Source organism: Corvus moneduloides, chromosome 5 (genome assembly GCF_009650955.1).
Source record: "Corvus moneduloides isolate bCorMon1 chromosome 5, bCorMon1.pri, whole genome shotgun sequence".
In the NCBI taxonomy this organism is placed as follows: Eukaryota; Metazoa; Chordata; class Aves; order Passeriformes; family Corvidae; genus Corvus; species Corvus moneduloides.
In genome coordinates, this window is record NC_045480.1 from 46,632,559 (window position 1) to 46,920,916 (window position 288,358).

At 43.5% G+C, this 288,358-nt stretch overlaps 4 protein-coding genes and 1 long non-coding RNA gene across 9 annotated transcripts; 4 read left to right on the forward strand and 1 right to left on the reverse strand.

Moving 5' to 3' along the window:
* Positions 1–17,294: 17,294 nt before the first annotated feature.
* On the forward strand, positions 17,295–22,336 carry LOC116443790. The gene is made up of 3 exons (XR_004240052.1): positions 17,295–17,605; positions 21,756–21,823; positions 22,158–22,336. It is a non-coding gene; the product is annotated as an uncharacterized LOC116443790 (long non-coding RNA).
* Positions 22,337–80,204: 57,868 nt separating this feature from the next.
* Positions 80,205–87,882, forward strand: DUSP4 (dual specificity phosphatase 4). Its single transcript, XM_032107996.1, has 4 exons — positions 80,205–80,623; positions 83,369–83,505; positions 83,921–84,140; positions 84,270–87,882. The coding sequence occupies exons 1-4, from the start codon at positions 80,230–80,232 to the stop codon at positions 84,653–84,655; spliced, it is 1,137 nt and encodes a 378-aa protein (XP_031963887.1). The 5' UTR covers positions 80,205–80,229; the 3' UTR covers positions 84,656–87,882.
* Positions 87,883–88,835: 953 nt separating this feature from the next.
* TNKS (tankyrase) lies at positions 88,836–224,253 on the reverse strand. The gene is given in 29 exon segments (XM_032107995.1): positions 88,836–91,384; positions 94,875–95,031; positions 95,806–95,992; positions 96,856–96,961; positions 98,155–98,229; positions 100,069–100,166; positions 100,800–100,920; positions 102,679–102,761; positions 103,440–103,677; positions 105,022–105,210; positions 107,726–107,835; positions 108,106–108,325; positions 110,978–111,143; positions 112,118–112,263; positions 113,272–113,351; positions 114,520–114,691; positions 123,190–123,268; positions 123,358–123,449; positions 125,924–126,045; positions 128,030–128,216; positions 128,660–128,726; positions 131,688–131,782; positions 152,372–152,447; positions 153,236–153,272; positions 191,859–191,954; positions 213,081–213,305; positions 223,756–224,143; positions 224,145–224,228; positions 224,230–224,253. Coding segments are annotated over 29 exon segments (3,807 nt in total). The 3' UTR covers positions 88,836–91,297.
* Positions 224,254–231,676: 7,423 nt separating this feature from the next.
* MFHAS1 (malignant fibrous histiocytoma amplified sequence 1) lies at positions 231,677–266,749 on the forward strand. 3 transcript variants are annotated; one of them, XR_004240559.1, is made up of 4 exons: positions 231,678–234,933; positions 261,016–261,142; positions 262,637–263,048; positions 264,565–266,749. XR_004240559.1 is itself a non-coding variant. In XM_032110586.1 (3 exons), exons 1-2 carry the CDS (start codon positions 231,747–231,749, stop codon positions 261,144–261,146), a joined length of 3,318 nt encoding a protein of 1,105 aa, XP_031966477.1. In that variant the 5' UTR covers positions 231,677–231,746; the 3' UTR covers positions 261,147–261,171; positions 262,637–266,749. The 3 variants fall into 3 exon arrangements, 2 of the variants coding, with proteins under 2 accessions (XP_031966477.1, XP_031966476.1); XM_032110586.1 differs by having other exon boundaries at positions 231,677–234,933; positions 261,016–261,171; positions 262,637–266,749; XM_032110585.1 differs by having other exon boundaries at positions 262,637–266,749.
* Positions 266,750–268,587: 1,838 nt separating this feature from the next.
* Positions 268,588–280,075, forward strand: ERI1 (exoribonuclease 1). Of its 3 annotated transcripts, XM_032110587.1 has the most exons (7): positions 268,603–268,881; positions 269,596–269,771; positions 271,860–272,070; positions 273,420–273,503; positions 274,146–274,255; positions 276,463–276,577; positions 277,564–280,075. In XM_032110587.1, exons 1-7 carry the CDS (start codon positions 268,807–268,809, stop codon positions 277,804–277,806), a joined length of 1,014 nt encoding a protein of 337 aa, XP_031966478.1. In that variant the 5' UTR covers positions 268,603–268,806; the 3' UTR covers positions 277,807–280,075. The 3 variants fall into 3 exon arrangements, with proteins under 3 accessions (XP_031966479.1, XP_031966478.1, XP_031966480.1); XM_032110588.1 differs by lacking the exon at positions 273,420–273,503 and having other exon boundaries at positions 268,588–268,881; positions 277,564–277,971; XM_032110589.1 differs by lacking the exon at positions 269,596–269,771 and having other exon boundaries at positions 268,805–268,881; positions 271,859–272,070; positions 277,564–277,984.
* Positions 280,076–288,358: the final 8,283 nt, after the last annotated feature.

Consider the following 288,358-nt stretch of genomic DNA (forward strand, 5'->3'; position numbering starts at 1 on the left):
TCTGACAGCACATGGGTGCAGCAAGGTGTTTTGAAGGTAATGCTGCTACAGCAGGAAAGACACAAATATGTGAGTGAAACAAACCACAAGGAAATAATGAGTTTTAACCCCACATATCCCCTTTTGTCAGCGTAGTAAGGTTACCAAAACTAATGCTTCAAATCAGTGCCAGTGCGTGATTTTTAATGGAACCCTGACCTCTCTCAGATAAAAGGAATTTAAAATCTGTTGATTTTCAAGGCAGGATCTGGTGATAGACAAAGAATGGCTTTGAGGATTTTTTGGGCCCAGTGTACTGAGAAAAGAATTTTGAAGCATGATCATCAGCTTTGTTAAATTACTGGGCCATCCAAGGTGCCTGATATTGATGCCCCTGCTTCTGACACTCTCAAGAGGTCGGCAGTGGTGATTTATTGACTTGCAGCAACTCAGAGGTTTAGTCTGACTAAATTCCGAACTCAAATACACCTTCAGAGAGGCGGAATCACCTGGGAAATGGGAAATTAGCTAAAATAATTTGTTGTTAATTGTCTCTTACCCTTGCAATGTCTCAAACTTTTTTCTAACTTAATGGGATTGAAATGGGAAAAAAAAAAAAAGGAAAACAAAAGGACAGATTAAGGCTCTATGATCTGATGCTTTACTAAAAATTAATTTAATAAAAGTTACACTCCTGGGTGAATTTGCAGCTGACAAGGAGCAGTGGACTCTGTAACTGCTATTGCATTAGGTGCATTCTGACCCTAGCACCAGCCCTTAAATTGTAGGCAGCTCCCTTGATTTCAGCAGTTACTGAAGATTATTCCAATTATAAATAGGATCATAGATACGGAGAAGCTTTAATGTTTGTCACTTACGTATCTTATTAGTACAAGGCAGATCTCTGAATTAACGTGGCCCAGAAGAGGAAATACTGAGTTGTTTGTTCCCGTGGCCACTCATCTAGCGTAGGCCAGGGCACAGCTTGCTCTGTTTTGTGCTCTGCCAGCTCCCTCGGCTTTGTATCCGGCTGTTGTCCCCAGGGCCTTTCCACCCAGGACTGCCTGTGCTCTGAGGGCTCACAGCTTCTGCGTGGAGCCAAATCTCGTTCCCTCCTCTCACCTCTCTGCTGGGCACAGCTGTCCCTTGCCTCGCAGCCATGCCAGGCTGCCTGCCATGCCAGGAGCCCTCTGCCTGAGCTGGCGTGGTCTCAGCTCAGCAGCTCTCAGCAGCAAGTACCACCCGTGGTCAAGCCCTGCCCTGTGGGAATCCCTGCCAGAGTCAGAGGGATGAGGGAGAGTGCGCCAACAAAGATTGCTGTGAGGAAACAAAGCTCGCGCTTGACGTGCGGGCAAGGTGCTGGGCCTGAGCTGATATATATGTGTGCTGACAGATGGTCTGACTTGAAATACTCTCTCCAAATTCCATTAAGCCCTGGGAAGGCAGCGGGCAGCTAGCAGCCGTGAGGAAGTAAGTGGTTTCTTATTAACCAGCCCCCACGCTTCCCAACCCCTGCTAACAGCAGCTGGTGGAGTGTCTTTTCCGGATGTCAGTTCTCTCTGTCCATCTGGCAGGTACTTTCAAGCTTGCCAAGATGGGTATAAATAGAAGGGCTTTTAGGGAAGAAAATGGCAGACCTCCATTGCAGACCCCGTATATTTTGAGGGGTCCTGGTGGCTTTTGCTTCAAAACAGTGCTTTACCATGGGTGTTTTAGTATTGGCATGGATGAGAGAATTTTCTTTAAAAAGAAAAGAATTACTTTCTTCAAGAGAAATTTTTGAGGCTGTTGTCCCCAGCCCTCCACATTGCCTCATTTTCAAATGTCATAAAGAATGAGCCTGGAAGCTAGATGAAAGGTTTCTTCTGATTTTCTTTTTTTCACCAGAGAAATAAAGACTGAGTCAGTGGTGCCGGATTAAGATCAGAGGGACTGAGATTTTTTCATTTAGAGCCCCAAAATTAAGTTTTAAAGAAACTGAATTTATGTTTTATGGGATTTGAGCAATGTTGCAACCAGACTCTTGTATAAGCACCATCAATGTGCAGTATTAACAGGAGAGAGGCACCATGCTAGAGACACTTTTAGTGCTCTTCTCTGCCCACACCTTTCAGGACATCATCTAGAAGAACACCTTGTTTTCAGGTGTAGATCTGGTCTTGAACAGACCATGCTCAGATTTGGCAGGAGTGGTCCAGTGAGGCTGAGTGTTGGCAGGTAAGTTAAATGTCAGTGGGATGAGAAGGATGCTGGCTAGAGATCTTGTGTGCTAAGTGTGGATTTAGGCGCTTCATTTCCACCTAAGTATTTCAATGCCTGCCTACATGAATTGTTATGATTAATTTGTTCAGATCGAGGTATCTCCAATACTGTGCTCTATCCCTGAGCTAGTGGTCTGAATTCCCTCCTAGAGACTGTGGAGAGATGAGCACTTTGGTTCTGACATGGGCTGCTGAAGCCCTCTCATATCCAGTCCTCAGACTCAGAACAGAGACGTGAGTTACAGATGTTACAGCAATGGAAGCTCGGGTTCTTATGGTGGAAAGACAACATGAACTACCTTGTGAGCACTGGTGTTTCTAGGTGGCTTTTTAAATGGATATTCTCTATAATAATGCAAACTGGGGACTCACTGGTACCAATTTCCATGGCTGCCAAAGCACAGGGAAACAGCAGAGTTTTGCTCTTTGGGCAAAAAACTATGTTGGCTTTTCCTGGTTCAGATGGGCATATACTGATGTGAAGAGTTGGGAAAACCATGAGAAAAAGCAGCAGGCAGTTAGAAGATGCATCTTAACAAGACAAAGACTTATCCCACACCAAGGAGTGGCAAAAACTAACCCTTCTTCATCTGGCTGAGTTGACTGTCCAGGCAGTCAGCACTGGGTCCCCTTCATTGGAGAGCACACTGTCCCAACCATTTTGTATCAGCCAACAGATAATTGCTGTGTACTCATAAATTGTATATTTCTTTACTATGTATGGTTATTCTTAATGTAGTGGCAGTTCCAGGGTGCAAAGCTAATCCTGAAGGCTGAAATCTAGGTGACTGGGATGCATATCCTTGTGATTTCTCTCAGTTGCCGTGAAAATATTTGACAGAATAATTTGTGTTTTCTAAAGTAGACAAAGTGGGCTTGTTGATAGCAAGTGCTAAAATAGGGTATGTCCTGCAGCACAAGTTACACTTCCTCATCTTTCAGTCAAATATGACTGTAAGATGTCCTCTCTTTATGATCAGTGTCAACCATATCCATGTCCCACAAAGCCTGAGTATCTTTGTCGAGCAGGTAACACCACAGGGTAGTGGTGAGATGTGTTTCAGCACTTGCAGCATCATGGAGCATCTTCTTGTCTCATGAGAACAGGTGAATTAGCTGACCTCATGCTCACATTTAGTAGTATCTTTTGCTTTAAGTATCTCACCTGTGGTATTTTATTAATCCTCCCTCTGTATGAAATATTCCTCATCTTCTTAAGAGTCCCTGGTACATATATGCCTGTCAAAACCCCACTGTGTTTATCAGGAGCTCTTTTTTTCACTTGGGATACCCATGCAGCTGTTACGCTGCTGTCTGCTGGGTGAAAACAGAAATCCTCCAGCCAGAGAAGGCAAATCACCAGCTTATTTGTTTATTTTCGGTATCATCTTTTGGAGGCTGAAGGCATAGTAGAGGGAGTAGCTGTGCAGACTGCTTGCTCTGCAGACTGCTTGTGAATGCCGCCTGTGTCGGCGGCACGAGGCCAGCCGGGCTGCCCTTTGGCAGTGAGGGACTGTAAGATGGATTGGATGGCATGTGGTCTCCGTGCTCGAGTGCCCGGGGAGCTGGCTCGGAGCAGCCCTGGAGCACGCTCCCAGGCACGCGCTCGCCTTCCATTGATTCAGCGGGCTGCTTGCTCCCGTCTGTCAGAGCTCGTAGGCTTCTCCGGGCTGCCTGCGCAGCTCCTGCCAGGCCAGCATGAATGAAACTCTGGTAATTACTACAGCATGACTTCACTAGAACCATATTGCTAGGGTTCATCACCAGCTCGTTAATTAAATAGTTGCCATGGTGACAGTTGCCTTGGAAGCATGAAATCCTTTCTCCTCCTTTTCCGCTCCTCCTCTCTGCTTCACAGGGTTTCTCATTCATATCCTTGCGTTTTACATGAATGAAACCAGAGGGAATCACGGAGCTAGGCAAAGAGGTACTTGAGGAAAGATGATGCCTTGTTTTCCACCATGCCTGTCACCTTGTGGGCATGAATGATCACTGAGCCCTGTGCTCATGTTTTGCTTTTCTTGTGTACATGTAGGATGTAGGATGGCTACCTCATAGCCATCCTATTCTTTTCATTTGTTGGTTTTAGGTCAAATCCTGGTAATCCTGAGCACCTGTGTTATTCTGGAGTCCTGGGACTGGCTTGCCTGATTTTCAGTGGTGCAAGGGAAGGACTGGGCACTTTATTCGCAGCCAACTGCAGAGTCTTGGCAGTGTTCCAGAGCTGAGCTTTTGCCCATGTGGGTTTTCTGTGCTTGATTAAATCACAATATTTCCTCTGGCTCTGAAGCCAGAAAGGACTATTAACTCTTCAAGACTGGCCACCTGCATAGTAGAGATCAGGGATTCCCTCCCAATGGCTTCTGCTTTGTGCCTGAAAGCTTCTGGTGGAGCTGTGATTTCCTTGTCAGAAGATGTCTCATCTTTGTAGAAATGTTGCTAGTGATGGTGAACACTTGTGCTGGGGTAGTCTGTCCAGGTGTTTAAGCACCCCTTGCTGTTAAGAATTTGCCTCCCCAGCATGCTTGGTGAGTCTTGTTTGGCATTACTTCTCTCTTTCGTGGTCTTTGATTGCCTGTGGGCGCTTTCTTATGGCATCTAGCAGCTCTCTTCTTCACACAGAGTTTGGATCCTTCCCAGTCCCCATGGATGCAGATGGATGGTTGATGATTTGCCCTGAGCTCGTCATTCTGCCCACATCTCACTGTAGATATTTAGAAAAGAGAATAATCCTCAGTGGATAGCAAGACATGCCTGTATTCATTTTCTGAGAATGTTTTTCTAGTTCAAAGTGTTTGAAGTAATTAAAAGGATGTGATTCAATGTCCAAAAGAAATGTTTTCATGGCACAAAATTGAGAGCATGTGGTTTGTAAAACTGTGAGGAAGTACAGCCTGTTGGAACAGTGTCAGAGGAGCATAGAGGGTCCCAGAGCCTGAAGTGACCTTGCCCATGTGGGTGCTGGGAGTGGTCACTGTCCTTTGAGCCATGTCATTGGGAAAGATGCAGTTGGTATGGGCTAAAATCCCACCTGTAGTGTAAGAATGGTTGGGTTGTTTGGTGACTGGGACTCTGGAGTTCATCTTTCTCCCTGACTCTGTTTTATATAAAATTGTAGACATGGCATTAGAAGTGGGGGTAAACTTTAGCCCCTGTGATGGATTATCCCTTGTCTCTTTACTACCAGGCTTCACCCAACTTTGGCTGAAGCTCTTGGCAATGGCAGTGCTCTGGAGGAGGTTTCTCAAGCAGATGGAGCCAGGGGCTGGGCAAAATTGAAAATCCGCATGTTCCTGACTTGCCCCTACCCAGAAATGTGAAAAATTGCCAGGGCTGTCCATCAGCTGTGTTTTTTCCAGCCACAGTGTGTTCTGTCTGACTGTGTGTCCTTTCAGAGATGCATAAAACTTTCCTGAAGGTGCCGTAACAACTGGGACACCAGGCAAAGGACAGGACCTGCCTCTTTGGTATCTCACAGCTGTCCTGCATGGCTGTGTTGGTGTTGCTGTAAGGCTTATTGAGTACAGATATAAGGACAAGCAGAGCCTTGTATCTCTATTGCATTGGCTTTCAGCCCATCTGAGGGTAAAAGAAGGACCCCAGTTGTCTCACTGCCTGTAAGTTACTGTGTGAGCGACTAGGAAATGCTTGGCTCTGTCTGGAAAAACTTCCCGTACTAGAGAGGGGAAAACTGACATGGTTCTGGCCTGCCCCTTTGTGGGTTGTTACTCAGTTTCTCACTGAGGTTTTCCTTCCCCTTCAGTTTTTCTGCACTAATTTTGTAATAACAGTTAGCTCTGGATTTCATAACACAGACATACAACATGCAATTAGAAATTGCTTTGTGTGAAATAAAGTAGCTGTGAGTCATATCCAGACAAGTGAATTATCTGTGATTATTCAGCCAAGAAGGGAGACGGTGGTAAGCAGAGGAATGTGCACACCAAGGGCTACATATTATTATTGGCATTTCCATACTATTTGGAAGCATAAGGAGGAATGCAATACCATATACTATGGCAGGGCTTATTGGGATGTCTGTGTGTAAACATCCATGTGATCAAGTCCACATGGGGAGGAACAGGTGATTTTCTTCTGATCCTAAGACTTGTGCATCCAAAGGATGGGCCAGTGACATTGTTAGGTCTTTGTTTCTAAAAAAAAAAAAAAAAAAAAAAATGGTAGGGAAACATACATATATATCTTTTAGAATTCTAAATTTATGTGAAGCAAATCTTGTATATGAAGACTTAGCCTAATGGGAAACTAAGATATGTAGGCAGCTTAGGAGCTGAGGCTGCAGTCGGGGGCACAGGCTGAGGGCAATTTGCGTTTCCTGAGTGTCAGAGAATCAGCCAGTGAGAGAGACAACGACAGCAGGGGATAATGGGGGCAGGGAGTGTGCTGGCTGCCGGCTCCACACAGTTGCACACTCGTCGTGGGAAAGGTAATTCTTTTTGAAGGTGTACATTGAAACTGGAGGTCTTTCTGCAAGGCGAGAGGTACCAGGAAGGGACTGACAGCACTTGCTAAAGAGCATCTTCACAGTCCTTGGTGCGTTGCTTCAACTGCCCAAAGAAGTTTGTTTTCCATCCATTGCAGAGAATCAGTTGACCCTTCCCCAGCCAGTCACAAATGCCTCCATCTGTAAAATGACAGTGAGAAATGCTTAATCTTCCAAGATGAATCTAACAGATGCTTCTCCCAGGAAATGAACTAAAGGTTGCAGCTTTGCTTGAGCGATTGTGAGTCAGGTATGAGTCATTTCTCCCTTGAAGGGCATCTGGATGTGCTTTGCTGATAAACACTCAAAGAGCACAAAGCCTGGGGTGAAAGGTTATCCCAGGAAGGAGAAACTAGAAAAAAACAAAACCGGCAAAAAACCCTCAGAGATATACCAGTGTACCCTGAGCCTTCCTCTGTGGCCCGCAGGATGCATTAGCTGTGGGTTTTAATGATGTTGTTTCTCAACTTCCGTTGCGTACTAACTTGGAAAAAGCAGAGAGGAGGCTTCTGTTATAATGGAATTTGGATATTAGTATTATATCTATTGTTTCTGTGGCTTCTGATTGCTGCAGGTGCATTGAGCCCAGGGAAGTGGGAATTGTGGAGAAAGTACACCTTCAGCTGTTTTTCCATACCAAAGCAAGGCAGTCTGAGTACAGATTAGAGTCAGAGTGTGATACTGCAGAGTATCTGACACCTCAGTAACTGATCTGTATGAAAAAATAGTCATTTGCAGGAAATAATGTGGTACTGGCTGGCTTTCCAAAGCAATCATAAAATTAATAAAGTCAGTGCAGAAACTGATGGCCAAAATTACCTGGCCTTGTGCTATGCAGATCAGAATAAGGGATCACAGTATTTCTGCTTAGTTTTAAAAAGATCACAGAAAGAGGCACTGGACTATAAAGAACTGGGTGTAAAACTTGTTTCCGGGAGCAAGCCACAACTGGCTTTAGATGGTCCTGTTAGCTCAATGGTAATCCCTGCTCCCACAGAACATCAGAGGTAGGAAAGCTGGCTGCAGCGGCAACTAATTAGCATTAATTGTGCTTCATCTGATGGAGCTGATCCTATTCAAGTGCAGCCAGACACAATTTTCGTACACTGCCGTTCTGACCATTTTACTATCAAGCTGTTTCTTAGTGACGTACATTTATTTATGGCACAGGGCCTACAAAAAGCAGCCGAACATCCTGCCTTAGGAAGTCACTGGAGCATGGTCTGTAGGAAGAGCTCCTATCTTTTACCACACTGACAGATACATCAGGGAGGGGCCAGACATGCTTGCCAGCACACAAGTCCATTCCCAAGTCAGGCATGGAAGATGCTTCTTCCAAGTAGAGGCAGGTCAGGAGCAATTACTGTGAGTTCAACTTAATTATGCTAATCAGTCAAGAAATTAGAGGGATAAGGATGCTGACTTGCAGGGACAAAGAAGTAGCTAGCCTTTTTGGGGAAAGAGAGAGGCTAGTAATTAGCTGAGTTTGGTCTGGGAGTAGAGGTTGTAGGGAAGATTGATACAAAAATCTCTGATTGTGTCTGTGGTTTCAGATGTTGCAGGGATTATGATTTTTAGATTTTAGGCTTATCCAGAGCTCACAGTTTGCCATGTGGTAGAGTAGGTATAGTGATGGAGATGCAGTTTGTCCTGGTTGCTGCCCACTTCAAGCCGGTGCTGGCAGATGCATGGAGTATCAGTGTTCCTTGTTTATTTGTGTTACAGGAGATCCCTGCCCTCTCCCCACACTGACAGAGAAAATTGTAGCTCATCCCGAGGACCATTTCACATTTGTCATCATGACAGCCAGGGGATTGGATCAGGTTTGGATCATCTGTTGTGCATATCCCTGACCTGAGCAAGCACATTGTCTTCTGCACCAGCAAACTGACTTTCACCCATGGATTTGTGCCTGGCACAGCCACGGGTTTAAAACCATCAGGAGATTGACAGGCCAAAATGTAACCAAGATTGAGAGGTTTGCCCGTGTAGCCCTGTGCCACGGCAGAGATGAGAAATGCCAACCTTTTGAGGGGCATAAATCTGCATAGCCAGGGTGAAGGAATAGCACAGAGGAGAGTCTGTTTTGGCTCAAGCATTTCTTCCGAAAGTGTTCTTAACTTGAAGAGCTGAAGCATTTACTGTGTCCCTTGAAAGTCATTTTATCTACGTCAGTTACCTTGACTGGAAAAAACACAAGCAAAGAAAGAGCACACCCTTCTTAAAGCAATAGGTATCACTCGATAAAGGACACGTTTTTGGTCCTTCTTCAGGTCTGAAATAGAAGCAGCAGGCTTGAAGGTTAAATTCAAGCTGCTCAGTATTGCATTAGGTGTATACTAGTGAGGTCACCTCTGCAAGAAAAGGTGTCTGATACCTGTGAAATAGAGGAGGGAAGAGAGAAAGTGGAAGGGGATGTCTCTGAAAGGAGAGAGATTTCAGTGTGTCCTGATGAAGAGGGTTGTAGTGGCTGCAGCTTTCCCTACCTGGAAGGGAAAAGCACCTTTAGGCCAGACCTTGCTGTCACATACAGGCTTTGACAAAACAGAAGCAAGGCAAGCTGGCAAATTTCCTGAGAAATAGAAAAGTCAAGAAGTATTCTACTCAGAAAAAGGCTTCCCAAGGCTGGTGACGTACTTCAAGATAGTTTTGTTGTTTTTTTCCCTTCTGCTGTTGAGGTCGATCATTCACTATCTGTTCTTCCCTCTGGCAGGCTCCAGTGCCTTGGGAGACGGCTCTGCTGACTCATTCAGAAAGCAGTTTTCAAAACATGATTCCTTCTCTTGTATCTAGACAACTCTTTTCCCTGGGAATAGCAGCCCACCTGCCCCAATCAGCAAAGGCAGGGTGGGAAACCTGCCCTCCTCCTGCTCTTGACTGGCCTCTAGCTCAGGTCCCTTGGCACAGGCACCCTGCATTCCTTGGTCTGCACTTAATTCTCAAAAGCCCAATTGCATAAAAAGCTGGGATCTGAGTTTGGAAGTTGCTCCACTGTGATGTTCATCTCCTGTGCTCTACGGTAGCAAGCCATGAAAAATAGTAAATAAATAGACATAAAAAATACAACATGAAACAAAAGAGATTTCTGGTTCCATTTTTTTTCCTGTTAAACATTTGGTTTCTTCTATATAAGAAGACAGGAGCCTGGTGCAAGGTAAATATAACTGCCTGCTTTAAATGTATAAATTCTGTCCCGGGCTAGCTCTAAGGTATCTGGCAAGGCATGCCAGGGAAAAGGTGGGTCTGTGCTTGTCCCACTGCAGGCTCTGTATACGCAGATGTACTCCTGCTGCTGTGGGAGGCAGGGTGCTGACAGCATGGCATGTTGGATGACCCTTTTTGTGTGAACAAATTAGGAATCCTTTATCTAGCTCCTAGCCAGAGGACATCACTATGTCTGTTTTGTAGGTGCTAAGGAGTTTTTTTTTTGCTTGTGGGCAGATCAGGGAAAGCTACTGGGTCAATCAGAGTAGCAAGATGGCTGTGTAGGAGGACAGCCCAAACAGGGCCGTGTTTCCTCAGAGATCTCTCTTTGGTACCAGAACTCTTTCAACAAGGAACTTTTAGTGCTGGTGCCATTGCAGCCTTCCCCCAAGCTGTGGTTGTACTGGCTGTGTGGGGAGAAAGTAGAATTTTATTCACGTAGCTCTTGGCAGGGCTCACTCAATCCTGAAGAAGAGCTCTGTGCCGGAGACATGAGTGAACTCCTCAAGGTTTTCCCCACAAATTGCCAGGACTTTGATTCAGCTGGAGTCAAGCTAGCATCAGTAGCATTCTTCTCTGGGCAACCTCACAGCGGTGAAACTGAGAGGAAATAGGAGAGCTTCCTGTGGGAGCTGCTTGGTGGCAGCTTGGGTGAAAGGGAGGATACAGTGGTTGTCTCATCTGAGTGGCACAAGCAGGCTCTTGGACCTCAATTCTCAGTGGGAGCAGATGTGCGAAGCATTTTATGCCTAGTCTGCTTTGCAGGAAGTCAATTATTCTTGCCTACTTTGCAGGGGGCAGGCAGCAAGTGCACTTTCTGTGGATAAACAAGGGGCTGGTGAGCAAAGAGGACCTGGGGCCTGGGCATCTGTTTCACAGGAGATTGGATCAGATCTGAGGGCTGTGACTGGCTCATCTGCCTTCCTGGCTGGTGACAGCTGACAGCTGTGGAAGACAGAGGGAGAGAGGGAGGCTTGATGTGAAAAGAAAGGGAGCTGGAATTGCAAAAACACACTGATGATGGTTTATCTAGTAGAATTCCAATTCCAAATCTACATGTGATGAATTAAAACCTGAAATGGTGTTTAGCAAACGCTGCTTGCCAGGCCAAATTAGCAGCCTCATTTGTTGCCAGTGGCAGCTCTTTAAAACTCTTAAAGATGGGCTCCTTTTAAAATGTGGCATAAATAGGATGTTTTCTCAACAGTAGCATTTCCTCGCTTGAGCATCGCAGTAATTTTTGTACCCTTTGGTCTCCCACAGCTGGTATACCAAAAGAAAACGCCAGCACAAAACCCAGCCAAGCTCCTTGGAAATGTAAATAGACCGGAACCACTGGTGTCCTCTTAACACAGCATCAATCACTGCTGGGTGCTGGAAGTGGCAGCACATTCGTTGCAGTCCAGGCAGCCATTGCGGGCAGCAGATGGAGAGGGTTTAAGACCTTGTAGCACTGTTTTGAAGCTTCTCTGCAGAAGATGGAGCACAGATGGAGTGTGCTTTGACCTGCTCACTCAGGTACTGCAAAAGCCTTGTATTTTCAGACCAGCTCTGTATTTATCTCTAGGCATCTCTGTTTGTCTCTGTAGCATGGCTTGGAAACCCTCTGCATACTCCCTACTCATGCTAGTCTTTGCTGGCTGTTAATTGGGCTTCCTATGGATTTGAGGTGAATTAGCAGACAGTAAACTATGACAGGCCCTTATCTTCTAGTGGGCTGTTCTCAAGAAAAATTAACCCCTTACTTTCTCCCAGCACACCATGCTTCCAAAATTAGTAGTTTTTGGAGACAGTTGCTGCAGGGGAACTGGTGATCAGCACCACATCCATCAGCCAAAAGAACAGAAATATATCAATCCATTACAGAGGATTCCCATGCCATAGAGACTTCTCACAAAAGACAGAGGAACCTTAGAAAGCAGTGAATGATGGGCTCTCCATTGGAATGCTTTTACCTGGTGATGAAGTATAGGGTGGCTTTTAGCAAGAGCATGTTCTGAGCAGTAAATACTGGCTTTATCAAGCAAAGAATAAGAGGAAGACTGCTGATGATTTTAGGGCAAAGGGAGAAATTATTTTAAGGAGAAGGGAATACAGTAAATACTCTATTGTGCTCTGGTTTGCTTGCAGGATGGCTCTCATTAGGAAATAAGTGCAGATGTGATTTCTTGGGTGTGCCACATTTGTGGAGAACAAGCAGCAGGCACAACAGTGGATGGAGCTTCACCAGGCCTGTTTCAGAGTTCTCTTGGCCAGGTCTACATGACGCACACCTGACTGCATTGCTCTGTTGATCATTAGGAAGTGATCCTGATGGACACAGGAGGTTAGAAGATGACTGTTTTAGAGGTTATACCAGCAAAACTGATTTCAGAGCTTGTTTTATTTGAGTAGTATATGTTTTATTTTTAGGGATGAATTTTGGGCTGTGTGGAGCGGGATAATGCACTGTTACATTTTCCTGAGCACGTCATGTAGGAGCATGCCAATTCTTGGACGTCCTTGTAGGATGTTTGTTTCTCAGCCAATTTGTGTTTCAAAGCTTGCATTTTCCAAGAACACCAGGTGGTTGTGCGAGTCGTTGCTTTTCAGGTTACTCTCTCTTTCATGCCATGGAGCAGCAAGGGGTGCATGACGCAGCTGCCCACGGGAACTGCTGGGGATTTGTAGTCACTAAGGCTGGTACATACTAGAGGGGATTATGGTTGTGCTGATGGTAATGTGTCTGATGGATCGATCCAGCCCATGCAGAGCCACAACTCAGAGCAATGGGAATTATTTCTTGCCACTGTGGGATGATGTTCACACCACCTCTTTCTTTTAAGATGTTTATCATATGTTGCCTCCAGGGAGGATGGTTGTGAGCCAGAGCCCAGCCTGGGAGCTGCTATACATCCTTTTCTCCTCATCTAACTACAGGTGGAGCTGAGGAGCCACTTTCTAACTTAGGAAATAGTTTGACAAGTCTTGCTACCTGACTGTCATAGACTTCCTTTTCCCCTGAGTATGTCCTCCTGCTTCCCTTCATCTCTCTTTACCAAACCATACTCTGGGGAGCTGATTACACACACACACACCTACACACAGAGCAATATCACTTCCCTGATTCTGCTCCCTGCCTCCTGCAGACTTCAGGGCCGGTGCAATGAAAATGGTGGGCAGGACTAGATGTCTCAGGGCAGTGGCCACCATTGTCAAAAGAAGCCATGATCCGGGACAGGCCTTGAATCTGAAGGCCCGTCTTGGGGTTCTCACCTTCAAAGACCAGCCTACAAGTTGCTGGAGCTGCCAGAAGGTGACATTTCTATTGAACTTGGGGGAGACACTCTGAGGTAAACAAAAAGCACCATGATATTTGGGAGAGCACAGCTTAGCTCCAAAGAGCTGCAAGGTGGTGTTGATACCTGACCTGAGCTGCTCCTTGCCCATCTGTGACAGAAGTGCACTTTGATGTAGAGCAAACCCCACTGGTGTTTGGTAAACATGCAGAAAACCTCAGTCCCTGGTGCATCCCTTAGAGCTATGTCAGATTTCCCTGCCATAGGAGCTAATCCATTCTTCTGCACACCTACTTGATGCCCTTCAGGGATTAACAAGCCATGATAGAGCCTGAGCTGGATCTGGCACAGATGGACTCTTCTGTCCCTGTCCCTGACTGGTGCATCAGGGCAGCTGGTGGCCCTCAGGGCAGGCACTCCTCTCGAAACTCCTCTCTTGGAGACCAGGATAGCTCTCCCAGATGTGTCAGGGGGGAGCCAGGGAGGAGGCAGAGCTTGGTTGTAAAAACAATTGGTTGTAAAGGATGTAAAACAAGCAGCCCTGCTTACTTTCTGCCCAGAGTGGACAATACACCTTCATCTTCCCATTCAGTGCTGCAGTCAGGGCTGCTGTGTTTATTATTGTTATTTTCCTCCCCATTGTTAGAAGACACGATTTCATTGTCGTTATTTTCAATCTGCCGGTTCCGGAGCTTTAGGATGCTACCCGCCGACCCTCTGTTTCGATTCAAAGCATACCTTTCTCCTGGTGTCATTCCTATCACAGTGACAAGTCTGCTCCTGAAAACAACAATGGTGCATTATTCAGACTTTGACTTTGCAGCTGATGGGAGATAAAATTATAAAGAGAGGTAGGTGAATCATCTGCTCTGAGGCACTGATGAATACACACGAGACGCTCAGATTGCAGCTCTGTGTGGTACAACGAGTGAGTGGAGAAAGGGGAACGATAAGGGATGCAGACAAATGCAGGAAAGCAAAATGACTATACTTGCTGGTAGGAGGGTGTCTTTTTCCACTCCCATGCTGGACTGTCCTGGCAGAACTGGAGCGTTATGATAGTGCTTTCACCCCTTTTATTTTTTTTTTTTATCCTTCCTGTCTTGTAGTAGATTCAGTGAGAAAAGGGGGTTGCTGTGGCATGAAGATGGGGAGCCTTCTTTCATTGCGTGGTTGCTGTCATCCACACCATGCACCACAGTGTGTGAGAATGCCTGGAGAGTTAAGAGTGGTTCAATAGAGAGGACTTTGAGAAGAAGCTCCTGAGTACACAAGGCACATACAGCTTGAGGGAGGGATCAAAGTAACAGAGCTTCATGTTCATTTTTAAAAATCCATAAAATTCTTTCCCCTAAATGTTAAAGAGATAGAGAACATATTCTCTTTTTTTCTACCAACTCTCTCCTTTGCTTCTCTCACCTCAAAAAATGGGAAAATGTGCTTGCTTTGAGATCTTTTAGGTCTGAGAAACTGAGAGGGTGGAAAGCTCTCTTGTTCTTTATTTTGCTTCACTTGGAAGACCTGGAGAACACAAAAGAAAGTGCTTCTTTGAGTATTTGGTTTTGTTCTGTTACTGTCCTTCAAGATGTGTCCTTCAAGCTTATGAACAAGCTTTTGGAATTTTTATGGAGGAACCAGAGGATTCAGAAAATAAATCTACACTTTTCTAAGTGCCAGATAATATCTCTGAGGCAAGAATCCTGCTGTAATATCAGGAACTTCCTTAGCACTAGACCAGTGCCAAATCTGCCCAGTTAGGTGACAAGTCCAGAAGATGACCTGAACATGGTGTCTCAGTGTGTTGTCAGAGATAAGACATTACATGCCAGAAGGCTCCTTCAGCTTGTAGGGTCAGGTCCAATGAAAAATAAAAAAGGACACTGAGAAATAGCTATGGCAAATAAAGCTTGTGTACTGTTTAACAGGTGGGTGGTGAACCATTGGCGTGTAAAGTGAGGGAGATGTCTTTCTGGTCAAAGTCAGGTCACCTAAGCTTTCCAAAATTTCTATTACACAGTATGAAACAGGCTATTTTTAAGGAGAGAAGGAAGGGCCATTGACTTCAGGCTGACATCTCATTTGACTGCATTGTGGTTGAAGCACGTGCTGTGGTCTGCAAACCAATATTGAGACTAAACTGCTCGTTCATATGTATGAAACACTGTGAAGGAACTCTGTCATTTGCAATAATGTAAAGACAGTGGACATAAGAGATCTTCCTCCAGATATAAAAGAGGAATGAAAAGTGTGAGGGTTTTCCCCTATCCATAGAAATCAGCCCCAGGGCACACAGTTTCCTTTGGAGCAGTTGTTCTCTGCCCACGCTGTCTCTTTCTCCAGGGTCACAGAGGCTCTTGGTACCCTTCTCTGTAGCACTGGCTCTGTGTAGTGATTTAATAACTCACATTTATTGCAAAACTACTATTCATATTCCATTAGACTGGGGAAGGGGCAGGCTGTGTGCAGCAGTAGCAATGTACATTCTCATGGTTCACAAACTCGTGACACTTGACAAGTGAGAGGAAATTGCATTTTTCCCCACTGTAAAGCAGCTACGGCAATGGAAGGTGTGAAATTAGTCAGTCTTAACATGTATTAATCAAGGAAAGGAACTTGAAGATGCCCCTGGAGAAAGACAGACTGAGAGGCTGGGCCTAGAGCCTTTTTTTGCTGGTGGCACATGCTAGAGAGACAGCTCTGGTCAGTGGCAGTGGAGGGGCTGGGTACAAGTGCTGGGCAAGAGACAGTTCAGTAGCCAGTCTGGAGAGACCACGCTATCATGAAAACAGTTAAGAGCCAGAGGCTGATGAGGATTTCAGCACTGGGAGCAGGAGGAAGAGGAAATTTGGAAACAGCAGGTCTAAGGGAAACTTTCCTGAGCCACCTGGGATTTCAGTGTCTTTGGGTTGTTCCCAGTGGAAGGGATTCATTTGTCTGTGCAGCTTCTCTGCTCCAATGCTGTCCCTGCAGGTGTGGCAGGTGATGGATCTGCACAATGTGTGTGTTCCCTGGTCGTGTGGATCTGCAGGTGTCCAACTGCTGACAAACCTGCTTTGCACAGGACGACGCTGCATCCTCCTCCCTGCAAGCCCTGCTTCCTCCTGGGTGGCTGTGACACTGGCACACAGAGATATTCTGCTTACATCACTGGGCTGGAGGAAGAAGTATCAGGAGAGAGAAGCTTGTGTCTGTTTTTCCCCATTCCCCTGGGAAACTGGCTGGAAAATCCCAAGCTGGCCTGAGGTTTAGTGGCTCTGGAGTGCTGGGAATGGTGTTGGAGGTACAAGAAGACAAGAAATCGCAAGCCAGCACACAGACAGTGATAATCACTGTCCTCCATGCACAGCCAGAAAGGTGCTCTTCCCTCCAACTCTGCCTGCAGAATCACTGAGAGCTCACAAAAAAGCTTCATCCTTGCACATTCTTTTATTCAGTGTGTTATTCACCCTCCCACTTCGGCTTATAGTTGTGCTTGTTTTCTCCTGTGTTCTAAGGCTGTGTGTTCGAGGTCTCTGGGTGGACAATGATTGGTTTTGGTGCTGAATTCAGCTTTTTGGGGTTGATGCAAGACTGATTCTATTAATGAAATTTGAGGTGACTTCTTAGCTCTAGCAATGTGAAAGGGAGTACAGCTCACCTTGCAGATGGTTGACTAAAATATTAAACAGTGATTCACCATTACTCACTGTCGCATCAGCTCATAAATTTAAAACAACTCACTTTCCTATCTTTTTTTTTAATTTAAGGAAAAATAAAAGAAGTAAAGCTTTATCATGCATAACTAGGCTAAGTTGATTCTCTAGAGAGGTTAGCTAATAAACTTTTCACTAGATTCTGCCTCTTTACGCTAGTTGAGAACTGAAGCAATGAGGGGGGAAGAAATCTTGCTTTTCTATGTTAATAGGAAAAAACCCTGGACTGGTGACATCTCTGGCAAGAAAGTGGAAATGTGAATGCAATTGTCCATTGTATTACTTAGAAGGATGAAAATAACAGCTGGACACTGTGATTACAGGCCACAGGAAATAAGAAGGTGCTGTGAGTTGTTTCAGGGGTCCCTATTAGCTGTCATTAGGCATTGCCCAGGAAACAATTTGTATCTACTGAAATCCTCATTAAAGCATTCTCATGGATTTGTTCCTCTATACTAGGCAGGTTCTTTCCTTCAGCAAGCCTCTGTCCCCTAGGCTGGGCACTTAACTGCTGCTGGGCATTAGGGGATCTCTGGCATGTATTTTCCTATTTGTTTTCAGTTTACAGTAGGTTCAGTGTCTCGGTGTTCAGAGTGCCATGGGGAGTAAATATGCTGAGTGGGATGCAGTCCCTGCCCAAAGATTGAGCCAGAGAAGAGACTGCAAGAAGAGACCAAGACTACCAAGGTGAGTGGCAAAACTAGAAATTTGAACTCCTGGTTCTCGTGCCAGGACTCCCTTTGCATACACCAGGCTACTTAATTTGACTTCCCTTGAAAGGGGAATAAGGCCCCTCTCCACTGATTTTGAGCTGCTCCTGAGAGTTGTAATAGTTGATTTTGGCCCTGGTACAAGCCACCTCCCATGCACAGCCATGACCTTATCAGTGCTTGTGCCTTCTGAGACTCATCTAGAGGTCTCCCATGGTTGGACCAGTGCATGCAGCGCTTTGTGTGCCTGCTTGGGAAAGAACAGTTGTTGAGGGACATCTGAGAGGATGGAGCCAGGCTCTTGTCAGTGGTGCTGAGCCACAGGACAAGAAGCAGCGGGCAGAAAGTGATGCACAGGAATTTCCACTGGAACATGAGGAAGAACTTCTTTCCTGTGCAGGTGGAACATTGCCCAGAGAGGTTGTGGAGTCTCCCTCATTGGAGAACTGTCTGGACACAACCCTGTGCCATGTGCTCTGGGATGGCCCTGTTTGAGCAGGGAGGTTGGACCAGATGACCCACTGTGGTCCTTTCCGACCTGACCCATTCTGTGATTTGCTGACTAATACCAAAATTCAATGATTTTGCTATCTTGTATCATCTCTCATCATCCTCTGGTGGTTGTAGTGCTTACATTTTAATGTCAAGTAGAAAGTAAGCCCCATATTTAATGATTATTCTGCTGCTGTGAGTGAAAGCTAATGGGACCATAAGCATCTCTATTCTGCCAGAATGCTGTTTGCTCTTTCCTTCAGGCAGATAAAAGCAGAGAGAGTCAGCCTAATAAAACAACATATCATGAGCCCTGTCAGTGATCAACAAACACTTCTGAAAAAGAAGGATGGCAGAAAAGCACTGGTTCTAATAGCTTTCAATTGTAGCAGTGAGATGAAGAGAGTGAAAGCTCCTCCCTTTTGTGCTAAAGGGGAGAGGGTCCCCAGCTTGCATCTGCTCTAGGGTCTTCCCGACATTGGTGCCTGTCTCATGCAGGAGTGAAGCCAGAATGCATCCAGAGGAAGTACTGTGGTTCACCAGGCTTCTCCCGAGTTACGAAGTTCTGCCACAAGACAGTTGTCTTCGCGTTTTGTCTCAACTGCTCTCTTGTAATGAGCCTTGCCCACAAACCAAGTTTGATGATAGAGTCCCCATGTTGTCTGTTATCTCACCAGGTCTGTAAACTCTGTGCTCATTCTTCAGCACTGGGCAGGTATGCCTGGTACCTTTGCAAAGGTCGGATGGGACGGGTCCCCTGGCAAGCCCGGGAAGCAGAATTTGACTCATACTGCAGACTCCTCTTGGTGCAGCCTGGACCTTGCAGTAAGCATGATGTGTGAGTGTTGGAGAGTGAGAAAAACACTACAGACCTGAGGCTCAGGCTCTCCAGGGCCTCTTTCCTAGCTTTGCAGGTGAAGATGGCCTTTAATATCACCCTTGTCTCAGCTCCCAGCTCCTCTTTGCAAACCATCACTGTGCTGGCGCTAGGGTTTGTTTGGAAGAGGAAGCATTGCCATGGGCTCCCAGAGAAGTTGCCATGCTGTTGTGCTCACATCATCTGCATCTCTCCTGGTGGTGCCTTTCCTGTTTCAGGTGCTGCTCACATGCAGGCTGCCCCAGAGCATTGAGAAGAGGAGTTCAGGGAGTTCAGGACTGACCAGTGGAAATGGAAGAGGGCAGGCAGTAGTAGTGCAATGTTGCCCACTTGCACCAGCATTCATGCTGCCCATATGATGCCAAGGGTAGGAGTTTGAGAGCTGTTGTAGATGATGTCTGAGGGAAAACTGCCTGGAGAATGGTGTATTTGTCACTTGGATGTTGAGTATGACAGGAAAAGCACATGGTTCTTCCCCTCCTTGTGTTCTCTGCCCTTAGACACCATGGCAGCCTGGGAACAGCCAGGATTTATTTTGGTGTCGTAGTGTTGTCCTGGTGAAGGGTGGGTCCTATTCAACCTTTTTGTCCCTTCAGGGTTCCTGTGAAGATTTCCTGCTTTCTACCATAAAGGGGGCCAAAAATGCTTAAGGAAATGACAGTTTCCGAGGCAACCGCACTTAACAATTTCATCAATTAATCAGGAGGAAACTAAGGAAGAGAATGGGAAGCAGATGCTCGGAGCAGGACAAGGCTATGAATGATTGATGTCATCTAAGAGACAAGCAGAATTTACTCCAGGAGAGACCTCAGCCTGAGGCTGAGGCAACTTCCTATGCAAGAGTTCATTACTGCAAAATGATGGCAGGGAGCCAGGAATGGCTTCCTAGGTGAATGTCCAGTCCAGTATTTAGAAAATGATGAGGTACACTGCAAAAATACAGGCTGGCTCAGAAAGGTATACGAAGGCTCAAGGAGAGATGGAACAGAAGTCATATGCTGATTTTCCCTGCCACATGTGACAGTTCTCCTATTGAGCCTAATAAAAATGGATTTTTGATGTTCCCCAGTCAAAGTTACAAGTAGGTGTGATCTCTTCAAGATGTTAAAAGCCTGCTGTATTTGTGCATGATGTGTTAGCTGACCTGTCTGCTGCACTTCAGGCAGATGCATCCAACAACCAGTACTGCCCTGAAGCACTGCCTACATCTGCAAGGCAGCTGAGGGAGAGGTTGGATTTCTTCTGGGGATCCGTGGTGGGAATAAAGGCTGTAGAGGTCTTAACCAAAGGCATCAATGCTCTTGTTCAAGCCCTGCTGAGAACAACAATGACAAGGGGAGGAAATCAGGCAGTGATTTGCCAGGTTATGGTGAATCTTTGCTCTTCGCTTGCAACTTGATTGGAATGATAATGAAAAGCTCTTAAAGATGAGACAAGGAAGTGAAAAATGTCATGATGAAGTAGAAGTTTGTTAGAGTAACTTTTAATCCATTCTTTTTTCCTTTGCTTTTTAAATGTGTACTTTTTTTTTCTCTGTGGCTTTTTTTTATATTGTTCCTTCGATTTCTCTCCACATTTAACAATCCAACTTTTTTTTTTTTTGGTGGAAGCAACTAACTGAACCAAATGATTGAAACAGCATTGTTAGCATCCCTTCTATATGCAGCACAGCTTTTCTCTATATGAATTCATGTGACACTGTATTTTCCTTAACACTTTCATTTAAGTGAGTGCCGGAACAGACCTTTTGCATAAATCAGCAAGAGAAAACAAACCATCTCTTGCTATAACCATTTGTTCCTTTTACCTCAGTAATAAATCCCTCCTGGGAATAAGGAGTTCATGTAATTTATCACTGATCCTTGTAATACACATTGTGGTACCGTATTTCACGTGCCTGGAGTGCATCTTTTGATTAGAGCAGACATCATCTTTCTGCTTGTAAAAGCAAATGAAAAGTTGCTCTCCATGGCAAAGTTGAAATGAGTATTAATGGCATTAAATAATCAGTAAGTAAAAGGGCAGGGTTCAAATAATCAAAGTGTTCATAAGGAGGAAAGCTAATCAGAAATGTTAGAACCAGATTAAATTTGTTGTCTTTCCTAGGATGGATTTATTGTCTTTAATGATATCAGCCCTGTGGCTTTTCCTTTTCTGATACTTTTGAAAACCATTAAGTACACATGCCAGCCTGCATTATGGGTACCTGAGATATTAGACATTAGAGCCTTTGATTTCTTTTAGTTAATTCATTTTAGGCCTTTTCTTTGGTAAGGAGTTTCACACAAAGCAAACAGGATTAAGCAGCATTTCCAAAGCAAGGGAATGCAATTTTCTTGCAAGGTGCAATTTTCTGCATCCCTCAAGGGATGAGCAGGGACATGCATCTCTCTGCATGTATCCAGGTGAGGCTGGTGGTCCATGATGGTTCAACACTGCATGTATGTCAATTCTGTGTCAGGAAGAGGAATGGAATATCAGGGTCTCAGCCAGGACAATTTCATGAACAATGCCATCTGGAGCTTCACTGTCCCCAGGTGCTTCCCAGTGGCCCAGAAGGTCTTTTCTCAGAAAGTCTTTTCCAGGTGGCAACTCAAGCTTTCAGTCAGAATGGGAAGGTGTGAGGAGCAAATAAATAGGCCATGGGGTGTGCCTTAGACATGAGGGGTTGGGAAGTTGATTCCCTGAGTTATGGGCATGGCCCATTTTAGTGTGGGAGCTCAGCACTTAAGTTACTTTCCCTTGCCTCTCCTTATAGTGTCTCCCACCTGGCAAGCAAGTAAAGAGGGACGTAAGAAGATCAGAGGCACCACAAAATGCCATCAGGTATTTTCAACCATTCTGTTCAGCTGCTGTCTAAACATAAAAGACATAAAGGAAAGACATAAACTGGGCAAGGGGTCGGTTCCTCCCCGTGCCAGTGTGTTGCCCTGGAGTCTGTTCCCTTGCCTGTGGGTCAGGCTTGAGTGATGGCCATTTCCTAGGATGACTGGGGAAGACATTCCATGGGTAAAATGACCATCCTGAAGGAAGTATTATACCAGATTGTGAGAGGGAACTACAGAGGGTCGTCAGCCCTCCCTCCCATGACATCTTGGGTGACGGCCCTTGCTGTTGTGACTCCTGGACACCTAGTAAAAAGGGTTCTATTTCTTTCCAGCTCCCTCGCTTTCTAACATCCTGCTAAGATGCCAAACGCATGACTTTTGTGTTGGTCTGCTGAAATGACAAATGACGTGGGGTAAGTGAGTTTAACATCAGACTGAGTGAAGGAAGGGCAGTTAGTTGTGTGGTCCGGCCCATAAATAGTTTCCAGAAGCCTGCTGGCAATCTGACACTGCTTTATTACTTGGACTGTGCTAATTATAAGCCACTGCAGTGGGAGAGTAAGGAGAATGAGTGATGTGCTCTCTTGGGCACTGAGAGCCTTGTGACTGGCTCAGTTTCTGTTTCACAGCAAACCTTTGTGTCACAGTTTCAGACCGCAGAAGCTGAAAGTCCTTTGTGCACAGGGGAAAATGTTAAGGGTCAGTTGTGGTTAACCTGCAGATAGCAGTAACAAAAGCAAGTATATGTCCATCTCAATGGACTGCAGAGTCAATTACATCCATGATGAGGGCTTGGCTCGTGCTCGAAACTGGGGTGTCACAAGAAGGGGTGACAGATGCATACTGCAGAAAGTTGAAGTGGTTTCTTTTGCTGTGTGCTGCTTACATGATGACAAAGTTCTCAGAGGAAACTCTTGTTACCACAGCATCAGTTTAAAGCCCCTCCTGGCCAGAAATGGACAAACTTGGATTAACCCTGACATAACCAAAGTCAGAAACAAACCAGAGAATGCTCTTCTGTGCACATGTACCCACCATGGGTATGACCAGGAATACTGCTCCAAAACTGCTGAATTAAATAAACTTCAGGAAACTCTCTGCTTTCCTGAGAAAAGTGATCTGTCTGTATTTCAAATTGTTTGGGGTTTTTTTGCTGTTACTCAGCAGCACCTCAAAAATATTGATCCATTTGTTGTGATCAGACACTAAATGGCTGTTTAAATTAAAGAACAGTGGCACTGGACAGGCGCTCTTTATAAATCAGAGGACCTGGTCTTTGAGATATGTTAGATGCTGCTCGCTTCTGAAAAGGCACGGAAAACAAGCATGAGAGAGCAGTTACAGTGGCTGCACATCGCCTGCATGGATGTGGACTGCCAGCTGGGAAAGCCTTTGGTTGTGGCTCTGCACAGCGTAATGAACTGGGCAGCAGTTTGGTTTCTTTCCGTGAAAGAGCTACACTGGTCTGACTGCAGAAAGGGGCACAGGTATTTCCTTGATATTTCCATTTAAAAGATGGGGTTGACCTTTGGGAATATATTATTCACTCAAGCAACGATGTCCTTTGTGCCTGCCTGGCCCAGGCTTGATGTACTTGCAAAGTTGCAGCTCGGATGAGCTGCCTGTTTCCTAGAACAAGGTGAGGCAAAATGATGGATTAAAAAAATTCTGACATCTTCAGGACTATTTCTGCTTTGAAGCAGAATGTGGTATTTGGTAGAAGAAAGTCAGCTCAGGGTCATGCTTTCTTAGCTCTAGCTAGAGGTTGCACTGATCAAAGCTATCTTTTTTTTGAGTCAAAACCTCCTGCTGTAAAATATCAAGCATAGAGTCTGAAAGCAGGTAAGTCTGCTCAGCTCAGACCACAGATATCTTAGTGTTTTGGAGGATGCAAAGAGCATCTTGATTTTGAATGTTTTGGGCAGAGCAATTCCAGAGTGGAAGGGGCTGAAGGAGCTCTAGGTGGTCATGGACACAAAACTAGTCTCAGTACTGCTGTAACTAATTCAAAGGAGGAATCTTCTCCTGGCTTCTGCTGAAGGGAAGCGATGGCTGGGGCAGATACTTCCTCAGTCATGGTCTCCAGTTTGCAAAAAAAAAGGACATTTAAATAGATGAGATGAGTATCCAGGAACCAGAGGACTCCTCAGCTCCTTCACCCATAGACTGACCTCTGCTGACCTTTTACAACCAGTCAGAAACTAACACTGCTGTGGACTGTGTTTCAGATGGTGAGGAAAGCAAGGGAAACAAACTGTGCTCCTGTAAGAGGTGAGGATGTAGTTGCATCCTCTGGGAACCTGCTTTCCTTGCTGCAGGTGTGCCTGCCCTAGACTGATGAACTGAATACCAGCTGATCTGTTGAGCAGGCTGGGAAGGGATTCCACTGCTCCTGGTGATATGGAGGTGATTTGGGATAGGACCATTCTCTGGGATTGTCCATCTCTATGTTTGGTCAAGCTTTGCCTTATTTTATCCAATCATCTAACAAACAGTTATAAACTCAGAGAATCCATGTGATATTCTTCTCTGAGCTATATTGCTGGACGAAAGGGAAAATGCACAGAACGTGAGAAAAACAGGAAGGGAGAGTATCAGGTACTGGTGATGGAGGTCTGCTGTCCCCTTCTAGTGGAATGTGTCTGTTTATCTTTTTTGCAAATTATCTTCTCTTTCCCAAGGGAAACCTCCCATTCAGCTTTGCCTTCAGAAAGTGGAGCAGTGGAATGATGTTTTCTGAAGACAAGATGCTTGTTAGCAGGGCCTCTGGTGCTAACAAGAGTCAGACCAGTGTAGGAAAGTTAAATATAAGTGCTCTATAATCTTGGCTTTCCTAGTCAGAGCTGGATTCTGAGCTCAGTTGTGAGCCCATCCACATCTCTGTCTTGGCTCTGACTGTCCCAGCTTGCAGCACTGCCTGGCTGTGGTTCAGGTGAAACAACAGTCAGGGAGTACTCCCTGGATGGATAGACGGAGAAGAGAGTTCAGTTGTATGGAAGTAAATTCTGCTGTGCTGTTCTAGGCCAGAGAGGAAACCTTGGCCCATGTTATTTCCCAGCCCAGATAAAGCTATTCAGATTTCAGCCTGTGGTCAAGACCCATTGGAGCAGTGATGCCTTTGAGTCACACTAGAGTCAGCAGAGCATCACCTCCCCTGCTGGAGAGATAAGCAGCAGCATTGCCAGCATGCTGCAGTCTCTAGGGAGGGAACTTTGGCAGCTGAGACATGGAGAGCTGTAAGTGCTGGTGCAGGGTCCCATGTGCCATCCTCTGGAGGCCCACCTTGGTATTTGAGTCAGAATGACTCCTCTTTCCCTTTCTGAGTCACCGCCACAGTCTATTTCTGGCTTGTGCTTTAGGAAGAGTGGGTTGATGAGAATGAGATAAAGAGGTCAAAGCTAGGTACCAAGGGGTACATACCAAAATATTTTCCATAACTAGATTAATCCAGTTGGGCTATACATTCTGACTCTGTTGTATATACTTCTGGGAAGTAGATTGAGGCAGAAGTCCTCAATCCTGCTTGAGTTCTCTGAGCCCAAAGGATTGGAATGGGGTTGAGATTGCCTCCAGTTAGTGGACATTTTTCAGGTGTCCTGGTGTCCTGTCTGTGAAAAGCATGTCCCTGACATTGTCCCAGAGCCCAGCCTTAGCTTGGAGAAGACCTGAGGGAACCCAAGAAAAGTTCATCCATTACTCTCTGGCCAGAATATGACTCTGGAAAGAGGGGACTCACTACTGTTAGGTCAGTCCCAGAGAGAATGGCATCTGCACCTTGGAACAGCACAGGCACAGTTTTTAGTCCAAATACCTCATCTCCTGAAGGAGTTCAGTTTTTCCCTCCTAGATATCAGGTAGGAAGCAAGATTCCCCATCTGGAAGGACCTGGCTCTGTCCATGGACTTCACAACACTGAGCTTGAAGGAGATGGCTGAAAGCAGGTGGGAAGACTCCCCATCACCCTGGTGAAAAAAGTGGCAGTCCATCTGCACTGAAGGTTTTGGAAAAGAGGAGGACAGGTTTCTGGGATCCAGCCTTTTGGGGAGCAGGCTACAGACTCTCCATTATAAGAAGTGTTACTTGCAGTGTTTGAACTTGACCTGATGGCTGCCATACCCTCGTTGAGCACAGGCTGCATTAAAAATGGCATTGAGAATAACTTGCAGGCAGTGGAAGATCTTTGCCCACTCAGAGAGTGAGAGATTGCTTCTGATAAAGATAGACCTTAATGTGGGGGCCAAAACAGCCTTCAAAGTGGTGGTCACTGGGGCTTCCACCCTGCTCCTTAGGGAAGCAGCAGAGAGGAAGTGAGAGACATCGAAATGATCTATCATTTTAAAATTAAGTGATGTCTCCTCAGTTCACAGGGGAGCTTGGAAAGTAATTTACCATCAATAAAAAGAACAGAAACCAGCCCTGAGAGACATAAACCTCTGAATGGGCTCTGCTAATGCTCTCCAGCTGTGTATGCCCGTGTCCTCCGTGTTCAGTGTCAGCAGAGTCCTCTCAGGGTGTCGTTATCCTGTATTCACTCCAGAACAACCATTATCTCTGAATATTCATTTACACCAGCCAGTTCGGGAAGCTGTGTACATGAGCTGCCCCCTCAAGAAAGAGGACTGAAATTGTTGTTGATTAGGCTATAACAATAATGAAAGAAGGTGGCTGAATGGTCTGAAAGACAGAGAAGGCAGAGCTGGAAAATGTCAGGCAAGGCACAAGGTGAGATGACTGATATGTCATGGCTAAATTGAAGCCAAAACACCCTCTAACACGCACAGGGTAAGGTCCTGCAAAAGACACCCATAATTTATTAATCTATCAGAAATTACTCTTTCTAATTTTAGCTCAGCTTTGCTGCCTGCACGTGATGAACGTTCCTGTGTGGGAGTGCACTGGAACATGGGGAAGCAAATGCTTGCTGTAGGGGCAGCTTTCAGGCAGTGGCTGTGACCCAGCAAGCGGTGAGTGTTCCTGGGCTTCCCATCAGGGCCCCACACCTCAGCAGGCTTCACTCTGCCCCCGCTGCTCTGTCCTGAAGCTGGTACTAGGAACAGCAGGAGCCTTCCTGTCAAGAAACAAAGGGAGAAGGGGGTCTGAGAGTCTCAAGATGGATTCCCCATCACATTAAGGGAATACACTGGGACTTGTGCTCTCACAGGACCAGTCAGGCATTGGTTTTATCGAAATAAGAATTGATGTTAGGAAGAAGGAAAAACATTTATGTTCCGTGTCAAAAGTGTGCAATAGAAACACAGCATGCCAAGGCGAGAGCCGGCTCCCCAGTGCAACATACATCTCCTCTTAATTAAATCTCCTGCAGCCAGCAAGCTCCATTGAGTCCCAGCAGTGAGCTGTGCATGATGTATGCGATAAGCCTTTCCAACCCACCCACTCTACACATCTCTGCTTGCTCTGTGCTGGTGGGCTGCTCAAGATAATAGCAAAGCCAGATGCAGGGAAATAGTCCCTCCATTGGTAAATAAATTATTTACAATATTATTTTTTTAGATCTGCTCCCTCCCTGCTCTCTTGGAAACATTGAGCATGAATAATTTTAAACAATTAGGAGGTTTGGGAATGACTCCTCCTGCTTCTGTACAGCTGTATCATCCACAGGCTGTGGGGGAATGTGTGTTTCACAGCTGGTTCCAAAAATGGAGAGCCAGCTTATGTGCTGTGGGTCAGTAAGGGGTCTCTGAGCCAGCCAGTCACATTCCCTGGACCTTCCTATTAGTCAGAGAGGCTAAGGACTTTTCCTGCCTGTTACCTTACCTTTTAGAGTACCAAGTGCATACCCATGCACATGCAAGGCCAGAAAATCTGGCCTGACTTTTTGAAGCACCATTGTGTTTTAGAGATCATCCCTTCCATTTGATGATGGGCAGTTCTATTCTGAGGTGGACACAGCATCCTGTCTCCTGGAAGAGAAGTCAGGAAACAGCTGAAACGTCTTTTTGCCACTACTGCAACCAAGAAAGTAAATTTCTCTTTTTCAGGGGTCAAGTCATACACAGCAATGCCTCTGGTTCTTCACTGTCTTCTGTGGCTGCTTATGTAGTTTCTCCTGCCTCAGTCACACACAGAGCCCTTCCAATAAACCCTGTGAAGCCCTCTGTGCCAGGCTGGTCACGCATTTCAGTGAGCTCACAGAGATCCAGGTTTTGCATGAAGGCTCGAGCCTGTCGTCCAGTTTGCACCATGTTGTCTCTGGTCCTCGTGTTCTTGCTGGAACATACCTAGATGAAGTCCAGGAACACTTTCCAGTGTTAAATCATCTCCCTGCAATAATAGTAATGATAATTAATATTTTTATCGTGCCCATTTACAGCCAATCTTGGGATCAAAGCTCCTGTAAGCACCTGAAAGCTGTATTACCCTGACATTCAGCCTGTGTGGGCAGATGCATTTGCAGGGTGGTTTCAGCAGGACTAGGCTAAAGATCTTTTGCTGCCAAAGTCTGTGGGTGAGTCTTTGCCGATTTTCATTCATCTTCTTTACTCTGTTTCTAATGGAAGTCTGCTTCTCACAGGATGTAAACAGCATGCCAGGTGTTTCTGCAAAGTTAAGGCAATTAATTGAACCAACCACTCCTGCTGCCCAAGCAATTTAAGGTAGTTCTTTGCTTTTGCTGTTATTTCCTTGATCAAGAAAAAAGATTGTTGTTCTCCAAGGGAATGAAGAAATAGAGACTCAGGGAAAGGTTTGGGGAAAGAAGATTTTTAAAAAAAGGGTTTAAAAAGCAACCCTGGTCCTTCTTTTTGGATGACTCCACTGGAATTTAACTAATTCCTTCCAGTGGGGACTTTTTCTCATTTATGTTAGCATTAAAATCTGATTTGTTCAACTTTTTGAGTGGCAGAAGGAAGGCAGCGTAGCACACCTACATCTCCCTGCTGTAAGGTCTCAAATCCAAATTTGATGAGATTTGTTGCAATGAGGCATTACTGTTTTCGTACTTGCTTCTTTTAAGCAGGTGCTGGAATAGAACAAAGCACCATTTCTGAAGGTTTTGATAGGACTGTAAAGACTGTAAAGACCTGCAGAGAATGAATCATCCGTGCAGTTTATACATCCATCCTGGGATGAGATGAAGCCCATCTGGAAAGAGCTACATCAGCTCCCTGAGATTGGATGCATGCATGTCAGATGATCCATCAGACATGAGGGAAAAGGTTCATAAGCAAATCTAATGTTACAGACTTACAGCTGTCACACTGGCATAGCAACCTAAGTTTTGGCTTTTCTGTTTTCTTTCTGTTTTTGAAAAATCCATCAGCTCTAAGTGTGTATTCCACTGATGGGGGAAAAGATGAAGGGGGCTCTCAGCCCTGGAATAAGTCTGCCAGCACTGGGAAACTTAACCTCAGTGCACAAAAGACCCACCACCTCTTCATGGAGAAAAGGGATTGTCTGGTGAGCTGAAAGCTGAAGCACTGTTAGAACCAGGTTTGCGATCTTGATTTATTTTAAAGTTGATCCTTTTTCTTATGAGAAAGCCACATATTTGGTGCACATTCACGAAACTAAAATAATTGCTTGTGTATCTTCAAACCACAGATAAGGCGAAATCAAAGTCTCACTTCTGCTGGTGCCCACCTTGTATGGTCCCTACAAAAGACCTCTCAGCTCCTCACAGGCTCCTGGTGCCATAAGCTTGGTTCACAATGCCCAGCCTGACTCTGATGCTCCTGATTCTCCCCATTACTGATGGGTCAAGATGTGACAAGCCCATTTTCTGCACCATTTCTGTGAACAATAGCTAAGTCTAGGACAAATCCTGAACAAAAATATAATCTAATGCTAAGCCAAAGACAACCACATGAGGGAGGACAAACAGATACCTGGCTGGCTTGTCTGGTGGCTCGGACTTGGCTTAGGCTGCAGTCCCCATCCATCATTAATTGCCACACTGAAGAGCCCCAGAGCTAAAGCAAACCTGGATAAGAACAATTTCCACAAGGTGGGACCTCAGTCGCAGGGTTAGTGTCCAGAAGCAGTGAGGGCCAGTCTTAGACTCTCCCTAAAGGAGGAGCCAAGAGCGGTAACACAGCCTGCAGGCAGGGGCTTTGCAAACCAGGACCCCGGTTCTGTACTCACAGCACCCAGGCAAGGCAGGCCTCGATGAAGGCCAGGTTCAGCCAGGAGTGAAGATCATCGGGCAAGCTCCTGGTGACAAGACATGTCCTAAGTCAGCTCAGGAGGCCAGCCTGCAGATGAGAGCCCAGACCCACAGGTCTGTGGCCAGGAACAGGCATAGCTGTGGCTGAGCAAAACCACAGCACAGCTCAAACAGGAAAGGAAGATCCAGGGCTGGGCTTAAATGGAAGTGTTGGGTGTGAATGTGTTTATATGCGGTCAGGGCCTTGACAAGTCAGGAAACCTGGTTCACAGCCCTCTTCTTGGGCAACTGGACCATACTGTTGAGTTAATAAACCAGGAAACTTGAAAATCAAATGCACTGAAATTCCCATCTTTATTGACTTGAAATATTCAGGTTGGATCTTCTCTATAGGTCCCTGGGAATCCCTGTGCCCCTGGATGGTTGCAAAGCCAGTTGAGTTTTCTGGGGTAAAAGTGATCCCTCTATGAGTTTAGGTGAAGGACAAGAGAAACTGTTACTGATTTTTTTGCTTATCCAGTAATTGTGGAAAGTACAGGGCATTCAAAAGGGGCTAATGAGCAGTGATAGAAGGCTTGGGGCATATGCATCTTTGGAGAGGAGAGTATACTTCCTGAGAGGCCTGTGCTGGCCGTTAGTGGCTAAAGAGACCTATGCTAAAGAAAGAGATATGCAAATTTGGAAGGATTGTGCTTTCCCTTTCACGTGGTTTCCAGCAGGAAAGATCATAGCATCATAAAGCATAAATTTCTGGAGAGTTGCCTCCAAAACCTGCATTAAGCAGGCCCACCCTAACTGCTACATCATGTTGTTCAGAGCAGTTCAAAGTGGAGAAGCTCATCTCCATCCTCTGGACTTAGAGAATGGCTCTGCAAGTTACAGCTCAGAAAGGAGCTGGGTCCAAAATGCCAACAGGAATAGGCCTGGTTTCAGCATGCATTTAGTTTATTTATTTTTCTGAAGAAACAATTCAATTGCTGGACCTTATTCACAATGCCTTATTAGCACATAAAGTCTGTCTCAGTCTTATTTGTGATGTGTTGTTCTCAGGAAAACCCTTTTCCCTTTCTCTTCTTCCAGTGATCCGCATCACATGAAATGAGGGATGCAGCCTCCTCTCACATGCTGACCTTATGCCCTAGGAGGGTTTTGCAGCCAGCACTGGACTATGCAAGGTCTGTGGACCATACCTGCCTTGCTGTGCCTGCCTGGAGCATGAGCTCATGCCTGCTCTGTGGTCTGTGCATTCCTTCACTGGCCTTCTGGGATCTGAGTCATTGTGCCCTCTTAGGTGTAGAGTAACAGCAAAACCAGTGATGAATAATCGGAGTTAATAATAATGCTTGCCTAAGGTACTTGGTGCACTTTGCTCCCAAATAACTGTTGAACGAAAACACCCTGTCTGCTGGGGACATGCCGTGGCTGTGCAGCACTGTGAGACTTAACAACATCTGACAACAGCCAGCCCCCTGGCAAAGCTGTAGGTTTCAGCCAGCCACGGCCGAGCCCCCTTTTTTTTCCATGGAAGTGCTGAAAGTCAGCTAAGTAATGCTCTTGCAGTGAATTAATTCCCCCAGCGGCGTGTGGACCAGAGTGGATCCATTCCCTGGGTGCTCACCCAGGAAGTCATTAGCAGCTTGCAGGCAGAGGTCGATCCCATTACCATGGTTTTGTAATGCTTTGTTGAAAAAAAATAAGCCAGTGCCTTAGGACTGAAGCTGACCTTGAATGAAAAAGAAGGAAAATCCATCATGTCCAGAGCTTGTCTCTATGGGCTGAAATGCGCTTCTGTTGGGATGCCAGTTTTGGGGAAAGCAATTTAGGGAAAGGAGGAAAGGTGGGAGCAACATTTTGGATGTGGAACAATTGTTTCATCAATGCATGTCTGCTCCTAAAGAAGATCATTTCTGCGACGCCTTGTGTCCTCTGCAGAATGACTGAGAGACAGCTGGAAAAGGACGTGACTGAGGCCTCACTCATTGGTGCAATGATCTCTCTGCAGATGTTCTGGCTGTGAGCAGTCAGTTGTTCACATGGACAGACTTCATTTCCCTGCTGGCAGATAGTACTCATTTTGGTGTTTTCCCTTTAGAACTAGGGTGAGTCCTTTCCATGAATGGAGAGTAGATTCTTTCAACCAGTAGATCCTGAGTAGCTGGCAAAAACAGAATCCAAAAGAAGTTGGGTAGGGTATCCAGCTACATGACTCACACATTAGTCCATGTTGTTTCTCAGCTGGATTTTCTGCTTTCCTCAGTTTCAGTTTTCAGAGTACAAGTGCTAGGCACTGGAGGTGGTTATGGAGAGAGGGAAGGCTAAGATGTCTCTTGCTGTGGGCCCATTTGCCTTTTCTGTGGTTTGGATGGATCAGGGGGAGCTCCAGTCCAGATAGCTACATGATGTGCGAGGGGATTGGAAGAAAGAAACATGCTGTGGTTGACACTTGCACAGCTTCAGAGATGTCTCCTGGTGTCACTAGGTGCTTTCTCATCCAGATCTGGACTTCCTCTTTTCTGCCTAGCAGGCTCTTCTCTGTGATGGCTTCTATTAGGTGAGTCAAAGCATACCATTCAGTTTGATGCAATAATAAAAGTATAAGCTGCTTTCTGCTTAATGTGGGTCCATTTGCTTCTATTTATGATGAATTAATATTTTCTTCTGTGCTGTGAATGGTAGCACTAAGCATACAGCAGGTATGCTGCTAATTTTGTCAGCAAAGCTGGTTAGGGAAGGAGATAAGAGGGGAAAGAATGAATCACTGAAGGGAATAGCTGGCTCAGGCACTGCCATGTTATCATCACGACCACACAGCAGCTTCTGTGCCTATTCACCCACCCAGCGTGAGGTCTATTTGGACCTGCAGAGACACACTGTGACATGAAACTGTCTTTCCTTTAAGCTTCCCAGAAAGCTGTGGGCACAAATGAGCTGGCAAAGAGGTAGCTCAGTCATGATCTCCAACCACTGGGAACCTACAGAGCATTCCTGACTGCCAAGTGCTGCTTGACCCAGTAGGCTGAGGCAACTGTAGTGGCTGGATCCAGATGTGAATGGTTAGGAAAAGACAGGAGATATTGAGCTTTATTGCCTGGGAATTAAATTAAATCCTGGGACAGCTCATGTGGTAGATTCTTGAAAGTCCTTGAGCTGAGAACAGGTATCCCTTTCTATGTAATGCCATCAAATGAATTTTTCTGAAGGGACACACTGTTATGAGTGATGGGAGAATGTGTTTGGCATAAATGGTATGAAAATCAAACACTACTTGGTAGTACTGGATCACCAAAGACCTTTGTAATATGAAGGTAGATAAGTTGTAGTACAGTTCTTACTATCTCCCTATAGCATTTCCTGGTGCTGCTACTGTTGGGTCTTCCTGGCTCCTCAAATTGATGTATTAGACATTCCAGATCTCATAGTGGTGTCCACCCACACATTGCCATGGTTTTAACTGTGTAAAATTGTCTTTGGCAGAAAAGAAAGGATTTGTTCGAGGACAAACAAACCCTTCAGATGAATCAGAACAGCTTAGAGATAATCACATAACTTTGCTCCTGTATACAACAGCAGATACTATGTGATACCAACCCAGGTCCAAGTCCAACACCTCCAAGTTCATCTGCAAATCACCTTGAATTGCTGGAGAAGTGCAAAGTGTTGTTTGTTTCTGATAAACAGCAGAGAAAGTCTCCCTCTTCTTTATTTTTCTTCCTCCTCCTCATCCAGAAGCTAAAAAACCAAGGAGGATAAAAAGAGCATCCTAAGGGGGAGAGTTACCACATGCTGCTGCCAGTGTTAGGAAAACAGTACTGAGTCACACAAATAATTTTAGATGCTTCTAAATACACTGTGCTCTCAGCAGGCAGCCTTTCCAGCTATAATCTCGCCGGCTGTCCCTAATTCTGAGCACACAGTATACTCTGCTTCCTTCCTGGTTGCAAATGAGTCAGAATTTCTCTCTGTCACTCACCTGAGCCAGAAGGAGTTTACCAGCTCAGTGCTTGCACACTAATACACAATTAGAGGGTGTATTCCCTCACCCTGTAAAAAAACCCACCCTCTGACAATCCCAAACAAAAAATGCAAGGTACAGTTCGGATTCCCCACTGAAATGCAAAAGCTGGGGAACAGTTTTGGCTATGTTGGTGTGGTAGGCTGGGAGACTTGTCTAGGCAGCCTGCTTAAATTTTGCTTGCTGTTTGAAGAGGCATCAGCTCTCAGTGGCAAGGGGGTTGCCCAGGGGAGTGGACAGCATGGATATTGGAACCTCCCAGAGACTGAAGCCACTAGCTCCATTAAAAAAAAAAAAAAAGCTAGGAGCAGGCCTTTGAAAAAAAAAAAGTGGAAAAAGGAAAGGGTCAGCCCAGGAACCAGGATGAGTTTAGAAATCTCATGAGACTACCTACTGTTTGTATACTGCTATCATCCATGGAGAGCATCTCAGCTGGTTTTGGTTGGTTGGTTAGTTGCCTGGTTTTTGTTTGTCTGGTTTGAAAATAAATAATATTTTAAAGGAAATTTGGAAAATTCTGTCAATCCCAACATGGAAAAAAAAGAGGCAAAGTTCAGTCTTAGATGAAGTAATATATTTGCCCAATTCTATGTTTTTATCAGGTTAGAAGAACTTTGCTTTATTTTTGTCTGTAGAAGTTGACTAAGTGAAAACACTCCCAGATTCTGCTTTCATTTGCTCTTGTTCTCTCTTTCTCTGTGTATCACCTTAAATATAGTTTTGTCCACCTCTTCCCTTTACTTAACCTAGATGAGTCTTTAAGTTTATCCGTATTTATTCCTTTCTGCATTTGGTATACACAAATACTTTTTATTCTCTCAAACAAAACCAATAAAAAGTTAATTAGGAAAAAATCTTATCTAGAAAGCTGTAAAAGGTTTTATTATCTTTGTTTTTGAAGGGCAAAAGAAAGGGGAGATCTAGAAATAAAGATGTGAAAAACCAAGGAATGAAATGGAGAACACACACACACAGAGAAAAAAGAATGCGAACGAGAGAAGAGTAATGCTAAAGCAAAAAATAAACCTGGGTAGTAGTAAGCACTCTCCAGAAGAATAATAGGATCATGACTCAGAATCATGACTTGTTCTGTCGTCAAATGTGGACCAATGAAATGGCAGAAGAGTAGGTGGACATTAAGACATAGTAATGCACAGAAAGAGCAAGAGGTCACCAAGGGAGATGTAAGTGGCTCTGAGGGATATCAAGAGCAATTTATTATCAAAAGATGTTCAACTTACTTAAAAAAAAACCAACAGTAAATGAAACATTGTCCAAGTGTTCTCAGGGGAAGGAGAAGGACAGATGGCAAACAGACCCAATAGCTCCCTGGAAAGGCTGGAAATTGCTGATGGAAAAGGCAATGACGAAAGAGCAGGTGATGAAAAAGTAGTGCATCTGAAGACAGACTGAGCTTCATGAGCAGATGGGGCATTGGGTACCTGCTGGCAGAGACTGAAGGCACACTTTCAGCAACTGTTCCCCAAGTTAAGTGGATCAGATCTTGCCCACATTGAGCACAAAATGAACAGGGAATGTCCCTGTGGTGCCTACATGTTCTGTGATCCTGTGAGGCTGCCATGAACTCCAAATGAAGTGTGGAGGTCGTGCAGCCCACCTTTGATCACTCAGAGCTCAACTGTCTTATAAATGCCTTCTCACTAAGTCCCCACTTTGGAAACACTGAGAACAAATTACTGGAAAAATATTTTGTATCTTTTCAAGGCAAAAAGGTACCAGTAACTCCACAAAGAGCATATTTGGTTTTTATGGTCAGGTTTTGGTAGTGACAGGGGGCTACAGAGGTGGTTTCTGTGAGAAGCTGCCAGAAACTTCCCCTGTGTCTGACAGAGCCAATGACAGCCGGTTCCAGGGCAGACACATGGCCGCCCAAGGTCAAGCCCATCAGTGTGCTGGTAGTGACTCTGTGATAACAAGAATGGGGAAAAAAACTTCTGCAGAGCAGCAGCAAAGAGAGGAGTGAGGATATGTGAGAGGAACAGCCCTGCAGACTGTTCCAGGTCAGTGCAGAAGGAGGGGCAGGAGGTGTTCCAGGTGCTGGAGCTGAGGTTCCCCTGCAGCCCATGGGGAAGCCCATGGTGAAGGAGCTGTCTCCCTGCAGCCCATGGCAACTCGGCATCTGGGAAAGCTCTAAGCAGCTTCTTCCTTCTTCTTCTCTGAGAATTAGGCATCAGATTCAAACAAATAGGAATTACTGTCTTTTTAGTTATCTGCATGCTAACAGCTTCCCAAGCCTCTCTGAATCTAGCAGAAAATGGAAAAATCTAATTCATAGAACAGGACTAGAAACCACTTCCCCTCATGCTCTAATTATATCATAAAAATGGGAAACATTTTTTATTTTTATTTTCTAAGAAGTGCTTCTCAGTGCAATTGATGCCTCTGTCTTGGAGTGGTTTTGTGCATTATCAGGGCAGTATCACTCACTAACAGATGGAAACCATAGGAATTATTTCCATCTGTTATGGGAAAGGAAAATCATTTTGCCTTTAAGTGGTGCAGCACAGGAAAATATCCAAGCTTACATTCTTTTTCAGGCGTATTTTCTTGGTGGGTTTTGATGTGAGTTTGAAGAACGTTGGGATGAGCTGTGCTCATTTCTGGCCTGCAGTGGCCACAGATGTTGTACAGGAGATCTGCACCCCTTTCTGTGGGGACATTCTTGTTGGTGGCCTCTGAGGTGGGGAGCAAGAAGGAGTGGATGTCACGTGGGCAACCAAATGCGGAAAGTGTTTTTCTCCGTCTCTGTCCTACCATTTAATGCACCTATAAAATGGACATGGTCAAAATCCATACCTAGGCTTCCACCAAAGCATTCACTGAAGATCAGTCTATCAAAACCCATCAACAGCAAATGCTGCATGAAACCAAAATTCTGTGGAAACATTTCATTGCTACCAATACACATGTGGCTAGTTTGGGAGATTATATCAAGCTGACCAAACTTTCTCCTATAGTATGTCAGCTGCCCTTCAAATTAGGGCACATCATAAGTGTGATATACCTTGACAGGTGTTTTGATGCTGCCCCAGGTGACAGACTGAGGATCAAGTCAGGAATGATAGCACAGGTTAGACTATTGTTAAAAATAGAGAATAGCATAGAATAGAATAGAGCAGAACAGACTAGTTCAGTTTGAAGGGACCTACAATGTTGATCTGGGCCAGCTGTCTGACTAGTTCAGGGCTGACCAAGAGCTAAAGCATGTTGTTAAGGTCATTGTCCAAATGCCTCTTAACCACTGACAGGCTTGGGGCATTGACCACCTCTTGTTTGGCTGCTGTCTTGGTAAGGAAATGCCTCCTAACATCCAGTCAGAACCTCCCCCGGTGCAGCATTCAACCATTCCCACATTTCCTGTCACTGGGTACCAGGCAAAAGAGCTCACCACCTCCCTTTCCACTTCCCCTCCTCAGGAAGTTGTAGAGAGCGGTGAGGTCACCCTCCAGCCTCTTTTAAACTAGACAAACCCAAAGCCACTCCTAACTGGACATGCCTTCCTTATGTGTCTTTAGTAGAAAAATAAAATTTTGAAAGCAGTTACCAGTAGTTTGGGGGTAGCTGTCAAACTGGAAGGGTTTTAGAGGTCCATATTCAAGGGATGTCACAGTCTAATCACAATTTCAAATTTCTGTTAATAAATTGGACATATTAAATAGCAAGTGGCATGCTATTTCATTTGTGGGGCCAAATTACAAGAACTTTGACAGCAGTGAAATTCAGCATCATCTATTGAACTGGAGAAAAGGTCTGAAATCAGTGGGATAGCATTCGATAAAAGACAGGTGAACACTTTGCACTTCAGAAGAAGTTGAATTCCCAATGCCATGCTAGCTGGACAGAATTAAAAACCTTGTGAGCATGTGAGTTATGATCTTTATATGAATGGAAAATAACTCTCTGAGCAGTTCTTCAGAAAAACATGTGGGGGTTGTAGAAGAACACAGACTGAATGTGAGCTGTCAGTGTGATCCTGCTGTAAAAATCAAGGCAGGACCCAGATACTCTCCAATAGCATTGTTGTCTGTCTTCTAGCATTTCTGAAGAGGCAAAAGAAGCTATTCTTCAGGAGGGAGAATGTAATACGTTGCTTGGAAAATTTATCCTCTTATCTCCATTAAATATAAAATTTTCCTCCTCCCAAGATCAGATGATGATGGGATTTCTTTGGTTTACAGAGGTTGGACTAAATAAACGAAGGATGTCTTCCCAGATCTCCAATCCTGCAATATAAAATCACAAGAATCCTATTAAAAATCATTTGCACAATAAAAATAAATGCAAACCTGCATCTTTAACAGCACAGATATTTAACTAGTCACAGGAAAACCACACCAATACAGTTTGAAGGACACTTTGTCCTGTGGACTTTTTGAGTCAAGACAAAACACTCTTTATCTTTGGCTCCAGTTGAAGATTCTGATCATCCTGCAGGGAGGGATTTCTTCAGAACCAAGTGCAGGGATAACAGCTTGTGCTGTGTGCACCTTTCCTGTACACAGATCAAACTGTTCTGTGTACAGAAATGGCAGGTTGGTGGTACTTCAGCTGTGAGGGTATTTTTTTATCACTTAGATTTTTTCTGGATCACTGTGCTAAAGATTATTTTCTTGGTTGGCATTACATAGATATAATAATGAGGTAGAGCAGAAATTCCCATGACATTGACATTTTGCATTTTGGGGCAAAAGGTGTGTTTTAAGGCCACTGCTTTCTGCTTTATTTGCCTGGCAATGGAGAATTTGCCTCTTTTGACAGCAGTGATAAACCATAAAAAAACCCAGAGCCACTTTAGTGTAAGCTGCAGAAAAGCAAGATGCAGACCTGCGTCTTGAGGTGGGGAAGAGCTGTGAATCAACACCTTCCTAGAGAACCAGACCTATGAGGCTCCTAGGCGTGGTGCAGGAGCAATTGGATGGTCTCAGTGACGTCACCTGTCCCACTGTACGATATTACTCTGGTACCAGCTCCAGGGACTGATGTCTGCCTTGGACCTGCTTTTTACCTGAGATATGGTACGCCACATCTCAGTCTGTAGAAAGGATCTGGATGAAAATCTGGGATGTAGTTTAGGTTACATGCTGGCTGAAGTAAACTTTGAGTCCTGGTTGCCTGTGCTGACACGTAAGTCAACCTGGACATGCAAACAATGCATATTTAGCGGATGATCGCATTTCTGTTAAAATTTATGAGCCTCTTAAAGCTCCCAACCCATTCAAAATTACTGGATTGCTTCACCTTTTCTAATTTGAAGCCATGAAAAGACATTGGCAGCATCATTTAGAACATCTTCCCTGTCAAACCAAGAAGGGGACAGCAGCAGATACCCAGAACAGAAGACTGTTTTGGGTCTTGCATCAGCCAACCTGTGGTGTAAACATTTCTGCTCCAGCCAAGCAAAGATGTGTCTGCTGAGGTCAGCTCTGAGTTCAGCCCTTGGTGTGCCATTGCAGGATGGCAAAACCCATCCAGGGCACCTCCCAAAATCCTCTTGTTTTTAGGAAGGCAAGGGCCTTTCCTTGGCTCTCCCTCATTGCCACAAGAGGGCTCTGAGAAATCAGCTCAGCAGCCCTCAACAAGCAGATGTGCCCTTCTAGTTTGGCCCTTTAAGCTGCACTACACAATTGCAGAAGTCTGTAGAAAGGCAGCTGAGACTAGGCTGGCTTGGAAAAATATATTGGCAAAGGTCTGCAATAATCCACCAATATTAAACCTGCTGGGTGTCCACACAGCTGTTGCGTGTCAGGACAGTAGAAGAATCAGAATGGCTTCAGTCAGACAGGGGAATCAAACAGAGTGCTGCAAAGAGGGGCTGCACACAGGAAATCTAGGAGAAACCATCCAAAGAGAAGACCGTGCCTTCTCAGGCCTGATGCCGTCTGTTCTGCAGTGGGCTGGCTGCAGTTCTCCATTTCCACACCGGAGCCATGTCCTAGAAGTTTTACATTCACAGCCCAGACAGCCACATCTGTCCTGGTGCCTTTTCTTCTAGAGGCTCTGGTTTCATAGAGCAGCCAAGGGACAGACGGATGTCTGGTCTTCCTCACCATGGCAGGACAACGTGCTGAATGATGGCTTACACACCCAAGGAGAAGAGCCTTACACCTGGGTGACAGGACAATGGTCTAGGGCAGGAGGGAAGCATACACCAAATGCCATTTTAGCAGTACAAGTTTGGGAGGGGAAAATAGATCTTTTCTTTCCCAACCTTCCCACTCCGAAAGTAGCGGAAAGTTTGATAAGTGATTAAAGCATACACATGTCGCTCTCCTTCCTGTTTCTTGAACACATCAGAAGATGTAATGAAGTAGTAAATTTGGCACTTAGGTGGAGTATTGAAATCAAAGACAACAAGGCCTTTTTCTCATTTCTCCCCATTGTAATTTAGTTTAATTCACTTATTCTATAGTAATTTAAGTAAATGACCAGGAAATTATGAGCTCTTTGCTGCACGCCATTTTGTGATGATGAGTTCATTCAGCTTTTTCTTAAATGTCACAGATGGTTACAAATGAAAGCCCAGAATGAGGTGGACTCACTCACTAGACACAGGCTGAAGGGGAGAGGAGGAATTCCCCTCTTTTTAGTATTTCCTCTTCATTCAGCAGACTTAAACTATTCTCAAACCCTCTAAGCAGATGTATTTGGGGGAAATACCAGCCAAATAGGATGATGTGATCAAAGATACCCGTGTATGTAGAATTGTTTAAGAAAAGCTCTCCTGTTATGTCCCAAACTAGTATAATGAATAAAACCATGGGATAGAGGCAGGAGGGAGAAGCAGGAAATCTTGCACACAAGACATGTTGTTATCTAGATCTGGGTCTTAAGACATCAGAAGGTGTTTGAAGCAGTAAAGGGACAGACCATATCTCAGCAGTGGCACCTCAGGAAGATCCACAGTAGGATGAGGCCTCTTCCAGTTGCTGTGGAAGTTGGTGGGAAGCTTTCCACTGAGTAATGCTGCTTGTTTGTGTCATCTACAGTATAAAACCTGCAAGGCTGGAAGGAAGCCATTCTCATGACTTGGAAAACTAACCACAGAATCACCATCTGCTCTGGAGCAGGGACCTTCCCCTTCAGAGGGATGGCCTTTGGGACACCTTGTTAAGGGGTAGGTTGGTGAGAAGAAGGGACAGGCTAACTCTTCAGCATTTCAGCATCCTGTGTCATTCTGAGAGCAGTGTTAAATTGCTCCCTTCTCCCTTCTCTGAGGTTTTCCTGTGGCTAATTAATTACAGAGAGAATTCAGAGCCCTTTGTGGGTAGTTTGTCAGCTTTGTGGTATGAGTCAAGAGGAGTGCACCTCAGCAAGTTCTGGAATGTGGGCTGGGCTCCATGAGGCATTCCCAAATTTGGTAGTTTATCTGGATTTGTCTGGGACACTTTGCATCCTCTCTGTGTGGCCAATCCATCTTGCTTTCAAGACAGCACATAGCATGGAACATGCAGCAAGCAAAGAGGGTAGTGGCAGCCATCACAGAGTCCCAGGGACCTTGAGTTGTTCCTGAATTCACCAAATTGAGGCAATATTGCAATGTCTTTCCTCCAGCTTGCCCTTGATGTTGTAAACAACAGCAATGAACAGAGAAAATCAAAATGAAATCCTTCCTATCCTATTTTATATATAGTAACAATGGTGACAAGAATATGAAAATCCAGACAGCATAAATATTCTCCTTCCTTCTTAATAACCAAGAGACTGAAGAGATAACTAAGTATAAATATACCTTTGACCTCCAGACTTCACAGTTAAGCCCAAACTTACACAAAATATTAGCCCAGAAAAAGCCACGTCCTTCCAAACAACAGGCACATTTTTAGGCATGTCATGGGTTCATCTCCCTACCATCTCTTTGGAGGCCACTTCTCCAGGAAGGGTTTCCTCCTGCTTCTGTATAATCTCGTGGCTCAGGCTCATGGCATAACCACTGTGGAAATTCAAAATACTCAGTGTTCAGCTTGCAGGGGTTTGGTCATAGCTTACCAAGTATCCCCTGAGGAGAGGCTGTCTTATTTGAAAAACCTCAGGTCTGTGGGCAAGCTCAGGTTGTTTCAGCAGGAACTGCTCTTATTTGTGGTTTATTACTATGCAATGAGCTGGAAGAAATGATGGAATTACTTCAGTGACCAATCATACAGCTCAATAACAAATGCACTGGCACTCAGATGAAACTGAGGGTCCACTGGCAGACACACATCTAGCAGATACTGGGCTGAAGAAAAAATAGGTTTGTAGATAATTCAGAAGCATTAAATTGGTGAAATTAGGCCAGAAGGAATTCAGCAAGCCCCATTCCTTGTCTTTCTGATTACTTAAACAGTGCAGTCCGTGTTCCATGTGTTTGCCTTCTGCCCTGCGTATAGCATTGCGTAAATCCACCCATTGAAACAGTCTTAAAAAAGAAATGGAAAAGATTCATAAGAAATTCAAATTAAATAGCTGGTGTGTGAAGGAAAGAACAATGTTTAAAGATCAGTATAAGGGCCTCAGGAGTATTTGCCATTTGAGGCCTTCTGTAATTTTGGTGCAGTATAAAGCAATCTTTTATTTGTGAGCTTTTTGGATGTGTTCCCATGTTAAAATTGTGTTAAATCTTGGACCTCAAAATCACAAACAGCAGAGAGAGGTGATAATGGGAGGACCTTCATAACCACAGGCTTCAAATAAGGAAGAAATTTTGCTTGTTTGTTTGTACCAGCTGTCAGCTTCCAGGCTATAAATCATAGGGATTCAGCCAAACCTTGGCTAACCCTGACCAGCCCTCTGAGCAGACTTCAGTTGACAGTCGCAGCTGGTTTGGGCTATTTGTGGCTGTTGTGCTTGCCCACAGCAGGGCTTGAGTAAAAGTCCAGTCTCTGTATCCTCTTGGCTGCCCTTTCCCCATGACTGAGCCTTCTCATAGGAAGGCAGGACTTTTCCATTTTTTCCAGATTTTATTCATGGTAGGATCTTGGAGTGTGCAAGACAGATCCCTGGGACTTCTCATTTGAGAATGCAAGTGTGACAATCACTGGGGAAACAAGAGCACAAGACTTGGACTAAAACACCAGCAAGAGATGTTGATGCTGGTATACGTGGAAGGTGGCAATCACTGGAATGTGCAAGTGCAGAAGCTCATATCTGAACCTTGAACCTACCTTCCAGTTTCCTTTCCTTCTCAAAAGCCTTTGAATTAAGTCAGTGGTCTCATATTCAGCTTCTGCTTTTCCTAAGCTACCAAGAAGATCGGATGGGAACTTAAATGAGTAAACAATCCGTATGCTAGGAGAAGACTGTGAACATGTGTTGGGCTTACTTTCCTGGTGCATAATTATTACAGATACTTAAGTACCAGAAAGGTTGCACAATACCTTAATTACTGTGTTTAGATGCAGCCTGTTCAATGTAGGAGTCATACTCTCTGGCTCTACTTTCTCTTCAAGGTGTAATTTGAACAGTCATTGCTGAGATACATGGGTGGCCAGCATGCACTAAAGGGTTCAATATGGCTCATACAGATCAAAAATGGGTATTCTGCATCGTGCTTTTCAAGGTGGGCTTTGCACTTTGTGAGCTTGTGGCCTGTTGTGTAAAAGTTGCCAATCGTTTGAAGTAGAAAGAGGGCAGATTCATATCCATGTGCAATGGAGATTCAGTGATTCCTCTTATAGGCACCTTTTGGTTGTTTCCTCTTAGTATCTGAAATATATATGCTTCTGCACATACTTGTACTACCAAATCTGATTGGTATCCAAATTTTTAGGGGAGTAGGAGGAAATTTTCAGATGAATCTGAGCAAGATTCTAGGATGGTGCACTACAAACATATCTGCTACCTGGTGGTACACCTGAGTTGACTGCTTGTTTTTCCTTTGAAAGCTTGAATGAAATTAAAACAAAAAAAAAAAAAAAAAAAGAGAGAGAGAGTGAGGAGATGGATTCAGTTTCACATAAATCTCACGATGCAGGTCCAGGAGAGGGGGTAATTCTGTCTGGCTTCAGGGGTCTGCAATCTAAGGTTGCTGCTTGGTGCCAACTTAACTATTGGTGAGAAGGGGGCATTGTAGGAAATGGTGTCTGTAAACTTCTTCTCTCTTTTCAGGGACTTGGTTCACCCCAACAGCATATCTGTTGTAGGTGAAGAGTTTACTGTCCTTGTCCTTTCTCATCACTGTCCTCAGTAAAATTAAATGTATAAACCAAAGAACCTCAAGCCTGTTTCAATCCCCTAACTCAGCACTAGGGCTGCAGAAACATCTGAGGATGCTGAAAGAGGATATATCTCAGGTGGCTTCTGAGTTCTCAGCCTTGGGGAGCAACTGGTCAGAGCCAGGTCTAAGGAATTTGGGCAGAAGGATATGTAGACAAAATAGAACGCAAATGAGCTGTGGCAAACAATTCCTAATAGAGGAAGCCAGGAATGTAGTAACTTTACTGGACCTTGTGGACTTACTCCAGCTTCTCTCAGTCATGCCAGTGCTCTCAGCCACAAGTACATTCAGCCATCCCTTAGGCTCGTTCAGAGGAACTTAACACCTACAGTTTTGTTGCTCTCTTGGAGACAGTCCATGCTCAGGATGCCAAAATGGGACACTTCTTAGACCACAGATAGGTTAGTTAGGACTGATTTCCTTTGGGGCCCCTCACTAGGAATATGTCTTCTAGACCCTACTACATGGCATAGGCCTAAAGAAAACATTGGTGTCTCACCTCATCTGATTCTGTTTGCTTAGCTGGCTCTTCCCTCAGCTATTTTTTTTCTAGCTGAATGAATAAACAAAGCCACCCAGTTTAAATATCTGTGTTACAATTTTTACCTGAGCAAGAGAACATTTCCCAGTAGCTATAGCCACGTGCACAATACCAAGGACCTGTGGCAATTAGCAAGTGTGGGGAGAGAATATTGGGTCATGCTGAGGCAGGTTTTTCAGTAATTGTATAGGGGCAACAATTAGAAGAGGCAGGAGACTCATTAGGTACTCTAATCCCCCAGAGTAGGCAGTGGATTGCAGAACAGCCTTCCAGTCCAAATGATTGCTCATAGCTCATGATGTGCCTGAAGTACAGTGAAATAAAACCTCACCATTTTCTGAGAGGCAACTTGTGTGGGTGCACACCAGTGGTGGGGCTGGAGGAAGCTGTGTGGGTTCTCTGACTCTTTTAGTCAGAGCTCTCAGCTTCTGCAAAGCAAAGGGACCCAGGTGCCAGACTGCCATCAGCCTTCCTTGATGATTTCATTTGTTCCTCTTCCCCTTGTACCCTAGTCCCCAGCTCTTTGCCCTGTGGTGACGTTCACAAACTGCAGTGCTGGCAGCTCTCGCAAGCAGGGCAGGTGAAGTCAGCTGGGATATCAGAAGATGTACAGGTGATGTACAAGGAGGTGCTGAGAGAGCTGGGTATGCTCAGCCTGGAGGAAAAGATGTGTGATGGGGAGGGATCTAGCTGCTGTCTGTCTCTGCTGAATGGGGGATTACAAGAAAGACAGATTCTTCTCCATGCTTAACAAGGACAAGTCTCTCAGCCCTTCAGCTTCTCTCCTCATATGGCACATGCTCCAGGCCCTGACCATCTTGGTGGCCTCTGCTGGACTTCCTCCAGTTTATTCAAACTTCCCTTGCACTCGACTCAAATCTTGAGACAGCATTTCAGATGCACCTTTATCAGTGTGAAGCAGAGAGGAATAATAACTTCTCTCAGTCTGCTGGCTGTGGTTTTGCTAATGTTACCTAGGGAGGAGTTGGGCTTCATCATTGTGGAAGCCCACTGCTAACTCACATTCAACTTCTTGTTTGTCAGGACCCTCAGGCCCTTTTCTGCAGAGCTACTTCCCAGGCATCCAGCCCCCAGCCTGTCCTGATGCAAAAAGCCACTTCATCCTACGTGTAGGAGTCTGCCCTTGCCTTGGTTAAACTTTGTGAGGTTCCTTCTGGCATAGTATCCCAGCCCACTGCAGTCCCCCTGAATCAAAGCCCTACATTCCTGCCAACATCAGCTGCTTCCCCCAATTTGGAGTCATCCTTGAAACTGGAGAGAGTATGCTCAGTCTCATAAATCCAGCTGATGAACAAGATGGCTTATGTATTACTATCCCCTAAAAATTCAGATCTAAAAGAGGTAACAAATGCCTTTAGAACAAACTCAAGGGGTTTTTTTCATTAAGTGGGAAGAAATATCTATCTTCTGGAGATATTTAAAGTAAAGTATTGAGATTTTTTAGAGCCACAGGATCCTGAGGCCTCAGGGTTTCAGATGTTGTAGGAAATACCATGAGACCTCATTACATGTTAACAATTAAGCTTATAGTTTAACTACATGCCTTTTGCTATTTTCTGGTTTTATAGTCATCTGCTCTTTGTGGGATTACTATATGTCCCAAATATATTGCACATGGGCTACAGTGATGTGCAGTAGGGTCACAGGAAGGTGAAAGCTGTTTACTATGCCTCTGCCCTGACCAGAACAGGTTCCTGTGATTTTCACAAGTAGGGCATTTGTTCTTCATGGAAGAGCTTTCTTGGGAGTGGCACTGCTGCTATTTTGAAGCTCCAGTTCCCGGGGATCTTTGGTCTCTTTTTTCTGAAAGAGTCTCGTATCACCAATGGACTTGTTCATATCCCTCTGCAAAAGTGCGCTGCTTGTTCATCATGAAGTTAATGAGGGATGCACTACCAAGGACACTCCAAAAGGAATTGTGTTTGCATGTCCTGAGATACACTTTGTCAGTGTCTGAGGCACTGGCCATAATTAGGACTGCCACAGGAAAAAGGCCAGCAGAGCTAGTGCTGGAAGGAAAGATGTGAAACACACCTTGCTTGAACATTGGAGGTTGACCACGGCTAAGTATGGAGGATGATGATGCATCTGTGGATATGCACTGAGGACACTGGCAAAAACCTTCATCTTGCTGTCTTCCTAGAGTAGGGATTTTTGTTGCTTTTGGGGTAGGTTCGTTTGGTAGACAGTCTTAAGCTTGCTTAAGAGCATTGGAATTGCTCTGTAGCCCATGGAGTGTTCCTATCAAGGCTGAATGACTGCAGTGGTTGCCTCTGACTGCAGGAGGCTGGATTAGACAGCCTGAGAGCTCCTGCTGTACATTCTACATCAAACCAAGCAGAGCATATCAGACTCTTGTATAATGAACAAGTGCAGCTCTTCCGAATGAAGTTCCATCAGAAGAAGTTGTGTCTTGGGGTGTCCCCAAGACCAAGCTACCAGGATCCACTGACCAATGCTGAATTGTTGCAGCAGGAACAAGAAGTACTGTTTGCTCTCTCATTACATGCATATAACCTATTAGCAAAGTTCTGTCCTGGGCTCTAGACCATTTCACAGCTGTCTGCTGACCTGACTGGAATGAAAACTTTAGTGGCTTCTAGAACAGATCTTCTCACAGATTCGTTCCAGATGGAGAGAAAAATATGTTGGAGCATGTGTAAGCCCCTGTATATCAGAGGAGAAACATGTATGCCACAGAGTTTCCAGACTGACAGCTCGCGGGCTCTCTGCACATCCTTATTGCCACAAAAAGAAAGGTTCAGATGCTTCTTTGAAAGGCAAACAGGTATATGGCAGACTCCATCTTGCGTAATACCTAATAGAAAGTCTGAGCCACCTCCCAAAAGATGAGTGTCATGTCTCCCCACCTTTGATAAAACATTGTTGACAAATAGCAGGTTTGCCATAATTAGAAGCATAATAACTGGGAAGTGCAGCTCAGAACCAATTCAGGCGTCTAACTCTCTCCAGCTGCTATTAAAGCTGATGTCTCAGGCAATCAACTGCAAATGGGTATTATTTTCTAATTGAATCCACAGCTCCCTACATGTGAGATGTGAATGAATGAGGTAAACACACGTGCAGCCAGCAAATCTCACAGCTCGCTGTCACCCCTTCAGTGCCACTAACATGGTCCTCACTCATCCCAAAAGCTGTAGGGACTTCACTACAATTTTGTAGAGGCCTCAGGGTCCAACACTGTTAGCCAGGGAAATTACATCTGCTTTTCTTCTGATGTTTTGATTAAGGACCTTCTTAAAGCTGCATGGATATTCTGCAGGCACAGGGGACTTTGAAACACACACCCACGGTGAATATCTGCAAGCCATGCAAAAGGTCTGAGCTAGGAAATATGAAATAGCTATTCCAGCTTGATAAATCACTCCACCTGCTTTATCTGGTCTTGGCTCCAGCCCTCGTTCTGGTGGAGGCTGACCTGTCTTGTCAAAACCCTGTCAGAAAGGAACTTGCAAGAGATGCTACATTGTTAGAGTCCCAGATTGAGCACTGTGGGAACAGTAGCAGCACCAGACTGGCCTGTCCCTGTTGGAGTGCCACAGATATACCCCACAAGAAGTCTGCCAGTCTGTTCTGTACATGAGCAACAGAGGTGTTTTTCTGCTTCAGTCCTGGTAGAGCTGTGATGCCTGTGTGGATGGAGGGCTGTAGGGTTGGTGTCCCCTGAATCTTGCAAGTGCCTCATCCCTTCTGGGAGTGGTTTAGAGCACAGGAACCATGTCTCTGGTAAAACAGTAGTGTTTGCCCAGAACACGAGGAAGGAAGAAGATTTAATTAGAATTACATGGCAGGGCAGCTGCTGAGATTTCATATATTGTGTACCTTTCTCCTTTCAGCCTGAATTTGTCCATTGTCCATGTCCAGCCTCTAGATTCTCTTTTGTGTTTGCCTATAAAATTATAAATCTCAACTGTCGGAAACCTTCCTTCCATGTACATGCGTGTAGAGGCGTGTGGTGTCTTTCTAAGATAAACAGATGAGCCTCATCCACCTCCCGTTGGGAGAGAGGCTATCCAGCCTGCATCCTACCATTCTTGCCACTTTCCACCTCAGTGCTTTCTGTGAGTCAGCAAGCAGAGTGTGACTCAGTGAAAATACTCATAGGGCAAAACAGCCATGAACTAAATTCAGTGCTTGCTAAAGAACGTGCAGGTGTTATTCTGGGGATCAACAAACCTTCTAATGATGATGCTGGGTGGATTCTGGCCAGAAAAGTGTGCTGTGCTGAAGGAAGGTGGGAGGAGAGCCTGGAAGCAATGCAGCAGAATTTGGAAAGAAGAGTTGGCTCCACAGAGGGACAGCTTCTCAGGATTCACAGCACAGCAACAAGAAGAGCTATTGGAGGAGGACTAACTGTGGTACCCCTAAGTGGAAGAGCTGCATGTACAGTAACTTGTCCCTTGGAGTTGCCTCTCCAGATCAGCTGCAAGGTGCTACCATCGCTCTGAAATGTCAAAAATACCTAGAAGCAGACCAGCTCCCATTGTACCATGGGGCCTCGCAGGCTCGTTCTAGTCAAAGCACAAGGTGCTCCATAAGCAGGGAGCAGGGCTTGAAAAATCCGCAGGAAAACCCACCTCACTGTAAGGCAAGAAAGTCAGGAGAGAGAAAGACATACAGAAATGCCTGCTTTGGTGAGATCCTGATGTGAAAGACCTGATGCAATCACCTCAGCAGAGTTCCTGTTCCTCCCGGCTTGTGTGTGTTTCCTCAGTGCATGAGACATACATTCAGAGGGCTGCACCACTCCCTCCTCTACCCTTCCCATGCCCAGGAGCACTTCTGACCGTGAGAAAGTTCTGACATGCAAAGAAGACTCCTGTAACAACGCCTTGCTTGCTGTCAGCTGAAAGCAAGTGACACCCTCTCTAATGACTAGTTTCAGAAAGAAAGCAAATACACAAGGATGCGCTCACCTGTCCCAGCTGATCGCTGCTGTCTCCCACGGGTGAAATTGCTGGGGCTTTTCAACACATGTGTTGCTGGCTATATCACCAAGGTGAGGTCATATCCTAGCTGGGGGATCAGAGGGGCCTGAGGGACCTTCATCCTGGCAGATGCTGCTCTGAACATTGTGCATCAGGTCACTGCTGTGTAGTACAGAGATATGTCCCAAAGACTTCCCAGTTCTTTGGTAGGAGGGTACAAAATCCCTTCAAGATCATCCACCAGTGGGGGAAGGAGCAAAAAGTATTTCCAAATCTTTCTTTTTCCATGTTTTTGAAGTTGCTACCCCCTAGACTAGAGCCAATACTGAAGACCCTAATGCCACCTTTGCTTCCTGTCCCCTCCATACTTGGCGAATGGCCCATGGGAGGCTCTGGCTGGCAGAAGCAGAGAGAGCCATGTTGCACATGTGAGGGTGGTTTGGTAGCCTGGCTTGTAGCGTCCAGAGGGAGTGTCTGCCTCTGTTGATAGCATTTCCAAAGAAAGGGGCCAAATCCACCCACATGGGTCACGGAGACTGTGTTTCTGCCACATGCCTTCCCTCTCGCCCAGCCCTGGCAGGGCCCTGTTGTTCCTCACGTGTTGCCCTGCATGCGGAGGAGACCTGCCAATGCCTGCCAGGCTCTGTGGCCCATGGATCTGCTTTCAGATCCAAAATGTCTGTCCAATCCAGGATTTCTGGGGGGTCAGACTGGGATTTGGTCCTTGACTTGGTTTGACAGGAGGAGTGAGAATTGTAAAGTCTATCAGTGACTTTAGATCCTAATAATAGGATTGAGAGGATATATTAAAAAAAAAATCAGTAACATGTAGGATTGTGGTTCATGAAAAATGCAAAATAGAAGGGGGCTTTCTTGTCACATTTTGTGAGGTTTTTTCTGTTCTTTGGACTTCCCATGGTTGTTTTCCCCATGGCCATAGCTTTGTAATTCTCTGCAGAAGTAAAAGCTTCATCATTTCAGCAACCCCTCCAGATGTGTCAGCCTTTGCTCCATCCTCAGGGGTTGATAAGCACTTAGAAAACACAGAGAGAGTCCAGAGTGAATGGCAAACAGCTGACTTCCAATGTTTATTCATCTTCTCAAAACCTGAGGTTTTTAAAGAGATTTTTCTTCAGCCCTTCCAGAGATCCCCATGTGGCTTTTCTTGCTTTGGGTGTGAGCGCAAAACTCTTCTTTTAGGCAGGGTGTATATGCTTTGAAGCTAAACCAATAATTACCTTAAAGGTTCAAAGTGCTGCTCTTATTTCTGCAGAGGGGGCCACACATGTGTACAAGGGCAGTCAGGAGTATGGGTCAGAACAGAGACCGTAGAAGTGTCCAGGAGAAGCAGTGGGATCATTTACAGCAGCAATGTCTCCCACTCCCTTATATCCAGATCCAGTGATGTCCTTAAAAATTAGTTTAAATTTAAGTGTCTGGGTCAATTAAAAACAAACCCATGATCTAATGAGCTGCAAACCTTATCCCAGCAGAGCTTGCAGTGGCATGTCACATTGGTCTCTGCTTTCCAGAGAAAGCAGCACACAGGGCAAGAAAATCCTCTGTATCCTCTGTATCAGAGGTCAGAACTGAGTAAGATCTCAGCAGTCCTGGTTTTTGGTGTAATTTGGCTGAGGAAATACCAGTGAAGAGGTGAGGAACTGCTGAGCATGACATCCAGGGCCTGTCCACTGCTTTCCCTACCTTCAGTGCATCAGCTATCATGGCAACTGGGAGCAGTTCCTCAAGACTGGAAGACAGCAAGTGCCACTCCTGTCCTCAGGAAGATATGGCAAACTACAGGGCAGCCAGCGTCACCTCAGCTAATCCTGGAAATAATTTCCAGGCTCATGAAGGACAAGAAGGTGGTCAGGAGAAATCAGCACAGACTTATAAAGGGGAAATGGTGCTTAAGGGACCCAACCCCATTCTGCGATGAAGTGCAGGCCAGAGCAAGGTGCTGTACCAGCTGTGAGCTGGGTCGTGTCACTTGTTTGCATAATTTATGCATCTTTGTGTGGGAGAGGATGCAGTGCTTGGACCAGCCAGTGGTAGATCCCAAGGGATGAAATTTGGGAAGCTGGTACTGTTGGGGAACTGCTCACATAGGGCTGGGCCTTCCCTTCACTCATCTTGCAGTGAATGTGAATGGGTCTGAGGAAATTTCATCTCCACTTTGCCTCCCCAACACCTTATTGCTGGGGCTGGGGCATGGCTCTAACCTGTACTCTGGCAGTGGCGGCCGTTCACCATGAGAAGTGGGGCAGTGCTTGGGGGTGCTTCCAGCCAGGTGGATTTCAGCAGACTAGACTGGTAGGCATGTTCTAAGACGATTTCCAAAATGTCTACAAACTCATCAGTCAGCTCCCATGTGGCTGTTTGTCTACGTGAAAAACAAGCCAGCTTCTGTATCTCAGTGGGTTTGATGTTCCCATGGCAGTCTCTTCTTTCAAACACCTCATCTCCATTCAGTGGCTTTCCTGAAAAGATGACAGGTTTTCCAGCACTGTGATGGGGGAGAGAGAGAGCAAGAAACTGACCCTGGGTTTCCTCTGCCAGCCCCTTCCAGGCTGTGCAGGGACTCGAGACATGCACACAGCACAGACTGACACCAGCTCAGCCTCTTCTGTTTGGTGAGAAGGAAGAGAAACATCACACCAGGCTGGGGTTTAGCCTTCTTGCTGGGCACAGAAGAACCACTCCTGCAGGTGAAGGAGTGATTTTCTTTCTGTCAATTTGCATCCTTCAAAACTTATAAACCTTCCTGTTATCCCACATTAAGCAAATACTCCTGGTTTTGTTTTGAAAGATCCTTTCTTCTCAGGTACCCTGTCCTTGTAGAGCCATTAGCTGGGCATCCTGCACTTTTGCTGATTTACTAGACAAGGTTTTGGGGCTAAATTATGGGTTCTGTGCTGCCCTGCCAGCAGCACAGTGGCAGTGAGCAGTGTTGCCTGCAAATCGTAGAGACTTGGATGGCACTTATTTAATTTTTTTTTTATTTTTATTTTTATTTTTATTTTTTATTTTTCATTTGCCTGAGTCTAGTCAGAACAAGGATGCTGTTACTTATCCTGAATGCTGAGCTGGCTGCACAGACCTGGTATTTCTCTGCTTCCTCTAGAGAACGTGATCTGGCAGTGGTAGTGCTTAAAGCACATCAGCCAGAGAAAAGACAGAGCAAGAGACAGCTCTTGTAAAGCAGCCTGTGACCCACATTGCAGCCTGCTACAGAGATGGAAGGTGTCCAGCACCACCACAGCTAGGGTCACATTTCTGTCTTTTCTTTCACAGGTACACTAGAGCACACACAGAAATTTGTTAAACAGGAAACAGTGTCCCTGGCATTGTCAGACTTGCCCCATCACCAAAGGACAGCACATATGACCCACACACTCAATCCCATGTGTGCAATTCCAAAAAAAAAATCCTGAATATTTTCAGTGGGAAGGAAATGTTGATGCTACAGCGGAAAGGCCAGAGGTATCTTGGACAGAAGTAAGGGTGTTTCAGAGCTGGATAGAATTATCCCATGAAAAAGTCATCCATTTTGACATCACCCTCATGCCCCTTATTCTGACAAGAAAAAAGACAATGAAAGCCACTTTGAACAATGTAGTCATCTGGTCCCACATTTCTCAGCAGGCATCATTCCTTCCAGTCCTGGACTTCATTTTAAAGAGCTCAAGAGGGTGAAAATACGCTGCAGCTGACACCCCTGGATAAAATAAAGAGGTGGCTGTACACCCCAGCATAGATGGTCACTCCAGAGTTAAGTCACCTGTAAAAAGGCAGTGGAAAGAAAGAAGCACTTCTAATGCTATGCAATGGATACTGCATCACCAAGGGGGTAGTCTAGCTCAAAGGTGGGCCTAGAGATAAAATCCACTGATGCATCCAAAGACAGTGCTGGACCCGGAAAAGATCTTCAAGTGAATTGGTCCTGACTTCTTTTAGTTTGCTTTTTACCCAGAGTGGGGGCAGTCAGTGGTGCAGTCTCCTAGGGATTCATGAGGTACAAATCTGTCCATGACTACTTTTTCAGCTACACTCAACCAGTCAAAAATAAAGGTGTGAGGTTCAGCCAGGATCCCTTTAAAAATATCTTGTCCCCCTTCAGTTAAACATCCATGCTCCCTGTTTGTTGCTCACTGATGATCATTCACCCATCTGCCTTCTCCAGCACTGATTTTCTCTACATTGACTAAATCCTGTGCAAAATTTTGAGTCAAATTTGTCTGTTGTTTAGTCAACAAATTTGTCTGTCTGTTGTCAGGGTCATCCCACCCTCTGACTGCTTTTGAGCTGAATCCTGGTTTTGAGCACGTGTCGCTTCTAAGTCAACCCAGCTGTTGTCCCGGTGCCTCGATGAACTGAAATGTCTTAACCAAAATGAAAACCAACTTGTTCATTAAGAAGACATGCCATATTTTACTTAACACTTTCATGTAGCACCAAGATTTATTGCTGGAAATCACCAGCCCACCATATCCATCTTCTTTGTCTCATTTTGCATGCCAGGATCTTGAATCTTACCAGGAGGGCAATTCGTGACAAAAATCTCAAGAGAGAGGTGGCAGAGCATATGACTGGAGTCTTTCATAAAAGAACAGCAAGGCTTCATGTTCAGGGGAAACATCATTTTTCTGACAATTGATTTTGGTATGAATCACAGAAAGTCTTTTTTCCCTAAATTTTCTGGTTTTTCTATTCAACTATCCCTTGCCTTCCTTGCAGGATTTCTTCTGTACATGTGCCCCAAAGGCAGGGATCTGGCAGTGACTGCCAAGGTTTTCAATCATGTGCCACCCCAGTTTTGGATTTGGTGAAACTCTAAGAAACATTTCAGATTTCTTAGTAAATACACATTTTTCCACGAAGCTGAGTAGCCCTCTGCATATACCTGAGGTATCATCAGCACACACAGGCACACCCATGCACACTGATAATGCACAGGTACTCACACAGTAATTAGAGAGAGCTATTTTCAGATGCACAGAGGTTTATTATGAACAGTGAAAAATAAAATAAACAACTATTAACAGCAAGCCAGTAGAGCTCTCTTAACTCTGCAGGAAATATTTGTCCATTCTGACAGAATGATAGGCTTATACTAATGCTCAAGCCAGTCTGCTAATACAATCATTTTGTTTCCACAGCTCACTTCCGTGATAATTTTAGGGCCAAAGTCTTGCTTCCTAGGTTTCATTTTCTGGTGCATTCAACCCCATCCTTTGGGGTAGATGTGGGCAGTTCACAGGTTTGTAAAATTACAGAGGGTTTAGGTGTGAAGTCTGGGGATCTCTCTGCCCCTTCTCTCCCTCTCACCCTCACAGCCAGGTCAGGTCTGATGGTAGATGGTCTCCAAGGATGGAGGTGCCACCATGCCTCCAGGCCCCAATCCAGGACTGTTCTGCTCTCCTGCAGCAGATTTATTTCCTCCTACCTTGTCAGTGTTTGCCTTACTTCATGTTTTTGCCCTGATCTCAGCTGCCCTCTCATACATGTGCTGTTCCCTTTTCTTCTAGATCTAACAACTCTGGCTGGGCTGCCTTTCACCGCCTTTCTCTTAACTTTGGGGAGAGGAGCTATGAAGCTGTCATAGCACAAGGTAGATTATAGTCCACATCCATTGGAAAAAGGAGAAGCAAGGAATGGCAGAGAGACCACCACTGAAATCTGGTCAATGGTGTGAAGATCTGAACCCAGGATGCATTTAATCTTCCTCTTCTATCTGGGCAAGCTATATTTTCCCATTTGGACAGCTCTGTATATAGCCTGATTTTTCTAAAATGTGAATCATCTAGGTACGCTTGTTAAAAATGAGGTCATTTAATTGAAATGCTAAATATGGCCTAGGATTCGATTTCTATTTTTACCACATCTCTGTTTAGGACAAATAACATTTTTTCTTCCTTTGATGGTGAGAAAAAGGTTCCTCAGGACATATTGTGGAGTTTTTCTGTCACTTACCAGACACTAGCGTGAAGTCTAGCACTGATAGAAGATTCACTGCTCTGGTTTTTTGTAAGATCTCAATTTCTGTGCTGTTTTTTCAATACTTCAAGCTCAGGTTTCACTTCTGACTACAAGAGAAACCAAATTGTATTTAAAAAAAATAAAAAAATAAAAAAATAAAAAAATAAAAAAATAAAAAAATAAAAAAATAAAAAAGAAAAAAGAGCACTTCAAACAGCATAGGGTTGTGTACACTCAGACCTTCCCGCTTGACTGGACAGACCATATCTGGCAAATGGTGACCAAGGAGTCTGTGAAACCTGTGTTGGGAAAGGAAGCTGTGTGACTGTATTTATATGACTCCTTTTTTCCTCATTCACTGAAAACCCAACGTCTCCTTGATGCAGAAGAGCTGCCTTAGTGTGAGAAGCAGGGATGCATGGCTCTGAGCCCAGGGAGGGGGGACAGCAGCTCAGCCAGTGCCAGACACGCTTTCTGGCTGCGCAGACAAGTGCCTGCTGACTCTCAAGAAAGAACAAACAGAAGATCAATAAAAGCTACAGACATCTAGCCTAGTGCCCGAGACACATGGGGAGAGAGGGGTATCATCAAATTCAACATTTCCAGCCCAGATCCTCAGCATTTGACTGAGAGCTTTCATGTCTGGCTAGATAACTGGCAGGACCAGGACTTGTCCTTAGCAGCTACCAAGCAGGAATTAACAAAATTACCCTTCAGGAGGAGGTGGCCAACAGGGTCTTGATGTCCTCAGATGTTGACAGATTTTTGGATTCAACATCAGGAGTGTCTTAAATTCAGTGGAGGCCAAATGCAGACAGCTCACGTGGACAATGGTATTGGAGGAATCACAGGCCAAATATTGAAAAGGGGTTTGCATAAAACTTAGTGTCTGAAGCATGTGCAACTTGCTTCCACAGCTGAATATTCTGAAATCAAACCAAGCTCTAGAGCTCAGATAAAACATGAGCATCTCATCTACTTGCTGTGTGTCAGAGTACAGATGGACAATGGAGGAAGATGAGAGGATGTGGACTTCTCTCCTGCCTAGGATTAGAGTTACTCCCTATTATCCAGGCTAGTTTTCTCGGCTCCTCTCAACAAGGATGTCTCAGATAAAGATGATTAAGACAAGATGCTAAGTAAAAAAACCCACTGGAATAGCTGGAAAGAGCAAAAGACCAAAGTGTTGGAGATTTCTTCCCAGGCTCTAGAAGTGGTGCATAGATACCCAAGCACATCATGACAAACCTGATCTCCTGCACAGGAGTGATGATGAACTCCCTTTCTTGGAAAGAAGAGCCACTAAAACTGTGAATCATGATGCATTTCTTCCCATTCTCTTCTGCTCCCTGCATATTTCCCCCCATCAATATACCCTGTATATAACTCCTGCTGTTGTGATCACAGGCATCTGCAAATGTGCAGATGCAGATGAACAGCAAATCCAGCCCTGCTGCAGGTAACAGGAATTTCCACCCCAGCAACAGCAGCTTTATTAATTCTCCAAATCACATTGGCTCCGGATTAATTACGCAAGCTGTGATAGCGCACATGGACTCTACAAGCTTGTTAATGATTCATGTGCATTTTAGCCTCCGGGAAGAAAAAATCAACAGGAGATAGGGGTGGTACCTTCAAATCAGAGGGGCAGTTCAGCCAAAATGGCATAGCTTTCTGCCTCCTCCCATTAGCCATAGATCTTGCTCCTGGGGACTTCAGTAGAGCTCACAGATACACTCCAAAGAAACAAGAAATAATTTTTTTCTGTGCAACTTTGTTTGTAGTCTTATGATATTGCTACCTTTTTTCTTTACAGGCAGGAAGTCCTGTGTAGGTATGTGGTATTTGCAGGCCAATATCTCACGGCCACACACTGACATGAGAGCAGCGCTACTCAGCGCATCCATCCCCTCTCTGCTAAAGGGCTGGAAAACAAATCTCTAGCAAGAAGTAAAAGCACGGGGCTAGAATGTTTTTGTACTATCCCAGGGTACTGTCCTGGCCTCCAGGTGTGTGCGACTGAGGGAGTTCCTGAAGCAGAGGCTCTGTCTTCGCAATAATAGCCCTTGATGGATTTTTCTGTCATGAATTTGTCTAATTGCTCTTTGAACTTGTGTGAGCTTTTAGCATGCACAATATCCTGTGGTTCAGTGTGTCCATGCTCTAACTATGCACTGTGCAAAGACGTCCCTTCTTTGGGAACTGTCAGCTAGTGTCATTTGCTTCTCCCGACCCCTGTACCATCCAGCCCATCAACATGTGAGCCAAGGAGCACAGGCCCAGGCCTGCTCCTCCCTGTGGCACTCCTCCTGCCTACTCTCCTTTAAGAGATTAGCCACAAGCACACACGCAAGAAACTCTGCTGCGTCCAAGATAAATTTTATATGGCAGGGGAAGTTAATTTAAGACAATTGATCAGTTTTGCTAGCTTTGGATCTGGACATCACTGTGGGTGTGATTCAGTCAAGTGCTAAGACTGTGCATAGCTCTGAGTCTAAAATTTTTCCTTTTGTGGTCTTACTGCCTAAGTCAGCTTTTGTAACAGCAATCAGCTTTGTGGAATGAGCTTGTCAAGGACAGGATCACCAGAATATTTATGGGTACTAGAAAAGGCAGTCTTTGAGCCATGAAGGAAATTGAATTGCAATGGAACATTTTATTAAGAACAGTCCCTTGTGAAGGAAGCCCTGCTCCTGATCCATGTGTCTGGGACCATACAGAGACTCCTTGTAGGTCACTGCACTTACAGACTCCCTAACTGTAGCTATAACGTGAGTCAGAGTAGTCACATCCATGGTTTGCTGATGGGAGATTGAAAAGCTACATGGTAGGTGATTTGAAATCATCGATAAGGATAATGATTATGATTATGGCTTAATCCTCTTTTTGCAGACTAAACCTCACATGTTATTGGTGCCATCAGCTACAAGCAGCCCCTGGACACTACTGCAATGCACTGTGTGCCAAGTGCAGAGCTGAGCTGCTGCAATGCCCTGTTCTGTTCTCATCAGGAGTAGGATCAGGCAAAGGGAAAGACCTGTCTTAGAAGGAGGTTTCTCAACAAGCCTAAATATCCATTCTCTTTGGAAAAGGTGGTTTTCTAATGTTGTTAAAAGGATCGGCCTGGCATTCACAGGTGATCTCTATTAAATATATTGATGTCCTCCATGTCCCTGGCTTCCTCTCCACACAATTCCTCTGCCTTTTCATTGTCTTATAAACTTGAATGTTTTTAAAAAAATTTGTTGTAAATCCTAATCCATTTGCATAATTCAGGAGGCTTTACCATGTCACTGAAGATGATTCATTGACCACATGAGCTTTTTGGAGCTTTCTGGGGACACCTTCAAGGATCAGGCCCTATTTACGTGCATTTTTTCATTTCTCTTAGTGGCAGAGGAAAGAATGGACCCATACTGCTGAATGTGTCTATGGTATCTCCCATGATTAATGTCTTGAAATAGCAAGAAACTTCTGTGAGGTTTTCTAACTGGTTACATTATGTATCTATCAGCTGCTCTGAATTTTCACAGAATCACAGAATGGGTCAGATTGGAAGGGACACAAGGCCCTTTACCAGAGCCGGAGACAGCTGTGCAAGGATAACTACATTTTGTGGGCTTGAGTTTTAGGGATTTTAGGTTCTCTTTTGTATGACTCAGTTGTTTTTCCAATAGGTTTGTGAATGCTGTGCTGACTAAACAGTGTCACAGATGGGATGAGCTATAGCAGGGAGAAAGAGAAACATTCAGTTTGGGGATTTCCTATTTGTGTCCCCTGGCCAGGCTGATGTGCCCACCTTGCACCTCAAGGAGAATCCTGTCCCCCTGAGCTCCTGCCTAACTCCCACTGAAGTTTAAAACCAGTGTTTGGAAATTTTTTCTTGCTAAGGGCAGGGCAAAAGACAATCCTCATGTGAGAACAACCCTCAGCCTCTGTGCAATTCTGGAGCAGGAGCCCTTACTGGACAGATGGGGAAAGTCAGGTAAAGACTGAGGGTATGACTTACCTGAAAACACCCAGCAAGCCATAGTGCTGTCCTCAAGCAAACCAAGACTTCTAATTTCAGCCAGCTCTGGTTATTTATATTGTTGTATGACCCAAAGCAGCACAGACCGGTGGTAGAGATACCCCAGCTGTAGCCAGAGAAGCCAGCTTAATTGCATTAATAATAAACTTCCAAAGAAGACTTGCATGGAAAGCAAAGTGTTGGTTAAGTGGATGAATTTTCTTCTGGTCTGAAGGATGCTAAATTAGCCACCTCTTCCTGGCCCATCTTCCCTGGCAGGTCGATGTGGCTTGTAACTTGAGTAACACCTCCAGCCTAGCTCCCATCCACAGCACAGCCCTCCTTCACTCAAGAGTGGTGGTGCTTAACTGGGGTATGCTAAAGGCAAACCTTCAGCTAGGCTGTTTTAACACCACACACCCTCTGTCCCAGCCCAGGGCTCAACACCCTTACACTGGTGTGAAGGCCTGTGGGGAAGGTCAGGTTTCAGTAGCTCCTTAGACGCTTAGTAACTCTGGACTTGATTCTTGCTAAAGGTCTCCCATAAGATGGGTAATACCAAAGAGCCAGTGTCTCAAAGCAGGACAGCTGAAGTCCTGTTGTGGCTGATGCAGAGGAGCAGGTAGCCGCATCAGATGATTCATCTGAGCAGTCTTAGGAAGATGAGTCACTGGCTGGCAGTGGCTGGGTCTCTTTCCCTTGCGTCTGACATGTGAGGTGGCCTTCAGTGTCCCTCATGTCCACAGATGGAGCTTTGCTGGTTTCCTGAGACAACAGGGTGAACTACCTGTGCGTTGCTGCCCTAGGAGACAACAGCAGCCTGGAGGTCACTAATTTCTGGGTACTGCCTTGAGATCTCTTCCCATGCTGTGTTTTCCATCCTAGGGTGCAGAGGGATAGCACACCCCAGGGTTTGAAGGGAAGGAAGCATAAAATCGGAGATGAATTGACTCCTATACCAACAGTTCACAGGATTGAGAGGGCTCTATCTTGCAGGGCCTTTACCAGTGCCTGCACACCTCTAGACATGGCTAAGCATTTTATTGTCTTTAATTAAGTGAGCAGGAATTCTCCAGTGACTTTTCCCAGAGGTCTGAATTAATTACCTGCGTATGTGTGAAAAGAGTGTCCTGCCTGAGTCTGATGAGTGTCTGGGTGCAAGAGAGCATTGGCAGGAGCCCTGTCCCTTCACTTATTCATCTTTGAGTCAATGCTGTGGCAGGGACTGACTCTGCCTGTGCATGGCTCTAAATTGAATCAGCTGATTTTAATTTTCTTCATCACCTTCCCTTTCTTTTGTCTTCTTCTGTCTTTCTTCTGAGGTTCACAGCTGCTCTGTGAGGAGCCATGTGTCACTGTGTAGCTCCATGCTGCATAAGGAGCTGGCAGATGCAATCCTGGTTCATTTGCCCCATTATCTTGTTACAGGATTCTTTTATGGTCGTTACTTCATCCAGCCCAAAGAGCAGCTCTGCCATCATCCCAATGAGACTATTCCAGTGACTGTCACACCAGTGATGTCTATCACTACAAGTATTTTCCCTTGGGCAGGAACAGCCGTGGCAGCAAGGACCCCCGAAAGCTCTGTTTAGTCCCTGTGTACACATCTCTGTGCACAACTTACCTGGTCATACAGGCACACCAGAGCCTGGTCTGCTGCATATAGACCCAGTGCTGGCATGTTCAGGGAATGCCTTGTGAAGGGATGCCTGCAGCCAGCAACTCTGGTGGCTTAGACAACCTGTGCTGGGAGGTCTTGGTGCTGCTGGAGGCCAGGATGAGGCAAAATCAAAGGAAAATTAAACTTCCATATCATCCAGAGAGGCAGGGAGATGGAGCACATGGAAAAAGAGGGTGTCCTAACACACTTTGGAGTGCAGCCTAAGACAGTGATAGGAAACAGGCTGAATACCGTGACACCTAGAAAAAAGTGCTTATTTTGTATTTTAAATGACTCTTGAGTAACATTACCAATGCAGCAGTGCAAAGGAAACTAAAAGCCACATCCCAGGAATGGTGATATATTTGTACTGTCTCCTGACAGCAGTGCAGAGCAGAGAGCTGCAGCACTATGTAAGCCTAGGTTTCCTCCCACTTTCTCTTGCTTCATCTCCAACCCACTGCTCTGGTGCCTTGAGGTGCATTGTTTTGAAACACAGTTTAGCTTGCAGTGTTTTTCTGCATTCAAAAAGCACACCTGTCTCCCTGGGTCAGGACAGACCCTTGCATGTTGATGATCAATGTGTCAAGGTTACAAAGAGATCTCATGTTTCAAGACAAGACAGGGCAGGTTGTCTCTACCTGGCTTCAAAATGGGGGTTACTGCTAAAAGGAAGTGGTGACATGGGACATTTCACCCTTTGAAGAGTGCAGTACACAAGGACACAGCAGGAGCAGGAGCACCATTTAGCTCCTCTCCATTCTCCCCTGTTCCCAGAACCTTTAAATCGGTCGCACATATCAATTAAGTACAGCTTACACACCCTGTGAGGCAACTAAGTGCTATTTTACTTCTTTTATTACAGATGGGGAAATAAACGTGTAGAAAGGCCTGCTGACACGTGGCTTCAAATCCTCTGGCAGAACACAGACTTCGCCCATCTCTGCTGCATTCCCTGGGTCGCCCTCGTCCCCTGTTGCTCCCCCAGGTGAGATAGGCTCCCTCCAGCCCGTCCCCGCTGCAAAAGTGCCTGTCTCCAGAGCATGCTCTAGGTCCTCCCACGTGTCAGTGGCTGAGCTGAGGGCAGTCCCTGCAGGTCTCTGTCACCCCCACACTCTGCTTTTCCCAGACAGAGAAGCAGCACCTGCTGACCAGGCAGCCTGTGTTTGGTCTGTGCCTGCCATGAGGGGACCCGGTGAGCACTGGTGTCACTGGCAGAGGCAGAATAATTGGTTGTACTGATTAATTCTGGGCCTATTGGGGGTCACATATTAACAATAAACTGGAAATGCCAACTAGGCTGCACTCGTTCGTGATTGATACGGCACGATTTAATTAACCCAGGCTTATATTTGAGCGTAGCCCATTAGCATCTGGTATTAAATACTCTCTGAACTGCCTGAGCTTAGCAGCTACCTTAAGGAAGTAATTTGACATCTATTCAGGAGATTTAATTGTGCCATTATGTGCCTGTGTATGGTACTGAGTGCCATTTAACCATTGCCCTTACTAGCTGATTAATTACCAGGCCCAGGTGAATAAGTGGGGGAGCTCACTACATGGCTCTCCATGGCTGAAGCAGAGACAACACTGCAAGCAAGACAAATGCCAACCTGTTTGTGTGTCATGCAATGGGTAAGTTGGGATCTGCAGGCAAAACCTGTTTGTTTTACTGGAGAGGCAGAAAGTATTAAGAACTGGCATGAGCCAGAGAGGAGCAGTGCATGAGGTAACTCAAGAAGCTTTCCAGCTCCAGGGCATTTTGGAGAAAGAGGCCAGCACTTAAAATAGCTAGTGCAAATGAATTTCAACACCAACAGACTATCCCCAGGGAGCGGGAGCATTTTAAGCGACATGTTATGGACTCCTGTGAGCCCCAACTGCCAGGATGTCTCTTTCCTCTTTTGCTTTCTAGTCCAGGGCTCCCAGGGCGAATGAGATGGATTGGTTCAGTGGCAACTGCTGAGACTGAAGATGCTGTGATGGAGATCCCACTTTTGGAGTCACGCAGAGACTCAGTGAGCAGGGGCATGGTAGCGGGACCCTCCAGCCGTCCAGCTGAGGCTGTTATTCCTGCAGGCAGTCCCACTCTTTGTGTTTCAGCCATAAGCAATGCACCTGCTGGAGTCTGTCGAGGCACTGGCCTTGGAAGGTCACCAGCTGACACCCACTGTGGGGCAGAACCGGCTCCAAACATCCCTGCCAAACACGAGTGGGTCCTGCCCCAGGCACGTGGCTGCACGGGCTGTGGGAGATGGGTGGGAGTGGGGTGCAGCACCTTGGGGCTGGGGCCAGCCCTGGAGGTGTACTCACAGCCTCCCACTTTGGGGATCCGACCCAGCAGCTGAAGAAGAAGCACAGTTGGCTGGTGTATGAGGGAGGGTTAAAATTCAGCAGGGTCCAGCAAAAGCAGGTACCCACTACTGGGCTGGACACCTTCTTCCCATGTGTGTTCAACTTTCCTGCTCAGATAACGTTACCCCTCCTTTAATTTTGTTGGAAGGAAGCAGACAGCTATTTGGCAGGTCACAGGAGAGCTCAGCATCTCCCCGAGCCTTCAGCAGCCCATTTCCGGCTGTGGTTTGATCAGGTTTCTATATTCATCACTGTGTTTCCTGTGGGGGCATTTCTGATAAGCTCTGCACTTCACATCCTGTGGTCTCCCCCTCGCCTCTGGCACTCACAGGATGTTCGCTGCACTACGAGCAACCAGGGGCTGGTAAATTACTTGCCAAAAATGAGTAATGGCTGGGTGTTGCAGGCATCATCCCAAGGATGGGGTGAGTGGCGTGAGCTGAGACACTGGCAGGCAGGGTGCACTCCAGGGTCTGGGGGCTGGAGCCTGTGCTAAGGACATGCTGGGTATTCGACACTATGCTCTATGGACTGAGAAGAGCCCCAGGAGTTGACTTGAGCACAAATTTTGCTCAGCCCCCTCTTGGGTGTCCCTTTGACTTGTCTGTGTGGAGACACCCCACTCCTGCTGCAGCCGAGGGGGCTGGGCTGAGCTGAGCTGGGGGTTTCAGCCTGGACTGCTAATGTACAATGAGAGAAGCAGGAAAGTGCCGGAAGCAGGGAAATAATGCAAAGAGAAGAATTATGACCACATTTTCAGATGAACCCCATTCTCTTCTGGCAGGTCCATATATCAGTGAATTCCACTGATTTCTTCTCATTGCAATTCCAGTAATGTTATTTAACAGTGGAGCTAAAGTCATTTCCAAAGGGAGATTTAAGGAATTGATGTGATTCCCAAATTGAAGCCTGGAGAAAACCATACGACTTGCTCACTTAATTGACTTTCAGTACAATTTTTTATGTCTCACCAGTGAAAAACCATCATCTTCCTTGGAAACCTATAATATTTATGTGGGATTTCCTTGATTTCTTTCTTTTTTAATCAAAGCCGAAATTTTGTTCTGCTGTGCCAGTGTAAATCCAGGTCAGTTTCATTAATGCTTCCAGACCTGGCTGAGTGCAGTGGCTTGTATGTCAGTGACCCTGGGCACGTCTGCACCTCCTGCAAACGCTTTGCTACGTACTTTCAGATCCTGAAACAAGGAATGGGTTTTATCCTTGTAAGTCACCTGGGAAGGAGTTTCCCAGCTGTGGACTTCAGCAATGGGGCACGGTGTTAGGCTGTGGCTGGGAAGGAAACATGGTCAGCAGTCTGTGTGCCCTGCTCTGGAACAAAAAGAAACTTAATAGAATGGATGTGATCGGACTTTAACACAAGCTGATCTTGGGAGCAGAGGGAAGGGGATGAAAAGAACATTCCTTTTAGTTTATGAGGCTGCAAGTGTCGTAGGTACTAGGTTGAGAAATTTGGCATTTGAGAAATGTCATGTCGGAAGTTGTTGTTCCCCTTAAAAAAGAGGAGAAAAAACCTCATGAAACAGCTTCTCATTTGTCAGAGATGATCATGGGAAGAGTTGAATAAACAACCCCTGATTTCCAAACAAATGCAGTCTCTAGTCTACACTTTCCCAGGGTGTAACGAATAGCTGTCACACCACCCAAAATCTTGGCGCAGAGAGTCAGGGACTTAGCCAGTGCCAAATATTGTAAGCATTTGTGGAGGAGTGTACCTTGGCCAAGGGAGCCACCTCTTCTGATGGGAGCCAGGGTGCAGCTAACTCCGGCACGGGTTTAGCCACAGCCCTGCCTTCATCAGCACATTTCCAGCACAGGCAAACCCCTGGCATCCCAAATCCTTCCAGAATCTGGGAGACGGGGCCTGGCATGACTTTCAGGGTAGCTCTGGGTGGTTTCATGCTGGGCAGCATGACTTTGCTGCACAGGATGGTGGACATGACCAGGACCTACGCAGAGGTCAGTGCCTTGCACACGTGGAGCACGGGCACCTCACCACCCTGTCGGACCCTGCCAGGGCTGGGTCCCACACACCAGGCAGGTGTGCCCAGCCTCACCTCCTGGCTTGCCCGCAGAGCATGGATTAGAGCACAGACACCAGTAATTAGTGCCATGTGCACTGAAAACATAAACAGGCCATTTCATCAGCACCCAGCCCTCAGCCCTCGCTGTGGTCAGATGCCTGGGAAGCCGCTCGCTGAGATGTGTGGGTTCATTCTCCCACATTTTACAGCCTGGCTCCATTGCTCTCAGGGTTTGCCAGGGGCGGGGGACAGCCAAAAGAAGGTGCCACTTTATGGCTGCCCTGTTGTAGGGGGGTTGTGAGCATCTTTGGGGTACACAACAGATAGTGCATGGACATGGACCTCCTACAGCTGTCAGCAGCTGGCTAAGGAAGGTTTGTCAGTCTAACACTAAATGTCCTCCATTCAGAACAAGCAGCGCTCAAATTGGGTCTGGGATGATCTGGATGTTGCCGTGTGTGGGATAGGTACTGTCAAATGGGGCTTTTGTAGCCCTGAGGTAGAAGGACTATTCCTTGTACCTTTAGCAGCCAAATAAGCACAACCTTCCCCTTTGCTGCCCCTCTTAGTGGATTTTTTCTGAGATCCCACCATGCCCTGTGGGTAGGTTTGGATGTTTTTGCTGCCCTGCACCTGAGCCATGAGGGCCATATCCACTTGCTAGAAGTGTTGAGACAGCTGAATCTGGGATCCTAAAACACTGCAACAAAGCTTGATGAGAGTCAAGTAAGCCGGGGACTGGCTGCAGGTGCCAGAGGCTGGGCAGGGGCCCTTTCAAGCAGCCACAGAGGTTCTGCACCAGGAGCCAGAGAGAGACAGGCACACAAATATAGTTCAGGACAGAGGAACAAGCCGTTCCTTTGGCCAGCAAATGGAGGTGAAAGCAAGACATGATCCGGTTGCAAGGCAAGTCCCCTGCAACATCCTTCAAGATGTGAAGGCTGAGGAAGTACAATGAGTTGGACATGGAAAATACAATTGGGATGGACATTTCACCCCTGGGAATTTCCCTTGGGTGGCGGAAAAAAATGACAACCACCATGCACAAAATGGAGCATGTGACTATTTATACTGCTGCCCAGGGCTGTTCCTGTGCCTGGGATGCCATTTCTGATTTCTGCCACTAATCTGTGTTTCTCATCTCTCCAATTCAACTGTGGTTCGACACAGTACTGCTCCTGGCTTTGGAAAAGGAGAGGTCCATGCCAGGCACAGCACTGAGGGGGCAAACAGCAACCTGGTGGACAGAGCTACCCGAGCACGTCTGAGGTGCTTTTATTTTGGGCTGTGTGAGTGTCCTGACTCATGGTAGTACCTTTTCACAGACAGGAGCATGAAATTGGGAACAGCCTAGTGAAACCCATTAGCAGGCAAGCAGAACAAGCTGTCCCATCTGCTGTTTATTCCTTTCAGCTTTTCCCAGAGGGAAACCTAACTATGGGATAACGGCTTCACAGCCCCAGACCTCGAGGCTCAGCTCAGAGCTGCTAGGAATCAAAGCTCCCTGCAGAGCTCAGGCAAGGCCCCCAGGACCTGCCTAGCGGAGCCTGGATGATAGTGGCCTGGGATGGTCATAATTTTGTGCCTTCAAGGGAAGCCCAGGGCTGAAAAGCTTCCTTGCTTCCATGTTATTTCACACAGGAGAAGCCCAAAGCATCACAGTTCCATGGCTGCGCATATGTGCATCCCAGAAACAAAAGCTCTGCAGTCAGCCCTGACAAGCCAAAAGTGGGTCAGGTGGAAATGCGGGAGACCAGTGACTCATCTTGTGGTTGACTGGGCAATTTGGGAGGAGAAAAAAGCAGCCGTCTCTAGGAAATGGAGCACGTTTCCAACCCTTTCTTTTCTCTGCCCCTAATCCTAACATCTCTTCCGTCAACAAAATGATAATGCTGGAGTCAGCCCTTAATGCTAAAGAGCACTGTCCCTCAGAGGGAGCATCTATGGCCTAAATATGCCAGCAAGGCTGAATATCTGTTTGAGTTGAAGGGTTTGCCCCCTTCCCCCCTACCCCACACTTGAGTGAGAGGGGCATTCAATTGGCCTGGGTGGGTGGGTGGGTGTCTGGGCTCAAACAGATGCATCCCCTCACCATGACATGCTGGCCCAGAGGTTGCAGGACCAAGGGAAGGTGGAAAGGAGCTGCTGGCTGGTGTGGCTCTGGAGAACATCTCTGCTGATCCTGGGGAGAAAGCACACAGGGTGTCACTGAGGGACGTGTCTTCCCCGACACCCTGACATCACCTCCGTGTGTGGAACAGCGGGGGGAGTGCCCACAAAGCCAGGAGATTACAGCTGCTTGTTAACAATATTTGCTCATTACATTGAGCAAGCAGCGGTCAGTCTTGAGCCTGGCCGGCCTTCCCTGCTGGGACTTTGTGTCTCGTGGCCAGTGGCCACAGCAGCTATACAACCTCCCTGCTGGTGCCTGCAGTCATGCCAGGAAACTTCCCACTGAGCAATGAACAATGCAGGATGGCATAGCTTCTGGGGGAGAAAGGGACAAAGAGGACATTTTGCCTGCCAGGGATTTCATACTAAGGAAGAGATGCTGGGGGGGGGCAGGTCTGCAGCCAGCACTGCTGGGCAGTGAGGAGCAATTTGTGCTGCTGTGACAGTCAGATGAGGATGAAGAGGGTGTGTGGCAGACAGGGCTGACCCTTGGCTGTGTGATGGCAGACTAAAAGCTGAGTCTGACATGCTTTGAGCGGATGCCATGAGGAATTGGGCCCCTCTGCTCCCCCTCCTACAGCCCAGGGCCCCCTGCACCAGGGACGGCCTTCAGGGAAGGGGATGTGGCCACCACCCACTTCTTCCTTTCCAAGTGGGTAGGAAACAACACTACTGCAAGACAAATTTCTCCTGTGTCAGGGAAAAGGAAATGGACTAATGCAAAACCAATCCATGCCGACTAAGCGTGCCTTTGCCCCCCATGCAACAGGCGCCGGCGATGCTTAGCACGTATGTGCCCCAAAATAGCACTTGGTAAGAGCGGGGCAAAAAGTTGTGTGTACAATTCCAACTACTCGCTCATCCCAGTCCCTTTCCCCATGAGACCCTGACACAACGGGCACGTGCATGTCAGTGCTTGCTGCATGCCCTGCTTGCACCTTGCTGGGGAGAAGGATGCTCTGCCCTTATGGTTTTGGTGTTTCCAAGCTCTTTACAGTCCCTAATGCTTTGGCATAGCTGTTTTTCTTCCAACAGGCTCAACTGAGAAAATTCAGCAAAAGAGAATGAGTGGTATAAAAAATGTCCTGACAGAAGGACAGGGCAGCAAAGCTGACAGGGACATGTGAAACACAGGGAGGAAAAGAGGAAAATAATCACAACAGATTTGATGAGAATTAGAAAGCTCAGCTTTGTCCTGAGATCTGTGCAGATTTTTCCAAGCACACAGAAGGAGGGAGGCCAGCCCTCATGTAAGGAAGTAAAAGCATATCCCTGGCAATTTGCTCTCCAAGTACAGGGAAGGGAAGCCAGACAGGTTTTCCCTTGGCCCTGGACACCTGCAGGAGAGATGCCATTGTGGCCCTCAAAATTTTTCTGCAAGGTAGTTCTGTGGCCAAATTTACAGAAACTTTCCTTGCAGATAAAAGTGAGTTTTTACAAGGCCAAACAAACACAAGGGACAACTCTGAAAAACCCTCCTATTGGAAATTTTCCTTTCCTCTTCTGGCTTACATGACACAAGTCAGCCCAGGAGGAGTTTGGGTGGAACTGAAACCACCACATGGTGCAAGGGGGCTGCATGGACTGCCATGGGTTACAATTGCACCTTTGGCTTTTACCTCAGCAGGAGACCCCAGGCACTAATCCTGATCAATGAGATTCCCTTAATGTGGTGGTAACCTTGTTGAGGTCCTTGCTTCTGGGAAAATTGTCTCAGTTTCCCATCTTCAAAGCTTCCTGATGGCATCGCTGATGCTGGCAGATGGGCCCATCCCTCCCTCACAAAAATTCCTATTTCCATTGGGATAGTCTCAAGGCTACTTCTCTTAAAAAGTGTCTGGCCATCTTTTCATGGCAACATCTGAAAGCATAGTTCAGATTAACTTCTCCAAGCAGTGCATTCAGACCTGGGCCAGGCCCACCAGCTGGGTGTTCCTCTATTCAGGAGAGCCCCAAGGATGCTCAGAAGATCGTAGGATGCTGAAAAGGCAGCAGCTGGGGCTGTGTCTCCCAGAAGGGGTGCCAGGTCCTTTCTCTGCATGAGGAAGCCTAACAAATACTGGGAAGGAGGTGGCCATCCCCAGGAGTCCCTGTGATTACAGACCACTGCTCTCCCCTTGCAACAAGGCGTGTGGGATCAACACCAGCCAAAGGGGGTTCAGGTTTGTGGTATAGCAAGGGCGGTGTCCCCCAAGAAGTCTTCCGGAGGTGGCACAGTACTGGAGCAGGCAGCTGTGACACCCCTAGCCACCAGCTGGCCACACATTGCTGCGTAACTCACGCTGGGGACTTGGTCTTGCATGTCTTACCCAGAGGATGCCCAGTGGAGGGCTGGCGGTTCCCCATTTTTATTTTTGCTTCCTCTTTTGTGCACTTTGTCACCATTGCTCTGCCCTTTGGAGAGCCTGTGGGACCGCACTGTCTGCACCCCTTCCTTCTCCACACTTCATTTCCTTTGTCCATCTTTCCTCACACCCAGTACCATTACTCACCACACTCTTTCAACCACTGAGCAATGCTCACACCAGGGATTCTGAAAGAGAGAGAGAGGGGAAACCCTTTCATTTTTCAAAAGAAAATTTTTAAAACCCCAAAGAAACAGGTAAAGTTTACCCAGGGCAAGCAGCTCTACTGTAGCTTCTCCCTGCTAAAATGCAAGGGTGAAAAGAGATGTCACTGGGAACCTCCTCTGTCCCAGGATCTGGCTGCCTTGCAGCACAAGAGAGATGTGGTGGGAAGCTGGGAGAACCTGGTGCCGTGGTGCCCACACGTGCCATGCCTTTGGCTTGGGCAGCAGGTGGCTTTCATCTGACATGGCTGAAATTGCTTTTCTTTGCAAGTTTGGCTCCAGAGGAGGCAGATTATTCATACTGGCCTCTGCTAGCTGCCAGCTGTCATGGCAAAACAGGTGGCCTTGTCTCTGGAGCTGTGTATTGAAGACTCGCAGCAGTGGTGCTGAAAACAGGCAAGAACAACCCTCAGACATAACATTCCCGTTTGTTTGTGTTCATGACTTGTCACACCCTTATATTGTGCCTCCTATGCAAAGCTTGCTAGAGCCTACCTTTTCATTCATCTTTGCCTTCAGAGAGGACTGTTTGACCACCTCTCCCTTTTTTATCAGCCCCTGGTGAGGTGTACTGGCAGCACAGACCAACACAAATGGACATGGGCTCCCATGTCATGCCAGACTCTACAAAAACACAACTTCCTCTCTGCAAATCATGTTACACGCCATGAGCTCACTGAGCTGGAGCTCAGAGCCCAGAATGACAGAACTTGAATAACCAGCAACCTGGGGAGCCCTCTCTGCCATAAATAGTTTTCATCCCCTGAGAAGAGCATGGTGCCCTACACTGTCACCCTCAAAGACGAGTTCTTGACACAATTATGTAGCAAGTCTTGATGGAGTTGAAACAGGTCAATGTATCCCCTCGTGTGACAAAGCGAGTTGCCCTGCAAGTGTAATTCTGTTGGGCAGAATTACACTTGAATCTTATTAGGTAATTCAGTGCAACACTGTTAGGTCCCCAAATAGGGCAGCAGGTAAGATGCCATTTCTTCTGCTCCCATAGCTGAGAGGAGATGGGTTTGAGATGACCGTCTCTTCCAAGACAGAAATGGAGACGAGCAGTGAAACAAGGGGATGGCAGGTTCAAAGCAAGCCCAAGGAAGTGGCTCTGGCATAATGAAGCAGTGGAGCTCCTTGCTGCAGGATGCTGTGGATGCTGAACATTTGCATGAGTTCAAAAAGCATCCAGGCCTATTCATGGAGGAAATACCTATTAGGGGTTATTAGGGGCACAGATCCCAGAGCTGGCTCAGGAAGTCCCCCAGGCACATTGCACAAGATGGGAAGAGTCGCCTGGGAAGCCCTGGCTCACTTACTCAGGTTCATGCGGTTTCCAAGTTGCCTGAAGCAGGTTAGCTGCCCTTGCAGCCAGGTCTTAGATCCAGCTGCACTTTTTACATCTCTTTACTATGGCTGGAGTACGAACATCCTTTGAATGCTCTCCACATTATTGGACTGGATGGGACATGTACTAAATGCTCCTATTTAGCACACAGTTTTACTGTTTCTGCTCTTCCTGCTGTTCTACTACTTACTGTCTTTAGTGGCTTTTTTCTGGATTTCTGCTGCTGGCGCTTGACAACACTCCTGGGGTGTCTTAAGCCCTCTGGTTTGAAAGGGCTGCTCAGAGAGCCACCAGGTCAGTGATGGGCTCTGGCTGGCAAGTAGTGTGTCAGAGTGTTTCATATTCTGCTGGGGTTTTCTTTTCCCTTTATTGAACCCATTGGGCAAAGCAGAGTGCAGAAAAAGAGAGATTTTCAAGGCCATAAACTCTTGCCAGTGAGGCTGTGGCATGTGCCTATCTGTCTGCATGCCAACTGCTGTAAAAGTTGCTTTCAGCCCTGAGAGCATATGTTTGGCAGCAGCCTGAAAGCCTGAGGTCTCTGCTGCTTCCCTCTGTCCCTGATGGAACTACCAAGGCAAAGGCAGCAGGATGAGGCCTTTCTCAGATAATGTCTTTTTTTTTTTTTTTAGCAAGACAGACCTCACACTGGCACAGGAAGCCACTGAGAAGTGAATTGAAGGAGGCTGGAAGAGTTGTCCAGCCTTATTTCACCTTCCTCCAGAGGCACAGAGCATCGCCAGTAAAGGTCTCCCATCTGTTCCACCTCTCAAAGAGGGCCCAGGTTTAAAGTTCAGTGGGGACGCCTGGGGCAAAGTCCATGAAGACCTTCACGGACACAATCATCTGACGTATTTTTGGGTGTGAGTCAATGCCTGATGCACCAAGACAGGAGGTGAATCAGTCATAGGGCTCTGCTGGGGGTGTCTAGGAAAAAATCACGGCAGCTGCGGTCACTTCTGACCCCCTGGGCCATCCACACTTGACCCTATGGCTGCCTCATCTCTGGCAGGGGACAGCAGGACATGACAAGCCAGGGCCACGTGTCCCTGCCTGATTTGTGTGATCAGGTCGCAGCGGGAGCTGAGATCATCTGTGGAGCAGAGAAGGGAGATTAACTGGAGGCACAAAGAAGCCCCACAGGGATTTCAGACTTTCTCCTCTTGCCACAACCTCCTGTGGATGGCTGTGATGCTCAGGTCTCTGGGGTCCATGGCTGCTGGCACAGGGCCATGACAGGGAAGTGTGATTGTTTGCTGTGCTGAGACAGTGCTCAAGGCAGAGCCCAGACTGGGAGGCAGTGAAGAAGGAAAAAGCCTGTCTTTAAACTTGAAGCTGATTTGGGGTTTTGTTTTGTCACGATTATGATGACTGACTGACTGTGCCTCAGGAATAATTTCTGGGTATAAATCTTCCTTTGATTTTTTTATACACAGTTGACATTGTCTTGGTCCCAGGCAGGCATCAGGCCATGCCAACCAAGTTAGATGCACACAGCTAAGGCTGCATTGGCCTACGTGAGGGCACTTTGGTTCTAACCCCTCTGCTCAGCAACTTTCCACTGAGCAACACCAGTATCAGGGACAGACACACAGAAACAGCACAAGTGTGTGCCAGAAGGAGTTCAGCTACACTCTGGCCTCTGAACAGTTCCAGGTCAGCAATCTCCCTGTGTTTAATAACCACCCATGTGCTTTACTTACAGAAATTTACCCTTTTACTTTTGGTGCCCTGTAAACTCAGAGCATGCACAGGGTCCTGCAGCAAGGTGCTGGTTAACACCTTGTGCAAGCTGGTGCTCCTTATGTGGGTTTGACCTTGCCAGACGACACTTTTGGTTCCCATGTCCTGCCACCTGGGTGAACCCTCAGCATCTCCACGCCTCACAACAGGGCACAATCCTGTTGAAAGAGCCTCTGAGGAGCCCAGCTCCCACCCAGCCCACTGCTTGAGAGACAAGAGACTGGGATTGTCCCAGGAAAAGCAGCAGGTTTCCATTCCCCTGGTGCCTGCCACTTGGGCCTTGGGATCAGGAATGGGTACAAGGGAGCTGCCTGAAGCCAGCTGCACCCTCTGTGTCTGTACAAGAAGAAGTGCCAGACACAAGTCATCCCTCCCTCAGAGTAACTTGGAGAGGTGTCCCAGTTACTGCTGGCACAGAACAACCTGCATTTCCACTGCTGTTTCAAAACTCATACAAGTAGCACTGTTACATTCATAAAAATTAGTAGGAGATTTGTCGTTCATAGCCTGAGTGCATGAGTCTGACACTATGTATAAATAGGTTATAGTCACACTTACATAACGCTGCCTTATTTATGATCTTAAGCCCAAGGGAGAAATGTCTCTTCCCCAGCCCTTTCTTCCTAGCAAAAAACGTCATTCAAAGCTCAGCTTCAATCCTATCACTGAGGCCGGATGCTTAACCAAACACTGGGAAATTCAAGCGAGGCGTTTCTCTTTCAACTTGCAAACAGTGATGTCCCCAAAGAAGGCAGCTGCTAGGATCTCTATGCCCATGATTAAATACTGCACCAGGGCTGGAGAGCTTTTCAGGAGTGATCCCTGGCTTCACAGCCATGGGGGATATAGCGTTAAAAGCAAAATGTCACAGGCTATGTTAAAGTTTAAAATGCCACATCCCTTACTGGCTTCAATCTAGTTTTCAAAGCAGATCTCCTACACTGTGTTTGTCTTACAGCAAACTGAGAGGAGGGGATCACCTTGCTTTCACAGATTCACTTCTCTGGCTCTGCTACATCCCCAAATCCTGCAGCCAAAGATATAAGATTAATCCCCATGGCACTTAAAATTCTGGGATTAAGGGACCCATGTGCCTGTTTTATCCACCTCATATACATCTGCTTTATAATCCTTGGTTGTGATAAAATGACCAGAGACCATGTGTGTCCTGACACCTGGAATGGGGAAAGCTTCAGGGTTTTTGTGGAAGGCAGGAGATGGAAGGGGTTGGGCAGAGGATGCTGATGGGGCCTGACAGCTGGCACAGCACCACGTTTGTATAAAAAAATGACAAAAAGTTAAGGATAGCACACGCAGATTCTTATGTCAGGAAGCAGCTTCCCAGAATGGGCTACCCTGGCCCACCAAGGCTGCAGAAACATTCAGCAATCACCCTGCATCCAGCCAGCCACCACCCAGTCTGAAGCAGGTGCTGGAAGATGCTATGCCCAGGGGACAGCCAGGCTGGCTCTGCACCTGCTGGGACCCAAATCAGGGCTGGTCTCTGGGGCGGTGCTGCAGAGGTGTGATATTGAGGGGCAAGTCTGCCACACCTGTGGGAACATTGGGCTCCTTCAGAGGGGGAGTGATCCATCAGTTCTGCATGCCCTTACCTACCATCTAGTCCTCAGGAGCCCCACCAGCAGCTGACTTCCAAACCCTGCAGCTGGTGTCTCCTCACGCTTCCCACCAAAAGCACACAGGTCAAAAAGAAACAGCACAGGAATTTGGAAGGCTCCCTGTTTCTACAGACAGCATTTAGGCCTGTTGCAGAGCAACCTTTCCCTAGCAAAAGCCATCGATCTTCTTAAAATCTTGCTCCCATTCACTGACCATGCTGGATCAGACCTCACGTTTGTCACCCAGAGTAACTGGAGCTGTGCAGGCTTTTATAAGCAGAGATGAAGTGGTGGCAAAAAGCAGGGGGGTGAGAGAGAGGGGAAACCAAATCTGCAGCAGAAAATCTGCAGGCCACTTTGTATCCTGCTAATCTGAGTGGGTCCTGCCCTGTTCTCATTTGCATGGGCATAAATCCTTTGTAGCTATTGAGGTACCTGGAGCACCCATCACTGTTCTGAAGAAGTGCTCCTTTGCTTTCAGGAATAAAGGCTGCTTTTTCCATCTTCCAATCTAAATCAGATCAGAGGCCCAGTAATTAGTCTCCTATCCAGTGATTTATAGCTCTATCTGATATTGCAGGGCAAAAGCAACAGATTATTTTTTCTTCTTGAGATAAAATCTGTAGGGCAGTTCGCTGGAGTGGGGATTACACACTGAGGCCTCAGCAGTGAGCAGAGAAAGCAGACCTGGCAAAGCTCCTGGCATTTTTCACGTGCTGTCAAAGGCTTTTGGGCTGGCATGCAGAGAGCTTTGGGGCTTGAGGCAAAAAAGATTGTGGCAGGGTTCAAGCAGCGTGGTGTGAAGGAGCAGGGATGGGATAGAGAGGCACTTCAGCCCAGCCTAGGACAAATCCCCTTCCCTGGCTCCCTTGCCTCTTGCACCAAGCACACACAGTGTTGTTGCAAAGCCCTGAGAGATTGTCTGCTGAAAACTAGTTGTGGATGAGCTGCTCTTGTGACTGCTCACCAAGAGCTGCATTTTCTCTGGATGTCTTGGAGGATGGGGTGATGATTTGGGACATGCTTGCTGAAATATGCTGTTGTGAACCTGGGCTTAAAATAAGATCTGGGACAGTGCGAAACTTAGCTATGTGGAAGGGAAGGGATGCAGGTGGGTCGGAATAGCTACCTGCCCTCTAGTAGGTAGCTATTCCATTCTCTCCCGGAGTGTCCCAACCTGGAGCCTAGGTTGGTCACATGCTTTTGCAGCTGAGGGGTTGGAAAGCACTGAAAATGGACATTTTCCCCTCCTCCACCTTCTCAGCCAACCTTGCATAATTTCCCCTTTAGCCTCCCTAGACAGGTTCATTACAATTCCCCGCCATTAATATGTAAATATGCCCTAGAGGAAAAGACAGCTTGAATTTATTAACATGAATCTTTTAACTCTTTCAGTGCTGCACTTCCCTTTGTGGACAGGAGAGTGCATTCCCCAGCATGGAAAGCTGTGAGGAAAGGAGGTTGCATGGAAAGAACTGTAAGGTGCTGCATGAGGACAGAAGGGAACCATGCCCCTGTGGCACTCGGGGAGGGACAGGTTTTGTCGGTAAGTGCAGACTTACAAGTTGCTAAGACCTTGATTCTGCCTTTCATTTCTGCCAAAGGCTTCCTGCACATGCCAGGGCAAACCACTCAACCCTTTGAACTGCTGGGAGCTGCCAGGGAAAGGTGGCAGCATCTTTACGCTGCAACTTCTGTCACGTCCCAAGAGCAGTGAGGATGTACCTCTGTGCTTTGTCCATCCACAGCCATACAGCCACTGACTGGCTGACCAGGAGGATGGAGGGAGTCCAGCTCCTGGGAAGACTCCAGCATAACACAGTCCTGGCCAGTGTTCCTGCCCAGTGGCACAGAGGTAGGCACATCTGTCAGGCAGCTGAGACCTGCAGTGTGACACAACACACCAGGACTCCATCAGTGCACAGTGGGGCCAGGAACCAGGGGAGAGGAGCCAAGAAAGCCTGGAGGAGCCCAGAGGGCTCACAGAGCTCAGCAGCTTAGAGCTGCCCACAGCAGCTATTGCCCACCCGGGGGAACTTATGCTTCAGCATTTCTCTGGGCAGAAAAAGCCTTTAGGTAGCCAAACAAATTGGTATCTATTGGCTGGCAAATTTACAGTCTGACTCTAATTTGGTTTTCACTGCCACAGTGAGATGAGGTGTAAATTCCTGTTTCTTAATTCAAGGTACATATTGATATTTAATCATCCAAATATGTGCCTCCTTTGACAATTCATTTCCCTTCAGCCTCTTTCAACAATTGCCTCTTCTGGCCAGGGCCCTATAAAAGATTATTCCTTGACTCTGCTGTAAAGGAAATGAGTGTCTCTTGCTCTCTCTCTCTCTTTCCTTATGGTGGTTTGTTTTCCAGCGGGATATATTTCAGTTTGCACCATACAGATGCTGTTTGACAGGAATATTAGCTTTCGCACTTCTCTAGGTTTACAAAGTCAGGACATAAAGCTGTGTGGTCTTCTCCCATCCCCACCCCCTTTCCCCAGTCCTTTCCCTACACCCTGCCCCTCCACCCCACGTAATTGTGCTGCTTCTTTTGCCTTGTGGCTTCTGCCTTGTGAGCGTTTTTAGTGACTCCCTTCTTAACACCTCCATAAATAAAGTTAATTAGATCTCCTCTTGAGTTAACTGCAGTGAGGGAGATCACTCTTCTCTTCCAGTGGTGTATCCTGGCTGGGTGGCATTGGCTTGGTTCATTCTGGGCACTCTCACCTTTGGGTTCAATTTCTCCACTGGCAGCTGTCTGTGAGCCACCATCCCCAGCACAGCACCAGCTCCAGACGTGACCAGCCAGGAGCACAGCCGCGACAATGCCCGGTGTGGGTACACAGTGGTATTCCCAGGAGCCTGGCTGGGTGCAGTTTATTTTCCAGGAAGAAAGAGCCAAGAACCTGCCACATCTAGACAGACAGCAGGAAGGGATGAAGAGTGGGGAAAGGGTTCAGGCACATGGAAACACTTGAAAATCTCCACCGGATGCTCATGTACACACATCCTTTCACACTCCACCCTGAAATAATGTCCTCCATCACTGCTCTTGCAAACATCCAGGGACATCAGCCTAAATGCCCCTTCCTGCATCCATGACAATATTGCATTCCTCTCCCACCTCAGATCAGTTTGTCCCAGTCATATGCTGGACCAGAGAGGGAAAAATTAGGATGATAGGCCTGCATCCAAGGACATACACTTTGTGTCCTTGGTTATCCAATTTTAGTGTAAAAGCTAGACTGGATAGTGCAGAAGGCATTGGAGACTGCAGGCTAGCTCATCACATGGTAGCAGCCAACATCTGCCCTAGAGGAACAAAGGGAACAACATATTTTGGCATCAGGCCTTGAGCAAAACTTTTTAAGGCATTTTGATGATCCAAGTTGAGTTAAAGTATTGTTGGTATGAGAGCATAGTTTCCAATTAGTTTGTAATCAAATTCTCAGTTTGAGGTTTTTGTCTCTGACAGCATTCTCCAAAGGAGGAAAGAATGTCTCTGGCGTGTCACTGGCCACCCAGAGTCTGCTTTACTTCAGTAGAAATAGGGTTTTGCTATCCTTATGTTTGATGCAGGTTGGAATGGGAGATGATTAGCCTTCCTTAGGCAAAGGGCTCTAATACATTCCTGGACTGGGGTGTATTACACAAACGGCAGCTATGTTTCCCCCACAGCTCATCTGATTCCACTTGGCTGGCGAAGGGTTGGCACAGCACGCAAAAGCCACAGGTGCAAAGATCAGGCTGACTCAGACCGAGGGGAGAATCCAGCAGCGGTCAGAGAGCAGAGTGTAGAGGAGAGGCGGCAGCGGGATGCAGGAGTGTCACCAGCTGTAGGTCTTGAACGTGCGTGGTAGGCTGGAGTCCTCCCAGGTAGGCACACACAGCAAGGTGTTCCCGTGCCTTGCCCGAGTAAACAGCAGCCGGGCACGCAGGGGAGGGGAAGTCAAGCTGCCTGTCCAAGTGCTGCCCTCTGTGAAAAACAGTGACGGGGCAGATGGGTTTGAATAACCATTGGGTCCCTACCTTACACCCACCACATCCAGGTCCACATCGGGATAGCTGAACACCCTCAGGTCTCTGAAGCAGACTCACCTGGGACTGGCCGGCATCTCCGTGCAGGAAATGCCCTGAGCATTGTGGTTTGCGGCACTGCTTCTGTTAGAAAACAGTCCCAAAGGGGACTTTGGGGTGAAATGATTGCTCGGTGTTTGGGTAGTGGTTATGGGAAGACCCTCCTGGGACACTTCAGGGCTGTGCATTTACTCCTAAGGCTTTTAGCCGAAAATAGTGTTCCTCTATGCGAGGAGTTAAATCGAAGAGCCCCCTCCACAGAGTCACTTCACAGGCAGGATGCTGTAGTGTTTTTAAGACTCTGCAGCTAATGAGATGTCATTTTCTGACAGGGGAAGCGCGGCCGTGGCAGATATGTAGTCAGAAGGACCTAGAGGGACCCTGCAGAGCTGACAGCGGGCCCTGCTTAGTGCCCGCCCCCCCCCCCCCCGCTCCGCCGCGGCAAGCAGTCCAAACAAAACAGTAGCAGTGGGACAAAGGAAGAGGAATGTGCGCAGCGTGTGCCCGGCCACGTGTGCGTGTGCCTGAGTGTGTGTGTGTGTGTGCGCGCACGTGGGCGCGTGCCCTGCAGCATGTGCATGTGCGCGTGTGCCCAGCGGTGCGCGCACACGCGTGTGTGCACGTGCGTGTGCCCCGCAGCGTGTGTGACCCGCAGGGGTCCCGGCGGGGGTGACACCGCGCAGCCCCGCGGTGACAAAGGCGCGGCGCGGCCCGCCTCTCTCCCCCATTCACAACCCGCGGCCGGCCGGCGGCGCGGACGGATTTTTTTTTTGTGAATGGAGGCGGTGACGTCGCCGCTCCCGCGCGCCGCCTCCCCTCCATTCATGCGGGCCCGGCGCGAATGGGCGGGGCGGGGCGGGGCGGGGCGGGGGCGCGCGCCGGCCGCCGCCGGGTAGTAAAGGCTGCGCGCGGCGCGCGCGGGGGTGCGCGAGCGGCGCGGGCGGCGGGCGCGGGGCGCGGCGGGCGCTCCCCCCGCCATGGTGGCCACCGAGGGGCTGCGCGAGATGGAGGGCAGCGCGCTGCGCCGGCTCGTGTGCCGCGACGAGGCCGGGCCCGGCGGCGCCGCGCGGTGCCTGGTGCTGGACTGCCGCCCCTTCCTGGCGCACAGCGCCGGACACATCCGCGGGGCGCTCAACGTGCGCTGCAACACGATCGTGCGGCGGCGGGCCAAGGGCGCCGTGAGCCTGGAGCAGATCCTGCCGGCCGAGGGCGAGGTGCGGGCGCGGCTGCGGGCCGGGCTCTACGCCGCCGTCGTGGTGTACGACGAGCGCAGCCCGCGCGCGGAGGCCCTGCGCGAGGACAGCACCGTGGCGCTCGTGGTGCGCGCGCTCCGTCGCGACACGGCGCGCGCCGACATCCGGCTCCTGGCAGGTACCGGCGGGGGGGAGCGGGCGGCGGGGACACCGGGAATGACGGCGGGGACGTGGCCGCGGACAGCCGCCCCCGCTCGGCAATGCGGGTCCGGCCTCGCCGCGCCTCGGGCAGGGCGCTCCCTTCTCCCGCCTCCGGCGGTCCTGCCAGAAGTTGGGAGCCGGCGGGAGGGCTGGGGGGCCGCGCGCACCGGGGCTGGGCTGCCCGGAGCTGGGGTCCCGGGACGGTCGCAGCGCGGCCATCAGCCCCGTGCGTGGGTGCCCGGGCGGTCTTAGCCGGCTCAGGGGCATCGAGCGGGCCCCGTGCCCCTGCCTGGGACCTGGGGGACGTGAGCGTGTGGGGGGAAATCCCCCCACGCTTTGTTTGAGTTCATCCCCAGCCCCACGGTGCAGAGAAGGTGTTTGTGCAGAGTCAAATACCTGCTGTCACGCCGATGTCCCTTTGCAGCGGGCAGAAAACCCGGGGATACCTCTCTGCTCCTTTTGCGGCTACAGCAGGGATCAGGGCTTCCCCACTCTGCCGTGTATTAAATGAGAAGTTGTGCACATTTGGAGCTGCTGGTCCTGAGAATTGCCTTGAGATGATTTAGGGGCGGGGGATGCTCAGCTGGGGTTCCTGGGTGAGCTCTGTGGGGCTTTTTCTTTTTTGTTTACAGCCTGAGAGTCAGTTTATTCCTTCGTTTACTTACAGCAGGGGTGAGGATGTGTATGCAGAGTAGCAAATCCATTAGGAGGCTTGATAGATGGAGGAACTAGCACTTCAGTTGTACTAGATACAGTAAAAGCAGCAGGAGCTGTTCCAAGGATGAGATACGATGTGCTGCTGCGGGAGTGCCTGCACAGCAAGGGCTCGCTCAGGAGCAGGCTCCTTCACCGTGAGCCAGCGTGGTGCTGGAGCCACGAATGTGGCAGGAAATGCTGCTCTGCTTCAAGGGTGGCCTTTGTCAGCTGGGAGCTTCTGGTGTCCCTGTGGTTCTCGTGGGAGGTTGGTTGGAATGGGAGCCTTTTTAAGGAACAGGCTCCAAGAGACTCAGTCTCAGCACTACAGTCTTCTTCCTTTTGTACCACAGAGCTACTAAAATAATCTTGCTCTTGTTCCTTGAGAGCTGCACTAACCCAGAGCTGTGCATGCCCAAATGCACATTTGTTGGGTGCAGGTCACGATGAAGATCCAGATGTGTTTTTGCAGGTCAGGCTGCTGCCAGGTTCCCTGTGAAACAGCCCGGCTGGGTGTTGCTTGGCAATGGGCACCTGCTCTGCCTGGCTCCTGTGCCGGGCAGGGTCGGCGTGTGCAGCCAGGAGCTGCTGGATGTGGTGCTTGGCTCACCGAGCATTAAATCTGATGAGAGTCATTGAAGAGAAACATTTGGAAAGGTCTCCTTCCTTTCCAAGAAACGCTCTTTCCAAGATGTTTCTGCCCATCACCCTGGGCAGCTTTTCCCTCTCATGGTGTGATGACCACTGGAGTGGGATGTAGTAGATCCAGGGATTTTTGGACCAGATCTCTGGAAGTTGTCTAACACGGGCTCTTGGTTTTGGATGCTCTTTCAAATCGAAGCAGTAGGACTGTAAAGGGATGTCAGGCCAGGGAAATGCAGCCTCTGCAAACTGTCCTGGCTGCGTGGGAGGGACAATGCAAATGCAGTGAGGCATCTGCACGGTTCTGCTTTAAGGTATGAGAGCCCTTCCTTTTGTAGGGGGAGGAAACCACAGAGGACACTGGGATGCTGGCAGTATCGAGCTCTAGCTGCCTAGGGATTCCGGGGTTGCTTGAGATGCTTGCATGCATTGGTCTTGGATATCTCCAGCCTTGTTCAGGGCAGTCTCAGAGCTGGATAAGAAAGATGTGTCCTGCTGCATGCTCTGGTAAGCTGAAATCTGCAGGCTTAGATCCTGCAGTTGGTTTGAGTCTTCAGGAACCATCCTGGGAGTCAGGGCTTGGTCTAGCTGGAGTCCTGTGGTGATAGTAAAATACTTGATTTTCATTGATTTTGAGGCTCAAAGTCATCCTACAAGCATGTCACAGTTGTTGATTTGATTTGAATGAGAGAAGGAAATCTCACCAGAAGTGTTTATTGGCAGCCAACACTGAAGTTTCCCTGTCCTGGGAACTCAGTGGGGTTTGCTCTTGTTTTGCCTGCCATGACGAAGTCCTGACATCCCCTGTGCTTATTCCCCTGGCAGCAGGTCAAAGGGACAAGCTGCTCCATGTTCAGCTTGCACCTCTCTGAGGGCAGCTGGGCTGTGGGGTCAGCCTTGCTGTACCTGACCAGAGCCAGGGCTTTCCTCATCTGTTGTTTCGGGAGCTCTGAGCTGGAGGGCCAAGCTGGGAAAGGGAGACCTGCCTGTGTTTTGTGACAAAATGATGTATCAAGGGAAGATGAGACCAGAACAGTCTTTGGCCTTGGAGCAGCTTTTCCCATTTAAATAAATCCTCTTTTCATTGTCTCAGAGACCAACCTTGGCCTCAGTCTGGGGTTTTGGCCAGCAGTATGCAGGGGACTAAACCCTGGACCAGAGGCTTTGGGTGGCCAAGATCGTTGCACTTGGTGCTCTTGCTCCAAGGGAATGGTGGGGCCTCAGGGATTCCCCCCTTGCTGCCAGGAGCCGGACTGCTCCTCCTGGGGCAGGAGGCCACTCTCCATCGCTGTAGCATCATCTAGTGGCCAAGGGCATCTCTGGCTGCGCCGTTCTGAAGTCCTGTGAAAGCAGTCTGGGATAACACTTTGTGCCTCTCTTCTTGCAGGGGGCTATGAGCGCTTCTCCTCGGAGTATCCTGAATTCTGTGCAAAAACCAAGTCCCTGAGCAATGTGTCACCCCCCACCAGCGCTGAGCCCCTGGATTTGGGCTGCAGTTCCTGTGGGACCCCGTTTCATGACCAGGTATGTCTAGAAGCCCTAGTGCTTAGCTATTTTGACTGCCCTTCCAGCATTGCAACCTGCTCCGATGGGAGTCTCTCTGCTCTCCCTCAGCTGGGGCTTGTGGAGCTTCCTTTCCTCTCATGGGAGAGCATGGTGGTCCTCCTAATACCAGGGTGTTTGTGTGCCCCAAAGAGTGGACAAGCCCAAATCCTCTTAACCCACACCTGCCTGTTTCTGAACAGGACAAAGAGAGGGAGAGGGAGGGCTTGAAGTAGGTTCAGCACCCCAGGAAGGCAGCTTCTGCTCCTTCTTCTGAGGGCCCTGGATCAGGTGCCAGGTTGCTGCACAGCTCAGTGTTTCCAAGCCATCTGGATGTGTGTCCTGCCTGCCGCAGTCCTCTGGTCAACCCCATATCTGTTGTTTTTCTCTGTAACAGGGTGGGCCTGTGGAAATTCTTCCCTACCTCTACCTTGGCAGCGCCTACCACGCAGCCCGGCGGGACATGCTTGATGCACTGGGCATCACAGCCCTGCTGAACGTCTCCTCAGACTGCCCCAACCACTTCGAGGGGCACTACCAGTACAAGTGTATCCCTGTGGAGGATAACCACAAAGCTGACATCAGCTCCTGGTTCATGGAGGCAATTGAGTACATTGGTGAGTGCCTGTGCAGAGATGTTGTGTCCATTGGTGGGAGGGAGGTCAGCCCCCACCTGCAGGTTTGGTGAGGGGTTGGGCCATGGTGGAAGGGTGTGGGTCTCATATCTCACCCCTGTTGCCCTCCAGACTCAGTGAAGGAGTGCTGTGGCCGGGTCCTGGTGCACTGCCAGGCTGGCATCTCCCGCTCAGCCACCATCTGCTTGGCTTACCTGATGATGAAGAAGCGCGTCAAGCTAGAGGAGGCCTTTGAGTTTGTCAAGCAGCGCCGGAGCATCATCTCCCCCAACTTCAGCTTCATGGGGCAGCTGCTGCAGTTCGAGTCGCAGGTGTTGGCCACTTCATACGCAGTGGAAGCCGTCAGCCCCTCGGGGACGCTGCGGGAGCGGGGCAAGGCCACCTCCACCCCCACCTCGCAGTTTGTCTTCAGCTTCCCCGTGTCTGTCGGTGTCCATGCCACCCCCAGCAGCCTCCCCTACCTGCACAGCCCCATCACCACGTCGCCCAGCTGTTAGCTCAGGGCCGAGGCCAGCCGGGCAGGTAGTGCCAGGCATGCAGGGGGCGTGGAGCCCTGTGATGTTAAGCAATAGTGCCGGACACTGCCATTCACCCTGGACTTGACATCTTTTTCGTAGAGAGATTTCTTACCTCATCTTGGTTTGTTTGCTTTTTATTGTTATGTTTTGAAAGCACGGAAGTTTTAAAAGCCACAAACCTTGACATTGTCCAGGCTCTTTTGGGGAGGAAAAAAAAATAGTATACTGGGTTTCCTCAAGTGCCTGGTCTTCATGTGTTTCCATCCCTATTTTACTGTCTTGTTTTATTACACCTCCCCTTCTCCCCATGTTTCTGCCCCCAGCTCATCAAGGCTGACAAGGGAGCATACCCCGTTTTTATTGTGCAGCAGCCTTCCCCCTTGCAGAGAAATCTCTGTGTGTGTGGAGGGTGCTGCTTACCTGAGCCAGATACACTTTGGACAAGCAGAACTGCAGGCAGGGCCTTGGGGCAAGCAGGAGTGATAGCACAGGGCTGCCTGCACTCAACCTCAGCCCTGCCAGTGGCTGGGGAGATGAGGCAGGAGCTGGTAGGCACCTGCCAAGTCACCAGCTGAGCCCATTCCAGTGGGGGAGAGCAATCTGTGTGGTTGGGAAGTGGTTCGGAGGGAGACATGTAGTCTGAAATGCCTCTTTTCTTGCCTCTGTGGATCACTGGTTTCTACAAAACTTAGGTCCAATCTCCTGTGGCTTTAGGATGAGAAAGAAGGGGTGGGGGCAGCAGTCTGGGCTGCTTTTGATTGCTCTGTTCAGGTTCCTCTCCACCGGTCCCACTGCTGCTCTTCTTCCAAAGGCAGCAGGATGGGACAGGGGTGGGCTATAATGGAAGAGAGAAGCTGCAGGGTGGAGGACAGGCTGGCCCAGAGGTGTCATCCATCCAGCATTTTCAAGCTTCTCCCACCTCATGACCAGCCCTTTTCCTGTGCTGAGTCTTGTTCACCTGTGCAACATTTCTGCAGCTTTTGGTCCAAGCCTTGAAAATGCCTCATCTTCAACCCACCTGGAGCCTTATTTCCCACCCTACCTCTGTCCTTCTCTCCAGTCCAATCCAACACACAAGATGCCTGTGTGGCTGATGTACATATGTATGGTTTTGTTCTTCTTTTTTTTTTTTTTCTAGAAATTAACTTTTTATTTATTGCCTGAGGGAGGGAGAAAACATTGTTTGGAGAAAATAAAAATAAAAACTGTTTTCAACAGTTCGGCTGGAGCAAATTTGTCCTAAGACCAAGACAGAACAGCAGGTTGTGCACACATTCCATTTTCACAGAGCAACTGTTAAAAATGTATTTATTGACTTTTAAACTATTACAAGTATTGCAGATCAGACATTTAGCCAAGCACATTTATAGATCAAACTCAGTTGTTACAGAGATGTTACCTAAAGTCCACCATGTAGGTAGGCTGAGAACCTGCCCATCGTCTTCAACTTTGAGAGAGAAGGTAAAAGAAGAAATAAATAAATGATATCCCAGCTCCAGGTAATTGGCAACTAAGAGAGGACACATACAGGGCTAGTTATGAAAACAAGTTACACAAAAGAAAGGTCTAGAAATTCAACCCCCAGCTACATTGCCATCAGGGTTGCCAGAGAAAGCAATTAGGAATGACAAAGCACAAGCTCATGGGACTGCAGCACAGAAAATCCCCATTTCAATTTCCAAAGCTGAAGCAAGTTCTGCAGATGTTAAGAAAGTGTCAAAATTATCTTAATAACAGAGACTCTAATAATCGAAATTAGTAATTAATGGGACCACCACTGGAACTTGCCACCAACAGGTTCAGCAAGACTGTTACATCAAAAACAGTCAGATAATGTGACTTGACAGGCATATGTGTCAGTGTAACGGAAATGCATCTGCTTCCCATGTCCCCTACAGATTCCCAGGCTCATTCACCTTGCTTCAGAGATTTTAACACACGTACAGTGTTCCCCAGTCCCCTGGGTTTTACATCTACTCTGTGTTCAGACAGGTGGGAACACTGCCTCTCCATCTCTGCACACGTGTCCTGCCACTCTGAAAAACCAGGAGAACATGCTCTGGACTGCACCAGGCCACCACCACCAATGGATTCAAGCCTGTGGAGGTTCACAAGCCACTTGCTACATGAGGCAAGAACTGAATCTGTGCTTTCCTCGGTCTTCCCTCTCTGGGCTTACAATGCTGCACAAAGACTCAGCTCAACAAAACTGAAGCATGCATTAGATGCACGTCACTTTAGACTTCTGAGCTAGACTTTCTGTAGCAAAGCAGCATGGAAACAGAGAAATCCCACTGAAAAGAAATTCACACATTTCCTGACACTCAGCTTCTGAGAATGATTAGCAATGTTCAAACTAATCTGTTTTATGGCTGGACCCTTCTGCCCATCTTGGAAAAACCTGTTCAGGGCAATTTCTGTTAACAGCCCCATACGGAAATTGCAGGCAGTGCATGAACTATGCAGAAACTCTGACGTCACTGCAGGGATGCAGGAGGCTTTTTTGAGATTTGCCACCTGCTTAAGCAGCTCTCACGGGCCCCACAGTGGCACAACATGTTTGCATCCCTCAGCACCTCACACATTCACAGGGAGGAGACACCTCCTCTAACCTACAATAAACAGTAGGAACAGCTGGTTTCCAGAGACAAGAAAGCGCCCTGGTCCAGGAGCTACTCCCTCCCCTGTACCACATGCCTTTTCTGTGTCTGCTGCCCATCAGAGCCAACACTGCAGAACATTTTGCAGGGTTTTCTTTTTGCCACAGTGTAGAATTTTCTTTTGGGGTACTCCCATAACAAACAAGCAAAGTTCAGGTCTGCAGGCAAAATAAATTCCTGCTACACAATGCAGTGGGATTCAATTGCATCACATGTGAACACTCGAAACAGAGGTTAGAAAACCAATAGTGACTGCAACATGGTGGAACTAGTAGAAGAGGTTTATAACAGTCTCTGTGGAGCTGGGATCAAACACAACTGGTAGATAAAAATGAGAAAATAAAATATACCTTATTAAGGTACTGTACTGTCTGCTTTTAATCCTAACAAAAGTTCTGTTGACAGCATTCAGACTGTAATGTCACTCTGCACCAGGTATCTAAGTCATCAGCCTCATGGAAACAGTTTCAGCAATGGAGGGCAGAACCCTCTCTCCTTTGTTAGATGGTGACTTTTCTTTCTGTTTTGCCTATTAAAGTTCTGTCACAAAACTACACAGAAGTTTCAAAATGCTGCCTCGAAGGGACACTGACAAAAATCAACAGGCCTGAGAGACACATTGTCCCTTGTGCCAGCAGACACCAAGTTCTGTCCCTGGTCTCCCAGCCCTGAGCATTCTTACATTCTCAGCTCCTGCTGTGCCTCCACTGGTGATCCAATGCTGCATATGAGCATCCCAATATCATGGGACTGCTCTTCTCAGGAAGTCAAAAACTTCATTTCTCAGGAGGCAGCAACTGCCTGGTTATGGGGTCATGGCATTTTTAAGGTCCCATTGTAGTTAACTCCCCCAGCTAAAGCAGCAGCATCTGTACCGTTAACAACCTGCCAAATGCAGCTCTACCACCAAAACCACAACCAGGTTTTTCATGAGTAACTTTGATATTGATGGGCAGATCCTCACTTTGTTTTGAACTGTAAGAGGAGCTACAAAGACAACATATGCTACTCCTGCACAGGTTTCTACAACACACAGGTGCATCATCAGGCCTGGGTATTCCTCTGTGTCTGGCCACAAACGGATATGAGATCACGTCATTATGAGACAAAAACCACTGCAAAATGATTTCCTCACACAGCACCTTTACTCTGCACAGAACATCAGAAACATTAACACTGGCAGTTCAAAGATACTGGAAAGTAGAATCACAGAATATGCTGAGTTGGAAGGGACCCATCAGGATCATTTAGTTCAACTCCTGGCTCTGCACAAGATAGCCCCAAGAGTCACACCATGTGCCTGAGAGCATTGTCCAAACACTTCTTGAACTCTGTCAGGCTCGGTGCCGTGATCACTTCCCTGGGGAGCCTGTTCCAGTGCCCAGCCACCCTCTGGGGTAAAAAACCTTTTCCTTACATCCAACCTAAATCTCCCCTGACTCAGCTTCATGCTGTTTCCTCCAGTCTTGTTACCGGTCACAGGAGTGAAGATATTGGTACCTGCCCCTCACTTCCTCTCATGAGGACGTTGAAGACCCCAGTGAGGTCTCCCCTCAGTCTCCTCCAGGCTATTTTTATCCTCTAGAAGTTCCAGGCTGCAAAAGGATTCCAGACTAGCCATTAGTTCAACAAGCACATAGAAACAACAAGCAAGAACAGCATCTGGTGTGGGCTCAGTGGGGTTTTACTTTTTAGATTTGTTCTTGTTTTTGAAAGATGTAAAGCTTTTAACTTTCATGCCCACATTAACCATTTTGCTCACCTAAGTAGCACAGCTGTTTCACCATTTAAAACTATGTCTAACTGGGGATGGAGGGCAGCACTCGCTCAGGCCACTATCTGAAACCCTAGTGCAGACAGGCACATCCCCTCACTGCATTATTAACTAAATGAAAAACAAACCCCAAACTTAAATGGCGAATACAAAGCTTCAAAGCCTAGTGGTGATCTTTGCAATCCTAACACCATGAAACAAGTAGCCAAAATACAAGCACCCAATTTTATCAATGAAATTTGTTTAAAAGGACAACTTAGGCTAGAGCCTGCATGGAACTTCAAAGCTACATAGTTAATCAGGTCATAGAATGAAGCGAGAACCATATATCCACTGTCAGCTCAAGAAAAGTAAAACTCAGAGTTCAAGTTCTGTTGGAGTATTGCTATTTCTAAGGTTTTCTTTAGAGATATTACAAACAGATGATGTTCAGGTAGCCATATTGCATCAAATGACTGATTTTACAGTGGGTAAAATTTCTTGTGAGGATGACTTGCTTCAACATTAATGCCTTAATGTTAAAAACAAAAATGTTGTGTTTAATGCTGAAAGTGAAAAGGTCTTCAGGTTTAAGTGTGTTTTACCCAAACATGTTAGCAAAATCCCACTTGTGGGGAGCACGTATATTTTTATGAAATAAAAGCACACTATTCTGTTGCTTCCTTGCTTTAAGGAGGATAAAACCTGAATGCATGAACTGGATCATCAGATAGTGCTGGTTGATAGGGAAATGCACAGCGTGTTGTGTCCAAAGGAACATTTTTTCCTCCAGTTGTTACATGGGCAACACTGAAGCACATTTCCTGGCATTGGTTGTTAGGAAAAAAATTAACAGGTCTTGATCTTCAACCTTCTCTGAAACTGTAAAACACTACAAAAAAGAAACAGTTTCTACTTTTGTTAAATCCATATCCACCATGAGGGGGACTTTTGAAACTGTCTGATGCTGTGCTATGCAGTGGTTAAAAACAACTTTCTCCTACCCAGCAAAATAAACCTGGGAATTTGGGAAGAAGGGTATTAAGTGAATAAATCCTAGCTTTGTACTCTGGTATACCTGCAAACAAATCCGCTTGCCAAACGATACTTTAAAATTTTGTTCTCATCAAAATGTAAAATTGATATTTAAAAAAATTATTACTTTTGTAAATCCCTTAAGCTCTTCAACTGTGATGTCACACACCAAGATGTGACAGGAAACTGCTGTAGTACACTCTCCCTGACCAGCCTGAAACCCATTTACGGGGTCTCATCTTACAGAGGGACATGAACTAGATACGCCCTCCTGTATGAAATCTTCTGACTTTTCACCTGCTTCTCCCAGCAAAACCATACACTGCTGTAACTGGAGAACATTTCACAAGCTGCATGTACTTAACAGGAGCCTTATAAAATGTTCTTTTAGAGATGCCAGCAGAGGACATGGACCTGTTTCATGAAGTCCTTCCAAGCACAAGAGCTGGTTTTACCCTTGCAAACTCTTCCCAGGGCTTCCCCCAGAAAACTCACACAGACAAAGCAGCAAACTGACATGGTTTGTTTCCACTCTAAAGTTACACTCACTCATGTTATCGTTTGCTCAGAGGTGTGGAAAAAACCCCCTATATCGAAGAACTTGACCTAGTCCCTCCTCAGATGAAATTTATATTGCATTGTTAATGATTTTAGTCGACTTGACTTTGTGCAAAATATCTTCAAGAAGGTTCTGGCTCAACTTCAGAATATAAAAGGAGAATAAATAGGATCTCTTGAAAACAGGAAATGAATGGTGGATGCTGAAAAAAAAAAGATGGGCTTAATGCAATTTATCTGCAAATAAAATAACTAGAAAAGTAGTGTCTGAAATTTTAGCATGTGAGATGGCACCAATAAAGACTTCCGTTTGCACAATAATGTTCCCAAGGTCTAGATCAAAACAGTATTATTTTATACATGGTAACTGCAGAGACTAGGAGCCTGAGATATGTTATTAAAAGGCAGTCCCTTGTAAACTTTCCTCAAGAGGAACAGTAGCAGTCGAGTATGCAAGAGTTACTCATACCATATTCATCAAGACAGCAATGCTTTATAGAAGACATACAGCTTATTTCCAGGTTGTTAAGAATTTTATGTGATACTGATTTTCTGAAACACGTATCCATCCAGTCCAAGATTGAAGTCACATCCTTCTTCACTGCTCTGAAGCTACTAGGTCTTTTGTTCTGCTGCTGTTGCTGTCTGTGAGGGAGCTTCTGGTTTCACAATCTGGTATGTAATGAGATATTCTGGGTATGCCTGAAAGTAAAGTAAGAAAAAAACCCCTGGTTTATACAAGGGTAACTCAGCAAGTTCCAGTTTTTGCATTTAACTAAACAGTGACCAGGAAGGACAGCACAAGAATCAGTTCTATGTTCACAGCATGCAAGAAAAAAAAGGATTTCAAACCTAGCCAGCACTAAGTAGAACTGCTTACACCTTGTACTTAACACCTTGGTTAATGCACTAATAGAAAGAAAGATGTTTTTTCCATACAGACACTGCCAGAAATTGTGTGCAACAGGAATTCAGAGTTACTCCCCTTGTTAGTTAATCCTACAAATTGGTCAGTACCTGTTAAGTTACTCAAAAATCTCAGATGACTGATAAAGCCTGACCTCAAAAGGGTCAGTAACTTGTCATGTAACCTGTAAATGCCTTTACTGGCAGTAGAATACTTGGCCCACTCAAAGCACATAACCCAGTCAGTCATCTGTCCATCCATCCAGTGTTTCCTGAAGACAGCTGGTAGCCAGTTCAGTCCCAGAACAAAGCTAAAGTTGACAGAGGTCAGAGCCCCATTCAGAGGAACCTTGATAGATGAGAGGAAACTGGGCCTACAGAGGCCTCATGTAATCCAGCAAGGGCAAAAGCATCTGAGATGAATTCCTTGTAACACTGCAGGTTGAGAAGCCACTCAGCTGAAAAGGTGATGCGGTCCCTGGGTGACAGCAAGCTAAAGCAGAATCAATAGTGTGTCCCAGCAGCAATAAAGGCTACAAGCAGCCTGCGGTAAATCATCAGGTGTAGCAGCAACTGCTGTTTATTCAGTACTCATGTGACCACATCTAGAAAACTGCATTATTTTAGGTCCTCCAATACAAGAAGGATGCCAACAAGCTGAACCCAAGTTCAGCAAAGGACCAATAAGTCAGGGGAGAAAGCACAGGATAAAGAAGAAGAGGCTGAGAGAGATGGGCTTGTTTGGTTCAGAAAAGAGAAGGCTTTGTGGGACCTCATAGCAATCTTGCATTATGTATGGAAGGCTACTGAGAAAACAGAGCCAGACTCTCTTCTGTGATGCACAGCAGGAGAATGAGATTAATTAAAACAGGGAAGCTTTCTGTTGGATACAAAGGAAATACTATTTTACTCTGAGGATAAGTAATCAAAGGAACAAGCTGCTGCAGAAGGCTGTGAAACACCATTCGCTGAGGCCTCCAAGACTCGCCTGGTCAAACAAAGCCCTCAGCAACCTGGCCTGGATTCAACATGAACAAGAGGCTGGCCTATGTGACCTCTCCAAGATTCCTTTGAACCTAAATTTATTATATAATCTTATTTTAGAATCACAGAATGGTTTGGACATGAGGGATCTTTACAGATCATCTGGTTTGAGGCCCCCTGCTATAGGCAAGGACACTTTCCACTAGACTGAGTTGCTCAACACCCCATCCAGCCTGGCCTTGAAAACTTCCCAGCATGGAGCATCCAAAGCTTCTCTCAGCAACCTCTTCTAGGACCTCCTTACCTTCTGAATAAACAATTTCTTCCTAACATCTAATCTAAATCTCTCATCTTTTAGTTATAAACTGTTTCCTCCCTATGTCCTATTACTATGTGCCTGTGCAAAAAGTTGCTCTCCCTCTTTTTTATAAGCCCCCTTTACACACTGCAAGGCTGCTATAAGGTCTCCCTGCAGCCTTCTCCAGGCAGAACAATCCCAATTCTCTCAGCCTTTCCTCATAGGAGAGGTGCTTCATCCCTCTGATCATGTTTGTGGCCCTCTTCTGGACCCACTCTCTGTCCTTCCTGTGCTGAGGACCCCACAGCTGGATGCGGCATTCCTGATGGGGTCTTAAGAGGGCAGAGTAGAGGGGAAGAACCACCTCCCCTTGACCTGCTGGCCACTCCTCTTTTGATGCAGTCCAGGATGTGGTTGGTTCTCTGGGCTGCAAGCACGCACTGTTGGCTCATGTCCAGCTTTTTGCCATCAGGACATCCACATCCTTCTCCACAGGGCTGCACCCAATGAGTTCATTTCCCAGTCTGTACTCAGGTCTGGGATTGCCCTGCAATTGCCAAGTGCAGCATCTTGCACTTGGCCTTGTTGAACCTCATGAAGTTTTTGTGGGCCCACTTCTCAAGCATGTCCAGGTCCCCCTAGATGGCATCCCATCTTTCCATTGTGTCAACTGCACCACTCAGCCTCCTGTCACCTGCAGACTTGCTGGGAGTTCACTCCATCACACTCTTTGTGTCACTGAGAGAGACATTAAAGATCAATGGTCCCAAGACAGAGCCCTGAGGGACACCTCCATCATGAGCCTCCACCTGGACACTACTGACCACAACTCTCTGCCTGTGTCCATCCAGCCAATTCCTTATCCTCCAAACAGTCTACCCTTCAAAGCTGGAGACAAGGATGTCATGTGGGACATGACAAGTAGATGACATCGGTCCATCTTCCCTTGTCAACCATCACTGTCACTCTATCACAGAAGGTCACTTGACTGGTCAGGCACAATCTATGCTGACAGAAGCTGTGCTGGCTGTGTTGAATCACCTCCTGGTCTTGCATGTGCCTTCCATGAGGATCTGTTCCACGATCTTCCGAGGCACAGAGGTGAGGCTCACCTATATGTAGTTCCCTTGTGTCTGCTTTTCTCCCCTTTTAAAAAATACGAGTTATGTTTCCCTTTTTCCAGTCACTGAAGTTCCTGCCTGACTGCCATGACTTTTCAAGTATCACAGAGCCACAGAATATTCGGAGTTGGAAGGGACCTGCAAGGATCATCAAGTCCAGCTCTTAAATGAATGGCCCATACAGGGATCAAACCCATGATCTTGGAATTATTAGCAGCATGCTCCAACCAACCGAGATGGTCTCAGGGTACGATGGAGAGTGGCTTGGCAACATCATCAGCCAGCTCCCTCAGGACCTGCGATGTTTGTCATCAGGGCCCACAGACTCGTGATTATTCAGTTTCATCAGGTGATCTGGGAGCCACCCACGGTATTAAGCAAAACACTTTTCCAGAGTCAGGGTCTAGCTGAGTTATTCAGATTAAAAATCAACTTTTGAAGATTTCTGTGCTATTCCAGCTGCCATTTAAGGGTAATCTCTGTCATTGCTGGGAAGCTACAGGTAAAAAGCCCAGAATCCTCAAGATATACCAGAGCCCCAGAAATGCATGTGACCTTGATACTGCAGTAATGCCAGTAAAATGCAATGGGAGAAAGAGAGTTAACTGAGAAAAACTACAATTCTTAACAGACTCCAACAGTGCTGCATAGGGGGAATTAGGCAATTCTGCACGGTATAAATCAGAGCAGATCAGTGGATAGGAATAGCATTTGCTGTCTAGATACAGTTCACTGCTTATTTCCCTGTTTAAATGGGAAAAAAAAAACTGAACACCCAATCAGCAGGGTTATCAAAGCACACTTGGTCTGGAAACCAGCCACACCCCAGCTCCAGCTCCAAGCTCTGTCCTTCCATAAAGCCAGTCCTCGCTGACCCACCTACCTGCTCTCCTCTGTAGATAACATACTCGGCGTACGCAAGTCCATTCACGCTTGGCCTGCCGATAACAGAATGGTGCCCGGGAGGGGCATGAGCCATTTTCATTGTGCTGAACTGAAGAAAGGATTTTCCAAGGGTCACTCTACAGAAGAGCATTTGTCTAAAATGAATGAAGAGAATATAAACATCTTACTAGGAGTCGAGTGCTTCCAGAATTATTTCAGTCTTTTGAGTTTATTTAATTATAATTAATTTCTCAAGGCTTTTTTAGAGAAACACTTTTAGAAATCAGTTCTAAGACTGTATAAAACCTGCCACAAAAAATCTTTTGTGACACACAGAAGGGAGAACACACAGTTTGTTTAGCCCTCACATGGAGGCCTGTTCTAGTTCATTTTATATATATATATATATATATATATGTGTAAAGCTGTTGAAAGAAGCTGAAACTCTGTGTTCCTACCAGCAGGGACTGGACAGGTGTCAAAGTGTGAGAAACACATTGATCTACTCCAGCACGAAACAAAGCTGTGATTAAGTCCTGTTCACTACCTCCAAAATTATCTGATCCACAGTACAACAAGGTACTGCTGACCACCACTTTGCACTGCAGTTTTGTCCTGAGAGTGCCTGGAGTTTAATTGCTATTTTCCCCTGACTCTTCATTTTCAAACTTGCTGTTTCAAGCCTCTTTCCTGAGCCACAGCTCATTTTGATTTATACTCACTGCACTCTTAGATGTAATTTTTGACCTTCTTGTGGGACTTGCTGCATTTATATTCATTTTTGTTCAGCCCTGACAAACAGAAAACTGCATTTTTCCTGCCACGACCAAGCTCAAGTGGCCTTCCTTTCCCTGCAGGTCACCCTGTGCCAGGATCATAAAAAGCAGGACAGCCAGAATTACGTGCAGGGAACTCTGCTGGGTCCATACCTGTGGCAGATGTAACAAGACCTGTCTTTGTGCGTCGGACAGCCTGTTCCTCCCCCTATTCCGTACACATATTGGTTGCTTTTTGAGGAGTTCTCAGCAAAGTAAATTCCAGCTCCAAACATCCCTCCAATGTATGCATGCCTTTCATCAAATCCTTTGTGAATGATAGCATTAATAAAAGGAGACCCTAGAACAGTGACACAAAAAGACACATACTTGTTAAGTTGTATAGTAATACAAGACTCAATGTCAAGAAGAGTTTATCTGCCTCAAATAGACCATTAAATACCAGAAAGTGTGCTCAGTCAGCTGGAAGGGGGCGATACCCAGCAGGATGCTGTGATGTGTGGGATTTATCATTATATACCAAAATCCCACGTGTGACTCATTTCTTACTCATTTCACAGATCTCATTAAATGGCTTTCCCCCCACTCACATTTCAGTGCAATTTATCTTGTCAATGCACACCTTCTCTACACAGTCAGTACTGGTTAAGGTGGGGCAAGGTGTCAGGACAATCATACCCAAAACCAATTTCCTACACAGAATCACAGAAGAATCTAGGGCAGAAGGACCTTCAGGCAATTGTCATTTGTAGGCATTTCTAGAGAAATCTTGCTGAAACTCATGGCTGGTTTTGATTCCTTTCCCTGATGCTTGCCTGAAGCACCAGGGTAAAACGCTTTTATTGCGTGCTGCTCCCCCCATTTAGAAGACACCATGTCTTTCTCACAGCAATGTAACATCATCCCAGCAGCTTTACTGAAAATGACTAAGATAGGGCTTAGCAAAAAACCTTCCTTTTTCTTAAAAAACCAAAACATAACAAAACTATTTCTTACCTAGTGCAGCTTTTAGGATTGCAGCAACTACACAGAGTAACTCCACCACCCCCACACCCCCAATGTACCCCCTGCATTTCTAGTGCAGAAACACAATTACTTGCACAGGATGGTGACACAGCAACAATAACATTGCCTGTGGGTCCTTGCAAGGTTTGGGGTTTTTTGTTAAAAACCAATACGTACAAAGAGACACGACTTCCTTACCGTGAAACAACATGCGCTCATTGTGATGATTATGATTCTCCTCTGAGACCTCCTTCTGTCTGTGACAGAATCTCTCCCGCAACTTCTTGTTCACTACCTTTTGAATCTGCAGCAGAACAACAGATCCAACCACGCTGTCACCATAACATTTCAATCTCTCACAGGTATTTGAATTGCAATTGAAATGAAATAGAGTTTCACCGAGTTCACATTAATTTGACAGTGAAACTGACAGCAAGACACATGAATGCTATAAAGAACCCCATGGTTGTTCTGCACGCAAGGCTGAAGTCTCTCAAACAGCTCTGCAGCACACACTTACAAATGGTTAAAACTACTGTGAAACTGCAGCCTAAGTTTTCAGGTTTAAGGACAACTTTCAGGCTTCTTCTCTCAGAGCCTGCAACACCACAAAGAACTACAAACTGTCTGGAACTCCTTTCCCCTCTGCTTTGAGCTCTGTTGACCAATCTTGTCTAGCTCTTTGAAACTTGCTGTCTAGTTTAGGTTTACTTTCTATGAAAAGAACCATCTTTTGAGGGGAAAAAAAAGGAGATGTGCTGTTTAATCTATCTGTATCATTTCAGCCACATGCTCTAATACCGGTGGTTTCTGTAAAGGACTTCACCTTTGGTTTGGGAGTAGGATGGAAGCAGAGTTTTACTTCAGGATGCATGATCTATTGGATCAAGCTGCAAAGGCTCTGCACAGGCTTACTTCTCAAAGAGACAGGCACCACAGGTTTGCTGGAGCTCAGAAACCAAGTTCTGTTCTGATTTCCAAGAAACCAGAAACTGTACTTTCCCTCAGAAAGACAATACTATTTTCTGGAATGCCATGGCTTGTAAAAGGTATTTTTCTAGTTGGTAAGGGCAAAGGAGGTGGTGTCAGTCTGGGAAGTTGCACAGGGAGATAGAAACTTCTTATCAGAAGTCATGATCATCCTTTCACACCCCCCCTAATATCCTTTAAAAAGGTAAGAAAAGACTACACTGAGGAAAAAAAAAATCTGTGTTGCAAGGGTCAAATACAGAAGTTATAGGCCTCTGAAATTCAATCAGGTTCTTCACCACATCTGTCTTCAACATCAGTTCTTCTTTAGGAGCCCAAGCAGACACTTCTCCCTCATTCCCTGTGCACAGCATGCATTCATTTTAGCACTTGCATTAACTCTGTTCCTGAATACCATTTCAACAAAGAACTTTAAATGTAAAAGGGCAAACCACTAAACTGATTCTGCCCGCTGGCATAAATACTAACATACTTTACCACATAAAACTGAGAGGTTTTGAAACTTACCCTGATGACATTGTACCTGTTGAAGATCCCACCAGCATTTCCACCATCCCGATGCTCCCGGATTGTACTTTGCATCTACATAAAAAACCAAAACTGAAAGTTCAGCACATAAACCTTGCTAGCAAGGCAAAGTATCCATGCAGTGTCTCAGTATATCACTGGCAACAACAGACAATCTTGATGGAAAATGAATTAAAAGGTGTACAAAAAAAAGTCATCTCAATTTTAAACTGCATTATACCCTAATTTCTCAAGCACCCAACACGTTATGCTGTTCCACAGCAGGGAAGCTGGATGATGCAATTATCCGATTGATGCCATGAAGATTTTTGCCTTTTCTTTTATACCCCTGTTATACCTTTTTACAACTTCTGTATTCCTAGCACTTACTGCCTACATTCTTGGACTTGTTTGTCAAGCTAAGAGACTAAACATTTTAGAAGCTTCGTAGTTAGGGATCAGTGTGCCCCAGACCCCAAGGTCCTCTCCAGAACACATTCTGTAAACCAAGATAGAACCATCCAGGGGAAGGTTCCTTGGGGAGGGAGGGGCTCACTTGAACCTCTCATTGGGGAATCTTTGATAGATATGCTAATTAGTAAAACCTATAATGTTATACCCCATGTTGGGGAGATAGACTCGGTGGGGTGCCTCTGGATGCACATGACCTGGACATGTACACCTAAGGATCCTTAAAAGTAAATACCAAGGTAAAATCCCTTTCCCCCTTCTAACTGTGTATGACTCTTGATTTTAAGACCAGGAAAAGGCATCACAATCTTGCAATAAAAATCCATATAAGACAAAGGAGAATAATGGTATCAAAATGATATACAACTAGAAAACCTGATTTTTATTAGAAAAAAAAATCTTTGACAATTAATATACAAAAAGATCACTCTGAAGAAATAATAAATGTGATTTTAGTGAGTTTAGTTTGCATTTCTTAGTATTAGGAAAATACCTGCACTGTAAATTCTCCTATGTAATTAGCAGAGCATTTCTGATTCCCTCAGAAATTGTTTCATTGTGTCTTTTAGAGAAGTATTTATAGCTACAGGAACAATATTACATAACAGTTCAAAAAAATATTCCAATTTGCTATGGCAGAAAAGTGACCCTTTCTTTCAGAAAAGTTTATAAAAAAGATCTACACAAACTCCAGTTTATGAAGTTACTAATAAAAAATACACCCAGGTAAGCTGGAAGCAATCTTGATTATCAAGACTTTTTAAAAGACTCCAAACACTTCTGTGCTATAGTGTAGGAACACGACACAAATAGCAAATGCACAGTAGAACGGAGTTTCTTCCAAACACAGCTCTTCAGGAAGTCTCTTTTCTGTTATGATTTTTGCTTTCAAAATGGTATGTCCTTGTAGTTGACTTAAATAAAAGAGCATGTGTGTGTGGGGGAGGCAAAATTACAGTCAATTCTCAATTATCCAGGACCTGTTTATCTGGGTTACAGATTAACTAAGCCACCGAGACAAGAGAAAACAAGCTGGTTCACAGAAAATGCCTAGAGAATTGCAAGACCTTGATCCCTTGGTCTTCACACACAGCTTTTAATTTTCACAGGTCCACCTATCTACAGAAATCTGTGGAAACCCTTCCTATGAGGCAATATCCAAGACAAAATTCAAAACACAACAAAATAAAATCAGGATAACACTAAGTGAGCAGAGACCATTTATTTAAAAAATTGGCAGGACATAGCAAAATAATTTCCCTCATTTCTCTATATGAAAGGACAAATGAAGAGCCCTAAATTTCATGTCAGATCTATGCCATTCATACACCAAAGCCTATTTTAGAACTTTCAACACATATTGCACACTTTAGCTCTGACAGGCTAATCAGCGGAAAGAAGAATAAATGGCCACTGAAGCATTAAGAAAGGGACTTGGATTACCTCCTCTTCTACGGATTGATACTCCTTATCATCAGGAGCAAGGTCAAGGAGAATGGTCCCCTGACTCACACAGTGGAAAGTCAAATAAGGATTGGTACCTGCAAAGAGAAGGAATGAAAAGGAGCAAAAATCAACAGGAAAAACCAATACTGGCTCTATTTGTATCCATCATCATCATCATTGTTCTTTTTACACAACCCCAGTACAGCAGGAAATGCAAAATAAACACAAGGCATAAGCACAACCTCAAAAAGATAAAAGTACTTTCATTAGCAGCAGAGGCTTTACAAGAGAGATGAAAAATGCATGTGGGATATAATTGCCCTTCATTGCTTCCTCTTTCAACATAAACATCTCGGAAGTGTGGGGCAGCTAAAACTCCATCAAGTGTACCCTTCAGGATATAACTGGCCTGTGGGTAGGTACGTAGGGCAAATCAATCCAAAAGTTCCTCTCTGGGTAGAAGAGGGTCCTGAGAAACGAGCACAGCTTCCCAAGCTGCCTCCAGGGTATCCATTCTCTGAAAAGGCACGTGATCACTTGGTCTGGTATCTCCTTAATATATTCTTTAGCTATCACAACTCACTCAGCCACCACGTCTGCAGCAAATATACTTTCCTGATGTTCAGATTCTTTCAAGTCCTGGTGACAATGCCTACATTTAGAGAAGGTGACTTGCAGGAGCCTGTGTGTGCTACACCTAGACTAACCAGTGAAAGTGTCATATTTACCTTGCTGTCCTCCTAGAAGTCTCTCCACACCCTTTATTAATTTGTGGCGGTGTCCATACGCATTGATCCCAATTTCTTTAAGCTCCTCATGCCCCATGTCAGCCAACACATCCAGGGTTATCTGGAAAGGTGAAAGATCACAGAAATCACTTGCCAAACCTGGCCTGACTTTCAAGGCTGGAGACCTATCACTTGAGAAAAGCAAAGTATTCATGGTGCAACCAAATGCATGAAGGTAGTTAATGTTTTGCTTCACTTCTACTTGCTGCCACCTTCTGGCAAACCTCTCCCTATCACAGGACCATACCCAGCTGCTACAGTCTGAAATTGTGCACAACTTTTACTTCTCTCACACCAATTAACAGGAGCTGGTTCTCACAGAAGGTTCTCACTAACATTTTTACTTAGGTAGAAGGGGGATGCATGGAAATGCTGGGACAAATGTGGGAGTACTTTTGAAGCATTCAAAGTTTCACAGTGTTGTACAATTCATTATTTTCACTACACAAGCAGAGGCTAATATTCTACAAGCTTACCAATAACGAGCCAATGTGAAAAAGTGCACATGAAGATAGTGCTGGAAAAAACAGCTTAAAAGAATAAGCTTAAAGAAGATGAGCTTGTTTTTTCTACAAAGAAACTTACAAGAAGAGCTAGATTATTTCAAAATTATGAATATATTGAATCCAATTTGCATTGTTAAATCTTATTAGCAGGGGAAAATTTTAACAACGGGTTAGGAGTTAAGGAAGCAAAAGCAGAACAAGACCAGCTAGGCAATAGGAAGGTGTGAAAAATACTACGAAAACCTGAGAAGAGTATAGGTTGGTTTGAGGTTGGTTTCCTTCTGAATAGAAACAGTTCCAAATTAAAGGAAAAAGCTTATGCTTCATATACCAGAAGGGAAAAAATTACATGGTATTTTACCTTTGAAGAGATACCTCCTAGTGTTTTATAGAAACAGCTGTAAGCAACACATTACATTTTAAACCTTCGTTTCCTGATTCCTCAGTAAAAGATTAGCAGCAGAGGCCAGAGGAAAAAATAATCATCACATCCAGTCTCTTGCACTTGCACCTTTCACTTCCACCAGTACACCCATCTCACTCATGTAAACAGATCTATTTAACTGCAACATGTTAAATTTAAGAAACAGTACATAAAGGGAATCTACAAATACATTACAAGTACTTCTGCCGCAAAACACAACGTAAGCTTGAGAAACTTACATTAGTTGTACTCTTTTGATATATTGTGAATTATTGATAAATCTGCAGGTTTTTTTCCCCTATCTCTCAATGCCATTTGAAAGTTAGCCCAGCAAAACCCAGTTAATCTTATGATCCTAACCTAATAGGAAATGTAGCTTCTGCATTCTGTAGCATGAATACTCCTGGGCTAGATTTTTAATTCAGCCTATAGTCAAACTGGAGAGTTTCCTACATCTAACCAAAGTATCACATGCAGCACTACAGGTGATGAAAGGCTTGTTTGGCTATCGAGACTGCTGAAGGACAAATGCAGGTGACATTTCAACCTAACTTCATTATAGTCATCATGTTCAAAGTTCACAAGGTCCAAAATAACTCTCAGAATACAACCCAAATTGGCAGTCAGAGTGTATGTATAAGTGAAAGCTACCTGACACCTGAATCCAACAAGAAAAGGTATTTTCGTAGGTTTCGCAACTTCACCATATTGTATCTGGCAATTCATTTGCAGAAAACTGAAAGAAAACTTGGACACACTTGTTTTTCTGTAGATGTGAAATGTGGGGTTTTTCCTTCCCTTTTTTAATTAGACAATGAAAATGTCACTCGAGTTTATTAGGTTAGTTTATCTTCTGAACATACAAACAGAGATGAAGCTTGCCACTTACCTGTTCTGTCTCAAAGATGTCTCGGAGGTGTTCAAGACCCAGGCTTTTTAGGAACTGGGTAATGTTCATGTCAAGACCAGAAACTGTAAGAGAAGAAACAAGTCTTTATATCCTATACATCTGAAGTAACAAAAACCAAACCAACCAACTTAAAAAAAAATTAAGCAATACCACTGATTCTCTCAAAATTCCCAACTCTGATTCTTTTTACAATCAATTTGTCTATGTCTGTAATAAACAATCTACTTCCGTTGTGCCAAAGCTCATCACCGTTTCCTCTTCAGAATCAACTATTAAAAGCACAAACCATCTGTGACAAATACAGGCTCATGCTGCAAAGAGAAGGAAAAGAAGGGTGGGTGTATTTTTGCTACCTGTTCCCCTTAGATTCTGACCTAAAGCATGGATTCCAGATACTAATCAAAGGGTTTGAAAAGCCTTAGCAAAATCCCCCAGCCATCACAATCAGTACTCCTTCATCAAAATAATTCTCATTGGATTTTCTTTGTAAAGTCAATGAACATCTGGGCACCTAATCAGATCTGCATCTGTAGTCAGACCTAATCACTGATAGCAGACACAGATGAACAGTTAACAGTGAACAGTTAACAAGCATGGGACACTTTTAAAATACAGATAACAGTTCAAACTGCACGGTATTTTCTGGCTAGTCAGAAATGCTTTTCAGATAAAGCACAGCCCATTTTGATACTAAACTACTGTACTTCTGGCAATGTAAACTTGTCCAACAGCAAATGCACCTTCTCCTTCCTTCCTGTCAGTTCCTGCTGCTCCATCCCCAGCATTTGATGCCCCTCCTACGGCTAGTTCTGCCAGTGGGCCCGTGAGGTTATCTATGCTGCTGGCAGCAGAGAGGCAGGACGGTGTAGATGCTGGCGAGATCACAGAGGCACTAACAACAGTAGCTTGAGGCTTGAAGCACGTAGGCAAAGCTTCTGGAGGCATCGCATCTATCAGCAAAGCTCGGATATCATCAGCCTGAAAAACAGAAAGAACACCCAACATGAGCTCCTACTATCACAAGTCACTGATCTCTGGAAAGAATTTTAAGTTGATTTATTTGATTGTTCTGTTCCCCATTAGAAAGAAAACTGCCAACTTCTGTCACAGGGGAATTCATGATTGCAAGAACATTTTGATTCACCACTCAAGACACAGGTGGAACCAGGCTCTCCCCATTTCTAAAGGTATGTAAGAAGGTACATCTAATTTCTTTCTGGCACAATGACTTTATAGGTCATAGCCAGGGAGAAAAATGCAGCAACTTTATTAGAAATCCTTCACAACCTAGGCCAAGAAATGCCACTTCTTAATTTCTGTCAGGCTCAACTTCAGGTGCACTGGAACATGGTTTCAGTGGAAAGATTACCACCACCTTTGCTATAATCACATCTCATAGGGTTAGAGCAGATAAAAAAAAGGACAGGAGCTCAGGAGAACTTAGCTAACAATTTGATTTAGCCTTTATTGACTAAATTAAGCAATACCCTCATCTTCAAGAACTTCCTCTTTAAAAGTTCTTGTAGAACATGATTAAGACATCCTTATCGTCCCCCAGAGAAATCAAATAATTTTCATATCCTTCATCACAAAGCAAGTTTTCTAGAGCTCAGATTACTCTGGAAGGTATTTCTTGACCTCTCCATAAATAAATCAATAGCCCTAAAAGATACTTGCACTGAAACCAGACACAGCATCCAATTTGGCTGCATTATCCATTCCATCAAGATTGTTTAAGGTGGGGCATACATGTTCATATAACTTTATTAGGCTTTTTAACCAGACACCACTTACAAGAAAGTTTACAGATGCCAGTTTTGGAAAAAGTTTGATAGCCACCTACAAATCTTTGGAGGTAGAATGAATTCTTTGGAATGTTGTTTTGGAATTAATAAAAAAAAAAGGAACTGAGGTAATATGGAGGCACTGAGCGTAATTATCCACTAAACGTTCCCATTCCTCTGAAGGCCCATCTGATGTTCCTCCTAGGTTCAAAGAAATAATCACCAACAGCACACAGACTGGCCATCATCAGAGACATTCCAGACAGTTTTATTTCCGGGAATGCGGAGATTGATCCCAGGAGTGAATCCTTAAGGAGAAGCAAATCTTAAATCACAAGCCACACTAAGATCTCAGCCAAAGGAAAATGCTTGGACCCATGGACAAAAAGCCACAAACAGGCACTCAGAAGATGCTCTTCTCTCTCCACCTCAGCACAATGGAAGTGGAGGACTGCTGATGCGTTGGAGCCATAGAAATGAATTTAATATACATAGCAAATCCTCCAGAGCAGCCTGTGGCTGGCTAACATGAACTTACTGTTGCCAGGTCTAGCGGTGTCTGACCCTCTTGGTTCTTCATAGTTGGATCTGCTCCATGAGCTAACAGCAGAGCACAGAGCTGTGTCCTTCCTTTTTGTGCAGCTTCATGCAAAGGTGTGAATGCCCATTTATCTGTTGCATTTACACATGTATTATATTTGATCAACAGTGCTGCTATATCCACATGCTGGAAAACACAAGAACATCTCAATCAACATGCCACTGGTAAAACATATATTCCTTTTTCATGTTGGAAGTAATGGTGCCTAGAGACTCTTGTGGTTTCTCTCCTCTGTAACTCATTCTGCCTCCTGTGTCACAGGAGCAGCACACTTCTCCAGGTACCAATTTATACTGCAGCTCCACAGTCATCTGTGTCTGTGCACTACCAGATCACTCACCAGCACATGAAGAATTGGGATCAGGCACAGAGTCAGATTTCTGTCGAATCACCCCAAGTACATAGCATGAAGTTTGTGCCAGCTGCAGGAGCAGACATGATACTTAACCCTGAATAAAAAAATTATTTGTGGACAACTTTGAACTGGCAAATTTACAGAGCTGCAACTTTTGTGGCACAATACTAGAAGCTCTGAAGATCATGGTGGTGTGCTACTGAGCCACCCCTGTCTGTACACAAAAGTCTTTGTTGTACTTTCTTTCTTGCAAGACTTTGAACTCATCTGTGGCAGAACAGATCTGTTCTATCTTCAACCATATTTTATGAGAACTGTAATTGATAAAACATGAGTGTTACAAGGGACAACTGTTTTACATGGGTTATAAAAGTAATGAACTTATAACCCCATGTTTCCATCAATATCCTGGCCTTGAAGTCTCCCAAGTAAAAATACGAGAAAACTGACAAATGAAATCTTTGCCTGTCTCTAACCAGCAGATCTTTTTTGTGCAAAACAGCAAAGAAAAAAAACCAGGTAGTAAAAATGAGTGGGTAGGAGCATGAAACACTGAGATTGTAAGCAGAAGCACAAAGACTTGCCAATGGATTGCCTTTTTCCCCTCAATGGCAATTAAGTGACTCTTTGCAGCTCTCATAAAACAGCTTGGTCTCTGAACAAGTGTGATGTGAAAATACTGCCAACTTTATTTTTCCTCTCTGCCAAACTTTTAAAGCAATTGCTGTTCCTGTGATTTTTCTGCCACAGAAAGCCCTATTGAGGGACACACGGCATGAAGTGCTGGGTGGGAGAACTGAAGAAACTTTTGTGAGGAAAAGGCAGAGCCTGTGAAACTTGCCAGCTATGAACTTGTGAAACCAGTACTCATCTCCTCTCTACCTCCCATCACAGACATCTGAACAGGCTGATGACAGCTCAGAGAGAAGTGTGGGATGCCAGGAAAGGTATACAGCAACTCTTAACTAAATAAGCTGATGGAAAAGCACCAAACACTGCCTTTTTAATGTTTCCTAGAGAAAGCAAGGCAATCAGGTTAGCTTGGCATTATGATTTTTAGAAATGGTAACTGGCTAAAATCAATCTCTGACACTTCTCTATGCCAATAAGAAATGCTCTGACTTTGTGTAAAATGTATGTTTTGGTTTCTCATGCCAAAGAACAAGAACACAGTATTTCCAACAGACTTTATATCTTAGCAACATCCTGGGAATTAATGCTTATGGCAGATGCTGATACACAATATTGCTTGGTATTAGGACCCTGTATCATAAAAGAATTCTTTGTTGCATTTCTAATCTTTCATCGGGATTTGAGGCTTTTTGCTCTTTGGGACACTGGGATCCCAGAGTGATGTAAAGAACCAATACAAATGGTGTAGATTGAGTTCCACTGATGCTCTTTTAAAAAACAAGGTGAATGCTGCACATTTTATTTCATTTGCTCTCAAACAAAAGCAATCATGGCTCTATTATGGTCACCTCTCCCAGATTTTTCTGTATTTGTGCCAGGGCCAGGTAAGTAACAGACAAAGCATATCATGAGACCATCAAACCCATTACTTCATGAGCTTCATATCCTCTGTCTGACTGTAAGCACAGTGCTAGGAGCTTCTCAAGCACTGTCTCTGTACAATTATTTACAAGAGATTTCTTTCTCACCCAGTCCACAACTAACAACTGCTTATAAGCAATCTATTAGGCATCTGTGCAACTGGTACACAGATGCTTACTCCTATATGGAGGAAGGAGGGCCTGCCTCATACAAAATGGTTTGAATCTGCCACTGCATGCACCCCCCCTGCAGGACAACCACATTACAAACTCAGTAGTCCTTCAACACTTCAGCTCTAGCAATAGATTCCCAGCAAACACCAGCTGTAACACACCTCCACTTCGCTGTCATCGTCTGCACACAATCCCATGGTATTTTTCTCTTCCTTCCATCTAAGTCTTTCAGAGACAACTTAAGGTCTTTTCTGTTTCAAATGTCACCCCAAACTTAACACTGTTCAATCCTGTGCATCTGCTTGCCTACATAAAAGCTACATTGTAGTGATCTTTCTGAACTGCAGCATTTAACTGCTACCGCACACCTGAATGTGTGTCCTACTGAATGTATAGGACTGCAAACAGGACTCAAAACAGTAACTTAACCCAACAAATATTTCATGCTATCAAAACCAGAACTATGTTCACAGCCAAACAGCTGCAAAGTAACTGGCTTTGGATATGATTTTAATGAGTCCCCTGCTGTTCTACTCATGGCAAGACTGCCTGCACCTACCCCATAGGATGCTGCATTGTGTAGGGGGATTAATCCTCCTTTGTCCTGGGCATTAACATCAGCACCATGCTCAAGAAGGTATTCAGCTACTTCCAAATTGTTGTAACCAGCTGTAGAAAAAGCACAGGAAAAGAAATTCAGTGTTAGGAGAGCTAAACTAAAGAAAAATATTAAACAGAAAAGCTAAGGCAATTTTTCAACTGCAAAAGTTCCTCTTCCCTAGTAATTGTATCAGCTCCTGAAATACGGGTGCCATAGTTAACTCTTTGTACAGGACAATTCTCTGTGAAACTCTTCTTATACCAATCCTGATTTTGGCAAATTACATCTGTAGACCTACCATAAATATGCAAGCCTTTAAAACCTGGCGTGCTACCCACCTGCAAGATGCAGCGGTGTTGAATTTCTTCCCTGGGTGTCTCTGCAATTGATATTTTCTTGAGTACACAGCTTCTGCACACGTGCCAGGCACCCCTTCTTGGCAGCATCTAGCAAGGCAGCATCTCCTCGCAGTAAGTCCTGGATATCTGTGTCCCCTTCTTTCACCAAATCTAGAGGAGTGTTCCCATCTCGATTCTTTTTTGTTGGATCAGCTCCATGCTGCAAAGAGCAAAGCGGAACGCTACTGTCACAATCGTGTGCAGAGCAGTGCATGAAGTGTGTCACTATTTTGTGAAACAAGATGGGACTTTGCTGACCTATCATAATGAAATAATAATTGTATAGGCACATGAAAATAAATCCAGAAGGCTGAGGCCTAAAAGCACTAGTCAGAAAGACAGCTGTGTGAATCTCAACTCCACAGGCAAGAACGGCAGCCCTCTCCATGAGCTGTCCCTGCTCTATTTGCAACTGAAGTATGTTCAGGAGCATTTCCTGCATATAGCTATTTCTTACTGCCACAGCAGTGTGAAAGGAAAGCCAACTGCAAGTACCCTGCTGCCAGTCCTCCTCTTCTCCTGAAAACTGGCAGGAATCAAATGGCTGGAGGAGGTATTTCCTGAGCACAACCTTCTGAGCTAGCAAAGCCAGGCTCTGAATTTTACTAAATGTCATCCTGATATGGAAAGGCACTTGTTTCAGAAGGGAACTAGAAAAGTACTCTTCTCTATACTTCCCAATAGATAACAGCACCATCTTAAGCAGTTTACAGGTCTTTGAAAAAGTGAAAAAAAATTTGGTGGACAAGTGGAGTTGGATGCTTGCTGGTAAAACATGCAGACCAGGCAGTGATAAGAACACAGTACTGGAGCACAGGGGATGAGAAGGAGAACATACAACTATGTAGAGCATATGGTGTGAGTCACATCCACATTCAGTTTTGTGGGAGGACAGCTCCTTCCCTATTCCCTCTCAACAGCAATGGGAAAAAAACAAAGATAGATAAAGCAGAGGCAGCTGCTGGCACCATAGTTCTCTGGCTGACTTCTTCAGAATAGTCAAACACAGTGGTCCAATCCCTGCCAGCAAGCCCACCCTGCCATTTCCCACTGGACGTGCTGGCATAGCTGGTGCACAGCTAGTGTGAGCCATGGGGAATGAGATGGGGATGGGGAGAACAGAGGGAATTAACTGTATTTGGAAGCAACACAACTGTGTTCATGGTGTAAAGGATAAAGAGCAAGGGACAGAAAGGAACAGAGTATTGATTACACAGAACCAGTTCCACATCTGTGGTTCTCTCAGGAAGAGAGCATTCTTCGCACAAAGTTTTTTAGACTGCAATGACTTCTCCAAGATATGACCTGAAATCCCTTATTTTAAAGCTCATCAGAATTGAAACTATTCAAATATGCTCCAGAATAAATATCTGAATGAAGAGGCAGTGTCTTCTGAGACCCCTTCCAAGGCATAGAAACAAATGAAGGTGGTAATTTCAAAGAAAGGTGACAAAAAAAGACAGTGTCTCCAAAATGCCTGTTTATTTTTGTTTCCTTCTTCAAGCAGAGCAGGAGAGAAGGAGCAGACATCCGGAGGAGTCAAGCTCAACATCCACAACTCAGCAGAACTGACAGCACTGCCAGCAGGCATAGGAGACACAGCAGGAGAAACCCTGAGTAAACTGCAGTGCGAGCACATACCCACAGACACCCAGAGACTTCACAGCTGTGGGCATATTTAGCTCTTGTGCAAGAGTGATTTTTAAAAAAAAAATTTCAGCACTTTTCTATTTCCCATTATACATCCATTCAGGATCCTCTGAAGACAAAATATGGCTAAATTCCTGTGGAATTATCAGAAAAGGCCAGAGACCTGTGTCTATAATGCAACACTGTGCTTGAGAGATTATGAGTGTTCCTACAGCTTGAGCTAACATCTCTATTAGGTTGTTACTTCCAGGCCACCACCATGCCTACTCCACAGACATCTCTTAATATCTCCTGGTTTCTGCTGTAGATGTGGTTCAAACTATCATGCTTCTCTCTCTGACTGCTTTTTTGGTAATCAAGTGAAATTAATTAATGATATAGGAGGGAAGTATTGGGGCTTTGCAGCAGCAAATGAAAAGTGGTTGGGGAAGATCCTCATTATTTTAAGACTATCCATATTCTGACTTTCTCCTATTTTAAATGTCGTGCTTCAGAGAGACATTAGTAGGCAAGGCTGAAAGAGGAAATAGGATTGGCAAGAAATTCTACTCTAGCACCCCTTTTCACCCTCCCAGGGCAGGATCTGACTTTATGTTAAGAAGTTTCTCAAACTCATTTTTCTCACTGGAAACATCTTTGCATTACCTCATGCTTTTTACAGGTTCTTCCTGTAAGTACAATGAATATTTATACCACCATATATTAACATGCATTTCCTCCAGGAGCTTGATATTAACATAACAGTTTTAAATTTCTCTCATACCAAACAGCACTTAGGACCCACCCTCAGTTATTACTCTGTAACACACTCTTCCATAAGTATTAACAAAATTTACTTAAATGCAGTAACTGTTTCAGAAACGGATGGATAGGACAAGGTAGGGAGTTCTGATTTTTACACTAATTCAGCTGGTTTTTCCAGTTTCAGAGTCCTGTCGACTCAGCTAACAGTATTAATACACGTGCTGGAAACTGTACTTGTACTGATGATTCTTTTTAAATCAATGATATTACACAAGAAACCATCTGAAAATTGCAAGATGAAAATTGATTCAAAGATACCACAAAGAATTCACTGAATGCAATTAATTGCATTAATTAGTCTTCAGAAAAAATAAATATATATGCATTTAAAGACACATCTGAGAACTCCAGCACATACTTTTAAAAGCAGTTTGCAGATTTCATATTTTCCTTTTGCGGCTGCTTCATGTAGAGGAGTGAATTTCCACAGGTCTGCCACGTTGACAGAAGCACCATGCCTCACTAAGAGTTCAGCCACTTCGTAGTGTCCATAAGAACAGGCATTGTGCAGGGGCACTAAGCCACTAATCAAAGAGAAAGCATTAATAGCTAGAGAATAAAATCCTATATGCAATCAGTAGATAAAACTCCCACTTTCACCAGACATTATTGTTATCTTTCAGTCTTTCCAGTTTTCATGGCTTTATTTCTCTCTATTAAATTAAACTTAAAACTTAAATTAAAACTTAATTATCCTTCTTCAGTTCTCATCCACAAGACTTTTAAATACTTAGAAAGCCCCAATGTTACAGCTTCCACAAGCAACTTCAATGATGTTAATAACAGACAAGAACTAAATTGCAAGACTCACTGTTGTTCTGAGTCTGGATATTTGAGTGTAAATTTCAAGAAAGACATAACACTATTATATTGTGTTTGAAGTACAGTTATTAGTAAGTACTGCACATCTGACAGATACAGAAGGATACCCAAACATTTCTTCCAGGGTAAGCCTGAAAACCCAGTATTGGAAATTAATTATCCCCCACCCTGAACTAATATACTGGAGTAAAAGAGCAAACATAATCATGCTGCTTCACAATTAAGGCAAAAACCTGTAAATGGTTAATACAATTTAACTGAATATTAACTGAAAAAATAACTAACTTAATAATAAAAGCTAACAGAATTAGAAAAATGACCACAGATAACCCTGGTATTTTACCCTATTTTATTCAAAACTAATGTTAGATCACCTAAGACAAGTTAAAGGCTGCTTTCAAGCAAAAGTCTCCAAAATGGGCAAAAAGGAGAAAAGAAGTGTCATGTATTACAGTGCCAGGTATATACTTAATAATGGCTTTTCCAGAAAGCAAAGTATGCTGTAATGGTCTATAAATCTCCCTACAGCACAGGAACAACGCAGAACAAGAAGGAAAGAGAAAAATCCTCAAGAGAAAAACACAATGGTCACTGAAATCTGAAGCAAAATGAATAGGTGGGATATAAGTCTCACACTAATAGAGAACAGCAGGACATATCATGGAATGAAATGTACCCTTTATCTTTGGCATGCACATCTGCTCCATGGTGCAAGAGGTACTCCACCACTGATACGCGGTTATACCCTGCAGCAAAGTGCAGTGGTGTTGAATGACGGCCTTCCAGATCTCTGCAATTCACATTCTGAGGGCTGCAAAGTTGCTGTGAAGACAAGAGAACCCAAAATCTAGTACAAAACTAAAACTAACGAATAAAAAACTCCACAAAACCAAACAGCAACAACAAAACATGAAACAAACCCAAAAGAAAAAAACTAAACTACCACCTCCAAAGACCCCAACACAAAATTTGATCCCCTTATTATATTATACAAATTTTTTGAAGTACTAGGAAATTTCTTTCCACTTATGCAAAGTTAAAAAAAAAGCAGCTCTAAATTTATAGCTGAAAGTACTTCTTTAACAAACAAGAATTAAATGATGGGAGCAGTGTGAAGATGTTCCTAATGTATTAGAAAGGGTGAACCTCTACATCATCAAGTCCCAGGTTCAAGGCCATGTAACTTTCTCCAGATATATTGCCATTTCCGGCTTATATTGCCTTCAGAGAACTAGAAATATTTAACTTAGCAGTCAAAGGAGCTGCTGGTGCACAAAACTGCTGCTGTTTGAATACTAATATATATCATGTTGAAGTTCAAGGTGGTATGCATATCTGCATATCTGCAGGCTGTTTTGTCCACAGACCAAGTAACAAAAAAATGATCAAACCTTCCTGTGATGTTGGGATTCCATGGCCTGACCCTTCACCTTCAGATTAAGGATGGTTTAAAATATGAAGTCTGTTACCTATTAACAGTGTTTGCTTGCCATCTGATTGAATCATGCACCTGAGGGCTTGTTTCTACTAAACTGTGATTCTGAGAACCACAGGGTCTGCTTCAAAGAATTATGGGTACATCTGAGTCCATTGAAGACATGACTGTGTGAAGGACTGGCAGAATAAATAAGCAGAAACTCAAGAGAAACACACCTCAGTACATCTTAATGCACTGCTTTCTAGAAGGAAAAAAAGAAAGATCCACTCCTTCCCATTTTTTATGATTTACCATCCATTGGGCACTGCTTCCACAACTCATGTAGCAGAGGTTTCCACAAGCCTTGCATAGCAATGCAAAGTAGAAAATTCACATGAACTGTTCAAACCTACCTTCACAGTTTCCAAGTCTCCAGCTTTGGACGCTTCTAACAACCGATAATCCACATCGGATGTGCGCACAGGTGTACTTTCTACATAGGGAAAAAGATGCTTTAGGATACTTAAGTTCTATTAACTTGTGCTCACCATATTTTCCAAAGCTGGGGGGTGAACTTTGTCTGTTGTTACTCGCAAAAATGCAGCTCGGGTTGTGATGTTCAAGTTCATATTGCCAAAATGGCTGAATAAGGAGCTTTAGTGTCAGAGCAAATCAGTCAGATTTTGACTCTAGAGCTGACATTATTCTGCCAACATTCTTCTCTCTCAATCCACGTACACACACTCATGTGCACATTTTAACAGGTAACGGTACCCACGTAACCAGCTACATCTCAGGAGTACACTTCAAAACTGTCTTTCCTTGCACTGCTGTAAAATGCTTTTTCTTAGTTTTGTCCTGTTTTAAGGTAATATTGTTGAAACACTAGAGGAAACGGAGTTTCTAGCTACCATGGGTCTTCTCATCTATCTGGATATCAGCCTTTGTTTGACTACCTGCACACCTCACTGTAACGTGAGTTACTTGCTCTGTAGTAGCTACTGATGCAATTATTCTTCTCTGTACTTGCAAAAATTCAAATGTAACGTGGGTAAGAGGATGCAAACCCTTAAGCACTTACGTGAAAAATAGTGGCACCCTCTTCAAACATCTATTCATCTTTTTAATGCAAGACATAAACAAATTGTTACCTAAGCAGTATCCAGAGCACTTTCACAATAAAATCTTTCTCTGCTGCACAGAGATTTGAAGTAGAAGTTCAAACAGTTTAGCAACTATCAGTGTTTTTCTGCCAGTAACACTCTGCTTGTGACTGCTAAAGTATGAAGTACCTAACAGGTTGCCTGATGGAGGGAAAAAGGTTTCTTACGTGCTCAGCAATGTTCCAGCCCTGGAACTTGCTACCAAAAGAATCCCAAAACTCCGTAGGTGTGCCTTCCTACAATCTCCTTGTACAGCAGCATGCTCTAAATCTACAAGATGGTTATTTTCTTCCTGATTTGCACAAAATCCCTGAACTGAGCAGAGCTACTTATTTATTTTCTGACAAGTATCACGCAATATATACTGTAGTTGTGTGCACTTGATGACAGAGAGATGATAAAACTACTGCAAGTCTCTTGCACTGAAAAAGAAGTAAGATTCAAAGCTGTAAAGGGAGAAGCTGAAGTTCAAATACAAAAGCCTTTATTTTTACCCACCACTTAAGATCTGTTGCACTGCTTCATTTCCCATCTGTGCTGCTGTGAAGCCTTGCAAAGAGATGATGGAGGGATCAGAGCCGTAACTCAGCAACAGCCGGCAGGTTTGCAAGTGCCCTGCTAATGCAGCTCTGTGCAATGCTGTTTGACCAAGTGTGTCCAGTGCATTCATCTGAAAAAGCAGCAGCAACATAAAATAAAGCACTGTTGTAATTAAAAGGCTGCACCTGTCCCTGTCCTTAAAAAAGAAGAGCAGTAAGAATAATTTTCTGGCATACAAATTTACCTATCAATTCTTCTGCACTGCAATTAAACAAAACCAAATGACAAAATAGGCAAACACTCTAAAGGAAAAATAATTTACCATAGATGTTTTCCTGTCTTTTAACAACACAGGTTATTTGTTTGCATGGATAACAGACAACATAGGATCCCCAAAACCATACTTTAAATAGCGATCAAGCTTTTGAGAAATTTGATGAAGACCAACCTTGTGCAAGAAAAAACAAAACTATCACAGGAGGAGAAAGAGGTAACTTGATCTAAATTGTTACCAAACAATTCAAGGATGTTACAGCTTCAAGGAAATTACCATCTGTCATTGTCAGGAGAATTAACTCAACATTACCCACTACCAAGAATTAATGCAAAACAAAGATGTCAAATTAAGAATTCTGAAGGAAATGAAGGAGTGGGGGGAGGGGGGAAGTTGGATACAAACATTTCCTCCTCGCTTTTTGTGCCTTTACAGAAATGTTAAGTATACCTGGATATAATTCTTCTCAATACAAGGCTGTATAAACAGGCAAAATGGAGTATCATTTTCAAAGAGTATGACATAATGGAAACATATCTGTCTGTCAAGATCTAACAGAGCACCTAAATAACCAGAAGTATCTCCCCCAGTGCACTACCAAAGAAAGGAAGAGAATAATAGGGAGCTTCGAAAAGCGGAAAAACACCCCCATGAAAATAACCTTTCAAGAAGATACTCTGTACCCAGCAGTGATTCATGACAAATTTAAATGCAAATGCCCAACAGCTTTTTTACCACTTTATGAAATACAGAACTACTCGATATTCTCTGCAAGCAACTCGGAACCTGTTATCTCTTGCCAAGCCTACAGATTGCAGGCTGTGAACTGCATGCGTAATAAACTTTGTTACTGTATAAAACCCACCTTTTTACCTTCTCAAAATCTTTGTGGTGGCAGCAAACAAAGGTTTTACTTGCTGTTTCTCACCTAAAATGAAGCATGCAAATCCTACTACCTTTCCATGAAAACTAGTGAAAAAACATTTTGGGTAAGACACATACTCTATAACTCTATGAAATTTAACTATAACTAAATGAAATTAACTACGCAAAGATCTACTACCAGATAGGGTAAAAAAAATAAGTAAAAAACCTGCAATACAACAATATCAAGCCACAGGAAAGAACAAAGAACAACCAAATAAATACAGAGGAGTGTGATTCAGTATTGTCTGAAATTATTTTACAGACTGATAAAGAAGGAATTCCTCAGATCACAAACCTCTCTTGCAGCAAGATGGACAGGAAAATAGGCCTGCTTTCTTCTGTGTTCAGCCCATGCCACTCTAATAGGATTGCCCTAAAAGTTTTGTTTCAAATAAAAAACTTCCTGCTATCATAAATATTAACGAGATGCTGAATGTCCCAAGTCCACCATTTTGTTCAGATGATGATCCTCATCTGTTTCAGCACACTGGATACCTTTCACCACTGGTAACGCCACAGAGGTAAGCAGAACTCTGAGGTTACACACGTTTAGCAACGGTAAAGGCAGAATAAAACTAAATTGGTGGATTCTGAAAGTAGCTGATAACACTCCATTTATCCAAAAAAGAAAACCATAAGTAATGTATTCTTTACTACTAAATTGCTGTGTCAAACACACCTGTACTGAACAAACTGTAGAAGCAATAGTAGCAAGGCATTCATTGTGCACAATTCGATACTGACTATGTCTCTGGAAAAAATGTTAATATTCATTTGAAAAGAACACTGTCAGAGTCATCAGAGCCATCATCTCACATGTCTTATCCAGGTCTCCTTTCACCTCTAAATCATTATCTTTCCCAACAATCAATTCTTCTGGCAGAAGAACATCAGCCATTTGAAGAATGACCTGCTTTCTTCTGAGACAAAAAGGGCTGCAGCTGACAGAGGGATGCATCACCAAAAGCAGCTGCTCTTTCTTTCAGGAGCAGCACTAGGCTTTGCAGGGCAATTTCAGTGGGAGTATGTTCACTTTGGGGCAGATCTTCTCTCACCAATAATGCACCACTTCTCGAAAACCAACCAAAGAATGTACTCCACTAAGGATTAAAGCAAGAGGACTTACTTCCAAATGAAAATCAACTTAAGCACTACAAATGGAAATACAAAACTGAGATTAAAGTCTTACAAAAATCAGACCTGGTTGAGACATATGCCTGGGTTAAACAATGTTCAGTATCAAGTCCAAAAACAAGTGCCCTTTCAAATTCAAAGCTAAAGTCTAAACTCTGTTTGACAAAATGTGAAATATGCAAGGTGTACTGCCTTACTTGTGCACTGAGTAGCCAGGTTGTTCCAGCTGCACTTATTAAAAAAAGATAAATATAAATTTGGACTGCTTGATAAGCAGTCTGAAATTAGAAGCCTGTAGCTCTGAACTATCTTACAGCCAAGCTTTCTGCAAGGAGTTAAAAACAACAGGTTTGACAGCTTTTATTCCACAGCACACTGGCTCTGGATCCAATTTCTTCACCTTTTAGCATGAAAGCAGTCATTCCAATTTACATTGCTCAAAATGCAACGTAAAAGCAGAATATAGTTATCAACTGAAAAGAGTTTTTAAATAAGGGTTTTCAGAGAAAGATACTCTCCTATACAGTACTTCCCAATGCAGACTTCCTTCTTTTCTTTCTTCTGTCTCCTTTAATTGCCTTTTCCCCATCCTGAACAGACACAGCAGAGAAACGGAAACGGTCACGTATCATCAGACACTACTGAGATTTCCCCTTCCCTCACTGCTGCTCCCTTGGAGCAGTGTACACAGTTACAGCAATGCTCCCTTTGGCTGCCTGGCACTTGTGGCAGCTCAACAGCTCAACAGCTCAGATCTGTTCAGGAAGCATTTTTTGCAAGACTTCATAATCATACTGGCTTTCTATCAAGATCAAATGCCCTATATATCCTCCTACTCCTTGACAATACGAACAGCAGCACAAAAAGCAACAGCTTCCAAGCACTGCGATTTTCTCTGTGACATCTTTCTAAAATATGTACATTCTAAAAACCACATGTGAAACTTGTGCTCTGCCAGCAGTCCTGTATCACAGTATCCTGCCCTGCAATGCAAGTGTTCTAACTGCTCTCCTGCATTAATTCTGAAGACAAGCTTGCAGTATGTCTTGTGTCTTGTTGCCAAACAAGAAACAGGATAGGAGTGAAGAAGCACTGGTGACAATTTCAAGCTCAGTCAGCTGAAAAAAACAGAGAAAAAAGGGCCAGTTTCACTCTGAAAGCTCCTATAGGATCCAGTCAGATGTTACACAATTACCTCTTCTGCATAAAAGCTTACAATTAAGGTCAGGATGTTTGGATGTCTAAGCAGTGAGAAAAGTTGAACCACTCAATCCCAACAGATCACACAGTTCGTTATGTTGTTAACCCTCATAGTCTAAAATCTGCTGCATTTCTGAAAGGTAATTTAATTTTTCAATTCTGACAGTTTCCTGAGAAAATCATACCTCTGCCTGAAACGTTGGAAGTGAATGTGTTACACAACAAGGTTATTCAAAAACATTTTAGCTTGTTGGGTGGGTCTAGATAGATGGTGAACATTTGCAAATCCATGATCATGAAAGGCTGCCAACATGCTACTCTAATGCACGGAAATAACTCTATTATGCAAAGATGCATAAAGCAAGATCCTCCCAGCAGAGCAGAATGAAGTAGTTTCTGCTACCATCAAAAGAGGGACACTATCTCTCTGACATGACCTTACCAAGGTTCATTTTCTCTTGCAGAAGAATAGCTTCAACAGTATTCTTTAGAGGCATATCACAATTAAAGAGCATTCATGACATCTCTGCATTTGCCCAAGATACCAGTGAACTTGCACGCTTGCAGGTCTTTCTTTCCAACAATCCTTCCAGTTCAGAAAATACTCTAGTCCTTTACTTCTGCACTGCTAAAAAGCTGAATGTCTTTCTGAACACACTAATTTCCCATGTGCCTGTAAAATCGGACAAGAACTTAGTCATATGAAATATTCAACGATCTAGAAATACAAAAAACCAGGATGAAACTCACTTTTTCACTAGTTCATCACCTTTGAATTATTTTTTATACTAAAGATTTTGATCATCTTCAAAGATAAAATCATGGCATTTGAAGATTTGATCATGGGTCTAATAAAAATTGTTTATGTTTGAGGATTCCTTGAAGATGCTCTGCTTTTATTTTTCATACGGTACTTTGAGAATATTCAACATCAAATAAGGAGTGGTGTGAAATGCTGTCTCACACTGTAAGGCAGGCAAACAAGGAAAAACTGGCATTTAAAACCACAAATATTTATGATCAACATTCTTGAAGAAAATTCTAAGAAATCCCAGGTTTCTCACCTGTTCCTTAAATTGACAGTCAACTTCTGCAAACTCAAGTACCAAGCTAATGAAAACACCTTCCATGGAATGTGTGTTGCTTAGACATAACACATTGATGTGCAACTGATGTGCACAAGGACTTCTTCATAGTTCAGATTAAGAACCTAGTCTGTGCTATCAGTAAGGGCCAGCAAGACACATCAAAATAAGCAATCTATGGTTAATTGCTTGCCAATAGGTTAATTCTTGCCAATACAAATCACAGAATATCCTGAGTTGGAAGGGACCCATCAGGATCATTGATGGGTCCTGTCTGCACAGGACACCCCAAGAGTCACACCACGTGCCTCAGAGTGTTGTCCAAGAGCTTCTTGAACTGTCAGGCTTGGAGCTGTGACCACTTCCCAGGGAGCCTATTCCAATGCCCAGCCACTCTCCAGGTGAAAAACCTCTTCCTGATATCCAACCTAAACCTCCCCTGACACAGCTTCAGGCCATTCCCCTGAGTCCTGTCACTGGGCACCACAGAGGAGAGATTGACGTTCTCAGATGTTCTTTCTGTAAAATAAGTCTCAATCAAGCACATGTTATTCAAGCAGTCCTTCACTGTTCATTATCATCTAACATACTTCAAGTAGCAAATTTACACAGTGATAACATTATGGATAACTGAATCCAGCTCCAAGACCACAAACCATCTCTTGTTCATCCCAAATTCCCTAGCCTTTTCATAGAACAAGAAATTGCTACACATACATACTTCACTGTAGCTCACTTTTGCTGTCTGACACAGCTGCTCCTGATGAAAACAGAAGAATTTCCTATAAAATGCTAAAACAATCACAAATTATTTTCAACCTACAGAACTTTATATGACCTTGTCTCCTAATGCTATTGTTGCTGGTTATTTTGTGGATCAGTTGTCTGCCTTTTGTAATGGAATTTCAGAAGAAGAAAGTTCTACTTTCTTTGAAGCCCTAATTATGCATCTTTTTCAAATTGCTACTCTCTCAGTAATCACTCGTGGTTTCCAGAAGGGAGATTAAAGCTGACTTTAACAGTACCTCTCCTTTGACAGAAGAAATGGCTGCAAAGTGAAAAAAACCCTACATGGTAGGTGTCATCCATACACACTTCAGTGAGCATTTTATACGAGATCAGAGTGGGAAGTTTTTATTTTATTTTCTTTTGAAAAAATAGAGATTGGTTGAAGAATTGAACATTTTGAAAAGGGGAAGGCTGCTTGGTGGCTGGTTGCGGGATAATTTTGTTTTACTATTTGCATTAATGATCTCGGCACAGGAGAATTGTGCTGAAGGGCACAAATACAAAATGTTAGCAAAATCAAGATTCTCTGAGCACTGCAAGATTACAGGAAGGATCTGAGTACTACTGTCTCATATCTATTAAAAAGGTAAATATGATCCCAGTATGCATCAGTCAGGAACTCACAACAGAGGAAGTACCATCATGGAAGGCAGTGGGGGAATGAATTCTATTCTTGTTGCCTGAACTCCAAGATTTCCTCTGGTGCTAGTAAAGAGAAGGGATTATAAGGATGAATGGGAAAAGGCAACGTTCCCTTATGAAGGAAGATCACGTATTTGAGGCTTTTAGCCTACCAAAACAAAGGCTAAGAAGAATCAGTTTGTTCACTGCCAATACCTCAGCGAAGGTGGTGAAGGAAGCATCAAATAAGAAGAGAGGTATTTAAAAAGCAGGAGGGTGCAGCTCAAAGAACAAACAGATCTTCACTGTGAGGCTGCTATTGAAGGGGGACTAGATTCGCCAGCTCACAAGAACCCTCTCTTGTAAAGAATAGAACCAGACACAATCAAAGAGCTTAGTATATCTGATTACATCTTACACAGGAACTAAAATTCAAGATACAAAAAGAGAAAACACGATGGAAAAACTTCCAAAAATACAACAAAAGAAAAACATCAAAACCTGTATCACGCTTCAGGAATGAAAGCTGCCATGTCACAACAATCAAAAACAAAGAGATACCAATGTCAAGAGTATCTGATGAACCGAATGCCTACAGTCAAAGCATGAGCAAGAGGTCAAATGATAACATATAAGCAAGACAAACATTTTAGAGTGATTTAATATGCCTAGTTAACTAATTAATACTCTTGAGCATATCCCATCTGGGAACTTCAAAGTGCCTCATAAAGCCTTAGTGATCTACCTCTCATTAAAAATTATGGTTGCATTATTTACTGTTTTACAGCTAAGAAACTTTGGACACTGATCCACTGCAGTATGGAAATGTGTACTTAATATTAACTTTGATTGGTCTCCTGCCATGCACTTAAGTGCTTTGCTAGATCATAAATGTGAATGGCCTATCCTCAGAATAACATAGGATATGGGATATGAATGAAGAATGAGGTTTAGTGATCACTATGTACGTCTATTTACATACTGCCGATGGAATAAACAACAGAACACACCACTCAGCGTCGTTCTGTAGATAACTGTGGACCACTTACCACCATTAGCCCACAAGTGACTCATGGATTATGATTTAGGAACCCCTGCTTCAGGATGTAAAAGAGTTACAAGCTATCATCAGAACATGCTACTGACAAAAACAAAATGGGTCCATTCTAGTAAGGATGTCATCTTTGAGCTTACTCTTTACTTGACCACAAATGAGCTAGATTTTCAAGGGAGCTCTAATTTAAATACCGAGAGTACAGCAGCAGCACACAGACACTCCTTGTATTTCAAAGCAGGCAGTGCTTTGGTATCAGTGCATTTGAAACTCCAGCATGTCCTGTTCAGTGCCTAACCAAATACCATCAGTACTGAATTCCTGTGCAAAAGTAGATCCATAAAAGTTATGAGGTATCTACTCCTATGACAAAATGAATTTTTTTTTACTTTCAGTGCATAGGTATGCTACTAAGAGTGAATCTGGGAAAATAATAATGAATATTTTTAATGACTATAACCAAGACCTTTGGCCCTGCTTTCCCCCTTGGAAAAAACCTGGTAGTCACCACTGCAGGAGGACTCTCAAATACGATAAACTCCGCCGTGGTATTGTTGTTAAGCTATTTTATTATGCCATTAAAGTACTGTGGAAGTGAATCAGAAATCTGGCAGTAAGCTCTCATACAGGCTCATAAATTAAAATTAATAGTTTCAAACTAAAAACACTTAACTATGCATACAACTACATTGCTCATACCTCCTATCATGGCAAGAGTGACACTTGATCGTTATTACAGGCAATAACATAATATAACAGGTAACAATGCTTTCTTCATTTCTAGCTCCCTGAACGAAGAGGAAGACTCAAAAAGAGTAATCTGAGCCCCACTCAATGCAAAAATAAGGAGATCTTTAATATTTTAGCCAATGTAAAGAAAGTATCCATCAAGAAGAGTTTCTGAGAAAATTAAGTAGCAATGTATATCGCTACCATGAATGTTAAGTTTGCTGCTAAAACTTGTAGAAAGATCATTCAGAAACACTTCTGAAAGATAGTTAAACCACATTCTAAATAAAGTTAGTTATACCTTCCTCTGCCTTTAATAACTTGCTGAACAATGTGTTTCTAAGCAAGCTTCACCACAAGCTCACAAATTACTTAGGTCAGCACCTATCAATAGATAAAGGGCATGGCAGAACAATCTGACCAAGAGATTAAGAAGCAAGCAAGGGCTAAGGAATACTCAGCATTTGAATACTAAACTCAGTGTCAGTACCCTCAGCCATTTTTTTCAAGCCAACAAGATAAAGCAACACAAAGCACCTAGATAACCGCATTTATTAGAAATTAGTATCAATATTCATTAAAAATGAGTAAGCTGGACTCCTAAAGCCTGTATTTAGTTACTCGGAGAGAAGCAGCTTTCAAATGGGGTTCTTGAAGATCCTGTACTTATTTCAGATAAAACACACTTCAGTGTTAACACAAGCAGCAAAAGGCATACAGAATGAAAAACAATAACTATCATAAAAACTTCCATGGTACATAAAGGCATTCTTCTTGCCTTTTGTATTAAATAAAATACATGTAAGTATATTTACCTTTGCTCCATGTTTATGCAGAACTTCCATGACATCATTATGAGCTTTTTCAGCTGCAACATGTAACGGTGTCATGAAACTAGGGGGGGGGGGAAAAAGTGATGCATTAGTTTTACATTCCTAGTATGACAGAGGCTTTTGGAAAATTTAAAAATTTCAGAAACCTACTCTTTGTTTTTCTCATTTACATTTGCTCCTTTCCTGAGCAATAGTTCTGTAACTTGCTTCCTCTTCGGATGCACAGCAGCCACAGCACAGTGCTGCAAAAAAAGTAAATATAAAGCATATTTCAACTACACAGATGATAAAGGACTTTAAAGACACATTACTTCATCTCTTAATTATTCTGCTAAAATCAGACCACAAAATTTACAAACAATTCATCATACTGAACACAAAATACAGGTTAGTGATCAATGCTAAATTATTCTACTCACAAAAACAACTTTCATTTTAAAGCTATTTGTCACTTAGGAAAAAAGCAGTATGGTCCCAACTACACTAACCAGCTATCAGGACAAAGCTGACACAATGCATGAAGGAGGGTAAGACAAAGAGTTTGAAAGTGCCTAACTTTTTAAAGAGGGTCTCCAAAGGGGTCTGTAAGAATTCTGCTGCAACTGTCAGATTGACAGGAGTTGAATATCGCTTTGTTCCTTCTTCTGTTCCAGTGTGTACTGACCTTGTTAATGGGCATTTGTGTCATGCACCCAACTACAGATCATGTAATCAGCAAACGGGCAGTACATTTCTCTCAGAGTATCTTTTTTCCCATGCTAGGAGAAAGATACACCCTTCACACGGGGCTTCTCAATGCTCATGCCTGCCCTTGTGGGACCACACAGCCCCTTTTTAAGCGTAACTATTCTCCTAAATGTGGCTGGCATCTGCTGGTTTCTCAACAGTGGCCCTTTCGATGCATTCCTGAAGCCTGGAATTACCAGCATGGTTCCAGATAAGATTGAATACCCAGCTTTAGAATCAGTCCAGAAATGCTTATTTCAAGTTCGGATATCTCAAGATAGCACACTATGAGAAATAGGAGAAACTTTCGGATACTTCTGTTTATATGTTTACCCACATTTTAAACCAGTAACCCATAAAAGGTAGATAGTCTCCTGGAAGAGTTCTCTAACTTTCCAATAGCAAAACAATAGCCTTTACAATTACATACCCCAAACCCAAGGCTAATAGGTAGCACTAGTACAAATACCATCTTTTGCCCAGTTTCAGCCTTCATTATGAAGTAACTTTCACTCAAGCTTCCACTCTGCTGTTAGTCAGCAGGGCACATCCAAATTTTGCAAAGGCAAGGGTTGTAAGTAAATATTAAGATCGACTTTTGCTCTGAAGAATGGCAGCATTTTTAAGGCTTTGCAGATAATATCCTGTCTGTATTTCCTGCCAGTATGATAAACAAGCTCTAAAACACACAAATGCTGAAGTATCGCCAAACCTCAAAGCAACACTAAAAAAGCACTATGTCAGGTGCTTGCTTTGGCCTTTTGGCTAATAAAGCAGAGACCCAGTGGCCCATGGTAAATGTTATCAAGCTTAGGGCAGGAATGGATCAGTCGGATTACACATAACTCCCATCCTGGAAGCTAAGTCCTTCCACTTGGACTGGAGACGATTTGAAAATCTCACGTATGGCAGCCAAAAATTGAAAAATCACAGTCAAGCACTTAGTGAACAGTGAACCAAATACATTAATAGCGCTAAAATATCCCATTTGGTCCAGCTGTCTCTGCAGAATCAGCAGGCGGAAAAGAGCAAAGAATATCACAGGACTATGAACTGATCATTACACAGCTGAAGAGACGCCACATAGCAGCAGCTGATATACTCAGAAAGAAAAGGATAACATCATCCCAAATTTCAAACGGTCTTCACATTCAGCCTATAAACCTCTCTTCTCTATCTTGCTTCTAACTTCAGCCTAGGATGCTGAGTCCTCCACAGAGGAAACAGAGCATATAGATGCTTGGTACCCAACATGCAGTGTTCTGATCACAATCACAATGTTCCTAACTCTAAATATGCAGTTGCATGCCTGCAGCTGAGACCTACCACTGGGAAGAAAATGTTCCATTGGAAAAAAGTATCATAACTATGGTGGTTTTAATAATACCATCAGTCTCAGCTTCAAAGTCTTCACTACATCTGGGATTCTGGCTGTGTTCTTTGCTTCCACTGCTTCTTCAAACAACGAAATAAGAGCAGGATAATGCCACGAAAATCTCAATAAAACCCTGTTTCTATAGCTAACATGGTATTGTCAGTACTATTCCAAACCTGTAAGACTCTGTGATATACACCTATTTTCACCACAATTTTATGTATCCTATGAAGAAAATTTGTAATCCAAGTTTGTTCACATAAAACAGCAAGGAAACTGGGCTACAGAAATAAAATTTAACCCCATAAAAACCACAGCAACCAACTAACAAAAAAAGAGGTTTATGGGAAAAAATGCAGGGGAAGTGAAAAATGAAAAGGTGAAGAGTGGCTGAAGAGCTTCTGTAATTTACCAGAAGGAAGGAAAAAAGTGATAAAATAAATTATATGGTGTTTTTTCTATAATGGTGATTTTATTTTAGTACAGAAAGTGTTCAATGGCAAATCCTCAATCTCAGATGATGAATGTATTTTCATAGTGTAGAAATAAAACTCGTTGACTCCAGGCTAGCAGCACATTTATCATGAAACAAATGGATTGACTGTATAATCTCACCAGTGCAGTCTCATGCGACTGTGGCTGTTTAAAATTAATGATCTCCAAAGCAAGTGTCTTTTTCACTTTGGCTAGGTCTGCCTCTCTGGCTGCTTGCAGTAGAGAGTGTCCTTTGAATTCATCTGTTAGAGGAAAAAGACACATTTAATATTCAGCAAGATGTCACATTTACAAATGTTATTGCAGAAAGACAGCTATACTCAGTTTAGAGGAAAGAGGAGTGCTTCTGCATGTCATTGCACGGCAGCTGACCTGGGACACAGAACACAAGATGCTTTGCTGAAACCAAAGGGACATGCTAAACAGGAGGGGAAGTGATTCCTTGAGTTAAATCCTTATAGCTTTTCCCTCTTTTATTGTCCACCCACTTGACATTAAATGCATATGTGATCTCTACATTGCCCACACCTGTGTCCAAACACCTGTGTCCAAATGAGCACAATGCTATGAGATATTCTTAAGAAAACAAAGCATTACAGTTGCTTGTCAAAGACCTTATTGTATTTGCATGACAAACAATTCACCGTAAAGCCTAAGTATATATATAATTTCTAAAAATTATAAATAATAACAATAATAACAAAAACAACAATAATACCTATATAAAATTTAAATATAAAATATTAAACTATGGGTCTTAAAGAAAGCTAACTAGCTAAGCATTTGAAGACAGTCTGCTACAAAAATGAAACAAGTTTTCACAGCAGGTGTATCTTTCCAAGTACAGATAGCTAATTTTGTTACTTCCAGATCTTGTTTAGCTCAGCAACGAGTCCATTTTAGTTTTAAGTAACTTTGAATTTGAAGAAGTGCTTCTCTTAAAATGTACAGACGAAAGGTAGGTTAGCAAAAATTACATCTGACCCTGGAAACTAGAAAAAAACACCTCAGTTTCAATAAAAACATAAATATTTTTCTTTCATAAGCAAGCTTGAAATCCTAAGATTTCTTCTCCCACCTTTGTTTTAATGTCTGGTTTAAATTTCTTTGTAAAGCAAAGCATTACTCAAAGCACAAGTGCAAATAAATCTTGACATAACAAATATAATGTAGCTTTATTCCCAAAGAATAAGACCAAACAACTCAAGAACATAAAAACCATGATATTTTGGGATGCAAATACAAGCTATCCTGTCAAGATCCTGTCAAATTTGACATAACGCTTACATTTGTTTACAAATTTCAGTGGATAGTAACGGACATGAATCTTCCCTCATTGCTGTTGAGGAACTCTAAATACAGAAATAAACCAAAGTTTAAATTGATTTTTTTTTTGCTTGTTAATTTAAATAAATGCTAAATTAACCTTCCTCAGAGCCAGAAGCTTTAGCCCAGAACTCAGAGTAGAGAAGTACCTAAAAGATACTAATGCCCTCCTCTTTTCTCCTAGACCAAAGTTTTCTGCTGCACATGATCTCACCATCTTCCCCTGCAAAGGATACTGACAGACTAAAACCTGACTAGCTGTGATTGTGAGTAGTGCACGACCACATTACTAGTGTCTGGGGGCTTCTGCTGTACTGGAAAGATGAGAGACAAAACCAAAAACTTATTTATAATTGAGAATCTAATTCTCAAGAACTTTTCTGTAACATCACAATGCTCTGTTTCCATATATGTCTCATTTAATTATCTTTTATGTTTTGTAAGAGTGAGGAAACAAATCCCTGAAAGAGGGAAAGCAAACGCATACAAACTAAAATTAGAGTTGAAATACTGGTTTGTAAACAGCATAAGGATTGCAAAGACTACAAAAGAAGGTGATGGAATTTCCATCTCCAAGGTTGCACACTGAAGCTACCTACCTTCTGTAAGTGTCTAAATGCAATACAGAGCCTCAGTATAGAGGCTCCTGTGTGACTGAACTTTAAACATAAAGGAACCCCGAAGTCGTGGATTCAGCAGTGCCTTAATAATTTTAAACTTCAGAAAACCAGGCAATATCACAAACGATGTATCAGAGGTACCTGCGCACTTCAAAGCGTGCAGCACAGCTGCAGCTACTCTGCTGCTTTGCATCCACTTCTGAAGCTCGAGGAAGGTGGCCTGGAAGGAAAGCATCCCTTCACACCCACCACCAAGTGCTTTCAGTCTGGAAACACTTACAGGTCAGTCTCTCCCGGAGCTCAGGCGTTGGAGCCATGTCAACCGCACTCTTGCCGTGGCAGTTGACCAAGGTGGGATCGGCGCCGTGGCTCAGCAGGAGGGAGCAGACCTCCACACGGTTCTTGGAAGCAGCCTCGTGCAACGGGGTGAACTGCCAGAGGTCCATAGCATTCACACAGGCACCATGCTAGCAAAGCAAAAAAAAACACTGGATTAGTAAGAAATCATCTTCAACCACTAAAAAGCTCCCAAACTTTCATTTTATTACAAAAATTGGTTCAAATCACTCATGAATACATACACAAAAAAATTTAATTAAAAATACCAGTATACACAAAAATACTGTTGAATCCTCAAAAAAAAATCTGGAATTTCTGTGCAAGCTAATTTTTGAACAGAAAGATTCAAATTAAACTCTATCAGTCCAAAGAAATTAGGTAAGGAAAAAATACATATACTGTTTCAACAAAGACCTAAAGTTGCAGGCTTCTGAAATTACAACATGATGCTTAAAACCTGTTACTAGTAGGAAAAAAAAAAAAATCTTACTTTTCAACTCTGATATAAACAGTTCATACCTCATCTAACACATGTAAATCAACAGTAATTACTTCCCATCCTTTTGCTTACCTTAAGCAGCAGCTCTGTAACCTCATAGTGTCCATAAGAACATGCATTATGAAGAGGCACAAGACCACTGCATGGAAGAAGAAGGCAAATGACAAATCTTTTTAAAGTAGCATTTTTAAAGGAGGAACGATTTTCTCCCTACTGAGATGAAAAGATCAAATTAAAGTTAAAATATTTAAATAGTTAAATAGTTAAAAATTAGGATTTACAAACTAATGGGAAAATCTCACTTCCCCAAACAACACATTACTTAAGAGTGGCATCAAAACGTGGGGTTTTGTTGCCTGGATTTTGAAGGGTTTTTTTGTTGTGGGTTTTTTTTTTGCCTTAACAGGCCACAGATATTTAATGTACCATTAGGACTACCATTAACTGGTTTTGACGTGATCTTTCTTGAAGCTATAAGGAGGGGGAGAAGTCCCATTCCACATTCAATTTCCGCAACAGTGTTCTGCTTCTGCCTAAATAGGAACGCCTGTTTAAAATCCTGTGTGAAAGGCAAAACTCCCCAGATAACACTAAAGTAACTCCTGGGTATTTTATGAAGATGTACAAATATCCATAGAAAGCAGACTCAGATTGCTGCTCTAGACTGTGAAATGACCTGATTTTCCTCCATTTTTTACAGTACAACCTATTTAACTGTTCAAGATACTTGTAAGAGAGCCCCTGTAATTTTCGTAGAGCTATATTACTGCAGGCCATACTTAAAAATGACACAAGCAAAGTAAATAGCAGGGATTTAGTCATAAGCACAAGATGTAATAAAAGTCATGCACTGGAAAGGAGATGCAAGATGGGCAATTACAGCAGAGGACAAAAGGAGTTCAATTCAAACCAAGCAAGACAGGCTAGTTATGGCTCAACAAATCAGTACACATAATACGTGAAAACCATAATTAACCCCCCAACACCTATGAAAAATATAGGGGGTAATTCCCAGGACTGCAAAATCAACTCCAGAGAATTAGGACAGCAAGTAGTAGACAGCAATTAAGTCAACTTAATTTTAAGGTGGATGCTCCCAGAAGCAGCAACACACTTGTCACAGGAAATTTGTTTGGGAGACATTTTTCAGACTGTTTTTTCCATCATTACTTTTCTTAATTACAACTTATAGGTGCATGTGTGAGACAGAGAGAGACCATCCATTCCACAGAGCACTCAAAAAGACTGCCCCCTTCCAAAATGATGGTCGTCTCAGAGGACTGAGGGCTTCAAGGCCTGTCAGCAAAGACAACTGCTGCAGCAATGCACCTGGCCATTTCTGCAGCATCCCCTCCCATTCCCTCCTGCAGCACAACAGCCGTAGGGGAAAGGAAAGACCACTGGAGAAAGAGCTGCTTCCTCAGCTGGGCTTCTCTTTGGGAGTAACTAGAAGTGGTGACCATTTTGAAAACACAACACAGTTCCTAAGCACTTTCTCTAAATTGACTCTATTGAAGAAAACATAAGAGTTCTATAAAATCAATGTAGCCTAATTTAGCTCCTTAAATGAAAAGTGACAGTTATTTATAGCCTATTTACTTATAAGTTATGTATAAATAAGAAACAGCGAGGTAAAACAAAACACCACACTGATTCTAAATGTGTGATGCCACTAAAAAAAAGTGGGAGCTTACTAGGATGTTAGATGTTTCTAAATATGTTTGAGTTGTTTTAAAGTTCAGTACAGAGTATGTATTGAAAGGTTTTCCTTTCTTTGTTTGCTTTCCTTCCCCTCCTGCTCCAGCCCCCAGTTCAAGTTCAACTGAACTACTTTTCACACACTCCTAGCAAATGGTTCAAACTTCATTACAGCATCTACATTGGAATTTTCTACCAACTGATGCTGAAATTTTGGAAAGGTGTAAAATACCTTCAACATGCTTAATAATGCTGGATCTACCTAAATAGGTATTATATGGAGCTTTATTGTAGGATTTTCATGGTTTATTTTTTATGGGTTTTTGGGTGGGGGGGAAGTATTTCGTTGTGTTTTCTGTTTAGGTGGGGGTTTTTTTGTGGTGTGTTTGGTTTTGGGGGGCTTTTGGAGGGGGGTTTTGGGTGTATTTTTCATTTTTTGACTTGCATGTCATTATGCATTTCAGAACAATACTGTTTAAAAAAGCCATTGGGGTAAATGGACAGATGAAAGAGCTACAATTAGTCAAACTTTAAGAGTTTAAGTACACTTAGGACTGTTTTGGAGAGAAAGGAAAAAAAGAAAAGATGCTAAGAAGTTAATTTAAAAATCTCTTTTAACACCAGGCTGGACTCAGCAGAAAATAAAAATACAGGAAGAGCCTCAAATTTGCTGCTGGAGACAAAACACACACATATCTTACTTCTATGGACTCTGAATACAAAACGTATGCCTTTAACTAGGGGCCCAATTTCTACAATGTTAGGACTAAGCCTTCCTATCCAGCCAGCATGAAAATCATCATCTTAGAGATCAGAAATGTATGGCTGAGAACAACGCACAGCATGTATCATTTCAGACTTGTGACTGCTGTGCACTTTTCTGATATCTTACATAATTACCATCTTTAATGCAAAAATAGAGTAGTTTAGCCTCTACTGTATCTTGATTTTTGCTGTCAGCTTCAATGGAAATAGATGTACAAGGACCACTAGCTGTGAGCACATGAGCATTACTGATGGTACGTGGAATTGCATTCATATATGTGAAATAGGATAATGAGACCACAGATAGGTTTTTCAATGCACATCTTTCACTAAGCCCTTGTATCTTCTCCCCATCCCCTTTCCAAAAGTAATGCTGTTAGTCCATAATTTCAAAGGGTAGTCGGTGAACGGAAGTAAAGAACAGAGTTTGGAAAAAAATTTAAAGGTGTAAAAGAAGATTTGAAACAAGTACAATCACAACTAATCTGAAGCACACTCAGATTTTGGAAGCAAGTATCGCGTTCTTAGACAACTGTTTGAGATTATGCTGCAACATGAACCAAAGAAATAATTCGTTATCTTGACTAATACAAAACCACTGCTGCAAACAGGTACTAAATCAATTAATTTTACATACCCTTTGTCCTTTGCATGTACATCTGCACCATGCTGAAGCAGAAGCTGGACTATCCGAACTCTGTTGTAGCCAGCTGCTAGGTGTAAAGGAGTGGACTGCAAAACAAAAGAAGATAAAGAATGGGAGCCACATCAATTTTAAGTCCTGCACTTCCTGCCATTGAAACACTTTAGTTTCTCTTACACATTGCATCAAGATAAGTTACAGTACCCTTCTGTGATTAGCCAAATTAACAAATACACAGCACATGCAGGCCCCTCCTGTTGTCAAACCTTAACGTGGGCAAGAATACAGACACCCCTAAGGCAATAACAGCCTCTTAATTTAAAGCTCATTTTAAAAATCATCATCGCTGTTGTCATCATCACCGTCTCTGCACCAAGAAAGTATCCATATGTGTTCTGTACTGTGCTGTGGTAAAACAAAGAGCAAATTGTATGCAGATTGCAGTTTCCTGAAAAATACAGGTCTTCAGCAGTAATGCACCTTACTGCATAATAACAGAATAATAACACCTTTCTCCATGGCTAACTCATATGAATTTTAACTGAAAGCTTTTGAGTTGACAACAGTAATTCCCCTTTTAGTTTATTTTTAAAAGCTTTTTATTACGAAACAAATTTTGTGCGCTGTCTCAGCCTGAAGGAACTGCTTTCTTACACAAATGGATGATGCTGTTTCCTCCTTCCCAAAGCTGAGAAGCAAAGGACTTTAAAGCAATCTTTGTTGCAATTTATTTTGCGGCATGCAACCAAATGATACAATTTTCTTACAGTAAAACCCCACACATAAAGCAGCTTCAAACATGGGAAAACTTACATATCTCACAATATTATGCCACGTACAGATTTACTGTCTTGAAACATCATTATACAGTATTACACGGGGAGATGTCACATTTCACTATTATCAAGAAGTTAAAAACCAAAAAAATAACAACAAATGGTCTCATCCATGATAAACAGCAGCAAGCACTATATATCCATATACAGTATGTATTTCCAGGAACACATATTTAATACGTCCATAACTTGGGAGTAGTCTGCATTGTATTTCACTGAAATCTCAACACTTTGCAACTTTATTTCAGAAAGAGTAATCACTTTGGCAACTACCAAGTGTCCTGTGTATCATACTGAGGACACAGCTTTTACTATCAGAAATGACAGCACAGGACGTCGCTCAGAAATACACCTGGGTAACTCATTAAATTTAGGGAAGCAGTTATGCAAGTTTCCATAAGGCTTGTCTTTAGAATTATCTATACTCAAAATAAGGACCTGTAACATTCCTAACATGGAGATCCCCAGAGTGTTTCCAAGGTACAAAATACAGTAACAACAAACATGTCCAACCTTTTAAGTGTTTGACCACGCAAATTATTAGGAACTATTACTTTGTTTAAGGTTTCTATTACTGAATTAACAATTTAGACTGATCCAGAAGGCATTATATTCTTTTTATATCTGCCCCTATTATAAAATAACTGTCTTCTGCATATCATAAACACTAATGAAAGTGTGGGTAAGGATGATGCTGCTACTGACATTAGCAGAATACTTCAGTACCATTTATTCTGACAGATGCCTTGGTTTGGTTACCAAATCCAGTTTTATCAATTGAATTAGTAACTCAGAAAACCTGAAATTAATTTGAAATGGACCACAGAAAAGTCAGTCTATTCAAAGGTCTAGACTCCAGAGAAATTGGAGCCAAGCACTAAATATTCGGAACACAGCAGGATCCTTTAACTTCACTAAAATTAAACTACTTCCATTCTTGTCTGCACACCACTTCTAAAACAATGATGGCAGACTTCCAAAATTATGCTTTACTCATATGAAACATTATTAACAGAGATGTTCTCAATAAAGACACATAACCACAGAGTCTTGCTCACTCCTTAAAATTAAAAAACTATTATGACTCAGGCTGGGACTGTGCCCTTTGTATTTCTAGGGTTAATAGACCTGCATTTGCCAAATAATCTCATTAGAGAAAAACCCCAAAACTTTTCAAGTTTATAGTTGCACAACAAATGGCTTAAATGAAGCAAATCAGTGTCAACCCAAATCTTTAGACAGCTTATATCCCTGTCTTTTAGAAAGGTGAGCTACTTCCTTCTCCTCTTAAGCAAGGGCACACAGACACTCCAGTCCCATGACTGAAATACAGAGTATCTTGTCTTGCCCACCACACCAGGAATTATTTATCTGCAGCCAGGCACCTGACATTTGGTGCGCTGGCCTTCTAGCCCACAGCAGCTTCAGGGAAAGCTGTGTGCCATGCTGTGGCCGCTTCTCCAAGGAAGATCAACTGCTGCTCCCATCCCTGGAGATGGGGCTGAGATCTCCACTGGACAGCATGCTTCAACTCTGCAACTACAAACACTCAGTGCTGGAGAGGCAGGGAGTTAGAGGGCCAGACACCACCTGACTGATGGGCAAGGGCAAGTGAACACACACACACGCATGAGCAGCCAACCTGGAGTGGCTCTCCCCCTGTATCCACAAGCCAGCATTCCCAGTTGCTCATCAGTTCGGCCAAATGGCTCTCATAAATGCTATGCTTACATATGCTTCAGGAAGGAGAAAGCAGGAAGATCCTGTCTCCATGGTTTTTAAGAACTTTCCTTTCTCATGAGAAAGAGCACTCATTAATAGTATAGATTTAATAGGCAAAAATACTAATCTGGAGTTACAAGCTTATATGCTAATTACAGAATCTAGGTACCTAAAAGATAATATTGTGCCACATGAACTACTCATTATATGACATTATGAGCCCTCAAAAAAACATGGCAGTAGAGAGCGATTCTTAAAATTAACATGCTATTTATATAGCATCAGGGAAGTAAAAACTAAATATCATTAACAGCAGTGCCTACTGCACCTGAAAGGTATATCAAACAAATTACTTAATATTAAGAAAACAGATTTAATAAAGCTATCAGTTATCCCCTCCTCCCATATCTTGCAAAACTTGGCAAGACTTACTAACAAAAATCCTTAAGAGGAACTTGCCTTCCAAAACTCACATTCACAGTTACCAAGCCAAACACTCTCTTACTTGCTAGTGTAATTAAAGAGAGTATAACTCCATTTTTATTAAGTATAGTAGACTATCATACAAGATGCTCATATTATTTGAAAGTTTTATGGCAGCTGTAACTGAGCCAAAGCAGGTACTGTGCATTTCAAGGAACATCACTGTACACAAGACGGCAATCGCTGTCAACCTATATACCTACTATTTATAGTAAGGTAGGTATTTTTGCCTGCAGTCTTTTTGATAATGTGTTGCCTGGGAATACAAGAAATACATATCTTAGATTTGATACTGTTCTCAGTGAGCCTTAGGTATTTTTGCGCTGCTTCATTACCAACACCTGATTTGATGACCCCTGTTCAAGGTCAGCCGCCTTGAACATCCCCTGGTCACCTGCATCAAACAAAAGGGGCCCTGAGGGATCTCCAGCGCTGCAGGCTCTGAGCAGCTTCTGCTAAAATCTGGAATTTCTTTTCAACAAACTGTCCACAGGCTACGTGGGAGTCCTAGCTCCAAGCACCATCTGTTTCCCTTCCTATCTTGTGCTAAAGAGTCTTCAGCAGCTCTCAAGATGGTAATGCTGCCACTGCTTTAGAAGAAAGGTTCATTTTCAGATTCAAATGACACATTTTAAGGGCAACTTTAAACCAAGGATGTTATGTAACCATCTTATATTATGCATTATCTGCATGATTAATAACAGCTGCAGGAACTGTTCTAAGAACAAATATTTCCTGTTCTTGTTTTTTACTGCTAAAATCTTTACATAATGCTATCTGATAAAAATCTTAATCTGTTTCTCTCATTCTCAGCTTGCCATCCTGAAGGCTATTAAAATCAACAAATAATCTTATTACATTAATGACATCTCATCATACATCTTATGTACATCACTATACAGTGATTTAGAATTATCATAAATTAATTTGTCTGCAGGAAGGGCATTCTCACAATAAAGAGGCAACACTGATTTTGAGGGTCAGCTCTGGCCTTGACATATGGCTGTTCTCATGCTCAGAAGGTCCCCACAGGGATACGCACCAGTAAGGGTGGCTCTTATACAGATGGGGAAACAAGTGAAACTTGGCAAAAAAATACCTAAGGACACACATATGCTTGCTGTTAACTCTCTACAGCATCCTGCTGACAAAGGACACAAAAAAAAAAAAAAAAAAAAGGGGGGGGGGGGGGAGGAGGGATTTAAAAATGTTTCATGCAGACTTTAATACTTGTGACTTTTTTATACCATGTCTGTAATTATCTTCAGGTTTAGTAGATTTGGAAATTGCAGGTATGCAACAAGCTCCCATTTAACACAGATGAAACAAAACCTTTATTCTAATCAGGTCATACTGCCCTTAGAAAACAGCAATAAAAATATCTTAAAACTTCTGTAGTTTGTCATACAAACTCCCTTCAGAAAAGTGTTTTACCTCTTTTGAATTAAGGGAAGAGCAGAGGGGCTTCTAATCGCAGAAGAGACCTTTGTTTCATAGTTTTGCATAAAACTGTTTTGAAAGATGTCCTGACTCTTGGCAAAGCAAACAACTTTCTCTTTACTGTGTTAGAATTTATAACAGAATCTTTCCTTCCAATCACAATAGTCTGTGCTTGATGCTGCTCTCTTGCAGACATCTCTAAAATGAATCACATTAATCATGAGGGTACATCAGGAAGACATTCGGATGCAAGTGGCATACCTCCTGTCACCACTTTATCATTCTGATTAATGGAGTAAGAAAACAAGTTGCAACAACACCACAATCTTGCAAACACAGTCCTAAACTTCTCCGCTATGGAAATGATCAGGCTTTTCCTTTGCTGCTCAGATACCAGCTTGCATTCCAGTTTTAAACACTGCACCCATCGTACACCTTCATTTTAAATGAAGTTGGAAGCTTTCTTGGGAAATAGCTCATTGTCATTTGTTTGTATGGTGACAAGACTGGACTTATATACAAAAATATTTCCTTCTATAAACATGTATTTCAAATAACTCAAAATAATTATTTTAAATTCATGCTATAATGCTCTTACACATTTGCTACTACAGAAATAAAGCTCCCTAACCCTGACTGAAGAATTATGCTCTTCATGAGCAGGAAAGGGGCTGTGTGTCTGTTCACCAGCCACATGACTTGTCACCCTAATCATGCAGCTTCCTTGGTCACTTTATAGCAGTACTGAGTTATTTAAATTCATGGTTGACAATTATGCTTTAGGGACAAACTTACAGATGTTGCTTCAGGAAAACAAGTAATGTCAGACTGCTGACTGTAGATGAGCTAGCTGCAACTCCAGAGATAAATAAGCACAGGGATGAAGAGCTTAAACTACTTTTCTTATGTAAAAAAACATAATAAATAAGCAAACAACGAACACCCCTACAAAGAAACAAAATTCTTAAAGACAAGAATTACAAAATGCTTAAGTAAGACATTTCTCACTCTACTGTTTCCAGCTGCAATTTAACTGCTTCCTCTTCAGAACACAGCCAGTAGTAATTAATTAAGATGGTTGAACTGGACAGGCTTAGTATAGTAAAATTTCAAAAAACATCATGTCACAGATTTCACATATTGCTTTCTAACAGCTAATGACAGGGAAAATGAACTGAACAGCCCACCAATTCAGAATTTGCAAGTCACACACTATCTTAATTTAGAGGTCTGGTATATCAGATGATCTCTTGGCAGCTGTGGGGGTGGTGGTGGTGGGGAACCAACTGTTTTGAGTCGTAAACCACCAAAGACAAAAAAGCAGCTTGATTTCACAGGCACAGCAGTGCTAGGGCAGAGCATTAATGGGCAAGAATGTTCATAAACTCAAGGAAAAGAGAAGAGTTAAAAACACAGAAAGAGAAGACCAAAAATACACTGCAAATACACTGACAGAGTAAGGCCTCATTTGGAAGAGGCTTACTTGGGTGACAGACCAGCTCCTCATATCCAGTGAGTATTCAAATCTGTTCCTTCTCAGGGGGCTGTACTGTCCAAACTACTCATTACTGAATGCTTCTCTAGTAGATCTGACCTTTGAGAGACAACACAATTTTCTGACTGTATGTCTGAACCTCTAAGACTGCCATGACAAGGGTTGGCATCAGTTCCACACATTAACATAGTGACCCTGCTGTACTGCAACCTGGGCTAAGTGTTGACAGATAAGGGGGCAGGAGATTTATTAGAGAAGAGCTTTTTCAATCACCTACATGCCTAGGGTAGGGAAGGACCGATAGGAAGACAAGCATGATCCTGTATAGGGGTAGACAAAGAAACAACTGGAGTGCCTCCATCTCAAGGTTAAAAGAAGGTAGAACAGGAAATCACAGAATCAACTAGATTGGACCTTTGAGATCAAGTCCAGTCTATGACCAAACACCACCTTGTCAACTAGACCATAGCACTGATCCAGTTTCTTCTTAAACACCTCCAGGGATGGTGACTCCACCAGCTCCCTGGGCAGCCCACTCCAATGACCAATCACTCTTTCTGTGGAGAAATTCTTCCTCATGTCCAATCTAAACCTCCCCTGGTGCAGCTTAAGGCTTTGTCCTCTTGTTCTGTCACTGGTTGCCTGGGAGAAGAGACCAACCCTCACCTGGCTACACCCTCCTTTCAGGCAGTTGTAGAGTGCTAAGGTCTCTCCTGAGCCTCCTTTTCTCCAAGCTGAACAACTCCAGCCCCCTCAGCTGCTCCTCACAGGACTTGTGCTCCAGACCCTTCACCAGCCCTGTTGCCTTTCTCTGGACATACTCCAGTACCTCAACATTCTTCCTAAATTGAGGAGCCCAGAACTGGACACAGTACTCAAGGTGCGGCCTCACCAGTGCTGAGTACAGGGGAAGAATCACTTCCCCTGGTCCTGCTGGCCACACTATTGCTGATACAGGCCAGAACGCCACTGGCCTTCTCAGCCACCTGGGCACACACTGGCTCATGTTCAGCTGCTGTCAACCAGCACCCTCAGGTCCCTTTCTGCCTGGCCACTGTCCACTCAGTCCCCAGCCTGTGGTGCTGCAGGGGGTTGTGGCCAAAGTGCAGGACCCGACACTTTGCCTTGTTAAACCTCATGTGGTCAGATTCAGCCCATCTATCCAGCCTGTCCAGGTCCCTCTGCAAAGCCCTCCTATCCTCCAGCAGATCGACACTTGCACCCAGCTTGGTATCATCTGCAAATTTGCTTGTGATAGACTTGATCCCCTCATCCAGATCATCAAGAAAGATACTAAACTGGACTGGGCCTAGCACTGATACTTGGGGGACCCCACTAGTGACTGGTTGCCAACTGGATGCAGCATCACTCTCTGGGCCTGGCCATCCAGCCAGTTTTTTACCCAGTGAACAGCACAACTGTCCAAGCCGAGGGCTGACAGCTTTTCCAGGAGTATGCTGTGGAAGACAGTGTCAAAGGCTTTGCTGAAGTCCAGGTAGACACATCCACAGCCTTCTCCTCAGCCACCAGGTGGGTCTCCTGCTCATAAAAGATCAGTTTGGTCAGGCAGGACATGCCCCTCCTAAATGCATGCTAGCTGGGTCTGATCCCTCGGCCATCCCGTAGGTACTGTACAATCGCACTCAAGATGATCTGTTCCATAACCTTGCTGGGCACTGAAGTCAGGCTGACAGGCCTGTATTTTCCTGGATCCTCCTTCTGGCCCTTCTAATGGATGGGTATCACGTTGGCCAGCTTCCAGTCATCTGGGACCTCCCCAGTGAGCCAGGACTGATGAAAAACGATGGAGAGCAGCTTGGGGAGCTCTTCCGCCAGCTCCCTCATCACCCTACAATGGATTGCATCAGGTCCCGTGAGCATCTAAGTGGCTCAACAGGTCATCAATGGCTTCCCCCTGGATCACAGTGGGGCTATTCTGCTCCCTGTCCCTGTCTACCACCTCAGGAGGACAGCTGTCCTCAGGACCACCTGTCTTACTGTTGAAAACTGAGGCAAAGAAGGTGCTAAGTACCTCAGCCTTCTCCTTGTCTTTGGTAACTATATTCCCACCCACATCCAAGAAAGAATGGAGGTTTTTCTTGCCCCTCCTTTTGCTATGAATGTATTCATAAAAACATCTTTTATTATCCTTTACAGAAGTGGCCAGATTAAGTTCTAACTTAACTTTTACCTCTTTAATTTTTTTTCTGCATGACTTAACAACATTCTTAAGCCCTTCCTGAGTTACCTGCCCCCTTTTCCAAAGGTGACATACCCTCTTTTTTATCCCCGAGTTCCTGCAAAAGCTCCCTGCCCATGCAGGCTGGTCCTTTTCCCTGTCGGCTCATCTTTCAGCACACAGGGACAGTCTGCTCCTACGCCTTCAAGATTTGTTTCCTGAACTATGTCCATCCTTCCTGGACCCCTTTAAGTGCTCTTTACTAAGGTACTCTCCAAATCAGCATCCTGGATAGGCTGAAGTCTGCCCTCTGGAAGTCCAGCATAGACATTTTGTTGATGCCCCTCCTTCTTCCATCAAATACTGAAAACTCTATTATTTCACAGTCACTGTACCCCAGACAGCTTGCAATAACCACAACTCCCACCATCCCTTCTCATCACTATGTGGCACAAAAACGGCTAAAGGGCTAGAAGAGAGATGCTGTAACACGGAAGGCAACAACTGTTTTTGGAAATAACCAAAAGCAAAGATCAATCTGTTTGACAAGAAAAAGCAGGTATGGCAAAGGAATAAAAGGAATCTTCGCTCCCTGGATATTAATTAGGAAGCTTAGTTCCCTAACTGCTTCATAGCAAGGTGCTGCCATTACTTTCGGAGACAAATCTAGAAGCATAGACTAAGGGGGAAAAGGTAATGGGCTGGAAGAGACACTTAAATCTTTAAATAGGAACAGCATTGATCTCTGAAGGATTTCACAAACAGCAGATCCCAAAAATGGGGCACTAGTAATCTTTGACCTCTTCCTAAACAAGAATTAAAATGCAACACCTCCTCCCTTCCCTGAAACTCTTCTGTATATGCATGTATCTCATTGCCATTTGGCAAAACAGTTTCACAGAGGATGTGTTAGAAAAGCTGAGTAACACCCCTCACAAAACTATAGTATTTCAGAAAACTGGTCTTTACAAGAATCTCTTCCATTTCTACATGCATATGATGAAGGTGTAGCTGGGGATGGAACTGCAATATGAAAAAGAAATTCTGGGGCTTCCACCCTGAAGTAGCACTTGTAGTTTTCCCAGATTCAGAAGCACAGAATACATCTCTGGCAGCACTCAATGACACAGGGGGATGAACTTTGAGATGGATTATCAGAGAAGCAGAGGAGTATACGCTGTTTCTTTGGTGATAGATGCTGACAGCTGAGGGAATAGTGGCTTGCTGAGCTACATAAAGAAAAAATTACAGTAAAGATCCACTCTCTTCTCCTAAGGGAATGCAGCTGATGTTATTTAACACTGAAAGGAAATCTATGCTGGCTTGAAAGATACGGCAGAACACTACACAGAAACTACTTACATTATCTTTGTGTCCAGCTTAGCCATTTTTGGCAAATCTGAAGAAGATGCACACTGAATCACCAGAGAACCAAAACTGCTGGGGTTTTTTGCTGTTGCATTCTCTTCTTTTACCACTTGCTGTCAAAATCTTCCTAGAGTCATAGAATATTCTGAGTTGGAAGGGACCCATCAGGATCATTGAGTCCAGCTCCTGGCCCTGCACAGGACACCCCAAGAGTCACATCATGTGCCTCAGAGTGTTGACTGAACACTTGAACTCTGTCAGCCTTGGTGCTGTGACCACTTCCCTGGGGAACCTGTTCCAGTGCCCAGCCACCCTCTAGGTGAAGAACTTCTTCCTAATATCCAACCTAAATTTGCCCTGACACAGCTTCAGGCCATTCCCTCAGGTCCTGTCACTGGGCACCACAGAGAAGAGATCAGTGCCTTCCCTCATGAGGAAGTTGTAACTGCAATGAGGTCTCCCCTCAGTCTCCTCCAGACTGAACAGACCAAGTGACCTCAGCTGCTCCTCACACAGCTTCCCCTCAGGGCCCTTCACCATTCTTATGGCCCTCCTCTGGACACTCTCTAACAACTTAATGTATTTTTATACTGTGGCACCCAGACCTGCCCCCAGCACTGGAGGGGAGGCTGCCCCAGAGCAGAGGAGAGCAGAGTGGGACAATCCCCTCCCCTGCCCGGCTGGCGATGCTGTGCCTGATGCCCCCCAGGGCACGCTTGGCCCTCCTGGCTGCCAGGGCACTGCTGGCTCATGTTCAGCTTGCCATGGACCAGGACCCGCAGGGCCCTTTCTGCAGCGCTGCTCTCCAGCCTCTTGTTCCCCAGTCTGTATGTACATCAATGTTTTTCCTACTACAGTCAACGAGTAATCTTTTATTTCCCTTTTCTTCTCACCTATCTTACTATTTTTACTACTTCTCCTATTCCATCTTTATGTACTTACTTTACTTCTCCACCTTCCCCTTCCAACTAGAAACTTTCCAGGCTTCAGTTCATAGTATTTTCACATTATTAAGAGGGAATAAATTAATTTGACCATTCTGTTAACATGGCTTCAAATCAGCACTTCACTCATATTATTGAAACTGGGGTCAGAATAAAATGTTATGAGCAACACTTGCAAATTGACTGCATTTCAGCTCCAGTGCTGAGTATGAAATAAATATTTATACCTTATATTTTGGAATTTATTTAAAACATGAAATATAAAATAATTAATAAAATTAAATACACAAAATACTCTTTTTGCTTTACAGTGATAATTTGCAAATTTTAGAATTAAATGACTTTATAATCTAGTCAAATAGGCTTCACCATTTCTTTGAAGAGCAGCCTTGCAAAACACAGGGAAAAAGGCAGAGACTTCATCTTATAATTCCAATTGAAAAGTAATGATTATTAGAATATTAATATTCTAAAGAATGTCATCTGTAAGAAGTTTCTTTTATAAGTAGTCGCATATAATGTTAGTTGGAAAAGACTAATCAAATCACCTCAATTTTCTTGTTCATCAATGACACATCCATCATCAATTACAATGCCTTATTTTGGCATTTTCCTCCCCTTTTATCCTTCATCTGCTGCCTGCTCAGTCAACTTAAACAATACTTTCAGAAATGGTTATGTAAATACATTTCTCCTTGCATATAAGTATTTGCAGTTCTTTTCATTTAGAATTGATCACTCTACATTATCCATACAACCTCTGAATCAATGATGGGGTTGTATGAGCAACTGATAACTGATGTGCTGGGAGAAATCAGAGAGGCAGCAAGGGCAGAAAACACAAGGGCTTTGGGTGACCTAAGAGGTGAAATGTTCGGATGCTATCAGTGACTGTTCTACAGAGAAAGAGGCTAGGAAGGCCACAAGGGTAAATACAACTACTGAGATGGTACCAAGCGACACCTGAAGCAAAACCTTTCAGTAGAAGTCGTCTTTAATAGTAACTATAACACACTCAGATTCAACTTATCTACAGGGGAAATGCTTGCTAAAATAATCCAGCATGATGCACCAACTTTCAGAAAGCGGAGCTATGAAAAAAATACCAAGTTTTTAAAAATAAGCTAGAATTGGTAGGTAAAAAAATTATGTCCTTACAGACAGCATAAAAACTACTAATGAAGATAATTCTGGAGACGCTTTGCTAATGCATACCTTCTATGGGGAAGGGCTTGATATGGTGAAAGAAGCCAGTATGACCAACAGCAAGCTAAAAGAGTTTACTAGAATTAAGAGGACATTCAAAAAGCTTAATTTACGAGCTGCAGAAAAACAAAAGGACCACAAATTTTAGTAGTTTAGAGGTAAAAATACAAGTAGACAGGCAAAAACAGTTTAAGTAGCAACTGGTGAAAGGAATTCAAACCAGACGTAACTTCTTGCAACCCACTAGGAGCACAAAATGCACCAGCCAGTTCAGTGGGGCAAGGTGATGCTCCAGCAAGAAACGGAGGTCTTACAGACAAGAAGGCATTGTGAAGAACTGAAGGAACTTTTTGCATGGCATACATCATAGAAGAAACAATAACTCTTATTCCAGGATCCTGGTGAGTGAGCATGTGCATATTTGGGAGCATGGAGAAGCTTGGCAAAGATCTATCTGAAACTAAATTAAGCACAGAAGAGGTAATCACCCCCATAATCAAAATGAACATCACCAAATTGCCAAGACCAAACTGGATCCACTCAAGAGAGCACTGGAGAATGAAACAGGTGAATTACTAGTGGTACGTGACCTTCACTTAAGATTATCTTGGTATGTGAAGACACGGAAGTTACAAACCAATCATTAATGCCCATTTTGGGGAACTACATACAGGCCTGTAATCTTGATATCTGTACAAGAAAAAGATTCAATATAGTAACAGCTAGAATTAGTGAACACCTGAATAAACTCAATCTGCTTAGGAAGAGTCAAATATGGTTAAAAGAAGTTCTATATTTAAAACTTGGGTTTTCTGAAGCAGTCAACAAACACACGCATGAGGGTAAGCCAAATGACACAGGTTACAATAGGTACTCAGTGGGTTTTTTAAATAAATCCTCACCAATGGTTTAAAAGGAAGATGATGTTAAGTTATTGCACAACAGCGTGGCAGAGATGGGACACAGTGCACAACTAAATGATGTCACAACAGAGGGAGGCCACAAAATACACTAGTATCATACTCAAAAGCAAAAAGCAACAAGAAAGCAGATCAGTTTACTTCTCAGTACTTCTTATGCTCACATGCAGGGATTTTGAGAGGGAAGTGACACCAAGCATAGAAATACCACCTACAGTATTCAGTCAGTATATAGTCAACCATATACAGAAGTCAAATGGACACAGTCCACGGATTGAGCTGCTGCACTTCAACTCAGAACATAATCTCAGCAAGCTCTGTGAAGGAAAGGGTTCCACTCTTGAGATCACAGTAGAAGAAATATGATCAGTACTCAGCTTCTGGATGCTCTGTGAGCTGTTAAAGCCAAATCCAGAACACAGCTTTTAGTTAATGTGCATAAAATATTACATGGCAGCTCTGCCCAAATCTGCCAGTTTGACTTGTTTTCTCTTGACAAGAGATGGGTAATAGCATAACGTGGGAAGTCATCTCCTGTGTGAAGCTAATCATCAAGGGAAAAACAGTTCAGGTATAAAAAACCCCCATGCTTTCAACACATCTGAGGCTTCCTGAAGAGCACATTAATTAAGACCTAACAAATGAGATTTCCTGAATTTTAGAGAACAATACAGAGAGAATGATGACAGTGTTAACAATTTCTTTCTGGTCCTTTGGTGCACAATTTCTATTCGTGGACATGACAGACAATACTTCAAATAACAGGTGAAGGGATACTCACTGAAATGTTTTGGGGAAAATATTTAGAATCTCACAACAGAAACTTAGAAGCAAGTAGATCAGCTTTACATTTTATTCAAACGGTATTATCCTTGTATATAAAAGGTTTTAAGTGACACCAGGGACAGAAAATAGCCAAGTCATCTATACCATACAAAGTCTGCAGAGGGATTGTTGTGTTACCCACTTTGACCATGCTTGGCAGATGAAGTAAGACAGGATCACAGCATAAGAATGTGTGAAACTTGTCACTTTTTCTAACACAGGTGAAGCCTGGGAACTATCTTTTTTTACCGAGTAAAACGGTGTTTTAAAGGCAAAATGCCATTGTGACCATCTCTGAATGTTCTTTTTATGTGTATGGCATTGGGTGCTTCTGCCCAAGGCACAACACAAACATTGTGACACTTGTTTTGTAATCATCTTGTAATGTTGGAAATGTCACCTTTTTTTTTTTTACAGTGCACCATTAACTAAATCCAGAAAAGACCTTCAATTTTGCATGCAGGATTTTATTTAAAATATTTGACCCAAATATTTGACCAGGTCTAGTGAAAGATGTCCCTGCCCATGGCAGGGAGGCTGGAACTAGAAGATCTTTAAGGTCCCATACAAGCAAGGACATTCTATGATTCTATTTATCAATCTACTGACTCTCACCCCTAGACATAACCTTGACACACACGTGTTTCATGAAACACATACAAGACCAGTGCCAACAAAGACTGCAGTGTCTAGAAGCCATCAGCCAGGGCCAGCTTTACACTAGCAAACATTAGCTAGGTGAGTGGTTTTCGCTTATTTTGATAACTGCAGTTCCACAATGCTGTAATCGCACATCATGGAACTCCTGGCATATCTTTGAAGGACCACAAATGAAGAACCCAAAATCTGCACATTTCCCACCCACAAAACTGAGTTTATAGCACTTCATCAAAACCAGATTAACATTTATGCTAGTAAGCAACAAGTGAGCAGATTTAGCAAGGGCTTGTCTATCCAGTTATTCTGAAATAACTATTTTGGATTTGTGGAGCTGTCTTTTTTCTGAAATAAAATGACATTTCATTAAACAATTTTTAGTTTTTTCATTTTATTAGATTAATGAAGGAGGAGGCACTCATTCTGAACCAAGAATACACAGTTAACTGTTAATCTGTATGATTCCATTGCTCCTCTCCTTTGCACTAGTTAGGGTTTTGGGTTTTTTTTTTGTAGATAAGCCTTGAGAATAGAGACTGTATTTACAAACCATACAAACAAACAATGTATACCAGCAGAAGAGTTCATAAAACTTTGGGAAAGATGAAATGCAAATTGTGAAACTAGGCAATATATTACATGTGACAAAAAACCCCAAACATGCATAAAGTCCACACTGACATTCAGATACACCCTTGGGCACAACAAAGAAGGCCTTACACTGGCTATCTGTTCACAAGTCTTTTGCTCAAATAAACAGCTTTTGTCTGTAGAAAAGTGGATTTTCACAACAATCAAGCAACTTTTTTTATTGTATGTGAAATAATTTCTTCCAAAATATATTCCACACCCATCTGAATATAATCTCTATGACACAGATTTATAGATTGGTCAGACCTATGGATTTATGTGATATTAGTTTTGATTTTTTTCCACAGCACAAGAAAAATGCACACAATCATGAAGGTTTACAGTTTCACTAGCACACAATGTGTTCACATCTTGCAGTACATGGCATTTTTCCTCAACCCCCAGCTCCTAGAGCCAAGAATGTTACAAGAGAATCTGCCCAAGTCTGTAGTCTTAATAACTGTAAAGGAAAAGCTTGTGCAAACGTGAATTGATTGTTCCATACAGACTCGGAAATTGGAAGGTATACCAATTTTCTTTCCAATTGCAGGATTTTTCTTGAAAATGGCTGCAAACAACCAGAGTTCGGGAAGAGGAGTTGGCAAATTCACTTACCAGCAGCATATTGGAGACTCCCTGGTAAGAGGAGACCTAACTCACCTGATCCTGTTAGAATTCAATTTCTCTTTGCCAGCCCTTTGTTTAGATGCTGATCTCTCAATGGAGAGAAAGAAGCAGAGGAAGCAAGAGAAAGAATCCGCAATTTCATCCAACAGAATGCTACTTGGTATCGGGCAGGTCCCATACCAAAAGCTATGGGGCACTTTGTACTCAAGACTTTTTGCAGTGGTTACCTCAGGCCAAGGATGCTGCTACTCAGCACTGCATTGCAGACCTTCTCAGACTTGGATTTCATACATGTGACCCCCATGTGCCAACGAACCTGAATGATGCCATGCACGAGAAAAAACAACGTCCCTATGGCAGGAAAGAACAGGCTGCAACAACAGCCTCAATCTAACCCAAGAGGCAAGTATGTCTCCTATGACAAGTTTAATGAAAAGGCCTGTTACTGGTATTTTGGATCCAGGGTTGTCTACAGCTGGTTTGGAAAGGCGTAACTGCAAAGGCATTGCAGAAGCACAATACCAAGGACTGGTACTGGCAGTTGTTAAGGACTGAAAACTGGGAATAAACAAAGAAAGGGGCACTACAAGTTAGAAGACAAAAGTGCAAATAAGTGAAGTAGGACCACGTGCATGATAGAAATGGCATTTTAATTAATTGTCTTTTTTTTTTTTCATGGGATCACTACATTATCCACAGCGCTGGATGGTCCCATGCTAGGAGAAACTGAGGTGCATTGTTTGCAGGATCCCTGATTCACCTGTTGCAGAAATAACATTTCTAGTTTCTAAGGAAGGAGGCAGGGAGGGAAGGTGCAGGACAGAAAACAAGGTAGCTGTGGAGGAACTGCACTCTGTGCTGCCTTCTGGTAGCAATTCCTGCCTCAAGTTGAACTTATACCTGACACCATGCTGTCATAGGTAATGCCATTGTATTCTCTGGTTTTTATATGGTTGATACAAAATGTAAATACAAAACACAGCTGCAACAGAAACTTCAAAGTACAACACAGGCATTTTATTTTTTCATTTAATCACTGTTCTATGCTCCTAAGAGCTCAAAATATTAGATATTTGCTCTACTTCAAGAGATGGACCTTGAGAAGACCATCAAACTGGTTTTTGAGTAAACTCCTCCTAACCAGAGAAGTTGGTTGCATAAGAAAAGGTTTTATTCAACCAACACCTGAGTATTTTAGTGCTGACATGATCTGAGCATGTATAATGCAGTACAGGAGCAGGATATTCTGTACAACCAAAAATCCAACTTCAAAACAAAAATCTAACCTCCTATTGCTAATAGCTACCATGTCAGCTGGATGCAGACCACTTTGGAAAGCTATGATTAGTCATGTAGGAAGTGTCTTGTAGGAAAGAGTTCTTATCTGAATTGCTGAAACCAACGCTTCCTTATCAGCTCAGATGCATCTGCATTTTTAAAATGGAGGAAACATCAATTTCTTCCTTGAACAGCTTTCAAGTGTTCACAACAGCTTTCTGAAGGAAATGAGTGGGCTAGGAGCTTCTACTCAACCTGCAACCATTATATGTGTGATTTTAAACATGTCTCTTGCCACTGATTTAGACAAGCAGTGACTGTTGTAACAAGTGAGAAATCCAGCTCCCATTACAAGTACTACAGCTTTAATTTCCAGCAACAGGGAGAAACCCAGTGACTTAAAATAGTCAAAAAACATTTTTTGAAAATTCACTCATAACTAAGTCTTGAAAAAGACAACCCCAGAGGAAAATATTTGAGGGAAAATAACAGGGGCTCTAAAGCCTACATAACTTTACATAGATAGACACATAAATAGATGCCTTGACTTATTAACAGTGTGAAATACAGTACCATCTGCTAACACCAACACCATAGGCTTGTCTTCGAGAAGTCATTAATTCTACAGGTAACGTAAAGACCAAGGAGGCCAGCAGAGCTCACAGGCAGGATGCAGGGAAATTTCAGACCCATGGCAATATGCGGGTGCCGTGCATTGTGTCTAAGTTGTATTCTGACAGAGCAAATACTTTGTTAGGCTGTGTGAACAGGAGTGATGCAACATGTAAATGTTGCCTTACACACAACACCGCATCCTAACAATTCTGTGAAATTTCAGTCTCCTGTTTAAAAAAACCAATGTCAAAGCAAGACTAATTGCCATGAAAAAATCACTATTATATTTCAGCTCAAGCATTGCTTTTTAAAAAGTAAACAAATAGGATAGTTTAAAAAACAAAAAGGTTTTGTGAAATTTACCCTTTTGTAATACTCATTTGCTTACACAGTACTTCATAGTTTTTTACTATACAGCTCATTATTTGTGCCCTCATATACACTCCACCAGCACATAAGCCAGTACTTGCACAAAAATCAATCATTATCTAGCTCAGTGAAATCCTAGTTTCTGAGATATTATTGTTGATATTCCTTGGTCATCAAAACCCCAAAAACTACCACGACCCTTGGTATGCAGAAATGCTTTAGATGATGTATAAAATTGCTCTTTGTTTTGCACACGCCTTCATTTTTCCCTCCAGAAGATAACTGCAAGAGTAGCCACACAGAATATATTCCCTCTTCAGACAACAGCTCAAAAGCTTCAGTAATATGAACATTTCTACAGTGTCCATAACCTACCTAAACTGTGACTTTGGAGGGGAAGAAGGAAGTTCAATTTTCATTCCTATTTGTCTTGACCTCTATCCTAAATAAACAGATGGAACAATGGTTATCAGCACCAGCTGTAACTGGTTTAGAATCATGGAATCCTGTCCAGTAGGAATCAGACTCTGGCTGTCAATACTCCTCAAAAAGGCTAAAAAAGCAGCCCCCAGAATGCAATGAATCTTTTTTATTTCCAACCTTAGCTGGTTTCAAACCAGCAAGACACTGTCAGAGTTTTCCACCTCTTTTACCCATTCTATAAAGCACAACTTCACAGCACATGTGGTGTTTCAGAAATCCAGAACACCACATGTTAGTATGCACGGGACACAGAAAAAATCCCCGGGGGGGGGAAAAAGTAAACTGCATACAGTTGCACCCCAAAGTATGGGGAAAAAAAATACCACTGCTAATACAGAAAAAATAATTACCCATTCAGTACTGGAACTCAATTTCTTCACCCACGCAGCTAAATGTTTCCTTATCAGAATAGAGCTGGGAATCTCAGAAAATCAAGGAATGCACAGCTTGAAGAAAGAGTTTGTGGGTACAGCTGTACTGCAGAGTGAGCGTGATGCTGAGAATCTCGGGCCAATCCGCAGAGTCTGCGTTCCTGGCCCTGAGAGCTGCGTTAAGTCTCTGGCCTTACACTGTCCTAGGTCTGAGGCTTGAATACTCAGAGGATCTGCAAAAAATAATTACTAAAAGCATCAAGGAAGGCAAAAGGCAACTTTCAAAATGGACAAATTCTCAGCTAGTGTAAATCACCATAGATCAACTAGAGGCAGCTACACCAGTGGAGACTTCCATTTACAAGAATTCTGTGCTGTAGGCTGAAAAGCTCACTTAATTTGCAGCAAAGCTCAAAATGATCAAACCCCAAGTGATCTTGCGCTAGTAGAGGACCTGAAAGCTTTGCTTTACAAATTAAATACTTAACAGTTATATAGCACACTTGCTACAAAGCATTACTAAACCTTCCACAGCCTGTACATATGTGCAGTAGAAAAAAAATGTATCTGGTAGACATAATTTTAAAAAAAGCTAATTATTATCAATGGCAAGGCATCTTAAAAGGAGTTTCAGTAACCAGTGCACTTACCAACAACCAACCAATCATATTTTTAGTGTCCACACTCATAAGCTTTAACTGCAATATGCTTTCCAAGCTTTGGGCATACATTTTCTAACTAATTCAGAGGCTGCAATAATACAGAAATACTTTCAGTATTAATTTTAAAAGTTTTGTAAGTTTTTTTTAATTTTTACTTTGAAGTGACAAGTGTTCAAGAAAATATCTGCAAGGGCTTATTCCTTGCCCTGCTGGCAGAAATCTTAACTCTGCATTTGGCCTGAGATCAACAGTGATGGGGGTTCAATTACTGAGTAATGCACTGCTGTACACCACCCTGTTTAATTATAATACACAGCACTATTAATACCTAAATACACTTCTACTTGAACAGCAAAGTCTTAAAAAAAGAAAAGTAAATTCAGGAAATATGGGCAATATGTTTAACCTTAAAATGTGGGGAGTGTTTCATCAGTTCCAACACCGCTAAATTAAATAAAGCCCTTGTTCAATTGCCTGTCCTCAGTTCATAAAATCAATTGTTTTCAAAACCTGGAAGATGCATCAACCTTCAATCAGTGATAAATGTAAATAAACAAAAAACTGGCTGGGTTTTCTGTCACGTAGTATGTATTGTAGATACTACAATTGAGAAACATTTTTAAATGTGTATAAAAATTATGAATTTTTGTACAATGGAGCTAAATTTTTTATATTCAGTAACAACATACCTTTTCATCAAAAGTAAGTGCAAACTGACCTATCTTTACTGACTTCAGTGGAACTGGGTTGTTCCACAACAGCTCCAGGATGGGCAGACGTTTATACTGTGCTTCAACACACTCCATCAAAAATAAAAAAAAACTATAAAAGAAAACGCTCCCATGCTTTTCTCTCCAAAAATGAGATGTACTGTTACAGGTGAAAGGCTTTAACAGATACATATTAAAAACATTCTGGTACACAGTTTAAAGAAAAAAAAAAACAAACCAACAAATCAAATAAAAAAAACCCCCCCAACATTTGTAAATCCAACAGTCTAGACAGACTATCATCTTGAAGTCTAAAACATCAAAAATCATAGGATCTAATTCTCACTCCGTATGTTCTTCCCTCCTCCAGTTTCAGCCTAATTCTTAATTTAACTCATTCAAACATCTCTGCCAGAGAAAGTCAAAACAATAATGTCAAACTTAAGAAAATGCAGAAGGTGTTAAACATAGCAATACAGTGCCAGTCTACGTGGCAGTGTATTAGGAGCTAAGCTGAATACCAACCACCTCACCCAGACAATGTTCAAATACAAATAATAGCTTTCTTCCCTTCATTATTTTATCCATCTGCAACAGTACATTTTGTTTTTCTTACAAAAGATCTTAAAGTTTCTTTTACATGGAGACCAGGGTTCGACATTTAAAAGACACACACAAAATCCACATCTGCCGACTTAATCTGTCACAACTGCCAGTGTCAAGTATAACAGCATTTAATTTTATGGTAAAAAGGCATCACTAGTTCCCCCCCCTCCTTGGTTTATACATTTATGCTTACCAGTATGCTTAAATTGGCCTTTCTTGAATAACTGAAATATAAAGCAGGTATTAACTTACCTTACGCCCATCACTTGCATGGCAGTTCACATTTAAAGGAGTCAATAAAGCCATCAGCTTTTCTTCATTACCACTCCTGTAAATGAGAAGATGATTAGGGAAAGGGGGAAAAAAGGGCAGAGCTCTTTGATATCCATCTCCTCAGCAAGTATTTTGCAAAGTCTAGTATATTGAAATTTGTACTGTGGCAGGGAGAGTGCTGGAAGGCTACAGAATCTTCTGAACATTTCGAAACCAAGGGTAAATACAGAAAAGAATACTAAATTTACAGTTAAATGTGTTGCAACAGATCATGCAAAAACACCTCAGTTTCTTTCCTTAACCTCGTATTTCCTTTTTCTAATTCTGTAGATCCTCTGAAAACCATGTGTTGAAATGAATGTTTTTAGAAGGGTTAACGGTTTATATAAAATGATCTTGTGCAGTCAGAAGGAAGGATGAAAAGCATCTTTGCAATATACAATTGAACTTTACACCTTTTGTATAGGCTCCCTTATGCTCTGTTCCGATAAATCCTATTTTCAAAATACATCCTATGGTAGCAGTAAAAACCAAAAGAAAAGAAAGATTCCAATATTTAAATTGCCCCTAAAAAGAACAGTCACAAAACAATAAAGAGGATTTAAGCAGCTTAAAGCAAAAACTCAATATTAACCTTATAACCACCATAGTGGGGGATTTCAATTACATAAATAGGCTTTTACATTTGTACCAGACTAAAGTCTGAAGAGATTTATGCTAATTAAGTGGTTTGCTTGCAGCATTTCATGGAAAGGCAATGACAAAACAGTACTATTTTAAAAAACCCTTTTCCTCGCCTGCTTCCACCCCCAAAATATGTTTTATATTCTAAGCAGCACTCACCTAGCAGCTTCCAGGAGTTCGTCCTTCTTGTATTCACCTAAATGATTGCAAAATATCATGCTGTTAGCATTTGGCAGAAGACAGATTAAGAAATGCAGTAGGAAGCAAATACAGAATTAAAACAGAAGAGGAGAAAAAAGCCCACACCCCGCTGGGTGATGGAGCTGTGACGTTAGCCAGCTTGTGGAGGCAGCATCACCAGTACCTTGGAGACGGGCAGCAAATTGACGCATCTTCTTGTCCAATCCTCAGATGGAAAGGCTTTCTTCGGACAACCAATGACTGCGAAATCTTGTGTCCAGAAACACAGTCCCGCTGATAGCAGCATGTCAGCTGAAGACAATGTCCCCACCCCCTGCCCTATTCAGTATGTCACATTATACTTGGGAAGCATAATAAATTCCAAGACAAAGCAAGGCAGTGCGGCTTTTGAAAAGGTACAAATTACCGATCTCCAAGGCTCTCACCTGCCTATTTGAATGGTAATATTACACTTCACTAAGTTCTTTAGAAGAGCAGGGATTATTAAAAAAAAAAATCCAGGTATTATATCATCAGCCATTTTCCAACAAAATAGACGCTTCAAATGAAAAGCACAGACAAAAGAGGATGAACTCTGCAACAGATTTTGCTATGAGACTCTGAGATTAGAGAGAACCACGAGTAATGTTAAAGCAACATTTACATTTGAAGTCCTGAATTAAAACAGATAACTAACAAGGGTTGCTGCATCACAGGATTAAAACTCTATGTTAGCATTTTAAGAAGAGCATGGAACAAGATAACCTACAGAAGTAAGACAGTATTCTACAAAGCTGAATCATGATGACATTGTGCAATACAAATGGAATGGAATTTTAATTCAGAAATTAGAAAAATAGCTTCTTAGTAGCTTTATGAAGTCACAGAAGAGAGTGTGTCCTAGACCCAAAAGGTACAGGGTTTGAAAAACATACCGTATACCATCTGCCAGAGAATTAAAGCCTCTAACCACAATGCTATAAGAAAATTAGGAAACAGAAGCTGTCATGAAAGAAGAAAAAAACCCCTTTGTGCTGCCTCTTATGTGCAATTGTAATAAGCCTCCAGTGAAACTCCCATTACAGGTGAGGAAAGCCACAGGGCCATGGAAAATGCCAGACTGGACAGCAGGTAAGATGGAAGGTTCATCTGAAAACATCCCTTAAAGAACAGCGGTAGGGTGCAGGAGGAGGGTTAGAGTCCCAATCCATAGCAAAGAGCTTGGTACTCCCCCCACCATGGCTCCTCCAGCTAACAGCAGAGGATCACAGGAACCACAACAAAACCAGCCCTCTCCTTAAGGAGTCCCCTTATTTCAGCATCCTGCCTTCACACAAGGGTAAGGAGGAGGGTGAGTACACACAGCCATGCACTTCCTGCCCCATTCCCTTGGATGTAGACATGGAATTTTCAAAGGCAATATCTACATCTCATCATACTGGTGATTCTTCCTTTCACAGGTGTGTTTAATCGCTTTCTGAATGATATTCAGCTTTGGGAATTCACAACAACCTGAAGCAAGGAGTTCCACCATGCCACTCACATGATGGGTCTCCTAACAGAACTGTTCTGTGTTGCTGAACCCCAGCAATGGAGCACGTAAGTTCAAAGCAAAGGTGAAACTGGTTATTTCAAATAGAGGCCAGGAAGGTTAATTTAGCTTTTGAAAGAATTTATGTCTATGTTAAGGAAAGCTTCATCATGAGGCAAATCAAGTGACAAAGAAATATGACTGCCTTTGACTTGCTCCCACTCTCCAGCTTCATCAGAAGGGGGGCCTGTCCACCACAGGCAACAGCCTTTTCTAAGCCATAGTACATGTTCCTCTTTTTTTATTTTAATGAAGATAAAATACTGGGCACAGTTGTGAGTGTTTCAAATCAATGTAACTGAAAAGCTCTGGCCAGCATGTGAGGAAGAAAAAGAGACTCTTTATGACTACTGCATTGTTTGTGCAACAATCTCAAACAGCTGGATTTCCTGCAGTAGAGTTATTGGCCCGTGTTATATCAACACTTTAGAGATGTAACCAGATTAAAGTACCTCTTTGCACATTCTGGTTTGGCAATGCATCTAGCAGTCCTAACCAGGCTTTTGAACATACTAGGTTAGAGAAGTAATAACATTTTTTTCCTTCGTGCTCAGTAAGTTGCTATTTTATCACACAAAAGCTGTTTCCTCTAATACTTTGATTAGCACAAGCATTAGTGTCCAATGAAAAAGGAAAGCTGTGGCTCTTGATTTAGAAATGTCCCCCTGCATGCCTGATTAGAACAGTTAGTTTTATTAAGCAGTACTTTTTAAAAATAGGTATTTACAAGGTCGAAATTCATACATGCAATTCTTGAATTTCATCATGGTTCTCCTACACTGATTAGGATTAAGAAAATATTCTCTTGTATATGGCTAACTTTATTACTCTCAAAGAGCCACTGTATTTTGCAAATCAAAACCTAAAATGATACAAGCACTTAACAGCACACCATCAGGTTTGCTAACAAAAAAAAAGGTCAAGTGAGCTCCACAGGCTCTGTGGGATGAAGAGGAACCCCCTGGCCACTCGAGCAACCAGCTGGTGGGATACCACAGAGCCGAGAGAGGTCTGGCTGACGGCATTTGGGAGAAGTGGGTGGCACTGGCAACAGGACCGACTGCTGCTGGCACAGGCTGCGTTCCCACCAGAGGGCTCTGCCAACACAGCTAACGCCACTCGGCTACGCAGCTCATCAAAGGCCATCCTGCAGCAATTGGCCGCAGCTACCTAATAAAATATTCATTTGAAGCATTTGAAAACAAACCATGTGTGCATGGGCAGAGATGAATTTCAAGTTCTAAGCACAAGTACAGGAATACAGACCATCAACCTCACATAATATTTCTGTTCAAAGAATGTCAAACTGACTTTAACTAAGCTAGGAACATCTCTTAAAGAGCTCTTTTGGGCAGGTTAGAATTTATAGTTTCGTGAAAGGGCATCTGCATGCTGGGTAGCCCAGAGATAGCTGGCCTGGGAATTTCTTAAGGCAAACACAAGGTGTGAAATGGGAAGCAGGGAACGCTATAGCAAAGCAGTGTCCCTGTTCCTTTCTCGTCAGACAAAAGCTGGTAGGTAAGCACAGCAGAAACCACCCAGTGTCTGGTATTCACTGCATCTGATCAAGTTCATTGGCTACAGCTTGCTCAGCATTATTTAAACCATGAAGTTCTCTACTTGATCCCAGATCACACCACTGCTGCTCCATTTAGGCTGGAACTAGAAAGTCATCACTGGTAAACAGAGATAATCAGTGTCTCAAATCACAGCTACCATTAGGCAACTAACTAGCTCTATTTGTGTTACCCTCCCAGGAGAAAACCAATTACCTCCAAGACTTCTGATCAGCTGCGGCTATGCTGTCACTGCTGTGTCTGGCCCTAGCTGTATCCTGCAGTAGCTGATCAGCAGCAAATGCTTATTAACTATCAGACATCAGTGGCTGCTTGCACCTGGCAGTTGAGCAGACCAGTAGCTGGAAGCAGGGAAAAAATAACATAATGAATCAATCTTTACAAACAAATAACCCTATTTCACTCTCTCCCAAAAGTCTTGAAATTTCAACTGAATACTGAAAGCTGAAAAACCTATCTGAATGCATGGCATAAATCAACAGTGATTTTTCAATGCATCACCACTCAAAACCAAGGTGAATTCCCTTCCCATCCCTCCATACACATCAGCTAATACAGGAACCAGCCAGATCTAAAATGTCATGCTGGACAAAGCAGGTTTTGCTTTACCATACTACCACATGTCAGCTTTCCACAGTGAAGAAAATTTCCTAAAAATTAACGTCACACAAATTAAATCATGCCATTATTACCCAATAACAGCATATAATGGGAACAAAAAGGATTAACATATTTTCAACCAAACTGAAAAATGAAAGAGGTTTTTCCATATGAAGTCATACATCATATGGAATCACAATTATAAATCTAAATCCCCAGAATACTTACAAACAGTGAAAATTTTTAGGCTAGCCAATGACATGTGACAGAAGAATGTGAGCCTGATGAATGTGCAACCATGGCCCTAGGCTGGGGAGGGAAAATTCATGAGTATCACAGAATCACAGAATGTTTGAGATTGAAGGGACCTCTGGAGGTATCTCATCCAACCCTTCTATGCAAGCAAGGTCACCTAGAACATCCTGCTCAGGACTGTGTGCAGGTGGCTTTTACATCTCTCCAAGGATGGAGACTCCACCACTTCTCTGGGCAACCTGTGCCAGTGTTTGGTCTCACTGAGCTCAGCTCCTTAAGTTTCATGGTAATCTCAAGTGATCTCCTCAGGACCTCCTGTTCTCTCTTGGCAGCTCAAGTTTAGCAGCACTGGAAGTCAGGGGTGAAATCCTGCTCCACTAGAAAACATGGCAGCTCTATATTTGACTTTTGACTGTGTGCAGACCTAACACTTGCTATTGGTTGCCTGCCCTGAAAACCTGAACTTCCATTCTTGAAAATAGATATCCCATGGGAAGATTGACAAGATCTTTGTGAACACTCCAACAGATTTTTTTTGTTTTTTCCAAACAAATATTCACAATTACCAAGCAACACAGAGGACATAGGCTGTCCATCAGAGCAGTAGAGACAGCAGGTATCAAAATCTCTCATTCTTCCTCATTTACAAGTGTTTCTGGTGCCTTTCCAAGCACATACTCAGCTAGCACAGGAATGCATGGGGCTGTTGGGAAAACAAGAGTCCTGATGCATCTGGGAGGGTTGAGAACTTGTTTTTCCATCAGATTTGTTACTTCATCCAGCTCAGTCCATGGCCAGGGACCCAAACAGGCCCCTGAGAATGAAGACCTTGAACAAGGATGGTGCTGTGACGAGAGAGGGGAATGGAAACTCTACATTTGGGCTGCCATTGCTACAAAGAAAGCAATCCATGGGCCAGAATCCAGAGTTTAGCAAAGAAATAAACTGCACAGAAGTAAATTAAAATACACCTCTTCCCTGACACTCCAAGACTTCACAGACCTCTAAGTGATCAATGACACACATCCACATACACCATCCGTTTTAATCCTCTGAGGTCTTTGGAGTAATATTTAAGTATTCAAACAAACATTCAAGTTATAATCAGAGCACAAGGCTTTTTGTGCTTGTGACAGACTACTAGGGTTGTTGGGACAGGATGAGTTTTTTGGGTTTGGGGGTTTTTTAAACATAATTTTTTTAGCAAACTCAAATTTTACTTTCAACATGGCTGCTTTTGGAAGGATCCAATCATACCATTAAAATACTCATCAATTCCTTCTTCCTCATTTAGCTTTTATTATATGTAAAGCAGCAGGTGAAACGAAAATATGGCATTAAATCAGAGCAAGAAGGTTTTTAACCATCCAAATAGCACAAGGTTGTGGGAATAACTGCCTAAAAAAAAAAAGTCAATGAAAAAACAAAGATACGTTGAAATAATATCATTTGGGAAAAGGCATTTATAACTAAGTATGTAGAGAAACACATGAGCAAAAAAATTACAATTTCAGGTTTTACTAACAATTATATTATACTTTACTTCCCACTTGTTAGGGTTAATTTCTTTATGCTTCTTGCACTTCTCTGCTCAGCAGTCTCTCACAAGTAAATGGGCTGATTTTATAAGCTGTCTAATAGGCTCAACCAGGAACACAGCAAGATCCTAATTTTAAGCTCTTGTCACGGATGAAAAACCCCAAAGCAATGCTAGTATATGCAAGTGACAGAAAAGCAACTCAGAAGATAATGCCTTCAAGAACAAGTTCCAGCAAGGAGCAATGTTACCAAGGAGGAAAGGTTTGGTGTCTTGACTCTGCCTCTTCGATGAGATGAGTCAGGCACTGTGCATGTGGACTGAAATTAGACGTTTGTAACTGAAATTTAAAAATTTAGTATTACTCAGCTAATAGTGAAGTCTTTCAGGGATATGTTTTAAAGGGGGGTGTGGAAGTTAAAGAAACAAGCAAACATCATTTGGTTTTGGCCATAACTCTACCAAACCACTGAGCTTGCAGCATCCTGCCTGGAACATCTTCCAGTTGAGTGGGCAGAGCTCAAATGTAGAGCATTCTTGATTTACTGTTCTAGGGGAAAAAAGCCTCTTCTAAGGCCTGGCAGAAAGCACTACATCAAAAAAACCTGCAGCTTTATATAGTGCAGATTGGCAAAACCTCTGCCAGGGTCTTAACCGATAGAAGAGATTCTTGTCTATTAAGACATCAGTTCAAAACACATCTATCACATAAGCATATATATGATATAGCAGTTACCAAATGCTGTCTTCATATCCAGGCATAAATTACACACATTGCGCATTAGGGGTCTGGTCACTAAGAAGGATTAGGTGGTGTATCAAAATGCATATTCAGTGCATGTGTAGTTACAGCACCAGCAAGCTCACATTCGGCACATAATGATTCTGTTTCTTAGGAGGCCTCTTTTCAGTAGTGCTGATCTATTTGTTAAAACAATGCTACCAGATTTCCAATATTGTAGCAGAAAGACGAAAAAAGGCCCTTTCTCAGAGGATTTCAAGTTTCTTAACTCTTAAATCATTAGATACAAAGATGAAGTTAAGTCACATCACAGTAGTCAGAAGAACTTTCCTGAAAGCGTAGAAAAAAGGACACAACACATCACACTGCAAGACCATAATGATAATAATGATAGTGATAATAAAAACAGGAACACATCCCAAGCCAGTAACAACGCAAAGCAGCAACAAAAAAACCCCCAAATCTGGAAAAAACCTACAACCACCCATTACACAGTAATCCATATAAATCATTTTAGTCTCAACAATGCTACCACACCCTACAATATAGTTTCTTTCTCTAGAAATAATAAATCTGACAAACATTCTAGAATCTGTTCTCTTTAGAGGACCTGTACAAGTAGTTTCATTTTTCCATACCAGTGCATGCTACTCATATAAACACCATGCACACATCCATTCTTTATTCTTAAGTGTAAAAAAATTAGTATTTTCACTACATCTGCACTGTTTTAGAATGCTGTACTGATTTTGAAGACACCACCACCACTCTCATCTGTCATGTCTTCAGACTGAGATTGAAAAAGTTAAAAAGACTGCAGAATATCAAGTCAAATGACAGGGAAGAAAACCCAAACCTTCAGCAACTCAAAACACACTGGTGTGATGGAAAAACTGAAGGGGTTGAGGCTCATCTCTTCACCAAAGTTCAATATTCATGACATCTTTTGTGAAATTACATATGGAAAAAGAAGTCTGACAGGTTTTTTTCAAGATCCTTCCCCATTACCCACCCCTTCATGCCTACTGCAAAGGCAACATTCCCATGGCTCTGCCCTTCATTTCTTGTATTAATTCCAGCTATCAGCAAAAACAATCATCCACTGTAATTCCCACTACTTCGGCCATGCTCAATATTAATAACTAATAAACTGTTCCATTATTCAGCCACAATTACTTTCTCATTTCTGTAATATGCCTGCATATGCATTTTCTCTCCAGGATTTCTAGGAAAACTTTCTGGAGGAAGACAAAGTACTAAGAAACTCTCTTTGTCAAAGACTTGAGTACAGTAGAACTGGATAGATAGCCAAGCTGCTCTCATATTACTGCATCCTTTTCAAAAGCCAGCTCCCTCCCCTCTCTTTCCAAACAACATCCACAAACAAGTAAATCAGTCAATTCCCCAGAACATTCTCTAAAGAGAAACCATAGAAATACCTGTTATAACTGACACAAAGTATGGAAGACAACTAGCAAGAAAAATATAAAACGTAACCCTCAGGAAAGCCATACTGTATAAAGGCAAGCTCCAAAATTATGCTCCATCATCCCATCTCTCTCTGAAAAGAACTGCAGAGTAAATATGGGCAGACTAAATTTTGCTGTCTCTCCAATTTTTCCATTGTAGATAAAACATGCTAGCAAGCTGGGGACAGTGTGCCTGAAAATCCACAGCTGCATTTAAAACTGAAGCATTTATTTTAACCAAAAAATCTATATTCTCTTAGCTGTAGCAAACAGGACAGATTTTGTACTAACAAACTGTACAGATTTAAAGAAGTGGGGGTTCTTAATGTTTGGTAGAAAATGAACAGGAGACATAAAACGCACATATGTGCCAAAGTACTGTTTTTACTGAACAGTACAATCCTTCCTCCGTACATCTGAAGCCGCCCTGTGTATCTAAACTTACTCTACAAGTTTGAGAAAACACAGGCTGCCACCTCATAAAAAATGCACGTGTGTTGCCATGCTTGCCCTGCAGCACATACCCTGGAAGGAACTCAAATCCAGTTAAATCACTCCTCTAGCTCCTGGACAAAAATACGAAACATTTCCTTTGCCTGCTGGGCCCCAGAGGAGTGAGCAGAAGGGAGGAACTCCTTTATAACTGCAGGAAACAGGGCAAACCTGTCAAACACACAGCAATGAAAGAGCCAACACGTATTTATGCAACACTTAAGCAAAGCACAGCAAATAAGTCCTTACTAAAAGAATAACAAAACATAGGTAACAGATTTTGTTATAATGAACAATTTTGTCAAGCCAAACAGAAAACTAATCTGTCAACAGTTCAGTTTAAACATTTGGGAAAATATGCATTTCCACGCAACAAAAAGATGGTAACAAAATAACTCCCCAAAAGTAACCCATTTGCCTTGTTGCTGTGGGCAAATTTTCCCTCATCATGGGTTTTTATTTGACAGCTAAGAGTCAAAAGACAGTGGGAAGATAAGGGAAAGTTTGGTACAAATCAGGAGGAGAAAGGAGACAATGGCATGACTGGAAACAGGATATGTGGATTGATATGAAAGACTCGTGCTGGTATCCCAGAGTAAAGAGCAGCTGCTTAACTTGGAACATCCTTCCCATCCCTTATCATCCCCATCAGATTTTATGATACAGATATTATATACTTGAATACAACGGTTCCATTTGTTTCATCTCATTTTTAAAAGCTTTCTTTTAACACCTTTTCTGAAGACGTTTACAGTAGCAGTGATCAGTCACAGTAACTCAACTTAAGCTTTGCCTGATCTGAGCCATGGTGAGGTCTCTGCATACTCACTCAGGCAAAGAGCAGCTCTGTGCCCTAATGTGACTTAGGGCACAGAGGAAAGATGAAAGAAAGCTGCAATTTACAGAAAATGATTGAAATCTAAATATGCAAACTGTTATCCTCACTAAAAAATAACTTTTAAAACACCAGTTGGGGGAAAAATGAATTTTCTATTTACACTCAGGCACTTTCTGCTATTCCTGTTGGAATAAGACACCACAAGATGGAAATACAGCAGTAACAATATCTACTGCCAGTGTCCTGGAGGTCTACCTGAGAACAGTTATGTTATTTACCAGCAATGAAAGAATAACTAAATACTACATACAACTCAAGTTCTGTAAACATTTTCAGTCCCTTATATCAACCTCAATGTTTTAAATGCTTTACTGGTTAAATGCGTAATAGAACAGACTATCTCAGTTTGAAGGGACCTGCAGCAATCATGTAGGTCAACTGTCTGACCACTTCAGGGCTGACCAAAAGCTAAAGCTTGTGGTTATGAGCATTGTCCAAATGCCTCTTATGCAGCGACAGGCTTGGGGCATTGACCACATCTTGTAGAAGCCTGTTCCAGTGTATGACCACCCTCTCAGTGAAGAAACGCTAACATGCGATCTAAAAAGCTCCCCTGGAACACTTCTGAACCATTCCTATGCTTCCTGTCATTAGATCCCAGGGAGAAGAGCTCAGCACCTCTGTGTCCACCTCCCCTTCTTGGGCAACTAGGGAGAGCAGTGAAAGCATCCCTCAGCCCCCTTTTCTTCAAACTAGATAAACCCAAACTCCTTAGCTGCTCCTCAGAGGTAACAGGATTATACATATGATTTCTTCAAAAGAATAATTTATTGCCCTAAATGACAATATAGTTCGTTATAAAGACTGGAAATGAAATAGCACCACACAAAAAAAAGAAGTCTGAGAGAAGGAAAGAGATACTAACTCACTAATTAAAGAGATTTAATTTACCAGACTGCTGACATTATAAGGAGAGCATTCCTTCTTCAACTTTCATTCATGCACAGCAAGTTTCATCAGATACAACACAGGGCTGCCTGTTCAAGACATACCCTATACAAGGTGATTATGGACACCAGTCATCAGTTCTGCCCAAATGGAAACTGTTGATACACCATGCACACTTTATTGCTACTGGAAAACTAAGTAAAGGACTTTACCTTCATAGGTATATCCATAAATAAAGCACCTTCCAAAACAGGTGCTCTCTCTGTTGCTGGACAGAAAGGAAATACATAAACTGCATGAGCCCTCAGCATGACAACCTCAGCAGGTTTCTGTGTAGACCTGCACTAAAAGGTAGTTTTAATGTGTTCTGCACAAAGTAGGAAAAAATACTGCTTTCCCTTTTCACTCACTTTCAGAAATCTCACTAGATTTGAAGACTCTGCTTACCTCAAATAATTCAAAATATAATTGGCCAGAAAGTATTCCTACATTCCTCATTCATCACAACCATTAATTATCTTAAATATACTAAAGAAAATATGTTTAAGTGATCTTATTAGGTAATGTGGTTACCCGCAGTTCCTAAACCAGTCTATGGTTTTATTTCAAAGTTATTCTGAGACACAGTTCATTGTTATCTTTCAAAAAAGTAGTATTTTAAATCTCCATTTAACCTAAAAGGAAAGACCATGAAAGAGTTAACACAGGTTCTATCTACTGTGTCCTAGGTGTGTTAGTTCGGCATGAGCTAACTCGGTATTACCACTCCTCCCAGAGAGTACATACCATCAAGGAGAAATCATACTGTACTTTCCCCAACAACAGTTTAGGATTCCTGCTTATCCCTTCCTATAAAAGCCCAGTTACTGATGCAGGAAATAGTGAGATTATTACTAACAGAACTTGCTTCCTGATGCTGCCTCTCCTTTTTGCCATCCTCTGAGCATCCCTTAAGCGGAGCAAAGACAGGTTAAAAGAGAACTGGGTCTGTCTTCAGGGAGCAGCACAACAAAAACTGCAGGGAGGAAGAACAAACACCCAGAGAAAGGACAGCTCTTGCTGGATCACACTGTGCCATTAAAACAGTTCCAGCCATAACATCCTTTACTGCAATCAAAATGGTTTTGGATTTAGATAAAGGACACAAGGCAAGAAACAGGCAAGGAAATATTCAAAGAGAGGGAGTACAAAAACTTCCTGGCTTCTCTTTTTCCATTCAACAGTCACACCAGCAGTTCTGACCCTTGGCAGTGGGCTCTCTAGGAGTCCAACAGTGTAAGATGTCAGTCTGCCTCTGTTTTTTGTCAGACAGTTTCTATATTTACTGTTTTGCTCCAAAGAGAAGGTTATGCTTAGATATGGAAGTCCACATAATTATTGAGCATACAGATGGCGCTTCACAAGAAGATTTCCTTCAGTGGTGTCCTTCAGCAACTCAAACCACCCTTGGAAGTATGATACTTTCAGCTTTTGGGCAGGGGGATTCCTAGCCAGCAGCTAAGAAGGGTCTCAACAAATAGTCACATTCCTCTTTTCCTTCCTCTTTTTCTTACCTTCTCCAAGGTGCTGCCCCCAGCCCTAGCAAGGACAGAATATCCTATAATGAAATTACAGCCACATACGGTAAGAAGACACAATGCACGCAAGTCATAAATTATTTTCCTTCTGGTCTGCTAGCTTTTCAGGAGAAAAACACTTATCCACCATCTTGCAGTAGCACAGCCAGACAAAAGTATGCAGATGCTGGAGATGGAACTACATTTGCCCCGCCAGTGAGCAGCAACAGGTTTCCCTGCACAGCTCAACATGATTTCAAGTGAAGAGAGATCCATGGAAGGAAGATTTACCGGATAATTGGACCAACAGTTTCTAAAACACTGATCAGAGTTCTCATCCATCACCCAGAGGATAGTGCACCATTTGAAAAGCCATCACTTAAAATACTTATCTTTTAGATTTGTGGGGAAGTTCAGCAATGCAAACACAGAAATGTTATTCTCTGCATTCTTAAACAAGTATCATATTTAATCTTGTACTTACATAAAATGCTGCTTTGGATTTTTGCTCTTTCCATCCCTCTAATTTTATAATAAATTCTTTTTTCTTGTGCATATAGGAAAGAAATTGTCTTTCTCTACTGGAAAGGCTGCTCACAAAAGATTTTTGGCTATGACTGCCATAAAGTAAATAGAATCTGCACACCTCCTTTCAAAGGAAAGGTTATTTTTCTCTGTTCTGCCAGACAGATTAAATCCTTCACTCCCAGGGCAAGAGATGACAAGAGACTAACCATCAGAGCCACATATGAAATAGTATATTACTGAGAAAATAATGCCTTTTCACACAGGTCTGCTTTGCCCGCATTTTTAACAAGACACTCGCTTAAGAAGAACAAAAAACTAAGTTTCTCTACAACTGCAAAATGGACACCCAGGTTTTTGGATGGTTCCGGTAACAGTCAGCACCAGATTATCTGTTCAATTTCAGCACAAAATTGCCTTTAACATGCAAGATTTACCTTGCAGGTTAAGGTAGCTGAAATGTAGACTCCCTACATTCATTCCTGCAACAGCCTAGCCACAGCAGAAGTCTGTCCTGAAGAAGGTTAATTCAGACTGACCATACATTGAAGTGAGCGCCTGACTGCCCTACTGAAAGGTGGATGTAAGCCAAGATGCCAGCACAGCCTACACCATGTCTCACTCCTGAGCAGAGTACTGAGAGCCTACCACTCCAGGGAAGCCCACAGCAGGAGTTCAGGCAGGAGCAGAACACACACCATCCTCCCTTATGACTTTTGGGCAAGTCAGTGACTGCAAAACAGTATTTAGCTACAGAAGCCATGGTGCTTAATCCTCTAAGTAGAGTCTATTAGAGTAGTAATTATTAATATAATGAAGTAACAAGAGTAATATGATCATCCAAAATTACTTATAAAAATATTAGTAAAGGTGGGATTTTATTAATTATTCTCACTTCTCAGCTATTCAGAAGGAAGATTCTCAAGGCTCTGCCTTCCTTTTCCACTGTTTGTAGGAACAGAGCTCGTAAAGGCAAGATACATATTTTATTGAGTCCAGCTGCCTACACGAATCTATTCAGAAGCTTTTTAGAAACAAATAGCCCAATTTCCCTGGATTTGATGACATTCCATGTTTGGTTTTTGTTACTTATGCCCCTCCCACGTTACCTCCCTGAAAGTAAAAGTAGACTGCATATAAAAAATGAAGAGATACTGCACAGAATCATTCATTATGAGACGCTGCTACTTTAGGGCTGACAGTGGTAGATGTGAGGATCTGAGAGGTATTCAAAAGCACCGATATGCATCACAGGATTTTAATTTTTAGATAGAGACAAGCTCCTATATCCAGACTATTAGGTTTATTCCTCAGAACAGCTGGCAGTCTTGTCAGTCACTTGTATCACCTGGATGGGCCATGTCAGACACACACGGCAAGAGGTAATGACATTGAAGGTGGCAGTCAGATGAAAGTTGCTGTGAGTTTGCTACTTGTGTAAGGACAGGACTGTTTGCCTGCCCAAACTGAAAGAATAAACTGAATTCCGAATTTATGCCAAAATGTTCTTGCCATTATACAAAATAAACATCAAACTGACAAGAACAGCATTGTATTCTTAAAAGGCAAGCAAATAGAAATTTGCAGAGCAAAGAAGGATGTGGACCATGATGTTCTATGGCCAATAAAAAATCAAGTTATGAACTGAAAATGCTACTGAAACAGCAGAAAATACTGAAGGCTTAATTTCGAAACCCAAGGGAATGCTTTCAAAAGAGTAAACCGCTTACTTTTTAGGTGACCAACGGAAAATACAGGACTAGAGAAAGGAAACATGCCATTCAAAAATCTGTACCCTACTGAACAGGCAGCTATTTAAAAATATCTTCTGATGATAACATTTTTAAAATAAATGCTTGAAAACATTACAGCGTCAGACCTCTTATCTCAATGCAGTGTGCAGTGCAGTACTGCAGAGAATAAAGCTTCTATTCAAAGAATAGATACTTGACAAAAAAGAACACTATCTATGAATAACAGTCTCCTGGAGATATCTTTGAGAACATTTTTTGTTTGCAAATTATTTGAAATAGTCCTTATATACTGAGACATTTATATAACCAGTCCCCTTCCCTGCATTCTTCAAAAAGCCTCAAATCACTGCTTGTACTCTTTGCAGAGTAAAATTCCATGCCTGTTATTTTCCCAATCCCTGAAAAATTATGCTGTTCCCTCTGGAAGATAACACTTTGCTCTTCTGCCAACAAGGAAGCCATCAACCACCAGTCAGTTTTTCAGCTTTCCTTGGCTCCTTTCACTGACTCTAGACCTCGCCATCTTCGTTTTGCTCTCTGGACATTGCTTCACCTGGGAAGCTCTACAGATATTTCATTGCTGCTGACAACCAGCTGCAATGTATGGATAGAAAAGACATACTCCTTCATGAAGAAATATGTGGTTTTAATGTTTTACTCATTCTTGCCTTGAACACTATCTGAAGACAGAACATCCTTCTTCTCTGCTTGGCCGCATCGGTTTTCTTCACACCAGTTTTGCCTCAGTTTTTAAACAGGATAGCAATACAGAATGTGGAGACAAAAGAAAAATAGTACTATGAAGAAATGGAAACTGCACAACATCACAAAAGTAAAAGAGTTGAACATGCACCTTCCTATCTGTGCACCATCCAAGAAAGATGAAGAAACCAGTACATCATTTTTATTGAAGACCTGGCAAGAAAGTGCCATAAATTCACCTCAACAGGTGACATTGCTAGTTCAGTGCCTCCTCATAAGGGGGGGATATCAATTCAAGCAACTGCAGATCATCATGCTTGACCTCAAAAGCAAGTACACAGGTCAAAAACAATTCTCAAGGAAAGATGACACACAATATGTAACAGCATCAGAAGGATAAATTACCCCAAATAAATCTTTCACGCAATGGTTAAAAGGAAAACATGGAATCCCTTATCCATGCAGATAACTGGGGAATTATTAGTTCAGATGGGGATTAATACAGGTATTGTAAGAACAACAAAGAACCTGAATGGCAGACAATTCATGTTATCCTTGAAAAAAAAGAAAAATAAACCACTGAGTTCAAAAGTACAGGGCGGGCTACTCTGTGAACTACTTATTCCCAGTAACTGCAGTTCAGTGCCAGTTCATGCAGTGCTCTGGCAGGGTTGATCACTACAATAGTCACACCAATATCAAGGCTGCCATTAAACTGAATTACAACAGCAAGGTAAAAAAAGAAAACAAACATTGTGAACCCAATCAAATCCATACAGTTGTGATGTGACAAAGGAGAGACAAGTAATCCAGAGCCATCAACAACCACCTTGTCTTTGCCTATGGAAGGAACTGAACCAGGCCAGACAAGGTTAGGGAATTCTGCTCCAGGGTTATACAACTACAGCATTAATTCATTCATTTTTCTTCTAATGCGCAGCAGGCCAGGAAGCTTTTTGTACATCAGATCTCTTTACTAGTCCTCACATCTTTTGCATATTTATACTGACGTGCCATCATCTTTTTCCTTTCCGGAAAAAAAATTTTTGCTCTGCTCTAGCAGTGTAAAAGAATCCTCAAGGTCAGATGTGTGATCCCTTAGGCCACCAAAGCAGGAACAAGATGATTTTCAACAAACGAAAAATCAATTCACTGTGCATTTACTTGCACCCTTTAACTTCAGTCTTTCAAGCTTAATTCAGCTCTTTTCCTTCTCATTTGAACTTCTCAAATTTTATTTCTATTTTTCCACTACTGAGAAGCTTAGATGGTAAAATGACTATTCTAGGTCCCCAAAATAACACAGTTAGAACACTCTAAAGTATGCTTAACCTTAAGCATGCATGTGAGCAGCCCTACTGACCTTGATATTCTCACGCCTAATGCACTTTGTTGAACTGCAGCTACAAAGACGAGCTATCATGTTTCTGTACCACAAAAAAAAAAGTGCCTTACTCTTCAGCTCAAGCACATAATCAATTGCTCTGCCTGGTGCCATTATCGCAGCCAACCTTACTTCCTCAAATGTTTTACACGTGTTGTATAGTTGTGGAGCAGCACAATAATAACAATAATGGAGTTATCAGTCTATAGGAACAATAAGCAACTCTGAGTACTGAATTATGAAAATTTGGACTCTTCCTGCTCTTGCATCGAGTACCAAATCCTCTTCTCTTCTGCCAAGCTAGGAAAAGCACTTCTTTCAACCTCTACCTTTAGATGTAGACTCAATACTTTCAGGCAGTTTCACTCCAAACCTCTCTAACCTCTCCTTGATTGCCAAGCAGAGGGAGGTATACTTCAACCCTCTGGAGACCACTAAAGGAGGAGGAAAACAAGGGAAAAAATAAGGACTTGTTTCAGTTCTCCAAGTACAAAGGTACTTAGAAATATAGAAAGAAGCTGTTCTAGAGATTATGACAGTCAGGGAAAAGAAACAAAACACAAAAAAGACAAAGCTGGTCCACGACAAGAGAAAGAAGAGTTACAGACTTCAACTATTCTAATATCAAGAGAGACATTAAGAATCCTCCAGGTGAATTAAGGAGTGTAAGTATTTCCTTGGTGCGTAGCAAACCTCGCTGGATACCACGAGCATATATACAAACAGAAGAAATATGAAAAATAGGGATTTTGCATCCAAATCCATTCCAAACATTTAAGACACCCTGGACTGTAGTCATAAAACACTGGCCACTGATATACTGCCTTGTTACAGATACAGTTCTTCAAACTACCTTCACCAGTAGTAAGGTGCTGCTCAAGGCAGTCTTTCTCTCACGAGACTGTACTGAGAAGCAGGGCTTTTAAAACATATTCACCTGACAGCTATGTTACATGCAAGCAAGATGGTAATGTAAATATATTCAGAACCTGGTGACACTCCTCAAAGTCTTCACCCCTCAAAACAATAGCAAGATTCATCACACCTCCGTGCTCTGTTTGCTTAGCAAACACCTGCAAAGACTGAAGGAATAAGAGCAATTGCAACACTGCAACCTGCAGCATACAGCTGTGCTTATGCAACACACAAAGGCCAGCAAATTCATACTGATGCCATTCTTCAATTTGTTAAAAAGGTTTTGACTGCTTCAGTAACAAAGAATAGCACTAAACATAGCATGGCAGGATCAAATTAATTAGGAACAATAAATCTGGAATTAACAGAATGAAAAGCAAAGTGACTGAAAAAACCTAATCCTCTAAGAAGAAAGTACATTTGGCCACACAAAGAAACACCTTCCCTTATTTCTGCCAAAGGCAATGCCAATCCGTACAATTGCCGTAAAAGTCTGGGCTAGCTCAGTGACCTAGAAGAGTTTAACCAGTGGGCTGTGCAAGACAGGCTGACAAAAGTGTCTCTGATACTTCTGAACTTTGGCGTATCTACACAAGCATTTAATTCTACATCTGGAGAGGGCTTTCAAAGTAATCATAATCCTGACTTCCTGCAGTTTTGTGCATATGCTGTAGCAATCCTGAAGTGCATCACAGAGATGTTTCAGGAAGTTTTCTAAAGAATGCACTGCAGACCCATACTTAGTAACTGATAGTGTGTGCCAAGGCCACAGGACTGAACCAGACCAGAGTTACCCTATACTGAAAAAAAAAAACAAACAAAACCGAAAAAACCCTTATGTTTAATGAGGTGTTGACAGGAGAGATAGCAAAGGCCTCAAAGGTTTTGTATTTCCAAAGCAGGGAACTGAACTGGACTGTTGCTACAATCTCAGTGTTTTAAAACCTAACTTGTAAAAAAAGCAAATCTAGCAGAGCAGGAAATGGAAAGAAGATAAAGGGCAAAGGAACATGAGTTAGGGAAAAAGTAAAGAAAATTGTTTCCAGGCCTAATAATATGAGAAAAATTAACATGTCTTCACAATGAAGGAGCTGACATTTTAAATTTTCATGCTAAGAAGCAACAAAAGACAGAATTTTCCAGTATTTTATATAATCTCACCCTGTAATAGAAACTGGAAGTAGAGAAATAAGCACTTTATTAGGAGAGGAGGCTAAAACTAAATTTCACCAGTATATAGAGAGGGACGCTACTGCCTACTTAAGGCTAGCTCTTCTGACATGCTCAAGAAGGCCAACAGCAGAGTATGCTAAGGGACTGTTTCAAAGTTGTCTCCCAGTACTAAGAAACTTAACCTTTACCCCACACTCTCCTACGGCATACTTCCACTCAGCACATCTAGGTGAGAAGTCTGGCAATATTTAGCTGCCTTTCAGCTTCCTGGAGCAAGGATTGGGAAGAATGTGATGCTTCCAAATGCTGAAATCAGCATTTGTAAACGAAAATGCCTGGGACAAAACCAGGAGCCTTGACATTGTAATAGCCTTTGTCAATACCATACTTATAAAGCCTGGCTACTTAAAAAAAGAGATGATGCTTCCCACCATAGCTCTTACTTCAGCTGTATCTTAAATCAAAGTGAAAATCCTACAATTTACCATTCACCAATTGATTTATACCCTAGACACAATTCCTTCTACATTAACTAAGATCTGGAGCTATCAGCATATACGGAGTCCCAATTACTGGCAAGGACAGAAAAAAACCACCACTACAACCTGGACCAAGGTTACCTGTGCAACTTCAATTCTGACATTTCTGAGCATGTTCATGTCTGACTCAGCCTTAAGATATTTCTGCCATTTTCCTACCTCCCTCCATTCCTATACGCACTTCACCAAGTTTGAGTTTGGTTCAATTAAAGCAAAGCTACAGACAAACTTTTAATCATGTAGTTTCCCACTAGCAGATTACACGTGTTTTCTAGAGTAGAGGTTGAACAAGAAACAGCAGTCTTGGAGAAGTATTACTAAGTGATTGACCAACTGTCATTTGCAACACTTGGTGCTTTTATTTGAGAAGTGCAGAAATCGGGAAATCGCAGAAATACAACTTACACAGCTGGTTATGGTTTTGGTTTTTTTCAAGAGAGAAGCTCTTATCAGGAAAGAAGTGCAAAGTAAATGCAACTAAAACCCAGTTTGAATTTACACAGCACATACAACAGGACATTAACTGCTTCATGTTAATTGCTTCCTTAATTTGAAATGAATATGCGTCTGACAACAGCAATTTTTAAAAAATCATCCTTGTTAACTGCTTTGTCACCTTGCTCAGTGCTCAAAGCATTTCATTAGCAACTACTTAACTCTACGCACCCTATTTACGTTGAGTGAGTATTTTGAACAGGTCTTTAACAACTCATGGTCAAGCTTGCTGATGTGTATTTGCATTGTTTCTCCAATTTCCCACCATTTCGATACCTGCTAGCATATTCCTGAGCATAGCTGGTACCTGCAGAAAGTCAACTGGAACAAATATTTCCAGCAGCAGTAACACATTCATCTTTCAGCTGTAATCTGATAGTAAGTTCTTTGGAGGTTTTGTAAATGAAAATTTTCAGAAACTTAAAGTCACTCAAACTGAGGTGAACTTCCATAGGGGCAGCTAAAGGCACACCTCTGAATCCAGCACAGACACCTGCCAAATTTGAAGTTTCTGCACCAACCATGGATATATTTTAAAAATTCAACAGATATATTTGGTTTCAGACACTGAGAGAACTACTTGTTCTTACTTTGTTGCCACTAAATCTTTTTTACTTTTTTTCAACTGGAAGAATGATCAAACACTAGATCAGGCTGCCAAGAGAATCTGCAGTCTCCATCCTTGGAGCTTTTCAAAACCTGACTGGACATGGTCCTAAGCAATCTGCTCCAGTCAACCCTGCTTTGAGCAGGTGGGTTGGACTTCCTTCAGAGGTCCCTTCCAGACCGAGAGCTTCTGCAATTCTGTGACACCAGACCAGAGTTCAGATCTCAGATCTTCAAACTATACAGTACAAAAAGGACATAAATCCATTAACTTTGAGAGTAAGCTTCAATGAAACAGTAATAAATGAATCTCAGATATTGTTGGCTCTCAGGAAGTTTAATTTCTCTGTTAAACCCAAGGGCAAGTGACAGCTAAGAAAGAAGAAATGAGATCAAGCAGAATTGTTTAACTATCAGTTAACTATCACTGAATCACTTCAGTGCTTCAATTTAAACTGACTTTTCTGAACAGACCTATAACAAATTTCAATTTAAACTACACAGCCTGACAACACTTCCTTGCTTTAGCTACCAAATATGGGAAACCAGGACAAGCATTTATGTGATCAACGATCAGAAACAACAAGAACATTGCAGCAACAAGACGGGCAGGCCCGAACTGAGAAGACATTTTTCAGCAGCCTTTCAAAAACATACCTCTGTAGATCATGCAGCATGCTGGCATGAATACAATGGAGCAGTCTTATTACTCGAGGGTTCCAACACAGTCTCATGCCAAATCATGTCTTTGACATGCCCAATCATGTCTTTGACATGCCCATGATGTTCTCAGAAGGACCACCCTGGGCAAGGGTTAGCTCACCTAAGTCTGATTTAAAAACTGACTACAATTGTCTTGTAATGAATATTCAAATTTACTGGTTTGTGCACATGGCCTGCAGCAAGACTAAATTACCTGCACCAAAGGGAGGCAAAAAAACCTCCCCTGTACAAATCTTCCTAGACTTAACACTTTTGAGTATCTTTGAAGCAAATTTACCGGACCTAACACATGAACACAGGGCAAAGGAGCGACCTCCTGGTAAAGTATGCCACTGTAGAAAGAAACACGAGATACACTGGCACAAAGGAAAAACGCAAGTGCCAGCACCACATTAAGCCCTTGTACCTGGACCTCAGAAAAAAAACTTCACTTTCAGCACTCTTAATGGTATCTGAGGTATTCAGATGACAATTTGCTTCTCAGGTTAGGACTGGTTTTGGCATGCTGGTATATATACATTTTAACAGATCCCACCTTCACTGCAAATGCACTGGTCTCTTCTTGCACCAGAAAAAGCCACAGGCAGATCCCTCTGTGCTTTCTGCATCACAGTATATACCCATTATGAATGGCTCTAGACATACTAATCCTGAAAAACAAAATGGATGTGGAAACATCACAAGAGACAGGAAACTATCACTTCCAAGTGATATCCCTTGGAGAAAGAGGGGAGGGACATTTTAGAAGCATATTTGTGAACTTCTAAATTATTATTCTGGGTGTTATACCAAAATCCAAAAATTATTAGCTGAAGTACTAGCTGTGAAGCCTCTGGAAAATGTTAAGAGACTTACTGGGGCAGGAAGAATATCAGGAAATAAAACTTCTGGTAAGTAGTCACACAGCATGACATTTTCCTTACCCATTAAATGCAATACTTAATATCCTCAGCTTTATTTATATTTGCTCTATATGGGAGAATATAAGCTTCCTTTAAAATAGAAAGTGTTATCCTAATTAGCATAAAATTCTGCTTTCAACATTATAGATGTTTTTGCTTACAGAAGTACTAACAACCATCACTGCAGCAATGCCAAATGAATTCTAGATACATTTTTTAAATTATTGCCAAACTGCAAAGCATAATGCAATAGAAATTACTAAAATTCACAGTAGTCAAAATGCATATGTGCTGAATGCTAAATGTAAAATTATAGCTCCTCTTCATGCACACTGACAAATTACTATTACATTCTACATTAGTGTCATTTTTGAGGAGCTGAACGATCATGCTACTTATAATGACAGACTGTGTCTTTAATTACAGCTAAAACTCTCAAGAAAATCTCATTAATTATTGCAGAACTGATCTATTTAAATTTTTTAGAGTAATATATGTTTCTTCCAAGGACAGATAGAGCTTGAGTAAATAGTATCATTACTCACATTCAGGATTCAATCTTTTGAAAGCTCAAATCACAGAAATTGAAATAGTATTTCATGTCTTAACTTCTGCAAAGTATTTTCCAGGACAGTTAAGAATGTAAAATGGAAAATCCAAAATTAGTGTTGTAAAAATGTTTCCAAAAGACTACACGTAAGATGTGAAAAGGTAAATTGCACAGTTTGGGGTCAGTAGAGGTCTACCTATTTTTACACTAGCCCCAATTATTTTAAGTTTTAATATTAAGATAGCCATCTGCAAATTTAGGCTGTTTTTCTGTGAAAAAGAAGAGATGAGAACCTTTCTTCACATAAATATGACTTTTTTTTAAATGATAAATTGCAGAAGAATCGCATGCTGCATAGAAGCAGAATGACTGATACATTCACACCAAGGACCCAAGGGCCTTTCTGAAATGGGCAGTATTAAATAACTGAGGTTAAACTCCAGATGGCTGTATTTCAAATTAGCCTGACACCACTGTATACACGGTACACAGCAGATGTCAATCATTATAACAGAGGCTCATTTTGGGAGATGAAGTTAACAGTGCTTTTAACAAACTTAATGTGGTCAAAAGGATACTTTGTCTATCTAGCTTCCAGCCTGGACTGTGTGCATGTGTCACGGTTTGGGTAGCAGGAGGTGCTGCAGGGGTGACCTCTCTGAAAAAGGATATGGGGCTGTCCTGTGCTGGACACAGCCACGCAGAGCCAGCTCTGACAGACCCAACACTGGCCAAAGCTGAGGCCATCAGTGGCACAGCTGGTGTGTCTCTGTGCTGATGCACTTAAAAAAGGGTAAAAAACACTGCACAGCAGCTTTAAAAGAGGAGTGAGAACATGAGAAAGAAACTGTCCTGCAGACACCCAGGTCAGAGAAAAAGAAGAGGGAGGAGGTGCTGCAGGTGCCAGAGAACAGATTCCCCCTGCAGTGCCAGAGCAGATATCCACACTGCAGTCCATGGAGAACCCCACGTCACAGCAAGCGGATGCGCCCTGAAGGAAACTGTGGAGAGCCCACACAGCCGCACGTCTTCTGGCAGCTGTGGCTCTGGGGGGACCGTGCTGGAGCAGTCCTTGAAGAACTGCAGTCCATGGGAAGGACCCACACTGGCAAAGTTCATTACAGAATCTCTGTTATAGAATACCACAAGCTGGAAGCGACCCACGAGGATCATCAAGTCCAACTCCTGCCCCTGCACAGAACCATCCCCAGAAGTCACACCACATCCTTGAGTGCATTGTCCAAATGCTTATTGAACTCCAGCAGGCTTGGTGCTGTCATTCCTTCCCCGGAGAGCCTGTGCCAGTGCCCGACCACCTTCTGGGTAAAGAACCTTTTCCTAACATCTAATTTAGTTTCTAATAATCTGATCTAATTTTAATTCAAAAAGGACTATAACCTGTGGAGACACTCTAGAGCAGTAAACAAATTACTATGATGATGACTAACAGGTCTTAGTCAATCTTTCAGATGTCCAGGAAACCCTGAAACAGACAAAAACCATCAAAACACAGCTCACATGTAAAGTAAACTGAGGGTACTGGATCAACTTAAGAATTTTTCTTAAAAAGGAGAAGGCCTGGTTCTTTTAGACTTCTTTTAACTTTAGGATTAGTAAACATCTCAAGAGTTCACTATCTACTACAACTACATGATTAACATGAGACTTGTTATTCAAATGACTGATGATACCAAAAAAGTCTACACATCCATTAGCACTCTGTAGGTTTTCCTCAGATCTATATATCTGCACCTGTTTATTCCCAAACAGACTCTTGGTTCACCATTCTGAAAAACAGCACAGAAAATACCAATCCTGTAGTGATGAATATCATTATTCAAGGCAATACAGATTTTTTTGGATTGGTATCACCAGCTTCCTATGCTCATTAGCTCCTTTCTCTATTTTCAGGAGCATAGAGAACAGCACTTCTTTCTACCAGAAATAAAGTTATTGCCTTTGTGTAAAATGGTATTTTTATGAAATTTCAAGGTAACAGTACTGTCTAATGATTCTAATTAAGCCCACTGCTATTTTGCTGTAAATAATATGCATATATCAACATGTAGTTTACAAATCTTAGGCAAGCTCTATTGTTGTCTTCTGGCTTGTCAGGTCTGCCTGTCTTTTCTGTGTGCCAGCAAGTAAAATGGTCTGTGGAAGGCAAAAGAGACGCCTAATTTTTAGAGGAACATCCTCTAGAAACAAGTGTATCAAACAGAAAAGTGAAAAGAGAATAAGAAGAAGGGATGAAGAGAACACCTTCAGGGCCCTCTTGCAATTTCTAACCAAGTGAAATCTGTGAAAACCACAAAGGTACTGCAGGGAACCGAGGAAGGTGCAGGGGGAGAGACCCGGTGACATGAACTTGGCTGTCAGTTTGTTCTTTCCAAGGTTTGGACTCTGTCAGGATGATCAGTGCTTGCAAGTTTAATTACTATGAGTGCAACTTTTTAGCAGTTACTGACAAGGAAAGCTTTGTAGAAACTTCCTTGGAATAACTGTATAAAAGATAAGTCACTTGAGGTTTTAATAAGGGAAGTTTCAGTTGGTTTGCAAAGATAGACCATTACATTTATAGGTCAATTAAATACCATTGCTATCTTATTTCTCCTTCTAAAGACTTTGTCCAGACTTAGCACAGGTATCGTCACCCCATGTTCTGTAGAGCCTAGGTACACCTCCTAACACCCAAGCTCTCCTAACTCTCACAGACTCAGCTATCTAAACTGCCATTTCCAGAGGAATAAGACTGGGGATATGAAAACAATTTCCCAATGAAGTGCTAAAAGGAGACAGTTAAAAACAGCTTGCTCATTGACACAGTGCTCTTCAGCCAGCATATACATGCATAGAAGCATGGGAGATCTGAAGAGGAAAGAATTTACTAACGGGTTCTCTTCCATGTCCTCAAAGAGGAAAGGGAAAGTATTTTGTGCTCCTTTTATCCACTGGATAAATGTGAGGGAGCTGATTTTGTTTTATTTGATACAATAGCTCTTGTTCACTGATACAGCTTGCGTTTCTCACTTCTAATCTAGGCTCTAACTCTGCTATTTGCTTCTTGTGATCAGCCCTCAAAAATCAAACTTAGCTGACCTAATCCCAGAATTTCTGTTGCCAAAATTCATTTCCCAAGCTGTTTAAAGGACTAATATATGCAACAATGAAAAATACATGAGCCACCTATGGTCCAATGAGTGCTTAACATAATGGAAACACTTATCACCCAAAGCAGCAGGATCTGTGGAGTCTGAAACAAAGCAGCAGAGAAATAAGCTTATTATCCATAAAGAGGGAAGCCTAATCTTAAAATATTTCAGACTAATAAAATATCAGACACAGCCCACTTCTGTTATAGAAAGGAAATTACCAGACTACAAGAATTGCAACACAGGATAAAACCTCTTTTGTCCAAGTTTTGGGCCTGTAAGCTGTTGCAAGGAAGAGTAAAATGCCTTTAATGTCTGTAAATGGTATCTACAACACACCAATAACAAGTCTCAGGACTCTGTCTCTAAATTAGCACTGAAAACTACTATTCTACTCTGAACAAAAGTGTAGCTGTCTTTGAGGGACAGGAAAAAGCATGGTGGAAAACAAAGGTTTCAGATACATACTAACTATTTTGGAGAGATAATCAATAGCATAGCACACATACTTTATGGTCTACTGTTTTCTAATTCTAGTTCTGTAAGTGTTGCAACGTAACAGAGTATGATTTATCAATGCATGTCCAAAACAAAAGGGTTTTGCTTAACTGACATTATAGCTTGCCAGATGCATGAAAGATTTCCATTAACAATGTGGTACCAATTCAGAATCTTTTGTCTTCGTGCAAGACTGCCAATAGATTAACTATTATGTTAAAATTAGAAACTGTTCAATGCTACCAAGCAAGTAAAACACTTAATCATGCAGTTCTTTTAAGCATAAGAACAGTTGCATTGCACTGCAGGGGCAAGTTATGAAGCATATGATTAAATGCAACTAAATTGGGTACAAATAACAAAAAATGTAATTTTGAAGTATCTCTAAAGCACACTGGAAACAAACAGGCTTGTGAGACCTGAAAAACAGTCATTTTTGCCAGAGTTAGTCTTTCAAGTATGAAAGATGTACAGATAAAGGAAGACCACGGCTGTTGCATTTTCAAAGACACTGATGACTTCTTATTTCCCAGTGAGGTCATGCTTTTTAGAATCACCTCCAAAAATATTACATAGACGTTTAGCATAAAGCTTGATAGCAAGTTATTTTTTGCTATATTACAAACTTTGAACTTTTATGCAAGTCTGATACGCAGCCATGTACAAATGACAAATTCAATCTGATTTCAGAGAAAACTCCTATAGCTCAGAAAGAATCTTCATCATATAACCACAAGAGACTCACAATAGCCCTCCTACACAGTAAAATCCTATTCCTTCCCTTGGAAAAGCACTAAAAAAAAAAAAAACCAAAAAAAACCCAAACAAAAAAGCAGCAATTAGCCTCATCAAGTAGGAAGGGATGAACAATAGGTATGAGAAGAAATGGTCCACTACCTAGATATAACAACTCTAGTCATGAGAGGAGAAAATTTAAAAAAAAAAAAGAACTCTTGAACTTTAAAAAGAAAAAGCAGCAATGTTCATTTATACAAAAAGAGACCAAAGATGGTTAGAAAGAAGGCTGTTGTTCTGTGTCCCCCTTGTGCTGCTTGGAGTAAGGAGAAATAAACACAGGATGATTTTCAAAGCTTGTGGTATGCCCTTGAATTGTCAGAGGTTCCTGCCAATGCCACTATGAAGAACCACATGCCCAAAGAGGAAAACTGCACTGCAGTGACTGCAGGAGGGAGAAAGCTAAAGAGGAAAGAGATCCCATGTTAATCCCAGGATTTGACATGTGAGGCCCCATTTCTACGGGGAGCACCAAGCCAAACATTTTGCAGCTAGTAAGTATGTTGGACAGACAAAAAGAAGCTGACTCACATCAACACATATGGTTTGAAGGGCAAGTTCTTCCTTTTCATACCTTAACACAACACTTTCATAAATAACCAAAAGTTATTTAAAAGTTAGTTATTTAAGAGCTCAAAGTTAGTTAAAAGCTCAACCACACTCTCTACAGCTCAGAAATTTAACTTCAATTTTTAAAGAAAAAAACCCCCATGTTTCTTTGTTCATGAAGACAATGAAAACAGAAAATGCAAAATAATGGGTCTGCATGCTCATTACTCCAATGGGAAACACTGCTTTGACCTGCATTATTCCTTTATACCCACATATCACACTTCTAAAATAATTCCACACACACAAAAAAGACTTTTTACTAGTAACTTGCTGCATTTTATAAAATCTGGAACAAGGCTTTGTCTACTCACAAAATGCAGGCTACAGCCACTGCCTTCATGTCACCCATCACGCCCCACAGGATAACAGCACCCACTGAGACCTTCACTGGAATGGTCTCCATCTTCCTTCCACATACGGTAAGCATTGTGGCCCTGCTTCAGCATGCAGCATTTAAAAGTCTGAATAAACCCCATCTTAGCCCCAAAACTTTCTTGGATCATAACTGGAGTGGCTCAGCATCTGGCAGGATTGAGACCTAAGGATATATGCAAGAAGAAATTAGCAATTTCCATTTAAATGCTAATACTTACTCTTCCCAATGAAAACTGAAGTATAACAAGTGATCTCTCATCACACAGAAAGAGCCTTGATTGTTATTTAATGATCACAACGAATAGTTAGAAAGCATGAAATGAAGCTAATAAATCTTCTGTTGAGCCTGACATTTGCAACAAACGAAAGTACTCAAGGTTTTCAAAAACAGTTCCATCCAATTTTCTTCATTTTAGACTAAATTTTCCATGTTCTTCGTTATAGATCCATATATTGGCACCACACAAATTAAACTGAAACACCCAGCTACTTGAACAATTTTTTTTTAATATTTCTTGTTAGTGCTACATATACAATATAAAATATATTGTATTCTACAAAGTTCAAGTTCATGCATCAGCACTGTCCACTACACCACCTGTTTGCCTTTCAGTGATAAATTAGGAAATTAGACAAACAATAAGGAAGTAGGTATTTTTCCTTTCTTATTGCAACCTCCTAGGAGGATATAAATACAGTTCAGTTTGTTTGGGTTTTACCATTTTTAAGCTACATTCTATTCAAAGTAAAGGTACGCTGGGGATGATTTTTATTTGACAAGTAATTTTTTTTTTAAATTAATTAAACAATTTAATTTTTTTTTAAATAGTCAAGTCATCAAGACTGCTTTTTCTTTCACCCCTGCAAATGGGAAAGATAAACAAAAGTTCACCAGGCTCCAAAACCTGTGATTTCAAACTTAGTAGTCAGTATTTATATTACTTATGATAGCTTGAATGAATGAGTCAGTGAAATGGCTCCTTATTTTACCAGAAGCTTCTTAGTTTATTCATAAACCAGTAGCACTAAAATACCCAATCAGAGAGAAGCATATTTCTAGAAGCCTCTTCATGCACCAATGTAAAACAACACATGTGACTTCAACTACGTAAAAAAGATACTGTCATTACCTAACCCAGAAGTGCCTCATTTTTGTTGATAATTTAAACACACATGCACATGTGTGTGCACATGAGAATTACAACACTCCCATACACTGCAGCCCCAGTATAAAACAGCATAAACTCTCTCCAGGGTTAAAAAGCATATGTAAAATACAACAGAAGCAATGCAGTTCTATTTCAATCTTATATGTGGGACACTCTTTAAGTAGAGATACATGTACTAAGACTCCACATTAACACTCCACATGATGCCACAGTCAACTGTAGAGGGCTATCTGGAACATTTCTAGAAAGAAAACAGTCTCTTACAGGTTCAAACTATACTCTGTAACCTGTCCAATAAGGAAGAGGTTACAGCCATTTGCTTTAGATTACCTTCCTTCCCCTTCCCTTCTCTCCTCCATGTACTGCCCCTTCAACAGACCAAGTTGTGTGGATAGCCTCAAGTGTTTGGACACCGGCCTCGTGTCATGGCACAAAGGATGCACATCAGAACTGTGGTGCTTAGCCTGTGTGATGATATAAGTAACATGAGACTAAGTATAAGCTTCTTGTACCTCATTCATCTCTGGAAAGCTTTGTATATTAAACAACGATCTAACCAATGGCCATATGAAATCTAAACTGCAGCTGAGCCTCATGCATCTGAGAATCAGATCACCTCATCAAATAAGTCAGGTCAATTCCATTTCCATTACATATGTCTAAAATTATAGAAGTTCTCTATGCCATGAAATTAATTTTGAAATAATTGAAGGTAGGTGGTCTAAGCACAGCACCACATGAAAGCCAAACAAGCTTCACCCAAGAAATTACTTTTTACAATAAACCAATTGTAGACGGAGCTGGTAGCATTTCTGATAGCTGCTAGGAAAATAAAGGTTACTTAACAACTATGATTTAAACACTAGTTTCCAATTGTAATTCTGCCAACTTTGAATCCTTCAGGCTGAAATTCTTCTTGCTTACCTCAATCTTTTTTTTTTTTTATCTAGTTTTTTTTTTAATTATAAATTCACCACATCTGTAAGACAAAGAGTCTTTGTGCTGTCCACAAAGCTCATATATAATATTTTGTGTACTTGAATAAAATACAGAACTCTTCTACTCTGAGAAGAAACTTTAATATCTATATATTTTAGAAGAGAGACTTGAATGAGCCAAGAGTTCTGCCACATTTCAAACTTAGAAAAAATGCCCAGGATGGCCAGCCTGATAAATCCAGTCCATCTGTCTAAACTGTTGAAGACTACAGCTAGGATCACACAGATCCAGGGAAAAGCAAGTAGATACCTAGGCAAATAAGGGACAGGAAGAAAGGAGAATGCTGGGGAAAGTCTAAAAAAGGTGATGCTACAGGGGTCTATTTATATTAAAACACATTCCCATCCAATATCTGGTTAACTTTCCACGCATGCTAAACTCAACCTGGATGTATCTGCATTCCGCTATGACCATACACTTTCACAGGATCCCTGACTCACTCTCTGCATTCAGTATTATGAATAAGGACAGCACAACGAACTAAATCTTATCTGCAGGACACCTGCTTTATTTATAAATGGGAAACCACATAGGAACTGCTGGAAGGAGCAAACTTAGCAGCAGAATCCAGTGCACATCACCAATCAGTTTATACCAGAGCATCCTAGGGTGAAATGGGATATCCAAGACAAATACATACGGTGTGCTTCAAGCCCAGCAAAAGAGCAAGACAAAACCTGGGGCACGGAAGTTGCGAAGAGCTTCAAACAAACCCAAAGAGCACTGTTACAGTCCTGAGTATAAATTGTCTGATCTAAGACAGAATTTTGAAGTCCCTTTAAATTTCAAAAGTATTAACTCCTTGGCAAAGTCCTACACTTTAACTTAAATTACATCAAGCACGCGTGTAGCAAAGTTAAAGCGGAAACAGAGTTTCTGACCCAACAAGGTGCCCTATGTCTCCAGAGAACTCAAATTGCATCCTGTCCCCATTACTCATCATGGCAGGAGCACTTCTCAGCTGGCAAGAACAAGCCCACTCTCACCACAACAAATGTGGTGCAGCAGCTCTGTACAGAAAGAGTGCCCAGCACAGCCACACTGTGCAGTCCTGATTCCTCCCCAGAGCATAGTCATCCATCCTGTTGAATGAGGCAGTGGGGAACAGTAAGCAGTCTCATAAGCAGGCTGTGTCCTAACACATGCATAAAAAAGCAAAATTGAGATTGTCTGCCTCTCCCATTTCTTAGTCAGTGTATTTTCATTATACAACATTAACATTCTTTTAGATTCATCTATTAAACCTGGAAAAACATCCTCTTAAATGTTTTGCCCATGAATTCACAAACTCCACAGATTTCAGCTGTGACTGGCTCATCGCTTTCAATATTTAGATAAAGAAAACAAGTATCAAGGACTGCTCTAGAAGCTATGGCACAAGATATAAAAGCAATGGGAGCTTTTGTATGCAGGAATTTTCCTGCTAGCTAAAAATTCTTTCATAACAGTTCTATGCTTCTTACAGACTAAATTACGTATAAGAATCAAGCATAATACACAAAAACTACATTAAAATAGTTAAAATTGCAGCATGGCTATCCTACTCAGAAACAGAACCAAATACATGAGAAATTACGCGATGTAACATTCTCCATCCACTCAGTTCTTGCCACTGCACCTGGCTTATTATCACATGCAGTGCGATATATTTGTATACAGAGTGAAAAGGCCATTTTGGTACAATAATCCAGGAAAGTTAACCATGGGCAATGGAAAAATGTAGTAGAGATCAAAACTGTATTTGGTCTTAAGACTGGCAGAAATTGCTATGAAAATCAAAAATGTACAACATGGAATATACAAAAAAACCCCCGAACAATCAAAGCCTAAACTTAACAACGAACTAAATTACCTAATCAACATTTAGAGAAGGAAAAAAATCAATAAAGTATAAGATAGGTCGTGCTCAAGGCAAAACAAAAAGAAGATGAGTCCTCTGATGCACTATGGAAACAGAAAGGCTTCTTACATGTTTCTGCAATTATTTGTCCTAGGGCAGCATGAAAAATATATTTTGGATTCTTTACTTACAAGCTATGGATATCTTACTAGTTATTCTGTCCACATGAATAACAACAAACCCTGGGAGGAAATGCTTTTTTTCAATTTGATGTTGTAAAATTTCAGTGTGAAGTATAGGCTAAATAAATTTGTGTACATTAGGTTTCTGAAAGATTTCAAAGCATCCACAACTCCATATAACAGCAGAACTGAGAAACAGAAAACCAAAACACTTGATTTAGGTATTCTGTGAAAACTTTGAAAGATAATTTGTTCCTTTGGCAACTTAAGAGCTTGATTCCATTTGAAGAGTAAATATTACTGAACTGTTATAACAGTAAAAAGGAATAAAAGAGTGAAAAACCTTGCCAGGAGGATGGTGTAAATCAAACCCATGCTTTTCATAAAAGCACCAATCCTAAATCCCACAGCGCCTCTTCTTACTTGACTACCTACACAACAGACTACAGACTTTTAACTCCTTGCCTAAATTGAAGTTACAAAGAAAAATGAAAAGTTGCCTGATGTAGGCTGACACCCACATTCCAAAGAAGCCACTTCATGATACACATTAAGCTTAAAGGAAAGATAATGTTAATAGCACTTAACTCTAAAATATGGAGCAGGAGGAAAGAGACAAGCTCTCATTATCCTAAAATTAAGCCCTATGAAATGAGCATCCAGAGCTGAAATTACAATAGGAAGAAATCCAAGCACACTAAGGCATGGAAATGGACTTCAGACAGCAGAATGTACACACGAGTTCCCATAAATCCTTTTACAAGTCCCTCAATAAGAGTTTAAAGAAATTATGAAGTTATGGAGTCAGAACCAAAATACTTCAGACATTTAAATGCTAGAATAACTTGTTTCCTTTAGGATAAAATACACTGCAACTTGTGTTAAATAACCCACCACACTGAAGGAAATATTTAAATTATTTAATTACCAGAGAAAAAACAGCAGAAGCTAGAAGGACCTAAAAGAAACCGAGGGAATGAGCAACAAAATGGAGTACTGACAAAGCAATAAACACTGCATGCATAATATAAATCACCCAGAATTATACTGGAGTATAAACCACAAACTTCAGAATTCGGAATTGCTTTAGAGGCTCCCATAAACCATTTAGCTCTTCTGCAATCAGAGAGGTAATAAAAAACAAACTTCGCCTGAATAAAACCTGGAATAACAAAATGCCATGGAAGCTATTAAATCACCACTCCAGAAGTCAATTGTGCTATACCAGATTTGAGCACAGCGCTCAAATCAAGATACATTGTCTTGAAATAATAATGCAGGGCTGGAAAGTAGAAAGAGAACCAGTGATCCCAGCAGTACCACCAAAGTGCAACTTCCTTTTCACTGAGGTGAAACTTTTTATGTCCACATTCTAAAGATCAAGAACAGCTCTTCTTGAAGAAGAAAGACAGCAGAAGTGCACACCAAGTATGGCACAACATCTAGAACAAAAAGAGGACTGTTTCATCTACTTTCCTCTTGATGAGAGAAAAAGGAAGTGTGAAACAGAACTGAAATGTGACCATGCCAGAACTGAGAAGACGGCATTTAATTCCTGGCTTGCTAAGAAACCTGTGCACTTTCTTCAAAGAGGGAAGTAGGAACTAGACCACACACTAAATGAGATTTTTAAAAACGATACATTTATAAATACATCAAGATAGTTATCATTATAACATTCTCTAAAAAACAGAAGATGAGATTTAAAATCCATAGAGCTAGAGCTTCTAGACGAGGGCCACCAAAATGGTAGACTTTATGTTCTAGGTCTGTGCCACAAGTATCTTTTGCCCATATCTTTCCAAAGACTGGAAGAACAATTGCCCCAGCATTCCCAAAGGAAAGCTGATATTCCTCATAATGCTCCAGAAAGTAAGCGTAACTGATCACCATGGACTCCAAATGTAAAAGCATCACATGGCACTCATACCAGTGAACTAGAGCATATGGTTTATTTCCTCCTGTTAGGCCTTGGTAAAAAGGAAGAATAAACCTGCCTGAATGCTAAACAAGTAACAATCACAGAAACATACATTCAAACAAGTTCTGGAAAGGCTCTTCAGACCTCTTGCTTCAAGATGGGTGTCAACAGCTTATATGGAATAAGGTGAACGTTTTCTGCAGGTCAAGGATATTCCTCAACTGCTGGATTTCTTGCTCTTTTCTGTTAGGCAGCAGATCCAGTGTCACTGTCAGAAAGGACAATGACCTAGACAAGTGGGTGGCCCAAACCATTCTAGCAGCGCCTGCCCTCCTTATAATGAAATCACTTTTCCTTTTGTACTGATGTTTATTATACTGTTTTGTAAAGACAGAAGCTAAACCTTGTCCAAATGATCTGATTTAGCACACACTATGTAAGAATTAGATCAATTAAAGGAAAGGGGGAGAAGATTGGCAGCTCCCAAAATGAAGTGCTATTGTTTATCCGGAAGGCCTTCAATACCCTAGGAGTACCTGGAAGGAAATAAGACCAACCCAGAAGGAAATAGTTTTGGATTTGAGACAGTCAAGCTGTAAAGGTACCACAGGAAAAACAAAATTAACTCAAAACTAAAATTTCTTTTGCTGCTATTTTTAAAATGGCTAAGTTGTACCTAAAATCCATTTTCCATTCTCTGAAGTTCAGTAAACTTATTGTAGTGAAATACCAGATTTTTCCCTTCCTTGCAGGCAAATTATGCATAAATGGCAGTTCACTTCAAAAAGAATTGTGCAAATATATTTCAATATATGAACTATGCTCCCTGCTTAAATTAAAAAGTTGACATGAAAAATAGATGAAAACATGAATCCTCATTAACACCTCTAGTAACCTTAGCCCAGCTATACTTTCACTCATCAAGCTGTCCTTCACATCCAAAAAACTCAAGTGAGAAATGCTCAATAGGACCTAAAGCACTTTGTTTGTAAAAGACATTATTTCCACAGTAAGTAGGAAGATCAGAGTCTTGTTTAACTTTGAAAATTGATTCTATTAATAAACAAGACATTATTTCATACCTAAGAAATCTTACTTTAATCTAGAGATGCAGCAGTTTTCAGACTTTTTTCATTTTGGTCTGTTTCAAGGGAGTAATCCTTGAAACCAACAAAAACCAACCCTGCAAAATGCTGGCATGAAGCAGACAAAAATGTATTATCCAACAAAAATGCCTTCAGCTCCTGCTAACAGCTCCTTTGAAAACTGCTCAAGTACAAAGAATGACCATTCACATGAAGAAAGCATTTCTGAATAGCAGATAATATGGGGAGTAAGTGGCAAGAAAGCATCACTGTGTGTGGAAAAAAACAAACAAACAAAAATATCATTCACATAAATCATTAACAATATGGCTCGTCCTATACTGTACAGGGAAGATATAAGAGGATGTTAGTCTTTAAAGAGGCAATAATCAGGGTAAGAAAACAATGAAGACTAATATGACTTGTAGTGCAAAAGCTCCCAAAGGCCCTGTTCTGGATGGGAGTGCCACAGCGCTATGTATGGCAACAAAGATGAGTCCCCATCTCAGAAACCACACACCCCAAAGACAATTAAACTAAAATAAAATAAACTTGGATATTAATCTGACGTATTTAACAGCTCTTAGATGTTCTTAGATATGATATATTTTTGGAGCCTGTAGTACCACTTCAGCCTAGAGAAAAAGAGGATTAGAATCCTTTTTCTGACAACATGATTCAGGGAACAGTATGGGATGCTAAGTAAGAAGAAACAAAATATTCACCCTTTCAAACACGAAGTGTTTGGTTCACACAAATGCTGCTAATCCTGCAAAAGGAGGAAAATAGACTGCTTTCTAAGTAGTAAAAAGCAGATTCCTCAATTACGTAACTTTTTTCTTTTTTTTTTTTAAGAAGGTGGTACTGGGTGTTTAATTTCTATAAAATTCACTTTATTCTAAAATTTTCTAAGTCCACTTCCATCAAAATATTAGCTTTTCATCTGCATTATGTATCCTTATAAAACACATATTTTAAGAGGATGTTGCAGGAAAATGGCTGGAAGTCATGCCAGAAACTACTGCATTACATATCCTTTCTGCAATCCAAGTGAAAATAAGAGTATACATTATTCTAGCCTGGAAGACAGAAAAGAACAAGTCATTGTGGATTCAGCATTTGCTGCCAGAACAGCAGAAATGGTTTTTATGCAGCAGGAATTTCCCTTTTAAAACACATACAGAACCCTTTGTCAAACTGAAAAGGTCTAATCAATTACCAACAAATTTTCTGTTTACTTTTGCTGCACTGGAGGTCAAAGGGAGACTGTAATCACAGTTCATTCGCAATGCAATTAACACAGATGCACAAACCTATGCAAATACTCGGTCAAAAAAGTTTTAAGAGGAACCCATGCTCTCAACAATCAATACAGTAGCAATGTGGAAAAGTCTATTATGGTCATACAGCCTACCATGTTTCCTGTGGGGAAAGGCTGAGAGAAGTGCGGCAGTTCAGCCTGGAGAAGAGAAGGCTTTGGGGTGACCTAATTTGTGGACTTCCAGTACCTGAAGGGAGCCTACAAGAAAGATGGTGAGAGACTTCTTACAAGACAGCGTAGAGATAGGACAAGGGGAAATGGAGTCAAACTGAAAGAGGGTAGGTTTAAGTTGGTTGTTGGGAAGAAATTTTTTACTGTGAAACTGGAACAAGTTGCCCAGAGAAGTTATGGATGCTCCATCCCTGAATATGTTTAAGGTCAGGTTGGATGGAGCTCTAAGCAACCTGGTTTAATGAAAGGTGCCTTCTGTCCACAGCAGGGGGGTTGGAACTAGATGATCTTTAAGGTCCCTTCCAACCTAGGACATTCTACGATAGACACAGATAGAAAAAGGAATCCAAAGTAACAATGAGAGCAGCCTTGACACGCATGCTGCTTAAAGATTCAAACACAGTGACAAATTACAGACTGTGTTCCACTCCCAGAAGCTCTAAATATGAGCATTCCTAAAATCCCACCATTCAATACTAAATACTGAAAATTAAGTTAATATATCCTACTCATCCTTAATCCAGTAATACCTTTAAGTTCTGATGCACCTAATTGCAAAGCATTGCTGTAGCTAAAGATTATCCCCACCCAGATAGATCCTAAGAAATCCCTTAAGACCCCTTTTTCCAGAGGGATGAAGCAAGACCTGAAAGTAACAACATATGGAAAACGCATGAAAAATAGCAGCCTAACAGAGATACTATAAAGCAGGGCAACACGCAGAAAAATACAGCTCTTAATAGCTAGCTTCCATTTAAATGACATCTCCAGTGTTAGGTTTTTCAGTTAATTATGCAGCTACAGCCCAAGTCCAGCCCTGATTGAACAGCTTGGAACTCAGGTACACAGCACAGAGCCCAGCGTAGCCAAGAGCCACCTTGAGGACAAAGCTAATAAAACCAAAAGCTGATTTTCTTGCTGGGAAGAACAGACACATACAAAAACAATGTCTTTTTATGAACAACTAAACGTGTATAGCCCCATGTGTGTCTACATGCACAGCCTGGTAACATTCATTGGCTGCAGATGGCTTCAGTCAGTGATGTTGTGTGTGAGGCATTAGGGGTGAGCCCAGAGACGGGCGCTGGCTGCACTTCATAGGATGTTCTCAGAGGGCTGCTTTGAATCCATCTCCACTTGTTTGCTATGACACATTGCCCTCTCCCCTGCCCGAAGCACAAGGTGATCTAGTGCCCAGAGAAATCATTGGAGCAGACATGAGGTCACAGACTTTCCTAATCTCCTACCATTCCTCTACTATCCTGAAGTTGCATAGCCTGAAGAGCAGCTTGGGGCCTGTAACCCCCACACTGTAGGTACGACAAGTTCCCCACAAGTAAGTGTCATATGTCCTTTAACACTTCTGAGGTACTTTGACTCCCTGGTGCCCTCTCTATCTTCAGCATCTGTACAACTGTATCCATTAACAGCCAAAAGTCAGATTAACCTGCTTAGCACAGCTAACATTAGTGTTAACACTGTAGGAACGTGTTTATATTTGACACAAAGTAATTAAAGTAAATCATATGTATTTAAAGTATGCTGTTCCAAAAGCGCTCTCAAATCACTGCAGCGCTGTAGATAATTATGTATAGCACTCAGCACACTGAAAAAAGAAGATGAGGAAATGTTCTTGACAAAGTGAAGGGAGCTGGTGTGCTCTGAACATAATCTGAAGAAAGAATACGGGTGTTGCATAGCACATAACCTATAAATTAAGCTGTCAATAAAAAGAGAGAGAGAATAGGGGAAATAAAGGCAAAAAAACCCCCAGCTATTCCATCAAATGAACCTCAGCTGTTGAATCCCTTTCTATAAATCTAATTGTATATATTTTAAAATCCAATATTACTTTGTTCTAAACATTATTTCCTAGATGTCAAAATCAGCACAGAGGACCATGTATTTCTTGATACTGATTTGACAGGCTACTATATTATACTTTTCATGCTTACTGGTATGCCAGAACAGTTATCTACAAAAAATCAAAGATCTGTAAATACAAAGTTATATCTGTAGGATATTTTCATGAAACATTGTTTTGCAGCTAACAGACCCTAAAACAGAAAAAAATTGGTAGATGAGAAAAGGCTCAACCCAAAATGACTAACAAGGTAGAGGAAGGAAAGAGCAGCATGTGAATCTGCAGCAAAATTTAATGTAAGTATTGAGCTCTGCAATCGGTAGCAGGTTGTCTTTCAGATCACAAGTACTTTTATAGTTACACAAACGTCCTTGCTTGCCTAACAGTGAAGGTCTTGAAACAACTGACCTGATTTTTTTCCTATTTTTTTTTCAGGGGCTAGGGGATCCTGTTTAATCTGTCTATTGGGTATCAATTAAAAAGAAAAAACCCAGAGAAATACAGTAAATAACAAATGATATTTTAACAGAAAATTACAGCACTAGCATAAGTAGAATAAGCAAACCTATAGCAGAGCAGCACAGCAGATTAACAACAATTACATCAACATGAAATCTGGTAAAAGACAGTTTTAAAATGCTCTTACACAACAGAAAATCTGGAAAGGCAGAAGGCTCTTCTGATGCTGAACTTATACACACAAAATAAACTCAGGTAATGCTGCTGAGAGATGTATGCATCTTACCCGTGAGTACAGCTTTTGCTGAAGGGTCTGCCAGATCCAGTGCAGATTTCCCATCGGTGTTCCGAATGTTTGGATCAGCTCCGTGCTGCAGCAGCACTGTGCAGGGAAAGCAGAAACAGTATCTTACCTCAGGTATACACAGGTTATTTACTGTTAAGTGTCTCCTCGGCATGATGAAGGCATAAACAAACATTGCAGAGTTTTCTTTATTTTTCCTTCTGTTCTTTTCTCCCTCTTTTTTTTTTTTTTTGGTTAAGCACTGCAGCAAAGGATCTTCTCCGGACTAAGGCTAAGTTGGCAAGTTAAGATATAGTAAGACCACATGACTTTGCATGATAAACATAAACCCCGAATCTCTTGCAATAGTCGGGTTTGGGTTCCTCCTGACAGCTAGCCAGTATGCTGTGCATTCACTGACTCACACTGGGAAGTCTGCTGTGGAACCTGCTTCTGCCTTTACTACCACTACTGCTGCTTGTTACCACTCCCGTTCCTTTTCCAGCTGAATATCCCAAGTTACCCCGCCTCTATAAATCAGCAGTACTCCAGCCTTTCAGTGGCTCATCACTTGCACAGGAAAACTTAACCACAGCGTATCAGCTCACCTTCAAGAAGTGTGACAAACAGGGTAAGATGTGTAACCTGGTACCCTGCAGACTGGATGTTCAGAGGCTGTTATTCTCACTGATATTTCTTTACCCTACTAATCCTATAAATACATGAAAGTTGAAGTACATAAAAATACTTAGAATTCAATATGCAGCCACAAGGCTAGGAAGGCATTGATACAGTAAATTATCAACTAGAAAAGTTCATTTAAAAAATCCCACTATTTCACCTGTGAACTCTTTTGAGAAACAACATAATGCAATACAGATCACCACCTTTCAATATCAAGACATTTTGTACAGAACTGGAAAACAAAGCCCATGGCAACATTAGAGGCCTGACAAAAAGGCCCCAAATGTCATGCAAAATAAGCACAACATATTACAAATTCAGAGCAACACACTTATGTTGTAGAAGTGTGAATAACAGGACAGTATACAGAGACTCAAGGTCAAGGAGACGAGTAATAAAAACCAGCAGACATTTATGGTTCCTCACATAACCACATCTGTTGAAATACAGCTGGACTGAAGAAGACAAGGCAAAGAAATAGTTGCAAACAGTTTTTGTAACTAAGGGAATAAAAATACTTCATAGACAGAATTCCCCAGGAAAAACATAACCCAGTTCAGAACAAAACTAATTACTGATATTTTGTGTGTGTATGTATATATAAATATAAAAAACTTTAACTAGCAAAACATTTCTCAGAAAAACTTTTTTCTGAATTAAAAATTTAACTGGTAGTATTGTTTTTATTCAAACCTCTTTTGTTATACATTTCTGACTTCAAATTCTTTTAACATTGCCAAATTTCATATATTTTAGCTTACAGGATGCAATGCTACATGCTTGCCCCCAAGCTGAATTTTTGCCAAAGTTTGGTGCTTCAGTGAAGTAAATTGACTTATTTTACACTTTGACAAGAAGGCGCAATTGCCTGATGTTTTTGAAAGAAGACTCAAGTAGGAAGCCTAGGAAAAACCTAGGCTTTTTTGTTTGGTGGTGGGTTTTTTTCCCCCATGTTAAGACAAAAACACCAAAATGGGGGGCGGGGCGAGGGCGAATCAGCTAGCACGTGCTCACTGAATCTTGTTAGGATCTGGCACCTACGTTTCTGAAGACACCATCTGTGCCATACATGCTACCACCCACTGAGGGATCTTACTCACGGACAGGTTTGAGACTGAGCCAGACTCTCAAGCCACTCGGGCACACTCCAGTAGGAACAGGCAAACATGACCTTTTGCAGATTCTTTTAAACACAAGAGGCAATATAGGAACTAAGTATGGAGAGACAGACTCTGTATCTCCCATCTCTCTTCTCTTGGACCCTGTTAGTGACTCTCTATACCCAGGGAGAGGGAAGCCATTTGTCCCAAGAGGCATCAGGGTAAGAGTAGTAGCCTGAAAGACAGTACCAGCAACTAATTGTCTATCAAGAGAAAGCAGGCAGTACAAAATGATGAAACACAGCACAGCACTGACCAGACAAGAAGACAACAAAGGGTTCACACGGCAAAAAGCCTCAGTCAAAGAGCTAGGGGAGAAAACTGAAAAAGATATGGCAGGGGAAAAGATAATAGCCCAGAAAAAATCCATGAAGAAAGACCAAGAGATAGAAATGACTGGGATCTGACCAGTTTGGAGGTTTGGACTAGCACATGAAGCCCTGTTGAGGCAGGTTAGGGCAAGAAAGGTGACTTTAAAAAATGATAGCTAACAGGTGTAGAACTCTCAAAGGCATCTACAACTGCCTGAGCCCAGTGTTAAAACAGAAGCACGTTTTCAAGTCTCTTGATTCTTCCATCCTATGCAAACCAACCAAGAGTGCTTCCCTGCTACTTCTGCTGGCACACACAGATGACAACACCACAGTAACTGCTTCCAGCTCCTCTCCTGGCCAAGAGGACAAAGGATTATGCAGTGTATCTGACCTGTTCAGTCGTGCTAATGAACCATGAAGGATTTGGCCAAGGCTTACAACACACAATTTCTGTGTCCAGTTTTTAGGGGTTTTTCTAAAACTTAGGCAAATACATTAAAAATTTACTAACAAGGCTTAAGCTGGTTCCCTGCAAACACCCTGAATTATTGACTGCCTGTGGAACACACATTTAAAGTGGCCAAACCAGGTTCAGAAAAATAACCTATCAGAACTCAATTGCTGTAATAATGAGACTCATCCTTCTTTTCTCTGCAATCATTCATCCTACTCGTCCTCCAGCTTCTCCAACAGCCAGGGGTATGGTTCTGCAGATACTGCCCTTTTTCAGTCCTAAGAAAACATCTACACCATGAAATGACGACAATGGCATCTTGGAAAACAGAACCAATCATATAAATAAAGACTGTATTAGAATGCATATGAATAAAGGAAGCAAAAATAGTCAATTGACTATTTGATTCTAACGTCTCCATACTTTTAAAGCACATAATCACACCAAAAGATATCCCAGTGAGCAATGTTGTCATCAACAGGAGCTAACAAGAGAAATCCAGCATTTGATGTTTAGCCTATCAGTGTGACACAGCTGTACTTCTATACCTGGCAAACCCCAGGTAACTTCTAATTGAATGTTCTCCTGCGTGTTCAAAACCTTTAACACTTTAGCCCAAGACAGTGTCTTCTAACCACAGGGTATGTGAGATCTAGACACAGTGTGTCTCTCTAAATTTCCTTTTCAATACGCCAGGGATGTGTAAAAATTTCAAGATAGATCTCCTGTGTGGGGAAAAACGTTCCTGCTATAAAGAAACACAACAGAACAAGCCATTCTAGCTAATTGTAGCTATTTTGGATTTCAAACACTGCACGTTAGTTTTAGAGGATAGTTTCGGAGTAGCCTGAAAAGGGAATGTGGAAACAGTTTCCATCAAGAAACTTCTGTTTTCAGTTCTGTACACTTAACAGGCAAGTGTAAGGATGTTGTGGCAAAAATTAACTCCTGAAGCTTTGTTAATTAGCACATTTGGATATGCTGGTTTGTTTCCTCTGGACAATGAGGACATTGGGGTATATTATTTTTCTGTATTGGAGGCAGTGCCCTTAATAATCTCACAATACCATTAACAGGCTATCCTAGCCTTTTCTACAGACCATATTGTACAAACAGTATAAAGAAGCTCTTCTTTTTGTTAAATCTTCACACTGCATATGGACATCAAAATCCTGTAACCTTAACTATAGTACAAACAGACTGGTTTGGAGTTATATTTTTACCCTCACTGCAACTGCTAAAATACTTCAGGTTCTGATTTTCACATACTATCAGAAATGCCTTATTTAATTACACTGCTATTATACCAGATCAGTACTAAAGACAAGAAAGGCCATAAGTCTTACTACATTAAAAAAAAAGTTACTGTATTGAACAGAGCATATACTACAACAATCATTTCAGATTAGTGCCAACTCGCTACAGCAGGAAGAACCCTAAAATTAAACACTTGGCCCACAGCCTCCTGGCATAGGTATTCTGAACTGTGAAGTTAACCAACACAACCTCACTTGGCTGTCAAGAACAAAAATTTTTACATTTGGTAGCTTCAACCTTCACATTTTCACCAACAAGGTATGGCAATAACTTCCCTGGTAGCTACACATCAACAAGCGACAAGTATGTTTTTACTGGGGTGGGGAGAAGGAAGTTTGTCTACATAGAAACCATCACCCAAGTACTTAGTCCTTCCTCTTTTATACTGCCAGTATGAAAGTGGCCCAAATGAAATCACTTTTGATTGAAACACGTAAGTACAATGGAAATAGAATAGGGAATTTGTTCATATTAGCACAAAGATCAGAATAGTTCAGTTAAGACTTCTCTAGGCCCCAAATCCACAGCTTCCTCACTATCCCTACAGGAATGCTGATGGAAAAGTTCCCATTTGGTTTCAAATCGGACGCATGCAATTACAAAAAAAAAGGCACATTCAAATTTTTGAGTGTTGAGTGAAAAATGCAAGAACAACAGACAGACCTTGCAGAAGCATATGTACTTCAAGCTGCCTAATGCTTTTAATTGTATTTCCAGACCTGCCCACAGCTCTACCATTGCCTACTCTCTCCCCACCAGCTTTTTATCACTGCACCCCACTGCCTTGTGCTTGGAGTCCCTTCCAGCTAGCCCAGCTTTAGCACATACTCTTCCTTCCCCCTTTTCAAGTTTGACTTCTGGAGATGATCTCCAAAGGTTCTTTTCAAACCATATTACTTTAGCTTTATCTACTTACTCCTGAAGAATCAAGGTACAGAGGATACAGCCTAAGAAAAAGGCCTCTTTTTGATTACAACATAGGCGCTATCTTTCATTTCGCTAAATGACACCTCTAGAGCTGGTCAGTCTCTCACTTACCTTAGGTCCCAGGAACACACACACCTCTCAGTCTAAGTCTCGTGTAGGATATGTTTCCAAGCTGACAAGAAACACAGTGTGCTCATTTACCTCCACATTCTGAAAACATCTAGACAAGACCCTGGAATGCAAAGTATTAACTTTTTTCAGCCAATGCTAAATGCATCTCCTCCCCTAACTACCAGTACATGTAAATCAAACCACTAAAGTTTTGAAGCTTTTCTCTTGTTACAAGAACACCAGTTTCTTGCCTAGATACTATACTTCTGTGATCTAGAGCCAATAATTCCATTTTGGCAAGTTACTAGATACATAAGCCTCTTCGCTAAGTGACTATATATAACAGAAGTTGTAGCACCCCACTCTTAGCTTCATGAAATTGAATATATGAGATATTGCTAGTAATATTAACCACAACTGCATCACTGATTAACTTCCGCCTCTGTGAGCAAACCCAGTCTCGCCTGTGTCATGGAGAAACAGGCTGTACTCATCAGCCACTGGAATTATGAAGAGAAAACGTGAGAGACAGTATCACTACAGAGGCTGCACAGAGCTCCAAGGTTTTAAGTATTGCTACTGGACCTGATGACATCCACGGCCTCAAACACCACTGCCAGCTCAGTCAAGAGGAGTTGGGAAAGAAAGGAAACAGATCCTATGCTCTTGACTGCCCCTCTATAGTGAATGCTGTCAAAGTTGAATGAGGAGAGGATTATGGAGCAGAAAGGCTAAGCACACCAAAGCACATAGTTCAGAGTCAGGATAGGATAGAGGCAATAACCAGACGTATCTGGAATTACTGCAGGTAGATTATTGATAAGAAGACATGATAACCTGGTGGCAGACCAGGGACAGGAGTGTCCAGAAGACTTCTGAACATCTCCAGAGAAGAAGACTTCACGACCTCTCTGGGCAACCTGTTTCACCTAGACCACAGTGGCAGAATTGCCATATCCAGCCCTGTGCTGCCCACGCTGCTTTGGGTGGCTGCAAATGTTTGGTCAGGCAACAAGGCAGATCAGAGAAGCAATCATTTGCCCATCCTCATGCAGCAACATGACATGCGCTGGTTGGCACAAGAAAGGACAGCACAAGGACACGTGCTGGTGACAGGAGTTGAGAAGAATCATTTTGTGTTTCTAGTTTAGAGTATACCTAACATTACCTGCTGGGTCAGTGTGAGTTGCTAGCGCTTCCCATCATTTGGCCTTCTCTACTTCCCTTGTTCAGGGCATTCCAGTTTCCCATTAGCCCAGACACCGGCTTGTTCCCAATGAACCAGCATGTTGGTTTTGTTCTTTGTCGGGGCCAGACAGAACAAGAGACAAATACACTCACAGCAGTAGTACAAAGCAGAAGCTTACAAAAGCAACGCTAGGCTCCTCTATGCCAAAACAAAAAATTTTAAAGGGAATTAGGTGGTGTTCTCCAATAGCATAGACAGAAACGAGTTCTCACAGCAGGAGGGAGCAGCAGACAAGTAGCAGAGAAAAGGTGATAAAAGTTCTGAGCAACAGAGAAAAGTCAGAGACTGCTGATATATTAAGAACCAAGAGGGAAACACCTGTGAAATGCCTCAAAGGAATTATGGCATGGTCCTCTAAGAAGGTGACAAGGTCAGTGACACAGCTGAAGTGTCTCTATACCAATGCACACAGCATGGGTAGCAAACAGGAGGAGCTGGAAGCCACTTTGCAGCTACAAAGTTACAATCTAATCACTATCACTAAAACATGGTGGGAAGGACCACATAACTGGAATACTGAAATAGACTATAAACTGTTCAGAAGGCAAAGGCAAGAAAGGAAAAGCAAGCAGGTGGCTGCCCTCCAAGTTAAAAAAAAAAAAAATAAATGGATTGACTCTAGAGAGCTGCCTTGGAAAAAAAGCAGTGAAAAAGTTGAGAGCTGATGGCTAAAAATTAAGGGCCAAGCCAACAAAGTAAACGTCATGGCAGGTGTTTACTAAAGCCTACCTCATCAAGGGGAGCTTGTTGATGATGAGTTCTTCCTTCCTTCAGCTACAGAAGGTGTCATGTTTGCAGGCTCTGATCCTGCTGGGAGACTTCAATCACCCTGACATCTGCTGAAAAAGCAGCACAGTAAACCGTAAGCAGTCCAGGAGACCCTTGGAGTGCAATGAGGATAATTTCTTAATCCAGGTGACAGACAGCGCAACTAGAGGGGAAGCATTATTAGACCTGCTGCCTACCAACACAGATGAACTAATTAAGTATGTCAAGATTAGTGGCAGACTGAGCTGCACTGGTCATACCCTGGTGGAATTCACTATCATGATGGATACAGACCAGGTGAAGAATAGAGTAAGGACTCCAAATTTTAAGAGCGCACTTTCAGTTGTTGAATGAATTAATGGACGGGATCCCCCACGGAACTGCCCTCGGGGACAAAGGAACTGAACAGAACTGGCAGCCCTTTAAGGACATTTTTCATAGAGCCCAAGAGCTCTCAATTACCACATGTAAGAAAACAGGCAAGGGAAGCAGGAAACAAACACGACTTACTAAGGACCTCCTGGTCAAACTAAAGTGTAAGAAGGAAATGCACAGTTCTACAGGAACACTGGCTAGAAAAGGGAAGATTAAAGTAAACATGTCTCCTCTTGATAAATAAGACACGAGAACTATTGACAACTGATATGAAGAAGGCTGAGCTATTCAACAGCTTTTCACCTCAGCTTTCAATAGTAATCTCTCTTCCCACATCTCTCACTTCCCTGAACCCCAAGGCTGGGACGGTAGACTGCAGTTCCCTTCGCTCTAAGTTCAAGACCACCTGAGATACCTGAACATAAGTCCATGGGACCCAGTGAGATGTATCCCAGGGTCCTGAAGGAATTGGCTGATGTTGAGATGCCCAAGAAATTCTCAATCACATCCAAGAAGTCTTAGCAGTAAGGCAAATCCCCAGTAACTGGAAAAAGGAAAACACCAGACTCATTTTGAAAAAAAGTAAAAAAAGGAGGACCCTGGGAACTAGCAACCAGGCAGCCTCACTCCACATCCAGTAAAATCATGGAACATTCCCTTGGAAGACACATCAAAACACACGGAAGACAGGGAGCTGCTTACAGACAGAAAGAGCACATCATGCCTGACTAATTTGGTAGCCTTCCACAATGAAATGATTGCATTTGTTGACAGAGGAAAAGCTACAGATGTCATCCACCTGAACTTCTTGCAAGGCTGGAACAGGTTGTCCAGGGAAGTCGTGGCTACCCATCACTGGAAGTGTTCAAGGTCAAGCTGCCCAGGGCTTTGAGCAACCTGATCTGGTGAACACCATCCCTGCCCATGGCAGGGGATGTGGACTACATGATCTTTAAAGGTCCCTGCCAACCCAAATCATTCTATGATTGTAACCCTACAGGACAGTACCTGGAGATCCACAGTTTTAAAATGTATAGATAGATGGTCTTAAATGGTCATTTTCAAGTAAAAGAAAGCTACCTCTAGTTTAAAAATGCTACCTTGACCAAACTCTTTAGATTAAAGAAGTCCCAAATGTAATCCAGATGAATACAGCACCTGCTTGCATGTTTCTGTTACCTTGTCATTAGATAAACAATTGCAGCAGCTGCAGGGGGCATCAGTATGTGGGAGGAGACAACACACACAGACAGCTTGGCATATGGCTCTCCTAGCAGAGGCATTTATTGCTTTACAGCTAAAATGACCATTTGGTCCATCAGGGTCAGAGGATAGCCATATCAAGTATCTCCCTTTATTGACACAGATCTGATCTTTGAAAGGCAGGTTCTCATGAATCCATACACTGCAGAAACTGCACTAGTTCCTACAGTAACAGGATGCAATACCAAATTGAGCAGAGGCCCAGTAAAACATTAAGTGGAAACAACACTTAGAGGTCAGGTTCCTCCAGCTTAGTTGAGCAATTCACAGAAACAGGCTTCAAGGCAGCAAGAAAACAAAGAAGCATCATGAACAAGGTCTCCCAGTACCACCTTTTTGCTTGTTTGTTTTGAAAGGAAAAGAAGGATCTAGACAAAAAGAAAATTACAAAGCATCACTTTGAAGGGACTTTAATTTAATTTAACTCTTCAATTTTTCAGAAAGACTCTTTTGTTTCAGTCATTGCTCGCCCCAGAAATACTTTCAGACTTCACTCAATGAAGTTTCAACCTCTTAGCAAGACAACCTGACTCCCTGTCTACATCTACATACCATAAACCTCACTTCTCTACAAACTGCAAGACTTCAATGCATTCCAGACTTAAGTTGGCCCTAGATATTCCAGAGATCAGATTTATGTAATCAAACCAAGGTAAAGGGAAGGGATCTGAAACAGACAACCAAAACCACAAGTATCATAGCCACAGCAAGAGCTCTTCCAGCAGGGGAAGAAGATACTTTTTTGAGCGGCTCCCTCCTCCCTCTGTGATTGCCATCAAGTCTCTCCCCAGAAGTAGGTGCATCCTGAGTTACAAAATCCTGAGTAACATGCTCTAGGGAATCCTGCTTGAGTAGGGAAGTTGGACTGGATCACCTCCAGTGGTCCTTTCCAACCTTACTCACTCCATGATTTTAACTATGACTAGTTTTCTGTATGTAGGAAGCACTACAAAATTGCTCCCTGGTATGCCAGTTCTGCCTACCTGTGATTAAATATGCATAGAAAAAAAGAACATGAAGAAAGTTCCAGAGCCCGTAGGCAGCACAGCAGAGGCTGATAATATCCTTCTGCCCTTAGAGAAAGAGCCAGAGTAGATTGCTCAGCCTACATGAACAGCAATTCAAAGCCTTGATCTTGCCTGGACTTAATGAAGTAAATATTCCTGTTTCATTTTTTTTGATGTAACACTTTTCATGCTAAAATTTTCCATTCCAGCTATGAGTGAGACCAAAAGTATATGCAGGTTATGCAGAATGCAGTCTTCTAGAAAGCAACCTCAAAACCTAAGTGCAATTGCAGTTCTTTTGTTTGTTTGTGTTTTTTTTACATCATGCAAGAGACAGTGCTGTCATTCCAAAACACTTTCCCCAAGAACACTGTCTGCACAAAAAGCTGTGTAAAGGAAGTATAAAGGAAGCTTTGGGAGTTCCACAATGAACCTGCAAAATCAAGAACTCTAGCAGCTTCAGCTACCAAAAAAAAAAAACCAAAACCCAAAGAAAAAAAGAACAAAACCAAAAAACCTTGCATTGAGCTAATAAGCAATGAAAGACAGCAAGACAGTACACTAAGCATTTATTTAATCCCAGTTATTTGCAGCCATGCACATGCACTCCTGAATCACAGTGAACACAATGAATCACAGACTGATGGTGGTCAAAGGGACCTCTGTCAATTATCCTCCCTGCTGCAGCTGAGCCACCTACACTCAGTTGCCCAGGACTCTGCTCAAATGGCATTTCATTACCTCCAAGGAAGGACACTCCGCAACTTCTCTGGGCAACCTCTCTGGGCAAAAGTGATTAGATGCCCTCCCGGATGGCAAGAAGCATTTCCTGGTGCACAGAAGGAACCTCCCAAGTTTCAGTTTGTGGCCATTTCACGAAGGGGCTTAAGAACCACATCTAAGTGTGTTTAAGTAGTCACCTGGAACACATATACTGTTGAATGTGCAAAATGGAACAGAAGACCCTTTCATCAAAAGGACTCCAAAAAAATCTAACAAAAACATTTAGCCCATTTGCAGATGGTATGGATTGAGGACTCACTACACAACAACTAAATCACAACCCTTTTCCTTGCAAGCAACAATTCTGAAGCTACTTAAGTTTCTAAGCATTCAGTTTAATATACTATACTGAACAGCTAGAAATCTTAACTGCTGGCCTGCCCTACTGTCTGAGCAATTTACATTTTCATCTATATCCCAACCTGAAAGGTGCTTTTAGGACAAGTCTTCACTGCTTGGTCCCAATTTAACTTTTCTCTGAACTAATTCACCTTTCTACTTCAAGTTTTATTCAAATAAATGTCAGCTATAATCCCGACATCCCACTTGACAGATTAAGAGCCTTGCTTTCAGAGTCCTTGAAAAGCAAAAGCAGTCACCGAGGCAAATCGGGTCAACAAACAGCATCCTAAGAGGAAAAGGAATTGAGAAGAGTTAAGAGAAACCAAAGATAAATTCTAATCTCCTGCGTAAGGTAACCATTTCTTTCAGGTGAAGTCTGAGGGAAAAAAGTTCTGGAAGTCAAGTTATAGATTGCATGTGAAATTAGCTGTGTGGCTATCAGAGGACACTATTTGCCAGTCCACCAAAATCTAGCACTCGAGAACCAACATGAAAAAAAGGATCTTAAAAGTTTCTTAGAACCTGTCCTGGATCTACCATTTTTCCAAAACAGAAAAGCATCTGAAAAAACATTAATTGAAAGGATTTAAACCCTAGCAGCAGCTCTCATCCCACCATTCAGTGAGGCAAGTACAAGATGGGGAAAAAACCAACCACCAAACCCCAAAACAACTGTCACATTCCACAAGCACATTCCTCCTTTTCCAGAGGTGAATTTCAGTGCCTACCAGCTTTCAACAACACACAAGTCACAGATGGTGTCTTAGTCATACCCCTATGGCACACACAGAGTGACATTTTGATGTGATTAAGAGCTAAAACTCTTTAGATTAAAGAAGTCCCAAAATGTAAAATAACTTCTGCATATTTTGCATAAACTTGAACCTCGCGTCAATTTTGTAAATTCATCATTAGTCCACAACATAGCTACCAGATGTTTAAGAAATATAAGTAACATATGAAATCTTAGAAATAACAACTTGTTCAGTCCATGAAAATGTGGTTAAAGCTACAGTTTAGCCAGATGACACGAGTATTCTCAAAAATTCTGTTTATGAAGTAAAATGAGGAAGCTAAGAATATACTAAGTTCAAGCTGACCTAGAGCTCAACTAACAACTAACTAGCAGTACTACATATATCAGTCTTGTAAACTTTCCCCAGCAACGATCTTAGATCACATTATTAAGTAAGAGGGCAAGATCGCTGTCGATTTTTAAAGCCCAGAGCTATATCCTCTTTTTTGCCTGCAGCCCTAGAACTGCTCACCACTATGGCCTATTGATACCAAGCAGTGGAAGTCTTAGCATATTTAGCATTAGGTCATTGACAAGGAAATATTCTACACAGCAAAAATCTCTATCTGTCAGGGGAGATACCGTCAATGCTATAGGTCTCACGCTAGGGAGAGATGCATGTTACATCAGTCTGAGTGGGTTCTTTTCCTGGGTCACCCAGGTCCTGTGCCATCCTTGTATCACCCCAAACAAGAACATCAAAACAAATTGCTCCTCTTGCATCACTCATCATATAAGTTCAGTATCCAATACTACAGTTAGGACAAGAGTACTGTGCCTTACCAAGGAACTGCTCAGTATTGCTTGCTTGGACAACACATCAGCAAAACACGAAGACTACACACAGCAGCACAAATAGCAGGATTCACATCAGAAACCTCAGCCTTGCTGCTGCATGGTGCATTTGTACAAACACAGTAAATGATGAATTACAGGAGTCTGTGTTTATCAATCATGAGTACTAGCTGCATGAAAGGCTGAAGTGACCACCAAGAGGCAAGAGTTCAGTATTTTCAGTACGCTTCAAGCACACACAGTTCATTTTGCACGCTTCCTTTACATGCTTTAAAGAAAAACCAAATCATTAAAAAGAGACACCTTCCTTTATTCACTATATGACAAAGATTTATTTGCCTACACATTTAAAAAGCAAGACCTTTATATCCCATAGAAATCTTTTAATCAATGTTTTCCATTAGTCTAAGGTAACATTTGAGAACTCTGCTAGAATTTGCTCCACTCATTTATGCCTTTAACATCTACACATATATATACAGATTGTTTTTAAACCACATATGAACTGCATTAAGGACCACACGGTTCCGCTGAGAAGCTAAAAGTGGATATTGCTACAGTAATCAGAAGCATTGTCCCATAACATTAATTATTTCTGCAAGATATTTAGAAAGCCACTCTAAACTGATACTGGACATCTGAAAGCAGCTTCGGTGTCTGCAAGAGGACCATCTGTTCCATTACTCTGTTCTGAATGATATGCAACCTTTCCCTCCCTCTCAATTTGCAAATAGCTAACATCAGTACTTTTGAAGACCTTAACTTCCCAGAATGACCCTACAGCAAATTTTCCAGTAGTGTTTGCATGTTACTGTACCACCTCCTTCACTGCCAAGAAATCAGATTCTGATTTAACAAACACTTTTAAAGAAACATCATAAAATAAATTACTCTTTTCTTCATCCTCCACAGATTCTCCTATGCCAAGCAAGCAAACAAGGAAAAATGTAATTTTCTTGACACCTGAATTTTAAAAACAAAATAGGACTGGGAAAAAGTCTAAAACCTACAGACAGGTCATACCATATTAACTGTCAATACAATTCAAACCTAACAGAAAGAAAGACAGCTTTCAAATTATGCATTGCATTAAATCCCAGCAAGGCAATCCTTCCCAACCTATTTTCATGAGGTTGAATTTCAACTGACTTTTAGCAATACAAATATCATAATCTAAACAATAGCCTTAAGGACCGTAAGTAACACAGTAACATGACAGGCTTTATAAGCCTTCAAAAACACTAGTTCCAGACATGAAGATAAGAAGACATTTTAATGGCATAACCCTGCAGACAAGACTTCTTCACCTGAAATAAGGCTTCTTTTCACCTTTGTACACAGCATCATCCTCTCTGCTATAAAGTTTACTGTTGATTTTGTTTCTGAAGAGGGTTTAACCTGAGGATTAATCCAGCTCAATGCTTGGTCCTCGTTAAAAAAATGTTGTGGTTCGGCACTTCCACCTTGCATCAATGATCCACTTATTTTAAGGCTCCTTGCACTCCAGGACCTTTCTTTGTTTGGTACATATGTGTGACTGACACCACTCAGATTTCTTCAGAAAGCGTCTATCACAGCTACACACAGGTACCAGCGTGCAGTAACTCCTGGAGACTACACTCCATAACAGACCTGTCTGCACACAGATGTCACACACTGAAGAGGTATCCTTCACACACAGGAACTGATCCATTTCCCTCCTGTCTTTCTGCCCGAGTCCACCAGGGAGCACTGCAGTTGTATAAGCCATGGCAGAATGCCCCAAACCATTTTCTGTTGTCACTTTTGACAAAAGCCCTGTTGTCTCATACTCCAGTCCATTGTTACTATGACAACAGTATTACAATGCCTCCCAATTACCAATGTATGATTTCAGTCGTGGGTTCCTCCACCCCCACCAGCTCATACATAAGGCAGCCTTATTCTCAGGTCTCTTTCAATAGGGCAAGTCCAAACTACAGACTACCGAACTACACTGTAAATGCAAAAAATGTAAGACTCAGCCCTCGAGGCTTTAATTTCTGTGATGAATATTAACATTTAGAAGCTAACATAGCTTAAACAAGCAATTAGAGGACATGAAACTATTTAAAACTAGGAGCAAGTACTTAATTGAGACAACAAAAGTATTCTTCCACTCAAGCTAAAACATGAAATTTCCATCCTGCGTTTGCTGTCACGCAAGTTTCCTTTGAGAAAGACCCCAGGAAGAAACAGTAGAAGAAGAGAAGCATATTAGGTGTCTGAGCCACCGCATATGCACCAATTTAAAACCACTTTGCTACTCAAAGAAGCAGGGTTCCAAACAAATGCTGTAACTTACAGAGCAGAAACAGACCAAAGCAATTCCTAACCCAAACAGTCTGATGAGCCTGCTTCCACAACAACTGATTTGGCTTTGATAACTATCTGAATAACAAATATTATCATGAATAGCCAGTATTTTTATTTTGCATACTGGGACATATAATAGATGCATGCTGTTAATAAGGACTGCTTGTGGTAAAGCTTATCAAATCACAAGGTATCTTTCCTCTTTCATCAATATTAACTACAGCTAACAGATAGGAAAGCTCCACGCTGTAGGGATTAATTCCCGTCCTCCTAAAGGAGCAAAACTCACAGTTCTGGTACACAAGAACAGTCTAAAGCTCTTTAAACTTCTCAGCAACTTAAAGTTCAAATACAAGTCACTGTTTCCCCACAATACACTATGAACAGTCAGTAATAGGAGTACTCCAACTCAGAAGTTCAAAAGTCAAAGCGGGAATAGAAACAGTACTAAGCATCTTCTGATGTAAACAACAGCAATAGTTAAAACATTTTACACAAAGTATTTGAAAGTACTTACTTGAGAGTATTTTCCAATGATTTTACAAGCCTCTGAACATCAGACATCCAGGATGCCTCTTCGAAACTAAGCTTACTTCTAGAACACCAGCTCTCCAAGGGGCTTCAGGAATTCAGTACATCTCTCCAAGAAACAGCGTAACCAGATCCCAATGGACCTCAATTACCTATATCCCCTCTAATTCCTATTAAGAAGCTACTAGTCTTCTTACAGGCTTCTGTCTATCCAGTGGATAAATCTAAGTCAACATAATTATTTTTCAGTTAAGATACCAAATCTTCTCCCTGTCACCCCCCCTTCAAAAAGAACTGGCTCCTACACAATTTTGCTCCCTGACAGCACTTCCTATGTTTGTTTTAATATTTTTCAGGTAGTAAAATCAGACACTGCTTTAACTTTTACAGTAATATAGTTCCTCTGCTTAAAAGGCAAAACACTCTGAGCATTCTAAAATCGCTTGGGACAAAAATACCATAAACTGCAATAATTTTACTCTTTGCTGTACATGCCTTCTTTGCAAGGTGACCAAACAAATGAGTAGTTCAAAGATTTTAGTAGTTCAATGATTTTTAGTAGTTCAATGATTTTACCATTTCTACAATTCCTTTAAAGTTTACTGTGTGCTAGTTCTACCCATAAACTACCTTTCACTGATTTTTTTAAAATCCTAACAGAAGGTTTACATGCCCTACAGAAAGGGGTCACATAATACTCCCTCCACATCTTTCAGTCAAAACATGCATACTAGCAGAGGTAATAACTAATGAATTCTTCTCCTTCCTCAGTTGTGAGGAAGCACAGCAGGGTGAGGAATGTTTTGACGTGCTTACAAACAGGCATTTAAATAACAGTGATCCCTGTATTAACGGCAGGACCTACACATCAGAAAAGCTGTTAGCTTAAAGTTTTAGCTTGCTGGCTTGTTGTACCTTTCAAGTGCAAAAAGGGTAAAAGAAAAAGAATCAACTTACAGACAAATGCAAAAAGAGACAAATGCACCTTGACAGTACCATTAGAGATCACTTCATAGCACTGGAACAGTAAATTCACCATGCCACAGGATCTCTGCAGTAGATTTTATAACTAGCCCAAGGAAGTCAGTAAAAACACTAGTCTCAAGTCATATTAAGTAATTCTGGATGGATCCTTTTAACACTGCACGGGCTAAAAGTGATTTTTAAAAACTGTTACAGGTTTGTACAGTGATGAAGGGAGCTTTTCAGTAGATAGAATTTTTTATTTCTCTAAAATTACTACAATATTCTGTATGTTCAGACCCATAAATCATGGCATCACCACAAAAGATGCTTGTATTTGCGTATTCTGAAGGATGCCCTTAAACACTAAGCAGGTGTCTGACACCTGAGATAATATTTAGCCTAGCAGTCCAATCGATATCAACACTTAACTAGAGATCCACATGGAAACAAAAAAAAAAATCTCTGCAAGAACAGCTATAGCTTCTGCAGAAACAAACACACTGGAGGGCAAAGCAAACCCAGACAAACTGCAAAAGCACAGCTTCTGTAAGGTTATTTTTAGTCCAGTTTTTTTAACAACAAAAACAAAAAAACAACTGTGCTACGCAAATAATTTTAAAGGAGCTTTAGCACACAGAAACTACCTTGAAGCTACTCCATGCAGTGCTCAGCAACCAGAAAACCACACCAGAAAGAAAATTAGGTTACCCTATAAATGTACTTCACCCATTTTTGGTGTCCATACCAACCATTCACCCTTAAAAATGGCCAGGGGTGGAGGAAGGCAGGAGGCAGAAATACCAGAATATTCAACAGGATAACTTAACAGAAGATTATATTTTCAGCTTTCAAAAGAGATATTTGAGGGAAGAAAAAAGATAAAGATCTATAAAACCACAAAGGACATGCAAACTGCCAACAGAAATGATTACTCACTAATTCTCACGAAAGTCGTGAACAGCTGGCAATAAAAGTCATCAAGAAATCAAGAATATTTTTTTCTAAAAAAGGAAGAGTTGTTTTCTTTCAGCAAGACTTTTAAACTGTAAAATTCTCTTGCCACAGAACACCTTCAAAGCCACAAGTATGGTAGCATTTAAGAAGCAAATTAGAGCTTTCAGGAATTTTGTACACAAATTACTATGGAACACAGTTCAAATGCAGCCTCTACGTTATCAAGTTCCTAAATTGCTGATTGCCATTGAAAAGAAGGACACATTTAAGGCACTTATAGTCTCTGAGCATCGTGATCTACGTGTCCTTTCTGGAAAAAAAATGAGCTACGTGGATCTTCATCTGAAAGTCTGTGCTGCAGTCAGACTGAAGAAACAGATAATTCTTTCTCCACAGCCCAACATACAGGACAGTCACTACCCTGACATCACAGCATTCCTCCAAATGTACTTTGCAGAGTTCACCACCCATCCACCACTCCATGACAAAATACGACACTGAGAAACAAAACCACTTTTCATTAGCTCTGGAAGCAGTTCACAGATACTGCAAATGCATCTTCCTGACAGATAAAGCAATCCTAGAAGTTATAAATACCAGAAGACACTAACAATTGGTTCCAGTGCTTCAATAAATTTAGTCCAAAAACTGATTACATAAAGCAAACAATGTTTTCAAGTGTAATTACTTAGCAACTAAACAGATCTGCAGTGACTGAATATATTGTAAGAGACTGTCAACAAACCAGCTGAGTACTGCTTACCAAGACCTACACTTCCAGACCCAGAACACAAAAGCAGCTGCCACCTAAGAGAGCCAATACTCCTCCCAAACTCAGCACATTCAACTTCTCTCCCTACACTGTCCTATGACTGCAATCAGTAAAACAGAAGAAAAAGAACTCACACCAGCCATTTGCTGTCTTACAGTTTCCTGGGTGCAGTCTGGTGAGTTTTCATCAGTTCATGTATACTTCTTATTTCTACACAAGCTTCCCAGTGGCAGGGTTACTCTAAACTCAGCAGTACAGCTGAGCACTCACAGTACCTTTAGCACAAATTCCAACACTTGTGCTTGACACAAGAGCATTCTACTGCTGGAATGACACATGTCTTTAGCTGGTCTTCCTACCATGCTTCAGTGCCTTGAGTTTTTTTCTGAAAAATCATTATTCATTAATGTGCCACATCTCTGCACTCTGTTCAATTATCACTTTTTCCCTTTTTGACCTGTAAAGTGACCAAAAAAAGTGTTCTATGCTAGATATGATAAAGAAAATATGCAGGCTGGACTGGCATGGAACAGGCAAAGGAGAGAAGATAAAGTGAAAAATCCCCACCCATTATATGATTTGGAAGAAGATGGCAAGAGTAGGCAGCCAAAAATGAGGTTAGATGACTAATTTCTACACAGTCTATCACTTTTCAAACAGATATCCAAATAATCAAAAAATTCTAGGTTATGGTCAGGATTTCCTGTTCTTCAATCAATGCTTTTTAAAAAGCATGCCCTGCTTATTTAAAAAGAAGTGCTCCAAGGATGTGTTCTTTGAATTTTAATTTTTTTTAACAGACCAGTTGCTATCGTATCAGTTGCAACAGTATACACTTAAGGTGTAAATAGAAGTACAGCACAATGTGTTCCAGAAAGCTATTCAAATATTCCTAGTCAGAATTCAAACAATCGTTGCTGCATTATCCCTGTGTATAACATGTTCCTTCAAAAGACTTCAAAACTAAAGCTGAAGACCTTGAAATATAAGTTTCATATAAAACTGCTAGAAAGAAACGGGAATTTTGCCGAAGACAGCTTGCCCACTAGAAATAAACTGCAAAATCACTGCAAACATGAAAGAACAGACTTCTTTGTCTATACTCATGTCCTATCAGTTTTATGGAACCAACTAAATCCCAAAGTAGTGTCATACTACAGTACATACTAACCTGGTGACCTGGTTTAGTGTCTCACCCTGGCAAATGAAATACCTGACTGAAGTACAACACACATGGATAACTGTAATTAAACCAAGCACAACAGCATCATGCTTGCTTGTTTAAAATAAATTATTAAAAAATGCCCCAAAATTCCTACAGAGCTACTTGCAGGCAGATTGGAGAAGAACTGCATGTAGTGCTACAAGCCTGCTCACTGCTTCCAAGGAACCCTAAAATTGCTCCAGATAGCAGAAGAGCCTCGGGATTTGATCAGTAAGTACCACATGCTGAACATTTACATATACATGGATCATACCCTAAGTCTAGCATCAACATTTAGAGTCACAGATCTAGTCTGTGCACAGAATATAGAATGAAGTTCTGTGTAATACAAGCCGTAAATTTAATCCTGTACTTCCTTTCACCAAGCCCACAACTTCTTGCTGAATTAAGAGTGATCTTTAAAGGTACCATCAGTTCTTTGATTACAGAAATTAGATCAAAATAATCTCAAATTACTACCAGCATTGTACATCAAAATGGATGTATCACATAATCTGCCTCTTGATCTGACCTGCCCCAACTCCTCCAGAGTAACAGTCTTTAGACAAACTACCCAAAGCAACACTACCCATGGTGTCTTGCCCTGCCAAATCCTAAAACCTCTGTCACAACCATCTTTCATCTCATCTGTAAACACAAGTGTGCTGCTGCACCCTCTGCTGCTTTAATACAAGGTTTCAGAAACTGAAAAAGACAAATCCTTTCCGAAGTGAAAAACTTCTGAAGCAAGAGGTCAATTTTCTACTCAGCCTCTTATTGTCAAACTTTCTTCCATTTAATTTGGATTTTCAGTCAGCAGTTCCCAAAATCAGGTTGACTCCAGCACTAAACACAGCAAAGTAATTACTTCTTTTAAGTCCCAGTTCCTTTACTAGACTCCAGTTACTGACTGGAATTAAACTTACTTTTCAACATTGTCATAGTAGACTGTTACTGGAACCTACTATATCAATGGATCTCTTCCCAAATACTGCTGCATAATCAACTATATTCAATTTCTACAGAATATTCTCCATGGTTTACCTTGCAGAGATTAAATGGATCCATGACATCGCTTGTAAAAAGAAGAAACAGACTGAAAAATTATATTCTGGTGTTTCCTCCAGTTTTCTTTCACTCAATTTCTGGTGTTTATTCTTAAGCAAATACTTAAATATTGCAATAAAACTAATGCAAGATCTTGTGCTTTAAGTTTTGCAGGTTTCTCTGAAGGAATTCTATGTAATAAAACTTTCAGAAAGAAAGACATTATCTGAAAGTCTGAGAATTGTGTCTTGTAATCTGGATAACATATAGAACATACAGTTCATAATCTTAACTGAAGTGCCTAAAAGTCAGGCTTTCCTTTACATGTTTGATTAAAAGGAAATGCTGAGCAGATAATTTTATTCAAGTTAGTAGATGTTAAAAGAGTGTAAGTTCAAGAAACTGCCCTGAGTGCAAAGAAAATAAAAATAGAAGTTCCCATTTAGAAACAAAGTACTACTAAGTACACACTGAGAAAAACCACAAAAGTTAAAGACATCCTGACTGAAAAGCTCTTTTTATGTTCTCAACAAATTGTAAACGGTTGAAGTGTTCAATTTTATTTGAAATTGCTTTCGCTCCGGGCTACAAAACACATACTGAAGATAGATCACCACTGAACAATGGCGTCCTGTAAATTGTACTGGAAAGCTCCAAAGGACCAAGTTATTTCTCCATACTGCATAGAATGAAAGGTTTACCATCCTCCTAACCACTACTACAACATATTTAGCAGCCAAAAAAGCAAAGACTTTATCTAGTAAAGCTAGTTTTCTTGACAGCAACCAAGAAAGACAAATCTACATATTCAGATTTTAAATACTGTAATTTAACAAACAAGGAGACTTCACCCAATCTCTCCAGGATAGTTTTTCTCATGCAAGTTCCACAAACCTTGTATTACACACCAAGATAAAGTTAAATTACTATCACTGTACTTACCTGCTAGATTAAAAGCAGCTAGCTTTTAAAACAAGCCGTATCTTTCATCCCAAGTTCAGCACATAAACAATTACAGCTTCACAAAACATAATCAGGTAAAATTGCAACCTAACAAGTGACAGACACTTACCAATACACACATCTATTTTCCCCTTGATAGCAGCCTCATGCAAAGGAGTGTAGTTCCAATTGTCCCTAGCGTTTGGGTCTGCCCCCTGACACAGCAGCAGACTGACCACTTCCGCATGACCGAAGGAGCAGGCGTTGTGCAGGGGTATCAGTCCTCCATCATCACGAGCATGAACATTGGCTCCTGTCTGCAGCAAGTGCTCTACAACATCCTTCCTTCCAAAACCTGCAAGAGAACGTATTTCTGTTCATTTGGCTGGCAAAACAACATTATTTAGTGTCTAAAACTTGCTCTTGGTTCAGTGTACATTACTCATGTCTCTCATCTACTTCTTGGTTCATTTCACCATAAAGTCACACTCTACTCACCTGCTCAAACAACAGTTGGACAATTCACTTACAGTCATGACATAGCTGAAGGGTGTTGTATTACAGCCTGCCTGGCTGCCACTCTATCTCATTAAGAAGTTCTACAAAGGCTTCCCATTCTTTTTCAAGAAAAGCTTATTATGAATTTTAAAACATTACATAATCTGTATGTACCTAAAGCAAGCATCTTACACACTATCTCTTGGAATAGGTTTTCATCTTGGAGAAAACCTCTTATGTGTCCTTGAAGGACGCTGCCAGTGCTTAAGCAGAACAACCTTATCTCAACCCAAACTACATTCTTGTTCTGTTACAAACAGTCTACTTCCAACTGACAGACCAAGGCATTACAGACAGGCAGACCCGAGACCTCAGCTGGGAAATAATGCCTCAGGAAGGTCTCAGCCTAGGAACGCAGCCTCTGTTACGACCAGGGAAGACATCACCACAAAGCCAGCATCATTAAACTAGCATACTTCAAAATTTGGCATCAGCACACCAGGCTCTGACATCTTTGGCTTGTTGTCCACAATGAAGCTGGAAAGTTTCTACTGTTCAAATCTGCCTCCTACTGCCCCAAATGTCTTAGTTCAGCAGTCTCTAAACTTTTGACTGCACACACCAATCAGTAAAAATATTTTTGTGCATGCATCCCCAATATACATATGTTTAGAAGTCATATACATGCACGACTGCATTATTACATAATTATAAACATGCACAAAAACAGGAACTTTGAATGGCTGAGATAAAGATGAAATAAATACTTTTTAAATTTTTCTATTATATTAACGATGGTACAAAATTGCTTTTCTTCCTGCACCTCAATGAAATATTTTGCATATTCCACTTTGGACCCCTACCTTAGAGGACAGGAACAAAAATCAGGCTCAAGAGGAACAGTTTGAACTAAAACAGAAGCGTTCATTTTTGTACTAGGTGACATCTCAAAGGTTGGATTGCATTTCTTATAAACCTCAGGGATAAAAGCAGTATCATGGGAGATTTTAAAAGACTGTCACATCAACAGTTACTGTCTCTTCTGGTAATCATGTGTACCAACCAGATTAGGATTAAGACTCTTACATGTATGAACTGTGTTTATGAAACAGCAGAATTAAATGCGGCAGCCAGTGCAATTCCAAAAAAGTGGTGCTAATTGTATTAATTCCACAAAACACAATCAAAACAATAACTAAAGACACTATTACATTTCTAGAAGACAAACTCCAAGGGAAGCAAGAAAGAAGCTGTCAGCTCTACTTGAGATGACCACATAACTCAGGTACAGCAAAATGCTGCTGAACCAGTGACAGAAACGGTTCTCAAAAGTCAGCACCTCAGTGGCAGGCAACAACTCACGCATGATACACACCCAGACGCTCACTTCTAGGAGAGACTGTAGCAGTGCACTCCTTGGTTAATCCCACGGTAACGCAGCTCAAGGGCTCCAGCCAGCAACTCCAGCCTGGTCACTTTTTGATAGCTGTAAGCATTCCCCCATCCCCACTGTACAGAGCACTCAGCTGCTTGCAGCAGAGATGCTGGACCATTAAAAATTACAAGTTAGCACATTGAGCAGAGACCAAAGTGGGTTTTCTCTAATACATGGGGGTAAACAGCAGTTCAGCAGCTGTCCACAAGCTGCTGAGCCACACCAGCAACAGGAAAACTGGAACCCAATCAGCAATGCAGTTTTAGTCCACCACTGCACATAAGTCAAAGCTTTCTGGTACGTTATATACTGATCACTGCCCATTAGAAATAGAAATTACATTACAGAAACAGAAGCATGTGGATCAAAGCTGGCATTATTACAAATTATTTATCATTACAAGACTGCTATCAGAAGACACGTTTTTGTTAACTGAACTGTCAGCAAGGCCACTGCTACTGTAAATCACTGCAGCTTTCATTGTTTTGTTTGTTTCTGTTATAAAGCAGTCAATAAACATCACCTGTAAGTCTCCATATAGAAAGCGACAGCTTAAATAGGTGCAACAAAAACCAAAGAATATCTGGTACCCCAGCAAAGGTAACAGGCCTGGGACATAAGGACCAAGAAGTAAGCCCTCAAAGTTCACACATTTTTATTGTTCATCTGACTGGCAAAGGGAAATTGAGCAAGACAAGAATTAAAAAGGATGCTTTCAACTAAACAGCAAATCAACGAATTTTATTAGACTTTAGTTTTTATAAACTAGTTTTTATAAACTGGACTATTAAAAACAGTGCTGAAGCTGTTTAAGCATTTGGTTTACATGTACTTCTTGTCTCTCAAGGAAAAAACACCTAAGTACACCTGAAATCCAAGATTCTTTTTCAAACTGTTCACTGTTTCAGGACTACATACACATTTCTTCAAGATGTTGCTGGACATGGGGTCATTGATAAGGATATCTTTGGAAATGCCAGCAATAAACACTTTACAGTTTTTGGTGAATTACTTCTTCTGTTCAGTCCTTAAAAAGCACTGTAAAGGTTACTGTGATTTTATCCCACTACACCAACCATCTTTCAGAGAAAGAGTAAGCAATTACGGGAATAGCTTCCCCACCAACAACAGTAAATCTAAGGTGTTGAATTGATTAAATGCTAAGACGACTTCAAAATGATCCCATGACCCAATTTGATAAAGCAGCTGTAACTACCAAAATTTCTGCAATGCCTGGGTCATCTTTTGTAAAAAATAAACCAAAACACATGCAAAGCCACCTGTGGCTTATGAAGCATATCCAGTTCAGCTTAAGCTGTAGAAACCTATTCGATGTGAGTTAAGATTACTTTTTAAACCCTACTCCTGCATATTTCCAATGCAACTTTAATTTACAAAGTCTATGGAAGAATTCCCAAGAAAGGACCTGTAATCAAAGATCCCAAAAGACAATCCTACAGAAGGTTCCTACAGAAAACATCCACAACCAGGGTAACCACAGAGAAGGATCCATTTAAAGGCCCAGTATGCAAGCTTGTTTTGATGCGATTCATCTGTCAGCTTCCAAAGCACACTGATGGACAGGGTCCCTTTAATAAGGTAAAACACTTCTATAAAAACCTTTACACAGGTAAAATGCACAAGCTCTGCCCTCATTTTAGATTCATTACACAATTCAGACGTTTCAGGCAAGTTGTAGTACCTCAAAAAACATTGTCCCTGAGAGAAAAGAAGCAGTAATCCCGTTATAAAAACATAGTAGTGAAGTAACATCTGTAATTTAAGGGTGAAACAGTCACCAACCAAATCACAGAAAAGGCAAATTCTGAGTGACTGATAGACTCTTCATTTCTCCAGTTACCTCAGGAGCAAATGAAGACAAGGGCTTAGCGAAAGCCAGGAGCTGGACATAACTATGACAGCTTTGTGTGAATCAAGAGACCAGCACAACAACCCATAGAAAACGCCACTTAACCAGTTCTCTGCCAATGATGCACTCTTGCCTTTTTTCTAAATTATACCTGTCACTTTAGGGTGAAAGTGAGGAAAAAAAGTTTTAGGTAGCAAGCTGGCAGCTTGAAAATTAGGCTAAATAAAAATTTTAAATGCCATTGGAGAAGATGGCACACAAAGACACCACCAAATGCTTACTACCACTGCAACAACATGTTCTGCTCTCCCATCACATCCTGCTCCAAGACCGTGCGCTGTCCCGCCTCCTCTTGTGGCACTTGATCAAAGGAACAAGAGACAATGCTGAATGATGAGAGAGGGATGCAAGGAAAGTAACAGGAGCACCAGTTGTACCCTCCGTTCCATACTCCCATTACGGTTTCCACTTTAAACCTCCCTTTAGTTAGTCAAAAGCTTTCACATGGTAATAGTTTACAGACAACCTAATAACTAATACTCACAGAAGACACATAATTCTTTGCCAAATTTTCAGAAAGTTTGGTGAAAAACCAATTGACTTCGCTCTAGAATTGGAAGAATGCTTTGTCTGGTGAGTACAGTACATATCAAGTAGTCAGTTTGATCAGTTTAAGTACAGCTGAACTGTTTCAACCACTGCCCAATTAATGTCACTTTATCACAACATAGCAAGAACTCCTCCATATGCCAGTTCCAACCTCTGCAAAGCTGCTGTTATGTGCACAGTTTGACTTATGACACAGAAGACTCATGATTCTCATTAGGTGTTTTTTCTCCTCCTTTTACCTGCTTGCTTTCAAGAACGAGACTCTAAAAGGAGTTAAATTTTATGGAAGTGTATAATCACAGGTTAAGCACACCTGTAGGTATCACTGGGACCTTAAGCAAAGCTGGAAAGATGTTCTTATTAAATGTAATCCCACTTGTTAGAACACTAAACATAGTTTATATGGGAATACAAGCCCTTGAGGTGGAGGAGCACTCTTAGACACACGACCTTTTCAGAATGGTTTTATGCTATAAGCAAAGAGTGAAAGAAGACCAAGCTAAGTCATTGTGTGTCTCTGCTTTAGTACAGCATACACTGGGATCAGATTATTTCCCTAAGACTTTCCCCTGCACTTCTCCCACTTCACTAGACAGAACACAATTAAACTGAGTGATTTAACTAAGTAAACTGAAAAGCCTTCAAGCTGGGAAAAAGAGCACCTGGTTCAATACTACTGAAGGTCTAAGATTTTGCATTTATAGATATCCTCTTGCAAATTCCTTCCAAGAAATTTTTAATGGGAAGGGGACATATTGCACAAAGTATTAGAAGATAATTCAAGAGAAAAAGTTACTAGTCACAAAGAAAGCAAGCTGAAACTTTCTATGAAGTAATACACTTGTGACACTAACAGAGTTGATGTACCACAAGTGCTACCAAAAACATAAAAGAAGGATTTTCAAAGTAAAGGCCAGTAATTTATTGATTCATCTTTTTTTTACATGGAAAAGTGTGCATTTTGCAGGCTCTGAGGCTGTAAGACTGCCAGGATGTTTCCTAACTGACTGCACAATTTGCGTTCTTCATTGTATCCATATGAATCCAGCTGAAAATTATTAACCCCATTTTAAATCGCACAAGGCAGAATTAAATAGTGACTTGGCTTTACAAGCACCTGTGTGAGGTCAGACATCTCTTCTATGACAAGGACACAGGGGACAACTGCAACAGGTTGAGTCAGAGTAGTTTCAGAATGATGTCTCAAGCAAAGTTTTCCAGAGCAATGTAATCTAATTTGCTGTACACTGCACCACAGGCGGAGTGGTCGATTCACGGAGTGAATCGTGTGATTCACAGTGTGTCTCTGCACAGAGTGGAAGTGTGTAACAAGTTCCTAACTACTTCTTGCCATTTCCTGGCTCTCCCTCAAGGAACACTCAGTAGCTACTTGTATCAGCTCTGCCTCCACAGTTGCTTATCTTACATATGTCAAAGCAGCTTGCATTTTTATGATTAACAGCTTGCTAGCTGACAAACCAACTTGATCAGCTCTCAAACTCTGACCACTGACTGCTTCCCAACCCAAGTGAGATCCCTTGCCTTTAGGATTAAAGCCATATACTCCAAAAATTTGCAAAAGCATAGTTATTTAGCTAGCCTTCACAACGTGATTAGACTTCCAACAGTTATTACTAGTGATATCAAAGGCACACTTAGAACAAAACCGCTTTCCCCCAACAGCTTTTTGCCATTACTACACACATAAGCAGAAAGAAAACAAGCTGTATCACTGATGCTTTAGTAAGTTACCTGAAATCAGGTTTCTCCAAGCCCGAGCTTCAGTGAGACCACCAAGAACACTCCTCTCTGTGATCCCAGCTTCATAACTTCTGAAAGCCATTCCTGAAAGCCTCTGCCTCTTCTTGGTACAGAAGTGGGCATTAAGACACAGTTCAGCAATTATTATTAGTACTCTCTCTATCCCTGGGTAAAACACTAGAAAGAGAACATCTGTAAAGCTAAAAGAATGTCTTGCACAAGAACTTGAGGGGCTAACTTCATGATCAAAAACTTCCCATTAAATGGGTGTGGAACTGGACAAGCTTATGACTGTGGCTATATGAAGAAATTGAGTAGGACTCAGGTTATTTCTACCAGGTCCATCCACCTAGTCACTTCTGAAAGAGGTGCTATTATTAATGATTTATAGGAAGGATGAGGTCCAAAAACATATGAGCCAAGGTGTCACCAGGAAATACATATATACTCTTTTGAATGGCTCAGTGTTGTTTCAGAAGGGAAAAAGCAAGTCTGTTACCAAGCTGGCTGCAGGAAAAAGGTGTAATTTCAGACAAACACACACAGGAGTCCTCCCCATCCAGGCATATTAATGGTAGAAAAGTCACAGAAAATCAGCCTTGGTATGTGAGTGCTATGCATGGAGGATAACACACGCAGAGCCATGAACGCATCACTGTCAACCTGCTTCAAACACAAAGGACCAATACAGGCACTTCAACTCGCAAACCACATAAAGATGCACAGGATATATCTTAGGCTGAGAGTAAAGTCACACCATATCCCATACAAATGATACCTAACACAGGACACCTTATCACACAGACTAAAATCATCCAACTATTAAAAAAATAGTCAGTAGCATTCCCCAACAGGAAAAAAAATCTACCTCTCACGTACACACAGAATAAGCAAATCATTTGGTTATGCTGGCAAAAAAAGTATTTTTTTCAACTATGTGACAACACCACCATCGAATGCAGAATTGTCAGGCCAGTTCACAAGAATAGAAAACACTGGTGTGACAAGTATTTTCAGCTACTGAGTGGCACATAATACAGTAAAGATGTTCTTATTTTGGTGAAACAAACAATGACAGTTAAGATCTTTCTCAAGGAAAAGAGGTAACACATCTTTAGATCAAAGAAATGCAGCAGAAAGACAAGCGAGTGAAATAGTTTGTCTCATTCAACCCAGTTTGAAGAGAAGTGTTAAGCAGAACACAGAATATTCCACTGAAGAGGAAACAAGTACAAGAGAAAACAAGTTGCTTCTAATGTAAGTTAACAGTCCAATTATTTAATGAACTCCCTACCACAGGATGACCCTCTAATAACATTTAAAAACTGGGTTTTGTTCAAACAATTGCTGAGCTACAAACTGCAAAAGGAGTACTCAGAGAAGTATCACATGAAGAGGGCAAGTGTATAACTCTTCCTTAGATATCTGCTTTTGGCCACCAGTATGGATAAAAAGTTAAGCCAAATATACCTTTGTTCATGCTTAGCACAGTTGCTTTTTAAATTTTTTTAGTTATAAGCAAGCTAGTTTTAATTGAAATAAACTGAATGTAAACGCTATGCATGCATTAATACCTCCACTTAATTTCTTTTTTTTGTGTGCGTTTTAAAGTCACTCAATCACTTTCAAGTCTTTAGAACCTGCTTTGTGGGTGCTGCTGGACAATATCCAAAGCCTGCACTGGTACCAGAGACCCAAATATCCTGCAATCCACACAGCAGTTGAGATAGTACTGAGTTTTCTCCTTTCCAAGCAAGAAGGATAAAATGAAAATGATCCTTTGCTCAACCTCTTCCTGCTTGCAAGAGAGGCCTCTACAACCCTGATATGGCCTCAGTATTAATTTGTGCCTTATTAATAGCTAACCAAAGCAGGTCAGATTTATTCAGCACGCCACTTGACACTTCAACACAGAGCTGAAGATCCAGTTCCCCTTTATTCAGTTCAACGGGCAATTCAATTATCCCAAACAGAGAAAATATGGGTAACACTGTTGCTTCAATTTGATGCAACCATGCACAATTTATCTGGAAGTGAATAATGGACAGGTGACTTCAGCTTCTAGAAACTGATTTAGAGCTATTCCCAGCTTTTAAAATAATTGGTAACAAGAGTTCAGCTCTTGTCTTACCTCCAACTTACACATATGCCAAGGATTCTGAGCACTCTCAGAAGTACCTCTTTTTATAGTCCTTCTGCCACAAGAAAGGACGTAAAGGGGATTTTCAAATTAGAAACCTTACAAAGCTTAAGGAAACCCAAACTTAGTACCTTTTACAAGGAATTGTAACTGGGGAAGTTGTCCTTCCCTATTACAGTAAAAGAACTTAACTGCCTGGCACTGCTGCCAAGAAGGAAATCTGAAAAAACAGACTGAGCTGGGGAGAAGCCGAATACCCTGTGGGAGGGGGAAGGAAAAAAAAATAAAATCCAGTCCCAAAAATGGGAAATGAAGAAGAAAATAGAAGTATTCCTCTTTCACAAATCACAACATCAGAAGTGAAACTCTATTCATGTACAAGTTTAGCTTCAAGAAGTTTGAAAAAAAGCAGTTTAAAACATGACATACTGCACTCTCAACCACCCATTCCCCTAGTGAAGTCCATACAATTCACACCTAGGTATGGCTCATAAACATGAGCTATTATCCAAAACACAGCTTCCTATCCACAGCAGACGGCTATGCTCATAAGCAAACAAGTTTTATTTTAGCTTTGGCCCACAAAGGAGATCAAATCAACACACTGTATCACTGTCAGGTATACACTACTTAAGATCAGCTGCATTCAAACATGCTTGCTTACAGGCCTTTCCAAAATGCAGGATCTCAAGATCTCTGTAATAAAGAAATCTGCCTAATGCTCTTACATGCCTAATCCACTTGGACCAGGGGATTTGAGACAAAATAGGTATGGTATCTAAGGAAAGTCTTTCAATCTAGAAAAACAGATATGGGAATTTGTTAGGTACAAGACCTTCATCTGCTATTTTCCTCATGCTACAATGAATCGCCTTCCACTGCTATTACAGTTACATCTTAATGGCATTATCACCTTTCAAAACCTTACCCCCTGAAGTAAGTTTTGTCCATTTGTTCTCTAATCAGAGCAGAAGTTAACCATTGCAGCTTCAGCACTACAGTTTGTACTACCACTGAAGTTACAACCTGAGATCTCAGAGTTTTAGGGGAAGCAGCAAGGTCTAACTTTAAGTCTGAATCCAAAATTAGCAGAGCAGACTCAAGTCTTCCAAAGCTTTAAGAACTTCATAAGCACACACGCAGCTGGTACCAGAACTATGTTCCAGGGTTCATCAAAATTAAGACCGTCTCCATACCCCAGAAGTTTGCTGTGTTTTAAACTCTACTTGTCAGTAGTAGAGCTCAGGGATCAGAGAAGAAAGAAAAAGAAGCAGCTCAGGACTAAAAGTTCCCTTAGGGGCACGGTAAAATGCCTCCTGTACTTTGAAAACAAAAACAAACCCATACAATCTCAGGGTGTGTTATCTGACTGATAAATTGCACAGCCCTATTCAGAGTTCCAGGCAACTCTGTGCCATGAAACGTTCATTTTACTATTGATTTCAACAGTGCTTTAGAGCCATACACCAGCATTTAAACACTGACCACCCAACACAGACGTGTTAATTATCTTAATTTATGTGTACCAGTGCACCACAAAGCTCAAACAAGATCTGTGCGCTTCACTACATAAGGTCCAGTTCTGTAACACTGTGGCACACCTCAGAAAGCTCTCAGACTGACCACAGACTTAGCAATTGTACACATCCTGAGTTAGGAGTAATGATGTACAAGACCCTCATTTTGCTTTTATCATGAATGTTGTGTGCCTTGTGCCCCCAGTAAAGAATATACTCTGTAAGAAATACTCTTTTTAAGAACTCCAGTAATCTGTCACAGCTCTATTTGCCAAAAGTAATACTTACTTCCATTTAGTCTACATTGTTGGACCTTACTGTTAAATTGGTTTTATAACATTAGTTCTGATCACAATGAGATCTCTTCTCTGCACAAAGAGGTGTATTCTTTCCTGGACACATCTGTAACTTCTACAGTTCGGTTGTTCCACTTGACCTCTTTATCCAGCCTACTCAGAACACAAGAGATGCAGACATCAACCAGCAACCATGCCCAAATGAAAGAAGTACAAAGTACAAGGCATCAAAGCTGATTCCCATTAAGTACATCTGCATCACAGGAGTCCCCGAGCTGTGACAGCACACGTGAAACCCTTACTTCAAGCCAACTCTGTCCTGAATTTCAGTTTCTCACTTCTTAAGTCCACTGCACAAGTTTGCAGCAGCCCACGGATATCGAAAACAGAGATCACTGTCCATACTTTCAGATCTTACAGTCTCTTTACGCCTTCCAGCATCTCCTCTCCCACTTCGACTCACCCAGAGGAAGGGATTTAACAGCCATCTCCCAACAGCGTGTAGCGAAACGCCGCCGGGGCACAGTGCGTGCTCACACTCTCCCTTCTAGCTTAGGCTTGCACACTCCCGAACCACCGAGGCGCTGGAGGCCTCCTGCCCGAAGCTACTGCAGGGGAACCCTCCCTGTCCCGCTCGCTGTCACTGCCCTGGCCGGGCACGGGAGGCCCCGGTACCCACCGGCGGCGAAGTGGAGCGGCGTGGACTTGCGCCCCGCCATGTCCTTGGCGTTCACGTTGCCCGTGTCCACCAGGCGCTTCACGCGCGTCACGTCCCCATTCCTGCAGGCCTCCAGCAGCTCGCGGAACGCCCCGCTCGCCGCGCCCGGGCCCGCCGCTTCGGGACTCTCGGTCGCCGGGCTCGACGCCGCCGACGACGACGCAGACGAGGAGGACAAGGATGAGGAGGAGCCGCTGGAGCTGCTACCCGAGCCCGGCGGCGGGGCCGGCGCGGCGGCGCCCGAACCCTCCGCGCACTCCGCGGCCGGAGGCCGGTCCGAGTCGGGGGGCGCCTCGCCCTCGGGGCCGGCCAGGCTGTGGCGCTGCGCGGCCGGCGCCAGGCTGGGGCCTGCGCGGCGGCGAGGCGGCGCCGGGCGGCGGGGAGGCCGGGCCGGGCGGCGGCGGCGGGTGGTGGTGGTGATGGTGGTGCTGCGAGGCGACGCGGCGGCACCGCCGCCATCTTCGCGCCGCTCCGCCCCTCCCGGCCCCGTCACTGCGGCAACGGCGCCGCCCCGCCCGTGCTTCCGCCCGCCCGCCAACCCCGAGCGCCGCGCACGGACGTGACGCCCGCGCGGGGCCCGCGGGGCGCGGCCGCACCGGCACCGGCACCGCCCCGGGCGGGGCGCGCCTGCCCCCTGCCGGCCGCGGCGGGCGGGGCGGGGCGGGGCGGGGCCGGCGGAGCACGGGCGGGGCCGAGCCCGGGTGGGGCGGGGCGGAGCGCGGGGGTGGGGCCGGCCCTGCCCGCGTCCTCTCCGCGGCTGCCGGTGCCGGGAGAGGGGCGGGACGGTAACTCCTTAGGCGTGACCTCGGAAAGGAGGGCGAGGGGCGGCGTGCCGCTGCGGAGCCCGCTGTAGGGGCGAGGTAGGCGTCTTCCGTCTCCGCGGCACGAGCCGGCTGCGAGACTAGAGTCTGGGCGGCTGCTTCTTCACCGCCGCCGTTCGTGTCAAAACTCCAGAAGGGCTCTACAAGCTAATTGCAACACCCCATTGTCAGATCCAAGCCTTGCGAGATATTTAAGAGGCGTCGGTATGAACTTGTTCAGCTCACCGCCGGCTTTCCACAGTTTATGTTTCACCATCCAGGTGCTTTTGTGGCATCAGTGACAAACCAATTATCATTCCTTTACTGGTCACGTCAGAGGTGGGTGGGGTACCCTGCCCCCATGGGTAGCAAGCTCTTGGCCTGGCGCTCATCCCCCTGCCCCTGCAGGTGATCCAAGCTGGCAGCATGGCTTCATAGAATCACAGAATCGTATAATGTTATGGGGTTGGAATGGACTTTAAAAATCATCTGGTCCTGACATCCCCTGCCACAGGTCCCTGTAGACCAGGTCGTTCAAGGCTTTTTCCAACCTGGCTTTGAACAGTGCTTCATTCCGGTACAGCTCCTCTTCCAAAGCCAGGAAATGATGGAGTGAGACCAGCAGGAGAGAAAGCTGATGGAGGTACCTAAATGGAGACTGGCAGTTCTTTAAAAGTTTGTTAGCTAAGCTGAAAGGCCACTTCTTCATCATTCCAGGGAGCAAAGCAGTGCTGGCTTAGAGCCCATTGGCCAGAGCAAGGCAGTCACTAAAAAGCCACATGGAGCAAATGGCCAAGAGAGAGGCCAAGTGGGGAACACTCCATCTGCTCAGAAACAGCAAAGTGTGGAGAGGTGGAACAGGAAGCTGAGGGCAGCCAGGCAGAAGGTGGCTGCCAGTACCAAAAGCTAAGAAAGAGAAATCCAGGGATATCAGGGATCAAAACATGCCCTTAAGGCCCTCTGTAGAGTGAGCAGATCTGAACAACATGGGCATAAGCAGAAGCATTTAAATAAGGATTTTGGTTTGGATTTGGAAAGCAGCAGGAAGCTGAGACCAAAGTTGTCCTGGCTTTCTGATATCTAGGGAGGATATAAGCACCAATTACAGTTTAAGTCAGAAAGCCCCAATAGCTGTTACTAAGAGATCATTTAACTTTAATCTGTGAGAAATGGGAGATTCCATTGACAGGAATAATATCAACAGCAACAATTTCTGGAAAATTCTCAGTACACCTGGTGGGGCAGCAGCCACAGGTCAGAGAATGGGGAGAGTGATGAGGAATTCCTGTTAAAAGGAGTGAATATGGCTAAGGCCAGCCAGCCTCATCCTAGCAAATACATCTGCCTTAGCTGTTCGGTAGCAAAAGGGCTTTAGGAAGTGTTTGCATAGCACCATGTGATGTGCTGAAGAAGCACTGACCAGGTCTAGTGCTGGGAGCACAGAAAATAGGAATTCAGAAGAAATTAGGATCTGATCCAGTGCTACTAAGTAGCTTTCTGGTGGTGATGAGAAGGGAGGCATGAAATCAGTCCCCATGACCAGTGGAGAAGTAAATTAAGATCCATTTGAATGTGCCCAGCTCAGTTCTTGTTCATGCCATGACTTTGAAGGCATGGGCCTTGACCAAGCACTGAAAGAGCTCAGCAAGATTTCCCTGGCACCTGAATCTGGACAAGTGCTGCTTCATGGCTGCCTTTCATTTCAAAATTCCAAAAGGACTTTGCAAGCTAATTGCAACATCCCCCTTTGTCAGAACCAAGCTTTGTAGGGTATTTAAGAGGCCAGAGCATCAGTTTGCTCTGTTCAGCTCACCACTGGCTTCCCACAGTTTGTATTTCACCCTCCAGTTGCTTTTGTGGCATCAGTGGCAAAAAAAATCACATTCCTTTGCTCTCTCTGTATTTCCCATAAACCAAGGCTACAGATAGCATCACTTTTATGAAATGTATTGGTATGCAAACACCTGTTCTACTTCCTGAAAGAATTTTAAAAATACAAGTAATTTTTTTTTTAAATTGGGGATTATCATTGTTGGTTGTAGGATTGAGTAAGGAATGCTATACACTGGGTCAACCTTTGTGAGAAGGCCACAGAGGTATTGGTGGATGAAAAACTGGACATGAGCCAGCAATGTGCACTCACAGCCTAGAAAGCCAGTTGTGTACTGGGCTGCATAAAATGAAGTGTGGACAGCAGGTCAAGGGAGATTTTCCCCCTCTAATCCACTCCTGTGATACCCCACCTGGAGTACTGCATCCAGCTCTGGGGTCCTCTAGACCTGTTGAAGCAGGTCCAGACAAGGGCCACAAAGATGATCAGAGGGCTGAAGCACCTCTCCTATTAAGACAGACTGAGAGAGCTGGGTTGTTTAGCCTGGAGATGAGAAGCCTCCTCGGAGGCCTCATGGTATCCTTCCAGTACTTAAAGAGGGCTTATAACAAAAAGAGGAAAGGGGCTTATACACAGGGAGGTAGTGACAGAACAACGGGGAACAGTTTTAAACTAAAAGAGGAGAGATATAGATTAGATGTTAGGAAGAAATTCTTTACCATGACGGTGGTAAGGCACTGCAACAGGTTGCCCAGAGGAGTTATGGATGTCCTGCCTCCAGAACTGTTAAAGGCCAAGGTGAGATTGGGCTTTGAGCAACCTGATCTAGTTGAAGATGTCCCTGCCCAAAGCAAATGGGTTGGATTTGATGATCTTTAAAGGTTCCTTCCAACACAAACCTTCCTGTGATTCTATTAAAGGAATTCCTGTGCCTAGGAAGAAACAAGCAAAGCAGTTAGGATTCACAGTATGAGATCCACCTATGGGGAAGTGGGGCCTGGTCGTGGGTTACATAGGGGCTGATGCAAAGCAGTTCTGGGGATGCACCTCCTCTTCAGACCCCCACATTTGGGTGGGGGTCCCTATCCTATTGCATTCCCAAATTTCTCCAAGCCTTTGTCTTCCTGTCCCATATGTAGAGCACCACTGCTCACCTACAGAGGGTTGAGGCAAACAGCAGTGCTATTCACCACAATCCCTCTCTTTCTCCTGCCCAAAGCATGTCCAGGATCTCTTCAAGTGCTGCCATCACCTTTTGTATATGGCTTGGTAAGCCTTGGGGTATATTCATAGCACTCCTGCAGAAATGGTGGGCAAAACAGCGTGGAGAATGCAGTTCTGGGCAAAATTTCATTCTCACAGGATTTCTACTTAAGGTTGAGGAGGAACATGTGGAGGCTCTTTGAAAGCAGTCAGTCAACCCATTGCTTGTTCCCCAGCCAGTGACTGAGCCCTTGGAAATACGACTTCTTGAATTGGTGCCAAAGCAGGACTCTGGGGTTTTTAACACCTGGGCTGTGTGTCTGGTGGTGTAGAGGGCATGCACTCTCCGAAGGCCCTGCCAGCCTCCCTTGGTGCTGCTGCCTGTGAGCTTTGCACTGGCCCACAGCACACCCTGAATCCACTTGCCAGCAGCTTGGTGCTTCTGTTGAGCTGATTTAGGTTCATGTCCTGTCACAAGCAGCTGGTTACATTTGCACCTCTTGTCCTGCAAGGGCCAGACTCAGGCTCTAAAATACTGATGATTACTCAGTGCCTTTTGCCTGACCCAGGAGAGAAGTGCTTTAGATAGAAATCTTATTAATGATGCAGGTGCAGGGCTCAGGAAAGTGGAAGCACTTCAGATTTCATCTGAATAATTAAATCCCATCAATAGGACTTTGCAGGACTACTATTTAAAATTAATAACTGCAAATGCAATTCCGACATATAATGGAACCCACTGAAATGGGATTTTTTTTTTTTTTTAATAAAATGCTTTATAGCTTTCCTGGCAATTTTACAGCCACCTGGCTTTCAGTCCCAGCTGATCCTGAGCTGCAAGAGAGGCGTTTGGTATGTTTTCTGAATATTTTTAACCTCCAAAAATTAGGAAATGGCTCCAACACCAGCATCCAGCATGCCAGTGCTCATGTTTAATGGACCTTTAGTAAGCTGATGAGTAAATTGAGAGGAAATGAGGAAGTCATGTTTGGAAAAATATGTCTCCTCTGCCTAAGAAGATGGGAAGATAAGGAATCATCTAGGTCTGTACCAAAAGCCACATTTTCTGAGAAATAAAATCTTCCTTTTCTCCAGAAACTACCTATCTCACTCCCAACTGGCAGCTTTAACTGTGGTGAATGTGTTGAAGCAACCAAGAGAAACCATCCCTGGGTGACTGCATCACAGATTTGCACACTCATGCAGGCAGTGGGATAAGGTGTAAGGTTCATAGGAAAGCACCAGAGCTTTCCTCTTTGGACAACCTTCAAGCAGCACTGGGGATGTCTTTGTGTCAGCATGCTGTTCATCATGTTTTTTCTGCCTTAGCTTCATTCATCACCCACAGGAGCTTATCAAAGTTTGAATAGTGCTGCATGACTTCTCCCTCTCTTCATTACGATGGGGAGGCATTTGGTTTCTTCTGCTTTGCATATTTTGATAGGAAAGTTGACAGTCAAAACTTTCCCCGCTTAGTGAAAAAACTTACGCCGTCTGTCCTTGCATGCTGCCAGAAAGATGTGTTTAATATAGGCTATGACCTCTAATAGCAGGCAAATGGAGATAAGCACTTCTCTCCCTGGTGTTTTTCAGCTGGCTGAGCCAAGCAGCTGCTTGGAACATCCCCAGTGGAGGGGCTCCTCCAGTTTTCCCATGGGAAACAAGAGGATAATGCAGTGGCAGCCTTTTGAGTTACACTTGCTGCAGGTCATATAGCAACTGGAAGTCTGCCCTGGCCTCAGAGAGGATCTGCAGTGCCCACAGAAATCATGGGGTGTGTGGTCCTCAATAATGATGCTGCTTTTGCTGTCTTTACCTGCACAAGGCATTGGAAAGAAGAAAATTGGCCGCAAATTTGAAGCCAGGGTCAATTTTCCCTGCAGAGATCTTTTGTTTCTAGAAACACCGTCTTGATTTTAAAACATGATTTTGATAGCAGCAGGTTGGGTGATTTTGCATGTAGAAGGCTGGAAATGAAACTATAAACCTGGTATCACAAGAGCAATTGGGCAAGAGGGTGGGAGAAGAGCATGACTCTTTCCCTGGTAGGAATTGAATGTGCCACTATTGAAATGGGGAAGGAGAGTGCTCCTTTTGGAGCACAGAGAAGGGCTACTTCCCATGTGACCTTCAGAAAAGCAAAGACACAAAACTTGGGTTAGCCCGAATAAAAGAGGTACTGACCCACTGCAGGGATCCTCTGAAAATAAATGAGTGCAAACTTGGAAACTAGTTCTAGTTGGGCACAATTTAGCAGGAGGCCATGAAGTATTTCTGTTTCCCAGGGCCGGGATCTGGAAGAATTTTATCCCCAGGTTTAGGCCCTTTCAGCAGAGCCTCATGGATCATGACTATCCCTATATACCTGTTCTCCAGCAGAGGTGGCCCTGGAGCCAAAGCATGAGCCCAGTCCCCAGGACTGCCTCTGCTGGCTTTGGACAGCTCCTGCATTCTACTTGGAGATGAGTTTTACCTTCATACAGCCACGCTTTCTTTCAGGCCTGTGGACTTTCCTCCCTGTTCTTTGTGTCCTTTGTCTGGCTTTACCAGCCAACACGGGAAGATTTTCCCTACACAGGGTGATGTCATTCACAGAAAGGCATTTAGCAGAAACCTGGTTAAGGTTTGCTACAACTCAGAGGGCCTGAAAAATTATTTTATCCCAGCTTGTCTGATAATGATGGGAAAGACAGAAACTGAGTCTGAGCCTTTACAATCTTGTAGTTTTAGTAATTTGTAAATTTAATAATTAAGTGCAATGACTATAGCTCCACACGAAGTTGGTTCAGCTCTCTCCTCCTCTCCAGGCACAGTTAGATGCACAGGGCCACCCAAAAGGAGTCATTGTTGTGAGGGCTTTCCACAATAAGGAAGAGAATAAAGGCTGTGAAGCTGGTTGCCCTGTGGACTACTTTTAATTTCAAATCCTTTTTTTTTTATTTTCATGGGTCTGAAGTAATAGCTTATAGCATGCTTTAATGGTAGTTGTTACAACAAGGTGAAAAGTTCCTTCCAAGGTGAAAGGAAGCACCAAAGCCCCCAAAGCAGGCTGGAGTATCCAGCGCTGAACAAAGACAACGACCTTTTAAAACCTGTGAACCTTTGGCCACGGTGCATCGCTGATATTTGTAAGGGTAAGGTCACACATCTCGGGAAAGCTGAGCGCCCACAACCTCCGTCAGCCTGACTAGCGGCTCCGCTGTAAAGGGGCTCTATTCCCCCTCAGTAGCAGAGGTGGAAATTTCCACACCTATTTCTCCGACCTCCTGGAGCAAAGCTTGACTGAGGAACCTGAAGAAGGCAGTGTTTAGGGTCTGGCCAGATGAATGCAGCACAGGAAACAAAGCACGGCAGGAAGGCGGCAGAGTTGCTCCGATTAACCAGAGGGCTGCAGGCTTTCGCACTCTCCCAACACGGAAGCACACTTACTGAATGGGAAGAAAGGTTAATCTCGGTTTCTTGCAGGGCTGGATAAAATCAGCCCTTGCCTAGTGAAAAAATGATACCGGGCAACACAACAGCTTTTGCAGTTAACTCCGTGATGAGTCGGGCGGCTCGCAAAGCTCTCAGCGAGCCCAGGGGCAGGGCGAGACCTTGACCCCCGCCCAGGGGCGGCGGCTGTCACACGCCGGGGTCCCAGCGAAGCGCCGGCACTGCCACCGCCACCGCTACTGCCCCCCCGCCTCCAGGGCCAGGCGGGCTCACCCCACCGGGGCACACGAAGGGCCGTTCTCCCGGGCGTTGCCGGGGGGTAGGAGCCGCAGGCCGGGCGTCTCAGGTCAGCATCCCGGACCCTTCCTGCCCGGGGAGAACGGGCCGGTGCCCGGCAGGCAGGGGCGGGGTGTCCCCCCAGAGGCAGGGCCGGCTCTCCCCGGCGCGGGGGCGGTGCGGCGCTGCTGGGGCCGGACCGTGACCGCGTCCCGCCCCCGGCGGGGCGGTGGCAGCGGCGGCGGCGGTACGTGCGCGGGGCGGCGCGGCGGCAGTGCCGGCGCGGAGCCACGGGGAGCCCCGAGCCCGCCGCGGTCGCGGCGATGCGCAGCGCGGCCGCGCCCATGGCGAGCAGCAGCGGCGGCGGCGGCAGGTAGGGTCGGGCGGGGCGGGGGCCCGCTCCCCCGGCCATGGCTCAGACGGAGCCCCCGAAGGCGGTGCGGCTGTGGCGCGACGCCGCCCTGCGCGCACGGAAGCTGCGGGACGGCCCTGGCGAGCCCGAGCCCGAGCCGGACGCGGGGCCGCCGGGGGGGCCGCCGCCGCCCCCCGGTGCCGCCGCTCCTCGCCGCCCGTCCCTGGCGGCGGCGGCGCTGGGGGAGCTGGAGGCGCTGAACCTGAGTGGGCGGGGGCTGGAGGAGCTGCCCGAGGAGGTAGGCGCCGCCCTGAGCGGGCTGCGAGTGCTCAGCCTGCGGCGCAACCGGCTGGGCCGCCTGCCCGCCGCCGCCCTGCGCCACCTGGGCCGCCTGGCCGAGCTCGACCTCAGCCACAACCGGCTGCGGGGCCTGGGGGACGGCGGGGCGCTGGCGGGGCTGCGGGGCCTGCGCAAGCTCAGCCTCAGCCACAACGAACTGGGCGCCGAGGGCCCGGGGCTGCCCCCCCGCCTCGCCGAGCTGGGCTGCCTCGAGGAGCTCGACCTCAGCTTCAACCGCCTGCGCCGCCTGCCCGAGGGCCTGGGCCGTCTGCGGCACCTCCGCACCCTCGACGTCGACCATAACCTGCTGCCCTCCTTCCCTGCCCCGCTGCTGGAGCTGGCCGCTCTGGAGGAGCTCGACTGTTCCGGCAACCGCCACCTCGGGGCCCTGCCCGAGGGCATCGCTGCCCTCCGCCGCCTCAAGATCCTCTGGCTCAGCGGCACCGGGCTGGCATCCCTGCCAGAGGGCCTCTGCCAGCTGAGTGCCCTCGAGAGCCTCATGCTGGATGGCAACCGGCTGCAGGCGCTGCCCGCTGGCTTTGGCAGACTACAGCGGCTCAAGATGCTGAACCTCTCCTCCAACCTGCTGGGGGAGTTCCCCTCTGCCATCTTGGCGCTGCCCAGTCTAGAGGAGCTCTACCTGAGCCGCAACCAGCTCACCGTGCTGCCCCCTCACCTCTGTCAGCTCCACCAGCTCCGCACTCTCTGGCTGGACAACAACCGCATCCGCTACCTGCCTGACTCCATCGTGCTCCTCCACAGCCTGGAGGAGCTGGTCCTGCAAGGCAACCAGATCGCCATCCTGCCTGAGGGCTTCGGGCAGCTTTCCCGTGTCACCTTGTGGAAGATCAAAGACAACCCCCTCATCCAGCCCCCCTATGAGGTGTGCATGAAAGGCATCCCCTACATCGCAGCTTACCAGCAGGAGCTGGCCCACTCCCAGCCTGCCCTCAAACCCCGCCTCAAGCTGGTCCTCATGGGCCTAAAGGATGCAGGAAAGACCCTGCTGAGACGGTGCCTCATGGAGGAAAATGGGCAGAGAGAGGACGTGGGAAGCCTGGAGGCAGGGAGCACCCAGCACAGAGGGTTTCCTGGGCAGCAGCAGGACATTGGGAGGGTGACAGTTGGGTGTTGCCCCTTTCCAGAGCCTCAAGACAGTTCCTCAACTCGGGTACCTGTCGTGCAGCAGGTGGAACGTCTCCCTGTTGAGCGGCAGGATATCCCTTCTCGTGTGCCCTCTCACCGAGCAAAAGGGGAGACACCATCCCCTGCACTGTCACTGCCATCCAGTGCCCCCCAAGTACCACTGGGACTAGGACTATCAGGAGGCAGTAAGGGCATCGAGGTGATGGACTGGACAGCGGATGCAGAGAGGGGCCTGACATTTATTGTGTACGAGCTGGCAGGGGACCCAAGCTATGATGTGATCCAGTCTTTCTTCCTCTCTCCTGGAGCCTTGTACGTGCTGGTGGTGAATTTGAGTGCCTACGTCCCTCAGCACTTCTACCCCTCTGTGGGCTATTTCTTACACTGGCTCAGTTCCAAGGTGCCCCATGCTGTGGTGTGCATGGTGGGAACCCATGCCGACCTCTGTGCGGAGCGGGAGTTGGAAGAGAAGTGCCTGGACATCCATCACCAGATCGCTCAGCAGGAGAAGAGGGATGCTGAGGGACTCCAGAGCTTAGTCCAGCAGGTGGATGAGGCTCTGGGACAGGACTTTGACCTGCGCTGCTCCAGCCCACACGCTGCCTTTTACGGAGTCTCAGACAAGAACTTGCGGCGAAAGAAGGCCCAGTTTCAGTATCTTCTCAACCACCGCCCACAGATCCTCTCTCCAGTGCTGCCTTTCAGCTGCCAGGACCGTTGCCAGGTGCGTCGCCTGCGGGACAAGCTCCTCTCGGTGGCTGAGCACCGGGATATCTTCCCAAACCTGCACCGGGTGTTGCCCAAGTCCTGGCAAGTGCTGGAGGAGCTGCACTTCCAGCCACAAGCTCAGCAGTTGTGGCTTAGCTGGTGGGACTCTGCCCGACTGGGCTTGCAGGCAGGCCTGACGGAGGATCGGCTCCAGAGTGCCCTGTCCTACCTGCACGAGAGTGGAAAGCTGCTCTACTTTGAGGAGCATCTCACCTTGCGGGAGTATGTGTTCCACAACCTGCCACGGCTCATTGACATCCTCAATGTCTTTTGCCAGCGGGATGCCACCGTGCTGCTACAGAAACTGCTCAGTGACACCCAGATTGACGAACTGAGGATCACTCAGCTCCATCATTACGTGGAGGGCTTCTTGCTGCATGGCCTCCTTCCTGCCCATGTTATCCGTCTCCTTCTTAAGCCCCACATCCAGAGCCGGGAGGATCTGCAGCTCATTCTGGAGCTGCTAGAGAAGATGGGGCTATGTTACTGTGTCAACAAACCCAAATGCAAGCCCTTAAATGGGGCAGCTGCTTGGTACAAGTTTCCCTGTTACGTGAAAAACGAGGTGCCCCATGCAGAGGCGTGGATCAATGGCACCAATCTGAGCGGACAGTCCTTCGTGGTGGAGCAGCTGCAGATTGAATATAGCTTTCCATTCATTTTCCCACCCGGCTTGTTTGCACGCTACAGTGTCCAGATTAACAGCCACGTGGTTCAGCGGTCGGATGGCAAATACCAGATTTATGCCTACCGGGGAAAGGTGCCTGTGGTGGTGAGCTACCGGCCTGCCAGGGGAGCTCTGCAGCCAGACACTCTGTCTATCGCTAGTCATGCGTCCCTACCAAATATCTGGACAGCTTGGCAAGCTATTACGCCTTTAGTGGAAGAACTGAATGTCCTGCTCCAGGAATGGCCGGGCCTGTACTACACTGTGCATGTCCTCTGTTCAAAGTGCCTTAAAAGAGGGTCACCCAACCCACACACTTTTCCAGGTAAGGCACAGCCCAGCTTGCCTTTCATCTCTTCTGGAGCTTTGCCCCTTCTAGAAAGGTGTCTTATGAGGTCAGCCCTAGCTCTATTTCTTTTTTTCTTTTTTTTTGTTTTTTCTTTTTTCTTTTCTTCTCTGCTCTAGCTCCTTTCCCTGGTGGTTTGAGTCATGAGAGAAAATATTAGGGTAGCTCCAAGGAGACAGGCTTAAAATAACCCTATTCTGAGAGGAGGGGGGTGTTACATCCCCCTTTGTCTGTGCCTTTTCTCTCTGCTTTTTGGGTTTTGGCCCTGAGGGTTGGCAGTGCTGTTGTTGAAAAGGCTCTAACCTGTCCTCCTTGTTTTGATTCCTTTGAGTGGGGACTGTGGTGTTGGGGGATCTTTTTCCCCCTAGTTCCTTTCACCCTGCAGCTCCCACTTCCTTGGAGCTATTTGTAAACACACATAGAGATGTCTAAAACATTGCAGGTGTCCCCCATCCCCCACTTCAACCCTCCATCCCCAAAACCTGGCCTGTGCTGCAGCCTCTCTGAATGCAGGAGAGCTCCTCCTGGTAGACAATGGGTGCGTTGGTCTCCATAGCCCTGTGTAAAAAGAGCTTTCTCTGAGCCCTGTCTCTAGCGGGAAGCATTCCTCCCTGAAGAGAGAAGGGTACTCCATCTTCTTTGTTTAAGTGTCTCACCTAGAAGTGATTCCCAGACTGTGCCTTTTGGAGCTGTTCTCACGAGGATTTTATTTTCCTTCCTCTCTCTCCCTTCATCAAACGAAAAAAGCATAACCTCTCTCCTCTGGAACATGACTGGTCGTGGTGCTTTATAAAGCTGTCACCTCTGAAGTTGTGATTTTTATTGGTGATGTTTTCCAGCAGCATCTGTTTTACTTTGTTTGTGCAGGTACTGCCTCCTAACTAGTGTCCTCTCAGTTCTGCTTGGGTTTGCTCTGCGGCTTGCAGGGTGCCATGGGAAGGGTGCTTTGATGTGTAAATCTGCATGAAATCAAAACACACTCTGGACTGTGAGCAATGCTCCAGAAATCTGCATTTTAACAACCATGTTGGAGGTGTGTTGTAACATTATTAAGAGGTAGCCTGAAATTCTGCAGGGAACTGTAGCATGATTTGAGTTAAAGCAAGCAATGGTGCTGAATTTGTTCATAAGTAAATATGATCAATAAGGTGTGGGTTTTTTGGGATTGTTTTGGGGTTTGGATTTTTGGGTTTTGTTTTGTTAGGTTTTTTTTCCTCTGGACATTTAGAATAAGGAGATGCTGTTTGCTCCTCAGCCTGAGTCCTGGCTCCATCAACTGTATCTCCCTCTTAACTGCTCACTTACGTAAGAGCCATTGGACTGGGGGGGTGAACCCATGCTGTGAGACATGCTGAGTGATATCTTGCTGCTGTCATGGTGCTTAGGGCAATGTGATCTGCTTTCCAAAAAAAAAAAAACCTGGAAACAAAAAAAAACCAAACGTGCCACAGAGCCCCTGAAAAAAACCCCAACAACCAAACCAAACAAAAAAACCCAACAACCCTCCCCAAAACCCCACCAAAATTAGTCAAGACAGCAAACATGTACATGCAGTGTGATGGTGTCATGGGCAGCTGTTGAAGATTTGGCTTGAGAATTCCAGTCTGCAGTCACGTATCTCCTTTATTTCTTCTTAACTGGTGAATGCTTTGTGGCTGTCCCTTTTTTCCCTGTGAGTAGATGATGCTTTAAAAGTGAAATGTGAAGGGGAGCCAGACTGCCTGCAGGCAGTTGGTGCTGTTGCTGACCCCAGTGATAGTCAGAGCAGGTTCAGAAGCATGAGAGAGGTATTGAAGGGTCTTTTCCTTTGGATTTGGCTGTGCCATCTGTGTTTCCTTAGAGGTGGGAAAGGATTGCTCTCTCCTGGGAGCCAGGCCACGTGTGCTGGGAAGGGAAGGCACAGGTGAGCAGGGTGCTGAGCATGGGAGGAGCTGGGGCTTGTGTGCCAGGTCTGTGAGTGGCACCTGGATGATGCTGCCTGTGGAAAGGGGGCTGCAGCATTTTTGAGGAGCTCCAGCAGGGCAGTCAGGCCTTGCTATCAGGGGCACAGGATAGCATCCCAGGTGTGACCCTGCCTTGGGGCAGGGAATGACTCTCTTAAACATGGATACTGCGTGACACTAGCTGGGAGAACAGCAGACAAACATGTTTAAAAGGCAAGGCTGATCTGTGGAAATGCTGAAGAGTGATTAAAGGCTGCAATTTATTGAGAAAGGTCCTTGTTGTCTTGGATGATGCTTAGATCTAGCCCACCTGTGATATGGACTATATGAAAAATGTGAGCTGTGATTTGGCTTGGGAGGTCTGTATGTCTGCATTTAATCTAAAATATTCTTTGCTGTGTGTCTGCTCTATGAGTAAAAGACTGTTTAGGAGCCCCTAAATGGCATTCATGAAGCTGAAGACTTTTTTTTCCTCTTGATTTTGTTGATTGGGAGGTGTGCATGTTTAAAGTCATGCTGCCAAGCTTGCTGTCATGCAAGTGAATCATGGTTGGTGTCATTTTTGACAAGGTGTAGGAAAGAGATGGGTTTAATGTTACAAAAATATGTAGTGAGGGAGATGTCTGTGTTTCTTTCCAAGCTCTTTTAGTGGAAATTCCTGGCAATTACAATGCTCCTAATACTTAAATAAGTCTGTGGGCTTTTTAGGACTGCACTGAAGAAGTGCTTTGCAGCCAGTTGACCTTAATAAGGGAAATATTTCTGGGGAGACACTGCCAAATTTGTGCTCAAAAATGGAAGTGCAGTCTGGCTCTGAGTGATTGTGCAATCTGTGTCGTCATTCATGAAACTGATGGTGCATTCTTTGGTCATGCAAAATTTTTGTTGGAATCCCCTTCAAAAAGGTAGTTCACAAGTTGAGGATTAATCTTTGCTTTTCCTCTCCTTCCCTTTCCTCTCTGTCCTGCACACTATAGCTTCCAGTATTAATAATACACATGGAAATACTCTAGGAACAAGCTACTGTGCATAGAAATGGTTAATAAAAACTGAGATTCTGGATTCAGTTTTCTGAGGGCTTATTGCAAACAGTGAATGAAAGTGATACAAAAATGCCTTGTTAGGGTCCTTTTAAGGAAGTTTTCGTGTTTGAAACAGTTTTGTAGCTGGGTGAAATAGTAACTGAATTGGCATCTGAGCTGCAATCTCAGTGTGCTTTGAGGCTGCAGTCATCCACTCGGCTGATAACAACTCGGTGTGTTGAATATTTTTTTTCTTTACATATGCACTATATATAAGTAAAAGTGTCCTTACCAGCCTAAGAAAGTCATATCCTTGCTTGGAGTGACCAACAGGAATGGTTCACCTCTCCAAGATGACAGGACCTCAGTTGGGTCATCACAGGCATTGTGAAATGCTCTCATTTGTATGTGATGTTCTTTTACCCCCTGGATGGAAGAGCTTTTAGGTTATTCATGTCCCATAAGCTATTAAGTGACTTGGGATTGGGGGATGGAGATAGTTTGCCATCTGTCTGATAGTAGACACGTGTGCTTTGTTTGGACAAATGTGACTGGATTTTCCAAGCTTGCATTCGTGTGCACCTGCTAACTGCCCTGCTGCTGTTTCCCCTTGCCCTGTGCTAGGCCAGGTCTGGGTCACCACGTGTGCTTCCAGACTGTCTTTTGTACAAGGTATCCTGATGTTCTATGTCTGATTCTTCTGGTGTTTGGACAGGGAGGGATTATGTTTGACCAGTGGTTTTCCTTTATTCCTGCCTGTGAAGTGGCTGTATGAGTTTAGACATAAGAAAGTCAGGGTCTGTGTTAGTCGTAGAAGATGGGCAGAGTGCTGTCACAAGTAAGATAAGTGGATGTGGGTTTACACAGAATAAAAATATGACAACAAATGGAAAGCCATGGGCAAAGATACTGTGTGAGCCTAGCAGCCCGTGTCCAGAAGGATGCTCCAGAGCTATTGGGGAGCTTTGAAAGATTCTGGAAGACTAGCAAGAGGTCTCCTGTGGAGAGAAAAGTGCACATTGGCCACCTGCCTTACTATCCCCTTCTTGAGGTATCAGAGCAGGGAGGAGATTACAAGCCTCTACTCTGCCTGTCTCCCACATCAAGGGTGAACAGAAGCAAGGATTATACTGCCAGTCACCTTAAGGGGTACAGACAGAGGTATCATAGTGTAGTTCCCCTTTGAGTGTCTGTCATGGCTAGAGCAGGGCTAAATAGGCCACCTTATGCTCATGATTCGAAGTGAACCATGCTCACCAGCCCCACATTGGAGTCAAAAGCTATCATAACCTCTTTTGGTGGCTGGGATAGAGTCAGGAGATAGGAAGGTGGAAGATCCTATGGTGTGTCATGCTGTCGAGTCACCCAATGCAAGGTGAGGCGAGAGCGGGTGGGACTGGTTTTGTCAGAAGGGCTCAGAGGTTGCTCCAAAATCTGAGTTGCTGCTCAGTGAAAGGCTCATGTCAGGTATCTAATTCCACTTTGTAGTCATGCTTTAAGTAGCTGGGGTTCTTTTCACAGACAATTGCAGTAGAACAACACCTGCTTGTTACAGAGCCTGATGCTAGCATCAGGCAGCCTTCTATTTTCCCCATTTGCAGGTGGAGTCTTTTTTTGCTTGACTTTCAAAGTAGATCTTATGTCTGTTTTGGGGCTGTTGTCACACTATCCTGCAGGCTGTGGCTTCAGCAGAGTACTGGGGCATAACTGGAGACAATGGGACAAGACTTCAGCACCATGTGAGCTGTGGCTGTGGATGATCTGGCAGGATGAAGCTGAACAGGGCCCTGTGGTTCAGTAGAAGAGCATAGATTGGTTGCTGGACTTGGGGAAGCTATTGTCATTCTGTGGCTCTAGCATGGATAATTTAGTTTACTGACTAGAGCTGGTTTCTGTGCTGTTGAAGTGACAACCTTGACTGGTGTGACTTGCTATAGGTAACAGTGTAGAAACACAGTAGTAGCCTATTTGCTACGAGGGATTTTTAGAGATTTGCTTCACATTAACCTGTGTTGCAAGGTGAGCATTTCAGGTCCTCTTGTTTAGTGGCTGTGGCATCCTCTAATTTAAACAACCTGTTGAAAGGGACAATGAATGTTTCTGTGGTCTTGGAGGAGGCTGAGAAATTGCCAGAGGAAGAGTATGGTATGCAGCATGGATGGCTGCCGTGGGACTGTCCCTGGTGGGGCACAGATGTGGGAACCAGTCTTTGGAGAGAACTGAAGTAGTCAGTGCAGACTTGGGCTTGTGCCTGACCGTCTAGCTTGGGAGGACACAGGAATGGGAGGGAATGTGGATGCTGGAGGAAAGGCTGAGGTTTTTGAATTGCCTTCTTAAAGCTGTCCTGCAGTGTCTGGTTACCTTGTATTGTGTGTGTTTGGGGGCTTTTATTTTAAAGCTCTTAATATAGAACTTGTTAAAATTACTTGAAATTAGAATGGCAACTTGCACACTTAACACTGCTTGAAGAAATCCTCTTCCTTGCTCAGAGGAATCCTCTTCCTTACGCAAAAAGTTTCTATGCATTTGTGAAAAAAGAAAGCTTTTGTGGTATGTCAGCTCCGGTACAGGGAAGCTCTTCTGGTTTGTCCCTTAACAACTTGTCTTGCCCTGACCTGTTCCCCGTGGGAGTCATCTCTGGGCTTTGAGCCTCTGGACTTTGAGCTGTCATCACCGAACCAGGGAGATGCTAGATTTGGTTGAGTGGATCCTTTTGGTTTGGTTAGTGAAGCAAAGCAGAGTTCTTGGCCTTCAGCGCATTACTTTTTTTTTGGTTTGTGTTTTTGGTTTGTGTTTTTTATTACAGTTGCTGAAATTTGTCTTTGCAGGAAATGACCTACAAAAGAGTTGCTGGGTACCAAATGATTCTTTGTTTCATTGCGTGAGATCTGTTTAAAAGCTACTGACTGTGAGGGTGAGATAAGATGTTGATGTAGGTTTTCTGCTCTCTGGAGTCAGTTGATTACATGAGGACTGATTTGTGTGCTGCTTCAGCATGCTGTGGACACCGGTGTCATGAAACATGATATCCATTGTCTTGTGTGCTCACACATCTGGTGATATGATGCCTGCTTCTACAACCACTGAAGTGGGAAAAGTTTTCCTGTGTAAGTTTAGTTTAGATTTAGCATGTGAACAATCCACATGCATGTATTACAGGGGCCTACTGCTTATGCATCTCAGGAGCGGATGGTGGAAAATCACCAACCGTGCTGAATTATTGTTGTCTTTTGGGGTCGTGAACATGTTACTTGACATTGGGATAGAGCAGTGAAAAAACAGTGTCAGTTTAAAAACAAAATAAGAGTGCATCTAGTAGGTAATTCTCCTGTAAGCTGTGGTGTGCATTGCTTTTGCAGTATTAGCAGGCAACTGTGGTAGCCTAGCATGCTCTCCAGTTAGTAATTTGCTACTAATAGTGCAGGTTGTTTGGCTCTTGAAAGCAATTTGCCAGGGAAGAAGGAGAAAAATTTATTTAGTGGAAAGTCCTGTGTGGGGTTTGAATTCTTGGAAATCATCAGTGTACAATTTTTTTTATACCTTCCCCCCCATCCCCCCCCATCATGAATACAGAAAGAATAACCTCTAGATATGTAGATATGTAAAGAAAATTGTGGTCTGGGGGTTGAATACAAGGTAATCAGTTATATCCTTTTATCTCCCTCTCCTTATTTGTGGTATTTGTGCTTGTCACACAGATGTGGACAACTGTGAGAGTAACCAAGCTGGCTGGTGCCAAATAAGATCGCCCCTTCTCAGGTGCTTTGGAGCTTGTGGGATGCCTGTTTTAAGGGAGCTCCTTGTAGGGACAAGGAGTGGGAAGGGAGTGTCTAAGATTTCTGTGTGAATTATAACCACCAAATTCCTCTGCTGCAAACAAAATGTATCAGGGCTTTTGACTAGCTAAGAACTTATCTGTGTCTGAGTAAGTAATGCAGTTGGGTTATAGGAATCTCAGCGTGCCTCCATGGTCTCTTATATGGTGGTCTTGCCTACATCAGGAGAGCTGATGGGATTCTGGTGACCACAGTGTGAGGGAGCTGTTTTATACAGAGGATGAGGAGGCCGTGATGTTTTTAGAAGCTCTTGCGTGGATGAAGTTTACAGTCTTGGATGGCAAGGTCACCTGTGTGAATGTGGCCTTTGTTCCAGCTAGACCAGCTGGGAGAGTTTTGTCCTCTAGCAGTTTATTTCTGGGCAACCAGATGGAAGAACTGAGATTGGGGGGTGCAAGACCTGTGAAAAAAAATGGCTGGTTAGCTTTGGGAGAAATTTAATTTGGGATGTTCAGATGGAACATATTTGAGGGATTACGGTTCTGCCTCAGGAGGCTGCTGGAGGCTGAAGACATATTGTACTTGTGGTATTTTCCTGGCTAAGGCTTGGTGCTAACACTGATCGGGTTGCCAACATGGTCAATAGTAGTGTGGTTTCAGACTTAACGCAGGTTCTGTGGTTAGGGGTGACTTGTCTGTGGCCAGTGGATGGAGGCTGTGCTCAGACTGAGCTGTGATTGCTGAAGTGCTTGCCTGCTGGAGTTGGTTGTGGTTTAAAGCAAGACCTTAATTTCAGATGTGTTTTTTTGTTTTCACAGTGGTCATTTTCAAAAGCTCTGAGCTTTACGCAAAGGTGTACTGAGTACACTCCTTACTGGTTTTAGCTGTGGATTGGTGGGGGACGGGTGTGAAAATGACCTAGGACCTACAGACTTTATAAAGTAGCATTAATTTTGAATTGGCAGTTGAACATGGCAAGCTCTGCATGAACCAAACAACAGCTTTGAGATGAGCAAGGTGCTTCCGTTGGGAAGTTCATTAAACTGAGTGCTTTGTGAAGATCAGACTGAACTGAACGAGGTCAAGTAACCTTCAGCACAAAATAAAGTTCCATCTCAAATCCTGTTCAGACCTGCCTTGTATTGCCACGTGCTGACTCAGATTTGGTGCTCGAACACTCCAGGAAGCAGCTGTATTGTTGTTGATCTAGGATACATTGAATTGTGCTGATAAGATGATGGGAGACTTCTGCTGGGCTTTTAGTGGTGGGATTTCTTGCATTTCTGCAAGACTCTATGCAAGCAATACTAGGGTATCTCTTATACCCAGTTTTAGGGTGATGTTTGCCAAGAGTCCAGTTTAGAGAAACATTTTTATTTGTGTTATCTGAGGGAACCTAGACTGTTCTGAGAAAACTCCTTCCTCCTTCATTCATGGTACCCATCACTTTCTGTAGAGTTTTCAGTCTCTTCCTGTTACAATGTGACAGGAACAAAACAAAGGTACAACAGTGGTAGGACAGGGATTTATGGGCCTCGTGCCCACAAATGACTGGTGATAAAATGAATATTGTAGGTTTTTGTCCTAACAGAATACAAGATTATAGCACACTTCAATTAAGAGTTGTTTCTTGAATTATCTGTGCATAGTAACTTTCCAGTCTGTGTGCTGAATTCCTCTTGGAGCATGTTCTTTGCATTTTTAGCAGGTGTTTTTCTCTCCAGCAATGGTATCTAATAGGGGACAGATCCTGCCCTTGCAGTAGGGTACGGTTGTCGATGAACTTTCTAAAAAATTAAATGGCCATGGTTTCCAGAGCATCAAAATCTGCAGAGTTTGAGACAGCGGTGCTTGACCTAGTTTGCATCCAATGTGTCTAGTGATTTCTGCCCCATGAAACCACACAGTGGAAAAATATTGAAGATGTACAGTGATTTGGCCTTGCTTAACTTTGAGAGACATGTACAGTGTGTTTAGTTCTTCTGCATCAATGCAAGGTTGGGAGCAGAGAACTGCTAGAAGGGTTGATTTGTCCCAAACTTATCCCAAAACAAGTGTTCTCATATTCAGGAAGACCCAACCCCCTCCCCCCACCCCAGCTACATGGGCAACATACAGAGGATGAGCTTCTTGCAGCAGAAGAAAAAGGCATCTTTGTCATGCTGTTTCTGAAAGTTTATGATGGACACAGCAGAACTGCAAAATTGTCCTGCAGCACAGACCACGAGTGTACCTGGTGCAGCAGAACCCTGCTGCTTCTCTAGCTGTAGTTGTGGAACTCTGTTGCTGGCTATTTAGTACCTTCTCCACTCCCTGTGGCCTCTTTCTTAAACACAGCAGTCAGGTATGCATGGCAAGCAGTTTTTCTCTGAACAGATAGTGTTAGAACTTAGCAATTTGCAGAGCTGAAATGTGTGCAGGCTGTACAGTGGAGGACAGAGAGACAGGGACCTCTGTCTGAGACTGGCTGCCTGACATCAGTCTTTTACTCTAAATATTCCTGTTGCCCATGTCTGAACAGTTGGATTTTCATCTCTCATTCAAATTCTCAGATAAATTGAGATCAGTAAAGAATGAAGTACAAAGAGATGGAGTGATGGCTGGTGATAAAGACCCATTCTGATAATCAGTCCTCTCATATTGACCCTCCTGACACTTGAGTTTTTATCTTTCCACCCTCTTTCTGTATTTATATTGTGTGTAACTCACCAGTCTGTACACATGTTCTCTTTTACTACATTATGGGGAAAATAGCATGATTGTCTGTCAAATTGCTGATCTTTGCACTTTTCAGGGTTACATCCTCAATGTTTAATAATCTGCAGCTGTATTTATTGTGATGTGTGATAGGGAATAGTTCAAATTGTTTATGTAGAACTCTTTATTTTCTCCCCAAAAGAGCCGAACAGCTGGGACCTTGTCTCTATGGGACCAAAGGGGGACTTGAGGCAGCTACATAACTTACTTGTCCCCTTATTTTGGTAATTCTTCATCTGTGAAGCTGTGAGTGGCTCACAGGAGCGATTACCTTCCTTAGCAGGGTGATTTAATCATGAGGAGATGCACAGGAGCTGGAGCAGAAGTGGCAGTAGGGTGGCAGCTGGGCTGCTCTGCACTCCTTTGAGTGTACGGAAGGCGTCTTGCAAATTGCAGACGCAGCCGGGAGTAGCCAAAGGGCATGGGAAATTGCAAATCCAGACAAACCGGTGTCTGACTGAGCAGGAGCTGTGTGGTGCCAAACTCTCACTCAATGATAGGGAGCTGTTTCTTGGTCTAAAATGGTTTTAAAGTGCGCTGTAGGTTGAGAGAACAGCTGCTGGCTTGGCCTCCGCTGCCTTAATGTGGGCTTTGAGCCTGCCAGCCTCTGTCCCACTGTTGAACTTCTTGAGTCGCTCCGTCTTGCACCACTGTATTGCTGAGCAGCCCAACTAGAAACAAGCAGTGAGAGCTGCAATAATCAGTTCTGGCTCAAAGTATTCCCTGGGTAGTCCTTTGGATGGGTTGGCTTTCTTGGGGAAGCCTCATCTGGACTGTATCTTCAGGAAGCCAGCATGCTGTGTTCAGAGAGAAACAAGCAGGTGGACCTCTCTGCATTTCCAGGACATTCCAGGCAGGGGAAGATGGACAAACTGATCCTTTATTATATGTCTGTGCTACTGCAGTGAGGGGAAGAGATGGAAGATTGTGCGTTTCCTCTCCTGGTGTGCATGGTGCTTCTTACCCCCTTGCTGTGTGTGGCTGTATTTTTGCACTGGGTTTGCATGGCAAAGTTTTGGTAGCGGGAGTGGGGCCCTACAGGGTTTGCTCCTGTGAGAAGCTGCTGGAAGCTTCCCATCTCTCTGACAGATGCCTCCAAGATGGACCCAGCACTGGCCAAGGCCAAGCCCATCAGCAGTGGTGGCAGTACCTGTGGGATAACATATGAAAAGGGGAAAAAAACCAAACCCCCTTGCAGCAGCAGTTGCAGGTGGATGCCTGAAAGAGGCTGTGATCCTGTGAGAAGCCTGTGCTGAAGCAGACCTCAGACAGGACCTATGGACCCATGGAGAGAGGAGCCAATGCTAGAGTAGGTTTGCTGGTAGGACTTAAGACCCTGTGGGGGACCCTTGCTGGAGCAGTCTGTGAAGAACTACAGTCTGTGGGAGGGGCCCCACACTGGAGCAGGGGAAAAGTCTGAGGAGTCCTTCCCTTAGGAGGAAGGAGCAGCAGAGACAATCTGTGATGAACTGACTGCAGACCCCATTCCTGACCCTCTGTGCCACTGGAGAGAGAGGAGGTAGAGAAAATCAGGAGGCAAAAAGGAGTGAAGTTGAGCAGAGGAAGAAGGACTGGATAGGACAGAGGTGTTTTAAGATTTGGGTTATTTCTCATTATCCTTCTCTGATTTGATGGGTAAAAAATTAAATTTTCCAAAGTCGAGTCTGTTTTGCCCATGACAGCAATTGGTGAGTGATCTCTCCCTGCTCTTATCTCAGCGAGCCTGTATTTTCTCTCCCCTGTCTCATTGAGGAAAGGAGTGGTAGAGTGGCTTTGGTGGGCACCTGGCATCCAGCCAGGGTTAACCCACCACAATTTTATAGGCAGAACTGCTGGATGGGGTTGAATGTGCTGAAGCAGAGGGTTCTTGGTGGCAGGTTTCCAAACCAGGGAGTCGGCAGCAAGCACCAGGCCTACTTACACTCGTTGCATAATCAGATGAGTTTTCAGCTCCCTGTGCATTTCTCTAAACCTTCCTTTTGAACAGCCTCTTTCTTCGTCCGAGAGATTTTCGTGCTCTTATTTCAGACAGTGATGCATGCACTAGATTTGGAAGATTCTCATATCCATATGACTCTGGTATATCAAAGTGGCTAAATTTAGAAAATCTAACAAAAAAGAGCTTCCCCTTCCTGTGATCTGACATAATGTTTCTTGGTCGCTGTTATTTTTACTACAGAACAGCTTAAATCTATTTTGGTTGGGCACTAAGTGATGGCTGCAGTGTGAAAGAAGAAATTTGTTTCTGTGAAGTCAGGCGGCTGTGCTGCAGCTTCAGGGCTCTGAGGGCAGCCTGCTCATGTTGAGCATGTGCCAGTGCTGTGTTGGGGCCCCCCTTTACAGCCCTGCTCAGCTCTCTTGAGCCCTGCCCACTCAGTAGAGGGTCTCTGGGGCTCAGAGCTTCAATGGCTCTGAACTTCTCCAACATCTTGTAGATGTAGTGAGTGGCAGTGGTGATGGATTTTAACACACACACACACCACTACTTCACTCATCCTCCAAATTCTGGGAGGACAGTATAGGAGAGATGTTTGGCTGGAACCAAAGGAGCAGATGCAATGAGAGGCTTACATGGGAACCAGTCAAGCCTCTGGTTTCACAGGTCTCTTTAATTCATGGACCTTTTACTGTACACTGTTAGGACCAGGACTGAGCCATCCCTGCCTGGAAAATGCACTGGTGGAATCATGCCCTGCTGAGCACCTTGAGCTCTTGGTGTCAGGAATATAATTCAAGATTTCCAACTTCCTTACTCATTTTGGGTTTGGGTTTTTATTTGTTTGGGTTGTTTGGGTGTTTTTTAAGCCATCTCCTTTGTTAAAACTTTCTCTGTGGAGGTTCAAGCTCATACTTGATTATAGCTGACTGCTCTGCTTCAACAGCCTTCTGACTTGTTTCTGAACATCCCACGCCTGCTTTCATATTGAGATGGAGTGAAGGAAGACAACTGGGATTTTGGGAAGAGACACCTTTTTTTGCTGACCTCAATATCCCAGAAATCTGCTGAACAAGAATTTATTTCTTACTTTAGCATCATTTTAACTTCTGGTGGACAGTTGTGTAGAAATGTTCAGTAGGTGAAAATAGAGGCAATGTGAGCCTCACTCTGAAACTTTGGTCATCTCCAGGTGCTTTTATTCAGGTTCATGATGGTGCCAGAGGGTTATGTAGGTAATGAAACTCCAGTGTGCTTTGTCCTCACTAAAAGGTCCAATCAGATCTGTGTACCTGAACATGTACTTTCAGGAGTTTTGGGTGGGGAGTCTCGCTCATGCTGTCACGTGAAGGATCGTGCTGTGTTTCAGCATTGGCGAGATTTTCATGGCACCTTGAGTAAGCGAGAAGTTTGTCATTTCTCAGAGGAGCATGTGTGTGCCCCGAGGGAGCCCTACAGGTTCTCAGGTGATCATTACTGGATTTTGGCAAGATCTTAACTGATGCTTGCATAGGCAAATAATTCAGCTCAGCAAGTGGCTGCTGTGGTCAGCTTGGAGCCTTGCTAGGGTGAGATGCTGAAATAAACAATCAAGAGTTGAGTCTTGTGTGCATCTTTTCCTAGCCAATGTATTTGTGCCTCAAAGGCTCAGCCAAAGTGAAGACTTCCTTGGATGAAAGAAAAGTTTGGGAACCTTCCCCTGGGATCAGAAAAAAAAATCACTTTTCTCTGTGTCTTTTGTAATGGAAAACTACCACAAAGCTTTTGAAGCTCTCTGTTATTTTTAACTTGTTCTTTGTCCTTCTTTGAAATAAATCACATCTTTCTTCTCTGACAAAAGAGTGTTTAGCATGTTATGTAGATACACACATGCACATTTTTGAGTGCCTGCAGTCAAGTTCAACACAATGTTAAGAAAATGTTGCCGGACATGGTAAGATTGTGTTCAGTTTAGTGATTCACACAGGGATCTGATTTAAAAAAAGAAAAAAAGTTTTAAAAAAATTAAAGAAACTCCCCCCAACCAGCCGTTGGGCTGAAGAGGGTGTGATGAGAGGAGATGCTTAATGGACCATTTTGGGAAGTGCAGTAGGTTGGCTCTGAATCTGTGACTTGGATTTCTAGCCCAGCACTTTGCAGATGCTAAAACTGTGCTTCCCATTAAAAGCTGGCCACTGTGCAAGTGTGGCCAGGTGTCTTTGGCTAGGGGGAAGCTGAGCAGTGTGGCTGTTCACTCAATGCATGGCTGCACCTTCCCCCAGGCACCAGGGTGGCAGCGTGGTCCTTGTAGTGAGGTTGGGCAGCTTGAGGGCAGTTCTTGACCAGCCTTTAGTTTATTGCCTGTATGGGATCCCAAGTTGTCATGTTTTATGGCAGGCCCATGCCCAGGCTCCAGGTCAGAGTTTATTACTTTTAGCTGTGCTTCCTGAAGCATTTAATGTCTGTCTTTCCCTGAAACAGCACCTTTGGTTGAAAGCCGTGTTGCAAAACAGCCTCTGCTCTGCAGCTGCTGAATCATGTAAGTTTCATGCATGATTCTGCTTCCTGGCATGTACCAAGTGCACCCAGTCCCATCTGAATCTTGCAGGTGAGTGTTGGAACTGAGAACTGCCCACAGAATTATGATTCTGCTGGAGACAGCAGTTTTACCCCTTGCTCTGTGCTGCTTTATTCTCAGTTGCATAATGCAGCATGATGCAGATAATCTGCTCATCATCACAAAAGGATTTAAAATTCGTTTTTAATCGGAAGTCATTTTAATAAAGCTTTTCCCTGCTTGGAGGACTGTTTTTCTGGCTTGAGTGTTTAAGAACAAAATGCAGGAGACCGAGGGAGGTGGGAGGGAACCAGCTGAGGAAGGACGGAGACAGGCACCTCTGTCTGGCTCCCAGGCGGCTGCTGGTGAAGTCCAGAGCTGTGGGACACGTTTCCAGTAGCACCAAGCATGCAAAATCCTTACATGCACAGACAGAAGTAGCTCATAGGTCTGTTCTCTTGGAATTTTCTCTCACAGAGCAAACCTCTGGTGGTGATGGAGAGAAGGAAAGGGCAATCTAGTCCAATCTGGTTTGTACTCCGCCTTTTAACCATCTGTGTCCAAAACACTGGTAGTCCTGTAGGGCCTCCTGCATCTCAGAACAGATTGTGGTCCTGGACATGGTGCAGCATTTACTTCTCTTGTGATGGTAATGACATACAGTTTGTGTGATTTACCTTATTTCTTTGGCTGTTGCTCTGCCATTTTATTGTGGAAAGTGCACTGTCTAAAACAGCATGTGAACTCTGAGTAGCTCTGAAATATATCCTCTTCTCCTCTGTATGCCAGCATTTTTCCCACTTTTCTGGTAGTATCCACCTCTTGAGCTGTTTCACCTCCCCTCGGAGCAAGCCTGATTGGGGGCCTGAACTCTGGCACTGAATGGTGTTTGAGAGCAAGAATCCTGCTGCTTCCTGGTTTTTTTTCAATCCCAGTAGTCCTCACTCTTGGGATATCTCCAGTGTATGCTTAAGATGTCCCCGAGTCTCCTTTTTGGTCAGTGTAAGTTGATGACTGGGAAGTTTTAAGGTGGTTTCTCCCCAAGACAGATCCCATCCAGAGGAGAGCCAGTAAGCTTGCAGTTGAGGTGAGTTGGTAAAACATCTGAAGGAGGGGTGGGTCAGGGCTGTGTTACAATGACACTGGTGAGTAAGTGCCTCAGAGTTATCCACCTGGTGGAAATCTGGAAGTAATACTGGTTTACAGCACAAATAGGGGACCAGGAGAGAGCTGAGCTTTGGGACAGAGTTCCCTATGAGGAAACTGGCAGCTCCTGGAAAGGTGCAGGGGGGTAGAAGAAATGGTGGAGGAGTTAAATGTTCTCCTGGCAGTACTGCTGCCTCCCTGGGAGGCTGATGAGTTCTTTCTGGGCCCCATAGCTCCTTCCTGTTTCAGTAACAAACATGACTACCATAGAAGCGATTTTTAAACAGCAAAGATGGATGCTGCAGTTGACTTTTGGGCACTGAGAACCCATACCAGATGGCATTTAGCAGGCAATGTACTCTGTAAGAGTTAAGTAGCAAAGCTATTGTTTCTGTTTTCACGTGACTTCTCACTGGGAGTCATTCCAGTGGTAGAATAAAAAGCCATAAGAATTGGTCTCAGCAGAGATAATAAAACAATCTATAATATTAAGTTCATAAATAAGCAATTTTCCTTGGGAAAAAGGTATTTGTAAGAAAAAGCTAGCTATTGCATTGATTTACAGCTTTTAGTTGGCTGTCATCGGTTTGGATATTGGGGAATGAGAGTGTTCAGAAAAGACTGGTTAAATTATTGGAAATGCTAAGGAATCCAAAATCAACACAAAAAGAAAAGAAAAATCAAAATATTAGCTCTCATCCCCTCTGGAAAAGGGAACAAGTAAAAGCTGTTAATAGTAAAAGGATAGACCTATGTCCAGTAAAAGGATCCAGTAAAAGGATGTCCTATCATTGAGCAAGAGAAAGCCAGCAGGTCACTCAAATTTCAAAGACAGCAATTTTGGTAATAACAAAAGATACATTAAACCAAACAAATAGAGTAGATTCAAAACAAAAATCAGTTTTCCACCTCTGTTGGCATAGGGAGACTCAGGCTCTGAGCTCTGTGAAGTGCTGCTTGGGCACTTCCATGTGCACCAGCAATGCTTTAATTGTGGCATTATGCATGAGACCAAGAGGAGAATTTGCCACTAGTCTTGGTGCTCTGTTCCCTCTGATTTTAGCCATATAGCTTGATGCAAATCTACATCACACTCAGTCTCACAAGGAAGAAACACTTGACTAAGGATGTACTTAACAAACTAGAGTGTAAAGGAAAAAATGATATGCATATAAGGAAGTTATAGCTGATGTCCTTGTAATTAAGGAAACTTCTCTGATCCTGCAGCTTCCTGGTCAGCTAAAGCCATACCTGTGGACAGCATGTAGTGTGGGGTTAGTTATTACTTTGTAGAAAGTGGATAGCTTTGAAGGAAAAGTGCTGTGGAGGCATTTTGTTCCAATTAAGCATGAGCCTAGAATAAATTTTGTTATGTTCATGCATAAACCAAATTCCCCAGTAAAATTACTTCAATACAAAGTTATGTTGATAGATTAGAACAGGGATGAGTTCAAGTTGGTTCAATAACCAGGTAAAACACTTGATTTGAGTATGAGCAGAACCTATGGTGTTAAGACTTTTCTCCTTAGACCAGTAGATGTTGAAGGGTAAAAAAACAATGTTCCTATGTTTAAGTGGACTGTGGTTGTCCTGATGAACAGTGAGTGTTTTAGGGTGACCAGAATAGCTTTACAGAGGGGTATTGCACATGCATCTCACCTTAAGTGATCTGGGAGAGAATACTTACCGCAACAGGTTTGAAAATACAGCTGCTTCCAGTTCAGTTTGCAAAACACACTGAAACCTTGGAATGGCCCTAAGGCAACAGCAACTCATGGAATCAAGTTACTTTTACCCAGAGAGGAGTTAATTTAATTTCAGAGAAAACTGTTGGGCAGCACACGTAAACACAAGTCTTGTATGTGTCTTTTGGTTTGTTCTCCTTTTGCTTGGCTGGCAAAAGGCAAGTAAATTAAAAAAAAAAAAAAGGAAGAAAGGATGCTGTGCTAGAGTGTAAAAGGTTACTACAAGGGAGAACTCCAGGTTTTTCACTTCCCAGCTGGACACCGGTCAACTTCTAGAAGAGGGGCTTCATAGCCAGAATCCTACCTTCGACCATGGCATGCATCTTGTGAGGAAGGAGTAAGCCAACAGGGAAAAAAAATTGTCCCAAGTGCTCTCCCAGCCTTAGTCTGTCATCAGCGGGTGGATTTGTCTCTTTAGCAATGCTTGAAGACACTTTGCCAGTCTGGTCTGCTTGTGAACCCTTGCGTTGCAGCCATCTGCAGTCTCTGTCAGGTGCTTCCTTTTGCTTTTCCTCACGTGCACCATGTAGTACCTGCATTGAGGCTTTCTAGTTTTTGTGTTGGAGCAGGCAGGAAACAATCAGCCAGTTCAGGGTGCAGTATTAGTTGCCAGACTATTGTGAGGAAAAGTGTCTTGCAGACTTGGCTAATTCTCTAAAGTTAGCAGAAGGGCAGATGGAGTCTTGGCCCGGCCTCATCAGTTGCATAAGACTAGAAGTCAGTGGGACTGAGTCTTGTACGGCCTGCTCTGGGGGCTGGCTTTTCACATGGCCACCTATTAATGTGTTGTGACCCAAACAGAGAGACAGAGGTAGCAGGATGGTGACCAGTCCTGGTACTCCCTGCAGACTTCAGTGAACCCTGCCTGTTAACTGCTTATCATAGTAATGGCTTTGGGAACTCTTTCAAACTGCTTTTTTTCCATTTAGTTGGACCTGCGGTGTGCTGATCATCTGGATAAAAGAAGGGTCAGCATCTCCTTTGTGATGGGGGAGTAATAGCTTTGAAATTACTTTGAAATGTTTGGAAAGATGGGCTGAGACTGATGGGAATTGTTGCTGTCTGGACTGTCTGCAGCCAGTGGTGTCTAGTGTTCAGGTGGATGCTCTGTGTGCAGTTGTCCCTTGCTGTTACTGGGTAAGGACAGGTTGGGGCTGGCTGCAGCTTTCTCTCCAGCTGGTGCCTTGCTTTGGCAGATTGGGAAAGTGCTTATGGCAGATAGGGCTGAAGGGGTGGAATTAAAAATAACCAAAAGGTAGATTCTGGGCCTGGTTACTCAGTGACAGGCCTGTTTCTATTCTGGGATGAGGATAATTGGCACTGAGCTCATTACACCATGACTCTCCCTTAAAATGCCTTGACAGTCAATTTCATTCCAGCTAATAAGGTCCTAAAATGTTAATGAAGCAAATCAATTTTTCATGGCTTTGTATTGCAGTTATCAGAAAGTACTGTGTTGCAGCCTACCAATTCAAGAAGCTTTTCAGATATTACAAGGACATTCAGCAATTTGAAGGATATTTTATTTTCTCAGTTTTTCCCCAGTGCCCCCTCTCATTTTTCTAAGACTTTATCTTGTGCTGGTTGCTTGTCCCCTTTGGTCACGTCCTTCCTCCATTGTCAGCTCTGGTCACTAATGGGAAGAGATGGCTTGTTCCCACCTTCCCTACTGCACAGGGAGAAGAAAGATGGAGTGCCCAACAGAATAGGTAGAGATGAAGCTGAACAAGGGAAGCTACTCAAGCTGAAATACTATTTGAAATATAATGAGTTTGATGAAACAGAGTGGAGAAATCACATCTTCTTCATCCCCTTCCCTCATCTTTTTGGAAGGAGCAGTGGTGTCAAAAGTCACAGCCTTCTCTCCTCATGGCAATTTGCTGAGATGTCAGTGTTACCTGGCATAAATGCTGTCTGCACTCAGTATCTCATGGACTGTGGAAGGAGGAGAGAGAAGTTGCATTCGTTGTGCAGCCACATTGATGGTAGATCACTTACCCACACTGGTTTCCGAATAGGTTAGATGACAACCATCTTTTATTTCTCAGAACTGCTCATTTTGTACTGCCAGGAGACAGAAGGCTCAAACTTTCATGACTGCCCCTGGAGTTATTTTAACGAAACTGTTTTGATCATTTACTGCTCTCTGCATTTGTGTTTGTGAGTCTGCAGATGGGAAGTACTAAATTGTGTGGTTTGGGGAATGTAAGGAGTTTTTTTATTTGCTTTTAATTGATTTCCAGTTCTAACTATAACTTCTATGAGCCTGAGAAAAATATAATTAACTAATGTTTTGGGACAAACACAGAGTTTTCCAGGTTTTATACTTGGAAGCCTTGTACTGCCACACTGGTAAGGGATGGTCTCAAATAACTCATGAGGAGAAAATTAGTGTATGAGTTGTAATTTGGTATTTTGGGTAATCAACTTCCTGTAGCTGTTGAGTCGAACATCCACAACACTTTCCACTCAAGTTCTCCGCACAGAGGTATGCTCGGTCCAGTGCCAAGGGCTTCCCCAGAGCTTTTGCAAATGTTCAGGTGTGTCAATGTCCTCTTCTGCTGTGACAGTGATGGGTTAAGAGCTAGCTGACCCTATAATGACTTGTGGAAGAAGGAGGATATTTAACCCTCTTAAGCCTTTCGACCATAGCTGGTGTTTGTGTGACTCTCCCCTTCCCTGAGTGGCAGAAAATAGACTTAATGATTGCCCGTTGCAGCATCTGTCTGCCTGTGTCTCCTGGACAGGCCTTGCAGAGCACGCTAGCCTTTAGCGAAGCCCTGGGCTTCCTGCCAGGGTGATTAGCCTGGCAGTTCCTTGGGTAGGAGGTAAAGTGTGGGGTGATCTCAGCTGCTGTGGGAAAAGCTGCCTGGCCTTGAGCTGAGCAGAGCCCAGCTTCTGCAGCACCTCTGGGGTTCCTGGCCTGGAGGACTGCAGCTCTGGGTTCTAAAGCTTGACCTGTCAGCTCCAAGCTGAAAAGCACTGCTGTCTGTTTCCAGAGGTTGTTTTGTGTTTCTTTCACCTCACATGACTTAATAGACTTGAGAAGACAATTTCCCATGCAGCCATCTGGGGGAAGTATGCCAGGCGAGCCATATATATGTCCACAGTCAGAGTTGTGAGGCCTAGAGATGAGGTGCTGGCTTGAGAGATGGCTGATGCTGGAACTGGAAAGTTGTCCAGTGCTTGGATCAGCCAGTAGCCCCAAGGCTGAGTCTGCCCCTCTAGCAGTTGTGATGCTCTAGATTGGAGCTGGGCAGCCACAGGAGACTGCTCTCTGCTCAAGGAAGCTGTTGGTGTTTTCAGTCTTGAACCCTTCAAAGGAGAAATCGGTTCCTTTTGCATATTTTGGAAAGCTCTAACTCTTGCTCTCCGCACGCTATTCTCTGTGCTATCAGCTTCTGGTCTTGGGGACTCACCTCTTCAAGCTAGTTCTCTGCCTTGCAGATGGCTGCCTTTCCCACTCCACATTTCCAGAGCAAGCTTTCTTTTTGTTTTCAAGCCTTCCCTTTCTTTTTAAATGATATCAAATCCCAGGCTCATTGGTTCCTGAGTATGTGCTGTACCTGATGGGTGGTTCTGCTCACCAGCCTGCTGTTGTGATCAGTGCTTACCAACAGTTTTTCTTTTCTGTTGCCTTTTTTGCACAGCAGTCTCTCCCACTAAGGCTCTTTGGCAGGCTGCGATTTTTGTTGTTGTTTTTGTTTGCTAGTTCTAAGCTCCTTTGACTGGGGACTGCAACATGAGGCTTTTGAAACTTTTGTTCATAATGTGCATTGCACTCTGTTCTGCTCCCTTTTGTGATGTCTCTGCTTTCAGCTTCTTTTTCGTTTTGTTGGTTGGTTGGTTGGTTGGTTTTTGGTTTTGTTTTTTTTTTTTGCTATATTTGTAGCCAGGGGAATAGCCTTCAGTGAGAAAAAAATTAAATCCTAACTTGGAGGTCTCTATCCAGCCCTCTGCCTCAAGCAGGCTGGGTAGATAAGGTCACTCAGGACTCCAGAAATAAATCAAGTGCAGTGTTCTATCTTTCTGGGGAATATTTTTGTGCGTGACATGCCGGCAGTGCTGCAAGGAGCATATTAAAAATTCATACCAGTACAGAGCAGTATTTTCTGTGCACAGTGCTTGAGAATAAGCTTGTGTGTCATGCACAGCAACATTTGTATAAAGCAAGTAATTAGTTTCATCTAAGCAGAGAGTTGCAAAGACAAGATTTAAATGGCGTGGAGTAGAAGCAGGCTTGTTGTGAGACACCATCTCCTTCCCTTTTCTTCTGCCAAGACTCCTGGAAGATTTCTTGTAGAGCTGGCTGCAAAGTCCTAGTGTGTGAGGGTGTTTCCTGCACTTAAAGCAGAAGGGGAAATCTGTGCACATGGCTATTCATCTCACCCTGCCTCTGTGACAGCTTTGATGTAATTGTGTAAGTGCTCCAGCTATTGAACCTTAACAAACAGCTGGGCACAGAAGCTGTAGCTTCTCCAACCCCAATTTCTTTGCAGCTGTATGGATGAAAGAGGATGGCACTGCATGCAACGCAGAGGGGTGTTCTGAGACCCAGAGCTCTCATGTGAGCCCTGTTGTCCAACTGCTGTTGGAAACCAAGCATGGGACACGTGCTTTGGGTATGCAGGCAGTGTTGAAGTGTTCTATTCTCTACTGTTCCTGAAGGCATGGCTGGTGAGTGCTATGCTGAGAGATGTCACAAACAAAGATTAGTCAAAGGAGGCTTGACAGAGAAGCAGTTGAGGCTGAGATGTAAAGTCTGTCTCCAGTCAACCACAGTTGCAGTGGTTTGTGTTGGAAACCCTTCAGCATGGAGGAAGAGTGAGAAGGGATTTAGGGTAAGAGAACATATGAGCACTGAGGCTGCAAAAACCAGTGTGTCCTTGGTTGGAGCAGCTCTGGGATATATGGTGGAGTAAGTGGGTCAGTGCTGAAGCAGGACAAGGTGTAGGAGCAGCTTGGTTTTGGCTCTCATGCCCTCCATTCCTCATGTTGTGAAGCATGAGCAATATCTCTTCAAGGTCCCTAGCAGACTGAAGAGAGAGAAGCAAGACCACAGAGCCAGGGCCAGGTCCTGCTCATCCACTGCTGACTGGTTGTCCCAATGGGGCCCAAATCCTGACAGCAGGAATGACAGCATGAAAATTATAAACATCATCAGGCTGATACTGTGCAAGTGTGTTCTCCTGGGAGCTCTGAGGGAGAGGAGATGGCATGACAGGCCAGAGTAGAGTATCTCATCCCTATGCCTTGCAGCAGATTCTTGATACATGAATGGGGAACCATAGGCCACTTAGCACAGCCATTGCAGTGGGAACTGCGTAAAGGCAAATGGTCTAGGTGGGATTTTCTTCCTGCATGCAAAACCTTCCTCTCTGTTAGGCAGCCAAGTAGGCTTACAGCTGGCCTTGTCTGGCTGCCAGCATGGAGTAACCAAACACTCCTACCAGTATTTGCTTTTCTTGCTGTCAGCCTCTCTCCTAACTCTCTGATTTGTCATGGGTATCTGGCATTTCACGGGTATTTTCTAAAGGCCAGTGAAGTGTGCTTTGCAGCATGCATGGGTCTGATCAGTGGCATGGGCTCTGAGCGAGCGCGTGTCTGTGTCTGTTCTGGGAAAAAACAGTGGCAGTGAAGAACATCTTGCTGACATAGAAATACCTGCTTCAGGTGAGCTGGCTAATGCTGAAAGGAAACAGGCCTTTCTGGTAGAGCACTGGGCATGAGTGAAGGTTTGTTCCTGCCTATCCCTGGGACTGCCCATGTGTAGCACATTTCTTTTAAATGGTGCAGGCAGCATGACTCACTCAGCCCATGCCTGGGGGAGTTTACAAACCAACTTACTGCTGCAGCCAGACTGACCATGGTAGTTTCATGATAGGGTCTTGGTTTGTGTCTCAACCTTAACTTGCTGTGCAGCACATTTTACCAGGTTGTAGGGACCAATTTCTCTGCCAAAACACCAGGAGGGCTGCCACAGGACTGATACAGCTTTTCTGCACCATTTGTGCCATTGCAAATGGAGGAGCAGCAAAAAGAGCATCTTCTAAAGCATTTGCTCTCTGTTTGCAGGTGCTTTTAACCAGGCTTGGCAGGTGCCTCTCTGCTATCAACTGAACTGGGATTTAGATGCATCTAAACATCAGGCCTTGGTCAGCAAGTACCCAGCATTAACGTGCCTTGTAAATAAGGCTCATGCTCTTAAATCAGATGAATAAGCTTAGTCATGCTGATTTGTCTGCTGGAGTTGGAGTTTTGGTTAAAACCTTAGTGGCTTCTGTGGAAGTTAATTTTAAAACTAAGTCCATGCTGAGACTAAGATAAGCTTCGTGGCTGTGTGTGTGCTATTGCAGGCAACCTTTCAGAGAGGGCAGGCAGAACTGAGGTTTCCAGTAAAATTTGTGACATGCTCACAGAGGAATGTGCAACCAAAATACAGCCTGTATGTAGGGGCAGAACAAGTACTGCAGACATGAGGTGCTACAGCTAGATTTAAACTTAACAATTAAACCAAGCAAACACCTCCACACTTAGCTTTTCCTTTTGTATCAATCAGTCCAATACCTCACTGGATCTCCTCTTTCCCACCCTGCTGTGGCCCTGAGGACTTTTATTGATAATCCCCTACAGTTTGTATAATTTCTGAATAGAAGTGTGAGGCTTCTGAAACCTCCAAGAGATTCTGGGCCTGGAGAGTTGTATCCAAGCAGGGTGTCTCAATGCTAGTTTGTTATAGCATACATTACATTGCATATTGCAATGGGATTTGCACCAGCTTTTTCAGTAGTGATATTAGGTGTGATTTAGATAGTTATAGCTGGTTTAGTATTGTGATGAGTTTGTGCAGCAAAGATGACCAGTTTGCAATGAGAAGGGGATGAGAACAGTGTAGTAAAGCAGCAGGACATCTTTTAGCTGAAAGGGGGAGGAATAGTAAGGACGCATAGTTGACCTTCTGTCCACTTGGTGCATGGTATGTCTTATGGAGAAATTATAAGAAAAGTCTTTCTTCTGGGGAGCAGCACGTATGTCAGCAGGAAATGGGAGTGGGGCTGGAGGAGCTTTGGTTGTGGCTGGGCACAGAGTAAGGTGATCTTTATCCCAGAAACAGCCTAGAGGAGAAAGTAAAGCCATAAAGAAAAGGAGGGTGACTGAAGAGCCATGGCAAGGGGTTTGCCTGCAAATCAGACATCTATTTTACCCTACAGCAATCTTCTCTGCATGAGAAATCACCATCTAAGTATTTCTGAAGTGGGAAGATAGGAATGAAGGCTCAAGCAGACAGACCAGTCTTATTGTACTCCTCTCGTTTAAGATCTAATGGATATTAGCCCTGTCTTTAAAGTGTATAATGGTGCTCTGATTTTGTGACTCATCTTTCAGAGATGGTGCTTTTAGTACAGTTATCAATACTGCAGTGGAAGTCAGCCTGGGGTTGGAAACCTGGGAATTGTTGGGACATGGAGCCCTGTGGCGTACGTGCTTGATGGGTTGCAATGCTGCTTTCAAAGTATGACAGCTCATGTAATTGAGGACGCTGCCTTGCAGACTTAACTTTGAATTGCAAATGCCATAACATTTCTTCTGGTTCGGAAGATGCGTCTTCCTCGCTTAAAAGCTGCTCTGCCAGTTCAGGTTTGAGTGTAGGTGTGAGATGACGGGAGATACTCAAACCAAATGTGAATTCAGACTGTAGACCATGGGAGCAAACTGGAATTGCTGGCCCTACAAAGTGGGGTATCTCTCAAGGTGAACGGTGTGTGTTCCTTGCCAGGCCCTCTCCTCTGTTTTCACGATATGAAATTCCATGCTTTGGAAAAAACAAGGGGTTTTAGATCTGCTATTTCCTGAAAGTGAGAAGAGAAGCAGTGTGAGAAGGAGAAGAGGGAAGCAGCATTTGCAGGGCTTCATGCCCCGTGATGGGGCTGCCTTTTGTGCTATTGCTGCACAGGCTGAGCAGTACTTTGAAGTGTGATTTCTTTTCTGTTTTTCCTGGGGTGCCCAGCAATAGCAACTAGACACAAGGAGAACAACTGATGTTCTTTAACAGCAGAGGAATTTATTGCAAGTGCATTTAAAAATAGAGGAGTCCCAGCACCATCTGTCTTGAGTGTTTTGGTGGAAGTGGGGACAGCTCACAGTGGCTGCTTGATTGATGGGTCCAGACAGTTTTGTGTGGACCTGTGGCTGCAGCCCACTTACAGCTGGCCTGCCTCTGTAAAGAAAGTCACTGATCAAGCTGGTTGTGATCTGGTGCCTCTGCCTTGGGTAGGTCTGTTTGGCACCCATATAGGCACACTCAGAAGAATTGAGCCCTTGCTGGTCATCCCATATTGCCTTTGAGAGCAGACCCTACCTCCCAGACAGGTATCAAGAGGTGTTTCTGGCGCTGTTGGGTGCTAAACTGTAGCTGGACTACTCTGAGGAGATGGCATATTGATGTCTGGGGGACCTGGCTTGCTGGGGCCAGTCATCTGTGGAGTGGAGCCAGGAGGAAACTTGATTTGCTCTGAGTGAGCTGTTGGGGAAGTGTTCCCCGGGGCTGGGCACATCTCAGCAACTGGCTTTCCCCTCTCACTGTGCTGACCTGTGTCTTGCCCTGAACTACATTCCACAAGGGTGCCAGCAGTGAGGAGCTGCCAACTTGGCACTTGAACAGCGGAGCTGACGCAGCTTACTTCACAGAGGGATACCAGGCGGTGTGAGAGCCCCCCACTGCTACTGACTCAATACAGAGCTCGTATTGCCTCCATTATGGATGAGCTGACAGCTGGGAGCTGGGATGTGCATGCTCAGCAGAGTACAGCATAGCCAAGGGTCCTGACAGGATGCAGCAGCAGTCCCATGGCAGTTGTGGCAAATGCACCCAGGGAGAGAATCATTAGGGAATCTTCCATCTAGATGCTATGAATTCCTAAGGAGCTCTTGAGTCTGTGTGCAGTGATTCAAAGCAGAGACAGGAAAGATAGTAGATGTTACGTGTGTGGTGACTAGCATGTCTCCAAGCTGTACTCAGGACATTCACCATGGTTACGTGTATGGGACCTGCTTGCATTGCAGGACCAGTAAGCCCTCTTGCAGTGCTCGCCTTTGTCGCTCATGGATGCTTACCTGGTGAGGGGGAGAGGAAGGGCATGCTAAAACAAAAATTGCCTTGCTGATGCTTAGAAGTTTTCATTGTTTTCCTTTATTCACAGGAGAACTGCTGAGTCAGCCGAGACCAGAGGGACTGACGGAGATCATCTGTCCCAAGAACGGCAGCGAGCGAGTTAATGTTGCCTTGGTTTACCCCCCCACTCCTACTGTGATCAGCCCTTGTTCCAAGTGAGACCAGAAAGCAGACCTATTCCCCTGTCAGTAGACACCAGAAAGCCTATGTAAAACATGCCCTCACTAAGCACTTTTTTTCTGGAAGGTAGCAGCCCCACAGCCAGCCTGGGGACTGTTCTAATTATTTGTGGCTGTAGACAGCCCACTCAGAGGATAGGAAGTACAGTGAAATGGGCTGAGGTGTTCTCTGAGCTGTGTTGCGGCAGATGCAAGACACACATTGGGCAGGACAGATCAGGAGATAATGCAGTCGTGGGTGGGTTTTGGTAGGATGGGACCTCAGGAGATTTCTGTACACCCGCTGCTCAAACAGGACCACTCTCACAGGCAGGTCAGGTTCCTTGAGACCTTGTATAGGTGAGGATGTCATCCTTGGATGACAAGGATGAAGGTGCTACCACCTCTCCAGACTTTATTCTGGGACAGAACTTCTTTCCTCTTGTTCCATCTGAGTCTCAGCTATTATTTTATTTTATTAACTTGGCTTTCATTGCCATAAGATGCATTGCTGGCTTGTGTTCAACATGTTCTCCACCAGATCCAAAGCCAGCAGGACCCCAGACTATGGGGGTGCATGGGGTTGTCCTGTCGTAGGTGTAGAGTTATGCACTTGTTCTTGTTGAATTTCACAGCGCTGTTGTTGGTCCAGTCCTCCAACTTGGTGAGGTCCCCCTGGAGAGAAGCCCTCCTCTCTTGTGTATCTATAGCCTATATGTACTTCACAGAGTGGGAATGTGCTTGGAAAACAGAGCTGTATTGTGGTGGGAAAAAATGTGCAGCAACACTCACAAAAGCAGCCAGTGCCTTGGCTTTTTGAGGCATGGGTTTTCCTGCAAAACAAAAATTCAGCCATAGTCTGTTTTAATTGGAGTGGCACAAGGGAATTTGGTATGGCCCTTAGAGGAGCAGCTGAGTGTCTTTCTGGTGTCTGCTGCTGTGCTGCATGCAAATGCCTGTTACTTTCACTTCAGTGTCTTGACAGTAGCTTTAGATGCTGTTCTCTCTGTTCAGTACCCTCCCATTCCAAAATACCACTCCTTCTGGTAGAGAATAGCTTCAGTGATGGGTGGTTGTTGAGCTGCGTGTGAAGGTGAGGCTGAAGTGCCCACCTGGGGTAGAAAACAAAGTAGCTGCTCTGATACTGAGCCACAGGTCACTACTGCCTGTTCATTTGGTCCTCCTGTGTGTATGCACTTGGCACAGTACGTTTCTAACCTGAGAGTGCCATTTTTGTTGTACTGTGCTGTCAGGGTATACCTCCTGTCCTCCTGTCCTCCAGCCTGCCTTCCACAATGTCTGTTAACTGTGTCCCAGTTTCGCAGTCACTGTGCTGGCAGGAAACTTGTGTTCTCAGAAAGGCCTGTGTTACTTTTACTTTACTTCACACTCCCTATTTAGAAGCCTAGAGAAAATGTGTGTCTTAGGTTATTCATGACAAGCACTATGAACCCTGCTACATTACTTTTTCTTTATCCTTTCCTCTTCCAGATAAACCGTCAGTGCTGGTGCCAAAGGTTTTCCACCGGGCAGAACATGGCTGATGCTCTGCAGTGCTCCCATGGAGTTGGTGCTGACGGGGATCAATGGGACTTTGGACTCTGAAATGCTGTGGGGCAGGGCAGCTCCCAGGTGGGGGCTTCGTGGCTGGAGTGGAGTCATCTGGAGGTTGGGGATGACAAGGCATGAAGGAAAATGATTGCTGCAGATGGCAGGGCCGCTGGCCAGAGGGAAAGCACTGGGGATAGGTTTCTGTGGACCCACTGATCGCGTGTTGAAAACCCATTTGGATCTCATGATGAATGTAAAAATGTTCTTGGTATACCATTTAATTCAGACCTGCTTGGAGGAAAGTCTCTTGAAATGAGCTGTAGCGGGATTCCCTGGATTTGTTCCTGGACAAGTGAGTTTTGTGGCAGTTGGCCAAGGCTTTGCCAGGGAGTGGGTTGGTACTGTGAAGCCTTTAAAATTGCTCCACCACAAAACAGTTGGCAGTGTCCCATGCAGCAATCTTGGGCTGAGGCTGGCACAGCAGGAGGAGAAGCAGGCTGGGAAATGTTTCCTGCCCTGTGCATTCACATACGTTGTGCCATGAAGTGGTGAGGATGTGCTATGATCATGCAGGGATGAAAGCAGGGCAGTCAGTGTGCCTCTGGCACATGCTATTTCTTATCCCTAGTCTTACCACTATCCCTGAACAGCTGCTGGTCTGCCATGTCTGGATGCTCTGGTACTGCCATTGTGGTACTCTCCATGTATTGTGTCCACTAGAGTACTAAAAATCTAGATCTTGATCCTCCTCCTAGAAAAGCCACCCAGGCATCTTTGTGCAGAGATCTAGTGAAGCAGTGTGTGGCTGTGTGGTACAAACTGATCCTGATCTCCTTGGGCTGACCCTGGCAGCCATGCTTCATGAGCAGCCATTTTCCCTCTCCAGATATGGGAAAGGGCAGGCTGAGCACTGGCACCAAAGTTCTTGTTTCTCCCCCAGCTATGTGATTTTGAGGATTCATAAGATGTTGCTGTTAGTTTGTGCCCTGCAGCTGAGCCCTGGTACCTGTGAGCCCTGTTCCATGCAAATATTTATTTAGTGTAAATCAATAGGAGGCAGGCATTTTCAGAGCCAGGATCCGATCATCAGATGCTGGGGGAGGTCTGAGAGATGAGGGACTTAAAATACTTGTGTTAATGTACAGCTCTTAATTCTTCGGGCTGTGATGGCAGACCTGGGATGGCTGGTACAGCTCAGCAGGCAGTGCCCACCAGGATGTGAGCTGGCCAGGCCTGCAACCACTGCAAGGCAGTGATGTGTCCTGCTGGAACCTGCTGCTGTTGCACAGGTGATATTCCCCTGGTTTCTGATCCTTCAAATACCAGCTTTATGTGCAAGGCTGTAAATCTTCCCATTGGCAAGAACTTAATGCTGGGAAAGCAGGGCAGAAGCTGCTCCAGCAGGAGATCCAGAGGCCAGGTAGAAGAAATCAAGCCATGTACCTTACTTAAGGGGGAAAAGCTGCCAAATAAAAGCTGGCAGCTCAGTCAGCTTCATGTCTCTTCAGGGAATCGTTCCAGCTTGGGAGGGTAGCTTGGTCTCAGATTTCACGTGTTGACCTGCTACCTCTGGCAATGAACCTTCTTACGTCAGTGAGACTCATTAATTGATTGTGCTTCTGTGTTGCTGTGGATAAACTGGAGACTCAAAATTGTCTGTGGTGGCTGGAGGTGGAAGGGAGGTGAGATCTTTGAATGGTGGTCAGGAATAATACTAGGAGACTCCCTTGTCCTGAGTCTTGCTGCCCTTGAAACATGCCTGGTACAGGCAAAACTTGTGTTAGAGCATTCCCTACTGTCACCTCCCGTGCTGGGTGGCCTTCTCCTCCTGTTTTGCTGCTACTCACCTCTCTTTCCATTCTCCATAGGAAGAAACTAGCGATTTGTTGCTGTGAAGTTGCGTGGAAACCACATTGTAAAGAAACCACAAACTGGAATCCTTTTCCAGCCGGAGGCCTGTTTCCCAGTGTGCCCATCTGGTCTGGGATGCGTGAGCATTGAAGGAGTGAGAGGACAGAGCAGACGTCTTACAGCCTGCTCCTTGGGACTGCAGCCCTCCTGCCAGGGTGTGCCACCTCCGTGGGAGCATTCCCTGGCCTTTGCAGGCACTCAGTCTGCTGCTGTGCACTGAAGCCGTAATGCCGGGAGTGTGGCAGTATGGAGATCAGTCTAGTTGGGTCTATTTAATATGAAACAGTGATTGCTCATCCACCCACTGTTTAGTAACTGGTGTAACTGTGTTTTCATCTGAATTTTTTTAATATGCAAAAGCCATTTAATTTTCTATGCAGTTCAGAAGCATCTCCCCTTTGCAATTGCCAGGTGGGAGATCCATACAGGAGAACCAAACCAAGCAGCTCACAGTACTTTTGATTTTGCTGTCGCTGTCTTTTAAGGATGCGTCCTGGGATCCTTATACAGTGTCCCTTTGCTGAGCTCCTGCCTCAGACCTCACTTAATATCCCTGAGCCCCAGGGATGAGGGCCCTGTATTTTTGAAGGATCTGTCATTTTTCATGAATCAAGCTACAAGGAAAGAGGGCCTCAATGCAGTGCCCTAACAGCAGATACCTGAGTTCAGAGTATGTATTATGTTCCTGTTTTGTCCCTGCTTGGAGAGTTACCAAACTGTTAGAAATGACTAAAGCCTCTATGGAGCACTCTTCAGCCTTTACTGAAGATGTATTATAAAGAGGTCAGAAAGGACTGGGGCATCAGCTGTCTCCCTGTGGAGCTGACAATGAATTTAACTCCTTTGGAATAGGAGGAGAATCTCCTGGCAATCTCCTAGATGCCTACTTCACTCGAGATGATTGTGTTGGTTTTGCTTATTGGTTTGCAGACCCCTTGCTTGACCACTTTTTGATTTCCTGCTGAAACTGGTTCAGGCAGGTTTGGAAGCAGAGCTGGCAAACTGCTTTGCACTTACTGACTTTCAGCAGCTGGAAGATGTCCTGGAGTACCTCATGTTACGCTCTGAAGCAAAACCTGGGATTTAAACCTGCACCCGTCCAAGTGAAACTCCCAGGATAGCAGCTTTGCCTTCTTCTGGGTCTGTGTAACATGAGGAATTGCATGTCCCTAAGCAGCCTACAAATTGGCAGAGCAAAGAATGATGCTGCACATCTAGGTCATTTTAGGGCTTACAGGAGTAGTTGGAGACTTCTGGCAGCTGCAGAGGGTCCTGTGTGGTGGGACACCTCTGTTTTAACTGTCCTATAAGCAAAAAGGTCAGAGAAGTAAGATTGTTTCCAGCCTGCCACAAGGTCAGGATGCCTTTGACCAGTCTCCTTTCATGGCAGTGCTATTCTTTCTGCATTGTCTCTGCTCTGAGCTTAGAGGATTCAGCTTTAACAAGTTAAACTGAAATAGAGCCTAGATTGGGATTTACCCTGCCTTATGGTCTCTCAAATCAGATGGAAGAGACTGGGGGCTGCAGAAGCATGGGTCATTTCCCTTGCAGCATCTCCCATGCCACAGTTTCATGGTGGCTTTAAAACCAGTGTATTTGGGTGCTGCTTTCCCAGGAACTCAAGGTGTGCTTGGCTATGCTGTAGCACTGGAGCTTATGTGGGGTCCGTGTTCTCTTCCCTGTTGTACCTCTGAGGCAGTTAAAGTTTGTCAAAGCAGTAGAGGCTCCTCACTGTGAGGAATTAGATGCGGTTGTGTCAAAGGGAACTGCAAATGTTACTTAGGAGCTCACTAAGTGAGTTGAAAATCCACTGGCTCACTCCTGCAGAGCCAGATCCCGGAGCTCAGTTCCTCTCGTGCCCTTTGGATGGGATCTTGGGCTGGCATCCTTGGAACAGCAGTGCCGGGAGGTGGAGATGCTGCACTGCAGTAAGCACAAGAAGAGGCAAGCAGTGTAGCACTCATCACATGCTTCATGGCTCAGTTCATGGACTCTAATTGCAGGTATTCATATAATCTACATCACTGGGCAGGACTCTGCGCACACACACATGCATGCCCAGACATACATGCACCACACCCACACTTGCCCACACATCCTCGCCAAAATGACTGAAAATAAAAGTGATCTCAATCTCCAGGAGAGTCCTGGCTGTGTGATTTGTTTTTCCTCTTGCAGTGCCTCCTTGGGCTCTAGTTCTGGAAGGGTCTGCACCTAGTTGTAGATCTGTGCTGTAGCAAAGTCATGAAGAGATTTGGCATTGAGTGGATCTGAGCATGAAGCCCCTCATTTAGTATCTGTGAACCATTGCCCACTCTAGCAAGGGAGGTGATTTCTGGGGAACAGCTTTTTCTCCACTATGTTTTAAGGTATTTTATGGGTTTGTGAGGCCGCCTCAGTGGTTCTCATTGGTACCGTGTTGTTTGCGTTCGTGCAAAGCTTGGTTCCCTGCTCATATTCAGAGCAGGTTTTGGAGAAAGAGTGGTAAGGCAGGTGGTCCTCTGCTTGGCAACAGGGGCGTTTGTGGCAGCACCAGGAGGGTGAATTAAAAAAGGGAGCAAATCCCTTCCCACTGCTGCAGTTTAACCCCCTCGGGCAACTAAGCATGATCACACAGCTGCTCACTCACCACTACCTCCTGGTGGGAAGGAAAATAGGAAAAAAAGTAAACCCCATACGTTAAGAGCAGTTTAATAATGAAAGCAAAGTAAAATATAATACTACTAATGATAGTAATTGCAATGAAAGAGAGAGGAATAAAACACAAGAAAGACAAGTGATACACAATACAGTTGCTCACCACTCGCTGACTGATGCCCAGCCCCTCCCCGATGGCGGGATGATGGGGGATGAGCATCGTCAGCTCCCAGGCAACTCCTCCCCCCCCCCATTTACATACTGGGCACAGTGTTCCATGATATGGAATATCCCTTTGGCCGGTTCAGGTCAGCTGTCCGACTGTGCTTCCTCCCAGCTTGTGCACCTTCTCACTGGCAGAGCATGGGAAACTGAAAAGTCCTTGACTTAGAGTGAGCACTACTGAGCAACAACTAAATCATCAGTGTGTTACCCACAATATTCTCATACTAAATCCAAAAAATACAGCACTTCACCAGCCTCTAACTAAATTAACTATCCCAGCCAAAACCGAGACACGCACATAGCCCTGAGTGTTTGTGTGTGACCTCACTTCTGCCATCACTCCATCAGGAGAAGACGAGACAGACCTCTATGGCACACCCACCGAAGATGACAAATGCTGCCCAGCAGGTCTAGGGGAGGGGATGTCAGCATCTGCAATGAGATACTCGTGTGCCAGAGTGAGATGGGAGGCTGAAGGTGGATGCTGGGGCCCCAGCCACAACAGGGCAGAAGAGAAGATTCTGGGCTGTTTAGCGGGGAGCAGATGTGGAGGTGTTGGCGTGGTTGCATCAGGTGGGTGCCAATACACATTGGCCTCCATCACTGAGGGATATTGGACTGCACTTCAGGACTGTGGGAGGCACCTGCAGAAAATAAACTGACCTGTGACGGACAGAGACTTCACTGCTTTGCCTTCACCTCCTGGCCAAGAAGATCCAGAGAGCTTACACGTGTCTCGTGCCACCCACCTCACCCTGCTTGTTGACTGTGGATTAAAGGATATGGGGAACAGCAGGCAAGGCAAATTCCCTGGCAGGAAAGGGCTGGGGGCCAACTGCATCCTTCTGGTAGCTGTGAGCTGGCACCCAACACACCACGGGTGTCCTAGATCCATGTTTTGGGTGCTCTGTGCAAAGTCAGTGCCATGAGAAGGAGCACGGAGGCATAAATGAGGTGTCTGTCCAGTGTGTGTTTCCCGTAACACGGAGAGAGCTTCCAAAGAGCCGCCGTGACCCCAAACCCCGGGGGGACTGCTGGGCAAATTCCCAGGAGGGCTGAGGCAGGCGCATGAGGCGGGGGTGCTGCTGCAGAGGGGCAGGGCCGAGGGCTGGCGGGACAGCCGGGGGTGAGGCGGCCCGGCACGCGTGGCACAAGCGCACCACAGTGTTTGATACCCGAGGGGGACGCCGGGAGCCGTGGCCGCAGCTGCTCGGGTTTCACGCAGCCGAACGAGCGGGGCGCTGGAGCCGCCGCTCCGCCCAGGGGCGGGCTCCGAGCTCTCCCGCCCCTGACGGGCCGCCGTCGCCGCCACGGTTCCCGCCGCTACTGCTGCCGCCATGGAAGAGCAGAAGGAGAACCGCCCGCAGGCCGCCCGGGACGAGGCGCCGGCCGCTCTCGCAGCCTGCCCGCCGGTGAGTGCGCGGGGCGGCGGGGGCGGCTGCGGCCGGGCGGTGCTGGCCCGAGGCTGTGGCCCCGCGCCCGCTCGCCCAGGGCGGCCCGGCTGCCAGCCCGCCTCGGGCCTCGGCCCGCCCGGCCCTGCCCCGCCCCGGGACTGCCCGGGGCTCGCCCTCCCGAGGGGCGCCGCCGGGGCCGCGGGCCCGCCCGAGGCCGCGCCGTGTGCGCACCCCGCAAAGGCCGCGAGCAGCGGTCGGGAGCCGAAGTGTCCGTAGTTCTTCCTGTTAGTTTATTGCTTTGTTTATTTTGCACGTATTGGGCACCGGCCCGCGTGTCCCAGTCAGTGTGGATTCTGGTTAATTCACTTGTCGAGAGAAAGCTGGTGAAGGCTTTGCCCGCTTGCACCACAGAACTCTGTTCAGATTAGGATGCGTATTCAAGTTTTGTCTCCAAGAGCTGCTGTTCGACGTGGCTCAAGACGCGTGCATGAGTATCCCTTTATTCTGTTTGCTGCTGTTTAGGAAAACAGTGTTTCAGAGCAGGCTTCAGGCAGTAAATAGTGTTTCAGGCAGTATTTATTTTCTTACCTGTCTCTAAGCTAGTTCGCTCAGTCGGATCACAAGTGTAACAGTGTGATGCTTTACTGCGTTTTGGTGCCAAAACGAACTATGAATGCTCAGGCTTCTTGTTTCGACCTTCTTAAATGACTTCCTGATTTCTCTTTTTTCTAGGGTAAGCAGCATTGTAGGATCAGTGATCAAGAAACTAATGGCAAAACCTCAGCTGCCAGTTCAAACGACTTCAGTGATCCGATTTACAAAGAAATTGCTATAACCAATGGTTATATCAACAGAATGACCAGAGAAGAGCTCAGAAGTAAACTCGCAGAGTTCAAGCTTGAAACCAGGTTATTTGTTAACATCTTGATTTATCTTTGAGAGCAGTAGAGCCATGAGAGATGATTATTTTAAGGTTTAAAAACTCAGCACAAAGTGAAAAGCAGACACAGCACCAGACACCAATTGTTTTATGTGCAATCTTGTTGCAGCTTTTGTTGTAGGATTAAAGTATACTGCTTTATGTGTGCTGTCTCAACTGGCAACCCAAAGAAATGAAAGAATACATAACTGTAAGGTACTTCTCATCACTTTTTGGTCAAGGGGGAAAGAAGAACTACAGTGGTTCTCAGGTGGTGCTGCAGACCTTCTTCATATAGAAACTTGCTTCAGAACAGCCATATTTTTATTTACTGTACCAGTACAGATCTGATACTCGCTACAAACTCTGGTGATGTGGCTCAGGATTTAATCAATCAGAGGACAGGTACCCTTAGATGGAGAGTTTGCTACTCTGAATACATGCCCTGGAATAATGTGAAAAAATGAATGTATTATAAGCTGATTTTGCGCTCACTGGGGCGGAGGCAAGGGAATATAGCATAGTTCCTCCTGTATTGAAAATGAGCTGCAAGACTAATAATTCTGTGGCCGGACATATTTGAGATATTGTGAAGAAGGTCAGCTGGGAAAAATGAAGTGTATTGTTTCTGTAGGCAACAGTAATGAGGAAGTAGTGGTGGGGAGTTAGTTGGTTAAATTAATTTAGTGCTTCAGGAGGAAAAAATCTTATCATTACCTGAGAAATTTTTTCATAAAACACATTAGATGTCTGTAGCTGTTTAGCAGTTGCTCGGATTTAAAAATAAAAAGCAGAATTCAAATAGTGTATGATGTGTTTGTGGTCTTCTCTTAGGTTGTAAGTTTTCTACATGCATTTTTTAATCTAGTTGTAAATGCTGAAAGCTTTAAATTTCTCTTTCAGCGGAGCTAGACTTCTTTCGTCAATGTATTCAATTAAGTCAAGTCAGAATATGTCTTGTCTGTAAACAAATAGTGACTGTAGAGAATTGAGCAGATTGCCACACTCCATCCTTTCCTTTGAGGTTATCATGATAGTCGATCGTTTCCTATTTTCAGCTTTTTTTATAAGTTTGATGGAGAAAGAAGTAATTTCCCGCTCCATCAGTTCCCATACTGTCTCAACTTTGAATGAACTGGACATTGACTTAAACTAGATCAATAAACCAGGGTGAAGAAGAGTTATCTCTGCAGAAGCAGTTTATGTTCTCAAATGCAGGTTTAGTAGTTTGATTTCAGTTCTTATTTGTGGATCAGTGGGCTGCTTTTCTGATAATACCACTTGCTACACATATCTCTTACAGCTTCTGTTATTCCATTTGCAATGAATAATTTTGAAAACAACTTCCTTGAAAGGGTAAATTATCCTCATTTATTCAGCTCTGGTTTGGTACATGGCAGTTCTGGCATATGCACTCAATGTTTGTATTAAAAGGACGCAGTAAGTAACTTTAATCTCTTGCCATGTGAATTTATTTATAGCCACAAACCTCCTGAAAAGCAGGATCTTGACCAGGAAGTTTTTCTGACAACTGAAATCTCAAATACTTTAATAGAGTTATTCGAGCTCAATTTTAAATTTAAATTAAGAAGAATTTAAAATGTGGGCATTTAAGCTGGATTCTGTGTTATCTATGCCACTGATGCAGAAAGGCCTCAGGCATGACTCACTTCAGGTAGAGGGCACAGGTGAAGCAATACTTCTTCCAGGGCCAGGGGCCAACTAGGAGTAATCTACAAAGACTTGAGCTTTGGAAAAGCTTTGGATACTGAGTCTTGCTGAACTAGAGGTGACTGCAGAGTTTCTCTGTGCCATGCTTCCCAGTCTGTCCCTGGTATTGTATTGATGGGGGGTATCACAGCCTTTGCGTTATCCCAGATAATGGGATATAATGTAGCATAGATGATGGGGATAACACTCCTCTATGATAAAGTGGAATTCAGACTTCGCAAGTGCTTGTGTTCAAAATGAGATTAATAAGTGTTGAACTTTCAAATGTTAAATACAGCTTCAGTTTTACAACAAGGGAAATAATTAAACAAGAGTGCAATCTTTGTCACTTTCCCTATTTCTTTAGAGGAGTGAAAGATGTACTGAAAAAGAGATTGAAAAATTATTATAAGAAACAGAAGCTGATGCAGAAGGAACACACTAATGGAAACAGCTGCTATGACTACATCTGTGTTGTTGACTTTGAAGCAACATGTGAAGAAGGAAACCCACCTGAATTTGTACATGAAATAATTGAGTTTCCTGTTGTCTTAGTAAACACACGTACCCTGGAAATAGTAAGTGCTCTAATTGCTGTGTTGGTATGCTATTCTTTGATGTAACTTGTTTGCATCAGAAAGTCTAAATTAGTTTTTAAGTAGATCTTGAACTTCATTAAAATAGCATACTTTTTTTTTCATAAGGGCTTATCCTCTGTGTCTCTTAGGTACAAACAGTACTTTCTATTCTGAAAGCATTTTCCAAATGATCATTCTCCTGCTGTTGACTCCCTCTATTGATAACGAGTTTTCTTGTCTGTGTCTGTTCCCACCTGCCCTTTCTTTCCCTGCTTTAAGGTCCACAAATCTATTTCTAGGACTTAAGGGATTCATCATAATAAAAAATGATTAATTTCTGTGGTCCTGTGTGAGGCAGTCTAGAAGACACTAATGCAGAGATGAAGAAAGTGAGGCTGAGTGAACTCCACTTCTTGTCGGGCTCAACTGTTTCTACATTGTACCCAACAGATTGATAGCTGTGTAACCTGATTTTAAACAAACATACTTAGCAGGCATTTGGTAGCCTCAAGTGCTCTGTTCCAGTACAGCTTTCTTTTAGGATAAACTACCCGCTGCTTAAGTGAAACTGAGTGACTCAGTGAGCACACCTCTGACTAATGGTTCATTTATGAAGAACTCTTAAGAGGAGGAGGATTTCCGGTAATCATTGTGATGTTAAACTAAAGTATAGCTACATGTATGACTAACTGCAGAAAAAGGATTGTGCAGATTACCAGGATTGTTTTTATTGCTCTTAGAGTGGGTTTTTTTGTCTGTCTAAAAGGTTTTGTATAACAGCAGGGATTTGGGGCTTTCTTTTTTCCATGAAACTTGCCTTCAGTCTTCACTCTTGCATTGCTCAGTTTCCCAGAGTGAGGTTTTGTTTGTCTATGTCTGGCTGGCATCCAGAGGTGTAGGACGTGCATGAAGCTTCTGAGGTGTGCAACTGGTTGCTTTCCTTGAATTGCAGGTGAACCTTTATAGAAACCACCTAAAAAACACAAGGCTTTGCTCATGCCTTTCACTTTTTTCCTTACTCACACTCTTCTTTTCCCAAATCCTCTGCTTTTTTGCAGTCTGTCCTTTCCCCCTCTTAAATCCACATTCCCACTCTTTGGTGCCTACTGGCTGAGAGAAAGGACATGTTCTGGTTTGTTTTGGGGTGACTTTATGAAAAGCTATGTGTCCCATCAGGAATCTGATGATGGCCAGTCAGGAGGCTCATACTGGCTCAGGTGGTACACACTCCTTTTTGCCTGCAGCAGGACAAGTAGCTGCTGTTGCCTTTGGGCTGCAGGCGAGCCAGAGAAGCTGCCTTGTGGGCTGCACAGCGTGCTGCAGCTGAGCCTTTGATTCTCCTGTTACAGGAGGATACCTTTCAGCAATACGTGAAGCCAGAGATTAATCCCAAGCTTTCAAACTTCTGCATCAGTCTGACAGGAATAACCCAGGTAATTGCGCTTTTGTTTCTTCAGGAAGAAACAGGAAAAAAAGATATGTGGTGTTGATGTTTTCACACTGGTAACTTTAAATGGTAATATTTCATGGTTATTTTTCTGTAAGGCCTATTCTCTTAATCCTTGTTTTTTCCCTCTCCCAGTTATCACAGAGCTGATTTCACTAAATTGGTCATTTTGTGGGGAAGAGCATTCACTTTTTAATTCATGTGGAGGAATTTAATCTATAGTAGAGCTAAGTACCTTTTGAATTGCATCAGTTCCTCTTCTAAGATTTTTATTCTAAAGAGTTTAGAGTCTTAGGATGGCAATGGCTTTTGATAAGTGACTTAAGAAGGAGCCTTGGAAACAACCTCAGATGTTTTAATCCTAGTTCAACTGCTGACTAACCTTGTTACCTTTACAGAAGCTATTAGGAGGCTGGCTCTTGTAGCGGTGCTTTTGTGGTGCTATTTTTTCAGTTTAGAAAAATCTCTCCAGTCATCTGTTAATGTGTAAGCTGGTTTTGTAAGGATTGTGATGAAGCCAATTTTGTAAGTCCCCATATACCAATACAGTTTTTACACTTAATGCTGGGTTGTTTCTTTTCCTGAAAAAATGTTCCTTACTTTGTTTTGGGTTTTTTTGTTCTCTTAGGACATTGTTGATAAAGCTGATACTTTTCCTCAAGTTCTGCAGAATGTTGTAGAGTGGATGAGACAACGAGAACTGGGAACAAAGTATAGCTATTCCATGTTGACTGATGGGTATGTCCTTATGCAACCTTCAGCACAATCTAAAACCGCAAAACCGTGTTTAATATTTGTGAGAGCATTGCTAAAGATGGATCAGGACACTGCCATTTTGCTGATTTTATTTTAATTGAAGCTTTTGGTAAAATTGGGAAGGCTGAACTGAACCATTGAAAATGAAGCTTAAATCCATCAGATGGCGCCGTTTCTTTCCTAGTGGTCTGTATGCAACAAAGTGATGCTGAGCAGACTTTATGCTTTATTGCTGCTGTAATTCTCCATATATATCTAGCACATAATACCTGAAAATAACCCTGCAGTTTTAGTTCTAGGTAACTTCTGTGCCCTTCTGCATCTGAGGCTTCAGAAGTGTGTGGTGGGTGTACTGTGGTACCCTGTGTCTGTGTTACTGTTAATACATACTGGATATTTTGCTGGAAGACAATGGACGGTGGTCTTTATGGAACAAGGAGAAATGGCTAGCACAGAAACCTCTGCTGTGGCTTAGAGGACTGTGGCTCTGGTGGGTCCCACCTCTGACAAGCTTTGTGTGTTCCACTAGTCCCTGGAACTGCCACCTGAACTTGCTCTCTCACAAGGTCTATGTGGAAAATCAAGTCCCCAGATAACTGCATGGTGAAGAGGTCTTGAGATCTAGATACATTTGTGGTGCAATATTGTTCTTGGGATCTTAGCTTTGTTATATAGTGAAATACAGTGTTTGAGCTTTATCTTGCAGAGCACTGGCCAGAGCATTTTTTTTTTTTTTTACAGATGCCACTTGCCTTTTAGCTGTGAAACAGTATTATTCTGTTAACATATCTGCTTTACTCCTTCTCTTGGAATGAAGGATTTAAGTATGACAGGGAGTTTTTAACATTAGCTATGTTAAGGTAAATGATGAGCACTTTCGTACTTGCCTGCAGCAGGTCTTCTGCTGTGCTGGATTAAAAAGGCAGTTCTGTGCTGCTCTGATGCAATGACTCTGTTGAACCAGAATGAGAGGAACCCTGAAACAAAAATGGAGCTTATGAAAAAACAGCCTGTGGAATCTGAGCATAATTTCCTAACGCTTCTGTCAAGTAAAGCCCAGATAAATATTCTAGTCTATGAGTAGTTTGAAAAATAATTTATCAGAGTAGATTAGTAGATACATAATAGATATACAGGGTTTTTTTGACTGACCCAACTTAAATTAATGAGAGTTGGTTTTGGCCATGAGACCCTTTTCTCAAAGTTACTGAAGTTTTAGACAATTACTGTAGGTCACAGGTCTTTCCTGGCGAAGAACCCACGTTACTGAAATACTGTTGTGTCCAGTGTGAACCATTTAAAAAGGTGTCACACAGGACTTGAGGTGTACAGTATAGACCCATGTGCACCTTAAAAATAAGGAGTTAACATAATGCCATTCCAATCTTAATAAATTTAAAGAGCTATGGTAAATATTTCTGTTTAACTAATTTTTAACCTGTAATTACATTGCTATCTTTGGAAGCAACGGTGAATTCAAAACAGAAAATGCTAAAGCAAAACTGGCGCAAGGCTGGTTATATTACTGGGCCTAAATGTCTCTGGAATTCCCCTCCAGAGGAATACCCTCAGTGAAATTCCTTAAGGAAAATAGGTGCATTGAAATCTCTGTTGTATAGGTGAGATTGCATAGACAGCTACAAGAGATGGGGAAAAAAAGCTTTACTTTAGCTTGCCGCTTACAAACTTGTTGGGGTGGTTCCCTTCAGGAAGGCAGGCTGCTAAATAAATAGGATTATAATTTCTTCATATTTTCATAGAGATGTGGTTTCTCATAAAACTAGGTGCAGTCTAGTTTCAATAGCCTACCTGAAATAGAGGTACATGCATACCCAAATAATCAGGAAGATTTAAGGTGTCGCTTGCTTCCCCGAGGGCTGTGTAAGCATCTAATTTATTGGCAGTTTTCAGTGTTGATGTGGTAGGTGGAGTACTTGGTGTGCTATTTTTTGTCTTAACCATTGTGGACCTGAAACTATCCTGGTGAAAGTCTTGCTCATGTCATTATTTTTTTGGCCATGATTAACAAATTCATATCAAAAAATTCTTTACCATGACTATAGCAAAAGAGCTTTTCCTAAACTGTTTTTCTTCTACCAGAGACAAGACAGCTCTTAGTTCTACAAGTGTGTAATATGTAGAACACAGGATTATATATGACTAATGTTTTCCTCTTTTGACTTTTTAAGATCATGGGATATGAGTAAATTTTTGAACATCCAGTGCCGTATTAGCCGTATCAAATACCCTTCTTTCGCCAAAAAGTGGATCAATATTCGCAAATCATATGGGAACTTCTACAAGGTTTGTACAAATTGCTGTTTCTCTTATGGGAAAACTTGGTTTAAAAGTCTAGAATGTCCTGTTGTGCTTGTCATCTCTACTTGTGTAGTATAAAATTATAGTACTTAAACTAGTTGCCTGGTGCCTGATTTTCAAATGTGCTTCATGTGCAGATCTCACTTCACTGATTGAAGATCATATAATCTACAGCATTTTGGTTTTAATCTTGTTTTTAAGAGTCAGGTTGTGCTCCTTGAAGGATTGTCTAAAACTTTTATACCGGTCCTCTTAGATCAAATGTATTTCGAAGTAGTTCAGCTGAAAAGACTGTATTGATTTTTCAATTTTTTTTTCCTGTTTTCATGCAATACACTACAAAACTAATTTGCACCTCTACCCTCATATAGTCTTGACTTTTGACAGTGTAATGGGGACAGAGAAAGATTAGGACCTCTAGATAAAAGAGAGATTGACATTTAATAAGGGAAGAGCTTTACTTGGTGCTGGGCAAATATTACAGGGTTGCTGTAGATGTTGCTGATCAGATCCTGTGAAGGTTGAAGGCATTCAGGATCTTGATGTCAGTGAGAATCAGGAGCCTGGTGCTTCTTTAATCACTTAGAATTTAGAAGGAAAATCTGATTCCCTCTGCAATGCCTCTGTGGGTGGTAATTTGTTTTTTGTAAAGATTGTTAAATTTATCTAGGCCGTGGCTTCTACCCTTGCCAGCACAGGTGTATCTTGAGCTGGTGCTGGTGAGAGGCCCTTGACATCATCTCAGGTCTAGACAAACTCCTGTTGACTGTGTCTCCTCTGTAAAAATGGGAGTGTCTGTCTCACCAAGGTGCTTTGAAGCTAAATGGTTAGTGATCTGACAGAAGGCAACATGAAAGTAATATGTGACTTAAGTAGACTTAAAATCTGCATGTGTTTCTACTGCCCCGTGTTAGATTAAAAAGATTTGGTACTGAACCTAATCCTTGAATGTTACTCCCTTTCTCCATCAGGTTCCTAGGAACCAGACCAAGCTGACAATCATGCTTGAAAATCTGGGCATGAATTATGATGGGAGACCTCACAGTGGACTTGATGACTCTAAAAACATTGCAAGGATAGCTATAAGGATGCTGCAGGATGGCTGTGACCTGCGGGTGAATGAGAGAATTCACGGTGGACAGCTGATGACAGTCTCCTCCTCAGTCCCCTTAGAGGGAGCCCCTGCTCCACAGATGCCCCGCTACAGAAACTAGCAGTTCAGGGTTCTGCCTCAGGAACTGCCCTCAGATACCCGCTAAAGACTCCAGAGCTTAGTAAATGGCCACCTCTGCCAGCTTGTCTGCCATGCAGAATCCTAAAGCACCTTAACTAATCATCTCTGTTGAAATAAAGAGGAGTGTGGAAGCTTTTTGCTCTTAGAAGCCTGTTACAGCAATTTTTTTTTTGTACTGATGACTTCTGTTGTTGTTTCCAACTTAGCTAGCAGTGAGGTTGATATCTGGAATCCAGACAAAGTGTTAAGCTTTTAAGAGCGTGTAATTTAAACACCTGCTAAGAGGGATTGAGTCTGTGTGCCCACAGCCTGTGGGTAGTATTTGTTCACTGTGATGTACTCCAATCATATCTAGCATCTCCTTATTCATTGCACACAAATAAACCATTCCTGGAAGAACTGAAAGAGCAGTGGTTGGGCTGGCCCTTCCTGATAAGGCACTCTTCTAAGGGTTCCTGCCAATTTTTTTGTTTTTTACAAAGTCTAGGAGAAATGGGTACGCATTCATCAGTTCTAAAGCAGTAGAGGAGTACTCTGTTGTTTGGGGTTTTTCTTAAAGGGATATGTTTGTCTGCTTTCCCATCAAATGGAGAGCTGGGTGTTGAATAAAAATTCCATTAACGTTATATGATAGTATTTTTCTAACCTGTGTTTCAAAGGGGAAGGTTCTTCAGATTTTCACTTTGAGGATCGCATCTCCTATTCCTACATAGCTGCCCTTCATTTAATGTTGTTTTTAGACACTATCAGCCATTTGGTCTTAACAATGAGTGAAGTAAAGTAAGTTCAAAACATGCCAGGTTGTTAAAATTTCATGCTGTGTGATTATTACATAAAACAGGAAGTTTCTCATTCATGGCTAAAGACATGCTTAGCTATTTTTGGTATCTTCTTGTGCTTCTACCACCATGAAGCTATACCTTTATTGCAAAACCTAACATTGGAAGATTAATGTAATTTTATTATTAAAGGCCACAGCTAATTACTAACTACTTCTGCTTTCTCCCCGGGCCTCAGATAAGATGATATTCAAAAGAGGCCAGAGTGTTAATTTGCTTTGTCTCCATGGACTGTTACAAAGTGCACCATTAATGTGATCAACTCTGCATTAGAATGGCTTGTTCTGAAAAGTGGAATAATATATTTTGGTTGCTCTTAGTTAAAAAAAGAAAAAGAAATTTGCTATCCCTATGTTACAATTCACCCGTTTTGCCATTTACATTCAGGACACAAATAACCAATTAATAAACTTTGTTAAGAACACTGACTGTTTGACTAATCAAACTCCTCCCAGCCCTGCTTTGCTCTTCTGACTGTTAAACTGCATCAATGGAACTGTGAAACCTTCCATTTTAAATTCATGTAAGAGGGAGAAGTGTTAGTCAATTCTCAGTTGCTTCATATGTTTTCTTTCCTGAGTCACAGATTTGGATGGTCATAACTGCTTAGAATGCTGGTGTTTAGTTTAGTTTTGGTTTGGTTTTTTTTTTTCCCTGAAAGCAGATACTTGTTCTCTTGTAGAGTTTTGTTGAACTTTACGGTTTCTTTTCCTTTTGTAGCCATACTTGATGGATTTTCAGAAGGTAAAATCCGAATCTCTGATATGCTTGCTCCTAAAATACCATGTATCTGTCAGCCCATATTTTGTACAAATTCCTATATACATACTTTTCACTGTAGTGACTGTAGTTCCTCTTTTTCTGAAGTACCATGGTAATTTACTTCTTTTGCGTCTGAGTTACTGTTGTGCAAGTTTCTGTGATGAAACAGTCTGGTTCAGCAGATCTCTCCTGGGCAGCCAGAGACTTTATCACTAGTCTTTATTTACAGGTCTGTAACCGGGCTCACAGTCGAATGAGAAACTTCTATTTGTTGCAGATTATACTACAGGTTGCATAAGAGCTGTTGTAATTGTACATCATTTATTTTAAGTACAGAGTTGTTTATTTTTGCTAAGTAACGTCAAAAAGATATTTTGAGGTAAGGGTTAAATAATGATTGTTTTCTGTTTACTGCTTGAGTAGGTTGGGATGCTTTTTATCAGTGAGCTGTAGAATTCAGTAGAATCATTCCAGATACTATTTTATCTGTCAGATTAATGTCAAACTGTAAGCTGGAAGTATTCTCACAGACTATTTGATTCTGTGATTTTGAGATGAAGTGAATTTTAACAATGTTTGCTGATTTTTTGGAAATGTAAACAAAGTTATTAAAATAATTTCATATTTTTAAACATGTCAGGTACTGAATTTGGTCTGTAAAGCATGAGATTATTTCAACAGTCCTGGGGGTCTTGGCATCAGCTCAGCTCATGATTGGTCTTCAACATTGCCATGGCTGGGTGGCTTAAATCCCATGCATGTGACTAGTTCACAACAATCAGTAATGAGATAAGTTTTCCTGGATACTTCATACCACAGGGGAAGGAGGCACTTGAGGGAGAAAAAAAAAGTGGTTTGGTGATTTTACTAGTGATGCTCATGTTCAGCCAGACAGTGTTTTTTCAGTTTGATCTCATTTGTTCATCCGAAGAGGCTTGCTGAGTGCATCTGCTTTAATGAATATTTTAATTTATTAGAGGAGTCTTCCCATGCTGGAAAAATTCATTGACAACTATGTAAAAAACAATCCAGTCTCTTTTTTATGCAGGGAAAAAAAGCATGCAGACACTGATTGCCTTGTTGATCAAGTTCAAGGCTTTGTTCTGTTGTTGCTTTTTATTTCACATTTTGGGAGCTGTACTTGACAAATTCTACTACTACTGCAGACAGCCTTTGTGGAACAGTTGCAGCTTTAAACAAAGGGATTGCAGACTAATTTCAACATGAGTGCTTTCAAGTAGATTTCTTAATATATATTTATATGAATGTGAGAGGGATTCACAGAATCTTGGGGTTATGTTAGGAAAAAAGGTTTCTCAGACAGGTTAAAGAGCAGTAGCATCTCTGTGTCAGTGAACAACTGGGAAGGAGAGGTCACAACAGTTCATAGCCTCCCATTAACTCCTTGTGAGGTATGGCTACAGGGGCCGCTCACAGCAGGTCAGCTGTCCACAGAAACTGCTTTTGTCTGGGCTTGTCTGATAGTAAAACAATTTAATAATTTGGTCTAACAAAGTAGTTGTTGTTTCCATATTTTGTTGGAAATTGACATTGCAATGAGGAGGGGGCTGTTCTCAGCAGTGGAAGTAAGTGAAAACCTCAGTTCACTTTACATTCTCATGCCCTTGGAGAGCTCTCGCTGTTTCACTGCAGGCCTTGACTGCTCTTTGGTGACCTTGAGAAAGCAGTGTTTTTTCACTCATTTCTCTCACCCTACACTTCCCATGGCTGTTTTTAATTCCTCCCTTTCCCTTTTTTTCTACTAATGAATGTTTGCCTCCTCTGGAGAGAAGTTCATGCTAGGTAAGATCTTTGTATGTTCTTTCTAATAACAACCAACAGGCCCTTTATAAAGAAATTGGAAGTCTTGCCTGTGGAGGATAGAAGAGACCCAGTTACTGACTGCAGCTTTTGAAATGGGCTAAATGTATGGAACATCATTCTGCTGAAACCAAGTCCATTCCAGCCTTCTTTCAAGGCCTTCGTATTTGGCAGCCCCGTGGGGTAGTAGTGACAGCTCACCAGGAGGATTCCCCAGGTGGAGATGCATGAGGTAGCCAGGTGTAGTCAGTACACACTTCTGTGGCCTCAGCTGAACAGCTGTGGTAGGGAGCAGGCCAACACTTTGTTCTAGAACACCTTCCTCCAACAGAGAATGGGGTGCTGATCTGCAAGTGTGGATGCTGACAAGGCTTTGGAGGTTGAGCAGTGGCTTCTCTTTTGGGTTCCTTCAAGTTCAGTCCTTTCACAGCCTCCAGTGCTGACTGGCTTTTGCCCTTTTTAAATTGGAGGACTTGGTGTTGTGGGAGGAAAACCTGAAGCAGCTTAAGCGATGTGCTCTTTCAACTAAAGGAGTGTGACTGTTTTGCACTAAGTGGCCCCATATGGAAAAAAAGTCTTTCTCGAGTGAATGGTGAGCCCTGACCACCTCTTTATGGCAGAGGTGACTCTGGGTGTGTTCTGATTATGGATGTGATTCCATGGCTCAGGCATGTGTCTCCTCAGTGGCCACTCAGTTCAGGAGTGCCCATGGGTAGCACCATGTCCTGCTCCTGTGATCTTAACTTGCTGTGGTCATAACTGCACATCTTACTTGTAAATCTTGTGATGCTGCTTGCAGATATTTCATGGCAGGGTTTCTGCTTGCTTTTCTGGCTAAATTAGTGCTAATTAGGAGGTTTTGCTCTTTGAAGTGAATGATAGTAGTGGTCTTGCATCGGTAAAGTACTTGCAGGTGATTCTGACCTCCTTTGTTTATGTTCCCTGCTTTCAGCAGTGTTAATTTTTAAAGAGCATATGTAGCCAAATGGATCTCTGTGAGCCAGAGATGTCCCAATAAGCAGGAATTGCTTCATTGTGGTTGCGTTCAGGTTTGGACTGGTATGCAGGACCTGGGCTGCAGGCGGGCTGTGAAGTGTGACACACCTTCCCAGAGAGTCCCATGTTGAGCAAAATTTATTTTATATTAATTCCTAGCTGAATTTATAAGTAGTTGAATACTTATGCTCTGTGCAGCATGAAAGTGCTTTATATGCAATTTAGAGGCAGGTGTAGCAGCCAGCTGTGAGACTGTGTGCCTCCTTTTCTCACTTGAAAACACTCCTATGTTTGTGATTCACTTCCATTCGTGCATAGATGGACTAAGATGATAGAGAACTAAAAAGAAGGGAGAAGTGACATTTTACTTGTTGATCTAGGCAGTCTAGGCCAGATGTTACCTGTCCATATGGTCTGAGTGTTTGATACAGCTGAACTTTGACAAACAGGCTCTTTGGGATGCCAAGCACCATGTCCAGGGAGGGTGGCTGACTGCTACTGTGCTGAGCTTGGCTGTATTTAAGCACAATCTGGGTCATACCACTCTTGGCAGTCTTCAGTAAACGGGCAGACCTGAAGATAAGGAGCATTTATTTGAGCTGAGAAGCCTGGGAGGGGCATAGCTGAAAAAGAAATCAGTCTTCCAGCATCAGAGGGAATTGTGGTGGTGCCTGCAAAGCCTGTCTGTTGGTGTGCTGCAGATCTCTAGGAGCAATTTATTTCAGCTATGCTGGTGCTTTGTTTTTCCCTTTCTTAATCTGCAGAGTCACATGGGCATGTTTCTTCTTCGGACCCTTCTCAAAAACTTCTCATTTGCTGTTTTTGGGGCTGGCTTCTCTGAAATGTACTGGTTCACTCCTTGTTCTTGCTTGTTTTGCATACACGAAATAGTCCTTTTTTGACCCTGCCTGTACTGATTTTCTAACAAGCCATGTCTGGAAGCAGCTGTACTCTCTGCTGTAATCCTGTCTGCACTGCTGGCCTCGCTGTTATGAACAGGTCTTACAGAAACCTTATCAGATCAGGGACTGCTGCCTTGTGTAGTGCAGTATTGGGGTTCCTGAATGCTGCTGCAGCCATTTAGCAGACACCAACAGTAGGGAAGACAGTATAAGTAAATGGAGAATCTATTGGCTTCCTTCACATGTCATGGCAAACTGCTTGTGGCAAATTCTCAGGGTTTAATGGTGCTTTCATTCATGCATGCTATCAAATGTACATCTCTGGAGGTGCCGCCACCGTTACAGATTAAAAATCATGGGAAGGGCAGGGTTATTTTGAAACTAAATTAGATGTGTGATGGGTATTTGTTTGTGTGATTGGTATTTGTTTCCACACTAGAGCTGCATTGGTAAGTGTAACATCATGTGGAGGAGGTAGAGCGACACTTTACTAGATTCTGCAAGTAAACCTGTTCAAATGCCTTTGATTTTTCTGGTAGGTTGTCATTAGACTTCAAGCATGGAAAACTTGAAAAAATAATGTTTTTAAACTTATCAAAATCTTTAAAATTACTGGGTTTGAGGGATTGAGAAGATTAAGAGTTTTACATATGATTTCAGCATTGCAGGGGGAAGTTTTCTTCCACTCTACTCTGGGAGATGGTGATGTCCCTGCAAGTGTTGGATCAAGGCTTCCAAAATGAATGATCCCCAGACAATGCTCTTTCACTATGAAAACAGAATCACTGTAACAGCCTATGATTTAGCTCCCTTTCTGGCAGAAAAAAAGAAATGCTGCCATGCTGTCCTCCAGCCAAAAGACCTGCCCACCTTGGTGGATACTGACTGCCATAGACACGGGAGTTTTTGTTGTTTAGTGACATGGTTTGGCAGAGAGTGAATGAACTCCTCTGTGCTTGGCTCATTTGGTGTGTGAAACATTTCTGTAGACGTTGTAGTAGGTGTGTCATACTGGATGAAACTTCTGTCTTGAACCAAGGTAGTCATGTTCAAGACTGCAGAGCTGCTCTTCTGAGCCAAGAGACCACAGACCTAATTAAGGTCCCTCTTGGTGGCTGTGGTAGTGAGCAAAATACTCTGAGGTGGAAACATCAGCTTTTGTGTTCGAGAGATGGAGAGCATGGATCTTGGCTGTGTGCCGCTGGGTATAAAGGAAGCTTGTCCCACTGTGTTCATACTGGATATGAAATGGCTTCACAGCTTAACAACTGAGCTGGTGGCTGCAGCCACGTGGCCATGGCTGTGGGGAGCTTTCCATCTGTCCCTCCTCTTCTGCCATCTGCAGAATATTTTTTAATTGTGTGAAATCTCCTTGAGCACAGCCTGCACTTCAGCCAGTTCCATGTGCTCTAGAGCCATATATGCAGTTGTAATCTTTAAAGTGCTCCCACCAACCCTAATATTTGAGTTTTGGAGCATGTGTAGAACGGACTGAATTGTCTTCATGCACTCTAGCTGACCTCTGTTCCTCTATCCACACCACCTAACTTTCAACCTGGCAGACTGCTCTGTTCACTTACGGTTTTTTTTGGCAGGACAAAGTATCTATAACATACCTTGAAGTACAACTGTCTGCTTTCTGTCCCCTTTTTGCTTTTCTGTTTAAGCTTTCCACTCTGTTCTGCACCAGCTGTGCTCTGCATATCTGGAATACAGCTTTCCTTTTGTTTTACCTCTTTCTTCTTTTGCTTCCCTATGCTGTGGTCCTGACCATGGCATCTTAGCACAGTTCAGCAGCTCCTCAATGTCAGACATAGAAGCTCCCAAAGCATGTGCAGTTGGGCTGAGCCCTGTGGTTGCTTTAAGGAAAGAGACAAGTGTAGTAACTTTTTGACACTGACTGTGGTTTACAGTGAAGTTACTATCCCTGCTCTAAAGAGGAAATCCAGGCATAGAATTAAATTGCTGTTCAAGTTCATGCAATGGCTAAGGGAAGTGCTAGAAATGGAAACCAGCTGCCTTGTCTCTCCAGCTGCTGTCTTCCCTAAACCTTCCACTGTTTCTTTTCAGTAGACAACATTTTAGTGTAGGCTGCCACCAGAGGAAGAAGCTGTGCCACTGCTCTTGTAATTTTGGCTGAGCTCTTGAAGACGGCCTTGCCTGAGGGAATTCCACACAAGGTCCCGGTCTCCAAAGCAGCTGGCATTGCATGTCCTCTCTGGACAGGCAGGAAGTGTCTTCTGCAAATGTTTTCCTGAGCAATGGGGCATTGCAGTCTGCCTGCCCTGGCTCTAGCACTGAGACTTCCAAGAGCTCTGGGTGCAGGCAGTCACTCAAGCTGACAGCATAAAACCCTCTAGACTATGTTTGTGATGAGTGCAAAGGAACATCAGGAATTGCTCTTCAACTCTCTTATGCTGCCAGGAGTTGTGAAGGAGAAGGAACGTCTAGAAGCACCAGAAAGAAGGCATTAGAAGTGTCTGAGAATGAGGGGTGCTGATGGCACATGTGTTAGCAGGTCATCAAAATTACAGCACACCTACAGCTCATAGAGTCCTAGAATGGTTTGGGTTGGAAGGGCCCTTAGATCATCTGGTTTCAGCCCTTCTGCCATGGGCAGGGACACTTTCCACTAGATTAGGTTGCTCAAAGACCCATCCAACCTGGCCTTGTACACTTCCAGGAATTCCTACATGGAATGAACAATGGATAGCCTAAACTGTGACAAGACAAATCTGAAATCTCAAGGCATAAAAATATGCTTGTTGGATAATAAAGGAATGGGATTGGGGCAATTAATTGTTGAGATAAAGAGACAAAAGACAGTGAGGACACCCTAATGATTCACAGAGCTAGGACAAGATAATCCTAGGATTACAGTTATGGCAGGATCCTCTTCCGATCCATGTTGTTTGATTTATTTTGGCTTCATGAGAGCATGAAAGTTGGTCTTGGGAGCATATATGCAGACAAATCCTCGGGTTGCAGAGTGTCTGTGGACCATTTCAGAAGCTGCGAAGGCACCAATGATTCACTGGATTGTAAGGATCCTACACAATATAGAGGGAAATCTGGCTGTGCTCACAGCCATCCTTGCAGAATCTACCATCACAAGAGAGAACTCAAAGGATGGCAGGGGACTGTAGTGTCCTACTACAAAACAACTTTGTTGATCCACTCTGAAGGGTACAACCTCAAATGACAGGCTCTGAAATGGAAAAGGTGTCTGTGAGTCTTTCCAGATATAGTGTACAGAAGTATGATGAAGCATACATTTTCAGCAGTTTAATGGTAAACAGAGACCAGCTAGAAAGTTGTTTTCTCAAGAAGACAGAAGAATTAGAAGCCTGTTGATTCGAGATGGTTCTCACTCGCTGGATTTGTTATAGAGTTACAGCTTTCAATCTAGCTCTGTCCCAATTCTACTTTATTTCTTCCTGTCTCAGAAGAGCCTGGCACAAACAACACGTAAGTCCCTCTATATTAAGCTCTTCAAGAATTAGACCTGTAGGGCCTGCTAGGGGAAAGATTTAGTTACCTAAACACAGGTGTCTGGTGCCCTCTAGTATCTGAGCTGTCTGCACAAAGCATGTGGGACCTGCAGGACCTCCTGTCTTCTGCAGCAGCAGCTAGAGGCCACCCTGGAGACCTGAAGCATCTCCAATAGCACTGCTGCTCATACCTGTGTGTGGGCACTGGAATGGTGCCCTGGAGCAAGCCCACGGCCCAGTCAGCTTAACAGGAACAGACAGGTACTGCCAGAGGATGAACTGTCCCATTGGTGTTCCCTGCCTCTTTATGTGACTTAGCTGGGAGGCGGAAACTGTGCTGATGCTGCTGCTGTGCAGCATCCAAGCTTCCACAGAACTTCCCTAGAGAGATGGGAATTTCAGGCAGCCGGGAGAGGGAATGCAATTTTGAGGCCCAGACATGATCTCCCAGACATCAAAGGCTTTGGAAAATGGGGATGTATTTCTCTTCAGTTCACTCACTAGCCTTCCCAAAAAGCATGGGAGGAACACAACTAGATCTGGATTTAGGTGTTTTGTTTCTGCACTTCAGTGAAAATGAATAGTGGCAACTGCTCTTCGATTGCTAAGGTTGGGATCATGTTCTGCTATACTTTGCACTTTGCACAGGGGTGGTGGAGGAGCTGATCTGGAAGTCAATTACTTGCCAAAGTCCTCAATTGCAGAGCAGGGTGCTTAGCCTTTGGCCTTTAGAAAGTCTTGAACTGATTCAAAGTTGGGAAGAGTCTGAAGCACTTGCTGAAGTGAGGAAAGTGTGGTGCTTGCTTTTTGATAGTGGTTTGGTTCTAGTATTTAAGCTGGGATGAAGAGATTTCAGCTTTTCAGATTCTTAGAACAAAATGCCATTTGGGATGCTTGGTCTTAGCACTTTCAGGGTTAGGTGTCACTCCCTCTCAGGGCAACTTTTGCCTGCGAAAGTACCTCTGTGGTTGTCTGCACAAACCACAAAGACTGAGACTGTTGTCTCTCCTGGTGGAACATGGAAAGGCATATCCTGCACAGGCAGGACAGAGCTAATTTATGTGCAACTGCATGAAAACAAGTGAAGCAAACCAGAGTGCTCAGCAGTGAATCCAGTCTTGCAAGACACAGAGACAGAGCTGATTATAGGTGAACGGGGTTGTCAAGAGAACTGTCCCTCCCCTGCAAAAAGAATGCCCCCCCAAAAAATGGAAGGGAAAAAAAAAAGAGTATTTTAGGACTTTATTTTTCCCTTTGTAAATTTGGAGCAGCCAGTCTTTCTGGGCTGCCTTCAGCTCCATCCTTCTTCTCAAAAAGCAGTTTATCTGTGCTAGAGACCATTCCTGGTAACGGAGTCCTGCCTCTGGAAAAGGTAGTGCAAGGCCTCAGAGGGATGTGTATGCAACACTGATAGCACAGCACTAGCCTCTTCCACAAGCGTGGGAATGCTTTGTGTTAATTATTTAGCCAGGAGAATTGGAAATGGCTGTGAGACTGTTGAAGGCAGAAAGGGACAGAGTGCTGGCTGCAAACAGAGGGACAGCAGTAAGAGAAGGGCATCTAATGATGGACTCTCCACACTGTCTTCAGTCTGGTGCCTCAGACAGGCAAAAAAACCCCACTGGAGAAAGAGGATGGTCTCATGGAGGAGGGAGAACAAGAAAGAATGCAAAGTGGATACAAGCAAATACATGCATAAGCATCTGCAAAAATGGTGGTGA

Excerpts from the sequence above, each read along its gene's own strand:
- MFHAS1 (XM_032110586.1), top strand. The coding sequence starts at position 231,747 with ATGGCTCAGACGGAGCCCCCGAAGGCGGTGCGGCTGTGGCGCGACGCC. Across the intron at positions 234,934-261,015 it reads CAACCCACACACTTTTCCAG|GAGAACTGCTGAGTCAGCCG; the intron begins GTAAGGCACAGC and ends CTTTATTCACAG.
- DUSP4 (XM_032107996.1), top strand. The coding sequence starts at position 80,230 with ATGGTGGCCACCGAGGGGCTGCGCGAGATGGAGGGCAGCGCGCTGCGC. Across the intron at positions 80,624-83,368 it reads CGACATCCGGCTCCTGGCAG|GGGGCTATGAGCGCTTCTCC; the intron begins GTACCGGCGGGG and ends CTCTTCTTGCAG. Across the intron at positions 83,506-83,920 it reads GGACCCCGTTTCATGACCAG|GGTGGGCCTGTGGAAATTCT; the intron begins GTATGTCTAGAA and ends TCTCTGTAACAG.
- ERI1 (XM_032110587.1), top strand. The coding sequence starts at position 268,807 with ATGGAAGAGCAGAAGGAGAACCGCCCGCAGGCCGCCCGGGACGAGGCG. Across the intron at positions 274,256-276,462 it reads TATTCCATGTTGACTGATGG|ATCATGGGATATGAGTAAAT; the intron begins GTATGTCCTTAT and ends TGACTTTTTAAG. Across the intron at positions 276,578-277,563 it reads CATATGGGAACTTCTACAAG|GTTCCTAGGAACCAGACCAA; the intron begins GTTTGTACAAAT and ends TTTCTCCATCAG.